The following is a 230,011-nucleotide window of genomic DNA, read 5'->3' as shown; positions in this document are numbered from 1 at the left end:
ACCTGATGGCAACGACTGCACAGCGGGGAGTGCCACAAGATCTTTCCACCGTTATCACCCCATTGAACCCCATAAAACCACACCTACAACACTGCATGCGTGTGACAACCAAACCTGTTTTGGTAGCAACAGTGTTCCAACCGCGCCTAGAACAACACTGCACGCTTGTGACAACCAAACCTGTTTTGGTAGCAACAGTGTGCCAACCGCGCCTAGAACAACACTGCATGCTTGTGACAACCAAACCTGTTTTGGTAGCAAGAGTGCTCCAACCGCACCTAGAGCATCGCATGCTTGTAACAACCAAACCTGTTTTGGAAGCAACCGTGTTCCAGACAAGCAAGACTTACTACAATTTAGCTTTGTCCATAAAGGACAAACAAGACAAACAACGCCCCCAAGACTGGGAGTCATGGAGCATACTCCCAAAATGTCTCCAAAGCATGCAAGTGCAGCGCATGTATGTCTCCAGCTCACCTGCCCCAGTGCAGAAGAAAGAGTTGTGCGCTTCCTTAGATGTGCCTACGAAGGTGTCTGCAGCCTTAAGATACATCTCACTCTACAGCAGGGAGAGCCACACTTACGTTATCTTGTTTGTGACCATAAGATGCATCAGAGTCTACAGCGGGGAGTGCTGCAGTCTTGGTGTCTTCTTTGGAAAAGCAAGACTAACAATGCAACAAGGCCACACCGTACCAAGGCTAGAACTATGTGGCACCACTTTGGCTGTAAAGCTGACCAACTTGACAGCAAAGACGTTGTGCCTTGAACTACAGTCCACCACCTTCTACGCAGACAGCAAGGTGATGTCAAGCTACATCTGCAAACAAAGTGGACACTTCTACGTCCATGTAAGCAACAGAGAGAAAAGGATTGAAACATCCTTAAGCCCTGAACAATGGCAACATGTGCCAATAAATAAGAACTTTGTTAACCAAGTAAAGTGGCCCAACCTTGCCACACAGATAACAGAACTGATCTGGCTAGAAAGTCTTCAGCTCTTGGCCTGTTCAAATAGACAGATGCCACATAGACCAAAAACGTTATGCATTTCCAGCTTCAGATCAAAGTGCCAGCCTTCAACCTCAGACACCTGGTAAACGTCAACCAATCTGCTTCAAAACCCGGTCTAAGCGCAGACAACTGAAGTTAGGCATAGTTTTGATCGTCTTGATCACTTGTTTCAGCACCCCAAGAATTAGCCTTGTAGAAGTCTGCAAGGACTTACTGCCTTTCATGGACTCCATGTCATTAAATACACTGACACCCACACATGAAGTCCTCACCCTGACGACAACAGTAGCCCTCTTCAGTACTCCACCGGTGGCTCCAGACCCTTCGGTTCTTGAGTATCCTGAGTCTTCTGCTCAAGCTGTTGTTCCTGATTCTTCACTTCCAGCTGCTGTTCCTGACCCTTCAGGTCCAGCTGTTGTTCCTGATTCTTCAGCTCCGGCTGTTCCTGAGTTTCCAGATGTTCCTGATCCTGAGTTTCCAGCTCCAGCTGTTCCTGAGTTTCCTGATGTTCCTGATCTTGATTCTTCAGTCCCAACTGTTGCTGAGTTTCCAGATCCAGCTGTTTATGTCTTTCCAGGTTTTGCAGTTCCTGAGTATCCTGTGAATCCAGTTCCCCTCATTCCCGAGAAGCTTGGGTTCCAGTTTTTTCTGTTCCAGATTTGGTTCCAGTTTCCTTCACAGGAAGAAGACCTTGTCTCATTGGGAGACAAGGCTGCATACCAGATCTATTGGCCCACGGTTCCTGCGCACCGGGCCCACCCACTTGATGAACTAGTTTACCCAGCTGAGATCCAGATCATGAAGCCACGTGAGTCAGGTCGTGACTCAAAGACACTTGTACCAGGCTGATCACCGATTTGGTCCATTGCTGATGCAGACTGAACCAGAAGATTAAACCTCAAATTATGTATTGTCTTATGCATTATTTGATGTAACACTTGCCTTTTTCATAATTGTGCATGTTTTATGTTTACCTTATAGTTATGCATGTTTGATACCAAGTTTTTACCTATTTAGTCACAAGTTAACCACAATGAGTATTGCACGCCTTGATGCTACGTTTTTACTATTTTAGTAGTGGAAATATAAATTTCCAAGCGGGGAGTGTTCTGGCCCATATAGCTCTATGGCCCATATAGCTCTATGGTCCAGCTCTATGTTGGAATGTCTGGCAGTTATTGGGTTAAATGCTAGGTATGTGGATGGGTCAGTGGGAGGAGTTCCAAAGGTCTTGGGGAGACTTCCTGGACACAAGCCACATGGGAATCTCTTTGTCTGTAAGAAGCATGGGCCATGGAAGGTCTCCCTATAAGATGGTATAAAGAGCAAAATCTTCTTACCTAAGGAAAGGATCTGAAAGATGAACAAACATGTATTCCCAGCAGCACCAATCTCAACGTGAACGCAAGTAATCTTTCTCATTAAAATATATTTGTTTGTTATAAGATCGTTTCTTTTGAGTTAACTATCTGACTGGATTTGAAATATAACACTTTTGAATTTGGGTCAGTATAAATGTATAGGCCAAGAAGAAGCTTATATGCAACAGTATACACAATCTGAGATGAAGAAGTTACTGATCAATTGAATTCTGGACTGGATTATGAGCTGATATTGGGAAAAAACAGGGGAAATGGCAGAGGAGATGAAATCATGGAGAAAAACTAAATACCTAGAATCACAAGCTGAGTCCCAGGATCAACTTACTGGCCAAGAAGAAGCTTATATGCAACAGGGTACTCAATTCGAGATGCAAGAACTTACTGACCAATTGAACTTTAGAAAAATTTTGGATCCAAAACCCCAGATTGAAACTTTAAATATTACAGAGGAGGATATTTCACAAGTTTATGTACAAATGGAGTACTTTGAAGATCAAAAAAGGATTATAAGTGAAGTTCTTCCATTGCTAAAATTAATTGACAGCCAGATGCGACCGATTAAAAGTTATGATAACCTGGATAAACAAGCTGAAACTATAATATGGAATAAAATGGACTGTATTGTTTATATGATACTGGAAGAGGGGGAAGAGAATTTTTAATCAGATTGACTTGTTGACTCAAATACCGAGATTTGATGACATTAATGTTATTACGAAAGCCAACTTGTTATAGAAGAAAGGCCAGAGTTAGATTTAAGAATGTGATATAAAATTTTAATTATTGGGTCAAAAAGGTTTTAGAAATGTGGACTGATTTGACAATCTAATTGAGTAAATGGAAGTACTAAGATAATAATTGGTGTAATAATATGTTTGTTTTAGATATGATAGTTAATTTGGTTGATAGAGTATATTTAGAATAAATAAGGGAAGTTTTTTTGGATTAAGATTTGGTGGAACATTCAACTGATTCCACAATTATTTTTATTGGGTGTTATTATAGATTGTGATGCCAAAGAAATTAACTTGATGTTGAATTTGATAATAGCTGCAAGATTATTAGTAGGGCAATATTGGAAGAAGGATTGTTTGCTTACTATAGAAGCATGGGTGCTTAAAGTATTAAATTTAGCAGAAATGGCTAAGATTTCTGTTTATTTGATGGATCACTTACAGGAAAGATACATTTCGGTTTGGAGAAGATGGATAGATTGTATTCAGAATAGATATGGGATTAAAAGTTTATATTTAGCTTATGAGTGAATTTTAGAGTATTATTATTAATAGTTTATTATAGTGGAACTTTTTTATTATATTAACTTGTTTAAGTTTTTATCATTATGTTTATTTTCAATTTGGTTACAATTATGTTATTAGTATTGTTTAACAATTTGGAGATTGTATTGTTCAATAATTAGGATATCAACTTGTTTATGTTTTATTACTATTATGTTTATTTTCAATTTGTTTATATTTATGTTAAAGGGGAGTTAAAGCACATTATGGACTTGGTTATTTATATAGTTGGTTAATGTTAGTTAGATTATGATTATCATATTTGTAACCCTGTACTCAGCTCTGGGAAGTGGGGGAGGGAGGGGGGGTTTGGGTAGGTTGATTTTGGTTTATATTGTAATTTTTATAAAACTTTTTAATAAAAAAAAAACATCCAGCTCTGCCTATCCCAAGACCTTGGTAAGAACTCAATAGGTAGACAAAAATGGCAAACCGGTCTGAACATCTGTCTGACTTCGATGAATAATAATAATAATAATAATAATAATAATAATAATGGAAGTATGCAGCTAATGAAAGTTAAAACTCAAATTGCCACTTTATTAGGAATGTCATAAACAAATATAAATAAACATATGACTTTAAAAATTATGTAATTATTATGTCTAGATACCTGTCTAATGAAATAGTTTACTGTTTCATACTATTTTTTCAGAAGAAAAGTGTTCTTTTGAAAAAAAAATTACATCTACTCAGTACATCCTGATTATCAATATGTTCAAAAGGTTTCACTACTATACAAATAGTCCTCAACTTATATTCATTTAGTAACCATTCAAAGTTACAACAGCACTGAAAAAGTGAGTTATGACCATTTTCCACAATTACAACTACCTGTATTTGGTTATTTCTCTCCTTTTACAAGTAGAGGCTTAAATTTTATAATTCTGACCTCCCTCACCTTTACGGATGAAAAATCAATGACACTATTGAATATTTATAGTAATTATTATTAGTAGTAGTATTAACATAGGTGTACAGTACTTTGGTGGGGATACTGCTTTTTCATTTCATTTGATTCTGTAATGTTGTCATTGACATAGTCTGCAGTCTCAAACATCCTCTTTGAGCTCGTTGCAGAGACATACCTGCTCTGGATCAGAAGGGAACAGATAATTAAAGAAAGCAGAGATGCTCACCTGCCACCTGGCAGCAGCAGCTTCCAAGATCCTGCTCTTTTCCTTGATTTCTGCACCACATCTTGGAAGTACGGAATGGGGGTGGGGGGGTAAAACATCCATGTCCATTTAAGTGCCAAATCAGCTCTTTTTCTTAAAATCTGCAACCATGCAGCTGTGTATTGGCTCAATGCTTTTACAGATGTAATGCTTTTACAGATGTATTGTTTGCTTAAATTTCCCCACAAAGGAGTGAAGAGATGTCAGATGGATTCAGTTAAATGATCTTGGATCTTCAAGATCTATCAAGTATATTTATCTTCCCAGCCTTTCATACTTCCTTCTTGATGAAATTATACAATTTACATTTTGCAGCTAACCTCAAAGAGAGAGGCAGCTGAATGCATCCGGTAGAAAATGGAAAAGGGCATTGCAAGATTCACCATAATGATCCAAGGTTCAAATCCAAAAACCATTTCTTCCAGGCCATTGTCATATTCAGGGCGGCAGCCAAAAGCTTGTGGAATCCAAAGCTATATAAAAAAAAGAACATTTGTAAAAAAAAATATCTAGACACTGTTTCTGTGAGATTATGCTGGGAACAATATTTTTCAGCTTGATTCATATAATTTAACTAAAAATTCAGTTGCAGAATTTTAAATTTTATTTTGTATTATTTGTTCACATTATCATATAATCTTTGTCCTGGTTTCAAAACCCCTTTCTTAGGTTTAAAATTATAGATTGAAAAAAACAATAGAACTTAATATTAATTGGATAAAATAAATAATTTCTAAAAAAGCTATGAGAAGTAAGGGGACTAGTTTAAAACATATCTGCCAGCTGGCTAATATGGTTGAGTAGCCCCTAGTGCCTATAGATCAGGGGTGTCAAATTGCTGGCCCATGGGCCGGATGCATTATGCCAAAACCATGCCCACCCCATTGCCGGCAATGGAGAAAAAGTCGCAATACATCGTGACACGTCATGTGACATTGCGAGTTTGACACCCCTGCTATAAATGATAATAAAGGAGATAAAATCTTCCTTTGAGGGGGAGAAACATATAATAATATGTTTTGCCCAGCAGATCTGTGTCCATTTTGTAATTTCTAGAACAGACCACCCTCTTCCTTCTCAATTCCTCTCCCTTTTGAGAATGATGCTTGGTTGCTAGTTTGTGAGCAGAAATTGAGGGGTTTTTTTATTACGCTAATTTGGCTATCTTTGTTGGTTGAAGAGCAAGCAAGTTCAATCTTTGCTTACTCTTTGGAAGAGAAAAGGACCCAAGGCAAGATGTCCAACAGTTCATCTGGCCTCCAGTGGTTGTATTCATTCAGCTACATGACAAGTTACATGAGTAGGAAGAATTTCATCTTCTGATTTCTGCAGACCAAGTTAATGTTAAAGACAAAACACACTGAGGGAAATTGTCCCACTATAGAATAAATTGCATTATTTTAAATACTTACTGAGAGATTACACAAGAACAAAAATACAGCAATATTCTTCAAGATACTTTTGCTGTTGACAGAGAAGTTTCTCAGAGTGAATGAGAAATCTGGAGAGGATGGAGGGACTGGAAACTTGCTCTGATCGATGTTTTCATGGAAAGCACAACTGGAACTGTTCTCAGATGGATAACTATTTCCATAATATATGGATGACAACTCTCCATTTGTTCCATTATAGATTTCTTTGTAGGAAGCTGTAGGGGAAAGATTGCTTCCACTGGACACTGTTAATATTCGCAGAGTTTTAATGTCATCATTACTCTTGTCATGCTCACGATGTATAGATTCAATTATGAAGAGGTTCTGAATGTATTTCTCAATGATAACAAGCACAGAGTAGGGTAAATTGAACCATGTATATGCAGGATGGGACTGAGCAGAGATAATTGCAAGAATAGAACCCCAAGAAAGAAGCCAGGAGCCTGAGGCAGTCCCCACCAAGAGGTCTGCATCAAGTTTTCTAGCTGGATTTTTAGAAACATCCAGTGATTTGTCTTCAAGTCTATAGATTAGAATCGCCACAATACCAGCTGCGCACATGAGTGCCAGTACTGTGATGGCATACAAGTAAAACATAGTAAGTGCTAGTTCACTCTTTAATTTTGAACGCCCAATCTGAATAAGATAAACAACTACAACTGCTATTGTTGTAATAAATACTACTAGACCTAAGATGTTGCCTATTGCTTTGCCCTGAAACTTGAATGGCATCTTGTGTGGCTGTAGATATTCAACTTTACGCCCAATGTTTTTCCAGACCACGTACAGCATTGTGGATGCTAAAATGTGGTATTCAATATTGAAGGGGTATAAATAATATATTCCTTGGGAAAATATGGAACAGAGGGTAGTGGAGGTACAGTTGCAAAGTGGTGTATGATCATCCAGTTCTATGCAGAAAGAAAAGAAAAAAAGAATGAAATCATTTCTCATTCCTAAAATGCCTAAAATCCCTAGTTACTAAGGAAATGCAGGATACAAATACTATTATATTTTAGTATAATATACTAGGAACTTATACAGGCAGTCCTTGAATTACAACAGTTCATTTAGTGAGTGTTTGAAGTTACAACCACATGGAAAAAAGTGACTTTTGATCATTTTTCACACTTATGACCATTGCAGCATCCCCATGGTCACATGATCAAAATTCAGATGCATGATAACTGACTCATAGTTACAATGGTTGCAGTGTCACGTGATCACCTTTTGTGACCTTCTGACAATCAAAGTCAAAGAGAAAGTCAGATTCACTTAACAACCATGTTACTAACTTAACAACTGCAGTTATTCACATAACAACTCTGGCTAGAAAGGTTGTAAAATAAAGTACAACTCACTTAACAACTTAAAAACCAATTTAGCAACAGAAATTTTATGCAAAACTGTGGTCATAAGTCAAGAACCACCTGTAATAATAAATATTACATAGTCAGGGACAAATAATCTTAAATAAAAAATCACAACTCTTAATATGATATTTTCCCCAAATTTATATGCTCAGCTGTGACAAAAAGTTAACAGAATAATAGAGTTGGAAGGACCTTGGAGGTCTTCTAGTCCAGAGCTTTTCAACCTTTTTACCAATTGTACCACTTTTAGGATATGGCAATATTCAAGTACCGCCTAGCAAGATGTCAAAAACTTGATGACCAAAAAAACCAAAAAACCTGTTGAAAGTTGCAATTGCACTGAAATGACTTATGACCATTTTTCACACTTATGACCATTGCAGTATGGCCAGGGTCATGTGATGTATATTTGGATGCTTGGCAACTGATTCATATTTATGATGGTCACAGTGTTCCAGGGTATTGTGATCCCCTTTTGCAACCTTTTGACAAGCAAAGTCAATGGTAGGGCTGCTGGTGGCCAAGTGCTAAGGTGGGACTTCCCTCCCTCCCTCTTTCTCATTCCCATCTCCTTCTGAAGGAAGAATTTGACCCCTCCCCCATATTTTCTCTCTTCCATATATTCACCAAACAAGGAAAAGCCTCCAGAGACAGAAAAGACAAGCTGCTGAGTGAACTAGCTTAAAAAGGCACATTCCCCTTTAAGAATTAGCTACTGGCTAGAAAAGAAAGTTAAGCAGCCGGCAATTAAGGAAGAAAAAAAATGTAGTAAGTACTGGCTGCTGGGTAAGGCAGCCTTGCCAAATGGCTCCATTCTGATTTCTGAAATAAGGAACTGAGCAAGAAAGAATGGCTAATGTGTGTTTATTGTTTTCCAGATTACTCCCAACTTTTAGGAGGGTCCACCTATCAAGTCTTTTTTTTATTAAAAGTTTTACAAATTTAATACAATATAACCCAAACCCCTCCCACCCCTTCCCCCCTCCCCAACTTCCCAGAGCTGATTACAGGGTAACAAATAAACAATCATAATCTAGCTAACATTACCCGACTATAATGTCAATCAAATCATAAGATACTTTAACTCCTTTTCAAAACAAATATTAACAAATTAAAAACAAAAAAATAATATAATACTGTAACACTAAAAATAATATAAATTCAATCATATTAAACTATTAATAATAACCTAAAATCTACTCATAAGCAAGATAATACTTTTCAGTCTCATATTTCTTTTGAATATAATCAATCCATCTTCTCCAGACCGAAATGTATTTTTCTTGTGAATGATCCTTCAAATAGGCGGAATTTTTCACCATTTCTGCTAAATTAGACACCTTAAGTATCCATTCTTCCATAGTAGGCAAAGAGTTTTTCTTCCAATATTGCCCCACCAATAATCTTGCAGCTGTTATAAAATTCAACATCAAATTAATTTCTTTAACATCAAAATCATCCATAATACCCAACAAAAATAATTGCGGAGTAAACTTTATCTTTCTCTTAAAAATCTTTTGAATATTCCACCAAATCTTAATCCAAAAAGCTTTTATATCTCTACATGTCCACCAAATATGATAATAGGTTGCATCTAAGCTTCCACATCTCCTGTAATTGGGATACATGCAGGACAACTTTTGGGGATCCAAGTGCCATCTATAAAACATTTTATAAAAAATTTCTCTTAAATTTTGCGCTTGGGTAAATTTTACATTTCTGACCCAAATTGTCTCCCATGTATCCAATAAAATTGGTTCTTGAATATTTTGAGCCCATTTAACCATACAATCTTTAACTAAGTTTGTTTCAGAATCTAATTCTATTAAAACATTATAAATTCTCTTTATATGGGCTTGAGTTTGATCTTTAATCTGTTTTACCAAATTTACATCCCTCTAAGGTAATACCAACCTTTTGATCTAAACTCCACCTTACTAACAATTGATTGTACTGAAACCAAGAGTATACAATATTTCCTTGCTTCAGCTCAATTAAAAGCTTTAGTTGCCAATCCTTCCCTACTAAACTAAGTAATTCCTTATAAGAAATCCTATCCAAATTCACTCCCCTAGATATTCCCTCTATCGCGTAACCAGGACTTCCTCAAATTGGAATTTTATAATTTAACCTATAATAATACTTCTTCCAGACACGTAACAAAGCACTTCTCAAAATATGGGATTTAAAAACCTGATCCACTTTTTTATCATAAATTAAGGCTCCATTCTTAAATAAAGGAATGCTACAGGCAAAATCCATTCAGAAGAAAAATATTTCAAAATCCCTTGCAGAAAATGTACAGCTAACAATAGCAAAGCAATAGAAACTAACAGGAGCCATCAGTCAAATAGAAATTGCCAAACACTCAAGAACAGAAAGCCCCCAGGACTTCAAAGTCATAAAAGCACATAAGAATCTTTCCACTCTCCATCTCCCTGCCTCACCTCCAGCCATTGCTGCCTTTTTTCACTCCTCTTGGAGGGTGACCCCTCCCCCACTGCATTTCTTGCCTGTTTGCTGCTGCCAGCACAGGTGGCTGCAACAGCAGTTGTAGATCAGTTCATGGCCAGCCTGCTTGATCTCTTCTCCTCTCCCCCACCCTCCTCCTTCTTCTTCTTTCCCTTCAGTGCAACTAGAGCTGACTCTGCCTCCTCCCAAGGCTGCTGCTTTTTTTCTCTCTCCCTCTCCTACCCAAACTGCCTCCTTTTATAGCCTCTCCTGTCTCTGTCCCTCTCCTCCTCCTCTCTCATGGGGGAGGGTGAGCAAGAAGTGAATCTGGGGCCTTTGCCTTGCCCCAGCAACTCTGCTGCTGCAGAGGATTCTCTCACAATAAGTCCTTGCCTGCGCTGGCTCTTTCCCTCCCCCACTACACTTGGCTAGGCAGGGCTGCGTACCACCTGCCACTTGTTAATGTACATCACTTCTGCAGGGCTGTCAGGGCTCAGCAGAAGTGCCAGGATCAGTGCTGGGCTCCAGCTGATCGGCGCTTCCTTGGGGCTCAGAGGAAGCACAAGGATCAGTGGTAGGCTCCAGGCTGATCAGCATTCCTTTGGGGCTCAGCGGAAGTGCCACAATCAGTGTGGGGCTCCAGCTGATCGGCGCTTCTTTGGGGCTCAGCAGAAATGCCAGGATCAGTGCTGGGCTCAGCAGAAGCACCGATCAGCTGTAGCTGCACATGCCGATCCTGGGGCTTCTACTTAGCCCCCATAGCCCTGCAGAAGCACATGCCGATCCTGGGGCTCCTGCCCAGCTCACTCGCTTGCCCTTCTCCCAAAAACACGCTGCTTGCTAAAAGAGGCCACTCATGCACTCTTCTCCTGAAAACATGCCGCTTGCTAAAGAGGCTGCTCATTAATGCACCCTTCCCACGAAAACACACCACTCGCTAAACAGGCCGCTTGCTCATGCACCCTTCCCCCCAAAAAACACACCGCTCACTAAACAGGCCACTTGCTCACTCACCCTTCCTCCAAAAACAGGCCGCTTGCTCTGTCTCTCCTCACTGCTTTGGTAAGAAAAGTCTCTTCTTGCTCTTTCTCTCCCTCTCCCACCAAAACCTGTTCCTTTTATACTTCTCTTCTCTCCGCCTTCCTCTTCTCTTCTGGGTGCACAGAAGCTCCAATTAACATGTTGCCATGTGTGTCAATTCTGGGGCTTCTGCCAAGCTCTGCAGTTCCAGCTGATCTCCTCCAGGTCTGTGCAGAGTCACTTTAGCTGGTTCTCTCCCCCGCTACACTTGGCTAGGGGTCGCATACTACTTGCCAGGTGCTAAACTACCATTGGTGGTACGCATACTGTTATGTATTGAGGTGAATTACTTGGAAAATGTTGGAAATGGTCAAACAGCTGTGTCTGTTTAAAGTCCAGACTGTCTGTCTACATACTTGTTAGCTTGTGTTTAAGCGGGAAAGATTGCTTTAATTCTATTGGCTGCCGCCTAGCAGTGATCTGTATAAATAGAGGTTAAGCGGCAGTTAGTGCTGCTTCTGTGTTAACTTAATAAACAAGTTGTTGTTTGCACCATTTGCCTCGTAAATGCCTCACCAATCCCGAAACATAACAATGGCGATGAGGAAGGGGTGGGTTGCTAAGGGAGAAGAGCCAGAAGTCACTAGAGGTGAGACCAGGCCTCAGCGCCCTGGAAGGAACCATGTTCCTCCCCCCACTCTGCCTGCCAGCAAGCAACACTGGAGGCCCACGTCCCTAGGACCAACACAGAAGCCTTAGCAGCACAAGGCATTGAGAGGTCAGAGACAACTCACCATGCCCAAGCTTGGAAAACTGTCGGAGTTCGACGTGTCACATCCCGAGAGGTGGAGTTCATACATTTCTCGAGTCGAGAACTATCTGAGAGCTAACCAAGTTAGCAAAGATGGCTTAAAGGCTGCAACACTGCTGTGCGTGTGTGGCCAGGTGACGTTCAATATAGCCAAAAACCTAGTTGCTCCAGCTACGCTTGAGTTGGTCGCCTACTCCGAGCTCAAGAAAATGCTCAAGGAACATTTCGAGCCGAACCTCTCTATTATTGCCTGGAGACACACCTTCAAACAAAGGGAGCAGCAACCAGGCGAGTCTGCTGCTGAGTTCATAGCTGCCCTACGACAGGCGTCCCAGCTCTGCAATTTCACAGACCTCGAAGAGAGACTGAGAGACTGTTTGGTATGCGGGTTGAGAAACAGGGACCTTCAGCAGAAGTTGTTTGCGAAGCAGACCTTGACGTTCCAAGATGCCTTGAAGGAAATTATGGCTGAAGAAGCCACGGGGGGAGCTGTCAAAGCCTTACAGCTCTCCAAGAACACTCCCAGCCCAGAAACCATCCACCAGGAGGATGCTGAAAGAGTCAAGGATTCCAACACGGACCATGAGATTGATCGGCTGCAGAAGCCACCAGAAAGAGCCCAGCAGCCATTTGACAAGGCAGTTCCCTTCACTCGATGTGCAAGCTGTACAGGGCAACATGGACATTTGGAGTGCAGGTTCTGCACAGCAACGTGCCGGGCGTGTGGTAAACAAGGCCACATCGCTGGCGTCTGTAAAGGTCGGCAGAGGGAAATTCCACAAGAAGAGTTCCCCAGGAAAGTTACCGGGGCCCTGGGGCAACATAGAGTTGGTTATTGCTCCAGCAGAAGGAGCGTGTTTAGGACAGGTGCCCATCGCCCCCTTAAGGAAAAGCTGAGAGTCAAAGTCAAGCTTCAAGGGGTTCCATGCCACATGGAACTGGACACTGGATCAGCCCTATCTATAATTTCCCAAGGAACGTTTAACCAAATTTGCAGTCATAGCAGCAAACGAGTTAAACTGAAGCCGTTGAATCTCTTGCTAACAGATTTCCAGAACTCTCGCATAACGGTTAAAGGAGAAGCTACTCTCAAAGTACAGTTCAAAGAGTTTGAGGGTCCCCTGGACATCGTGGTAGTTGAGGGTCACCGCACAAGCCTCATCAGGCTAGACTGGTTTGATGCCTTGGGCATCCATGTGGCTGTCATAAACAGAAAGCAAGCAGCAGACCTGTCAGCAGTTTGCAAAGAATTTGCTGATGTTTTCAGCTCTAACTTAGGGAAGTGCAAGGGACCTTCAATTGCCCTCCACCTTGATCCTACCTTAACCCCAATATGGATCAAGCCTCGGAGAGTGCCTTTTGCCCTCAAACCAAAAATTGATGCAGAGCTGGACAAGCTGGTGCAACAAGGCGTGTTTCAGCCAGTAGATAGCAGTCGGTGGGAAACCCCATAGTTATGCCACTTAAGGCCAACAGTAAGGTCCGCATTTGCACGGATTATAAGTGCACTATTAATAGAGCACTGCAACAACATTCATATCTGGTGCCTGTAGTCAGCCACATTTTGGCGTCACTACAGAGAGGTTGCATATTTGCCAAATTGGATTTGACTCAAGCCTATCAGCAACTGCCCGTGGATGATGCCGCAGCAGACGCTCAAACTCTAGTTACCCACAGGGGAGATGCCTACAATTTGGGGTCAGTGTAGCCCCAGGGCTTTTCTAGAGCGTGATGGAGCGCACACTCAAAAATATTCCAGGAGTGTGTCCTTATTTTGATGACGTCCTCATAGCTGGGGAGTCAGTAAAAATATTGGCAGAATGGCTCAAAGCTGTCCTTCAGCATTTCTGCAAAGCGGGGCTGAAACTGAAGAGGGAAAAATGCAAAATAGGGGTAGCTTTGACCGAATTCCTCGATGTCCACATAGATGCCGCAGGCATCCACCCTGCTGAATCCAAGCTCAAAGCAATTCAGCAGGCTCCAAGTCCTAAGTCATGGGGGGAGCTTCAGGCATTCCTGGGGCTGCTCAATTTTTATCATGCCTTTCTTGCACACAAGGCCGCAGTGGTAGAGCCATTACAAAGGTTCTTGGACAAAAAGGCACAGTGGCAGTGGATGAGCGTCCACGAGAAAAGTTTCTCGGCAGTCAAATCACTGCTGTCTTCAAACTCGATACTGACACACTTTAACGAACAGCTGCCGATCAGCATTGCTTGTGATGCATTCCCATATGGGGTAGGGGCTGTGTTGAGTCATTCAACGGCTGACGGGAGACAAGTCCCCATAGCTTATTATTCAAGGACTCTGTCCTCGGCAGAACGCAACTACGCCCAACTACCAGCCCATTGTAACTGGTATCAAGAAATTTCATGACTATTTGTATGGTTGGCCATTCAGGGTCTTTATGGACCACAAGCAACTTCTGGACCTGTTCATGACAGACAAACCAACACCTCAGATTCTCTCCACAGATGCCGAGGTGGTCTTTCTTTTAGCCTATAGTTACAGGCTAATTCACAAACTGGGCAGGGAAATGGGCCACACGGACGGCCTTAGCAGGCTGCCCCTGCCACAATTATAACCAGACCCCGCTCCAGCTGATCGCATCTTGGCTATCCAGGATTTGCCGGAGTCTCCCCTTCACACGGGGGACGTGGTTGCCGAGACAGCTTCGGAAAGACGCTGAGTCATCTTGGTGCTCACAGGATGGCCAGACATTAGTCCGGGGCCTAACTTTCAGAGCTTCAGTAGGAGGAAGGACAAGCTATCAGCTCACAAAGGCTGCATTTTGTGGGGGAGTCGGGTTATTGTCCCGAACTCCTTGAGGCCCAGAGTGTTAGAGTCTCTGCATGAGGGACATCTGGAAATAGTCCGGATGAAGGCACTCACAAGAAGCTAACTGTGGTGGCCAGGGTTAGATAAAGATATTGAAGCCCCAGTACACAGTTGCTACATTTGCCAGCAATCCAGGCCAGGAATGCCTCAAGCCCCAGTCCACAAATGGGAAACCACACAAGCCCCATGGTCAAGAATCCACATCGATTTTGTGGGACCCTTTCAGGGACAGCTGTTCCTCATTGTGGTGGACAGTCACTCTACGTGGTTAGAGATTGTACCTGTCCCAACTATGACTACCCAGGAACTGTGCAGGATCTTTGCCACCCACAGGTTACCCAACATGCTAGTCTCAGACAATGGGGCTCAATTTACCGCTGCAGAATTCCAGTCTTTTTTGAGGGCTAACATGATAAGGCACGCCACTTCGCTCCCCTTTCACCCAGCCTCAAACGACCAAGCGGAACGCATGGTCCGGACGACCAAAGAATCCTTAAAGAGGATCGTAACTGGCAACTGGCAGCATAGGCTGGCAGACTTTTTACTCTGCCAATGTACGACTCCCTGCACTTCCACAGGCAGAAGCCCTGCAGAACTAAGATGGGGCTGTTGTTTAATCACTAAGCTGGATCGTCTGCATCCAGACCGAGTTGCCTTGGAATCAGCACAGCCAACAGCACGCAGAGATTGCATGTGGGTGACCCGGTTTGGGCACAAAACTATGGTCAAGGGGCACTGTGGGTGGTAACTATGGTTGGTAAGGTGTCAGGGCCACTTTCTTACGAAGTGGTCCTGGAACACGGTCACGTGCTATGTCGGCACGTCGACCAACTGCACAGGAGGCTAGCGAACCAGCCGCTGGCTCATGACTCTTGTGAAAGTCAAATCCAGGGGGAGCACGACAGCAGCCATGCATCGGAGTCTGCGAGCACGGGCGAGAACCCCAGATGAGGGGATGGGGCATTAGCGGAAGGCAAGTTGGCCCCAAACGCAGAGACTGCACCCAATGAGCAAATCCAGAAGATGGCTCCAATTTCCGGCCTGGTGGAAACTGTTCCACCAATGGACACTGGCTTGGGTCTACCTGGACATACCAGCCACAGCTCCGGTCTACCCATTGCAAACGGGTCCCAAAGTCCTAATCTACCCAGCATGGCAGGTGAGCTGGTAGACCAGAGGCTTTCAATGGTGCCGAGACGTTCAGAATGGTCAAGAAGGCCACTGAAGTATTTACAGGACTATGTTCAATACTTGTCATTGTGAACTATCTAGGGGGAAGGGGTGTTATGTATTGAGGTGAATTACTTAGAAACTGTTGGAAATGGTCAAATGGCTGCATCTGTTTAAACTCCAGACTATCTGTCTACATACTTGTCAGCTTGTGTTTAAGCAGGAAAGATTGCTTTAATTCTATTGGCCGCCACCTAGCGGTGATCTGCATAAATAGATGTTAAGCAGCAGTTAAGTGCTGCTTCTGTGTTAACTTAATAAACGAGTTGTTGTTTGCACCATTTGCCTCATCAATGCCTCACGGATCCCAAAACATAACACGTACCATGGTTGAAAAGCCCTTTTCTAGTCCCCCGCTCAAGCAGGAGATTCTATACTATTTTAGACAAATGGTTGTACAGTCTCTTCTTTAAAAACCCCAATGATGGAGCACCCACAACCTTTGATGGGATCCTGTTCCACTGGTTAATTGTTCTCACTGTCAGGAAATTTCTCCTTAGTTCTAGTTTTTTTTCTTTGATTAATTTCCATCCATTGCTTCTTGTGTTGCCTTTTAGTGCTTTGGAAAATAGGTTGATCCTCTCTTTTTTCTGGCAGCCCCTCAAATATTGGAACACTGCTATGTTACCCCTAGTCCTTCTATTCACTAGACTACTAGACATACCAAATTCCTGCAACCGTTCTTCATGTATTTTAGCCTTTAGCCCTTTAAATCATCTTCATTTTAGATGCAATTTTCTCTGCACTTTTCCAGAGTCTCTTTTTTTATATCGTGGTGACCCAAACTGGATGCAGTATTCTAAGTGTGGTCTTACCAAGACATTATAAAGTGGTACTAACACTTCATGTAATCTTGATTCTATCTCTTGGTTAATGCTGCCAAGGATTGCATTTGCTTCTTTGACTGCCGCTGCACACTGCTGGCTCATATTTAAGCGATTGTCCATTAGAACTTCAAGATCCCTGCTCACAGTCACTGCTCTTGAGCCAGGTTCCATATATTCTATACCTGTACATTTGTTTTTTTTCTTGCCTAAGTGTAAAACCTTACTTTTCTCTATATTGAATTTCATTTTATTACATAGGGCCCAATGTACAAGTCTGTTGAGATCCATCTCAGTCTTGACCTCTCTTTTGGGTTGTTAACTATTCCTGTCAGTTTAGCTTCATCTGCAAATTTTATGAGTTCCCTTTGTATTTCTCATCTAAATAATTTATGAAAATGTTTAAGAATATTGGGCTTAAAATGGAATTACTTACTTCCCTCCGTGTAAATGTAGTTCCATTAAGGACTACATATTGAGTGCAGTTTGTCAGCCAGTTACAAATCCATCTGGTGGTGATGCTGTCTAACCCACATTTTTCTATCTTATCATGTAGTAGGTTGTGGTCTATTTTGTCAAAGACCTTATAAAGTCCAAATAAATGATATTCACAGAATTTCACTGGTCACTAGTTTTGTCACTTTGTCAAAGAATGAAATAAGATTTGTTTGGCATGATCTGATTTTGACAAAGCCATGGTGGCTTCTACTTATAACTTCTCAGAACTATTGCTTGATTATCTTTTCCAGGATCTTCTCAGGTATTGATTGGTCTGTAGTTTCCTGGATCTATTTTTTACCCTTTTTGAACATGGGAATTACATCAGCTCTTTTCCAGTCCTCTGATAGTTCCCTGGTGTCCCAGGATCTTTGAAAGATATAATTCAATGGTTCCAAGATCATGTCTGCCAGCTCCTTCAGTTCTCTGTGATGTAATCCATCTGGTCCTGGTGGTTTGAACTCATATAGAGTGGACAAGTGTTCTCTTACCATCTCTTACTATTTTAATTTATATTCTTTTTTTTAATTGAAAAGTTTTATACAAATTTTCCATATTATCACAATACAATATCCCTCCCTCCCCCCACCCCAACCCTCCCCCCTCACTTCCCAGAACTGATTACAGGGTTAAAAATAAGCAAACAAATTCTAACTAAGCTTATCCAACTATACCAATAACCAAATCCCTAAAGTACTTTAACTCAAATACAAAAAAAAAAAATTCAAAGAAAAACATAAATAACAATATAAACAATTCCCACTTTAAACTATAAGTTAATCAAAAACTAAATGATACTTTCTAATCCCATATTTATTCTGTACAAAATTTATCCATCTTCTCCACATTGAGATGTATCTTTCTTGTGAATGATCCTTCAAATAAGCAGAAATTTTGGCCATTTCTGCTAAATTAGAAACTTTAAGCGACTTTTCTTCTATAATAGGCAAAGAATCTTTCCTCCAATATTGCTCAAACAATAACCTTGCCACCGTAATAAGATTCAACATTAAAATAGTTTCTTTAACATCACAATCTTCAATAATACCTAACAAAAACAATTGTGGTGAAAACCTTTTCTGTTAAAAATCTTCTGAATGTTCCACCAAATCTTAATCCAAAAAGCTTTTATATTTCTACACGTCCACCAAGTATGATAATAGGTTGCATCCAAGCAACCACATCTCCAACACTTAGGCTGTAAATTAGGATACATGTGAGACAATTATTGTGGATCCAAATGCCACCTATAAAACATTTTTTAAAAATTTTCTCGTAAATTTTGAGCTTGAGTAAACTTCACATTCCCAACCCAAATTGCCTCCCATGTATCTAATAAAATCGGCTCTTGAAAATTTTGGGCCCATTTTATCATACAATCTTTGACTAATTCTGTCTCTCAATCCAATTCCACTAATACATTATAAACTCTCTTTATATGAGCTCGACTTTGATCTCTAATTTGTTTTATCACATTCTCATCTTCTAAAGTAATACCAACCTTTTGGTCTAAATTCCATCTATCTAACAATTGCCTATACTGAAACCAAGAGTAAACAATATTTTCTTGCCTTAATTCATCTAACGATTTTAACTGCCAATCCTTCCCTTCCAATTTAAGCAATTGATTATAAGAAATCCTATCCAACTTCACACCTCTCAATATCCCCTCTACTGCATGTCCAGGAATCCCCCAAATTGGCGTTTTATAATTAAACTATAATAATATTTCTTCCAGACATGCAATAAAGCAGTTCTTAAAATATGAGATTTAAAAGCCCTATCTACTTTGTTACAAATTAAATATGCATGCCATCCATATAATAAATCCCATCCCTCCAAAGAAAGTATATTTTGGTTTGTTAAGTTAACCCAATCGCTAGTCAATGTTAAAGCCATCATAATACAATTTCAAATTAGGCATCTTAAGTCCTCCTCTTTCTCGTACATCTTGTATAATCTTAAGCTTAACTCTTGGTTTTTCCCCTGCCCAAATAAATTTATTAATACCCTTCTGCCATTCATCTAAATTAACATCTTTCTTCAAAATAGGTATCATCTGAAACAAAAAAAGAAATTTTGGTAGAACATTCATTTTAACAGCAGAAATTCTCCCTAACAAAGATAATTGTAATTTTTTCCAATCATTTAAATCCTTCTGCACTTTAATCCATAATGTTTCATAATTATTTGTATACAATTTTGCATTAGAAGCTGTTATATACACTCCCAAATATTTAATCTTTTTTATTATTTCAAAACCTGTCAAGTTAATTAACGTTTCCTTATCCTTAATAGTCATATTTTAGATAATATTTTAGTCTTATTATTGTTACCCTTAAAACCAGAGACTTGTCCATACTGAGTTATAATCTGTAACAAATCTAAAACCAAATGAATTGGTTGTGATAAAGTAACAACCAAATTGTCAGCAAAAGCTCTCAAAGCTCTCAACCTATAATCCTTCTTATTTATTCCCTTTATTGTAGTTGACTCACGAATTTTTATTAACAAAATTTCTAATGTTAAAACAAACAATAAAGGAAATAACGGACATCCCTGTTTTGTACCTTTTCCAATTTGAAAGGCCTCTGTTAGCCCTCTGTTAATTATAATTTGAGCCGATTGTTGTTGATAAATGCCCTTGAGGGCTTGCAGAAATTTATCCCCAAAGTTCATCTCCTCTATTACTCTTAACAAAAATTGCCAATTTAACTGATCAAAAACTTTTTCAGCATCTAAAAAAATTAAAGCTGCAGGAATCTGGTTATTTTTATCCAAATATTCAATTAAATTAACAATTTGTCTAACATTATTTTTCATATATCTTCCAGTTATAAAACCAGATTGATCAGTATGAATCACTTGCTTCAAAACAAACATTAATCTATTTGCCAATATTTTAGAAAAAAATTTATAATCTATATTCAAAAGAGATATAGGTCTATAATTTTTAAGTTGAGTAAGATCTTGATCTTTTGGAATCAACAATATAAAAGCCCTTTTCCAAGATGGAGGTACCTCTGCACCCAATAATATACTATTAAAAAGTTCCTTTAATGGTTCTATCATCTCTTCAGATAATGTTTTATAATAGATTGCTGTCAATCTATCTGTACCAGGTGCTTTGCCAACCTTTAATTGTTTAATTGTCATAATAATTTCCTCAGAAGTAATTAAACCATTAATCTCATCTCGTTGATCATTTGTAAGCTTGGGAAAATGAGCTTCTTGTAAATACTTATCTATATCCAAAATCTGTACCTTGTCGCCAGTATATAATTTTGTATAAAAATTTAAAAATGATTTTTTAATCCACTCTTGCTGAAAAACCACTTTACCTTTATAATTTATTCTATCTATAATCCTTAACCTCTGTTTCTTCCGTAATTGATAAGCCAACCACCTACCAGGCTTATTTGCATTACAGAAAGTATTATGTTTCATATAACGTAGGTTGGTTGCAACCTGATCAGCCATTAACATATTAAATTGTTCTTTAAGCATATTTATAGAGGCCTTTAGCTTATTATCCAGAGGATTCCAAATCAATGCTTTCTCTTTCAATTTAATCTCCTCTTCCAACTCTTTACGTTTCTGCAATTGTTTACGCCTATGAGCCGTATTCATTTGAATCAAAACTCCTCGCATATAAGCTTTGCTAGCATCCCACACCATCACCACTGAAGTACACTTGTACATATTTAAAGTAAAAAATTCTTTCAAGTATTCTCTACACTTCTGTGAATTCACCTCATATCTAAATAAATTTTCATTCAACCTCCAAGATCTTCTATTCCCATTCTGCTGTTGAAGATCTCTTCGGGCTTGCTCCTCCCACAGGCTCAGAAGTAGTGGATTCTTGTGTTGATACTCTTGCCTCCATCTTCTGTTGCTCCTTCTCTTTGCGTCTATGGGCTGCTCGGGTCACTCTCTGTTCCTTTGAAATTTCTTTTATCTCAAAAGGCTGCTGTAAAGATTCAGCCTGTATTTCTCCAGCCCCCAGTGAGATGGCACCTTCATTTGTCTGTTCTCCCAACTTCACCTCTGAAATTTTAAATCATGGAGATGGTGGTGAGCCTGCTCCCAGGACAGAAATATAAAAATCTTTCACCTTTGAAATTGTGTTAAGTGTGTAATGTGTCCCGGCATAGCTCACCTGTCAGAATCCAATTATACTTCATCTCCAGTTATCAATTATAGAAAACCCCATTTCTGCCCTCTCTGGATTCTGTCATAAAGAAAGAGAAGGGGATGAACAAAGGGGCTTTATGGCCCTCACTTCCTTCGGTACAACTTCAAAGGGATTGAATGTGGATAGCATCAAAAGGCCTTATCATAACAAAGGAGGCTATTTACCTTTCATGTAGTTTTCTCTGAAGTCTCCATCCAGCCAGTAGAAAGGAAAAAGGGGTGGGATTGTGATGCCTGAAACTGTCACTGGAAGAAGGGGGTGATTGGGTGGGACTACTGGGGAACCCCTTAAAACCTCGAATGGGAGAGCTTGGACCCCAAGTCCTGTCTAGAACGCCTGCAACCATTTTCTCTTAATAAAGGATTCCTGTTGGAAGAATTATTCCAAGAGTTCTGTCTTCTTAAGATGCAAAGTGGGGTAGGTCCTTACATCACCACTATTCCAATCGGGATCTCCCATCTAAACTGAAGCTGTCATTTTTTAAGTTCATCAACCAAGAAGGCAAAATCCTTTCTTCTTCTTAAAATTTTTGGAGGAATTTCTTTTAAAATTATAACATCTTGAGCAGCAATTTGAAATCTCTGCTTGTAAAACACTTGTATAATTTCATTACGTAGAGATCTCCTTGCAAAATAAATCACCACGTCTCTTGGTAAATTTCTCTGCTTCCCAATCCATGTATTAACTCTAAATATTTTTTTTCTATATCTCTCAATATTTCTTCAGGTTCACACCCCAAAATAAAAACTATATCCTTCGCCACCAGCTCTCTCAAATTTTCTTGCATGTTTTCCTTCAAGCCTCTAATTCTTAAAGCAAATTCCATTTCTCTATATTGAGACATGATAATTTCATCCTGTGACATTTCCACCTTATTTTCCACTTTACCAACCCGATCTTCTAAACCTTCAACTTTCTCCACAACATCGTCAATGCGATCGTCCAGCCTCTCAACATGGAAGGCAAGTCCTTGCAAAGCAAGTACTATATCCTCCCTCATTTCCCTATTTCTGTCCTCTAAAAGTTCCTCCATTTCTTCTCTAATCTGACAAACTGCTTTTCCCAAGGCATCTTGTAAGTCTTTTACCATAAGTGCTGGTAGTGGTGGAGAAGGTGGTGGTGACCTGGGCTTAGCTTGTTGGACAGTCTGTATAACCGGAGAAGAGATCGAAGTTTTAGGCACAGCAGAAGTTGTGAGATGCTTCGAAGCCATTTTAATTTATAAAACTACTTCTTAGTATCTCAAAAACAAAAGGGGGAAAGAGAAAAGCCCCCTATAAAAAAACTAAGAATAAAACTTTGTCTTTTGTATCAATAACTGTCTTTTGTATCAATAACCAAAATCCATTACGTTATTCAAACTTTGTAGCCAAATGTAGCCAAGTGAAAGTTCTTTCTTTCTTTTCACTCACAGAAAAAAAACATCCCAGCGCCATTTTAACTTCTTTTATAATTGTAAAAAAAAGGAGAAGATTAATTCTTTTCCAGAGTTAAAGTTCCAAAATAGACACAAATTATAAAAACTCCTGGTCAGCTCTGTCTGCTTTAAAATTTACTTACAAGTTCACTTTAAACACAGATGTGGAAGCAGCATCTTGCTTTGTCCAAAAAATAGAACAAAGACATCTGAGATGTGGAGAAACCTCAGACTCCATGGGAGCTCACCCTCCGACGCCCAAAAAAAGAAATTTTAGGGTCTTGGGGAGCTCTACCACTATCCAGGGAGAGCTCACCTCCTCCCCTATGCCTGGGGAGAGAAGTTCCAAACCGCGGGTCAGGTGTTGTCTGCCGTCTCCGCGGTTTTGACACTTTCTCAGACGGACAGCTAAAAGAGAGCTGCCATCGGTGCGGCCAGCGCCACCGGAAGTCAATTTATATTCTTATTCTGTGTTTTACTGTTATGTTTTGGTAGGTTGGGCTATTTTTTCCTTTTGCATGGAGACAGATGCAAAGAATGAATTAAGCAGTTCTGCTTTCTCTCTCTCTGCTGCCTATTACTTCCTTGCCATCTTCCTCCATTAGTGATAACCAATTTTTTCCTTGATTTTTTTGTTTTACATGTTGCAAGAAACTTTTTTTTATTGTTTTTGACATTTGTTGCAAGTCTTAGTTCATTCTGAGCCTTAGCTTTCCTGATTTCATCTTTGCACATTTGGGATATATGGTGATATTCTGTGTTAGTTATGTTTCCATTTTTTATACTTATCCTTTTTTCTTTCAGTATATCTGAGAGTTCTTTATGCAATCATGCTGGTTTCTTTTTGGATTTCTTATTTTTCTTTTTCAGTGGTGTTTTGCTGGACTATGCTTTTATAATCACATTTCTCAGAATTTCCCAAGCTTCTTGAGTTGTTTTCCCCTTTAAGATTTTCATCCGAGCTTCCGGTACGAGGCGACGGCGATGGAGGCTACTTTGTAGCCGTCCAGCTGGGAAGGTGTCAGAACCGCGGAGCGCAGCGTCTATCAGCTGGCCCGCGGCTCGGAATTCCCTTCCCGGGCAAAGGGAAGGGACAGAGAACGCAGGAGTAGAGGTAGAACCCCTGCACTCCCTCTGGATTTTTTCCTAGAGGGGGTGAATGGAGCGTTCCCTCGGAGCTCCTGCTGATCTCCGCCTCCCAGCTGTTTTTGCTTTCTAGGAAGCAAAAGAAACCGCCGCTTCTATCTCCGTGCCTATAGTGTATTGGTGAGTAGTTTTTTTATTATAACGGACAGAGTGGTTTAAAGGATTTTTTTATATAGTTTAGGCTTTTAATTTCTTTTTATTTAGCTTTGATTATTTCTCCTTTGTTCTTTTTATTAGTTTGGAAAAAGGAATTAAGATGGCGTTTTGAAAGTGTCGGAGTTTTTTTTTCCTTGCCTTTTGCTTCATTTTTCTTTTTTCTCTTTAAGGACTGGATTTTGCTTTTGCTTTTGGTATTGAATTCCTTTTTTTGATTTCTTTTTTGGTTTTTTCCCTCTGGATTTCTAAGGATTATAGTGTTTTTGCTGTCTCTTTTAAAAGAAGGAAAAACTTTTTTTCTTTCTCCCCCTCCTTTCTTTTTTTGGGGGAAAGGGAAGTGATTTAAAATGGCCTCAAACAGACAGCCGCCTTCTACAATATCCAAGGTAGTTTCTTCTCCTATAATGTCTACTGCACAACCACAACAACAATCTAAACATGCGCCACCGGCTCAGCCACCACCCTCTCCTCCTTTGCCAGGATTTTCAGCACAAGAGGTTAGAGGCATAATGGGAGATGCTGTAGCTCAACTGAGAGAGGAAATGAAGCAATTTGCTATACAGATTAAATCAGACATTAAATCTGATTTTAAAGACGAGATAAGTGGGATAAAGGATCAAATGGAAGATAATAACAACATTTTGCGACAAGATATCAGGCTTGGCTACGGTGGTGGTGAAGCTGGATGCAAGACTGGAGGAAGTCGAAGATAAAGTTGATTCTTTTGATGACAAAATCCAAGAGGTGGAAAGGAAGGTGGAGACTTCACAAGAAGATATTTTGATGTTTCAGTACAGACAGATGGAGTATGCCTTGAGGATCAGAGGCCTTAAGGAAGATAAGAATCAAGATTTGATGGAGGTGGTCCTTACTGATTTAGCTGTGGTTTTGAATATGGATAAAGGAGAATTGCGTGGAGAAGTGGAAAAAATTTATAGACTTAACTCTTGGATTGCTAAGCAGAAGAATTTGCCTAGAGATGTGGTGATCTATTTTACAAAGAAGTCTCTGCGTAATGAGATTATACAAGCCTTTTATAATAAAAGATTCCAGATTGCTGCCCAAGATGTCATTATCTTAAAGGAAATCCCATCAAGAATTCTAAGAAGCAGGAAAGATTTTGCTTTTCTAGCTAATGAGCTTAAAGCTAGATTGATGCCATTTAGATGGGAAATCCCGATGGGTATTGTTTTGAGCCATGTGGGGACACGTCACAGATTGAATACGGTTGATAAAGCTAGAGAGTTTTATAACACGGTCCTGGGTGCAGGCTCAATTTTACCTGTTCAGAAATCTTTGAGTGGTAAAGAGGTGGAGCAGCAATCCGAGGCATTAGGTTTGGTTTCCGCTGGGATGCTGCAAGCTGAATGGCAACGCCAAACGGAGGTTAAAGAGCAGAGAATGACTCGTGCAGCTTATAGACGTAAAGAGAAGGAGCAACGTAAGAAAGAGGCTAAAGAAACTTCTTCTGAAAGTGCATCATCGCCGGTGGGAGGAGCAAGACCCAAGAGTTATGCAACACATGCAGCAATGGCAGATCTTGAAGGTGTCTTCTCCAGGCTGCGGACCAAGAGTGATGGCAAAGTTTCTGACCTGGAATGTTAATGGATTGAACTCTCCTCAGAAAAGGAAAAAAATCTTTTATTATTTGAAGCAACACAACAATGATGTTATCTGCTTACAGGAAACTCATATTTTACTTAAGGATCAGAAATATTTAGTTAATGCTCGTCTGGGATCTCACTTTGTATCTTCTGCTCCTGGGAAAAAGGGGGGAGTTGTTATTTATGTTAAACAAAATCTACCAGCTTGTCTGGTGGAATCAGATCCCCAGGGAAGATATGTGATGCTTGAACTTGGTTTATATGGTAAGAAAGTACTTATAGTGGGACTTTATGCACCAAATCAGCAACAGGAACAATTTTATAAGTTGTTATATCAAAAAATAACATTGCTGGACTATAGATCCGTGGTTTTAATGGGTGATTGGAATGGTGTCTTAGATATACAAAGGGATAAGAAAGGTTCTTCTCCTTTTTTTAAACAAGCAAAATTACCCAAAGCCTTTTTTGATATGAAGGAGGATTGGGAATTAAGGGACTATTGGCGGGAATGTAACCAAGAGGAGAGAGATTTCACTTTTTTTTCTGATAGACACCAATCCTTTTCAAGAATTGACTTTTTTTTGATTACAATGGACTTGTACAATAGAGTAAAGAATGTAAAGATTTTTCCTAGATCATTGACGGATCATAGCCCAGTTTGGCTGGAGTTGACTCAAGAAAAAGAGGAGAGAAGATCTGGAGAGTGAATGAAAATTTGTTTAGACAAGAGAAGAATGTTCAAAAGTTAAAGGAGTGTTTAAAGGATTATTTTGTTTTGAATATGTATAAGGGGACTTCAATCTCAATGGTATGGGATGCAGGTAAAGCATTTATGCGTGGTGTTTTGATAAAAATGAATAATTGTTATAAGTGAAAGCAGACTCAGAAACGTAAAGAAATGGAAGATGAAATTAAATCAAAAGAGAAGTCCTTGATTTTAAATCCTTCTGATGAAAGTATTAAAGAATCTTTAAAGTTATTAAGGTCACAATTTAATATGTTGTTAGCAGATCAAGCTGCAACTAACTTGTTGTTTATGAAACAAAATACATTTTGTAATGCCAATAAGCCAGGGAGGTGGTTGGCTTATCAATTAAGAAAGAAACAGAGACAGAGAATAATAGAGAAAATAAACTACAAGGGTAAAATAGTTTCTCAGAAGGAATGGATTAAGAAATCCTTTTTGGACTATTACCAAAAGTTATATAAATCTACTAATGTGCAGGTATTAGATATAAATAAATATTTAAGTGAGGTTAATTTCCCTAGACTGACAGAGGATCAGAAACATGAAATTAATGGGATAATTACTAAGGAGGAAATTGCGTCAGCAATTCAACAATTGAAATTAGGGAAAGCACCGGGTACGGATGGGTTAACAGCTGTTTATTATAAAGTTTTAATGGAGGAGATGATCCAACCATTAGGTGATCTTTTTAATGGTATTTTACAGAGTTCAGAGATCCCTCCTTCATGGCGTAGTGCTTTTATATCATTGATTCCAAAGGAGGATCAAGATCTTACTTTACCAAAGAATTATAGGCCCATATCTCTTTTAAATGTGGATTATAAGATATTTGTTAAAATTTTGGTGAACAGGTTTATGAGGGTTGTGCCTTATCTTGTGCATAAAGATCAATCTGGGTTTATAACTGGAAGGTATATGAAAAATAATGTTAGACAAATCATTAATGTATTAGAATATTTAGATAAGAACAACCAAGTCTCTGCAGGGCTGATATTTTTAGATGACGAAAAAGCATTTGATCAATTGAATTGGCATTTTATGTTAAGAGTAATGGAAGAGATGAATTTTGGTGAAAAGATATTACAAGCTCTTACGGTAATCTATAAAAAACAAACGGCGCAACTTATTGTTAATGGAGGTTTGTCAGAGGTTTTTACAATAGAGAAAGGTACTAGGCAGGGGTGTCCATTATCACCACTGTTGTTTGTTTTAACATTGGAAATATTGTTGATTAAAATTCGAGAGTCGCAGGAAATTAAAGGAATAGAAGTTAACAAAAAAGAATATAAGTTAAGAGCCTTTGCAGATGACTTGGTTGTTACTTTGTCGCAACCTGTTCATTCTGCAGTAAAACTATTACAGTTGATTCATTATTATGGTTTGGTCTCGGGTTTCAAGATTAATGTTAATAAGACTAAAATTCTACCTAAAAATATGACTAGTCAGGAGAAGCAGACCTTGGCTATCTCGATGGGTTTTGAAATTGTTAATAAGGTAAAATATTTGGGGGTGATGTTATCTGTTTCTAATGCAAAATTATTTAAAAATAATTATGAAAAGTTGTGGGTTAGGGTACAGAATGATTTGAAGAATTGGGAGAAGTTGCAATTATCCCTCATGGGAAGAATTGCAGTGATAAAAATGAATATTCTACCCAAGTTTCTCTTTTTGTTTCAGATGCTACAGATTTTGAAGAATGAGATTAATTTAAGTGAATGGCAGAAAGGCCTTAATAAATTTATTTGGGCAGGGAAAAAGCCAAGGGTTAAGTTTAAAATTATGCAAGACTTTCTTGAGAGGGGTGGACTCAAGGTACCGAATTTGAAATTATATTATGATGCGGTGGTTTTAACACTAATTAGTGATTGGGTAAATTTGACAAATCCTGAGATACTTTATCTCGAGGGATGGGATTTACTTTTGGGGTGGCATGCCTATTTAATATTTAACAAAAAGATGGATTGGGTTTTTAAATCTCATATTTTAAGAATTTCTTTACTTAGGACTTGGAGAAAATATTATAAAAGTGATTTTAAAGTACCGTTATGGGCTATACCTTGGCATGCGATAGAAGGAATAAAAAGAGGTGCTAAAATGGACATGGTGTCTTATAGATATTTACTTAGGTGGGATGGACAAAACTGGCAGTTAAAATCACGGGAAGAGTTAGCACAAGAAAATATTATTTACTCTTGGTTCCAATATAGGCAATTAGCAGATAGATGGAAGGTGGATTGCAAGGTGGGCCTTCTTAGAGAAGATGAAAATTTTATTAAGCAAGTGAAGGATCAAAGACAAGCCCACATTAAGAGAATTTATGGGGTTTTAGTTGAATTGGACTCAGAAACGGAACTAATTAAAGATTGTATGATCAGATGGGCGCAGAATTTTGGTGAGCCAGTTCCATTGGACACCTGGGAAACTATTTGGGTTAGAAATGTCAAATTTACACAAGCACAGAATTTAAGGGAGAATTTTTATAAAATGTTCTATAGATGGCACCTTGATCCACAAAAAATGTCTTTTATGTACCCTGACCTACAACCTAAATGTTGGAGATGTGGGTGTATGGATGCTACTTATTACCATATTTGGTGGTCATGCAGAGAGATAAAAGCATTTTGGATTAAGATATGGTGGAATATCCAGAGAATTTTTAAAAGGAGGGTAAAATTTACTCCGCAATTATTTTTGTTGGGTATAGTTACTGATTGTGATACAAAGGAGGTTATATTGATGTTAAATTTGATTACAGCCGCGAGGCTGTTAGTTGGACAATATTGGAAGAAGGAATCTTTGCCTACACTGCAGGAATGGTTTTTTAAAGTGTCTAATTTGGCGGAAATGGCAAAGATTTCGGCTTTTTTAAAGCAACAAACGCAAGAGAAATTTCTTGCTGTTTGGGATAAATGGATAAAATTTATACAGTTTAAAATGGATATTAAAACATATTATATAGCTTTTTCTTAATTTTTATTCTTATATATATATATACATATATTTTAAAATATAATTTTTCTAATTGTTTTTTTAATTAAGCCTATATTCTGCTCTGGGAAGCTCGGGGGGGGAAGGGTGGGTGCTTGGGGGAGGTTGGGGAAGGGAGGGTTTTTTGTGTAATGTTTAGTTTTTTCCTTGTATGTTTTTTGTCTTTGTATTGTTTTTTTTTTTTTCTTTTTTGTAAAATTTATAAAACTTTTAATAAAAACTGTTTTGAAAAAAAAAAAAGATTTTCATCCATGGGGATTTCCGGTGGATCAAGCAGCTACGATGGCTGCTTTTCACAAAGCAGCCCGTTCCTGGGTCGTGTAAAAGCCACGGGACTTTGACAATCAGCTGTCCCGCAGCTTGAATCTCTTCCCTGGGAGAAAGGGAAGAAATGAGCTGCTCAGGTAGAGGTAAGAGCTCCCTTGGATCCCCATAAATTCGGGGATTGGAGGGTAGAGCTCCCTCAGAGCCTGAGCCATCTCCGTGCTCCAGGATGCCTTTGTCCCGAAGTTCTGGGATGAAGCAAGGCGCTGCTCCCACATCTGCTTTTTGGGGAGGCTTGTGAGTATTCAAATGCAGACAGAGCAGACCAGGAGAAAGTGGATTTAAGATTGATTGTGACTTTAACTCCTGCAAGCATCTTCTCCCTTTTTTTGTTGTTGTTTACTTTCCCTTTTGAAGAAAGGGAAAGTGAGAGGCAAAATGGCGACTCTCTATCTTATTTGACTTTGCAACAAAGTTAAAAGTTCATGTTTTAAATATAGAGGCAAGAATTTTGTTCCTCTTTCTTTTTTTCTTTTTTTCCCCTTCTTTCTTTCTTTTTACAGAGGCAAGAATTTTGCTCCTTTGAACTTAACAGAATGGCTTCAAAACGTTTGGTCTCTGTCCCTAAAGCTTCTATCTCCTCCCCAATGACTCAGCTTGCTTCTCAGCCTAAACCAAAATTACCCCCACCCTCTCCTCCTCCTGCAATCTCTCTCAAAGACTTACAAGAGGCTTTAAAAATGAATGCTTTGGATATTAAAGAGGAGGTAAAAGATCTTATAATTGCAGAGAGGGCTATTACAGAAGAATTATTGGAGAAAGAACAAGCAGGTCAGAGAAGACATATTATTTGCGTTTTCAGGTCTTGCCCTGCATATTGAAAGGATTGAGGATAAAATGGAAGAGATTACTGAAAATGCAGCAAAACTGGAATTTAGAATGGTGGAAGTGGAGAATAAGGTAGAAGTTACACAGGATGAACAAACTATTTCACAATACAGAGAAATGGAGTTCGCATTGCATATCCGGGGACTGAAAGAAAATTCCCAGGAAGATTTGAAGATGCTTATTGTTAAAGATATTGCTTTTAATCTTGGATGGAGACCAGAAGTAGTTGGGAATGAGATAGAAAAAATTTTTAGAGTCAACTCACGGGTTGCTAGACAGAGAAATTTACCAAGAGATGTGGTTATTTACTTTTCCAGAAGTCTATTCGTAATGAAATTATACAGGCTTTTTATAAACAGAGGTTTCAAATTGCAGCTCAAGATGTGATAATTTTAAAAGAAATACCTCCAAAAATTCTAAGAGGCAGAAAAGACTTCATCTTTTTGTCTGATGAGTTAAAACGTCGTCAAATCCAGTTCAGATGGGAGATTCCAAGAGGAATAGTAGTGAATTATGATGGAATATGTTACAGATTAACTACAGTTTTAAAGGCAAGAGATTTTTATCACTCTATTCTAAAGGCAAGACCGTCTTCACCTCCACAAACAAGGATAATTGAAGAGCCTGTTATGGCAGGAGCTTCCTCATTGATGGTCATGGAACAAGCGGTGTTGCCTGTACAGAATCTTGAGATAAAAGATCAAAGGATGACACAAGCTGCCCATAAACGCAAAGAAAAAGAGCAGCAGCAGAAGAGTGGCGATAAAGTAGAAGGAATGGTTACTACAGAGCCTGTGGGAGGGGCAAGACGTAAAAGATCTTCGACAATTGATCTTCAGGCTATGCTTCAAAGGCTTCAGGCCGGTGTAGATGGCCAAGTTCCTGACCTGGAATGTTAATGGCTTAAATTCACCTCAGAAACGGTGAAAGGTCTTCCACTATTTGAAACAACATAATAATGACTTGATATGTTTGCAAGAGACTCATATAACTTCAAAGGACTCAAAATATCTGACAAATTCTCGTTTGGGATCACATTTTATAGCTCCAGCTCCAGGGGGGAAAAGGGGGTGTTGTAATTTATGTGAAGAAAAATTTATTGGCTAAATTAATTGAGGTTGATCTTGGTCTTTGTGGAACTACTGTTGATCTTGGTCTTTGTGGAACTACTGTTACAAGGCAAGAAAGTTCTTATTGTTGGATTATATGCCCCTAATCAACAACAGAAGCAATTCTATAAGCTTTTGCATGGGAAGATATCCCAGTTGGATTATAAATCTGTAATTTTGATGGGTGACTGGAATGGAGTTTTGGATATAACTATAGATAAAAAGAGCTCTTCAAAAAATTTCACTCAAACTAAATTACCCAAAACTTTTTTTGATTTGAAAGAAGAGTTGGAACTTATTGATATTTGGCGAGAAAGGAACACAAGTGATAGAGATTTTACCTTCTATTCGGATAGACACCAGTCATTTTCAAGGATTGACTTCTTTTTGATTACTAGTGATTTTCTTTCTAGGGTGAGAAAGGTAAAAATCTTTCCCAGGACCCTTTCAGACCATAGTCCTGTGTGGATGGAGCTATACTTGGAAGATGGGAACAGAAGGCCTTGGAGACTGAATGAGAATTTGTTTACCCGGGGAGAGTTTGTACAAAAATGTAAAGAGTATTTAAAGGAGTTTTTTGCTTTAAATATGAATAAGGGTACATCAATGCCCATGGTCTGGGACGCCAGTAAGGCGTATATGAGGGGAATTTTAATTCATTTAAATAAAGTTTCTAGGATAAAAGGATACAAAGACGTAGAGAAATAGAAGATGAGATTAAAATAAAAGAAGAAGCGCTTGCTCTTAACCCAACTGATAATAACTTAAAGGTTTCTATAAAGATGCGTAGGGAACAATTTAATATGTTGATGGCAGATCAGGTGGCTACCAATTTGCGTTATATGAGACATAATACTTTTTGTAATGCGAATAAGCCTGGGAGGTGGTTGGCTTATCAGTTACGAAAGAAACAGAAGGCTAGGATTATAGAGAAAGTAAAATATAAAGGTACTGAGGTTTTTCAGCAAAATTTGATTAAAAAGAGTTTTTTAGATTTTTACACAAAACTATACTCAAGTGATAATATAAAGGGAATGGATATAGATAAATATTTACAATCAGTACATTTTCCTAAACTTTCTGAGGAACAGCAAAATGGGATGAATTGTTTAATTACTGTGGAGGAAATTGGCTTAGCTATCAAGCAGTTAAAGGTGGGAAAGTCTCCAGGAACAGATGGATTGACGTCGACGTATTATAAAAATTTATATGAAGAAATGTTGGAGCCATTAAAGGAGCTTTTTAATAGTATCTTGCTGGGAGCACAAGTTCCTCCTTCTTGGAAAAGAGCGTTTATATCATTGATTCCGAAGGAGGATCAAGATCTTACAGAGCCTAAGAATTATAGGCCGATATCATTATTAAATGTAGATTACAAGATTTTTACAAAAATTTTGGCAAATAGATTAATGCAGGTTATGAAGGATTTGATTCACAGTGATCAATCAGGATTCATAACAGGGCGATACATGAAATATAATGTTAAGACAAATTATTAACTTAATTGAGTATTCGGATAAGAACAATCAGATTCCTGTGGCTTTTATACTTTTGGATGCTGAAAAAGCCTTTGATCAATTAGATTGGCAATTCTTATTCTCACGGTAGAGAAAATGAATTTTGGGGATAATTTTTTACATGCACTTAAAGCTATATATCAGCAACAATCTGCTCAAATTGTTGTTAATGGAGGATTGACTGAGACTTTTAATATTGAAAAAGGGACAAGACAAGGATGTCCATTATCTCCATTGTTATTTGTTTTAACATTGGAGATTTTGTTGATCCAGATTTGAGAATCAATGGTAATCAAGGGCATAAAGATAAGAAAGAATGAGTACAAATTACGGGCTTTTGCGGATGATTTGGTTTTGATTTTGGAACAACCGATTAGAGCGGTTGATTGTCTATTAGAACTTATAACACAGTATGGAAAAGTTTCTGGTTTTAAAGTCAATAACCATAAGACTAAGATATTATCTAAGAATATGTCAGCCAATGACAAGGAAAGTTTGGTTAAAGCCACAGGTTTTCAGATGGTGAAAAAGGTTAAATATCTGGGAGTATATTTAACTGCCTCAAATGGAAAATTGTATAAAAATAATTATGAATTACTATGGGCAAAAGTGCAAAAGGATTTAAATGACTGGAAAAAACTGCAATTGTCACTGTTGGGGAGAATTTCAGCTGTAAAAATGAATGTTCTACCAAAGTTTCTTTTCTGGTTTCAGATGATTCCTATTTTTAAAAAAGATGTAAATTTGGAGGAATGGCAGAAGGGTATCAATAAATTCATTTGGGCTGGGAAAAAACCAAGGGTTAAGTTTAAGATTTTGCAAGATGCCTGAGAAAGAGGAGGATTTAAATCATCTAACTTGAAATTATACTATGATGCAGCCGCCTTAACTTGGATAAGTGATTGGCTTAGTTTAACAAATAGGAATATTCTTGCTCTTAAAGAGTGGGATTTAATGTATGGTTGGCATGCATATTTAATTTTTAATAAGAAAGTGGACCGGGCTTTCAAATCACATATTTTGAGGAGTTCCTTACTTCGAGTTTGGAAAAAGTATTATTATAGGTTAAACTATAAAATACCCATCTGGGGGATTCCTAGACATGCAATTGAGGGGGTTTCTAAGGGGATGAACTTTGATAAAATTTCGTATAAAGAATTATTAACTTGGTCAGGTTCGGATTGGCATTTAAAATCTCTAGATGTATTAAGGCAAGAAAATATTCTACAGTCACGGTTTCAATATTTACAAATAGTGGACAGGTGGACTGTAGATAAGAAAGAAGGAATAACACTAGAAGATGGAAATCTGGTTATTCAGAGTCAGGCCCATATAAAAAGAATTTATAATGCTTTAATAGAATTAGACTTTGAAACAGAATTGGTTAAAGACTGTATGATTAAACGGGCTCAGAATATCCAGGATCCGATCCCATTGGATTTATGGGAGGCAATTTGGATTAGAAATGTCAAATTTACACAAGCTCAAAATTTGAGGGAAAATTTTTAAAAAATGTTTTACAAATGGCATTTAGATCCTAAATAATTATCTTCTATGTATCCAAATTTACAACCCAAATGTTGGAGATGTGGTAATATGGATGCGACATATTTTCATGTTTGGTGGAATTGTAAAAAGGTAAAGGCTTTTTGGATTATGATTTGGTAGAACATTCAAAAGATTTTTAAAAGGAAGATAAAATTCACCCCTCAATTATTCCTATTGGGTATCTTTGTGGTTTAAATGACAAACTACTTTAATGTTGAATTTATTAACTTCAGCAAGGTTATTAGTAGGCTCATATTGGGAGAAGGATTCGTTGCCTACTTTAGAAGAATGGATATTTAAAGTTTCTAACTTTGCAGAAATGGCAAAAATTTCTGCTTATTTGAAGGATCATACACAAGAAAGATCATACACAAGAAAGATTGTATGGAGAAGATGGATAGATTATATTCAGAAAAAATATGGGACTATAAACTTTTATTTACTTTATGAGTAAATTTTATAGCAACTGTTGTAGAGATTTGTTTATATGACTTAATTTAAGGGGAGTTAAAGGTTAAGTATAATGGTTTTTTTCTTTTTTTTCTTTTTTCTTTCTTTTCTTTTTATTATTGTTAACTTTCTTATTAATAACCCTGTACTCTGCTCTGGGAAGCGGGGGGGGAGGGTTGAGGGTGGGTGGGTGGGTGGGTGAGTGGGTGGGTAATGATAATATAGTCATGGTAAATGCTTGGGCATTTCCCCTATGCTGCGTTCATGTGTGTGAGAGGGATGAGAGGGGAGGAAGGAGCAGGGAGGAAGTAGGAGGGTTAGAGGAGAAGGGGAGGGGAAGAGAGTAGGAGGGGAGGAGAGAAAGAGGAGGGAAGTAGGGAAGGATTAGAGAGGGTGGACGCGGCCTGGGGGGAATGGGCAGGCGGTACCAATGGTTAGGAATTTATTTTAATTGAATTGTATTTTATATGAATAAATGGAAAATAAAAAACTTTTTATTAAAAAAAAAAGATTTTCATCCATGGAATCCTCCCCAAGGATCATCCCCAAGCTCTCTCTACGTTTGCTGAAATCATCAGTTAAGAACTAGTCCTTACAAGCAAGTGAAGCTTTATCTGCACATGTGTGGGATCTAGGTAGTGCATGAAACCTCCCCCCCACCACATCCATGGAAAAATTGTTTTCCACAAAACCAGTCCCTGGTTTGCAAAAAAGGTTGGGGACTACTGGTCTAAAACCTGGTTTGATTTTATTCTATTGTTTGTCACTGCATTATATTGAATACTAATATGGCACAGCCACTGTCCCCCAAAGTTCCTGAAACTTCAACCCTGTCTATCATTTCTTCTTTGTTAGTAAGAATTAAGTCCAGTATAGCTGACTCTCTAGTTCCCTCCTCTACCTTTTGGATGAGAAAGTTGTCAGCTAAGTTTGTCAGGAGCCTATTTGATCTCCCACCTGATGCAGAGTTTGTCTCCTAGTTGATGTCAGAGTAGTTAAAGTCCCTCATTACTGATGTAGTGTGTTTCCTACAGACATTTGTTAACTGGTTAGTAAAAAGTTCCTTTATTTTTTTCTGCTTGGTTGGGTGGCCTGTAGTATACATCTATGGCAATGGTATTCTTTTTTTTAACTATTTTTATTTTCATATTTTCCTTTAGTTAGCAGACTCTATGTACATATTTTTTAAAAAAGAATTTAATAGAATAAGAAAAGATATTTATAACAAATATTTGTAAGCAATAACAAGTATTCCTCAAGGTAATGAATAATCCCTCAACTACTTTGACATGGTTGTGGGGCTTGAGTGCACTGAGTAAGATGAGAGTTATGCCAGAGATTCAACAATACTGGAGAGGTCTCATCAGAGGAGTCAAACAAAGAGTGTCTCTTCCATAAAAAAAATATGGTGAGACAAATTAGAGAAACCCATACCAGTTCCATTGTTGTCTGGGTCAACAAGGACCATACTACAAGGACAAATATTGGAGTTTCTGGACACCTAGTGAAAAATGGGCTATAGGACTCAAGACTGTTCCAAGGCCAACAGCTGCAGAACTACAGGAAGGAAAGGCATTTACCCATCACAAATATGCAGAGATTGAAAACAAAGAAATAATGATCTGCTTTACAGATCAAGTCAAATAAGAAGAGGATATTTGAAATGAATGCATCTTTCTGGCAAGAACAACATCTAGAACAGTGGTTCTCAACCTGTGGGTCGGGACCCCATTTGGGGTCGAACGGCCATTTCACGGGGGTTGCCAAACAACGCAGTCTGCCATTTTTTTCCCCTTTTCCTTTAGCTGTGTTACTCCCTTTTATTCTATTGGCTTTTGAAAGCCAATAGAATAGACTCTCTTGAATAGAGTCTAATTCTATTGGCTTTCAAAAGCCAATAGGAATTGTCCAGGCTGTCTCTGCCCTGCTGAGCCCGCCAAAAGTCCCATTCTGCAATTGGTGCTGCATCAGTTGAGTAGTCCTCGACTTACGACCGGTTGAGTAGTCCTTGACTTACGACCGGTTGGGGGTCGCGGCATTAAAAAGGTTGAGAACCACTGATCTAGAATCAGAAATAACAGAAGAGATGCTAATAGATGAATGTCAATTTATAATATGAAATAAAGTATTCACAGAAGCAGAATTGGAAAAATTACAAAAGTCTGCCCAGGGCAAAGAAACCAAGGCCTTGCCAGAAGTAAGTCAGACTATATAGGCAAACCAGGGGGAGTTGGCAGTAGGGGAAGCCAGAACAGCTACAGAACCAGGCATTCTCTCCTCTGCCTCAGAAAGAACAAAGCCCTCAAACTAAAGAACTAGAAAAACTGGGGGGCAAATGATTAATTAAGCATCTAGAACAGCACAAAAGCAACAGAATAAGGTTATCTGCATTGAAGGTTGCCTTTCTTTGAAGCGTAGCAAAAGCATTAAAAGATGCTAATAGTGAAATATCAAATAAATATAAGCACCAGCTCATTGCAAGAAACCAACCAATGTACAGAACAGCTGCAGTAATAAATGAATACCTGAGATGTAAATCCAAAAAGAAGAAAAAAAGCCAAACAGTGCACCACCAAAATGGAAGAACAGGCTGGAAAATAAGATTAGCAAGATGAGATCAAATACAAGTAAGCTTGAGCAGATGAAGGAAAATAAGGTGAAGAACAAGACCATCAAGTAATACCACTTAGAAACAAGGAAGATCAAGAAAGCACTGGAAATGATAAAGCAGCAAACAGTAGCTATAGCCAAAAAGATCAGCATATACAAAGCTTGAATTGCAAATTATAGACTGAATCTCCAATTTCAATCCAATCAGAAACTATTTCTATCATTCCATCCAGTGGTGGGATTCAGTCAGTTTGCACCAGTTCGGCAGAACTGATACCTAATTTTTTGTTGCCCAGGTCCAGAACGGACTTCCAGAAGTGGCATCCACACAGAGAACCAGCTGTTCACATATTTGAATCCCACCACTGAATCCATGCATGGAGGGACTGGAATGAATCTGTGAGCACATGACAAAGAAAACAAAATGTGATTTGGAGTGAAGATATGGGATAATCCAGAGAAATATAAGAAGCACAGAGCTTGGTTAAAGAAGGTAGATATGAATAAAAAAGATGAAATGAAAGAATTTCCAATAACAGGAGAAACAGTGAAGAAAAGGATAAAGAAGATCAAGAATTGGTCAGTCCCAGATGAAGATAAATTCTATGCATTTTGGTTGAAACATCTGACACCCACTTGTTGCCAAGTAGTTTAAAAACATACTGCAAGGAGGTAAAATTGCGAAGAAATAACAGGAGTCAGTAGAAACATCAGAGGCAATATGGAAAGACATGGCTGCTAGTCAATGGTGATAGATTGGGAGAGATTAATATCAAGAAAGGGATCTTTCAAGAAGATTCACTTTCACTACTACTGTTTGTCATTACATTGATTCTTCTGTGAACAATACTGAATAACCAAGGCCATGACTATCAAACATCAAAAACATTTGCCAGACTATCCCACCTCCTTTACATGGATGATCTGAAGCTGTATGGATAAACAGTATCTGAAGTAGAATTGCTGCTCAACACTGCCCATATATATAGCCAAGATATTGCTATGGAGTTTGGATTGGACAAATGTGCCACACTCACTACCAAACAAGGAAAAATAGTGAAAATTGAAGGAATCAAGATGCCCCATGAAAATAACATTAAGAGTCTGGATGCAGATGATTACTACAAATACCTGGGTACCCTTCAAGCTGATAATGTCAAGCATACTGGTTAAGAAAAAGATTAGAGGTGAATACATCAAGAGAGTGAAGAAGATCTTAAAGTCCAAAATCAATGGAGGAAATACAGCAAGGTAATCAATATTGGGTAATTCCAGTCATTAGATACACAGCTGGAGTACTGGACTGGACTCAAGCAGAACTAAAAGCAATGGATAGGAAGATCAGAAAAATAATGACAATGAATCATGCCCTTCATCCTCATAGTGACATTGACAGACTCTATCTACCAAGGCAAATTGGTGGGTGTGGAATGTAAATACATCAGATGGTTGAAGAAGAAAAATTGGTTTTGGAAGAATATCTGAAAGACAATGAAGAAGATGCACTGGAGTTAGTACACCAGGAAGGCTTACTGACTACTGGAGAGACCAAACTGGCCTACAAGAAAGACCAAATGAAAAACAGAATGGAGGCATAGGAAGACAAAGCACTATATAGCCAGTACATTTAAAAAAAATAGCATGGAAAGCAGATAACAAGACCTGGTAATGGCTAAGAGCAGGAAAGTTGAAGAAAGGGACCGAGGGAGTAATTCTGGCTGCACAAGATCAAACCTTAAGGACAAATGCATACAAAGACAATTGAGAAGATAGCAACAGACAATAAATGCCGCCTGTAAAGAAACTGGTAAGCTGCTGCAAGAAGTTTGCACAGACTGACTACAAGCAGCAGCATGACAAAGTAGCAAGAATGGCTAATTGGAAGATCTACAAGAGATATCATTTGCCTGAAAGCAAGAACTGGTGGGACCATAAAATAGAGAAAGTCATAGAAAATGAAGAAACTAAAGAAACTAAACTAAAGAAACCAACCAACCATTATAATATTGTATTTACAGTTCTTAATACAACAAATATTCCAATTAACTATGTGCTAAAAAAAGATGAAGCGTAGGGTACAATAATTGAAAATGTTTGCATCCCCTATAAATGTGGAACCAAAATGAAAGAAGTATATAATGGAATCTGTTCTGTTCTGTGCATTGGTAAGGCATTGAGATGAGGCAGATGAATAACAGATGCTTTTTTATTGAATCTTCAACAGAACCAAAACAAAATGGCGCGGATTCCTTTATATACCCCTTTGCAGGGACAGTGTCAGCCAATCAATGCAATGGATTCTCCCGCCTTGCGCGTGCGCAATAGGCTGGAGACAGCCTGTCTGGTCCCGAGCAACCATGTGGTCTACCCAGGGCTCTCTGCAGCTTCCTGCATCTGCTGAGTCATTCAGCAGGTCCAGAACATAACACCCCTCCCCTCTTAGTTCAAAACAAGTGAACACTTACTATTTTGCACTATTATAAATCTAACACTTGTTCTTTTGAGCATGTTCTGATTTCTAAGTACCCTTAAGCCTGCCCACCTACTGACAGGAATCTGTAAATGCTTGGGTGGACCTCTGGCGCGCTTTGATCTTCTTGGAGTGGTTGTGATTGCCTGGCCTGCAAGCTCGCCTGCCAGGCTCGGCAGACCAGGACTTTGATGCCTCCTAGATTCAGGCGACCCTCCATCATGCTGACTGGCCAGATCCTGTAAACCCAGCCCAGTGACTTTGCAGACCACTGCTGTCACCCAGAGATGTCCAGGTCCATAGTTACTTGTCCAAACCAGATCGCCCACCTGTAGTCTCCTAGGTGCCCATGGTGACACCTGTGAAGCCACCCGATCTGGGTGCAACCTGTCCAGTTTAGTAAGGAGACTGCAACCCCAGTGGAGTTCGGCTGGGCTCTTTCCAGTACAAGGTGTGGTGCAGTGGCAAAGAAGAAAGTCAGCTAACCTGTGATGCCAGCTCCCATGCGTGAGCCTCTTCAAGGCGTCCTTGGTTGTGCGCACCATGCGCTCAGCTTGGCTGTTGGAAGCTGGATGAAAGGGTGCCGAAGTAGCATGGCAGATCATGTTGGCCTGTAGAAAAGCCTGAAACTCAGAAGAAGTGAACTGAGGTCCGTTGTCGGAGACAAGGACATCTGGAAGCCCATGGTAGGTGAAGATCCCTCTCAACACCTGGATGGTCCTGGCAGCAGTTTTGGTGGAGACTGGAGTGACCTCCAGCCACTTGGAACGGCTGTCCACAACGATCAGGAAGAATTGCCCCTGAAAGGGGTCAGCGCAGTCGATATGAACCCTTGACCAAGGAGCATGTGTCTCCTCCCACCTATGTACAGGAGCCTGAGGTATTTTAGGCCTAGACTGTTGGCAAACATGGCACCCCTGGACCTGGGTCTCAATCTCCTTATCGAGCCCAGTCCACCAACGATGGCTACGCGCAAGCCATAGTTCATCCGAACTATTCCCGGATGTCCCTCATGCAGAGACTGCAAGACTCTAGTCCTCAATGAGGTTGGAATCACTACCCTGCTTCCCCATAGTACACAACCCTTAAAGGTGGAGAGCTCATGCTTCTTCTTCCAGAAACTCTGGAACTCTGTGCAAGGACATGTGTCAGGCCATCCTGACAGTACCCATGTCAACATGCGTGTTAACGTGTGATCATTGGCTGTTTCTGCAGCCACATCCCTTGCATTGAGAGGGGACTCAGGCAAATTCTGAATAGATAGTATATTGGAAGCTGGAGCAGGATCTGGTTCAATAAGCTTTAAAGGTAACCTGCTAAGGCCATCTGCATGGCCCATTTCTTTGCCTGGTTTGTGAACCAATGAGTAGTCATATGCAGAAAGGAAAATTGACCTGTTCTGTTCCAGCCTATTGTCGTCCTTGTTAACTTCACAAGGACAAAACCCCTGCTACTACAATAGGCTGGAGACTTGCAAATAAAAACAAAACCCTCTTTTTTTTGTATTGAAAATTTTTATAAATTTTAACAAAAAAACAAAAGAATAACAATATAACAACAACATAGACAAGAAACAAAACAAAACAAAACAACCCTTTCCCTACCCCCCCCAGAACACCCACTCCCTCCCCCCCCCGGAGCTTCCCAGAGCATAATATAGGCTTAATTAAAAAAAATAAAAAAGTTATATGAAAAAAGAGAGTATAACTAAGATATATGTATGTATATAAAAATAAAAGTTATAAAAAAGCTAAATAATATTTTTATATCCAATTTAAATTGTATAAACTTTATCCATTTATCCCAAACAGCAAAAAATTTCTCTTGCGATTGTTCTTTTAAAAAGCCGAAATCTTTGCCATTTCCGCCAAATAAGACACTTTAAGAAACCATTCCTGCAAAGTAGGCAAAGATTCCTTCTTCCAATATTGTCCTACTAACAGCCTTGCGGCTGTAATCAAGTTTAACATCAATATAACCTCCTTTGTGTCACAATCAGTAATTATACCTAACAAAAATAATTGTGGAAGTAAATTTTACCCTCCTTCTAAAAATTCTCTGAATATTCCACCATATCTTAATCCAAAAGGCTTTTATATTTCTACACGACCACCAGATGTGATAGTAGGTGGCATCCAAACAACCACATCTCCAACATTTAGGCTGTAGGTCAGGGTACATAAAAGACATTTTTTGTGGGTCAAGGTGCCATCTATAAAACATTTTGTAAAAATTCTCCCTTAAATTCTGTGCTTGTGTAAATTTAACATTTCTCACCCAAATGGTTTCCCAGGTATCCAGTAGGACTGGTTCACCAAAATTTTGCGCCCATCTGATCATACAATCTTTAATTAATTCTGTTTCTGAATCCAATTCCACTAGAACCCCATAAATTCTCTTAATATGAGTTAGTCTTTGGTCCTTCACTTGCTTAATAAGATTTTCATCTTCTCTGAGAAAACCCACCTTACGATCCATCTTCCATCTATCTACTAATTGCCTATATTGAAACCAAGAATAAGTAATGTTTTCATGTACTAACTCTTCCAGTAGTTTTAACTGCCAATTTTGTCCATCCCATCTAAGTAACTGTGTATAAGACACCATGTCCATTTTAACACCTCTTTTTATTCCTTCTATCGCATGCCAAGGTATAGCCCATAGTGGTACTTTAAAATCACTTTTATAATATTTTCTCCAAACCCTAAGTAAAGAAATTCTTATGATATGAGATTTAAAAGCCCGATCCACTTTTTTATTAAATATTAAATAGGCATGCCAGCCAAAAAGTAAGTCCCATCCCTCCAAATGGAGTATCTCAAGGTTTGTTAAATTTACCCAATCACTGATTGATGTTAAAACCACCGCATCATAGTATAATTTCAAATTCGGTACCTTGAGTCCACCTCTCTCACGGAAGTCTTGCATGATTTTAAACTTAACCCTTGGCTTTTTCCCTGCCCAAATGAATTTATTGATTCCTTTCTGCCATTCACTTAAGTTAATCTCGTTCTTCAAAATCGGTAACATTTGAAACAAAAAAAGAAACTTGGGTAGAATATTCATTTTTATCACTGCAATTCTTCCCATGAGAGATAATTGCAACTTCTCCCAATTCCTCAAGTCTTTCTGTACACTGACCCACAACCTTTCATAATTATTTTTAAACAATTTTGCATTAGAAACAGATAACATCACCCCCAAATATTTTACCTTGTTGACAATTTCAAAACCCGTCAGGTTAGCCAAAGTCTGCTTCTCCCGAATAGTCATATTTTTAGGTAGGATTTTAGTCTTATTAACATTAATCTTAAAACCCGAAACCAAGCCATAATGATAAATCAACTGCAATAACTTTACTACAGAGTAGTTAGGTTGCGACAAAGTAACCACCAAGTCGTCCGCAAAAGCTCTTAACTTATATTCTTTTTTGTTAACTTCTATTCCTTTTATTTCCTGCGACTCTCGAATTTTAATCAACAATATTTCCAGTGTTAAAACAAACAACAACGGTGATAATGGACATCCCTGTCTAGTACCTTTCTCTATTGTAAAAACCTCTGACAAACCTCCATTAACAATAAGTTGTGCCGTTTGTTTTTGGTATATTACCAAAATAAGTAAATAAGTAAACAAGTAAGAGCTTGTAATATCTTTTCACCAAAATTCATCTCTTCAATTACTCTTAACATAAAATGCCAATTCAGTTGATCAAAAGCTTTTTCAGCATCTAAAAATATCAGCCCTGCAGAAACTTGGTTATTCTTGTCTAGATATTCTAATAAATTAATGATTTGTCTAGCATTATTTTTCATATACCTACCAGTTATAAACCCAGATTGGTCTTTATGCACAAGATGATGCACAACCCTCATAAGCAAATATCTTATAATCAACATTTAAAAGAGATATAGGTCTATAATTCTTTGGTAAAGTAAGATCTTGATCCTCTTTTGGAATCAAAGATATAAAAGCACTACGCCATGAGGGAGGAATCTCTGAACCCTGTAAAATGTCATTAAAAAGATCACCTAATGGTTGGATCATCTCTTCCATTAAAGCTGTATAATAAACAGATGTCAACCCATCCGTACCCGGTGCTTTCCCTGGTTTCAATTGTTTAATTGCTGTCGCAATTTCCTCATTAGTAATTAAACCATTAATTTCCTGTTTCTGGTCCTCTGTCAGTTTGGGAAGGCTGGCCTCGCTTAAATATTTATTTATATCTAAGATTTGCACATTCGTAGATTTATATAATTTCTGATAGTAATCTAAAAAAGATTTCTTAATCAATTCCTTCTGAAACACTAATTTGCCCTTATAGTTTATTTTGTCTATTATTCTCTGTCTCTGTTTCTTTCTTAATTGATAGGCCAACCATCTCCCTGGTTTATTAGCATTACAAAATGTATTTTGTTTCATAAACAATAAATTAGTTGCGGATTGATCCGCCATCAACATATTAAATTGTGTTCTTAACAACTTTATAGATTCTTTAATCCTTTCATCTGAGGGATTTAAAATCAAAGACTTTTCTTTTAATTTAATTTCATCTTCCAATTCTTTACGTTTCTGAGTCTGCTTTTGCCTATGAAAGTTATTCATTTTTATCAGGATCCCACGCATGAATGCTTTACCTGCATCCCATACCATTGACATTGAAGTCCTCTGGATTTTTTCCTAGAGGGGGTGGAAGGAGTGTTCCCTCGGAGCTCCTGCTGATCTCCGCCTCCCAGCTGTTTTTGCTTCTTCGGAAGCAAAAGAAACTGCCGCTTCTATCTCCGCGGTCACAGAGTTTCGGTGAGTAACTTTAGAAGCGGACAGAGCGGTTTAAAGGATTTTCTTTTATATAGTTTAGTGCTTTATTTTCTTTTTCTAGTTAGTTTTGGTTATTTCTCCTTTGTTCTTTTTTGCTGGCATGGAGAGAGAAAATAAGATGGCGTTTTGAAAGTGTTCGGCCTTTTTTTCTTTTTTTTTCTTTTGTCTCTTTGTTTTTATTTTTCTTGGAAAGTATCGGATTTAAATGATTGCTTTTGATTTTTTTGTTCTTGGCTTTGGATTTCTCTCTTGATTTCTTCCTTTTTTTTGGAACTTGGAACTTTAAGGATTACAGCACTTTTGTTCTTTTTAACTTCTATTTCTCCCCTCCCTTTTTTGGGGGGAGAAGGGAAGAGAGAACTGTGTTTTAAAAAATGGCTTCAAAGAGACAACCGCCTTCTATACTACCTAAGGTGGTTTCCTCTCCCACAACCTTAACTGCACAACAACAACAACAACAACCTAAACATGTACCACCGACCCAGCCACCACCCTCTCCTCCTCCGCCAGGCCTGTCTGCACAAGAGATTAAAAACATAATGGGAGATGCTGTATCCCAAATTAGAGATGAAATGAAGCAGCTTGCTGTACAGATTAAATCTGAAATCAAAGAGGAATTAAATGAAATGAAGGACTTATTAGAAGATAATAATACCATTTTGCGGCAAGATATAGTTACAGCCGTATCAGGTTTGGCTTCGGTGGTGGTGAAGCTGGACTCGAGAGTGGAGGTAGTTGCTGATAAAGTTGATTTTTTTGAGGATAAATTTCAAGATATGGAAAGCAAGATGGAGATCTCACAAGTAGATATCCTTATGTCTCAGTATAGGGAGATGGAGCACGCCTTGAGGATCAGGGGTCTCAAGGAAGACATGAATCAAGATCTGATGGAGATGGTGCTTAGTGATCTAGCTGTTGCTCTGAATATGGATAAAGGAGAATTACTCAGAGAAGTGGAAAAAATTTATAGAGTTAATTTTTGGATTGCGAAGCAAAAGAATTTGCCTAGAGATGTTGTGATTTATTTCACAAAGAAGTCTCTGCGCAATGAAATTATACAAGCTTTTTATAATAAGAGATTCCAGATCGCTGCCCAAGATGTTATCATTTTAAAGGAAATCCCATCAAAAATCTTAAGAAACAGGAAAGATTTTGCTTTCTTAGCTAATGAACTTAAAGCAAGACTGATGCCATTCAGATGGGAGATCCCGATGGGCATCGCTTTGAGCCATGCGGGGATACATTACAGGTTGAATACGGTTGTTAAAGCTAAAGAGTTTTATAATACGGTCCTGGGTGCAGGCTCAGCTTCATCTGTTCAGAAACCCTTGAGTGGTAAAGAGCTGGAACAGCAATCTGAAGCATTAGGTCTGATCTCTGCTGGGAAGTGGCAAGCTGAAGGGCAACGTCAAACAGAGGTTAAAGAGCAGAGGATGACCCGTGCAGCACATAGACGCAAGGAAAAGGAGCAACAAAAGAAAGAGATTAAAGAATCTTCTTCAGAAAGTGTTTCACTGCTGGTGGGAGGAGCAAGACCCAAGAGTTCTGCAACACATACAGCAATGGCAGACCTCCAGGTAGTCTTCTCCAGGCTTCTGGCCAAGGGAGATGGCAAAGTTCCTGACCTGGAATGTTAACGGTCTAAATTCCCCTCAGAAAAGAAAGAAAATCTTTTACTACTTAAAGCAACATAATAATGATATTATTTGCCTACAGGAAACTCATATTCTACTTAAAGATCAAAAATATTTAGTTAACGCCCGTCTGGGATCTCATTTTGTATCTTCTGCTCCTGGGAAAAAGGGGGGAGTGGTTATTTATGTGAAGCAAAATTTACCAGCTTGTCTGGTAGAATCAGATCCCCAAGGAAGATACGTGATGATTGAACTTGGCTTATATGGTAAGAAAATACTTATAGTGGGACTTTATGCACCAAATCAGCAACAGGAACAATTTTATAGATTGCTACATCAAAAAATAACATTGCTGGACTATAGATCCGTGGTTTTAATGGGTGATTGGAATGGTGTCTTAGATATACAAAGGGACAAGAAAGGTTCTTCTCCTCTTTTTAAACAGGCAAAACTACCTAAAGCCTTTTTTGACATGAAAGAGGACTGGGAATTAAGGGATTGTTGGCGGGAATGTAATCAATAGGAGAGAGACTTTACCTTCTTTTCAGATAGACACCAATCCTTTTCAAGAATTGACTTTTTTTTTATCACAACGGATTTATATAATAGAGTAAAGAATGTTAAGATTTTTCCTAGGTCGCTGATGGATCATAGTCCAGTTTGGATGGAGCTGATTTAAGAAAAAGAGGAGAGAAGATCTTGGAGGGTGAATGAGAACTTATTCAGACAAGAAAAGAATGTTCAAAAGTTAAAGGAGTATTTAAAGGATTATTTTGCTTTAAACAAAAACCCCTTTTAATATCGTAGACAAACCTGTCAAATACAGCAAACTTAAGTCCAAAAGAGCACGATGAAAAACAAACAAGAAATCACAAGAGAAGTCATAGATCAAGATTTCAAGATGTGGTTTTCAAACGGTTGCCTTCAGCAATCAGCACCACCCACACCTCCTCCCTTTAATTAGCAGTCCTAAGGCAGTGCCTCCCCTTGCCGTTTCTTCTTACTTTGGAGGTGTTTCATTGCCTTACTCTGGCTAATTGATGCCGCCTGCGTGTGTCAATTAACAATTCCATCTGTTGTGATTCTTCCAAGTCTGATTCACGCTCCTCACCCAGCTGAGCTTCATCAGAAACATGAATGGAGAGCCCAGGCTCTCCAAATGCTTCCTCCACCTCCTCCTCAGATTCTTCCGACTCAGCTGTTGGGAGCACAGGCTGGCACGGAATCACAACACTATCCCGCACCGCAGGGCCCTTCCCCCGGGTCTGCCGATCCGGATGCAGTTGAGATGGGAATTGTTCATGAAAGGCGGTCACCAAGGCAGGAGCATGAACGGTAGACACATCCTCCCAGGTGAACTCCTCCAGTCCGTAGTCTTTCCATTCAATCAAGTATTGGAAGCGTCCTTTCACCCAACGGGAGTCCCGAATGCTGGCAACCTCATACTCGGGGGCACTGTCCCTGTCACGTTGTTCCGGTGGGGGCGGTTCGGCTTGGTGGAGTGGACACGCCGGTTGCTCAGGGACCAACAGAGAATGGTGAAAGACCGGATGTACCCACATGGAACGTGGCAGAGTTAAGCGATAGGCGACCAGATTGATGACAGCCTCGATGGGGAACAGTCCGACATATCGGTGGTCTAATTTCTTGGTTGGCCAAGTTGATGGTAGATTCCTGGTGGACAGCCATACCCGATCTCCCACCGATAGTGGAGGCGTATCCCGCCTTGACCGATCAGCAAACCATTTGTAGTCAGCCTTGGCCTTCTCCAACTGTCGCTGCACCAATCGACAGATTGCCTGTAACTCTGCCAGGTAGTCGTTCGCTGGTGGTTCCGGTGCATCTAATGGGGAAAGATGGAAAAACCAAGGGTGATAGCCCACATTGGCTAAGAATGGTGTCATCTGCGTGGAAGTGTGCTGAGAGTTATTGAACTCAAACTCAGCCACCGCCAGATAGTCTACCCAATTGCTCTGCTGCTGATTGACATAGCAGCGCAGATATTGCTCCAGGATTCCAATGACCTTCTCAGTCCCTCCGTCGGTTTGAGGATGATGCACGGACGAGAGGCAGATCTTGACATCCAACGCCTGCATCAACTCCTGCCAGAAACGGGCTGTGAACTGGGCCCCTCTATCGGACACTATCTTATCAGGAAGACCATGCAGATGGAACACTTGCTGGATGAACATGCGAGTGGTGGTGCGGGCAGATGGTAAGCCACGGCATGGAATGAAATGTGCCATCTTGGTCAACGTGTCAACCACCACGAATACCGTCGTGAATCCAGAAGACGGGGGTAAATCCATCAAAAAATCCATGGACACCACCTCCCAGGGTCTTTTGGGTGTCGGCAAGGGCTGCAGTAATCCGGGTGGGGCCCCTGTTGCTGACTTGGCTTGCCTACAGGAAATACACAATGAGACATAGGTCTGAACGTCATGTCAGATTCGAGGCCACCAGAAGGTACAGGATACCAAATTCAGGGTCTTGTACAGGCCAAAGTGCCCCGCTGCTGGATTATCGTGACACTGGCAGGATGAGTCCTCTGAGTGGGCCTCCAGGCACATAGAGCCGATCACGATAGTGGAGAAGTCCATCCACGACTGTCCATGGTGAATTGGGCCCCACCTCCTCCTTTCGCTGAGCCACCCACCCATCCTGCTGCTGGGCTTCCCGAATCTGAGCCCATACGTCTATTGGCTCCCTCACCACAGCAAAAGACTCAATAGGGAGCAGAAGCTTCCTAGTCTTCTGCTAGGGAATATTCAGGCTTCCTGGACAGAGCATCCGCTCTTTGATTGTGACCACTCGGTATGTACGTCACCCGGAAATTGAACCTTGCAAAGAAGAGAGACCATCGGATCTGGCGTTGGTTCAATTTCCGAGTGGTCTGCAGGCTTTCTAAATTCTTATGGTCCTTCCGGACCTCGATTTGATGCCGCGCCCCTTCCAGATGATGCCTCCAGGTCTTGAACGCCACTTTAATGGCCAATAGCTCCTTCTCCCAGATGGTATAATTGCGCTCCGCCGGATTCAATTTCCGTGAATAGTATGCACAAGGGAAGAGGGCACCACCGGGCGTCGTCGCCTGAAGTAACACCACCCCAATGGCATTGTCGGAGGCATCCGTCTCCATGACAAATGGCCGTTGCGGGTCAGGATGCTTCAGGATGGGCTCCTTCATGAAGGCTTCCTTCAAAGCCTGGAAAGCCCGTTGTTCTGGAGCATCCCACTGAAACTGAGTCTTTTTCTGCAGGAGCCGAGTAAGGGGAGCTGTCATGGTACCAAATCCGGGGATGAAAGTCCGATAATAGTTGGCGAACCCAATCAATCGCTGGACATCCTTCACACGACATGGTGGTTGCCAACTCTGCAAAGACTCCACCTTACTCGGGTCCATAGCAATGCCCTCAGGAGAAATGCGATGACCCAGGAACTCGATAGTCGTCTGATAGAACTGGCATTTCTCTAATTTAGCATAGAGCTGATGTTCTCGAAGCCGCTGCAAGACCTGACAGAGATGCTGATGATGCTCCTCTCACGATGGGGAATAGATCAGGATGTCGTCCAGGTAAATCACCACAAACTGATCTAACAAGTCCCGGAAAATGTCATTCATAAAGTGTTGGAAAACAGCAGGGGTGTTGGTCAGGCCAAAGGGCATCACCGTGTACTCGAAGTGCCTGTACCAAGTACCAAATGCCGTCTTACACTCATCACCCGACCGAACTCTGACAAGGTTGTAAGCTCCACGCAAGTCCAGTTTTGTGAAGATTTTGGCCTCACGGAGCCGATCCAAGAGTTCAGGAATGAGGGGCAGCGGGTATCGGTTGTGCACTGTGATGGCATTTAATTTCCGATAATCGCAGAAAAGCCGCAATTCACCAGACTTCTTGATGAAGAGTACGGGTGCAGATACTGGTGAGGACGAGGGCTGAATAAACCCCCGAGCCAAATTCTTGTCCAAAAAGTCCCTCAACGCAGCCAACTCAGGGTCCGACATGGAATACAAACGCCCCACGGGGAGAGGCGCATTAGGGACTAAGTCAATGGGGCAGTCATAAGGCCTGTGCGGGGGTAGTCGATCCGCCTCAGTCTCGCTGAACACATCAGCATATTCTGCCAATTCAGAGGGTAAGGAGACCCCCGTGGGCCCCTCTACCTGACTGGCACAGATGTGGTGGGTGTGGTCCACACACTGCAGGCTTGGAAAAGTTCTGAGACCAATAGATCTGGGGGTCATGCGCTCAGAGCCACGCCATTCCCAAGACCATGGGAAAATGCAGGTCTGAGGTGATATAAAACTGAATGGCCTCCTCATGATTACTGATGGCCATACATAGCGGTTGTGTGGTGGCCTTAATTGGCCCAGACAGAAGCACTCAACCATCAATGGTCTCCACTAACATCGGCGGATCCACCAGGCATTGGGGAATTGCCCATTTAGCCACAAATGCTGTGTCCATAAAGTTCGTAGTGGCCCCAGAGTCAATCAATGCATGGACAGGAATCCCCTTGGGCAATGTAGGAAGAAGCAGGCGTGCATCCAAAATCAAATGTTTTGGGGGTCCGTGGGCAGTATCAGAAGAACGTGATTCAGAGTTGCAGGACGCCTGACCCAAAAGGCCTTTTAGATCGGGCGTGGCCCGTTTCCCAACAGGGAAGCTGAGGGCAGTCTCGGGGCTGGCTCTGTCACAGATGCCCCTCATCGTTTCTTGGGGCAGAAAGCAGCCAAATGTCCAGGGTCCCCACAATAAAAACAACCCCCCCAAATGCCACCTGTTCATCTCTGCCACTGATAGATGAGCCAACTCCATTGGCTCCTCCCTCTGGACTGGGGTCACACTCACAATGGGGGGGTTACGGATCTCTGGGGTAACACGGCAAGTCCTTCGCTGCTGCAGCCAGGCATCAATCCGCAGGCAGAGATGAATGAGCCCATTAAGGTCTGGGGGAAGCTCAACATGGGCCAACTCATCCAACATCTCCTCCGACAAGCCATCCTGGAAAGCGTCCATGAGCACAGCCTCATTCCAGGCTGAATCCTGGCTAAGCAGCCGAAATTCACTAATATAGCCCTGCAGGGGGGCGTCAGCCTTACCTCAGGGCTTTCAAACACTGGATAGTTGTCTGAGTCTTGATGGGGTCCTCATACATCAACCGCATGTGCTCACAAAACCCCACAAAGTCATCCAACAATGGGCTACGTTGAGCTAACAAGGGTGTGCCCCAACGAGCTGCAGAACCAGAAAGCAGGCTTATCATAAACCCCACTTTATCCTGGTCAGTGGGGAAATCATCTGCTTTCACACTAATATACAACATGAAAACAGAAAACATGTCCGGGTTGCCATCAAATTTGTCCGGCCTCGCCACTTGGCATTTTCTCCTGGGTGGTGCTGGAGCAGCAGTAACCAGGGCAGATAGCTGAGCAACTTGGGCAGATAACAAAACCAGCTGCTGAGCAAGCTGAGTGTTCTCAGCACGTAGCTGCTCCATGATAGTAGGGGGTGAGGCTGAAGGCAAACTGTTCTGTTCCAGCCTATTGTCGTCCTTGTTAACTTCACAAGGACAAAACCCCTGCTACTACAATAGGCTGGAGACTTACAAATAAAAACAAAAACCCCTTTTAATATCATAAACAAACCTGTCAAATACAGCAAACTTAAGTCCAAAAGAGCACGATGAAAAACAAACAAAAAATCACAAGAGAAGTCATAGATCAAGATTTCAAGACACGGTTTTCAAACGTTGCCTTTAGCAACCAGCACCACCCACACCTCCTCCCTTTAATTAACAGTCCTAAGGTGGTGCCTCCCCTTGCTGTTTCTTCTTACTTTGGAGGTGCTTCATTGACCTCTGTTGCCTTACTCTGGCTAATTGACACCACCTGCGTGTGTCAATTAACAATTCCATCTGTTGTGATTCTTCCAAGTCTGATTCATGCTCCTCAACCAGCTGAGCTTCATCAGAAACATGACTGGAGGGCCCAGGCTCTGCATCCAACTGTGAGTCCTGTACTTCAGAGTCTCCCTCTGGCTCTGATGGCCCCCCAAATGCCTCCTCCACCTCCTCCTCAGATTCCTCCGACTCAGCTGTTGGGAGCACAGGCTGGCACGGAATCACAACATGACCATCTCAACATTCTAGGAGAAATTATGTGTGGGGTTTGCTTGTTGGTTGTAAACAACTCCAGCAGTGGCTTATGGTCTGTAAAGACCATGAAATGGCGACCATATAAAAAGTCATGGAACTTTTTTATGCCAGCCACTATGGCCAAGGCTTCTTTATCTGTGCGTAATTACGCTCAGCAGATGATAAGGTCCTAGAATAGTAGGCTACAGGGACTTGTGTCCCATCAGCCTTGAGGTGACTTAAGACAGCCCCGATCCCATAAAGGGATGCATTAAAGGCTATACACACTGGCAACTGCTCATTGAAATGCGCAAGAACGGCATTTGAAGACAACAATGCCTTAACCTCAGCAAAACTCCTTTCGTGGACTTGTGTTCACTTCCATGGAACCTGTTTGTCCAAAAGCCGGTGTAATAGCTCTGCCACTGCAGTCTTGTTAGGAAGAAAGGAATGATAGAAATTTAGAAGCCCAAGGAAGGCTTGAAGCTCGCTCTTTGACTTGCTTGGGGCCTGCTGAATCGCTTTGAGCTTAGATTCAACAGGATGGATGCCTTCTGCATCTATGCGAAACCCCAGAAATTCAGTGGAAGTTACTCCAATTTTGCATTTATCTTTCTTCAGCTTCAGCCCCGCTTCGCGGAAACACAGCAAAACAGACCGAAGCCTCTCAGCCAAGTTTTCAGGTGATGATGAGGACATCATCGAAGTAAGGGCAAACCCCTGGAATATTGCGTAGCGTTCGCTCCATCACACTTTGGAAAATGCCAGGGTCTACTTTAACCCCAAACTGCAGTCTTCTTACTTTGAAAGCTCCCCGGGGCATTATGATTGTCTGGGCCTCAGCCGTTGCTTCGTCCACCGGTAGCTGTTGATAGGTCTGAGCCAAATCAAGTTTGGCGAAAACTCAGCCTCCCTTGAATGAGGCCAAAATGTGGCTCACCACAGGCACCGGAGAAGAGTGCTGCTGTAAAGCTTTTTTTAATGTGCATTTGTAGTCAGCACAAATGCGGACTTCACCATTGGCTTTCAGTAGAGTAACTGTGGGTGTTTCCCATGGACTACTATCCACAGGTTCCAAGATACCTTGCTGGAGCAACTTGTCCAGCTCTGCATTAATTCTTTGCTTGAGTGCAAAGGGCACCTGACGGGGCTTAATCCTAATCAGTGCGATGGATGGGTCTAACCGCAAGAAAATTGGAGGCCCCTTATACGTCCCTAGTTCTGGGCTAAACACATCAGCAAACTCCTTGCAAATTTCTGCAAGGCTGGCCGTTTGCAAGCTGTGCAGCCCAGTCACTTGAATCCCAAGTGCCTCGAACCAATTGAGTCTGATTAGGCTCGAGCGGTCACTCTCAACCACAAAAACATCCAAAAACCCTTCAAAGTTCCTATGCTGCACTCTGAGCGTGGCCTCTCCCTTCACGCTGACTCAGGAATTCTGAAAATCGGTAAGAATTAAATTCGATGGCCTGAGTTTAACTCACTGGCCGCTTCTATAGCAAATTTGTTTCAACGTATTCTGGGATATGATTGACAGGGTGGAACCTGTGTCCAACTCCATCGTTAAGGGGACCCCCTGCAATTTGACATCAATTCGTAACTTCTTCTTAAGTGGCTTGTGGGCCCCCGTTTTCAAGATGCTCCTACGGGATGCGCAATAACCCACCCTGTTCTGGCTGGGGACCCTGATACCTTTCCGAGGCAATTCTTCCGAACACTGGTCTTTCTGGCGACCCAAACAGACAGCGGCTATGTGGCCTTGCCTGCCACATGCCTGGCAAATGGCGGAACGGAAACTGCAGTTGGAGCGCTTGGGGCGTCCTCCACATCCGAAACACTGAGGGAATAGAGTTGCCTTGTCCTTTCACTCTTGAAGCCTTTTCTCTGCTGCTGCTGCAATCGGTCAACCTCTGTCTCTGAATCCTGTTTGGATACCTCTCAAGTGATCTCTTGATGGACTGCACTCAAAGTTGGAGGGTTCTTGGTGAGCCAGAAGGGCTTCACAGCTCCACCCGCTGCTTCACCAGCCGAAATCTCCCTGAGGGCATCCTGGAAAAAAAGTCTTCTCTCGCAAATATCTTTTGCTGTAGCTCACGACTTCTCAGCCCACAAACTAGACGATCACGAAGTCTTCCAGGTCCTTAAATTTGCATAGCCTCACTGCTTGTCGCAATGCAGCAATAAAGTCTGCAGCAGATTCTCCAGGATGCTGGTCCCTCTGCTCGAATGTGTGATGCCATGTAATCATCGAAAGCTTTGATTCGAAATGTTCACGTAGCATTTTCTTCAGCTCAGAATAAGCGATGGATTCAAGTGGTGCTGGGACAACTAGATTTTCGGCAATATCAAATGTCTCTTGCCCACAGACACACAGTGACGTTGCAGCCTTTAGACCATCCTCCCAAACTTGGTTTACACGAAAATAGTTCTCTACCCGGGGCCACGTACGAACTGCAACACTCAGGATGTGCTGTGTCGAATTCTGACAGATGACCTAGCTTGTACATCATTGCTCCTCAGCAGCCTCGTCAACGCCTCATGCTGCTTTGCTTGAGAAGGGGTTCCTGGATGAATCTTGCTGAGCTCTCCTCCAGTGTTTTTGTACTGGCAGGCAGAGTCGTGCTCTTCGGAACACCGAACTTCCCAGCGCTTCAGGCCTTCTGTGATGAGTCAGCCTATATTCTTTCATTGTTTTCTTTCAGCACGATCCTATCCTCATCGCCAATGTTGTTCTGTGCGTTGGTAAGGCATTGAGACGAGGCAGACAAACAACAGATGCTTCTTTATTGAATCTCCAAGAGAACCAAAACAAAATGGTGCGGATTCCTTTATATACCCTTTTGCAGGGACAGTGTCAGCCAATTAATGCAACGTATTCTCCCCCCTTGCGCATGCGCAATAGGCTGGAGACAGCCTGTTTGGTCCCGGGCAACCACGTGGTCTGACTGGGACTCTCTGCAGCTTCCTGCACCTGCTGAGTCACTCAGCAGGCCCAGGACATAACAGAATCCATGGATGTCAAAGCACTCCTCCATCAGCTTTACACATGGCAATGAAGCTGGCTTAATTATGGACTACTGCCCTAGCATGGTAGCTGGTTAGCAAGATCATCATAGACCTGGAAAATCCTTCACACAGCAAAATGAGGAAATATATAATATATATAAAGCTCATAATGACAACTAAAAATCAAGGCAAGATTAAAGGTTTTTAAGAGCTAATTTCAATAAACTTTGAAAGAGCTTGAGAAGGATTCCATGGATGAGAATCCTCAAGGGGAAAACAACCCAAGAGGAGCTTGGGAAACTTTGAAAAGTGAGATTATAAAAGCCCAATCTACCACAATTCCAATGAAAAGGAAAAAAAAAGAGATATCAAAAGAAACTAGCATAGCTGCATAAATAACTCTAAAACTGAAAGACAAAAAGTGTAAAAATGGGAAAGAGGGACACATAACTAAAGCAGAACATCAGCAAACAGCAAACAGTCTGAATCTGCAAAAATGTAGTCAGGAAAAGCTCAAAATGAACTAAGGCTTGTGTAAAAAAATAACAACAAAAAAGTTTATTTCAACATGAGTAGAAGTAATTAGATTCGACAGCCTGAGTTTATAGCAAATTTGTTTCAACGTATTCTGGGATATGATTGACAGGGTGGAACCTGTGTCCAACTCCATTGTTAAGGGGACCCCCTGCAATTTGATATCAATTCGTAGCTTCTTCTTAAGTGGCTTGTGGGCCCCCATTTTCAAGATGCTCCTACGGGATGCGCAGTAACCCACCCTGTTCTGGCTGGGGACTCTGATACCTTTCCGAGGCAATTCTTCTGAACACCGGTCTTTCTGGTGACCCAAACAGACAGTGGCTATGTGGCCTTGCCTGCCACATGCCCGGCAAATGGCGGAGTGGAAACTGCAGTCGGAGCGCTTGGGGCGTCCTCCACATCCGAAACACTGAGGGAATAGAGTTGCCTTGTCCTTTCAGTCTTGAGGACTTTTCTCTGCTGGCTGCTGCAATCGGTCAACCTCTGTCTCTGAATCCTGTTTGGATACCTCTCAAGTGACCTCTTGATGGACTGCACTCAAAGTTGGAGGGTTCTTGGTGAGCCACAAGGCCTTCACAGCTCTGCCCGCTGCTTCACCAACCGAAATCTCCCTGAGGGCTTCCTGGAAAAAAAGTCTTCTCTCGCAAATATCTTTTGCTGTAGCTCATGACTTCTCAGCCCACAAACTAGACGATCACAAAGTCTTCCAAAATGAGTTAAGCAGTTTTGCTTTCTCCCTGCTCCTTGTCACCTTCTTGTTATGTTCTTTCATTAATGAACCAATCATTTCCTTTTCTTGTTTTTTACATGTTAGTAGAAATAGTGTATACTTTTTTTTAATGAAAATTATCAGCACTTTTGATTAGTGATGTCATCAAAGTAAACAAACCCACATGTTGATTATGTTACCAGGTCATGGCCCTAAGAGGAAGTGACGTGTTGGCCTAAGCCCATCAAGATAAGCATGAGTAGCCAGAGCAGCCCTATTTTCAGATAAGGTGCGTTGAACCTAACCCCATCAAGAAAGATGTGGCAGTCAATTCTCTGGATACATGATTAGCTTAACCCTAGACTAATTCTATGGACATTCAAAACCAAAAAAAGCTAAGTAAAGTGAATAATTAACAGAGGCCTGTGTTTTGGGGAAACAAGCCCTACTTTGGGGAGCTGTGAAATAAAAAAATAAAAAATGCTTTTTATTTCTAATCAATCTAGCCTAATGATGCTTTTAATTTTTGTGGAGTTTTAAAAATCAGTGCCTCAAAAACTGGGAAAAAAGGAGTTCCTGAAAGGCAACCAGGGCCTGCATGTAAACCCCTTTTTTCTAAAAGGTATTTATTTCTAGGCAGTTTTTTTTTATTGAAAATTTTTAAATTTTACAAAACAATAACCCCCCCAACCCTCCCATACCCTCCCCCGACCTTCTCAGAGCTGAATATAGGCTTAATTAATGTTTTTCCATAAAATCTTAAAACAAATATAAACCATACACAAATCTAAATACATTAGTTAAACAAGTTATAAACTAATTAGCAATAATATATATATATATATAAAAAAAACAAAAATACAAAAAAAATACAAGAAGATAGGAAGAAAAAAAAGAAAAAAAGAAAAAAATCTATAAAATATCTTAAATTTTAAATATAGGTTATTGAAAAGCTAAATAATATTTTTATATCCAACTTATATTGTATAAAGTCTATCCATTTTTTCCATACCAAAAAATACTTCTCTTGCGATTGGTCTTTCAAGAAAGCCGAAATCTTTGCCATTTCTGCCAAATAAGAAACTTTAAAAAACCACTCTTGCAAGGTAGGCAAAGATTCCTTCTTCCAACATTGCCCTACTAACAACCTTGCTGCTGTGATTAAATTTAACATCAATATAGTCTCTTTAGTATCACAATCAAAAACAATACCTAACAAAAACAATTGTGGGGTAAATTTTACCCTTCTTCTAAAAATTCTGTGAATATTCCACCATATCTTAATCCAAAAAGCTTTTATATTTTTACATGACCACCAGATATGATAATAAGTAGCATCCAAACATCCACATCTCCAACATTTAGGCTGCAAGTCAGGATACATACGAGACATTTTTTGTGGATCAAGGTGCCATCTATAAAACATTTTGTAAAAATTTTCCCTTAAATTTTGGGCTTGTGTAAATTTAACATTCCTCACCCAAATAATTTCCCAGGTATCTAATAAAACCGGTTCATCAAAATTTTGTGCCCATTTAACCATACATTCTTTAACTAATTCTGCTTCTGAATCCAATTCTACTAAAACCCCATAAATTCTCTTAATATGGGTTCGTCTTTGATCTTTTATTTGTTTTAATAAATTCACATCTTCTCTAAGTAAAACCACGTTGCGATCTATCTTCCACCTCTCCACTATTTGTCTATAATGAAACCATGAATAAATAATATTTTCTTGTATTAAATCTTCCAAAAATTTTAATTGCCAATTTTTACCATCCCATCTAAGTAGTTGTGCGTAAGAAACACTATCCATCTTGACTCCTCTCCTTATTCCTTCTATCGCGTGCCCCGGTATAGCCCATAATGGAATTTTAAAATCACTTCTATAATATTTCCTCCAAACCCGAAGTAAAGAAATCCTTATGAGATTTAAAAACCCTATCAACCTTTTTATTAAAAGTTAAATAGGCATGCCATCCAAAAAGTAAATCCCAGCCCTCCAAGAGGAGTATTTCTACATTTGTTAAATTAACCCAATCACTTATTAATGTTAAAACCACAGCATCATAATACAATTTCAAATTCGGTACCTTGAGTCCACCTCTCTCATGAATATCCTGTATAATTTTAAGTTTTATTCTTGGTTTTTTCCCTGCCCAAATAAATTTGTTAATACCTTTCTGCCATTCATTTAAATTAACCTCATTCTTTAAAATAGGTATCATTTGCTGTGATTCTCGAATTTTGATCAACAATATTTCCAAGGTTAAAACAAACAGCAATGGTGACAATGGACAACCCTGTCTAGTCCCCTTCTCTATTACAAACACCTCTGACAAACCCCCATTAACTATAAGTTGTGCCGTTTGCTTTTGATAGATAACACCAAGAGCTTGTAAAAATTTTTCTCCAAAATTCATTTTCTCAATTAATCTTAACATAAATTGCCAATTCAGCTGATCAAAAGCTTTTTCAGCATCTAAAAATATCAATCCTGCAGAAACTTGATTATTTTTATCTAAATATTCTAATAAGTTAATAATCTGTCTAACATTATTCTTCATGTACCTTCCCGTAATAAAACCCGTTTGGTCCATATGTATTACATGATGCAAAACCCTCATAAGCCTATTAGCTAAAATTTTTGAAAAAATCTTGTAATCTACATTTAAAAGAGATATAGGTCTATAATTCTTTGGTAAAGTGAGATCTTGATCTTCTTTTGGAATCAAAGATATAAAAGCTCTACCCCATGACGGGGGAATCTCTGAACCCTGTAATATATTATTAAAAAGCTCACTTAAAGGTTGAATCATCTCTTGTACCAATGTTTTGTAATAAATAGATGTCAAACCGTCCGTACCCGGTGCCTTACCTAATTTTAATTCTTTAATTACTGTCTCAATCTCCTCACTAGTAATCAAACCATTAATTTCTTGTTTCTGATCTTCTGTTAATTTAGGAAAGTTAGCTTCATTTAAATAATTATCTATATCTGAAACCCGTACTTTAGTACTCATATATAATTTTTGGTAATAATCTAAAAAGGATTTCTTAATCAACTTCTTCTGATATACCAATTTACCGTTATAATTTATTTTATCTATAGTTCTCTGTCTCTGCTTCTTTCTCAATTGATAAGCTAACCATCTCCCTGGTTTATTAGCATTACAAAATGTATTTTGTTTCATATACAATAAGTTGGTTGCAGTTTGGTCAGCCATCAACATATTAAATTGTGATTTAAGCAATTTTATAGATTCCTTAGCCTTCTCATCTGTAGGATTTAAAATCAAAGCTTTTTCTTTTAATTTAATCTCATCTTCCAACTCCTTACGTTTCTGCATCTGCTTCTGTCTATGAAGATTGTTCATTTGTATCAAAACCCATCGCATATAGGCTTTACCTGCATCCCAGACCATTGACATTGAAGTTCCCTTATACATATTTAAAGCAAAATAATCCTTTAATTGCTCCTTTAACTTTTGAACGTTCTTTTCTTGTCTAAATAAATTTTCATTCATTCTCCACGATGTCGTCTCCTCTTTTTCATCAACCAATTCCATCCAAACTGGACTATGATCCGTCAATGTCCTGGGAAAATTTTTAACCTTGTTTACCCTAAAATATAAATCCGTCGTAATCAAAAAAAAAATCAATTCTTGAAAAAGATTGATGTCTATCCGAAAAAAAGTGAAATCTCTCTCCTCCAAGTTATGTTCATGCCAATAATCTCACAGCTCCCAGTCCTCTTTCAAATCAAAGAAAGCTTTAGGTAATTTAGCCTGTTTAAAAGAAATAGAGGATCCTTTTTTATCTCTTTGTGTATCTAACACACCATTCCAGTCTCCCATTAATATAACAGATCTATAATCCAACAAAGTTAATTTTTGATGTAACAGTCTGTAAAATTGTTCCTGTTGTTGATTTGGTGCATACAGTCCCACTATAAGTACTTTCTTACCATACAAACCCACTTCAATCAAAACATATCTCCCTTGAGGATCAGATTCTACCAAACAGGCTGATAAGTTTTGCTTAACATAAATAACTACTCCCCCTTTTTTCCCAGGAGCAAAAGATACAAAATGAGATCCCAGACGAGCATTAACTAAATATTTTTGATCTTTAGATATAATATGTGTTTCCTGCAAGCAAATAATATCATTATTATGTTGCTTTAAATAATGAAAGATTTTCTTTCTCTTTTGAGGGGAATTGAGGCCATTAGCATTCCATGTCAGGAGCTTTACCATCTCCCTTAACCAAAAGCCTGGAGAAGACTGCTTGGAGATCTGTCATTGAGGAATGTGCTGCAGAGCTCTTGGGTCTTGCTCCTCCCACAGGCACCGAAGCAACTTCTTGAAGAACTTCTTTAACTTCTTTCTTCTGTTGTTCCTTTTCCTTACGTCTATGTGCTGCACGAGTCATTCTTTGCTCCTTAATCTCCACTTGTTGCAACCACTCCGCCTGTGACTTTCTAGGCAGTTTTAAAATAATTTCCTCGAATGCAGGGGGGGGGGAAACAAACCACAGCCCTTTTAAAACCCTGCAGCCGGTTTTTACCTTTGTAAAAATCTAAAGCCACATATTTTGCCAGCTGCACCCTGAAATCCTTCGAAGCACGGCCTTAATAAAATTTATTCTGCCCCCCCCCCCACAGCAAAAGACAAGGAATATTAACAGGAATTAAAATACTCACAAGAGGCAAGCAGCCAGGCAGCAAGCCTTGTTCAGGCATGTCAGGACCGCGATTCCGGGCATGCATGCTTGTGTCTGCTAGTAAAAAAGGGGGTTAGGCCTTGTTCGGGACATGCCCAGGCATGTCATGCTCCCCCCCCTGTGATTCTGGGCATGCGCAATGCTCAAAGGAGTGTCATTGCAAGGGAGTTTGTCATTGCAGGGGAGTTTGTGCAGGCAGGCCTGAACAGCTAGCAATTTAATTCCAGCAGTCTTTTGAAGATGGCAACCTCTGATTCCAAAGCTGTTTTTAAAACAACAACGAAAACTAGCATTGCACGCTCTGACACAAGGCCCCAGCCGGCAGAATGCAACAAAATCTGTTGCAGGGGTTATGATAAAGAAAATTTTTTATTCAGACCTGTTTTCCACGGCTGTAGCATGGTGTGTTGTAACTTTAATGATGAGGTGCAGAGTAAACACTTCAAGACACCCCGATTTTATATTCCTATGGTAATCATCATGGTCACAAAGCTTCTGCAGATTTTTCTGATCTAGAGTATAACAGGGATTCTGAGCTATCCCAGAGACCATGCTATCTACCCACAAAGAGCTGCAATTTGTGTAAAGACTGGTTTCCTTGTGACTGCGGACATGATTTGTGGGGCACAAATTTTATTTATTATACACCAGGATGTGTAGGGAGTTATGGAGGTGTGAATACCCTTTTTCAGGAAGCTAGAAAACATGATAAAAACCTGACCAAGATGTGGCTGTCAGGGCAAGAATTAATTTTCCTAGAAATAAAACAGTAGTGTCTGGCTTAGATCATCAATGGCAGGCTGACTTCATAGATGTCTCCAAATTTTCTAAGGAGAATCATGGAAAAAAGTACATCTTAGCAGTTATCGATGTGTTATCTAAATATGCCTGGGCCTTCCCTTTATCTGATAAATCAGAGAGGGAAGTTACATCTGCCTTTCAGAATATTGTTGAAACAGGATGCGCACCTTGAAAAATACAGACAGATGCAGGTAAAGAGTTCTTGAATATTCTGCTGAAGAAACTTTTAGCATGTTATGGCATTCATCATTTTGTCACTCATAGTGAAAGTAAAGCAGCCGTTATAGAGAGGTTTAATAGAACCCTAAAAAACAAATTCTCGAGATATTTCACAGCTAGAAATACCCATCGGTATGTGGACATTTTGGCAGATACTATTCAGGGGTACAATAACACTTACCATCATAGCACCAGGACTGCTCCTAACACCGTAAATTTGTCTAATGAAAGGGATGTGTGGATGAGGCATTATGGGGTAGCTTTAAAAAGTAAAAGAAAGGAAAAATGTCTTAAGATGGGAGATCATGTCAGGGTATCCAGACTGAAGGGTAAGTTTGAAATGGGCTATCAGCAAACCTATACGGATGAGATATTCATTATCAAAGAACTGGAGACAAGGGGGGAAAGAGTGGTGTATAGATTAAATGATTACACAGGCGATCCTTAAAGGGGGCTTTTTACTTTGAGGAGCTCCAAAGGGTTCCTGCTGACCAACAGCGCATATACAGAATAGAGAAAATTATCCAAGAAATAGGGCGGGGGAGACACAGAGAGTTTCTAGTCAAATGGACTGGATGGCCACAGTTGGGTTAAGGAGACTGAAGTACAACATCTTTGATATGGCGGAGTTTTACATCACCCTTCCCAGCAATGCATCAGCAGCAATTTTCCCCCAAAACAGAAATTCTAATTTTACTATTCAATTAGCAAGATCATTGGATCGTCCAAGGTCATGAGAAGCAGGGCTTTCCTTCTAAAGCAGGAAATAAGGTAGATTTAGGCTAGCTGTTTCAACTAATCAAAATACTGTTTTCTTAATTTTTTTTATATTTACTTACCATTTGATGTTTTGCAGAACCTGCAATAACAAGGCTTTATAAGTTCGTTCTCTTCAATGAAGCCATATAGCTCAGGTCCTTTTCTTATTCTATGCCCACATTTGGGAGGTTTGGGGATCAAATTTACAACAAACAAATCTCTACCAGTATTTGCTATCTTCAAAAGACTGCTAGAATTAAATCGCTAGCTGTTCAGGCCTAGCCGCACAAACTCCCCTGCCCTTGCAATGACACGTCCTCGAGCCTTGCGCATGCCCAGACTCACAGGGGGTATGACATGCCCGGGCATGTCCCAAACAAGACCTAACCCCCTTTTTTACTAGTAGATACAAACATGCATGCCCAGAATCGGGGTCCTGACATGCCTGAACAAGGCTTAACCCCTACTTGCCGCCTGGCTACTTGCCTCTTGTGAGAATTTTAATTCCTGTTAATATTCCTTGTCTTTTGCTGTGGGGGGGGGGCAGAATAAAACGTTACGTGTACATGAGGATTTCACGGTGCAATTGGCAAAAGATGTGGCTTTAGATTTTTACAAAGGTAAAAACCAGCTGCAGGGTTTTAAAAGGGCTGTGGTTTGTTGGTTTTTTTCCCCCTGCATTCGAGGAAATTATTTTAAAACTGCCTAGAAATAAATACCTTTTAGAAAAAAGGGGTTTAAATGCAGGCCCTGTCTGCCTTTTAGGGGCTCCTTTTTTTCCCAGCTTTTGAGGCACTGATTTTTAAAACTCCACAAAAATTAAAAGTATCATTAGGCTAGAATGATTAGAAATAAAAAGCATTTTTTATTTTTTTTATTTCATAGCTCCCCAAAGTAGGGTTTGTTTCCCAAAAACACAGGCCTCTGTTAATTATTCACTTTACTTAGCTTTTTTTGGTTTTGAATGTCCACAGAATTAGTCTAGCGTTAAGCTAATCATGTACCCAGAGGATTGACTGCCACATCTTTCTTGATGGGGTTAGGTTCAACACGCCTTATCTGAAAATAGGGCTGCTATGGCTACTCATGCTTATCTTGATGGGCTTAGGCCAAGACATCACTTCCCCTTAGGGCCATGACCTGGTGACATAATCAACACATGGGTTTGTTTACTTTGATGACATCACTGATCATAAGTGCTGATAATTTTCATTAAAAAAAGTATACACTACTTCTACTAACATGTAAAAAACAAGAAAAGGAAATGATTGGTTCATTAATGAAAGAACATAACAAGAAGGTGACAAGAAGGAGCAGGGAGAAAGCAGAACTGCTTAACTCATTTTGGCATCTGTCTTTATACAAAAGGAAAAAAACAGTCCAACCTATCAAAAAAACCCCTGTAAAATGCAGATTGGGAATGCAAGTCAAAATAAGCAAGAAAATGGTAACAGAACACTTATTTATCCTAGATGAGTTCATATCACCAGAAGCAGATGGATTATATCCCAAGGTTCTGAAGTAATTGACAGACATGATTTCAGAACCACTGAATCATATCTTTCAAAGATGCTGGAGCACTGGGGAACTACCAAATGACTGGAAAAGGGCTAATGTAATTCCCATCTTCAAAAAGGGGAAAAAATGATCCAGGAAACTACAGACCTATCAGCCTGATGTCAATACTTGGGGAGATTCTGGAAAAGATAATCAAGCTATGAATCTGTGAACACCTAGAGGCAAACAAAGTTATAATCAGAAGCCAACATAGATTTTTAAAAACAGATTATCCCAAATCTTATTGCATTCTTTGACAAAGTGACAAAATTAGTGGACTAGCAATATTCTATAGATATAATTTACTTGCATTTCAGTAAGGCATTTGATAAAATAGATCACAACCTACTACTTGATAAAATATGGGCTAGACAGCATCACCATCAGATGGATTTGTAACTGGCTGACAAACTGCAGTAAATATGTAGTCCTTAATGGAATTGCATATACATAGAGGGGAGTATGCAGTGGGATGCTCTAAAGCTCTGTCTTAGGCTCAGTACTCTTCAATATCTTCATCAATGTTTTAGATTAGGGGATAGAAGTGGAATTCACCCAATTTGCAGACACCAAGCTGGTAGTCAACATTCCAGAAGATAGGCTCAAAATACAGAAGGAACTTGACCGACTTGAACATTAGGCCCTATCTAATAGAATGAAATTCAATAGTGAGAAAAGTAAGGTTTTACACTTAGGCAAGAAAAACCAAATGCAGAGGTATAGAATAGGTGGTGGTTGGCTAAATAATAGTAACTGCAAAAGGGATCTTCAAGTCCTACTGGACAATCACTTAAATATAAGCCAGCAGTGTTCTTTAGCTGCCAAAAAAGCAACCCAGTTCTAGGCTGCATTAACAGATGGATAGAATCAAGATCACATGAAGTATTAGTACCATTTTGTAATGCATTGGTAAGACTACACTTGGAATATTACATCCAGTTTTGTTTGCCATGTTATAAAAAAATTGTTGAGACTCTGGAAAGAGTGCAGAGAACAGCAACAAAGATGATTAGGGAACTGGAGGCTAAAACATGAAGAATGGTTGCAGGGATTTGGTATGTCTAACATAATAAAAAGGGGGGTGCATGAGAGCAGAGTTTCAATATCTAAGGGGCTGCCACGAAGAAGAGGAAGTCAATCTATTCTCCAAAGCTCCTGAAAGCAAGACAAAAAGCAGTGGATGGAAACTAATCAAGGAGAGAACCAACCTAGAATAAAGGAGAAATTTCCTGACACTTAGAACAATCAACAATCAAATTTCCTGACACTTAGAACTATTTGCCTCCAGAAGTTATAGGTGCTCCAACAGTGGAGGTTTTTAAGAAAAAATTGGACAACCACTTGTCTGACATGCTTGAGCAGGGGATTGGACTAGAAGACCTCCAAGGTCCCTTCCAACTCTGTTATTCTGTTATATCCTAATAGTTTAAGTAGAAAATATAGAAGTACATATTTGACATGCTTAATAAAATTAATTTAGTGTAGAACCTATGTATCAAAGATGATGGCTACATTTTTCTCCACCATTTTCTAGGAATAAATCCCACTCTATTCAGTGAGTTTCTTTTTATTGTACACATACAATGGATTCCCACTGGACAATATAAAGAGCAAATACCAGGAACCTATACTAGAAGCAAGGAACTGGATATCTAAAACTATGAATCCAACAGCATTGTGAACCTGCAAACAAATCTCCAGCTCCCAGATTGTATCTGCCCAGCACATCTGGGTCAGGCTGCTAAAATGTAGCTGCAAAATGTTTGATACAAATTTTTCCTCCTTACTATCAAAAAAATTAAGGGTAAGCAAGTGTCTGAGAATTTGTTCAGAGCCAGGTGTCAGTAACCTTGGCATCAAAAATTAGCAATAGGAGTTTAGGATTTTTTTTTTCTTTTTCAACGGTTTAAGAATGGAGTAGAAATGGTTCTTCTCCTGCTCCCATTTATACCTTTTAACACCATGCAAAATATGACCCCCAAATTATTCAACCCTATTTCTTCATCAGAGTTGGCTGTTCTATAGTTCTAGGAAACAAGTAAGAAAGAAAGGACACAATTAAGGTATCGAGTGCAATGCTTCAACTTCAGCCTACTTTCTAACATTCCTAGTTATAGGACAGTTAAGATACTGAATAGATATACTTTCCCAAATGTACTAAGATCATTTCTCACCTATTGATATGTTTCCAAATCCAAGAGTAATTAACCTTTCCTTGTGTTCATTAAGTTGATGCTTTGATTCAGCTAATATGCCATTTGTCCACAAAAGCAAATTTGTGAACACTGAGTGAATTACTCCAAACCTAAAAAATAAATAATGAAAACACATTATAATATAGACATAATTTTCCAGTATGAAACACTACATGTTTTATGTACCTAAATAAACACACTATACCAACATTGCTCTACCCCACAAATGCATTCCACTGAAAGAACAGGCTGGGGAAACTATGCTGAGCTGGTGTCTAGAGTCCAGCACCTTCATCAGTAATGCGGGGGGACATCTTCTGTCACTCTGAGGCAGCAGCCACTCTTTGTGCTTCTAGAATAGAAGAAGTCTTAGATCACCCTCTCTTCCAACAGAGAGAGAAGAACCAACACTGATGAGCAACAATGGCTTTTTCTCAGTCCTGCAAACCCATATTTCTTGCAGAACCTGTTTCCCCGTAAGTCAGACCCTTTCAGGTTCATAAATAAAAATGGAACATGAAATATAGCAAAGCTTTCCAAACTAACTCACCAGACAATCTATACTCCAATTGTCAGACCCTCATTTATTATATCCTTTTTCTTTCTATGTTTGGGTCTGCCATTCTGTTGGGAAGAGGGAGGAGGAGGCTGTGCTGCTGGGAGGGGGGAGGTTCCTATATGCTTTGATGCATCAGGGTGTAAACGGAAGAAGGAATGTGCCCTGGGCCATCTGTCTTGTCTCCATGCTGAGGAGAGCTGAGCGAGAAGCCAAGAGGAAACCGAAACCCTGAGAATGGTGCCTGGGAACTGCGCTTATCAATTTGGTTCCCATAACACCTTCACACCTGAGGATTGGATGAAATCAAACCAGACATTTGGCTGTTGGGGTGGGATCTGTAAGAGATGCTTTAATGTAACATTTTGCATAGGAAAATACTAGATCTTGCTTTGCTTTCTTGTTGTCACTACCTCTCAATAAAAGTTCCTTTTGAGATAACACCTGTCTCAAGAATTCTGCTTTCTTGGGAGGACTAGTTGAGGCAAGACCTTACACCAATACTATTCTTCAGTCTACCTTTGTCCTATATCATTAAATTAACAGCAGAGTGCAGTGATCCTCAGTATGTCAAAGTTAAATTTTCATGAGAAAAGGATGGTTACTGGTGAGAAAAAGGTAGAGGAGGAAGAGCCACGACCAAGGCAACACTCAGAAAACATATGTCTTAGTCCACACCAGGAAAGTTGAGAAAACATCTCAGGTTTGATCCTCCCTAGTTCCCTTTAGGATAAAGAGGAGGTCATTCAGAGTTGCACGATTCAGATACAGTAACCCTATAATAAAAGTAGTTTCAGTATTCATGACTTTGGTGTTCATCTTTGATCTACCTTGATGGGCTGATATCACCTTACCCTGGCAAGTATTGAACACAATTTAATACTATATAGACCAAGTCTATATTCATCCTCAAATGCAACCAATAATCTTTTTTTAAAAAAAAAAACCTGCCATTTATATTTTATTAGTTTATTTGTTTTATTTTACTTATTTTCATGATTATATGGCTACCTATCCCTACAATAACTCTAAGTGGCTGACAACTGTCCATAAATCATAGTTAAAAACAAAGGTACCTCCCCAATATGGCAGCAGACTAGACTTCCCCACAGCTCAACTCCCACTCTAGCCCTATGTTTGGGGGAAGAGCCCTTTCTTCACAGCCCTCCATAAGGCTAAAAGGGGCAGGATCCCCCCTGACTTCAAGTGAGGTGGGCTGTTCCAAAGGGCTAGGGCAATCACTAGAAAGGTGCTTCACCAAGGTCCTACCAGATGGCAACAATTAAGGAAGGGGACCAAAAGTACACTCACCCTGTCTAACCTAGTAGAATGGGCAGGTATCCTCAGGGAGCAGTGAACCCACAAGGGTTCCATGTAGGGTTTTAAAGGTGATAGGTAGAGTCTTGAAATGAACCTGGGAAGCAAAAGGAAGCCAGTGCAGTGCACACAGCAGTAGTGTTACTCAGGGCACCCAAAACTGAAACAGTTGCAGCTCCTGGATGTCTTCAAGGGAAGCCCCATTTACAGCATTGCAGTAATCCAAACAGGAAGTAACAGGGCACTGTGTGCAAGGCCTTGTGGTCCAGGAATGTGCAGTTGGCATACATTTGTGCAAAGACCTTCTTGTCCATAGAAGCCACCTGCTCTTCTAGCAGGACCCAGGAATCTAAGAGGATGTCCAAATTGTGCACCAGATCTTTAAAAGGGAGTGTTATTGTCAGATCTGCCATATTCAGCTTAACGCTTTACTGGCATCTGCCATAAATTGTTAGGGGGCTGGAGGAAGAGGAAATAGGCAATCGGCACGTAGAGAGTAGAAATGAGCCAAGAGGGAAGGGGTGGCACATTTGACAGAAGCCAGAGGTGTGAGAACCAGCTTGTTCCATTCTTAAAGGCCGTGGAGCCTGGGAAAGGAATATGAACTGCACCGAGTGGCATCAAACATCCGAGCAGTTCCCAAAACACCTATGCAGCACACCATTGGATGAAGACAAACCGACCAAAGGGGAGAGGGTCAGGGAGAAGGGGAAAATCTGTAACTGTTTGCGTGGGAACGAGCCTGCTTTCACTTCAACTACTAATCTTTAGTAAAAGAATCTATAACCTCTATCAAATGGAGTCAATGGTCTTTCTTTCCTAGGGACCTACAGTAGTTCGGGCATGCCTGACAGTTACCCTGTCCAGAGTTAAGAGATATCAATTCTCCTGATACTGGAGATGGGGACAGGGGAGACTAAGTTGCAGTTGATTTCTCCCCATCCAGGCTGTCATAACCTCCAGACACCAAGCCAGGATCTGAACAGCAGTATCTGCCCGTACCGGGTTCTAATGTATAATTAGCTATAATTAGCATATTGATGATAGCGAACCACATGCCAGCAAATAATCTCTCCTAGTGGCATCATATAGATATTAAATAAGTTCTGAGGCACCCCAGATAACAGGGGCCTAGGGCTGGTCCTCTCCTCCCCCACCAACATTGACTGCCATTGCCAGAACCCATATACAGGGGAACTCTTTTCTATTTCTTTTACTTCGGTACTCTGGGTTCTGTCATACTCCTGAAGGGGAGGGAGGAAGACATTGCGGGCTGTCTCTTTGTTTCTTACTATTGCTACAATGTATCCCTTTCACTGTTCTGCATTTTACTCTTTGAACTGTCTCTCCCTTGATGTTACCTTGAGGTGAGAAAGGAATGTGCCTCCATCCACCTGTCTTATTTCCCATTTCGGAAGTGAAGGTATGAAGACCCAACAACACCACCGGCGTTATCAGCTCTTTCCCACAACAGACTTAACATCTGAGGATTGGCCCGTTCAAACTGACCGGATGAACTATTGGGATGGAGTTTGCCTGGGACTCTTTTAACCTATTGATCTGAGTGGGAAACCCTCAGAACCTGCCTATTATGCCTATTATCAGTTCCATTTGAAAGAAACTGCTTCCATGAGTTCTGCTTTCTTGAGATGAGGTTTTGAAGTGGGCCCTAACATTCATGGAGAAAGAAGAACCATGGCAGAACAGTGTCCTCACATGCCTAATCCCCAAGGTTGGTCCAGCAAAATAGCTGATGATAGCAAAAGCAGCTGAGAGATCCAGAAAAGCAAGGATGAACACACCACCCACATCTCCAGTTCTTCAAAGATCATCCACAAGCGTGATCAATGCTGTCTCATACTGTAACCCAGCCTGAATCCTGACTGAAAGGGGAGCTCAGTGTGGTCATTAGGGCTTATGGGTGGGAAAAAATACCTTAGGGCTAGCAGTAAACTAGAAGACATGACACTTTTTGCAACCATACATGAAAAATGATTAAAATTAATATTGACATCAAACCATTATTTCTATTGTTTGATTGCAATAAATGGTTATTCTCATAATTTCTTAGGTTTATTGATATATTCTAATTAAACATTAAAAACATTGTATTACCCCACTCCCTGCACAGTATTCATTTTACCTCTCCAGTGTCTTGAAGGATTGGATAACATCCTTTGCGTGGCACCATAAAAAATATACCTGAAAACAAATGTGAATAAATTATAATAGGTCCCATAGAAAAAGTAGCACTCAATTAATCATGTATAAAAACAAAAGTATTTAGAAAAATGTGCAAGTCATTTTCTTCACTTTTTCAATTCAGACTGATATTCTGAGGGGCCCTCCCTATCCAACAGGAACCAAGTTTCCCTGAAAAGGGCTGTTGGATAGCTATCAGCAGATACAATAATAGTGGACATATGTTGATGTTTCACAATCCTTACCATCTAATATCTGATCAGACTCACTTTGGTGCTCCAGTGTCCTTTCTATTCCTGACTCATTTCCCATGTTCCCATTAGTTAATCATTCATATTTTAAGCATGAGGGTAATTTTTTTCACTACCAGGCATAGGGAAATAGATGTTCAATTAGTCGTGGTTTTAATAAAAATTGGAAAAATCATGCAACAACCTTTTTAAATGTATACCAAATTTGATTGTGCCCCTATCTTCTAATGCAGTGTAAGAAATTAATTCAGTTTTTAGTTATGAGGTTTGATATTTCAAAACATTGGAAAGATAAAGTAGGCTTTAATTGGATCAATAATACTTAAGTGTGTTGAAAAACTGCTTTGTTTGAACACTGAGTTTTGAGAAGGAGACCCCTGCCTCCATACCCATATCCCTCCAAGATTTGCATGGCATGACTCTCTGGATGGCCAGCAGAATTGGGCCTTTCTCAGGTATGGGAATGTGAAGATAGTCTTTAACTGGACATGAGATATTTTGATATACTTTTTTTTACACTAACTGCAATTTGTTTTTCTTAAATTAGCCCTGTAATATATTTTTATTGTTTGTCACCCAGAATTCCAATGGTAGATGGCAGCTACAGTAGTGGCCAAAATTGTGGAAACCTTTTGGGAAAAGTGTATTTTTGAGGTTTGATGGCCAATAACATCACTTTTTTTGGAATAGTACCATAAAATTATATATCAATGGAAAGATAATTTAATCAGGAATGTAATGCAACAAAGTTTGTTCAATTATCTGTACTGTATTCTATGAAACATTATAACCAGAAAAAGGAAGCACAACTTGCTTAGGTTGATATCAGGTAGCTTTCCTTCATCTGATTGTAGCCAATGAGCATGAGTGTTTAGAGAGTCAACCAGGTGTCATCTTCTTTCAGCAATGAGCCAATCAGATCACAATAGGATTCAGTTATTGATGTCATGTATTGAAGCTGAGAGGAGGACATAATCGCTATCAAGTTGGTTGGGTTTTTTTGTGTTTTTTCATTTAGTGAGCTTGTAAAACATAATAAAATTAAAGTAATGGTGCAAAGAGTTGACTGGTTGCCCAGAAAGCGATGTAAAATAGTATTATTAAGTGAACACGGCTACAGCTATGAAGAAATTAGAAGAAAATTTGGTGGAAACTTAACCAAAGGTGGCATTTCTACTGTACACTTTTCCCAAAAGGTTTCCACAATTTTGGCCACTACTGTATATAAATATTCTAAATACCTAATACCTGAATACCTAATTGTCTCTTCTAATAGACTACTTTTCCATATAATACTGAGGGAAGTCAGCTCCCCAGAGAAGGAAATATTAAAAAGGCAGAAAAATATATTTCCTTCAAGGATCTTAAAGAGACAGAAAAGCATGCCCAGTTTTCCTTGATAGCCCCAAATCTCTCTGTTCCAAGCAGGAGCCAGCCCTATACAAATGCAGATGTAACCATCAGAAAGTTGGAGCCAGAAACTCAAGAAGACAAAGAGACCTAAAATCTGCATACCCCACCCAAACTCTAAGAGTCATTAGCCCAGCCCCAGAGAAGCAGGATATGACTTTTAGGACATAATAGGATTAAACCACAGATACCAAGGCCTAGAAAAGCACACTCAGACTCAGTTCAAAGTTCATGCCACAGGAACAGGAAACTATTCCAAACAAAAGGCTTTCAGAGGGTATAAAAACCTACTCCACGTGTGCTCATTCCTTGATTTTTCTTCTCCTTCCTGCCAGAACCATCTTTCAGTCTGGCTCTTCAATAAACTTGTAACCTTCTTCCCAAAGCAGTCACCATGTTGTTTATTTATCCCTGGCTTGGATGAACCAGGATGAAGACTTTACTTCCAACAATACAAAAAAGGTTATAGATAAAAATTGAAAAGAGGAAAGCTAATGGTAAATCCAGACAAATCACGAAGGACAAGGCTATTTCTATGATAATAAAAAAACAGATTAGCTAAAGCAGATGTCTTTCCAGAAGTAAAGGCTGGAGCAGAGAAAGAGAGAAATAAAATAGATGCTTTAAAGTTAGTAAGAATATCATAGATTGCAAGAAAAACAAACCAATCAAAGTCCCTGTCAGGCTGCTCTCCCCATCACTTGCACTGCAGCCTGCACAATCCTGAGTGGGAGGGTGATGGGAGGGAAAGGGGCACTGTTGTAAAGGGGGAAAGGGGGGGAGACTAGTGCAGACATGAAGCAGAGGTGTGAACCAATCACATCAGGCCCACTTCAAAGACTTTTGGGCAACCAGGACCTGGGAATGGAATGTTAACAGCTTCTCCTATTCTTAACCTATTCTCAAAACATCCAGGTACCATCATACTGGGCATTAACAAATGGGTCAAAGGGGTGTGGGCTAAGGGTTTGAAACAATGTAGCAATTTGCACAGGTTTTCTTCAGATCTGGTGTTTAGCTGCATCCAGTTGTCTCTAGTAAGATATCAATCAGAACAGAGCTGGAAAGGACCTTGGAGATCTTCTTGTCCAACCCCCTGTTCAACCAGGAGACCTTATACCATTTCAGAGAGATAGTTGTCCAGTCTTTTCTTTAAAACCTCTAGTGATGAAGCACCTATAACTTCTGAAGGCAAACAAGTGGTGGGATTCAAATATGTGAACAACCGGTTCTCTGTGTAGATGTCACTTCCAGATGTCTGTTCTGGGCCTGGGCAACAAAAAATTAGCTACCAGTTCTATTGAACTGGTGCGAACTGACTGAATTCCACCACTGAGGCAAGCTGTTCCACTCGTTAATTGTCCCCACTGTTAGAAAGTTTCTCCTTAATTCCAGGTTGTTTCTCTCAGTGATTTGTTTCCATCGTTTCTAGTCTTGCCTTTTGATGCTTTGGAAAATAAGTCGACCCCCTGTTCTTTGTGGCAGCCCCTCAAACACTGTAATACTCTTTCCAAAGTCTCAACATCTTTTCTGTAATGTGATGACCAAAACTGGATGCAGTACTGTAGGTTTGGTCTTACTAAAGATTTATAAAGTGATATTAATACTTCACATGATTTTGATTCTATGCTTCTGTTTATACAACCAAGAATTGTATTAGCTTTTTTGGCTGCTGCCACATACTGCTGGCTCATGTTTAAGTAATCGTTCACTAGGACTTCAAGATCTCTCTCACGGTTACTATTTTTGAGCTAATTTTTGCGTAATCTGTACTTGTACCTAGGTGTAAAACCTTACTTTTCTCCACATTAAATTTCATGTTGTTGGATAGGGCCAATTGTTCAAGTCTGTCAAGATGTTTTTGGATTCTGAGCCTGTCTTCTGGAATGTTGGCTATTCCTGCCAGTTTAGTGTCATCTGCAAATCTGATGAGTTCCCCTTCTATTCCCTCATCTAAGTCATTTTAAAGGATATTGAAGAGTACTGGGCCTAAGATGGAACCTTGTGGTACCCAAATACTTACTTCCCCTCAGCACCATTAAGGATGACTCATTGAGTATGCTTTGTCAGCCAGTTACAAATCCTTCTGGTAATGATGCTGTCTATACCACATTATTCTAGTTTACTAAGAAGTAGATTGTGGTCTACTTTGTCAAATGCCTTGCTGAAGTCTAAGTATACTATGTCCACAGCATTTTGCTGGTCTACTAATTTAGTCACTTTGTCAAAGAATGAAATGAGATTGGTGTGCCATGATTTGTTTTTAACAAACCCATGCTGGCTGCTAGCTATAACTTTATTGTTTCTAGATGTTCACAGATCTGTTTTTTAATTATTTTTTCCAGTATCTTTCCAGGAATTGATATTAGGCTGATTGGTCTGTAGTTTCCTGGGTCTATTTTTTTTTCTTTTTTGAAGATGGGAACCACATCAACTCTTTTCCAATCCTCTTGTAGTTCTCAGGTACTCCAGGATTTTTTAAAGATATGCTACAATGATTCTGAGATAACATCTGCCAGCTCCTTCAGATCTGTGGGATGTAATCCATCAGGTCCCAGTTATTTTTATTCATCAAGGTCAGACAGGTGTTCTCTTACCATTTTCTTGCTTATTTTAATTTTTATTTCTAGTCTTTCTTTTACAATTATGTTTTTGGTAGGTTGGGCTGTAGTTTCTTTTTGCATGAAGACTGATGCAAAGAATGAATTAAACAGCTCTGCTTTCTCTTTACTGCCTGTTACTTCCTTGCCATCTTCTCCCTTTAGTGGACTGACTGTTTCCTCAACTTTTTCTTGTTATTCATTCTGAGCCTTTGCTTTCCTGACTTCATCTTTGCAAATTTGGGCTATCTGCTGATATTCTGTCTTAGTTATGTGTACCACTTTCCATTTTTTATACTTACCCTTTTTGTCTTCAGTTTATCAGAGGGATCTTTATGCAGCCATGCTGGTTTCTTCGTGGATTTCTTGTTTTTCTTTTTCAGTGCTATTGTGTTGGACTGGGCTTTTCTGATGATATTTTTCAGTGTTTTCCACGCATCATCATCATCATAATGGAGGTGTTCTAATCCAACCTCAGAAACCCTATACCATTTCAGACAAATGGTTGTCCAGTCTCTTCTTTAAAACTTCCAGTGTTGGAGCATTCACAACTTCTGGAGGTAAGTTGTTCCACTGATTAATTGTTCTAACTGTCAGGAAATTTCTCCTTAACTCTAGATTGCTTCTCTCTTTCATTAGTTTCCATCCATTGCTTCCTGTCCTGCCTTCAGCTGCTTTGGAGAATAGCTTACTCCCACTTCTTTGTGGCAACCTCTGAAATATTGGAACACTGTTATCATGTCACCCCTAGTCCTTCTCTTCATTAAACTAGACATACCCAATTCCAGCAACTTTCCTTATATGTTTTAGCCTCCAGTCCCCTAATCATCTTTGTTGCTCTTCTCTGTACTCTTTCTAGAGTCTCAACATTTTTTTTACATCGTGGTGACCAAAACTGGATGCAGTATTCCAAGTATGGCCTTACCAAGGCATTGTAAAGTGTATTAACACTTCACATGATCTTGATTCTATCATTCTGTTAATGCAGCCTAGCACTGTGTTGCTTTTTTGGCAGCTGCAGCACACTGCTGGCTCATATTTAAGTGATTGTCCACTAGGACTCCGAGATCCCCCTCACAGTTATTACTATTGAGCAAGGTACCACCTATACTATACCTGTGCATTTGGTTTTTCTTGCCTAAATGTAGAACCTTGCTTTTTTCACCATTGAATTTCATTTTGTTAGTTAGTGCCCAGTGTTCAAGTCTGTCCAGATCCTTCTATATCTTAAGCCTTTCTTCTGGAATGTTGGCTCTTCCTGCCAGCTTGGTGTCGTCTGCAAATTTGATGAGTTCCCCATCTATCCCTTCGTCCAAATCATTGATGAAGATGTTGAAGAGCACTGGGCCCAGAACAGAGCCCTGGGGCACCCCACTACACACTTCCCTCCATATAGATGCAGTTCCATTGAGAACCACATGCTGAGTACGGCCAGTCAGCCAGCTATGGATCCATCTGGTGGTGATTCTGTCTACCCCACATTTTTCTATCTTATCAAGTAGTAGGTTGTGATCTACTTTATCAAATGCCTTACTGAAGTCCAAGTAAATTATATCCACAACATTCATCTGGTCCACTAATTTTGTCACCTCGTCAAAGAATGCAATAAGATTTGTCTGACATGAACTGTTTTTGACAGACCCATGTTGGCTTTTTGTTAATGACTTTGTTTGCCTGTAGGTGTTCACTGATTCATTGCTTGATTATCTTTTCCAGAATCTTCCCAGGTATTGAGGCTTCTTGAGTTGTTTTCCCCTTTAGGATTTTTATCCATGGAATTTTTCTTAGGCTCTGAGTTTGTTAAAATCAGTTCTTTTAAAGTTTAAGACACTGGACTTCCGGTTCCGGATCACGGCACACCCAGTCGTACGGAAAGACTCGCCTCTTCACCAGCTGCTTTCCCTCTGCCGGTAGACACCTATCGGGTCGAAAAGTCACCCTGGAGGGGCAACCACCATCAAGGAGGCTTTCATCAGACTGAGGAAGGGCGGCAGCTCTTTCCACAGTGTGAGCTAGCTCCATAGGAACAATGGAGAAGAAAAATGGCCGATCACCCAGCCGCACCAGCCAAAAGTCAGAAGAAAAGCTAAGCATAAAGAACCACCGTGGTGAATCCGGGTGTGACTCTTCCTTTCCTCTCTTTGCCCTAATTACTTTCCTGTAAAAAGCCTTTGAACTACTTCCCTATCTTAAGAGAGCGGCGTTTGTGTACTTGGGAAAAAGAGCTTTGACAAAAGAAATAAAATAGTTAATTTTTTACTATTTAATTTTTTGGATACCTAGGGGTCCTGAAAAAAAATTTCTATCATAGAACATTATTATGTTGGAGATATCTGTTCTTTTTCTATTTTTCTAATGAGACAAAATTTATTAACTTGGAAAAAAGATTTTACAGTCCACTGAGGACATCTTGTGGTGAAAATTGTCATTGCAATTGTATTTCCTTTTGCTATTTGAAAATGGATTTGACCTTCAAATGATAATAAAAGGGAAAAGATAAAGAACTTGGAACAGCTGGGTGATGAATTTGCCTACTAGAAATTTTGGAGGTGGATATTTGTTAAATACAGCCTCCACTAAAAGATTAAAAGACTATTTCACTACTGAAATGGAGGAATCTTACCTACAGCTCGATTATGAACGTATAATGGAAAAAATCTTGGAAGCTATGGCATATATGAAATCTTGGAGAAAAGTTAAAGATGATATCTCAGAACCACAAACTGATTCTCAAATTTTAATGGATCAAGCTACAGGCCAAAGAACAATAGAGAAGGAACAGAGTAACCCCAAAGAGGCCTCCACTCAACAACATATACAACCGAAAGAGATAGAGGAATTACACCTACAACACAACTATGAACTTACACCGGGAGAAATCATGGAAACTATTGAGCAAATCAACTTTATACAACCCCATATACAATCCATGGAGAATTTTGATGATCAAAGAATAACTTTAACTGAGTTACCTGAATTATTATAAACAATAGAGACTGACATCCAGACACAAGTCACTGAAAATTGTGATAATGTGGACAATCAACTAGTAATTATAACATGGAAAAAAACTGATTACATCATTCAGATGACACTGGAAGAAAGGGAAGAGAACTTTGACCAGTCTGAGGTGTCGAGAAATACTTCTATTCAAATATTGAGGTTCGATGACGCAGAAGCTTTATTATGGAAACTGGTTTGGCACAGAAAGAAAGCTAGAGTTAGATTTAAAAATGTGTTTCAAAACTTCATCTAATGAGTGAAAAAGGCTTTAGAGATTTTGACTGATTTAATAACTAACGGAGTACGTGAATTCTGTAAAAAGATATTTTTGTAATAATATTTTATATTAGATATGATAATTATTTGGAGAGGTAAACTTTATCTAATGGGTTAAAAAGACTTTCTATAGATATAGATTGATAGAATATACATTTAAAATAGATAGAAATGTATCCTTTGGACTGATATCTTTATTTGAAGTAAGACAATTATTTTGTAATAGAAGGAGAAAAAGAGGGATCTGTGATAAGAGAAGAAATGGTATTAATAAATGATTTATTAGATTAAGAAATAGATTATATGTGGAAAATATAAGAATATTATTGTTGGAACAATATATTTATTCTAGGGGAAAGGAAATGAGGGATACACGAAGTGTTAATAATATGTTTATTCAAGGCTAATTGGAATATGGTAACTATAAATTAGTAAAGCTTAAAAACAGGACTTGGATTTTTATAACTGAAATGTGATTGATGACTGATTTGATTGATTGAACTCTATCTAGAAATGTATTAATTTGAATATGTAATATTATATGAAGGAATTAGAGAGGGAACTCTTAATGAACTATCCTGAGTTATATACGTATGATTTTGCTTTTGGATAATTGATACACCCATCACCACATTGTTTCTTAAGGATTTTGATGTAAAAATTAAAAAAACAATAAAATTTCTTTTAAAAAAAGTTCAAGACACTGCTTGTGTTTGCATTACATTGAATTCCAATATGACATGGTCACTCTCACCCAAGGTTCTGGCAACTTCAACTCCCTCTATCACTTCTTCTCTCTTAGTAAGAATTAGGTCCAGTTCATTAGATTAGCAGCCTCTAAGATTTTTTCAAGTATAAATTTGAAGTTAAGCTGTGGGTGTTCCTCCATTTCTGTGGTATTTACGAACAGTCCTTTAGTGGAGGCTATTTTTAATAAAAGTCAATAACTATCCACCTCCACTATAGAGAATTATTTTCACCATCCAGCTGTTTCAAGTTATCTTTTTTGAAAATGTCAAGGACAAATTTTAGTCTCAGAAGTCTCCCAGTGAAAAAGTTTTTTCACTTGCAGTACCAAATTTTGCCACAAGATGTCCCCGGTAACATACAAAGTTAAGCTTTTATCTGGTTCAAAGAAGGAAGAAAGAAATATTCTTTTTTTTCAGCTTAGCAAACAAATAAAACAATAAATTTCTGTAGGAATAAAGAACTTTTTGGGAGGCCAGGTATCCAGAAATTACAAGTCGTTTATTCTAGTTCTCTCTTTTTTTAAAAAGGTTTGTATTCCCAAAGTAGGCAGGAGACGCAGAATTGAGCAGGGGGAAAAGGTTATTTCAAAAGGCTTTTACAGGAAAATAGTTGGGAAGCAGGAAAGGTAAGGTAAGGTCTCACCCAACTCCACCAGGTTGCTTTCGTTGTGCTTTCAACCCTTTGCAGAGTCTTCTGACAGAGAAAAACCGGACAGCGGAGAGAGCAACCTCCCCGCCCGCCAGCGCCACAATCGCAAACCGGAAGCCACCTTAAAGCTACAAAACGCAGCCCTGACTTCAATAGATGAACTTACAACCCAAAAAGCAACAGAAGAAGAAGGAACTAACACTAAAGTGGATTTGAAAGAATGCCAGCTACAATCTACTCAGAACTCCGACACCCAAACTTTGATTTCATCTAAAGAATCTGCAATTTCAACAGCAACAGAAACTGAAGAAAGCAACATTAAGATGGAAGGTGCTGAAGACTAACATACACAATACACTTGAGAATTCAGATAACCCAGATGACCAAAAAACAACTACAACATTGAATATGATTTTTCATCTAAACCAGTTGAAATGAGAAGAAGAAGACCAACCTGAACTTATGACTAATATATTAAGCCAAATATGGAGATTCAAACTATTAGGCCAACAATCTAATGAGTATGAAGGGACTAGCTTCCTTGATAGGCTGATGACTGGATGGTCTCCCTTGATTCAAATGACATATGCAGGAATGAAGGGAGATCCACCTGAGGATTTAAAAGCTCTGTAATCAAAGCCAGTTTGGCACAAAAGGAAGGCCAGAGTTAGGCTTAAAAAATGGTTTTCTTTATGTGACATTTAATGGAAGAGCCTTAAATCTCACTTAATGGGATAAGGAGATTTTAAAAGACATTAATTGATTTAATATTCAGGATTTATATCTATAAGGGAAATAAATTAGTTACTAAAATAATAGTTTTGAATTATAATATAGAAGATGGATTCAGAAGATAAAGGTTATTTTATGAGTACGCGATGATATTAAAATGAGTAGAATATGATTGTGAAATAAACTAATAAACTTAGTTTATTAGTTTGAATAAATAATAAGTGTATTTTAGACATGATAACTATTCTGTAATGAACTAAGGCACAGGTCGGCAACCTGTGGCTTCAGAGCCGCATGTGGCTCTTTGAGGCTTCCCTTGCGGCTCCCAGCCTCCTTTGCCATTTGCAGAGACAGAGACAGAGAGAGGCACTTGCGCTCCCCCCCCCTCTCTCTCTGTGTGTGTGTGTGTAAAAAAGACAGTGGACTCACGGTGTTCTCCAAGAGCTGAAAACCTTTTTGGGCAGAGCTCCTCCCTTTGCTGCGTCTCTGCAGGAAGCAGGAAGCAGGAAGGGCAGGAGAGAGCTAGCTAGCCCAGCTATGCTGGCTCAGGAATTCTGGGAGTTGAAGTCCATGAGTCAAGCTATTTGTTCCCTATTTTGTTCAATTTGGGTGTATCGATTTTCTTTTTTATATTTATATATGGGGTCATTAGTTTTGATAAGTTGTTGCTCCCTATTGTGTTTCATTTTGGTGTAGTCTGAGGTTTCAGAAGACAGCAGTGAAACACCAGGTGGCTGTGCCTAAGTGATTTGGGGAGTTCAAGTTCTACTGTGGCTGGGTTAATCAGTTGTTTAATGGGAAAAGGTCGAAAATACTTGGGCTCCAGTTTTTTCAAGGGTTACCTGGATTGCAGGTACTTGGTAGATAAATACACCCGATCCCCTACATTAAACTCCTTAGGCTTCAAGCATTTTTTGTCTACTTGCTTTCTAGCCACTGACCAGATGTTTTGTAATTGGCTTACCCAGTCTTTGAGAGAGGTGACAGAGGGGGAGACCACAGGTAATTCAGATATTAAGGCAAAGTCTTGGCCTGTGGCTATTTTGAATGGGTTGAAGCCTGTGCTGCTATGGATGGAATTATTGTAACCCCTTCCTTCCTTGCAGGATGGTTTTGATGCAGTCCCTGGCCTTTCAGTTGGCCAAGGGATCTCCAAACCTCTTATGGAGGGTGGCCATGAAGCAGTTGAGATTTCTCAGCTCCAGGGCATTGTCATTGTTGAGGGTTACCATCCACTGGGCAACTTTTGCCTCCAGGGCCATGGTAACACATCTCACCTTGGCTTCTTTGGTGGGTATTTCTGGGCCATATTCCACAATGTATATCCAGACCTGGGCCAGGAAGAATCCCAGTTGCTGGGGGTCTCTGTTAAACTTTACATATGTATGGGGGTGGGTCTCTTGCAGGGTCTCATCCCTCTGGGGCTGATCCCACAGGTGCTCCCTGCCAGGCAGCCAACCATTGAACTAGCTGAGGTACCGACTGTTGCAGTGGGGATGGATGTTCCATCATCAGCTGCAGTTGTGGGCAGATGCACATCAGGTTGCCCCATTTGAGACAGGGTTTTGTGCACTTTGAGGTTCTCTAAGCCCCCCTCCCCGCATGAACTTTATGGCCTGTTTCATCATCCAGTCTGCCTGATCACTCTTTCCTCATTCCTCATTGCCTTCTTCCTTCAGCCCTTCCAGCTTGGCTCTCTTTCTGTACTGGTGGCTGCCCCTGCCCCACGGGTGAATGTCACACCTGGGGGTTTTCTTCCCACTCCTGTTTTCTTCTGATCCCTAGGGACAATTGGGATCTTGGCAGGTCATCTTCCCCTAGTCACTTGGACAGATTTAGTCCACCCGGAGGAGGACTCATAGACACCTCTCCCCAGGTTCCAATTTCTTCTTGGTTGCTCCCTTGAATGGACATTGTATGCATAGTACCCACAGTAGAGGTAATATTCTCTCCAGGTTGAGCAAAATCGCAGTTTCCGCCTAATGTCAGACCTGCCCAAAAACAATCATTTAGGAAAGCAGGCTCTCAACTCCAATCAATTTGAAGTGAAAAGAAATTTTACTAAATTAGTTGCAAGAAGGTGAGGCAGAAACTGAAGTTCCCACTCAGCGATACAAAAAGCCTAACCCAACATTCCTCATTACTCCCCCCAATGTCCAGTCCATTGCCACCCAATTTGGGATCGCCACAATGTTGTCGGAAGCTCTGGGTTGTTTAGCCTACTGGAATTTCACACCCAAGGCAAGTGGCCTTGAAGATGCACAGCGTAACCAGTTGTCAAGTCTTGAAACCCAATCTTGCTGATGCAACACACATTGCTTCTCAACTTGCCAACAAGCTTAGGGAGAGGGGAGAGATTTGGAATGCAGACTTCAAAGATTAAGAAACTAGACCGTTGGAACCAAGGACTATTGCTAGGTATCTGGCCGGGTCTAGAAATGCTTTCTCACAACAATATCTTTCGATTGGGCAAAGTGATCTGACCCAGAGGGAGGAGGAAGAAATCAATGCTTTTAGTATAGTGATTTGGGTGGGGTCTGGTCAGAGCTGGTTTTACTTTTATATGAGCCAACATGGCATACTCAATAAAGTTTTGCATTAAGAGCCTGAAAAGTCTCAAAGGTGTTTTCTAGTCAGAAACTTGACACTAAACCACCTGTCAGGCCCCTCAGATCTTTAACGGGATGCTGCCATTCTGGTGGGAGGGGGAAATCTTTGAGCTCCCTGTGATGTGTTTCTTTTGCTTTGTTCTTCTGCTACTTTGATGTATCTTCTTGGGTGTGGGACAGGGGACCATCTGCCTTATCTCTACTTCGGCAAGAAGAGGATGCAACACCTGGGAATGTTTTATTGTTCTCTCAGCCTCCAGTTCCTATAACAACCTCACACCTTTGGATTGGCTGGAAATGGACTGGGCAGTTGGGCATTTGGGAGGGGTTTTGAAAATGTTTTCACATGGGAATAATCAGATCTTGCTTTCTCTGTGTGTGTTCACTACCTTCCAATAAAAGTTCCTTTTGAAACAATGCCAGTTTTAAGAGTTCTGTTTTCTTGGGAGAATTAGCTGAGGCAGGACCTTACACCAGCTCTCTTTTGAAAAATATACCTGGGGGGTCTCAAGCCCCTGCAGCCTGTCCAGTAGCCTCTAGATGATCTGCAAAGACTTGGGGGAAGATGGCTGGAGTGGGGCTGATGAAGGAAGACTATGCTATGTGCCAAACGGATTCTAGGACCCAAATGTTGGGAGGCCAGCCAAAAGTATCACTGACAGTTCGTGATGAGGCCACAGCAACAGGCAGCCAGTGCCAAATGGGAGAGGTGATATGGCAGATCATAGTGCCAAAAGGAACTGAGACTGATTTTCCACTGATCTCCCCTGGAGAAGCGTCCGTCCAGGTTCCTAAGCGGAAGGAAGAACCGTGAAATGGAAAGAGTCAGTGCAGTGGAGATACTTGACAGCCTGTTGCAGTCCTTCATTTAGCAACTGAGAGAAGGGTTCCTCAGCCTAGAAGTGCAAGGAGAACCTATGTAGAGAGTGGAGCTGCTCCCTGGAGGGGGTTCCAGCCAATCTACAGCGACTGCTTTGGGACATTGTCTCAACCTCAGCAGGGAGTGATTGCCACACTAGCTGCAGGGGCAGCCAGCCCTGAAGGACTGCTACCACCCCCCAAGCTGGCCAGATCCTAGCCCAAGGAGCCACCAGGTCTCTGCAAGCAGCAGCTCAGTCACAGGGAACTGCTGAGCAGCCAACCCCTTAATTGGCAGCCATGGGTGCCCTGCCTTGGCCTTTTCCTTAAGGAGCAGAGTGGCTGCCATTGTACTAGGTCACACCAAGACATCTGGGACCCACAGAAAAATTGCCATTTTTCTTGAACCAAGTGTGGGTGCACCTGGATCATTATGGGCCAATGTATGCCAATGATCTGGCTTACATGGATGCCATTGTGGCCAACCTGGAGGGGGAAGCGGCAGATTGGGTGACCTGGCTCTACAACAAGGAAGCTCCTGAGCTGAGAGATCCCGATGCCTTCCTGAGGGAATTCAGGGCCTGCTTCAAAGACAATACATGAGCCCAGCAAATGGAATTTGAGATCTGGGTCATCAAGCAAGGGAGCTGGCCAGTAGCAGAGTACATTCAGGAATTCTGGAGACTGACAGCAGTGGCCAGAGTGACTTTTGGTGCACTACATCAGGGATGGCCTGAATAGAGAACTGTACCATACGTGCTTACCTTGAGGATGCCAGATTGGATTCATGACTGGTACTAACTGGCCACAAATGTAGAGTTAGACCTGATGGAGTACAAGAAGCATGGGGAAGTTGAGCCCCATCTGAAAAGGGGCCAAGTGAGACAATGGCCAGGGAGGAAAACTTCCACCATGCCAGACTCCAGACCTGCCAAGACGCCCAGCTTGAATGTGTTTCCAATGTAATCAAGAACATCAATAGGTGGCAGAAGTAGATCCCTTTACTTCTCACTGGAGTAGAGATAATGTAGATGGCCCCAGTCTTATTCCCCCCCTTTCACACCCAAGAAGATACATCAAAGTAGCAGAAGAACAAAGCAAAAGAAACACATCACAGGGAGCTCAAAGATTTTCCCCTCCCACCAGAATGGCAGCATCCCGTTAAAGATCTGAGGGGCCTGACAGCCGGTTTAGTGTCAAGGTTCTGACTAGAACAAGGCTTTTCAACCAGTGGTACAGCTATCACCTGTGGTACATTTGCACCTGGCAGGTGGTATGCGATCATCCTAGAAAAGTGGTAGCAGGGAAGGGGAATGAGCTGAACTGGTGGCAGCACCGCACAAGCCTGAGCGAGAGATGGCTGGAGCTGCAGGGCTGTCAGGGCTCAGCGGAAGCACCAGGATCAGTACCAGGCTTCAGCTGGAGCTCGGTGCTGATCCTGGTGTTTCTGCTGAGCCCAGAAGTGCTGATCAGCTGGAATACTGCAGCATCTCTAGGGTCTTGTGATTTACATTCAGATGCTTGGCAACTGATTCATATTTATGATGGTCACAGTGTCCCAGGGTCTTGTGAAGTGATCAAAACCTGCTGCAACCATCCAGCAGACAGGGAATAAAAATCAAACACCCCCACCCCACCCCCGTTGCCAATCCTCAACAGAAATGCTCACAACAATGAAAACCTCGGACAGGAGGAAAAGCACCACCGGGTAGGCAGGCAGGTGTCTTGCTTGGCTGTTTCCTTGGGAGGCACTTTTTTCAGTGACATTGTAACTTTGAACAGTCACTAAGCGAACTGTTGTAAGTCAAGGACTACCTGTACTTTACCACTTTTTTTCCTTTTTGGGCGGGGGTCATCAAGTTTTTGACACCTTGCTAGGCGACTGGTGGTACTCGGATATTGCCATATCATAAAAGTGGTACAATGGGTGAAAAGGTTGAAAAGCCCTGGACTAGAAAACACCTTTGAGACTTTTCAGGCTCTTAATGCAAAACTTTGTTGGCTCATATGAAAGTAAAACCAGCTCTGACCAGACCCCACCCAAACCACTATACTAAAAGCATTGGTTTCTTCTTCCTCCCTCTGGGTCAGGTCACTTTGCCCAATCAAGTTGAAAGATATTGTTGTGAGAAAGCATTTCTAGACCTGGCCAGACACCTGGCAATAATCCTTGGTTCCAATGATCTAATTTCTTAATCTTTGAAGTCTGCATTCCAAACCTTTCCCCTCCCCCTGAGCTTGTTGGCAAATTGAGAAGCAATGTGTGTTGCATCAGCAAGACTGGGTTTCAAGACTTGACAACTGGTTACGCTTCCCCAACCTGCAAAGAAGTCACTCAAGAAGGGAAAGGAGAAGTCCTGAGTGTCAAGTCATGTCATTGAGGTCTTCCCCTCTAACTGCAACGAGGGGAGAACTCCACCTGGGGATGACTTACAGTTAAATCTCTATGAGAGTGAGAGTGAGGACCCAATAGTAAGTGAAACCATCAGCCCCTTATTGGCCCAGGTGGAGATCATAGTACCTACCTCAGGAGTGAAAGGGGTAGTGAAGGCCCTAATAGACTCTGGGTCACAAGGTGCTTGGTTATCCTGCAGACTGTGCAGAAACTGGGGCTGCAGGTGCAAAAGCTTCGCCAGCCCCTAAAGTTTGAGCAAGTCAATGGCTCCATGATAGGAGGGACGCCTGCCTCCTACCTAATTGAGCTAGTCCTCCTGAAACTAGGGACCCACACAGAAACCATTTGATTCATGGTGGCACCGAGGATGCCTGAAGCCATGATATTGAGGTTAGCCTGGTTACCAAGTGACGCCCCACCATGCACTGAGGAAGAAAGAGAAGTGAGGTAGAGATTGCATAGAGGGACCATGGAAAAGCGCCCCAAGAGTAACCATCAGGGGGAAGTGGGGAGAGGCCCTGAGAGCATGAAAGGGGCATCAGAACAATTATCAAGAAGTTCCAGCCATCCCCAGGGAGTATTGGAACCTAGCCGAGGTATCGGTGAGAAGGAATGTGATGCCTTACCCCCCCCACTCCATCACCCTACAGACTACCAGATGTGAAGCTCCCTAAGCAAAAAATGTATTCTACGGCCCCAAAGGAGATGAAAAAACTGAGAGACTATATTGACTAAAACCTATCTAGAGGGTTCATCTAAGCCGCGAAATCCTGCGTAGCTGCTCTGGTGCTGTTCAAGGAGAAGATGGCTCACTGAGATTGTGTGTGGATTTTCATGGGATAAATGGTGTCTGTGTGGAGAATATGTACTTCTCCCCCTTATGAAGGACATGCTAAGCTACTTGGCGAAAGGGAAAATCTTCACCAAGCTGGATTTGAACGAAGCATACTATCAGGTGAGGATCAAGGATGGCGAGTGGAAGGCAGCATTTAACTGGCCACTAGGTTGCTAATAGTTTAAGGTAATGTCTTTTGGACTACAGAGAGCCTCTGATGTGTTTATGCAATTGATTAACGAGGTGCTGCATGAATACCTATACATAGGGGGCCTTGTGTATTTAGAACACATCCTCGACTTCCGCTTCCGGATCAGGCAGCTTCAGCCACACGAAGGGCTTTGCTCTTCGATGGCTGCCTTTCTCTCTACTGGTAGACTCTTATGTGGGTCTTAAATCAACTTGGAGGGGTGACCACCGTTGAGGAGGCTTTTGCTCGGCTGCAGTGGAGCGGCGGCTCCCCCTACAGTCTGAGCTAACTCAGTAGGGCCAATGGAGAAGATGTTTATATAGAAAACTATTTTGTAATAGCAGAAGAATTAGAGAGATCTATGACAAGAGAAGAAAGGGTATTAATTAATGATGTGTTAAATTAAGAGATGGAATATATGTGAAAATATTAGAATATTATTCTTGGAATATTATGTGTGTTGTAGAAGGGATACCCAACATTTTATTAATATGTTTGTTTAAGATTAATTGGAATATTTTAATTGAAATTAGTGGAGTTTAAAAGCAGGAGTGATTTATGTAGATGTAATAGTAGGGATGCTTCCATGGATTGATTGAATTTTAAGAAGAAATAGATTAAACTAAATTTGTCATGTCATGTGAGGAAATAGAGGGGGGAATTTTTTTTCTTCTTTTTTTAAGGTATTAATTTTAGTTATATATATATGACTTGTTTTGCTATGATTGATCACCCTTTCACCACAATGTTTTCCTGAGCACTTTGATGTTAAAATTTAAAAAACCAATAAAATGTGTATTTAAAAAAAAAAGAACACATCCTCATCTATTCCGAGATGATGGAAGAGCATGGGAAGTCAGTGCGGCAGGTGTTCAGAAAACTTTTGGATGCTAAGCTATATGCTAAGTTGTCAAAATGCAAGTTTCACAACACCAGTTTGGACTATCTAGGCCAGGCATCCCCAACCCCCAGTCCGTGGACCAGTACCGGGCCGCGGCATGCCAGCAACCGGTCTGCACAAACAAGCAAAGCCCCATCTGCAGGATGCAGGCAGCACATAAAACATGCACCCTCTGGTCCATGGAAAAACCTCTCTCCATGGAATCAGTCCCTGGTGCCCAAAAGGTTGGGGACCTCTGATCTAGGCTATAGGGTGTCTTGCAAGGGAATGGAGATGGACCTGGGAAAAGTGAAGTCCATCCTGGAATGGCAAGCTCCCTGAACCTGTAAGCAGTTGCAAAGCTTTCTAGGGTTTGCAAATTTCTACTGCCAGTTTATCCCATCTTTCACAAAACTAACCTTGCTGAACATGAAGTTTTGAAAATGGGCCCAGAAGGAGGGAGACCCTGACCTAACCAGCCATTGAATTGGACAATGGAATGCCAAACAGCATTTCAAAAACTTAGGGCCCGCTGCCTTAAAAGAGTAAGGAAAATCCTCAGGGATGCTCACACCCTGGTCAGCACTTGTTTACTCTCCTACTATTGGGCAGGAGATATAGAAGCATAGCCAGCCACACCAACAGGCTGAAGAACAGTTTCTACCCATGGGCTGTCAGACTCCTGAATGGGAAATAACTCCATGTTGCGGGGCTGGCGCATTGTGCAATAAGTTCACGTGGTGTAATAAGATTGTGTGTTGTTGTCACTGTGAATTGTGTCGGGGGTGCACGAAGAGAGGCTTAGCCAATCTCATTGTATACATGTTGTACTTTGACAATAAAGGTTGATTTGATTTGATTTGATTTGATTTGATTAAGAGACTGTTCACTGCTCAGCCTGTCCTAAAGCATCCCAATCCTGAGGAGCCATTTGTAATTCAAATGGGGCAGTATTACTTCAAAAGAACAGAGAGGGACCTCTGCAGCTGTGCGCTTACACTTCTCAAAAGCTAAACAAAACTGAAAGGTGATAGGAAATATGGGAGAAGAAAGTCTTCACTGTGCGGTGAGCTCTCTTGATGCAGTAAGCTCTCTTGGAAGGGAGTAAAGTCCCCTTCGAAGTTTGGACTGATCACAAAAACTTGGAGGCACTAAGGACGCCACAGAAACTCTCCCCAAAGCAATTTTGGTGGGCCCAATACTTCAACAGATTTGATTTCACTTTGAAGTACATCCCGGGGGGGGGGGACTTTCTGGCTGACAAAGTCATATTTGCCTCAATACAAATGTTCCCAAGAGGAAGTGATGAATCCTATTATCCCCATGAGGCAGTTGGTGGCAAAGATGACCACCTGACAACAAGAAAAGAAGACCTCCTGTCAGAATCCATTTCTATTTCATTTCTATCTATCTCCTCTGATCTAAAAACAAATCTCACTTTTCCATGGGTACTGGCCATACTCCCAAGGGGGAGGGGGGATATGCCTGTGGGGGTATTGCTTTCACTTCTTCTATTTACTACAATGTAACCTTTTGCTTTGTTTATTGCCTCTGTGTCCGCTGCTTGCTACAATGTAACAATTTGCTTCCTACACTGTATCTCTCTTTGAACTTTCTTCTCCCTAATCTCTCAGCTAGGAAAAGTGGGGGGGGGGAGAAAGAAATACAACCTCTGGCTTATTTCTCCGGTCTCAAAAGGAGGTGCGAAGAGCTGCTTGAACATCATGCTATGACCAGAGCTGGACCGATCTTATCTCCTCTTTCCCACGATGGACATAACACCTGGAGATTGGCCGGTCTGAACTGTCCAGATGAACTGTGGGGTGGGGTTTGCTTGGGGACACTTTAAAGTATTGATCTGTAAAGGAATCCCTCAGATCCTGTCTATTATGCCTACTATTAACTACTGTCAATAAAAGTTCCTGTTGGAGAAACTGTCTCCAAGAATTCTGCTTTCTTAAGATGTGGGATTGAAGTGGCTCCTTACATTAGACAGGATCTGCAATAATAGTCAATCTGGAAGGAAGACCCTTACCGGGAGACTTTGCAAAATTACAATGTCGGACAACGGGACAGGGAATGAAGAACTCACCGTGAAAGGGGAGCCCTCCCTCTGGCAGGGACCCTGCCAGTTGTCGGGATCCGAGACGTCATACTCCTCAGAAGAAGAAGTGGTAGAAACACGCGACCACAAACCTCGGTGGTCGATGGGTGTTGGCAATAAAGACAAGTGGGAAAAAGTATCAGGGAAAATGACCCTGAGGCAGGGCAGCCACCAACCTGGATGGAAGCAAGAGATGGAGAAATCCCTGCATCTTAGCGAACAGAAAGAAGGTCATGCACAGCACGTGAACTGGATCCTACAGAAAGCTATTGACCTGATGAAAAGAACCCTCAGCTCTCTCGTGGAGGAGCAGCCTGAATCCTGGGGCTGCACCAACATCTTGGGCTACAACCAGAGAGACACTGAAGGGGAATTGGAAACTGTAGCCCTGGGGACATCCACGGAGACAGCAGCTACCATTTCGGCAGCCCCCACTCCCCACCTGATCGCAGATGGCGATCAGGATGGGAGACAATACCATCGGCAGCGAAAGCTCTCCAAAGATTCCTGCCACTGGACATGAAATTCAGGGGAGAGCCGCCATGCTTGGGATTCTTCCTAACCCAAGTCCTTAGCTACATGGAAGAATACAATGGGACATCTCCAGCGACAAAGCTCATATCTGTATCGTGCAATCTGCTCTGAATGGGGCAGCCACAGACTGGATGGTGAACCTGCATGATTCCAATGCCCCAGAGCTCAATGACTTCAACTGCTTCATGTCCTCTCTGAGAAGACGATTTGAGGACCCCCTGACTGATCGAAAGGCCCATGAGAGAATCAAAATGGTGAGGCAGGGCAGATGCCCGGTAGCCAAATATACACAAGAATTCCGGGCCATCGCCAACAAGCTGAACTGGCCGGAAGATATCCTCCTTAGCCATTTCAAAGACAGCCTAAACTACGACCTGTATGATGCTTACCTGCCTCGAGGGGACCCACACCAACTCGATGAATGGTACATCCTGGCAGAGGAAGCAGAGATTGACCTACTGAAGAGGCACTGCCGAGGAAAACCATGGGGCCGCTCACCTCCTGAGCCAACGCACGAGCCAGCAAAAACACCACTATGGCCAAAGAGTCAATGGGCTGTTTCAAATGCAGGAGAGAGGGGCATTGCACCATAGAGTGCCGCTCGAAAGCCCTTCAGTGCAACCCAGACCGATCACAAACCAGGAAATCAGGGAAGTCCCCAGCCAAGTCAAGAGAACCCGCCATGAGGGCAACAGAGGCTGTGGAGTCCCCACCCCTGCCAAGCGTGGGGAGGGAACTCGGGCCTACATCACAGGGCCGGTGGACACCTCAGACGACAGCTCGCATCACATCATCCTCAAGACAGTGACTATATTAGCCCCCTCCATGCCCGAAGCTGTCAAAGTGAAAGCCTTAATAGACTCTGGCTGCACCCGCTGCCTTAGTAGACCGACGCTAGTGGGGAACTTGGGCATCCCAGTGAGGAGGCTGAAACAACCAATCTCCTTTGGCCCACTTAGATGAGTCCATAGCATGGGGGGTGCCAGCTACCCTAGCCACTTTATCAGTCCACTTATCCCCAGGGAACCACGAGGAAGACATAACGTTTGTAGTGACTCCAAGCATGGAATGCCCAGTGATCCTAGGGCTGAAGTGGCTAAAGAAATGGAACCTCTGGGTAAATTGGAGGATGGCAGAACTCAATTTCCCAAAGGGGGATCGTGCGAATTTAAACCCCCAAGGAGCCCTACCAAACCCAGGAGGGAGAAAGGATCGGTGGGAGAGGAAAAGGGGCTACCCGAAATACCGGAGGAATACCGAGAACTTGCTGAACTTTTCAGTGAGGAGTGGGCAGATGAGCTTCCCCCTCACCGACCCACGGAATGCGCCATAGAATTCAAGCCCAGGGCAAAATTCCCAAAGCCCAGACTATACTCTATGAGCCCTAAACAGAAGGAGGAAATGGAAAGATTCATAAATAAAAACCTAGAAAGGGAGTTTATCGAACCTGCCAAGCCTAAGGTAGCTGCCCCAGTCCTTTTTAGAGAGAAGAAGGATGGCACTTTGCGCTTGTGCATGGATTACCATGCCCTGAATACAATCAGTGAAAGTAACCTATACCCCCTACACCTCATGAAGGACATATTATCACATCTATCGAAAGGAAGAATTTTCACTAAACTAGATCTAAGGGAAGCATATTACCGTGTTAGGATTAAGGAAGGGCATGAATGGAAAAACCGCATTTAATTGCTCAATGGGATGCTACCAATTCAAAGTTTTGCCGTTTGAACCACAAGGGGGCCCTGCAGTATTTATGCAATTAATCAACGAGGTACTAAGGCAGCATTTATTTAAGAAGGGGGTCCTGGTTTATCTAGACCAGTGGTTCTCAACCTTTGGGTTGGGACCCCATTTGGGGTCGAACGACCATTTCACAGGGGTCGCCAAACAACGCAGTCCGCCATTTTTTCCCCTCTTCCTTAGCTGTGCTACTCCCTTTTATTCTATTGGCTTTTGAAAGCCAATAGGAATTGTCCAGGCTGTCTCTGCCCTGTTGAGCCTGCCAAAAGTCCCATTCTGCAAACAGTGCTGCACCAGTTGAGTAGTCCTCGCCTTACGACTGGTTGAGTAGTCCTCGACTTACGACCAGTTGGGGGTCGTGGCATTAAAAAGGTTGAGAACCACTGATCTAGACGACATCCTTATCTTCACTAAATCCAAAGAGCAGCATGTCAACCTAGTCAGAGCAGTTTTAAAGAAACTGCGAGCTGCCCACCTATATGCCAAATTATCAAAATGCAAATTCCACCAGGAAAAAATAGACTACCTGGGTTATTGCATATCCCCACAGAGTATTGAAATGGACCCCGAGAAGGTCAGGGCAGTACTAGAATGGGCACCACTTTGCACAAGGAAGCAATTGCAAAGTTTCCTGGGTTTCGCAAACTTTTACCACCAGTTCATCCCTTCATTTGCCCAAATAGCCCTGCCCCTCACGAACTTACTAAAAATGAAGGGAGAATCCTCAGTGAAACCCAGCCAACCACTAAAATGGACAATGGAATGCCAAGGGGTGTTTGAGAGGTTAAAGAGACTTTTTTCCGCCAAACCGATACCAAGGCACCCACACACAGATAAACCTTTTGCAATACAAGCAGATGCAAGCGATGTGGCAGTGGGGGCTGTACTATTACAAGAAAATGACAAAGGGGTATTGCAACCATGCGCGTACACATCCAGGAAACTCACCCAAATGGAACAGTACTGGGCCATGTGGGAAAAAGAGGCATACGCTGTGAGATGGTCATTACTTATGTGGCGCCATTTTCTTGAGGGGAATAAAATCCCTTTTCAGGTCTGGATGGACCACAAAAACTTGGAAGCCTTAAAAACACCCAGGAAGCTCACTCCCAAGCAAGCACGCTGGTCCCAGCATTTTCACCAATTCCATTTTACACTCAAATACTTGCTAGGGGGGAAAGAACTTCCTGGCAGATGCACTGTCTTGCATGCCCCAATATAACAGCACGCGAGCCACCGGTTCTAAACCACTCCTGCCTGAACCAGAACTGGTAGCACCAATAACCACCAGAGCCCAAGCTAAAATAAAGCCGTAGCTGGGTAGCCAAACCAGAATCGAATTCCAGAAAACTTTGGAAACAGATGAATGGTTCCAGAAAAATAGACACGTGTGCACAATCAACGATGGACTGCCATGGATGGAGGAGAAGTTATATATACCAACCACTCAGGGGGTCACTTTCATGCAGCTATGCCATGACACAAAATCAGCAGGGCATTTTGGATTTATAAAAACATTACATTTAATTAAAAGGCAATTTTGGTGTCCATCCATGAAAAAGGACATAGAAAGTTACGTGGCCAGCTGCCCAACTTGCGCAGCTGCTAAGAAGTTGCGAGGGAAATTGCCTGGACTGTTACAAACAGTGGTGAATTCCTCAGCCCCCTGGAAAGAAATATCCATGGATTTTATAGTGGAATTACCAGAAAGCAATGGAAACACTGTCATCTGGGTGGTTATGGACCTGTTTTCCAAACAAGTGTACTTTATCCCTTGCCAAAAGATTCCCACTGCAAAAACCTTAGCGAAACTATTCGTGCAGCACATCTACAGACTGCATGGGGGACCCCAATACATCATATCTGATAGGGGAGTGCAATTTACATGAGAATTTTGGAAGGAATTTTTATCCCTCTTAGGAACCACTCAGGGACTGTCATCTACTCATCATCCTCAATGCAATGGACAGACAGAATGTTCTAACTCAGTACTTGAGCAATACTTAAGGTGCTTTATTAATTTCCAGCAAACGGATTGGATGTATCTACCCCCTTTCGCAGAAGTTGCTTACAACAACACAGTCCACTCCAGCACAGGCTACACTCCCTTTCAAGTAGCCACCAGTCAAGGTTTCAGCCCTATGCCAGAACTAATTCCAAATGAACCGGCAATCCCATCACTGAAAGAATGGATAGCACAATTACAAAACACCTGGCCAGTGGTTAGGAAAGCCTTAGACAAAACTAGGCAAGCATATAAAGCACAAGCGGATAAAAAATGAGTCGAACCCATACCATTCACTGTAGGATAAATGGTATATTTGTCTACAAAATACCTAAAATCCCTACAGGCCTGTAAAAAACATGGCCCAAAATATATAGGACCTTTTCCAATTAAAAGAATCATAAACCCAATAACAGTAGAATTAGAACTACCCAAAAACCTCAGTCAAATACATCCAAGTTTTCACTGCAGCTTGCTGAAATGAGAACAACAGTCGTCCTTACGGCCAAAAATCCCTCACCATCACCTCCAGTCATGGTTGAAGGAGAACAACACTTCGAGATAAAAGAAATCCTAGATTCTAGGAAGTATCATGGGGCAACTCAATACCTAGTAGTATGGAAACACCTTCCCTCCTCACAAAACGAGTGGGTCCATAACCATCACATCAGAGCACATAAACTGCTAAAGAAGTTTCATATAGAATATCCCAACAAACCAGGCTAACCTCTATACCTGTTTTGTTTTCTCTACAGGTGGATCTCTCCTATTTTTAAGGGGGCAGGATGTCAGAATCCATTTCTATTTCATTTCTATCTCATCTGATCTAAAAACAAATCTCACTTTTCCCTGGGTTCTGTCATACTCCCAAGGGGGAGGGGGATATGCCTGCGGGGGTATTGCTTTCATTTGCTCTATTTGCTACAATGTAACCTTTCGCTTTGTTTATTGCCTCTATGTCTGCTGCCTGCTACAATGTAACAATTTGCTTCCTACACTGTATCTCTCTCTGAACTTTCTTCTCCCTAACCTGTCAACTAGGAAAAGGGGGGGGGGAGAAAGAAATACAACCTCCGGAGCCTGGCTTATTTCTCCGGTCTCAAAAGAGGTGCGAAGAGCTGCTTGAACATCATGCTCTGACCAGAGCTGGACCGATGTTATCTCCTCTTTCCCACGATGGATTTAACACCTGGGGATTGGCCAGTCTGAACTGTCCGGATGAACTGTGGGGTGGGGTTTGTTTGGGGACTTTAAAGTATTGATCTGTAAAGGAATCCCTCAGATCCTGTCTATTATGCCTACTATTAACTACTTTTAATAAAAGTTCCTGTTGGAGGAAACTGTCTCCAAGAGTTCTGCTTTCTTTCTTTCTTTTATAAAGATTTTATTGATTTTCTTTTACATACATATGTTAATTTTTCAACCAATGAGGTGTCTGGTGTCAGCTAGCTAATACATACTCGATTCCTAATCCTTCGTTCTTTCTTCTAACCAACAATAAAATAAATCCCAAATTTGGTAGTAATCTGTGTCTTCTTTATCTTTCAATCTCATAGTTAATCTATCCATCTCTGTGCATTCCAATATTTTTCTCTTTCTCTAATGGTAGTCCTTCATTCTTCCAATATTGTGCAAAGATTATTCTCACTGCTGTGGTGACATGTAAAATCAAATATAGACTTTGCTTATTAATCTTTTCAGGCATTATACCTAATAAGAAAAGTTCAGGTTTAAAATCAACGTGTTCAGCTAATATTTTTTCTAACCAGGCATGTATCCTTTTCCAATAAGCCTTTGCTTTACCACATGTCCACCAGATGAGATAGTATGTGTCTGAATTACGCTTACATTTCCAACATCTATCTGACATATTTTTAAACATTTTTGCTAATCTTGCTGGTGGCAACTGCCATCTATAAAACATTTTACATAAGTTTTCTTTATATGAAGTTGACATTGTTAATTTATAATTTCTCTCCCACAGTTTTTGCTATTTTTCTAGTTCTATATTGTAGCCAAAATTTTTCACCCATCTTATTGTTTCTTTAACTTGTTCACTTTCCATTTCCAAAATTAACAAAACATTATACATTTTCTTAATTAATTTCTCATCTGAGATTAGCAAAATCTTATCAAATACAGTTTGATCTTTACAAAATCCATACATTTTCACATCTTTTTCATATCTATTTTGCATCTGTAAATGTGTCCACCACGACAGATTGATCCCCTGATTTTTCAGTTCTTGCTTAGATTTTAAATTTCCATCAATATTTAGAATATCTCTATATGCCCATAGTTTTTCAAAATCTACCAAGTTCGGATGTATAAATGCCTCCATCATTGATAGCCACCCTGGAATTTTAAAATATATTTTAGCTTTATTTTTTCCTATACAATTAACAAGGCATTTCTTTTATAGTGATTTTGAAAATACTAATGAGCTCTGTTTTTTCCATACCATAGGAAAGCATGCCATCCCAATTGTAAATCATGCCCCTCTAAATATAACAATCTTTCATTTCTCAGCATTATCCATTATCCATATTAAAACAGATGGGATTGAAGTGGATCCTTACACACACACCCCTTCCTGGGGATGCATTCATGCAGCAGATGAAATAGGAGCTGCAAAACGATGCATGGTTTGGAGCCCACCCAGGAGAATTAATGTTGAGGGAAGAGTTGACCTGGAAGGGGAGCAAACTGTATGTCCCTGACAGCCTATGACTACACGTTCTACAGAGAAATCACAATGCTAAGCAAGCTGGCCATTTTGGATTCTTAAAGACTTTGCACTTGACTAAACAAGAATTCTGGTGGCCGGGGATTGAAAAGGACATACAGAGTTCTGTGAAAAGCTGTGTTGTGCGTACAGCCATGAAATGGAGGCCAAGGAAGAGTCCAGGATTGCTGCAGCAAGTAGCCAACCTGACCCGACCTTGAGAAGTAATAGCCATGGACTTTATAATTGAACTCCCAGAAAGTGGGGGGAGCACAGTCATCTGGACAGTGGTGGATCTGTTCTCTAAACAAGCCCACTTCACAGCATGCTCCAGCCTCCCCTTAGCCCAGAAGCTGGCCAAGATGTTCTTGCAACATTTTTACCAACTGCATGGAGTGCCTAAACACATCATCTCAAACCATGGGACTCAATTCATGGCAAAGTTTTAGTGTGAATTCATAAAACTGATAGGGTCCCCCCAAGGTCTCAACTCAGCTTTTCATCTGAGTACAAATGGGGCCACATAATTTATTTATTTATTTATTTATGAGACTTATATACCGCTTTAAGTGCAAGCACTCTCGAAGCGGTGTACACCAGTAAGCAATGTATATATATATTTACATTGCCCCCAACAATCTGGGTCCTCATTTTACCTACCCCGGAAGGATGGAAGGCTGAGTCAACCTTGAGCCGGTGAGATTTGAACCGCTGACCTGCTGAACACAGTCAGCTAAAGTGGCCTGCAGTACTGCACTCTAACTGCTGCGCCACCTTGGCTCCATAATGAGCTAACACAATGGTGGGACAATACCTACATTGCTGTGTTAACTATTAGTAGTTTAACTGGACAGAACTCCAGCCATTTGCTGAGGTGGCATACAATAACATAGTCCCTGGTAGTATGGGGCCTACCCCTTTTAAGGTAACTACATGGTTGGAGTTTGTGCCAATGCCAGAATACCCGAGAGAATCTCCCTCATCAGTAACACTGACTGAGTGAGTGGATTCCATCAAGAGCACCTAGAGTAATGTGAAAAAATGCCTAGATAAGACAACAGAGAGTCAGAAGAGACAGGCAGACAAGAAAGAGGCTCCCCAACGGATGTTTCATGTGGGAGATAAAATGTATTATTTACCAAATACCTAAAATTGAGAATCCCCCGGAAGAAACTAGGTACCAAATACATAGGACCTTTCCCGACTGTAAAAGTGATCAACCCAGTTACAGTAGAACTAAACTTCCTAGGATATTGGGTAAAGTGGACCCAATTTTCCATTGCAGTTTGCTGAAGCCAGCCAGGAGATCTAGGTTGAGGCCAGTTGAAAAAGAAGCACCAAGGTCCAATAATAGGAGAGGGAGAGAGGCATTACAAGATCAAATGAATTCTGGATTCTAGGATACATAAAAGGAAGTTATAGTATCTCCACTAGAAGAAGCAACCTGTGTTAAGCTTCAGAATAGCAAAGCAGAGTGGCTAATCATTAGATTCCGTTCTGCAAAGTATCTGCAGAAACCAGAGATTTCTGAAATAAGGAACTGAGCAAGAAAGAATGGCTAATGTGTGTTTATTGTTTTCCAGATTACTCCCAACTTTTAGGAGGGTCCACCTATCAAGTCTTTTTTTTATTAAAAGTTTTACAAATTTAATACAATGTAAACCCCTCCCACCCCTTCCCCCACTTCCCAGAGCTGATTACAGGGTAACAAATAAACATACATAATGTAACTAACATAAACCAACTATACTATCAATCAAAACCATAACACACTTTAACTCCTTTTCAAAACAAATATTAACAAATTAAAACAAAAATAATAATATAATTAAAGCTATTAATGATTATCTAAAATCTACTCATATGCAAGATAATACTTTTCAGTTTCATATTTCTTTTGAATGTAATCAATCCATCTTCTCCAAACCATAACATATTTTTCTTGTGAATGGTCGGAGATTTTTGCCATTTCTGCTAAATTAGACACCTTAAGTATCCATTCTTCCATAGTAGGCAGTAAGTTTTTCTTCCAATATTGCCCCACCAATAATCTTGCAGCTGTTATAAGATTCAACATCAAATTGATTTCTTTAACATCAAAATCTACAATAATACCCAACAAAAATAACTGCGGAGTAAAACGTTCTCTTTCTCTTAAAAATCTTTTGAATATTCCACCAAATCTTAATCCAAAAAGCTTTAATATCTCTACAAGTCCACCAAGTGTGAAAATAAGTTGCATCTAAACTTCCACATTTCCAACATTTGGGCTGTAAATTCGGATACATGCGGGACAACTTTTAGGGATCCAAATGCCATCTATAAAACATTTTATAAAAATTTTCTCTTAAATTTTGCGCTTGAGTAAATTTTACATTTCTAACCCAAATTGTCTCCCATGTATCCAATAAAACTGGCTCTTGAATATTTTGAGCCCATTTAACCATACAATCTTTAACTAACTCCGTTTCAGAATCCAATTCTGAAGGCATTATAAATTATAAGGCATTATAAATTCTCTTTATATGAGCTCGACTTTGATCTTTAATCTGTTTTACCAAATTCACATCCTCTAAAGTAATACCAACCTTTTGATCTAAACTCCACCTCACTAACAATTGATTATAGTAAAACCAAGAGTATACAATATTTTCTTGCTTCAACTCAGTTAAAGACTTTAGTTGCCAATGCTGCCCAACCAAACTAAGTAGTTCCTTATAAGAAATCTTATCCAAATTTACTCCCCTAGATACTCCCTCTATCACGTGTCCAGGAATCCCCCAAATTGGAATTTTATAGTTTAACCTATAATAGTACTTCTTCCAGACACGCAACAAGGCACTTCTCAAAATATGGGTTTTAAAAACCTGATCCACTTTTTTATCATAAATTAAATACGCGTGCCATCCATAAAATAAATCCCATCCCTCAAGAGAAAGAATATTTTTATTTGTTAAGTTGAGCCAATCACTAATCAACGTTAAAGCTACCACATCATAATACAATTTTAAGTTAGGTGCCTTAAGTCCTCCTCTTTCCCGTGTGTCTTGTATAATTTTGAATTTAACTCTTGGCTTTTTCCCTGCCCAAATGAATTTAATAATCCCCTTCTGCCATTCCTCCAAATTAGCATCTTTTTTCAAAATAGGTATCATCTGAAACAAGAAAAGAAACTTTGGAAGTATATTCATTTTAATTGCTGAAATTCTCCCCAACAAAGATAATTGTAGCTTTTTCCCATAATGTCTCATACCCATAATGTCTCAGTTATTTTTACACAATTTAACATTAGAAGCTGTAATATATACTCCTAAATATTTAACCTTTCTCACTATTTCAAAACCTGTTAATTTAACCAAATTATTCTTTTCCTTCATAGACATATTTTTCGATAATATTTTAGTCTTATTATTATTTACCTTAAAACCAGAAACCTTCCCATACTGAATTAAAATTTCAACCAAATCCCTGTCTGTCGGTTGACATAATGTCACAACCAAATCATCAGCAAAAGCTCTCAACCTATAATCATTCTTATTTACTTTTATTCCCTTTATTCTAGGTGACTCACGAATTTTAATAAGTAAAATCTCCATTGTTAAAACAAATAACAATGTGGATAAGGGACGTCCCTGTCTTGTACCCTTTTCAATTTTAATGCTTCTGTTAATCCCCCATTAATTATAATTTGTGCAGATTGTTGTTGATATATAGCCTTAAGAGCATACAAAAATTTATCCCCAAAATTCATTTCCTCTACTACTCTCAATAAAAATTGCCAATCCAATTGATCAAAAGCTTTTTCAGCATCTAAAAATATCAAAGCCACAGGGATTTGATTGTTCTTGTACAAATACTCAATTAGATTAACAATTTGTCTTACATTATATTTCATATATCTTCCAGTTATAAATCCAGATTGATCACTATGGATCAATTGTTTCAAAACTCGCATTAATCTATTAGCCAATATTTTGGAAAAAATCTTATAATCTGTGTTCAAAATAGATATAGGCCTATAATTTTTGGGCTGGGTCAAATCTTGATCCTCCTTTGGAATCAGTGATATAAAAGCCCTTCTCCAAAATGGAGGTACCTCTGCTCCCAGCAGAATGTTATTAAAAAGTTCCTTCAATGGTTCTATCATTTCTTCAAATAGCATTTTATAATAAATTGCTGTTAATCCATCTGTACCTGGAGCCTTACCAACCTTTAATTGTTTAATTGCCCAAATAATCTCATCAGAGGTAATTAAACCATTAATCTCATCTCATTGGTCAGTAGTAAGTCTAGGAAAATGTAATTCCTATAAATCCTTTTCTATATCTGAAACTTGTATATTTTCACTAGCATATAATTTTGAACAAAAATCTAAAAAACTCCTTTTAATCAAGGTTTGTTGATATACTTCTTTACCTTTATAATTTATTTTTTCTATAATCCTTGATTTCTGTTTCTTTCATAGTTGGTAAGCCAACCACCTACCAGGTTTGTTTGCATTGCAAAATGTATTATGTTTCATATACCTTAAATTAGTTGCAATCTGATCAGCTATTAACATATTAAATTGCTCCTTAAGCAAAGTTATAGAAACCTTTAAACTATTGTCCAATGGATTTAATATAAGAGCCTTTTCCTTACATTTAATCTCTGCTTCCAACTCTTTACGTTTCTGCATCTGTTTGCGTCTATGCACATTATTCATATGAATCAAAACCCCTCTCATATATGCTTTACTGGCATCCCATACCATTGGCATCGAAGTACCCTTATGCATATTCAAAAGAAAAAATTCCTTTAAATAATCTCTACATCTCTGTAAATTCCCCTCATATCTAAATAAATTTTCATTCAGTCTCCAAGTCCTTCTATTCCCATCTTCAATAGATAAATCCAACCATACAGGACTATGGTCTGACAATATTCTGGGGAATATCTTGGCATTCTTCACCCTAGAAAAGAGATCATTGGTAATTAAAAAAAAGTCAATTCTTGAGTACGATTGATGCCTGTCCGAAAAAAGGTAAAGTCTCTTTCTTCAGTATTCCGTTCTCGCCAAATGTCTCTAAGTTCCAGATCATCCTTCAAATAAAAAAAAACTTTAAGTAATTTTGTATGATTAGGAGATTTAAAAGAACCCTTCTTGTCTTTGCTTGAGTCTAAAACACCATTCCAATTTCCCATCATAATTACTGATTTGTAATCCAATTGAATTATTTTCTGATGTATCATCTTATAAAAGTATTTTTGTTGCTGATTAGGAACATATAGTCCAATGACAAGACTTCTCTTACCACTTAATAATAAATCAATAATAACATATCTTCCTTGTGGATCAGAGTCAATTAACTTCAGTGATAAACTTTCCTCACATAAATAACTACTCCTCCTTTTTTCTGCAGAGCAGAGGCTGTAAAATGTACTCCCAGCTGGGAGTTGATCAAATACTTTTCATCCTTTAAAGCAATATGAGTCTCTTGCAAACATATAACATCATTCTTATGTTGTTTCAGATAATGAAATTCTTTCTTTTTTGTGGTGAATTCACACCATTAACATTCCATGTCAGGAACTTTGCCATCTTTAGTGGCCTGAAGCCTTTGGAACACTGCATTTAAGTTTGCAGTCGATGACCTCTTTGGTCTTGTTCCTCCCACTGGCTCAGAGGTAACTGCTTGTGCTGTAACTCCAGCATCTACCTTTTGTTGTTCTTTTTCTCTACATTTATGAGCTGCACGAGTCATTCTCTGTTCCTTTGGATCTTCTTTTATCTCCAAACACTGCTGCATAGATTCAACCAACAACTCTTCTGCTGGTGACATTGCTCCTGCAGCCAACTGTCCTTCAAACTTACTTTCATTTCTTCTAGACTTTGGAGATGGTGATGCACCTGCCTTCAGAACAGAAACATAAAAATCTCTTGCTTTTAAAATTGTGTTAAGTCTATAACATGTTCCAACATAATTCACCACTATGCCAAGAGGTGCATCCCATCTGAATTGAATCTGTCGTTTCTTAAGCTCCTCAACCAAAAAAGCAAAGTCCTTTCTTTTTCTCAGAATTTTTGGAGGTATTTCTTTTAAAATTATAACATCTTGAGCTGCAGTTTGAAATCTTTGCTTTTAAAAAACCTGTATAATTTCATTGCGAAGTGATCTTCTGGAAAAATAAATAACCACATCTCTTGGTAAATTTCTCTGCCTCGCAATCCATGAATTAACTCTAAAAAAAAATTCTATCTCTCTCAACATTTCTTCAGGTTCACATCCTAAAATGGAGGCTAATTCTGCTGCAATTTCTTCTTTCAAATTCTCTTGCACATTCTCCTTCAACCCTCTTATTCTCAAAGCAAATTCCATATCTCTGTATTGTGACATTGTAATTTCATTCTGTGCTGCATCAACATTATTTTCAACTTTTTCAACTCTGTCCTCTAATCTTTCAACATTTCCAACCACCTCATCCACCCGGTCATCAAGGCATTCTACGTGGGCAGCAAGCCCCTGGAGAACCAACACAATATCTTCCCTCATCTCATTATTTTTCTGCTCCAAAAGCTCTGCTGTCTCAGGTTGGATCTTTTGTGCAATTTTCTCCAAAGCATCCTGTAAATCTTTAAGTGTGAGTGCCTGAGATGGAGGAGAGGGTGGAGGAGATTTAGGCTTAGGTTGCTGTTTAGTCTAAGTTACTGGAGAAGAAATTGAAACTTTAGGAATAGAAGAAATTCCAGGGCGTTTTGAAGCCATTTTAAAAATAAAGAGATAAGAAAAAAAAAGAAAAAAGAAAAAAGCCACTTCTTATAACAAAATAAAATAAGGGGATAATAAGAACAACTCCCCCATACATAAAAAAGAAAAAATTCTTTGAATAAGCAGTGTTACATTATTGAAACTTTGTTGCCAAGTAAAAGTGAAAGTCTTCAAACAAAGAAACAGGATTCCTCCACCATTTTTTTCCTCACTCCATTTGTTAAAGTAATAACTGGAGAAGATATTAATTCTTTCTTGAGTTAAAGTTAAAATTCAGAATCATCACAGTTCTGATCCTCCTGAACAGCTCCGTCTGCTTTAGATTTTACTCACAGTTCTTCTTAAGCAGCAGATGTGGAAGCAGTGTCTGGCTTCGTTCTCCCGTTCCGGAGAACAAAGGCGTCTTGGGATGCAGACTTAGTCCAGACTCCGAAGGAGCTCTCACCCTTCGTCTTCCAAAAAAAGAATCTCTGGGAGACTAGAGGAGCTCAACTTCTATCCAGAAAAGACTCACCTTCTTCCCTTTGCCCGGGAGGAAGGTTCCGAGCCACAAAACAGCTGATGGTCGCTGTCTTGCCGGCTCTTACACATTCTCGAAACGGGTGGCTAGGAAAAAAGCCACCATTGGCGCGGCGATCCCACTGGAAGCTTCCGCCTATCAAGTCTTGAAGCCAAGTCTTGCTGGTGCAATGGACATTGCTTCTCAACTTATCAGCAAGCTCAGGGGAGGGAAGAGGTTTGGAATGCAGACTTCAAAGATTAAGGAAGCAGATTGTAGGAACCAAGGACAATTGCCAAGTGTCTGGCCAGTCTAGAACAGGGCTTTTCAACCTTTTCACCCATTGTACCACTTTTAAGATAAGGCAATATCCGAGTATCACCAGTCACCCAGCAAGGTGTCAAAAACTTGACCCCCCCCCCCAAAAAAAGGAAAAAATGATAAAGTACAGATAGTCTTCAACTTACAACAATTCACTTAGTGACTATTTGAAGTTACAATGGCACTGAAAAAAGCAAATTATAACCATTTTTCACAATGTTGTTGCAGCATCCTCAAGGTCATGTGATTTACATTTGGATGCTTGGCAACTGATTCATACTTATATGACGGTCACAGTGTCCCAGGGTCATGTGATCACCTTTTGCAACTTTTTGACAAGTGAAGTCAATGGCCAGGGGGGCATGGCCAGCTCATCACTCAGGTTGCAGGGTGCCTGTGGGGAGTGTGGGTGGGGATGTGGGGGGATCTGTGAGTCTCTGGTGGAGGGGGGTGGGACGTGCATGGGCAGCTTCCTTTCCTCCCTCTCTCCCTCCCATTGTCCCTTCCTTCCTCCTTTCCTTCCTTTCTTCCTTCCCTCCCTTCCTTCCATTGTCTCTCCCTCCCTTCCTCTGTTCCCTCCCTCCCTCCCATTGTCCAGCACTACGGGAGTGGGGAGGGCATAAAAAAGCCCGAAGGAGGCTATTGGAGTTTGGCCACTGCTGCCGCCACCGCCGCTGATGCTGAGCCAGAGAGCTGCACGACGGCGGCTGCTGTGGTTCCTGCCCGCTACTTCTCCTTGGCTGCTTTCTCTGAAAAGGAGCAGCGGTCACACATGGTGCAGCCGGGAGCCCAGCACAGCCGCTGTTCTTCTGCAGGGGGAAGAGAGCGCAGGCAGTGGAGGAGCGCATGGGGTGGGGAAAGAGTCGCGGCTGCTGGACTCCCTCTGGTGCATTGCATGCAGCCACAGCCAGAGAAAAGCAGAGAGCAGGGAAGCAGCTCATTCATTGCTGCAGCGGCAACCCAGAGCCACACGCAGCCCCAGGCATTTCTTTTATGGGCACAGTGGACCTCAGCACCAGGCTGGACCCTGGGAGGCTCCTCAGCGCTGAGCCAAAATGCAGCTGCAATTGCAGCAGCTCCAGCCCCTCCCCGGGTGCAAAGGGGTGCTTTTGGGGCTCCAGTCCCATTGCTGCACTGACCTGCGGGCAAAAACAGGCCGAGCCCAGCGACCGGAGGGCAGCCATGAGAGCGGCAGGAAGAGTGGCTGGGGCCTTGCTGGGGAGGGCTACCCCACGCCCTTTAATGGTGGTCGGAGAAATGACGCGCAGCTGCCAATCCCGACCTGCTCAGCTTGCCCATTCTTATTCCCCCCTCCCAAAAGGCGGTGCTGTAAACTTTACAGCTTTCTGCAAGCAAGTGAGATGAGCAGGAGCATGAGATCGGTGTTTCTGAGCACACACCGATTCGCGCCTCTGCCCATCTCGCTCACTTGCTGGCGCCCACAATCTCCCGGTCTCCCCTCTGCCTACTTTGCGCAGCTTCTCCTGGGGCCCTTGCGCCCACTGTTAACCCACTCGCCATCATGCAGGGTAAGGTTGGCGCCCCTGCCCCACCCAGATGCCCTCACCTCCCCCCAAGCATTTTTTTACTCACCTGCTTTCAGCTGCACTCCCTTTCTCCTTTTGCTTCTCTGCCTTCGCCATGTGTTTGTAGGTAAAAAAGAAAAAAAGTTCCATGAGACTTTCTAACTTCTTGGAAGAAATTAGAAAGTCTCATGGAACTTTTTGTTTGTCTCACAAACACATGAAGGCTGAGAAGGACAGGAGAAAGGGAATGCTGCTGAAAGCAGGTGAGTAAAAAAAATGCTTGGGGAAGATGAGACCATCAGGGTGGGGGCGGGGGAACCCAGGCAATGCACCATGCAGCTCCAGCAGAATCTCCACTGAAGACTGCTTGAGGCTGCCTGCTACCCCAAGGCCACCGCCAATCAGCTGGAGCTGCGCAGTTTGATCCTGGGCTCTCAGTAGGACTCAGGCAATGTGCAGTTCCAGCTGACTTTGCCACAAGCCTGTGCGGCGCTGCTGCCTCTTCACCTCATCCACTTTTACACTTTTTAAAATATTTTTTTACATTTTTTTACTTTTTTTTACATTTTTTTTCCAACCCATTCTATGCGTACCACCAGCCAGGTGCTTGCGTACCACTGGTAGTATGCGTACCACCAGTTGAAAAGCCCTGGTCTAGAAGTGCTTTCCCACAACAATATATTTCAACTTGATTGAGCAACATGACCTGATCCAGAGGAGGAAATCAATGCTTTTACCAGAATGATTTGGGTGGGGTCTAGTCAGAGCCAGTTTTACTTTCACATATGCTAGTATGATGTACTGAATAAAGTTTTGCATTAAGAGCTCACATAACTCCAAGTTTTCATAGACAAAAACCTAAAAAGGAGTTTCATCCAACCTGCTAAGCTGCAAGTAGCCACTCTGGTACCTTTTAGGGGGGGGGAAGATAGGTTCCTTCATCTATGCATTGACTATAGAGGGATGAATGACATTTGCATTGAAAATGTTTGCCCCCTTTTAAAGACATTTTAGCCCATTTGGCTAAAGGAAAAGTTTTCACTAAATTGGATTTACGGGAAGCCTATTACTGAGTGAGAATCAAAGAAGGGGAAGATGGAAAAATATATTTAACTGTCCCCTAGGATGCTTCCAGTTCTCCCCTTTGGGCTCCAGGATGCCCCTGCCATGTTCAGTCAACTCATAAATGAAGTCCTGCATGAAAACCTATACAACGGGGTCCTGGTGTATTTGGATGACATTACAATTTATACTGAAACCATGGCAGAGCACATGAAATTAGTGTGAGCATACTAAAGAAACTCCAGGCTACCCAACTGTATGCTAAGCTTTTCATATGCGAATTTCACAGGGAAAAAATGACTGTCTATGTTACTACATAAAGGAATAGAAATGGACCTCGAAAAGGTGTGGGCAGTTCTTGATTGGGCCCCATCCCGGACCAGGAAGCAGCTCCAAAGGTTCTTGGGGTTTGCAAACTTCTATTACCAGTTCATACCTTAAATGCCCAAATAGCCCTATCCATTATGAACCTGTTAAAAATGAAAGGGGAGAGTAAGTCTAAACTTAGCCAACCTTTAAAATGGTCTGTGGAGTGCCAGGCTGCTTTTGAGAAACTAAAGCAACTGTTCACTGCCGAACCGGTGCTAAAGCACCTCAACCCAAATGCCCCTTTTGTCATGCAAGCAGATGCCAGCAGTATAGCAGTGGGGCTGTATTACTAGAGAAAAATGAACTGGGGACTTTACAAGTCTGTGCCTATATTCAAAGAAACCCACAGAAACAGAGCAGTGAAGGGCAATATGGGAAAAAGAAGCTTACACAGTATGATAGGCACTGGAGGCACTTCCTAGAGAAAAGCAAAATCCCTTTGAGATTTAGACAGACCATAAAAACTTGGAGGCCCTTAAAACCCCTAGGAAACTGTCCATAAGCAGATCTGCTGGGCACAGTTCTTTAGTTGGTTCAACTTCACCTTGCACTATATTTTCAGAGGGTCATAATTTTTGGCAGACACTTTATCTAGAATGCCACAACACAACAGTGCTAAGCTGGAGCTTGTCTGGCCAGTTATCCCTTCAAAACAAGTAACAGCCCCAGTTGTCACAAGAGCTCAAGCAAAGCAGACAAAAACTACACCTAAAGAAGTAGTCAAACCTCTGAAAATAGTCCTAAAAGATGACTGATTTAACAACCATAAAAATGAATTCACCTTACACAAGAGCCTTGCATGGGTTCGAGGGAAACTGTACGATCCTAAGAGCCAACGAACTTTAGTCCTGGAGAAAAACCATGGTTCAAAAACAGCAGGGTATTTAGGGTTTGTGAAAACCCTGCACCTGATAAAATGCCAATTCTGGTGGCCATCACTGAAGAAAGACACTGAGGCATATGTGGCTAGCTTCCCAGTATGTGTAGTGGCAAAACAACAGCCAGGGAATGTGCCAGGACTCCTACAACCTGTGGCAAGATCTCAGGCTCCTTGGACGGAGATCTCTATGGACTTTTCCTGAAAGCTCAGGAATCCTGACAGGCCTATTTTCCAAACAGGTGCACTTCATACCCTACCCAAAGATCCCTTCAGCCAGCACTCTACCTAAGCTCTTCACACAGCACATCTACAGGCTACATGGAGTGCCAGAGCACATAATCTCAGGCCAGGGAGAATTGGCAAGAATTTCTAAAATTATTAGTCACCAAGCAGGGACTCAGTAATTCCCATCATCCACAGACTAATGGGGCCTGTAGATGAACTAATGGGGTTCTAGAACAATATTTAAGATGTTTTGTTAATTACCAGCAAGACAACTGGTCATATCTCCTCTCATTTGCAGAAGTGGCATATAACTCTGTGCATAGTAACACTGGTTTCACCCCTTTTAAGGTGGCTACAGGGCAAGAATTCATTGCCATGCCAGAACTGCCCCAAAGCATGCCCCAGACTGTCTCACTGACTGACTGGATCACCCATCTACAACACACCTGGCCCTTGGTCCACAAAGCGCTAGATGACACATGTACTGTACATAAAAATCAAGCTGACAAAAATATTCTAAACCAAAGGACTTTAAAGTGAGAGACAAAGTCTACCTTTCCACTAAATATCTCCAATCTGAGATATCCAAAAAACTGAGGCCCAAATACTTTGGCCCTTTTCCCATTTGTAAGCTCATCAACCCTGTAACAGTACAGCTAACACTTCCCCAAAACCTCAGACAAATCCATCTAGTATTTCATTGTAGCCTGTTGAAGACAGCACTAACCTCTTCCCTATGGCCAAAGCCAGGCACCCCTCCAATTCCCACCCTGATCGAAAGGAAACAGCACTAATTTTTCTCTCTCTTTCTCTTTCCAGGACTATTGTCCCTGTGAAGGGGGGCAGTATGTCAGGCTGCCCTCCCCATCGCTTGTGCTGCAGCTTGCCACAATCCTGAAGGACGGGGATCAGGAAGGGGGCCTGTTGTAAAGGGAGAAGGTGGGGGGGATACCAGCATAGACAGGAAGGTATGAACCAATTTCATGCAACCCCCTTCAAGGATTTTTGGGTGCCCAGGACCTGGGAATGAAATGTTAAATGCTTCTCAAAGTGTCTTGTTCTCAAAACGTCCAGCTACCATCCTATTGGGCATTGATGTAACTCTCAAGCACTTTAATTGATTGGCACAGAAAAACATGCAGGATTACCAATGCTTTAAGGAAGCTACTTTTCATTATATAGGAATTTCTTTGCAATCCAATAATTGAGATAATTAGTCCTAGTGGACAATCACTATGAGCCAGCAGTGTGCTGCAGCTGCCAAAAAAGCCAACACAGTGCTAGACTGCATTAAGAGAAGGATAGAATCAAGATCATGTGAAGTGTTAACACCACTTTATAATGCCTTGGTAAGACCACACTTGGAATACTGCATCCAGTTTTGGTCACCCCGATGTAAAAAAGATGTTGAGACTCTAGAAAGAGCACAGAGAAGAGCAACAAAGATGATTAGGGAACTGGAGGCTAAAACATACAAAGAACCGTTGCTGGAATTGGGTATGTCTAGTTTAATGAAGAGAAGGATTAGAGGTGACATGATAACAGTGTTCCAATATCTCAGGGGTTGTCACAAAGAAGAATGAGTCAAGCTATTCTCCAAAACACCTGAAGGCAGGACAAGAAGCAATAGATGGAAACTAATCAAAGAGAGAAGCAACCTAGAACTAAGGAGAAATTTCCTGACAGAACAATTGATCAGTGGAACAACCTACCTCCAGAAGTTGTGAATGCTCCAACACTGGAAGTTTTTAAGAAGAGACTGGACAACCATTTTCTGAAATGGTATAGGGTTTCCTCCCTGAGCAGGGGGTTGGACTAGAGGACCTCAAAGGTCCCTTCCAACTCTGTTAGTTATTATTATTGTTATATTGTTTTTAATGGACTTTGAGGAAATACAATTAGAGGGCTGAAAAAAACTTGAACCAAGTTAGTTTATTTTAAGGCTTTTACACAACAACAGTACAATCCTGAAAGAGTTATATACATCTGGAATAATAAGAGACCAAATGGCTTTCTTTACCTGCAAAAGTGTATGAATTGCATGTGCAACTGGAAAAATGCCTTCTGTAATTGATAAGCAACTTGAAAATCCAACAAAGTATCCAATTTTGAGAGAATCCATAATTAAAGTAATGATTGCAAACAAAGTAATTCCACCTGGAACAAATGTTAAATGAAAGAGTTATACTAAAAGTAAAAATTTTCAAATAGCTCAGCAGGTAGCTTTTTTCAACTTCATTCACAGGAATTATTCCAGACCTAACAGGCTAACAGCAATATTTCAAATACTGGGTTGTATATGTAGAAGAATAGAAATAGAAATAGAAACAGAATAGAATATTCTTTATTGGACAAATGTGACTGGACACACAAAAATAAAAAATATTCTAAGTCCTCCATTATTATTCACTTGACATAAACATTTGCTCACCAGGTTATCAGGCTGTACAGATCAATTTAACTTCTCCCTACTACTCTGAAACTTCAACTCCTTCAACACATGTAATGTTGCCAAGATGTGTTGTAGCATTCCAAATCTGGCAGGTGGGAGGTAGATGAAATATTCTCGCTATTTGGTAAGCTGTAACTTATCATAGGGACATGTCATTCTTTCATTTTTTTCTGTATAGATTCAATTTATAACCTACATTTCTATTTATATTGCACTCAAAATAACTATCTAAAATTAAGCATCAAAAGCCCAATAAATATATACAGAAACAGCTAGTAATTTGCAGTAATATACATTATTTTGCACCCTTTCAAAAAAGGATGGCTAAAATTAACAAGAAATATTCTCAACAACATTTTGCTGCATAATTCCCCTTTTTCCACACAGAAGACACTATGCAAGAAAAATGGCTTTTGGATCTCAAAACGGTCCACCATTAAACAGTGGTGAGGTGGGATTGCCTGGAATTGTCCTCTTCTTCTATGTCCAATATATCAATTCCCCTCAGTTAAAACAGTTATGACTCTATATGACTGGTCATGTTAAGTCCTTCTACACATGCAAAAACTACTGAGGAGAAACAGATCATGCTCAGAAGACATGAATTCTATTTGTGGATTTCCATTTGGTGGAAAGATGGTTGCAAATTGACAGAAAATGATGTTGAATTAATACATTGGCATATCTTTCTAGCAATTATAGAAAATATATGAAGAAAACAATTATTAGCTTCACTGTGGATACACCAAAACGGTTATCATACAGGACATTTTAAAAAGTGAGATAAACATACTAATTTTCATATACCAGGTATCCCCGGCAACCTAACTCTTCTTGTACTAAAAAAAATGGCAAAAAAAGCTTGTTCATCCTGTTCAACTTCCTGCACTGACACCTATCTTCCATCCCTACTCACCCCCCAAAAGAGCTACCAGCTTCTTAGGGATAATGGACAGTTTTGAGCAAGAGCATGAGGGAAATGATTAACCCCCTCACTTTCATGGTGGTCATTGATGTAATTGATCTTAAATCTTGCTTTCTTTTTTTAAAAAACATGTTTGTTTCATCAGCCCATTTCCACTCCAGAAGTAGTTAGAATGCCATCTTCTGCTGAATTTTGCAATGGGTTTTCAAACTTACCTTTAGGAGGATAATTATCATAATAAATGGGATGCTTGGAGTCAGTAAATGCAAAGGTATGTTATTAGTGACTTTACACGCTACCCTAAAATACTTGGTCCAAAATACTATCATTCTGGTGGTTCTCATGAAGGAAGATAACAAACAGAAAAATGTGTACAGTATGTGTACATTGGATTCAATGGCCCTTTCTCTGGACAGAGAGTGAAACTTTTTTACACATTACATTTGTCAGAGCTATCACAGTTCTGAGACTCCCTATCTTAAGCCTTACCAAACATTTAACTTCTTCCAAAACATCTACTAAAGTATACCAAAAAAATCTATGGATTTTGCATTCTTGTTTCTATAACCATTTTCTTATAAAATTTGGAATCATAAAGCATAATCTCAGTTGAACTGCTGAAATGGGGATGCATATGCTGAAGCATCAACAATATATAATTCCCAAAAATCCTCAGAAAAATGTAATCCCTTAACCTGGGATGGCACACCACTAAAATCTGGGCTCCAAGGGCCTTTGTTTTGGATTAGAATCCAGGACAGCAACTCTGTTATGAACAAACTACCTTATTCTCTTAACAAAGTATTAAATAAAATCTCAGTTTTATATACTGTCTGGGAAGAGAGGATGGTTAGTAAATAGGGATTAAGAAAAGTAAATAAAGGCCTCATCAAAAGTATATTGGATTTGTCCATCATTGTAGGGAATGTTCACATTTCTTTGTTATGTATAAAGTATCCCTAATGGAACTTGTTACATGGCGATTTTATTGAACTTGCTTAAAGAATAATAAACAAATATGCATAAGGTCCTAATGACACACCTAATGATTTTTTTTTCCTAGAATGAGCCTTAGAGGTCACATAGTACATCATTTACTTGGTGCAGGATTTTCAAGAAGGATTTTCATATAGTGCTGTGTGAGAGATCAAGGGGAAAAGTTAACTCAAACACAGCCAGTTTTGTACCGAATAACTACAGTTTTGTTTGGATAGGGCATCCAAGGAATTTTAACTGTTACATGGCCTCCAAAAGAGCATCTTGTTCTACAACCTCTGTCGGATGCCCACCAATCTAGACCCCTAGCAAGGAGAACACTAGCATTTTGTGTGAGATCCTGTTCTACCGGCCCCGTTTTTATAGTCAAGATGTTCTTCCTGACATCAAGAGCAGTGTTCACATAGGGATCCAAGGCTCCATTCCAAATGTTACCCTGGAGGTCTCCGGCGGGGATCCTCCACCCTTAAATGGTGCACTTCATTGCCTACACCGAGAGAAATGTGCGGTTTTCTGGGCAGCAACAAAGGGGGGGAGGGGTCCACCGTTGCTTCCTCCAGGACCTGTTCCTCCCTTTCAGGATAGCCTGCCAAGCGGCTGCCCGCTTTTCCCAGCTGGAGGCCCTCTCTCCGCGGCCCGCCCCCACCCCGCCACTCCCCACTCACACTTGAGCCAGCGTGCTCCGGCTTGGGTGTCCTTCTCCTGGATGAGCCTCTTGTGCGCGCAGCGGCGGCACAGGTACCAAGCCATCCAGAGGAGCTGCAGTACCATGAGGGAGAGCAAGTAAGCCAGGACGTCGCTTTTGGCCACCCCGACGGCGTGGACAGCCCAGGCGAACATCAACAGCAGCCCAGCCAGCAGGAGGTGCAGCCCGTACTGGCTACTCAGCGTCTCGGCGCTTTTTTGCGGACAGCTTCGTCCCACCTTGGCCAGCAGAGGCCAACGGCGGTCCTCGCCCCCTTTGGCCCGCTGGATCGGCGGAGGCCAGGGTTCCTCGGCCGCCCTCTCCAGTTCCCAGCCATCCGCCGTTGGGCTGGTCTGGGCACAGATTTTTGGGTCCGTCGCGGCGGACTCGAAGGGACTTCCACGTAGACCCATGGGCGAGAAGCGCTTTTGCCCGGAGATGCCCACTGTTGGAGGACTGGTGGGTGCACGTCAGCTTAGCACGGAGGCATCTCTGGAGCTGAGAGGAGAAGAGGCGAGCAGGCGCGCACCTGCCGATGTTCCCAGGGGCTGCGCTTCTCCAATTACTCTCCGGGCGGAGAGCCGCTCTCCGTTCTTTGGGGCCCCTTCGAGGTGGTTTGACGGACGGCAGGTACGCTCGATTCCGGCTCTGCAACAAGACCTCCTCGTCGCGGCCACCTCCCTGATTTATTGCCTGTGTCCTCCTCAAGAGGTCCCTTTTCCAAGACCGTCTCCGCGGAGTATTTATGGGGTGGAGAAGCCGCAGAGCCATTGGGCGGGCCGCCGAAAGCATCGGGTTTCATTCAACGTAGATTCTGGGCTGCGACTCTTTTCGTCGGCTCGACTGCACCTGAAGGGAGTATGCTCCCAACGTCGATTGAGTGAAGGCGGCGCTCCGGAGAATCTGCGCAGCTAAGTAGCTGGGGCAGAGAGGAAACCCCGGAAGAATACGGACGATCCTGGAAAGAAGACCGTAGCTGGTGCCCTCGGGCGGGCCGGCGCCCAGTAGATTGGTCTATCTCGACTTGCACTAAACATCAGATGTGACATGGATATTTGAAACTTAAGTATTTCCCAAATTATAGAAGTTAAGGAACACAGAACAGCTTCATGTGACACAAATACATGTGGGCAGGAAAAACAAGTACAGGTTAGGTGAAACCTGACTCAAAAACATTGTGAGAGGGACCTTTGAGCCCCAGTGGGTGATCCCCCAACAGCATGCAGTAGCAGCCAAAAAAGCAAATACAACCCTTGGTTGTATACAGAGGCATTGAATCAAAATCACGTTAAGTATTAGTACCATTTTATAAAACCTTAGTAACACCACACCTGGAATACTGCATCCAGTTTTGGTCACCACATTACAAAAAAGATGTTGAGACCTGGTGACTATAACATAGGAAGGACTGTTGCAGGATTTGGGTTTAGCTAGTCTAAAGAAAAGAAGGGACTGGGGGGGGGGACATGGTAGCAGTATTCTAGTACAGGGCTTTTCAACCAGTAGTACGCATACAATTTGTGGTATATTAACAAGTGGCAGGTGGTACGCAGCCCTGCCTAGCCAAGTGTAGTGGGGAGGGAAAGAGCTAGTGCAGGCAAGGACTTATTGTGAGAGAGTCCTCTGCAGCAGTTAGTGCTGAGAATGAAATCCTCAAAGTGTGGAATTCTCTGCCAGATAATTTTAAATCCATGAAAGCATTTGGGATTGCTTTCCTTACTTTGTTTGGATCATTTTATGCCTGTGAGCAGCTGTTTTCAGCTTTGAATTTTATAAAATCTGACACCAGAAGCAGACTAAGAGATGACCTGAATGCTGCATGTGTTGCTCTCAAAATTAAGAGACTATGAGCCAAGGGTAGATAAATTATCAGCAGGCATACAACAGCAAAAATCACATTAATTCTTTAAAAGCATGCCACAGGGTGTAATAAGTTGGGTGTTTGTAGTCACTGTGAGTTGTGGGGGGCACAGAAGGAGGTTCAGCCAATCTCACTGTATACATGTTATACTTTGATAATAAAGGTTCATTCAAATGCAAACTTTTCCTTTTCAATAAAAATTTGTTTGTATCATTGAAAGCTCCGTTGTTGTGTTTTTGGGAGGTGGAGTGAGTGGGGGATTTTTACTTTTTGCCTCATTTTGCTCTTTAAAAAGAACGTGCCCTAATGTCCCCCTGCATAGCTAGGAGCCTCATGCCATCACCGTTTTCCTGCTGCACTCCCCCAGCCCCTCTTTCCCTTCCTTTGAAACAACCCCCCAATCCTCCCGTTCCTTCCTTCTGAATTAAAATGAGAGAAAGCCAAGTTTTTTCTTTTTCTTTTATTTAGCCTGCAGCTAGAAGGAAGTGGGGAAGAAAACCATCGCGAGACACTCTTCTGTTTTAACTTTTTTTCCTTGTTGCTTTTTGGAGTTTTCATCCTGCTTTCGAGAGAGGGCAGCGTTGGGGAGGGGGTGTAGCTGCTCTTCTCCAAGCCATCAGCTGAGCAAGATGCCTGCCTGCCTGTGCTCTTCCCCATCCGAGGCTTTCATTGAGGATTGGCGGGGGGGGGGGGGAGCTGTTTGGTTTTTAATTCCCCTCCCATCTGTTGGGTGGTTGCAGCAGGTTTTGGTCTCTTTTGTTGTGCTTTGAGGTTACCCACAAAGCACATTTGTTTTGGGGGGGATCCCCACTCTGGTTGCTAAGCTTGCTTAAATCCTCTTCCACCTCCTCCTCACTGGAGCCCCCCTTTGTCTGCAACCTGCCCTAGCCCCTGCCTTGCCTTGCCCCGAGGCAATGGCAACCCTGCCCTGCCCCCTCCCTTGCCTTACTTCACCCTGCAGGAAGTGCCTCACCTGCCAGAGAACCCCTGGATTGCCCCCAATCCTGCCCAACCCCCACAGGCATCTCTCACCAGGAGCAACATCGAGGTGGCAACACCCACCCTGGCCACACCCACCCATGCTGCCATGACTACCATAACCATGCCCACTGGGTGACCATGTCCATTTGGTGGCCACACCCACTTGGCCATGCCCATTCAGTGGCCACGCCCCAGCCTGCAGCCAGTACTTACTACATTTTCTTTCTTCCTTAAGTGCTGACTGCTTAACTTTCTTTTCTAGCCAGTAGCTAGTTCTTAAAGGGGAATGTGCCTTTTTAAGCTAGTTCACTCAGCAGCTTGTCTTTTCTGTCTCTAGAGCAGTGGTTCTCAACCTTTTTATACCGGCAACCCCGGTGATAAGGATGCGCCGTGCATGCGTGGCGCGCCTGCGCAGTGGTGCCCACATGTGCGACGCGCCTGCGCGGCAGCACCCACATGCGCGGCGGCGCCCACATGCGCGGTGCCGCCAGCTGAGGAAAAAAAATGGCGGATCGCGTTGTTTGGCGACCCCTGTGAAATGGTCGTTCGACCCCAAATGGGGTCGCGACCCACAGGTTGAGAACCGCTGCTCTAGAGGCTTTTCCTTGTTTGATGAAGAGAGAAAATATGGGGGGGGGTGTTCAAATTCTTCCTTCAGAAGGAGATGGGAATGAGAAAAAGAGAGGGAGGGAGGGAGGGAGGGAAGTCCTGCCTTAGCACTTGGCCACCAGCAGCCCTGCCATTGACTTTGCTTGTCAAAAGGTTGCAAAAGGGGATCACATGATCCTGGAACACTGTGACCATCATAAATATGAATCAGTTGCCAAGCATCCAAATATAAATCATATGACCCTGGGCATGCTGCAATGATCATAAATGTGAAAAATGGTCATAAGTCATTTCAGTGCAATTGCAACTTTCAACAGATTTTTTTTTTTTTGGTCATCACGTTTTTGACACCTTGCTAGGTGGTACTCGAATATTGCCATATCCTAAAAGTGGTACAATTGGTGAAAGTTGAAAAGTCCTGATATAGATCACCCATAGGAGTGAGAAGAGATTTTAAAATATGATTTTCAGTTATTTGCCAGGGATCTGACAGGTGTGACTTGGAGAACTTTTGCACAGCTCTGGTTTTTGCACCAGCTGTAATCTTTCCTGGATCATTACTCCCAGCCCTCAGTTACTCAAGCCCTAGTGTTGAACCCAGTTCGGATCTGAGCCTGGCACTAAAGCCCATGAATTACTGATTAGGTTCAATGTTAATTCTTCCTTCTACTGCAACAGAGGAAATATGTTCTTTTTCCCTTCTCCCCCTCACTTTCCCCCCTTTTTCCTCACCACTGTGTCCTACTATTTGCTTTTATATTTTTGTATTTTATTCTATAATCTAATAAAATATTACCAACTGTAGAAAAAAAGAAAAAAGTACCAGTTTTAATTTCTTCTGTGGCTCTTCCTTTGATGAATCACTTTCCCTTTGCACTGACAAATGTACGATGAATTCTAACTTGGCACTTTTATGACTTGTGGACCAACTCCCAGAATTCCTCAGTCCTCATGGCTGGTTGAGGAATTCTGGGAGTTGAAGTCCACAGCTCTTAAAGTTGCTAAGTTTATAGACTCCTGAGCTACCTGGTTGGCCCTTCTGAGCTTTTCCAATCCCTTCCCTGTACCCTTAAAGACACAGGAATCAAATGCAAAGCAAGAAAATAAAGAAACACAAACTCCGTTTTTTTTCTCTTTAACCTGCCTCAGGCGTGTCACATGTCACAATGTTGCAATCCTTGACTGAAAGGCTCTGGCAATTGCAAAAAGCTTTAGCTTTAAATTAAGCCTGTTTACCTTCAAAGAAAACTTTCTAAAAGCCATAGACAGACTCAATTAAAGGGGGTAAAACTAATTACATTTGTTTAAAGGGATCAAACCTTTCCTGGTGTCTTTTCCCCCCTTCCCCCACCCAAACCACCTTTTATAGCCTCTCCTCTCCCCCCCTTTTTCTTCAATTCATTTCCAACTCCAAGCTGCTTTCTGAAGCACCAATCAGCTGGAGCTAATCACCTGGAGCCCTGCCACTCCTGGGGCTTCTTCCAAGCCCAGACAGTCCTGCAGCTGCAGCTGCCTCTCCCTCAGGCTTGGCTCGCTTTGCCTCATTCCCCTCCCCTGCTACACTTGGCTAGCAATCATGTACCAGCTGCCATGTGGCAAAGTACCACAAGTGGTACTCGTACCACTGGTTGAAAAGCCCTGCTTTGGAGAATAGGTTGATTACAAAAAAGATGTTGAGACTTTGAAAAAAAAAGTGCAAAGAAGGGCAATTAAAATGATTAAGGGCCTGGAGACAAAAACATAGGAAGAATAGTTGCAGGATTTGGGTATGTCTAGTTTAGAGAAAAGGACTAGGGGTGACATGATAGCGGTCTTCCCGTATTTGAGGAGCTGCCACAAAGAGGAGCGGGATGAACTTATTTACCAAAGCACCTGAACGCAGGACAAGAAACAATGGATGGAAACTGATCAAGGAGACAGGTGGCCTGGAATTAAGGAGAAACTTACTGATAGTGAGGTCAATTAACTGGTGGAACAGCTTGCCTCCAGAAGTTGTGCTTCATCACTGGAGATTTTAAAGAAGAGCCACTTGTCTGAAATGGTACAGGGTCTCCTGCTTGAGCAGGGGGTTGGACTAGAAGACCCCCACGGTCCCTTCCAGCTCTATTTTGATTGAACTGGATGCTCAACAGCCCATTTGACCTTCCATTGGGAATTGATGTTAATGTTGTATAGATGCTGTACAAGTGCCAGTGGGGGCTTCCTGGATTTGAGTCTTCCTACTGAAAAATGAGGAAGGTCAGCATGCACCATTGGAGTGAGTTGTTCATAATTTTTCTGTATTCTCTCACTAGTGCACCTTACCTTCATAAGGCTGACAGTGCTATATGGCTCAGAACAAGAAGCCAGCAAGTTGGAATGATTTTAATACTTCCACTTATAATCCTTATGGTGTTGTTGAGACTGGCACTTAACTTACAAGTATGGCAGCTGTTAAGCCATACAGGGGCACAGTATTCTGCTGCATAGTAGACCAACTGTAAGGATCTCCTCAGCTAGATATCCCAAGAAAGCAGAATTCTTGAAACAGGCATTGTTTCAAAAGGAACTTTTATTGAGAGTTAGCGATAGCAGTAGAGCAAAGCAAGGTCTGAAGAATTCATGCGTGAAAGGTTACATCATAATGCCCAGGCAAAATTCCTCCCTCCAGTGTCCAACCATCCAGTTGAAATCCAGCCAATCTATAGGTGCTATGTTGTTTTGAGAACCTGGTGATTTAGCGTCCATTTCAAAATCTTTCAGTTTTGTTTCCCAACGGTCCCAGGCCGCTGTCTGGAGATAATGTGTCTTCAGGCCACATTCCTTTCTCATGGAGGGAGGCACTTTCACAGAAGACAGAGCAGAACAAGGCAGAGCAAGACAAATACATTCCCCAGCCCCCTCCCACCAGAATGGCACACCTCGAAAAAGAGTACATAATAATAATAAAAGGCATGCAAGCAAAAGAGAGGGATCTGTCACCAATCCTAGGTCTGATGACCTGGAAATGGCAGCTGAAGCTCCCCATTTAGTTCCACATAATTTTGGGAGTATGTTGTTCCTAGTATTGACTTTTGCCCCCATATTCTCTAGTTGTTTTTTGTATGAGAGAGTCCAATGTTACTCTACTCTTTTCAACTGGTGGTATACGTATCACTGGTGATACGTATACCTAGAAAAGTGTAGCAGGGATGAGCTGAAGCAGAGGCAGTGCTGCACAGGCCTGGGGGGGGAGGGATATGGAGCTACAGTGTTGCCGGGGCTCTGCTGAGGCCCAGGATTGGCACACATGGCTCCAGCTGATTGGCACTTCTAGCAGCCTCTGCTATCACTAGAAGCAGCAGATAGACCTTAGGGTCAGAGAGTCAACTGGAGCTGAAGGGCTGCCAGGCTCGGCAGAGGCCTTAGGATCAGAGTCACAGGTCCAGTTGATCAGTGCTGTGTGCAATGGCCACCTGGGGAGTGGGCAAGAGCATGGTGGAGTGAGACTGGGGTAGCAACCAACACTGGAGCTCTCCCTGAGCCCAAGAGAATGGCACACCCAGAAGAGAAAAGGAGGAGGGGAAGAGAGAAGAGAATATAAACGGAGGAGGTTTTGGTGGGAGAGGAAGAGCAAAAAAAGGTGGGGAAAGAGAAGGAGACAGGAGAGGCTTCTATGAGACAAGCAGAGGAATCAATGAAGGAGCAGAGGCTGTGGAAGAAGAGCTCAGGAGGCAGTGAAAGAGAGAGAGAGAGAGGAGAGGAAGAAAGGCCAACCAGCCACCTGACCATCAAGGTAGTGGTGCATATTAATAAATATGGATAAATTCATCATACGTTCATCAGTGCAAAAGGAAAATGATTCAGCAAAGGAACTGCCGCTAAAGAAATTAAAACTGGCACCGAATCAAAAGTACAGTGAAGATTATTTGACGTTTGAATTTTATTTCACAGAAGAAAATGATCAGCTGCTTCCTATTTGTATTATCTATAATGAAGTACTGTCCAAGCATTCCATAAAGCCTACTTTGCTCCAGAGACATTTAACAACAAAACATAAAGAACACACCGAAAAGTCAATAGCACTTTTCATGTTCCTGATTCGGACGATATACTGGAACACATACTATTTTGCCTCCTACTACCAAGCACAACGACTGGGGAGGAAATATTCACAATAATCAACAATTTTTTCAATGAACATGGAATATTATGGACTTGGTGTGTAGCAATTTGTTCCAATTGTGCAGAAGCTATTACAAGAAGAGCTTCAGGCATGATAACATGAGCTAAGACAAGAAACAGCTCCACCATTTCAAATCATTGCATCTTGCATAGACATGCACTTGAGTCTAAACAGATGAGTCAATTGTTACATGAGATTTTGGAGGATGCTGCAAAAATAATAAATTTCATCAAAAGTCAGCCATTGAATGGATGTTTATTCTGACAATTATGCAAGGATTTGGATTCTGAGCACAGCACTCTTCTCTTTCATATAGAAGGATGTTGGTTATTGAGAGGTGAAACATTATTGAGATTATTTGAGCTACGAGATGAAACACACCTGTTCCTGATGAATGTTTCATCACCCCAGTAGAAAAGTTTGGAAATGTTTTCTAGGTGTCCTGCCTTGGCTATTTGGCTGACATATTTAAAAAGCTAAATGAACTTAATTGGTCACTGCAGGGACACAGTCATAATGTAAACATGATCATGGAAGACAAATTTCATGCATTCTACAAGAAAATCTCCCTGTTGGTAGGCCAAGTAAAGAAAGGAAATATTGCATCATTTCCCAATGTGTCAACCTTTACTGAACTAAATTCTGTTGTTCACACTGAAGACATTGAAAATGCCATCAAAAATCACTTGGGAAAATTGCAACTTCCAGTTTGCCATCGTGGCTCCTGCAGATGCATGGAGGCAGGCTCTGTCTTCAGCATCCGATTTTATCCTACCCTGGAAAGGGTCGAAAGTCCACCCTGTAGGGGAGACGAGCAAGGAGAGGACCCCCGCTTGATTGCGGAAGGGCAGCAGCCCTGCTGCTTGATCCGGGGCAGCTCTCCAAACCGGCGGGGAAAAGATCGGCCATAGCAATATGGCTTGTCATTAAGTTGCTGACAGCCAAAGTCCAAGCACCTTTAAAGCAACGCGGATGAAACCGGGTGAGATCTGATCTTCTCTTTAAGACTTTAAATATCTTTCCTGCAAAAACTGCCCAAAGTATTTCTCCCCCTGTGAGGAGAGAGGGAAGGGAATTCTTACCCTATCCTCTAAGAACAGCGGTGACTGACTACCCAGGGGAAATACAGCAATTATAAGAACAACTTTAATTTAATTGGATGCATATAACTTTGAAGTTTGGGGACTAAAAGTTTTCCTATTTTTACTGGAGACATTGGTTTTTATCTAAAAAGAAAAGAAATAAACTTTGAAAAACTATTATTAAAACTCTGGACTTAAACAGTTTTAAACAGCATCGGTGACATCTTGTGGAAAAGTATGGTACTACAACTTGTTATTGACTAAAAGAGACTTGGCTTGAAGCCCAGAATTTAGAAAAAAATTCCTCGACCTTGACAGATACCAGCTATGAAAAACTCAGCTATAAAAAAGGAACTGCAGGGCAGTATATCTGGCCTGTTTGAACTATGAAGATAAACCTTTATTGATTTTCAGAGTTATATGTGGGAAATTGTTTTCCTATTTCATTACATGAGAAGTATCTGTAATAACACGAGATGATGGAATACTTTGGACTATAAATTCTTACTTAGCAAACAATTTCCACTATAAAGACTACTTACAACATGTGAAATAGATGTCCCATACCAAACAAAAAACAATTTTTAACATTTGATTTTAAAATCTTCAACTTAATAAACTATCAAGAGAACATGGATGAAGATCAAGAAAAAAATCCTTTTTATCTTGAAATCAATACACAAAACCATTCTTTCAGCATGTAACAAAATAAGAGACAACATAAAGGAACAAGATGCCAGCTTAGATATACAAACTCAGATCTTGACTATAACCAAAGAACTAACAATGCAGAAAGTAACAGGAGAAATGGAACAACTAAATACTAAGACAGAGGACCCAACTGAACAACAGATCCAGCCAATGAGAAAATTTGAAAAGAGAGTGACAACATTGAAAATGGAAAATACTTTTTACATAAATCAGAAGAAACCTGAGGAAAAGGAAGAAGAACAGATTGAATGGAAGATAAAACTTATCAGGACAATTGTGGGAAATTGGAGCAATAGGGAGGTGATTAAATGAATACAATTGGGCTAGTTCTTTCAAAAAACTGTAATTAAATGGTTTTTCTTATTTCAAATAATACATATAATAATAGAGGGAGAACTGTTTGAGTATTCAAAAGTACTGACATGGAAGGTTAGTTGGCAAAGGAAAAAAGCCAGAGTAAGGCTGAAAGAAACTAGGGTTTTGATTTATTAGAGAGGATTCTATACTATTAAAGGGTTGAATATGGTGGAAAATAGATAATTTTTAGAAAATAAAGTAACATTATAATTGAATAGGTAAGATGTGTAATAGGATTAATAGACTTTTGGTTTAATATGGTGAAAAATAGTAAATTTTTAGAAAACAGAATAAGATTATATACAAATAGATAAGATGTGTATTTAGAATATTATAAAAAGGGGGAAATGTAGAAGTTGAGATAAGGGAAACTTTGGTCACCTAAAGCTTGGAAATTCAATGTTAAGTTGAATATTGAGGAGAAATTAAAGCCTGGGAAAAAAGCAATAACAGGACATTGATTGTATATAAAGATTGAATGCAAATGCAATTAAAATATGCATAATTTAAAAATTATTGATAAATGTAACAAATATGGTTTTACTTAGTTGATAACAATAAGAACTATATTAGTTCAATATGAGATAGTAGATATCAAGAGAAAAAGAGAGGAAATATATGATGATGTAACTTGAGATCTGTTGTAAAGATTTATGTATGTTATGGAATTACTGACTACGTTGCTTTTTAAATATTTAATTGTAAAATTAGAAAACTAATAAAATATTATTTAAAAAATCACTTGGAAAAATTGCACATCACGTTTATGTTGTATTTTCCATTCATGTCAAGAGGATGTAATATTGGAAGTCATTGGGTTGCATTGCCCTCATTATGGACAATGCTATGAACTCTGACCTTTCCTCTCAAGAGCAAGAAGCACTTCTGGAATTGACATCAGACCACAATTTGAAGGAACTTTTTAATGAAAAAACACTGACCAAGCTTTGGAGCCAAGTTGCAAAACTGTACCCGGAAGTGGGGGGGGGGGGGAAGCTGTCATAGTGTTACTGCCATTTGGTTCCACATACTTGTGTGAGAAGGCATTTTCTTCATTAACATGCATCAATCAGTTTATTGTTACAGCCATGGGCCAACACATAAAATTAAACATTCAAATAAAACAGAACTAAACAGAATCGATTACAAGAAAGCATAGCAATATATTACAATTAATGATGTAATCAATGAGTGTCCAAAGTCTGCCTAGTTTTACAGACAGTATAACAAAACCTATCTACCTTCAGAGAGACTGAGTCTATACAGATTCTTGCTTCGACTTTTATCAATCCTGTCTCCAGGCGCAGAAGTGCATTTGAGGCACAATGCAGCATCTGGAGAATTGTTCTAATAAATCTGGATTGAACTCTTTCTAATGGTGTGAAACACGAAGCTGAGGGTCCAAGCAGGGTCCTATAGAGAAGCTGTACCAGCGACTTGTCCAGAAAGAGCTTAATTGTGGCTGGAACATAGTATCCTTCTTTGTGTGGAAAAAATTAAGGATGGTGTTCGCTGTTAGTTGGCCAGAGGCAGCTGCATATTCTCCATGTGCTTTTCGTGAGCCAGTGGCATGGATGACCATCCCTAGGTACCTAAAGGTGGTAACCTGCTCTATTTTATTGCTATTTAAATACCATGAGTACAATTTTGGCCTTTTTGCAAAAGCCATAATCTTTGTTTTCTCATAATTTATGTTCATTTTATTGTAATTGCAATACTGGAATGTCAGAGAAACAGGCACAAGTTTCCCATTAAAAGTGTGGTAAGTGGGTATACTTTATCACTCTTTTATATGGTACCTCCTATATTTTCAAGTTAGTATTTTAATTAGACGGTAGCCCCACAGGGAGCTTTAAAACAATGCTTAAATTACCAGGAAGCCCCAGTTGTGATTTCTCTAATTTATTACACTAGGTTATTACCAGGTCTTTCTGACTGGTTCCCTTGAGCCTCAGCTGACTGCTTCTCTGTCCTCCCTTGGGAAGAATCACCATCATCAGTAAGGATACTGAAGGAGGAAGCTGATACACTTTTGCCACATCCCTGTGAGGCCCTACAGCCTTCTGTGCAAACAATAGGTGGTTTTGCATACCCAGATCTACAGTATGTCAAAATTCAAAAGCATTCCATAAGAGAGGGGGAGAAGTCTATCTTGGATAATCATCAGGAAGAACCAGATTCACCTCTGGCTTGGAGCGCATCTAAAATTTCTGCTGCTCAAGACCATTTAGACCAGTATTTTCCAAACTTTTTCCTTCATTAGCCCAAACCACTTATCAGAAATCCTTTTTAACTGATGTAGATAAAATACTTTTAAGTCCATTTAAATGTTTCTGTTGTGATTGTGTAATGGATTTGTGTGTCATTACCCAAGAAAAACCACTTTTACTCAGTGTTGGGTTATTTACCCTGGCTTGGGAAGCACTGATTTTCAATCAATCAATCAATCAATCAGAATAGAGCTGGAAGGGACGTTGGAGGTCTTCTTGTCCAACCCCCTGTTCAAGCAGGAGCCCTATACCATTTCAGACAAGTCTCTTCTTAAAAATGTCCAGTGATGAAGCACCCACAACTTCTGAAGGCAAGCTATTCCATTGGTTAATTGTTCTCACTTATGAGTTTCTCCTTAATTCCAGATTGCTTCTCTCCTTGATTAATTTTCATCCATTGTTCCTTGTCCTGCCCTTTAGTGCTTTGGAAAATAAGTTGACCCCCTCCTCTTTGTGGTAGCCTCACAAATACTAGAACAGGGCTTTTCAACCTTTTCACCAATTGTACCACTTTTAGGATATGGCAATATTCAAGTACCACTTAGCAAGGTGTCAAAAACTTGATGACCAAAAAAAACCACCCAAAAATCTATTGAAAGTTGCAATTGCACTGAAATAACTTATGACCATTTTTCACACTTATGACCATTGCAGCATGCCCAAGGTCATGTGATTTATATTTGGATGATTCATATTTATGGTCACTGTTCCAGGGTCATGTGATCCCTTTTTGCAACCTTTTGACAAGCAAAGTAGCCAAGTGCTAAGGCGAGACTTCCCTCCCTCCCTCCCTCCCTCCCTCCCTTTTTCTCATTCCCATCTCCTTCTGAAGGAAGAATTTGAAAACCCCCCCCCCAATATTTTCTCTCTTCCATATATTCATCAAACAAGGAAAAGCCTCCAGAGACAGAAAAGATAAGCTGCTGAGTGAACCAGCTTAAAAGGGCACATTCCCCTTTAAGAATTAGCTACTGGCTAGAAAAGAAAGTTAAGCAGCCAGCACTTAAGGAAGAAAAAAAATGTAGTAAGTACTGGCTGCCGGCTAAGGCAGCCTTGCCAAATGGCTCCATTCTTAAATAAAGGAATGCTACAGGCAAAATCTATTCAGGAGAAAAATACTTCAAAATCCCTTGCAGCAAAACTTACAGCTAACAATAGCAAAGCAATAGAAACTAACAGGAGCCATCAGCCAAATAGAAATTGCCAAACACTCCTTAAGAACAGAAAGCCCACATTGCACAAATCCCAGGACTTCAAAGTCACAAAAGCACATAAGAATCCTTCCACTCTCCATCTCCCTGCCTCACCTCCAGCCATTCTTGCCTTTTTTCACTCCTCTTGGAGGGCTACCCCTCCCCCACTGCATTTCTTGTCTGTTTGCTGCTGCCAGCACAAGTGGCTGCCACAGCAGTTGTAGATCAGCTTATGGCCAGCCTGCTTGATCTCCTCTCCTCTCCCCCCACCCTCCTCCTCCTTCTTCTTCTTTCCCTTCAGTGCATCTAGAGCTGACTCTGCCTCCTCTCAAGGCTGCTTTTTTTTCTCTCCCTCTCCCACCAAACTGCCTCCTTTTATAGCCTCTCCTGTCTCCGTCCCCCTCCTCCTCCTCCTCTCTCATGGGGGAGAGTGAGCAAGAAGTGAGCCTGGGGCCTTTGCCTTGCCCCAGTAACTCTGCTGCTGCAGAGGACTCTTTCACAGTAAGTCCTTGCCTGTGCTGGCTCTTTCCCTCCCCCACTACACTTGGCTAGGCAGGGCTGCGTACCACCTGCCACTTGTTAATATACCACAAGTGGTATGCATACCACTGGTTGAAAAGCTCTGCTGCTATAACACATTATGGAAGAAAGAAATTTTATGTTCCAAACTGAATACTACCAGTAATCCAGGCCAGATAAGGCAATCTCCACACACCCCTCCTGCAAACCTATCAAATATTTCTGCTGAGTTGAAGCCCTGTTATTTAACTGAACACAGGTGAGATACTGTGAAGGCCTTTATGTAAAGAAAAGTGGAAATAAGTTTTTATTATAGTTTAAGATAGTAGATGACAATATGTAACCTCCCAGATGCTACTTGAAGTCATTGAAAACATGGCTGCATCTCAAGAAATGAGTCAGTGTAAGCCAGTGATGGCAAACCTTTTAAGAGACCCAAACCGCAACCCAAAACCCACTTATTTATTGCAAAATGCCATGGCTGCATCAGCATTGTGGTGCCCTCATGGGGGGGCAGGGAGGCGCCTCTGAGTGCTGCCTTTGGCACGTAAACACTGGGGGCGCAAAAACGGCCATGCCGTGGGGTGTAGATACAAGGCGCTGCACCATGCAAGAATGGGGCAGGGCTAGTATCACGCAGGCACTAGCCCTGCCTCATTTGCAGCACATGTGTGCTCGTGGCCCCATGCACGTATGCATGCATGTAAAATGCTTCCTTCTCCCTTTTCTTCCAGTCCACCAATCAACAATGGTTGGTGACCTCTGCTCTACCACCTCTACTCGAGCTTGCTAATCGGCCGCTTCACCTCCTTTGTGCTGGGCGGGGCTCCTGCTCCGGGCGGCAATGGTGGCCTGATGCACCTGCTGCTAGCAGCGGTGGCATATGTGCCAACAGAGAGGGCTCTGAGTGCCGCCTCTGGCACATGTGCCATAGGTTCACCATCACTGGTCTAAGCAGTTGGTTTAAATGTTGAGCTGGTTCTAAGCTGAAAACATGTCTCCAGAGTTTTCAAACAAAACATGCTTTGTTCTGTACCTATAACATGTGGCCATTAGTAATAGTTTTATTTTGCATGTCCCAGACTGTTCAAACAATTTTCAAAATCCCAGGATAGTCAGATAGAAGTCAAGAGCAATCATGATTCTGGTACTGGTTTTGACTAGATAAGGTGCTCTAGTATTGAAGTGGGCGTGAAAGCCTGGGAAAAGATTCCTGCCTTGAGCATGGGTTGGACTATCAAGAGCTCTGATTTCCTTTCTAGCCTTCTGATTCTATGTTCTATGAGCCAGCAGTGTGCTGCAGCTGCCAAAAAAGCCTATGCTGACCTAGGTTCCATCAATGGAGAGATCACAAGAAGTGTTACCAAGTGTTACACTTGGAATAATGTCAAGTTCTGTTCACTATGATAGAAAAAAAAAGTAAAGTCCCTCATTGGAGGTTTTCAAGAATAGACTGGACAACCATTTGTCTGGGATAGTATAAGGTCTCTTACCTAGAGCAACAGACCTCCAAGACCCCTGTCGACCCTATGATTCTATTCTACTTCATTTAAATCCAGGTTTTCTGATTTAACAGAGCCTGGCAATTCGAAATGCAGTGCTATTTTACGAATTGAAGCATTAAGCAGCAATAGCTTTTTCTTGCACACATTTTCAGCAAAGGGGAACAAAGGGCAGATTTTTGCCAGACAGGCTGGTTGCAAAAAATGAAAAAGCATGCTAAGCCTGCTACCACTTAGGTGAGATGGCATCTGTATGACATTGTACTTCAATTTAGTATAGAAGTCACTTTTGAAACCATTTTAACATATTGCAAAAATGGAAACATATAAAGGCTTTTAAAAACAGCTTTTCAAAGTTTCCTATTTCTTGTTGACCTGATGTAAAAAATACAGCAAAGTAATCCCAATGCTCGCTATACGCCTATAGCAGTTGAAATATTTTTAAATGATTTGAATTTTGCTTTAACAAAGTGTGGGTTCTGATTTCTTCCCAGCTTGAAATAAAAGGTTTTTTGGAATGTTTTGCCTGTAGGCACTGCAGTCAGTATTTAAAACAGCCTACATTAAATTGTATCTTTTCATGTAGTATAAGAAATTAATGCTTATTTCTATATATGCCTTTACATTTGCAAAACCATTAAAAAGCCTAACACATATAGATACGGCCATTTGAAAATTATGACTGTTCTCAATTATTGTTTCCACAAACATAAACATTTTTATAAAGTAACTACTACAAGTTTTTTTTTACATTTAATCTTTGACATCTCAGGATAATGCTGCAGAAGACTCCAAACTGAAAGTGTATTAGTAGAAACAATATTGAGTGCAAAAGAAGGCTTTCTTTGAAATAAGGCAACTTTCCTAAAGCTTGATCCTGAATAGCCAGACTAGTCTTTCAAAGTGAAGCACAGGATAGGAGAGAGGTGGAATTTTAAGTACACTAGATCCCAATAGCTAAATATCCTGTTAAAGGATTAAAATGATTTTGTTACACATACTCTCCCAGTTGGGTTGCTGTTTAATAAAAAAAAACTGTATTTGTTGTCTTTCCATGAAATAAATTACAATAAAAGTAACTCATTACAATCCAATTTTTTAAAATTTCAGTTAGAACCCAAAGGCACGCAAACAATTTTATTTATAAATTACTTTTCCTTCCAAGTGAAGCCTGCCACCATTTAAATTTTGTATCGCATTTTCAAGCATTCAAAATACTGTATTTCATATCCCTGGATATATATAATTCTTGGAGTAACAGAATAATAGAGTTGGAAGGGACCTTGGAGGTCTATTAATCCAAGCCCCTGCTCAAGCAGAAGACCCTATACCAGGGCTTTTCAACCTTTTCACCCATTGTATCACTTTTATGATATGGCAATATCCGAGTACCACCAGTCACCTAGCAAGGTGTTAAAAACTTGATGACCCCCCCCAAAGGAAAAAAGTGATAAAGTACAGGTAGTCCTCAACTTACAACAGTTTGTTTAGTGACTGTTCAAAGTTACAATGTCACTGAAAAAAGTGCCCCCCAAGGAAACAGCCGAGCAAGACACCTGCCTGTCTACCCGGCGGTGCTTTTCCTCCTGTCCGAGGTTTTCATTGTTGTGAGCATTTCTGTTGAGGATTGGCAGCAGGGGTGGGGTGGGGGGTGTTTGGTTTTCATTTCCTATCTGCTGGGTGGTTGCAGCAGGTTTTGATCACTTCACAAGACCCTGGGACACTGTGACCATCATAAATATGAATCAGTTGTCAAGCATCTGAATGTAAATCACAAGACCCTAGAGATGCTGCAATATTCCAACTGATCAGCACTTCTTCTGGTCTCAGCAGAAACACCAGGATCAGCACCGAGCTCCAGCTGAAGCCTGGCACTGATCCTGGTGCTTCCGCTGAGCCCTGACAGCCCTGCAGTTCCAGCCATCTCTCGCTCAGGCTTGTGCGGTGCTGCCACCGGTTCAGCTCATTCCCCTCCCCTGCTACCATTTTTTTAGGATGGTCGCGTACCACCTGCCAGGTGCAAATGTACCACAGGTGGTACCCGTACCACTGGTTGAAAAGCCTTGCCCTATACCATTCCAGATAAATGGCTGTTCAGTCTCTTTTTAAAAGCCTCCAGTGATGGAGCTCCCAAAACTTCTGAAGCCGCTCCACTGGTTAATTGTTCTCACATTATTTCTCCTTAGTTCTAGTTTGCTTCTCTCCTTGGTTAATTTCCATCATTTCTTGTCTTGCCTTTGATGCTTTGGAAAATAGGTTGACTCCCTCTTCTTTGTGGTAGCCCCTCAAGATATTAGAACACTGCTATTGTGTCACCTCTAGTCCTTCTTTTCATCAGACTAGACAAACCCAATTCCTACAACCATTTATGTTTTAACCTCCAGCCCCCTAATCATCTTTGTTGCTCTTTTCTGCACTTCTTCCAGAGTTTTCTACATCTTTTTTATAATATGGTGACCAAAACTGGATGCAGTATTCTAAGTCTGGTTTTACTAAGGGCTTTTTAAAGAGGCACTTATACATATATTATATATAAATCAGCATTATGTTGAAAATCACTAAATATTGGGGCACTGGAATTGACTTTGACTTCACTAAAGTGATCTAATAAATTTATGACAGAGAAGGGATCTGAGTATCTTAGACCCTGCAAAATATATTCACCATTCTATATAATACACATAGATGAAGAATTGAGCTTCAATTCAAATGCAATTATGCTGTTTCTACATCAGCAATATGTTGTAAATACTGTATCTTGAAACTTTAAAAGTAGTTCAGGAATATGACAACATGTCAATTTCATAACCATACTTTAGTTCAACTGCTTTGCTCAGTGAAGATGAGATTTTAGACTGCCCAAACTTTATTACCTGCAGGTTTGATCTTCAAATCCTGCTAGCTGGCAGTTCAGCCTGCAAACAAATGAATGACATTTTGTTTAAACATAGCTTTTGGTTATCCTTTTTATAATGCAAATGGTTCAGTTTTGCTCAACAAGAAATGAAGAACAGAACGAGGAATAAGAATGAAGTTTGAAAATGAAGGAGACATGGCCAGGGAATCTCTATGTACTTCTAATTAAATCTTTCCTTTTACAGTACTGAAGAAACTTGATGATGGTCTTGCTGATCCTTTATGTATTCTCTCTGACGTTGAAGTGGCAGAGAGCAGGTGTTGCCCCAAACTTCAAAATTGGGGAGAATGATTAAATCCAGACCATTCACTCTGACATCAAGAGTAGAAAGAACCTAAACAAAATATGAGAGATTTCAGCCAAGAGATTATAAAAACAATGCAACAATGAAAAGAAATCAGGAGTTTGTTAAGAACCATATCTCAGGTAGTCTCTTTCACAGATTACTATACAAATGGATCTTCCAAATCTTGAAGTCATCAAGCATTTGATGAAATACATAAGGACATTCTGATAAGCAAAGAAGTACAGTCTGGACAATGTAACAATGAAAAAGTAATTTTCAGGTACTCAATATTTGTAACAATGAAAAAGTAATTTTCAGGTACTCAATATTAGATAAAATGGTAGGAATGACAATTAAATCTGCAGATGATATACTTAAGTTCTGCTGAAGTTTTTCAAGTTTGGCTAAGATCAATCAGCTACCAGGAGCTTTGGTGCTGATAGTAGTACTTCAGACTGAGTGATGCAGCTACTAAAAAACACAACACAGTTCCACAAAAGACAGCTTCCAAACCACAGAAAGTAATAGTTCCATTTTATTTTGCTTTGATCAGTCTTGGAACATGAGTTCCAAGTCTACAATTGTATGAAAATGAAGAGATTTGGTCATTCAAAGAAACAGAGTTAAGTACCCATACAGTCTTACCGTGCAAGGTCTAGCCCAAAAGGGACACAAGCATCACTATACCCATAAACTGGATGAAGAGCACCAGAGGTGTCAGAAATGACCACACAGGCCATAAGGAAATGTTAAAACTGGAATTAAAAAAAGAATGATCAATTTTAGTTTAATATTAGCAATTTTACGTGTAGTTTATCATACTTATGCTTAATCTATTATTTAAAAAGTCTCATTCATTTTGAAACATTTTCCAGTAATCTATTCATAAATATATGTTCACACACAGAAACACAAATATCTCTCTTTACTCGAAGTCTCTTAACCTTTCCTCTGGATAGTATTCTAAATTTAAATGATAAATACAGGCTGTCTTCACTGACCATAATAGGGATTGGCAACTCCATCACTAAGGGATGCAGTCATCAAGTACATCATGACTGCAATGACTTAACATCAGTTGTCAAGATAATTAAATGAATTGCCATGGTTCGTTAAACACATTACAGGACCTCAACTCATACTGCTGGCTTGTAGAAGCACCTCTGAAACTCGCAAACTGTGATTACATGATCACAGGATACTGCAACTATCATAGTGTGATATGGGTACCAAGTGGCCAAATTGAGATTACATGACTGACCAAGGGGATGCTACAATAGCTACAATTATGAAGACTCATCGTAGCTATGATCACTGAATGAATTCTCGGTAAACAAGGACTATTTGTAATGGGTATACATGTGTGTGCACTCTGAAAGTAGCTAGCAATTCATAAACTTTGTTCTTGAGATAACACAAATATAAATTTGTAGTTTAAAATATTACTTCATAAGATACATCAAGGAATTAAGTTTGGATTAGACTTCTCCATCACTGCATGTCAGGGAACGTACACATCTGTTGTTTGGGGATGATAGCATAGATGTTCAATTTATATTTCTGCCTATGGTAACACTCTGGCTAGGGGATGGTCAAACAGCAAGGCACAGAACAGGAAGCAGGATCAACCAATCAGCATGCAGGATGCGTACCTCCTTAGAATGTGCAACTGGAATTGTGGAAATGTGCACATGGCCCATCTGCAGCCATCTGCAACCTCCACTTACCCATCAATCCCTTTGCAGTGTAGGTATGAGGTGATGCCGATGCACAGTTGCAGCAACTTAAATCAAGTTTTAGACTACACTGGTATGTAATATAAATTAACATCTAATTTAAACCAATGATTTAAAACCATCCCTTTTTCCTAGGTTATTTATAATCAATCTAGTTGAGAGCAAGTTTGGTCTAGGAATTAAGGCACCAGGCTAGATTCCAGAAGACAGTGAGTTCTGTTTGCCAGATTGAGGCATGAAAGCCAGCTGAGTGATTTTGGACCAGTCCCTCCCTCTTAGCCCTTGACGTCAGGCTTGAGCAACAAGTGGGACGAACAATTCGTATCATAATCAACGAAGCAACAATCAGTTGATCTGAAAGAAGTGGACCCTGCATTTGCCGGAAAATGCTAGGAAGAAAAAAAATGTATAATCACTCTGGTCTGTTTCACAACATTAGGAAACAAGGGCAAGTACAATTACACCTATCTTTTACCCAGGTGAATCTAGTTACAGCATGAAATGGCCCATTTTCAAAACTTTGAACAAGTTTCTGTATTCTTCCCTCATCTATTTCATGTACAATGAACCAATGCAATGTAATTGCAATTGGACAATAAAAAGAGTGAATCAAGTACTCTTTTAATTAAACACTTTGGAAGCAATGCCAATCTAGCAATATGGCATACATTAAAAATATGTTTTATTAAAGAAAAAGGCTATATGGAATATGGATGACCTGCTATGAATATCCATGGATGTCTCATGGACCTGTATAGCTTCCAGATGGCTCCTGGGGAATGCCCAAGGGAGTCAAGTGTGGAACAAGACTGCTTCTGAACAGCCTCATTCTGCTGACTAAACCGAGCAGGTTCTGAGGAGCCACAAGAAGTGAAACAACAGAAACACCTAGAATAGCAGTAGACAAAGAAAAAATATTCTATGTTCAACCCACTGGAATTAGCTTAATGGTGCAATTTAAAGTGCTGGCTTTAACACATAAAGGGCTTTATGGCTTGCTACTGAGGTACCTCTAGGGCAACAGAGCTGGCCAACCTATTGGGCTATCTAGAGAGAAGGGGCGTTGTCTTACCTGAATGCCTTTTCTCAGTACGGAGATGGAGAATCCACCAATGGGTTTTCTCTGTCTGCCTGCTCTTGAGACCAAGTAGCCAAACTTGCCACACCCCCTCTTTCCAGGAGATCCAGTCTTAACGAGGGCGAAGCGGCTGAAGATGAACTTGACATTGGCTCTCAATTCCCTAGAACGGCCTAACTGACCCTAGGGTGGGTGTGGATTCTCCATCTCTGTACTGAGAAAAGGTGTTCAGGTAAGACAATGCCCCTTCTCCAGTACAGGAGATGGAGAATCCACCAATGGGACATACCAAAGCCTCACTGTCCCGATGGGTGGGAAACAGGTAAGGCCGGAATAGCGTCTCCAGATACCACTTGCTGGAGGACCCTCCTGCCGAAGGAGGCATCCGCCGAAGCAAAGCGGTCAATCTTGTAGTGACGTACAAATGGAGAGGGCGAGGCCCACGTCGCAGCTCTGCAAATCTCCTCAATCGATGCTTGAGTGGCCCAAGCCGCAAAGGTTGCAGCACTGCGAGTGGAATGGACCGTAAGATGATTTGGAATCGGCAAGGAAGAAGACTGGTACGCTTCCGCTATACAATTCTGGATCCACCTGCCAATGGTACCCGCGGAGACTTTCTGTCCCATGGTAGCTGATCGGAATGATACAAAGAGGGCTTCTGACCTACGGAAAGGCTCCGTGCGCTTGAGGTAACGACTCAAAGCCCTACGGACATCCAGTGTATGCCATTGCCGCTCCAAGGGATTTGGACAAAAATTTGGTAGAATTACTTCTTGTGATCTGTGGAACAGAGAATTTACAGAGAATTTGGGACAAACGAAGCATCTATACGTAGGACAACCCTGTCACTGTGGAAAATGCAGAGGTCATTCCTGACCGATAATGCAGCCAGTTCAGAGATTCATCTGGCCGATGTGATGGCTATCAGAAATGCCACCTTCAGGGACAGGTGTTTTAAAGAAATGGATCCTAAAGGTTCAAATGGAGGTTTTGTGAGAGCACGGAGTACTCTCGGTAACTCCCAGGATGGGTACCTGTGAACAACTGGAGGTCTGGTGTTACACGCCCCTTTGATAAATGCACGAATTCTGGGATGGTGAGCCAAGGGAACCGAATCTTGACATGAGAGAAGAGTGGACAGAGCCGCTACTTTTCTGCAAATAGTCGCAGGGGCAAGGCCTCTGTCCAGTCCGTCCAACAGGTAATCCACTATTTGGGGAATGGTCAATTTGGAAATGACAAGTTGTCGCCTCCTACACCAAAGGCAAAAAATTTTCCAAGTGGAATCATAGATGTGATTGGTCACAGGACAGCGCGTGGCCTGAATCATGGTGATGGCTCGAGAGGAAAATGATTCTTGTGCCATTATGCTGCGCTCAAGCGCCAGGCGGTCAGTTGCAACCATTGGGGATCCGGATGACTGAGAGTCCCCTGATGTAGTGACACCCGATGTGGGGGAATCCTCCATGGGGGTGACTGGGACAGGTTCATTAGGTCGGCAAACCACGGCCTCTGTGGCCAATAAGGGGCCACAAGTATCACTTCCGCCCGCTTGTGAAGCAGTTTATGGATGGTCGCCGGTATGAGTGGTAGTGGCGGAAAGGCGTAAAGTAAGCCTTGCTGCCACCGAGTCCGTAAGGCGTCCGTCCCTTCTGCCTCCGGAAGGAAGTAACGGGAATAAAACATGGGGAGTTGGGCATTGTCCTGTGAAGTGAACAAGTCGAGAACTGGGCAACCGAGATGTCTGAGAACAGGTCCGAATGTAAGCCCCACTCCAATGGGTCCACTGTGGTGCGACTTAGGAAGTCCGTTTGCTCGTTGTTGACCTCTGAGATATGGTCCGCCCTGAGTGACTCCAGGGTGGACTCTACCCAGGCGAACAAGAGCTGTGCCTTGGCCATGAGGGATTTGAACCTGGTGCCCCCCTGCCAGTTGATGTGCGCCTTGGCCACCACATTGTCTGTGAGGACTAGAATGTGGCGACCTTTGATTTTGTGTTTGAAGTGTTGTAGAGCTAGGTGGATGGCTCTGAGCAACAACCAATTTATATTGTTTCTCAGATCCACGCTGGACCAACGTCCCTGCGCAAAATGAGAGTGTAGATGGGTTCCCCAACCATACAGACTGGCGTCTGTTGTGATGGTGACGTGTTCCAGTTCCTTGAAGAGTGACTCTTTAGTCACTGCCTGAGAGCACCAACAGCGAAGCGCCCTGCGAATATGATCAGTCGACTGGATGCGCTGGTATTCTGGCGCTGGAAAGGGAGGAGGAACCATTGAAGGTCCCGCAGATGAAGTCTGGCCCAGGGAACTATGGCTGTGCAGGAGACCATCTTGCCCAGTAATTGAGAGAGTAAGACCAGTGGAACTGTGTGTTGCCTGTATACCTGGCGAGCCAGTTCCTTGATGCTGACCACACGCTCCTGGGAGAGATAGACCATGCAGTTGGATGTGTCTATGATGGCTCCCAGGTATAGAAGTCTGGATGAAGGAGTTGTCTGGTTCTTTTGGAAGTTGACTGAGAACCCATGTTGTTGCAGAACGTGAATGGTGGTCATCACGTCCGCCCGAGCTGTTTGGAGGGATGCTGCTTAAATTAAAATGTCGTCCAGGTAGCATTGGACGCGAATTGGGATTTTCCTCAGTTTGGCTGCTACCACTGCCAGAATCTTCGTGAACACCCTGGGTGCTGAAGAGAGGCCGAAAGGAAGAGCCCTGTATTGGAAGTGGTTGCCCTTGTAACAGAAGTGTAGGAACCGATGGTGAGCCGGGTGAATTGGAATGTGAAGGTAAGCTTCCGTGAGGTCTATTGACGCCAGGAAGTCGCCCTGTCTGATGCCTCCCAGGATGGACTGGAGGGATTGCATCTTGATTTTTTTGTATGTTATATATCTGTTGAGATTTTTTAGGTCCAGGATGGCTCTCCATCCTCCTGAGGCCTTGGGAACCACGAAGAGGATGGAGTAAACCCCCCCGCCCGTATTCTGTCAGAACCGGTTCTATGGCCTGAATGTCTAGGAGGTGTTGGATGGCCTCCTGCATAAGCCTGTGTTTGAGGGGATCCCGAGATACTGAGCAGACTGTGAATCGGTCTGGGAGTGTTGTTAGGAACTCCAGGGACAAACTGGACTGTATGGTCTGTAGAACCCAGTTGTCCGTGGAGGTTTGTTCCCACTGGTGGAAAATTGGGAGGTTGGAGTAGGAGTCATTTGGTCTTGCGGTAGGAGCAGCCTGCTCCACAAAATGGCCGTTTTGACTGGTTCTGTTGCCTGGGCCGAAACCCTGGCCTGTCGTAGGGATGGTCGTACAACCTGTTCTGTCTGGGGACATATGTTCTGGGAGGTTGGCTGGTGGCTGTGGTCACCGGCTGATGAAAGGACTGTCTCCGAAAATAAGGTGTGGGCCGTTTTTCAGATTTTTTGTTTAAATGGCCCATGACCTTACGTTTATCCTTATTTTCGACGAGGTAAGGTATGAGGGCCTCCCCAAACAAGTTGCTGCCTAAATAAGGAGCAGTTGCTAGGCGCCACTTAACCTTGGTATCAGCCTGCCAGTGCTTCAGCCACAACATTTTTCTAGAAATTATATTGGATGCTATGGATCTGGAGGAAAATATGGCCGACTGGAGTGTTGCGTCTGCATCATATTCCGTGGCCGCTACCATTTTTGCCAGGTCCTGATGAGTCCGCATGTCCTCAATGGGGACCCTGGCCTGAAGTTGTTGCAACCATAAAAGAGTGGACAAAAAAAGAGGCACATATGGCCGTTTTAATGACCCATGCTGCAGATTGATGTGTCTTACGGAATGTTTCCTCCCACCGTTTGTCGTCAGCCTTTAATGCCTCCAATAGGTCCCCCGCAATGGCAGTTTGGGAAACCAAAGGAGTCCAGGCTTCATCCACCTTGGGGACCTCCAGGGCATCAGAGAGATCCGTGGATGTGGTGAACAGCCTTTTGTCCGTTCCACTTACTGAAGGGAGAGAAGAGAGAGAGTCCCATTGTTTCTTGATCCCCTTCAGAAACATGGAGGACACAGTACATGATGTTCAGTAGCCACTTTTTCGACAAAAATTGGCCTGGTTGAAGTGCCTGTCGTCCCCTGAGGCTGAGGGAACTGGTCTGCCCCTATATTTGCCGTAAGGGTGGCCTTGCAGAGTATTGTCAGGAATAGGTTGGGATTGAATAAACTCCCTGAAGTGGAGGGCTCCAGGGGGAGTTCCTCATCCTCCGAGAGAGTAATTTCCGGTTGCTCCTCCTCTTGAGGGGATGAATACCCGCTCATGGAGGACTGGTCGGGAGAGTCAGGTTCCTGGGGTGCTGAAGGCTCCATAGGGAGCTCGTAGGGTGGCATGGCTGAGGTAGAGGCCTCCTGCTCGGAATGGACTGAGCACTGAGCCAAAGCCTGGTCCACAACCTTGGTTAGCAATGCCTCCAAACGTCCGTCGGAGAAAATGTCTCCGATGTCAGGACCCGAGTCCCGCAGCCGTGGGTGTAAATGTGGACTCAGGGACAGTGCCCGGGACAGGTGTCACTTGCTGAGCCGATGTGGAGGGCGAACCCAATGTTACCAGCATTCCCGGGACGGACCACACCCCTTGAGTTGATGTTGATGGGCCCAAGGGAAGTTCCATCTCGTGGCCGCCATTTGATCCACATCCAATTGGGCCTGCCTCTGTGCTCTGGAGAACTCCTTCTCTAGAGCCTGGTGCCTACCGCTGGCTTGCTTTTCCGCCAACTTGGATGTCTTCTTTAGCGTATGTTTGGTCTTAGCTTTGCACTTGCCCGCCGCCTTCTATTCAGAAGGTTTATTGCAGCCGTAATTGGGTGATGGAGAGGGCGTGCTCAAGGTTTGAGGCAACGGTGATCCCTCCATCCTACTTGAGCAATCTCAGTAAGAAAAAACACTGAGAAGACACTTTGGCGGACAAGTAGTTGGCGGAAGCAAGATTGGAGCAAATACCAAGACTGCTCCCCTGACCACCCGACCAAAAATAATTCTCTCTGGACTATGGTCATGATAAATGAGGCAGGTACCGAAGGCACATTTGGAACCACTCTGTGGGCTCCGCCCAGAGGCCTTAGATGGCCAGGCAATGTGCACCAGTAAGAAAAAAATAGCAAGCAATTCCAAAAATTTTTGTAAGTCCAAAAATTCAATTTTAAGTGGCAGCTAACCGATGGAACGGAGAGGTGCGATGATGACTTTCTCCCCCTCTGCCTTTAAAACTGTTATTAGGGTTGTTGGGCCCAAATAGGCCTCCACGTGGAGTCCAAGATGGCCGCTCATGCTGCAATGACTGCTAATGGGCACGAGCGGAGCACAATGAAAAGAAGGGGAATCTGGACTAAGGTGTCCTGTTGCCTAGCTGGGGTGATCTTTGCAGCTGGCTTTCTCCCTTTGTTGCTGAATTTCAAGGAAGCCATTCGTGCTTCCCCAGAGAAAAAAGCGGCTTCAAAATGGTGCAAAATGGTGGCTGCAACTTATTTCGGCAAGGAAAACAGGCTCCATGGCCTCAACGTGGGGATCTGAGCTCCCCGGAGCAGCAGAATGGCCATTAGACTCTAGGTTGTGGCCAAATCGGCCACCAGCTGCCTTCGGTTGTGCCACTCGAACTGCGACGAGCGAGCTTGCAGCCGAATTTCCGGAAGGCAGAAAGATGTCCGCAAGAGCTCTGGGCTGCTTATACAGACTCCGATGATCCGGATTCAAGCCTGAATCCAAGTCAGGAGTCTGTAGTGCACCCCAATTGCGAGGTTGCAAGCTGGGGAGGCTGGGGAAAAGGCACAGCAAGCAGTCTCTGCTGATGCCTTCTACCCCCCCACCCCCACCCAGAGCCCTGGGAAAGGGAGAAGGGAACGATGAAGGGAAATTTCCCACACACACACACACACACACACCCCACAGTTCTCAAGGAATTGAGATCAGTACTGATCCCAGTGCTGGTTGGGAATTATTAAAGGTATATTAATTTAGAGTTGCCAATGAACTAAGGGAGAATTCACCAATGTATTTTCTTTATCTAACCTGCTATTGATGAGAGCCAAGTCAAACAAATCTTGCAAGAGTGGAGATCAAGTTAAGACTGGATCTGCTGGAAAGAGGGGGTGTGGCAAGTTTGGCTACTTGGTCTCAAGAGCAGGCAGACAGAGAAAACCCATTGGTGGATTCTCCATCTCCTGTACTGGATAAATGCTCCTAGTGTCGTACTGTAGGGAGGTTTGGTCAGGAGGGATAGCTTCTTGATAGCAGCAGTGGTTCTGTGGAATAGCTTCCATGTGGAAATCAGTATGATCCCTTCCTAACTGCATTCAGAAAGTTGCTGAAAACAGTAAGCTCTGGAAGGTAGTGATATTAGATTTATTCCTGGTGTTTTGAGTTACTTTATTCTTAAATTACATTATTATATTATTATATTGTTTTGATTTTATGCTGATTTTATTCCTATTGGGGATTTTTAACTGTTTTTTCTATATTGAGAATTGTTTGATTGCAGTGAGATATAAATAATAAAATGTATTACCATGATGGAAACATATTTTTCTCTATACCAATTTTAATCCCTTTATCTAAGTTACTCACTTAGGAGGCTCCAGTTCATTCTTTAACAAATCTAGAGCTTCATCAGGACCAAAAGCCTTAATAACACATGATGAAGCTAAATAAATGGTTCTGAAACATCCTGAACTAAATTAAACATGTCAAATGTTACACAAGCTTTAAAAATTGCTTCAAGAGAGCTGAAGTTAACATATAGAACAGAATTACAATAAACTGATTTTATTGTCTCCTCTCACAACTGTTTTAACAGTTACCTTTAAGTCAGGTCTCTCCATTAATATCAGTTTGTTCTATGACTGGTCAACTTACCTAACTGCTGCAGCAATAAAGCAAGCAGTTGTGATTGGAACGAGAATGGGATAGCTAGTTTCATAGTCTGCAATTCCATGATACCATTCGAGGTATATGATGCAGTAAAATGCCACTGACAGACTGACTGCTAATAAACAGCTGCCAAGAACAAACCACCCACTGCAAGACAGAGAAAAGTAGAGCTGAGTAAGTACCACAATAAGCTAGCTGATCTTGTATTAAGCATACATCAATGTTATGAACATTGGCTCAATTAGGAGGCTAATCCAGATCAGGACTGTTCTAACATTAGCTGAGAAAGACACAAGCTTTACCAGGCTTGAGTCTTTATGGTGCTTCAGATTTCAACTAGTTAAGACAGGGTCTTCAAACTTGACCCTTTTATGACTTGTGGACTTTAACTCCCAGAATTCCTCAGCCAGCATATGGGCACCTGAGAAACTAAGACTGGAAACACAGGAGAGGCAGAGAAAAGGGCTTGAGTTTAAGTAGAACATTTGGACAATCTTGGGCTCAAAAGCCAAACATGGTTAGGTCTGGTTGGTATTTAGATGATGACTTCTAAACTAGATTAGAAAATAATGATTACAAATCATCCAATATCAAGAAAATAGCATGGATGTGTTATTATTTATGCAAAATACAGCAATGTAAAGCTTAATTTATAAATAAAAAGATGCTGGAATTCCTCATGGCCATGTGATCAAAATTCACATGGCATATTAATATTCATATTTATGATGATTGCAGTGTCCTGGGGTCATGTGATCACATTTTGCAACCTTCTGACAAGCAAAGTCAATAGGAAAGCCAGATTCATTTAACAATCGTGTTACTAACTTAACAGCTGTAGTGATTCACTTAACAACCGTAGCAAGAAAGGTTGAAAATAGGGCAAACTTCACTTAACAAATGTCTCACTCAGTAACAGAAATTTTGGGCTCAATTGTGGTCATAAGTCGAGGACTCCTATACCTGCTTCAGTGGTAACATTATTTGTTTTTTTTTAACAGGAAGAGAGAAATTGGAAGGGATTGACATGGGGAAATAATTATCTATGAAAGTAATGGTGGTGTTTTTTTCTTGTAATTGATTTAATGGGGGGGATATATGTTCTGTCTTTTTTGTGTTCAGTTAAACCTTTCAATTAATAATATCTTAATTTTCTATATTATCTGTATCATATATTTGCAAACATCAATATTCTCTATGCTGGGGTAGCAATCAATTTTCCCAAGGAGCCATATGAAAAACTGGGACTGTTATTTTGTATGGATCCTACATTTTATTTTATTCTATTTGATCCTTTTAGTATGCTTAGATTGACAATACTGAATTGGAATGTAAAAGGGAAAAGAAATATTATTAAATATAGATATTTAAATAGTTGATGTTATATTTATACAAGAATCTTATACAGGTTGTTCTCATTTATGACAACTGCTCCCAAATTATGACTGTGTGGTCATTAAAAGAGGTGCTAGCACAAGGACAATTCTGGCTGTTCCTGTTGCAACTGTTAAGCAACCACATGGGTCATTATCAGGGGTTGGGGTGAATTGCACTATAGCACCTGCACTGGTCCTCCCCTAGCTCAAGGCACCCCTTGCATAGCTTCCTGCCCTGCTGGATCCCACAATCTTGGACCTTCTTTCCCCATAACATGCCTGCTCCACTCAACTCTTCCAAAAACCACCTTTCAAAAAGAGTGTCTAGATGATGTGACATGTGGCCTTCCTACAAAGGCTGCCTTGTGCCATTCTGGAGTGGGTGCAGCTTGCATGATCTCTCAGAAGAGAATGATTTTCCAATTCAATCTCCCAGAGAGAGATCATGAGAATGGTAGCTGTTTTAGAATGGTGCAAGACATGCTCTGTAAAATGCAGAGGCTCTTTCTAAAAGGTGATCTTCAAAAATTTCATTTTGGAAAAAGGGGCAGTTGATGCGCCATGTGGCCTTCCTATATGGAAACTACTTCATGCTGTCCAGGAGCAAGTGCCATTTTAGCTCAGACAATATCTAAAGGAATGTTGGTTCTCATTATTTCTATGCTGGATATATGAAGAACTTTGGATATATTTGCTAGGGATATGGCTAAAAAGTGTTTATATCCTAGACCAGGGCTTTTCAGCTGGTAGTATGTGTACCACTTGTGGTACATTAACAAGTGGCAGGTGGTACACAGCCCTGCCTAGCCAAGTGTAGTGAAGAAGGGAAAGAGCCAGCACAGGGACAGACTTACTGTGAGAGAGTCCTCTGCAGCAGCAGAGTTGCTGGGGGGAGGCAAAGACCCCAGGCTCACTTCTTGCTCACCCTCCCCCCAGGCTCACTTCTTGCTCACCCTCCCCCATGAGAGAGGAGGAGGGGGACGGAAACGGGAGAGGCTATAAAAGGAGGCAGTTTGGGTGGGAGAGGGAGAGAAGAAAAAGCAGCAGCCTTGGGAGGAGGCAGTCAGCTCTAGCTGCACTGAAGGGAAAGGAGGAGGAGGTGGGGGGAGAGATCAAGCAGGCTGGCCATGAGCTGATCTACAACTGCTGTGGCAGCCACCTGTGCTGGCAGCAGCAAACAGGCAAGAAATGCAGTGGGGGAGGGGTAGCCCTCCAAGAGGAGTGAAAAAAGGCAGCAATGGCTGGAGGTGAGGCAGGGAGATGGAGAGTAGAAGAATTCTTATGTGCTTTTGTGACTTTGAAGTCCTGGGATTGGTGCAATGTGGGCTTTCTGTTCTTAAGGAGTGTTTGGCAATTTCTATTTGGCTGATGGCTCCTGTTAGCTTCTATTGCTCTGCTATTGTTAGCTGTAAGTTTTGCTGCAAGGGATTTTGAAGTATTTTTCTCCTGAATGGATTTTGCCTGTAGCATTGCTTTACTTAAGAATGGAGCCATTTGGCAAGGCTGCCTTAGAAGGCAGCCAATACTTACTACATTTTTTTTCTTCCTTAAGTGCCGGCTGCTTAACTTTCTTTTCTAGCCAGTAGCTAATTCTTAAAGGGGAATGTGCCTTTTTAAGCTGGTTCACTCAGCAGCTTGTCTTTTCTGTCTCTGGAGGTTTTTCCTTGTTTGATGAATGTATGGAAGAGAGAAAATATTGGGGGGGGGGGGTTTCAAATTCTTCCTTCAGAAGGAGATGGGAATGAGAAAGAGGGAGGGAAGTCCTGCCTTAGCACTTGGCCACCAGCAGCCCTGCCATTGACTTTGTCAAAAGGCTGCAAAAGGGGATCACATGACCCTGGAACACTGTGACCATCATAAATATGAATCAGTTGCCAAGCATCCAAATATAAATCACATGACCCTGGGCATGCTGCAATGGTCATAAGTTGAAAAATGGTCATTTCAGTGCAATTGCAACTTTCAACAGGCTTTTTGGTTTTTTGGGTCATCAGGTTTTTGACACCTTGCTAGGTGGTACTCGAATATTGCCATATCCTAAAAGTGGTACAATTGGTGAAAAGGTTGAAAACCCCTACACTAGGACTCCAAGGTCCTTCTCACAGTTACTGTTTCTAAGCCAGATCTCGCCCAATCTGTATTTGTACCTTTGGTTTTTACTGCCTAAATGTAAGACTTTGCTTTTCTCCACACTGAAACTCATTTTGTTGGATAGGGCCCATTGTTCAAGTTTGTCAAGATCTTTTTGGATCCTGAGTTTGTCTTCTGGTGTTGGCTACTCCTGTCATCTGGTGTCATCTGCAAATTTGATAAGTTCCCCTTCAATTCCCTCATTTAAGTAATTTATGAAGATACTGAAGAGTACTGGGCCTAAGACGGAACCTTGTGGTACCCCACTGCTTACTTCTCTCCATGTGGATGTAGTGCCATTGAGGATAACTAGTTGAGTACGGTTTGACAGCCAGTTACAGATCCATTTGGTGGTGGTGTTGTCTATTCCACCTTTTCCTAGCTTACCAAGGAGTAGGTTGTGGCCTATTTTGTCAAATGCCTTAACAAAATCTAACATTATGTCCACTGTGTTTCACTGGTCTACTAGTTTAGTCACTTTATCAAAGAATGAGATAAGATTGGTTTGGTATCATCTGTTTTTAACAAACCCGTGCTGGCTACTAGTTATGACTTTATTTGCTTCTAGTTGTTCGTAGATCTGTTTTTTGATTATCTTTTCTAGGATCTTCCCAGGTATTGATGTTAAACTGATTGGTCTGTAGTTTCCTGGGTCCTTTTTTTTCCCCTTTCTTGAAGATGGGGACCACATCAGCCCTTTTCCAATTCTCAGGTACTTCCCCAGTGCTCCAGGATTTATGAAAGATGTGGTGCACATCCCTGATAACTTCACTAGTATCTACTTGCTTGCTTAATATTATCCTCATAGTACTATTTTAATGAAATAGTACCCTCATTAAATCCGTTCTATACTGTATGTCATAGCAAACAGCATTTGGCTGATTATAAGATGTACACCATTAGCTAAACAGAGACATATCCAATTAAGCACACGAATGGAAAATCACCAGAAAATCCAGGATTGTAACGTAGGCTGGGGAATTTTTTTAAAAAAAACCCAAAGACAAAAACTAACCACATCTTTCTTTGCCAAGAAATCTGGGTAAGTAGACCAACTCAGAAGATTGTGCATGTTTTCTTTTAAAAATTATATCATGTATCTGAAATGGAAGTGTATGTACTCAGAATATATTGAAATAGAAATATGTTTTTATGTTTTTCATTCTAGCCTTTGCTTATCCACTGCAGAATGAAGATCTCTTCTGCCTGTTTCCAACCAATATGGTCTTGAGCTTTCTTTTGCCAGTTGGGCCTGTAATACTTGCTCATATTGTCCATCCATCTTGTTTTAGGTTTCTTTTGTGGATACTTTTTATCGAGTGGAATTCATTCTACGACTGCCTTAGTTTACCTGCCATCAGTTCTTCTTGCCTATGTGACCAGCCCATTTCCATTTCCATTCTTTTACTCTTGATATTATATACTTTTATTTGTTCTCTAATCCATGTGCTGGTCTTTCTATCTTGTACTGTGATACCAAACATGTATCTTTTCCATAGCTCTTTGCGCCACTCATAGCTTTTGTATCAATTGTGAGGTTAGTGTCCATGTTTTACTGGCATATGTTAGAACAGGTAGCACACACTGATCGAAAACTTTCCTCTTCAGGGGGATTACACTTAGCTTGCTGAATATCTGCCAACCACGTTTAACATGGCATTCAATTTCCTTTATTATATCACCTTCTACTGAGATCTGTTGATAAGGTATAGATAGTGGTTTATTACGTCTTTGTTTGGTTAATTTATTAAACATGACCTGGCTCTTTTTCAGGTTTATTTTTAAGCCAAATATTTCTCCTGATTTGTGCAGCTCTAGTATGTGTCTTTGTAACTCTTCTGGGTCTTGTGAGAAGAGAATATATGTTTTATGTGTTTTATATAACTATGGTTATATCTATATAATAAACAAAATCATTTAAATAAGTCTTCTTGGCTAGTTTCCTACCCCAACTACTTCAGTTATTATCCTCTATGAAAACTTTGCAATCTAGGTATAGATAGGAATACTGAGTTATCATTCAAATGATTTTAGAATAAGAAATTTATTTTCTCAAATGGTAACATGCATAATGTACTGAGGGGTGACAGGACTTACAAATAATTTGAATAATTATTTTTTTGCAAATTAAAATGTTAACTGGTCACATAAAGTATCAACTTTTATTTGTATAGAAACAGATTTTTACCTTTCTTTTTGAATAATTTCCTTAACAGTTTTAAAAAATTCAATATAATATGTAATAGCTATCGATGACAATATCCAAAATGCAGAATGAATGTTAAGCCTAGGAAAAGGCTTATCCTTTTTCTCCATGCTTGTACCTGGAACTATAAAAATAAAGCCACTGTTATTCTATAAAATGCAGTAGCTGAAGTCTAATATTAATAAATAAAACAAAGCACTTTGTCATTTGTTCCTTAGTTACAATTTACTAAACCTGAACAGATTCTTCTCAAGGCTCCATGGCTTTCTTGTATGCCTGATAGAAAGCATATCCTGTGAGCACACAGCAGGATTCCAGACGAAGATTCAGCATGGCTGTATCAGGAAGCAGTAGAACCTTGTCTGAAGAAAAGGGATAAAACTACAAAAAGAAACTACTTCCAAAGCTCATCCAACAACCCTTTTCTAACCAACTAATCTGTCAAAATGTTTCTATCAAAAAATTGTCATTATTTCTTGAAAATTAATAAAAATATAAAATGACAAATAATACCAGTAAACTGTATTTTCAGTTTACAGTTTCATTCCACCAGTTTAGTTTCTGTGATACAATATAGTGTGAAAGAAATGCTACTCAATCCTCTTAGACCTCATTAAAGTAGCATATATGTCTGCATAAAAGATGTGAGAGCCAATTCAAACCATGAGATCCACTATCTTACATTTAATCTACATTCCAGCAGTGCATATAAAATTACTGGTGATACAATTCCCGAGATATTTTATCTCAATAACAGTATAATAGAGTTGGAAGGGACCTTGGAGGTCTTCTAGTCTAATCCCCTGGTCAGCAAGACACACCATTTCAGACAAATAGCTGTTCAATCTCAAAATCTCCAGTGATGGCACACCCACAACTTCTGAAGGTAAGCTTTCCGATAGTTCTCACTGTCAGGAAATTTCTCCTTATTTCTAGGTTGGTTCTCTCCTTGATTAGTTTCCATTCCTGCTTCTTTTCCTACCTTCTCAACATGTTTTAGCCTCCAGTCCCCTAATCATTTTCATTGCTCTTCTCTGCATTCTTTCTAGAGTCTTAATATCTTTTTTATATTGTGGCCACCAAAACTGGATGAAATATTCCAAGTTTGGTCTTACCAAGGCAATAAGTCTTATAAAGCAGTACTAACACTTCTCATGGTCTTGGTGCTATCACTCTGTTAATGCAGCCTAGGACTGCACAGGCTTTTTTAGCGGCTGCAACACACTGCTAGCTCATACTTAAATGATCGTCCACTAGGACTTCTATTCTATACCTGTGCATTTGGTTTTTCTTGCCTAAAGAAAACAGAAGTAATTTGCCCTAATTCAACAAATCAATGTATTGTTCAGCCATAACAAAACCAAACCAATACTGTACTGTTTATACAGTAATGTACAATAAAAACATATATTTGATCTGAATAGTAATATATATAATCTGGCCCATTTGATCCTGTCTGGCTGGGTTAGCATGTTTTGGGTTTCTTCGCTCATGCTGTTAATGTGTGTGATCAACACCCCCCCCCTTTATTTTCCTTGTTTCTGTCTGGTGTGGGAAGTCAGCCTCCCTCCCCCAGAGAAAGAAATATTTTTCGGAATATTAAAAGGCAGAATGTATTTCCCCAATGGATTTTAAAGGCAGAAACACCCCCCCCCCAAGTCTCTCTGCCCCAAACCAGAAGACAGGTCTGCAGAAATGCAGATGTCATAATCTTGTCAAAAAAAGTGGAGTCAGGAAGCTGGGAAGATAAAGATCCCTAAAATCAACATCCCTCACACCAAAAAAATCCAACACTCATCAGCCACAGCCCCAGGGAAGCAGGATATGACCTTTGGGACATAATAGGATTAACCCACTACCATCAGAATACCAGAAAGGCACACTCAGACTAAGGTCAAAGTTCATGCCACAAGAACAACTCCAAACAAAAGCCCAAGAAGATATAAAATCCCACTCCCTACTACATATGGTCAGTTTTTCCCAGAGCCATCTTTCTGTTTGGCTCTCCTCTTCAATAAACTACAACCTTATTTCTAAAGCAGTCTCCATTTTGTTTATCCCCAGCTTGGACTGGACCCTGATGAAGATTTTTCTTTCAACACTGGATTATCTTTGCCATCTCTGCTTCTTTTTATTAGTGTTATCTGCTCTTTTATGCTCTTTTTTCCACATTTTGTAATTCCCAGAGTTACTGGGAATTGGGCAGTCTATAAATTGAATAAATAAACAAATGTAATTGTTATTTTGATATCAAATTCAGCTAAAAGGAGTTAGTGAAGTACAGGAGCCCGCCCTTTCCTGGGGACCTTCAGACAGTCATTTTTGCCAGTCACCTCACGATTGGATTACCATTGCACTTCGCGGCTTGACTCTCTCAAACTGCTCTACCACCGGCCAGAAGCATGGGGTGGGGAGGGGGAAGCATCAAATCTGTTGCCTCTCGAGCTGCCAGGAACCTCCTAGACTCGCTTCCAGGTGCTTGTCATCGCCTGGAAAGCCCTCCGAGACAGGGCCTGGTTCCCTAAGGAAGCTCCTACATCCAGCCGTCTTCCCTTCCTGGCTCGGTCTACCACGATAGGGAGCGGATGCCCAGCCGATGGCAGAACACGCCTGGAAGCCGCCTGCTATCGATAAGTGGCGTCGGGGTCATCCTGAATTATCGTCCCCAGTAATATTTGTCAGCGCCCGAATAGGAACTGCTGCTCGCGCCTCCTAGGCAGGCAGGCCGCACCCATCTAGAAACCCTCCGAAAGCCTCTCTGTCCCCAAATCAGGGGACTTCCGAGTAGAGCAGGATAGAAGCTGAGGAGACACTGCAGCCGCTGCAGGAAACGGCGAAGCCCCTCGGTTCGTGCATCCGTCCGCTTCCTCGATTCAGCAAACACCTACCCCCTGTTCTGCTCTCCTGTCCCGGTCCGCGCCCGTTTCCTAGCCCCCGCCACCGGCGGACCAACATGTCTAATTCGCCGCCGTCCAACATCTAGGAGCCGGAGGAAGGAGAGCGGCGGAAGTGACCTGACCGGAAGCCAAGAGCGCCCCTGTACAGAGTCCATCCCCCTTCTGTTGTTGTGTGGGAATGGGATTGCTTGGAATTGTCAATAAGAAAGGCAGTTCAGATGCGACAGGAGCCGCCCAAAGTGCATCTCTCAGGCCTCGGCAGCTGGCGAATGGACTTCCCGGAGTCCGCCAGCAGGAAGAGGCGTCCTCAGGGAAGTAGAGCTGGGGAGCTGATGTATCTCTGTGCGGTGCTAGGAATCCCTATTTTCAGGATATGTTGATAGTTCGTTATTGAATATACTTAAACATTTTAAAGTATTTTATGTTGTATATACTGCATGTTTTGTACTTTGCGATGAGCCGTTCGCAAGATAGGGAATGCAGAAAAGCATAAAAACAGACTGTTTTCACACAATTAGCATATAAAAATTTAACTTTGAAGCAGATCAACATTTTTTCTTTACTAGGGATTACCTTAAAAATGGTGGAGTATATTGAAAAAAATCACTGAGGTGATCTATTGAGATTATTTCTCATCCAACAATGGTATAATCTTGTGGGAAGAATCCAGAGAAAGAAATATTTTGGGAAATATTAAAAAGGCAGAATATATTTTCCCAAAGGATTTTAAAGGTAGAAATCAACCCTTCCCCCAAGTCTCTCTGCCCCAAACAGAAAACAGGTCTGCAGAAATGCAGATGTCATAATCTTGTCAGAAAGATTGGAGCTAGGAAGCTTGGATTAGAAAGAAAGATCCCTAGAATCAACAATCCCACACACCAAAAACCCAACAGTCATCAGCTACAGCCCCAGGGAATCAAGATATGACCTTTGGGACATAATAGGATTAACCCACCACCATCAGAATACCAGAAAGACACACTCCGACTCAGGTCAAAGTTCATGCCACAGGAACAACTCCAAACAAAAGCCCAAGAAAGTATAAAAACCCCCTCCCTACTACATGTGGTCAGTTTTTCCAGAGCCATCTTTCTGCCTGGCTCTCCTCTTCAATAAACTGCAACCTTCTTTCTAAAGCAGTCTCCATTTTGATTATTCCTGCTTGGACTGGACCCTGATGAGGATTTTTCTTTCAACACGCTCAAAATTAATTTTTATATTTCCTTGTCAAAGTTTAACCTATGTTACTATATTTAGTTTTTCCCTGTTTATTTATTCCCTAATCTTTTCTCCTTTTTTTCTAAACCTTAAAGCTCAGAAAAAATACATAATTTCTTTTACTTAGCTTTTCAGGGAATGTTGTTATTTTCACGTTGTAATTGGGCCTACTTTCCACAGTTACACACACATACAAAACCTCTGAAGGAGGAACTAGAGACCATGTGGAAAGTGAAAGCTAAAGTAGTCTCAGTGGTGGTAGGAGCACTTTGGCTATGACTTGTAAGCTGGGGAGAGTGGCTCCAAAGATCCCAGGATTAACATCAGAGCTCTGTTTCAGTTTTCACGTCGCGGCGATGCAGACGCAGAAAGATGGGGTTCCGTCTTTCGCATTTGATTTCGTCCCACTGGGGGACCCTAGAAAGGGTTGAAAGTTGCCCCATAGAGGTGGCAAGCAAGAGGGGACCCTTGATCACAGGGGGGGGGGGGCGGCAGCTCTCCGGTTTGATCCAAGGAAGCCCTCCAAACCAGCAGGGGAAAGACTGGCTACATTCACATAGCCAGTCAGAAGCTGTCAACAGAACACAACAAGCACTATCAAGCAATCTTTCAGCAATGTGGATGAAACTGGGTGACATCTGAGCCCCTCTTTATGACTTTATAAGGTCTTCCTGAAAATCTGCCCAAAGCATTCTCCCCCCCCCCAGATGAGGAGGGAAAGGGAATTTCCGCCCCATTCCTCAGGAAAAGAAAAGCAGCGAATTAATTACTTGAGGAAAAAGGAGAAACTTCTAAGACTTATTAGGAATTTTATATATATAATAGCCCTCATCAGCTAGTCACACCCTTCAGGGATTTGAACCTGGGCACCTTGCATGTTAGGCAGCTGTATTACCCTTTTTTGCCACAGGTTCCCACTTACTACTGTCAGCAGAAACCAGGGAGGATATATATCTTTTTATTATTATTATTAAAAGTTTTAAAGATTTTATACAATATATATCCCAAATCCCTCCCACCCTTCCCCCACTTCCCAGAGCTGATTACAGGGTTACAAATAAACAATCATAATCTAACTAACATTACCCATCTATACTAACAATCAAATCCATAACATACTTTAACACCTTTTCAAGATAAATATTAACAAATTAAAAACGAAAATAATAATATAATTAAACCATAATACTATAACTAATATAAATTCAACCATATTAAACTATTAATAATAATCTAAAATTTACTCATAAGCAAGATAATACTTTTTAGTCTCATATTTATTCTGAATATAATCTATCCATCTTCTCCAAACCGAGATACCTCTTTCTTGTGAATAGTCCTTCAAATAAGCGGAGATTTTTGCCATTTCTACTAAATTAGACACCTTGAGTATCCATTCTTCCATAGTAGGCAAAGAATCTTTCTTCCAATATTGCCCCACCAATAATCTTGCAACTGTTATAACATCAAATTAATTTCTTTAACATCAAAATCTACAATAACACCTAACAAAAATAATTGTGGCGTAAACTTTATCTTTCTCTTAAAAATCTTTCGAATGTTCCACCAAATCTTAATCCAAAAAGCTTTTATATTTCTACAAGTCCACCAAATATGAAAATAAGTTGCATCTAAGCTTTTTCCAATCATTTAAATCCTTTTGCACTTTTACCCATAATGTCTCATAATTATTTTTGTACAATTTAACATTAGAAGCTGTAATGTATACTCCCAAATATTTAACCTTTTTCACTATTTCAAAACCTGTTAATTTAGCTAACTTTTCCTTCATAGACATATTTTTCGGTAGTATTTTAGTCTTATTGTTATTTACCTTAAAACCAGAGACTTTCCCATACTGGGTTATGATTTCCACCAAATCCCTTACCGAATCTGTCGGTTGAGATACTGTCACAACCAAATCATCGGCAAAAGCTCTCAACCTATAATCATTCTTATTTATTTTTATTCCCTTTATAGGGAGGATATATATCTTATCTGTTGGGTGAGGCACCCGGTCTACCAAATATAAATCAGTTTGTTCTGCGTTTCGCTCCAATCTAAGAGCATGTTTTGCAGGCTGACCTCACATACTGTGAACACTATAAATTGAAAATTTTGTGGCTGACAAAGAGTTAGTGGGAGACTAGTATAGCTATTTCAGGCTCATTAGCCCTCATCAGCTAGTCACACCCTTCAGGGATTCGAACCTGGGCAGCTTGCATGTTAGGCAGCTGTATTACCCTTTTGAGCCACAGGTTTCTCCTTACTCCTGTCAGCAGAAACCAGGAAGGATATATATCTTATCTGTTGCTCCTAGATTGGAGCAAAACGCAGAACTGGCTTGAAGCCCAGAATTAGATAAGACTTTGGCTGGCCTTGGAAGCTTTTACTTTTGAGAATTGCAGCTGAGAAAAAGGAACAGACTTGGGAGCTGCTGATCTGTGTGACAGAGATGATAATATTACTCTAAAATTGGCCTGTCTGAACTATGAACACATGGTTTTCCCAGTTGCAATGTATGAAGAAGAAGCATACACTATTGCCTGATATGATGGAACACTTTGGATTATAAATCTTGGTTCTTTTTTCTCCCTGGACAGAAAGGATAGATTTCTCATTGGACAGAAAAATTTGAATTTTACTTACGTGGGGAGGTTAGGGGAGGTTTAAGAAAGGCTAGTTGGTGGATAAATTTATACTTACAAAAAATAAAATGGATGTTCTGTACTTAGCTCTAAATAGTAAAAAACCATCCTTAACATTTGTCTCCAGAAGCCTCAGTTTGCTGTATTACTAAGAAAATACTGATGAACTACAGAAAAAAATTCTCTCCATGTTGAAATTAATACAAGGTTTCTTCGTTCATGCTGTTAATGTGTGTGATCAACCTCCCCCCCATGGCCTTGACTATATGCACTTTTGTTGGCAGGGTGATGTCTCTGCTTTTAGTATGCCGTCTAGATTTGCCATAGCTTTCCTCCCCAGGAGCAAGCGTCTTTTAATTTCTTGGCTGCAGTCCCCATCTGTGGTGATCTTGGAGCCCAGGAAGATAAAATCTGTCACTACCTCCATTTCTTCCCCATCTATTTGCCAGGAATTGAGAGGGCCAGATCCCATGATCTTGGTTTTCTTAATGTTAAGTTTCAAGCCAACTTTTGCACTCTCCTTCTTCACCCCCATCAAGAGGCTCTTTAGCTCCTCTTCACTTTCTGCCATTAGAATGATATCATCTGCATATCTTAGGTTGTTGATATTTCTCCCAGCAATCTTAATTCCAACTTTTGATTCATCTAGCCCTGCCTTTCTCGTGATGTGCTCTGCATATAAGTTAAATAGGCAGGGCGACAAAATACAGCCTTGCTGGACTCCTTTCCCAATTATGAACCAATCGGTGGTTCCATGTCCAGTTCTCATTGTTGCTTCTTGACCCGCATATAGGTTTCTCAAGAGACAAATAAGATTGTCTGGTACTCCCATCTCTTTAAGAGCTTGCCACAATTTGTTGTGATCCAAACAATCAAAGGCTTTAGCATAGTCAATGAAGCAGAAGTAGATGTTTTTCTGGAACTCCCTAGCTTTCTCCATGATCCAGCGTATGTTGGCAATTTGATCTCTAGTTTCCCTGCCTCTTCGAAATCCTGCCTGTACTTCTGGAAGTTCTTGAGCCACATACTGCTGGAGTCTAGCTTGTAGGATTTTAAGCATAACTTTACTTGCATGTGAAATGAGTGCAATGGTGCGATAGTTTGAGCATTCTTTGGCATTGCCTTTCTTTGAAATTGGAATGTAAACTGACCTTTTCTAATCCTGTGGCCACTATTGAGTTTTCCAAATTTGCAGGCAAATTGAGTATAGCACTTTTACTGCATCATCTTTTAAGATTTTGAATAGTTCAGCTGGAATACTGTCAGCTCCACTAGCTTTGTTGTTGCTCAGCTTTCCTAAGGCCCATTTCACTTCACATTCTAGGATGTCTGGCTTGAGGTCAGTGACCACCCCATCGTGGTTATCAGGGACGCTAAGCTCGTTCTTGTATAGTTCTTCTATGTAATTTTGCCACCTCTTCTTAATCTCTTCTGCCTCTGTTAGGTCCCTGCCATTTTGGTCCTTTATCATGCCCATCTTTGCATGAAACATTCCCTTCATATCTCCAATTTTCTTGAAGAGATCTCTGCTTCTCCCTATTCTATTGTTTTCTTCTATTTCTTTGCACTGTTCATTTAAGAGGGCATTCTTATCTCTTCTAGCTATTCTCTGGAATTCTGCATTCAATTGGGTGTATCTTTCTCTTTCTCCTTTGCCTTTTGTTTCCCTACTTTCCTCAGCTATTTGCAAAGCTTCCTCAGACAGCCATTTTGCTTTCTTGCATTCATTTTGCTTTCTTGCATTCTTTTTCTTTGTGATGGTTTTAGTTGCTACACTATTGCGAACCTCCGTCCATAGTTCTTCAGGCACTCTGTCTATCAGATCTAATTCCTTAAATCTGTCACCTCTACTGTATATTCATCAGGGATATGCTTTAGTTCATACCTGAGTGCCTAGTGTTTTTCCCTATTTTCTTCAATTTAAGCCTAAATTTTGCAATGAGAAGCTCATGATCTGAACCACAGTCAGCTCCTGGTCTTGTTTTTACTGACTGTATAGAGCTTTTCCATCTTTGGCTGCAGAGCACATGGTCAATCTGATTTCTGTGTTGACCATCTGGTGATGTCCATGTGTAAAGCCGTCTCTTGGGAGATATGTTCTGTCTTTTTTGTGTTCAGTTACAATCTTTCAATTAATAATATCTTAATTTTCTATATTCATATATTATCTGCATCATATATTTGATAACATCAATATTCTCTATGTCGGGGTAGCAATCAATTTTCCCAAGGAGCCATATGAAAAACTGGGACTGTTATTTTGTATAGATCCTACATTTTATTTTATTCTATTTGATCCTTTTGTATGCTTAGATTGACAATACTGAATTGGAATGTAAAAGGGATAAGAAATATTATTAAATATAGATATTTAAATAGCTGATATTATATTTATACTAGAATCTTATACAAGTTGTCCTCATTTATGACAACTGCTCCCAAAATTATGACTGTGGTCGTTAAAAGAGGTGCTAGCATAAGGACAATTCTGGCTGTTCCTGTTGCAAATGTTAAGCAACCGCATGGGTCATTAAGAACAGCATAGGTTATCTCAGGGGTTGGGGTGAATTGCACTATAGCACCTGCACTGGTCCTCCCCTAGCTCAAGGCACCCCTTGCATAGCTTCCTGCCCTGCTGGATCCCACAATCTTGGACCTTCTTTCCCCATAACATGCCTGCTCCACTCTTCCAAAAACCACCTTTCAAAAAGAGTGTCTAGATGATGTGACATGTGGCCTTCCTACAAAGGCTGCCTTGTGCCATTCTGGAGTGGGTGCAGTTTGCATGATCTCTCAGAAGAGAATGATTTTCCAATTCAATCTTCCAGGTGTTCCTTCTGAGAGATCATAAGAATGGTAGCTGTTTTAGAATGGTGCAAGACATGCTCTGTAAAATGCAGAGGCTCTTTCTAAAAGGTGATCTTCAAAATTTCATTTTGGAAAAAGGGGCAGTTGATGTGCCACATGGCCTTCCTATACAGAAACTACTTCATGCTGTCCAGGAGCAAGTGTCATTTTATCTCAGAGAATATCTAAAAGAATGTTGGTTCTCATTACTTCTATGCTGGATATATGAAGAACTTTGGATACATTTGCTAGGAATGGGGCTAAAAAGTGCTTATATCCTAGACCAGGGCTTTTCAACCGGTGGTATGGTTGAAAAGGTGGTACGCAGCCCTGCCTAGCCAAGTGTAGTGGGGGAGGGAAAGAGCCAGCGCAGGCAAGGACTTACTGTAAGAGAGTCCTCTGCAACAGCAGAGTTGCTGGGGAAGGCAAATGCCCTGTCAGAATCCAATTATATTTCATTTCTAGTTATCGACTATGGAAAATTTTATTTCTGCCTTCTCTGGATTCTGTCATATATGAAGGGGAAGGGGGATGAGCAAAGAGGTTTTATGGCTCCACTTCCTTCATTAAAACTTCAAAGGGACTGAATGTGGATCTCACCAAGAGGACTGACCATAACAATATGGCTATCATCTTTCATCTACTACTCTCTGAAGTCTCCCTTCTTCTGGCCGTGAGGAAAAGGGGGTGGAAATGTAATGCCTGGGATTGTTGCTGGAAGGAAGGTGGGGTGGGGGCTGCTGGGAACACTTAAAACCTTGAATGGTAGGGGTTGGCCCCTCAGGTCCTGTCTAGAACGGCTTCCACCATCTTCTCTTAATAAAGATGCCTGTTGGAAGAGATATTTCAAGAGTTCTGTCTTCTTAAGATGTAAAATGGGGTGGGTCCTTACATTAGGCAGGACCTGCAGAATTAGTCCACCTGGAAGGGACAACCTTGCCAGGGGACTTTGCAAAAATTACCATGTCAGACGACGGAGCAGGGACGGGAGAAAACTCCCCAGAAAGGGAGCCGCTGCCCCAACTGAAACCCTGTCAGATGTCAGGATCTGAGAGGTCAGATTCCTCAGGAGAAGAGGTGGTGGAGACACGTGAACAGAAACCTCAGTGGTCAATGGGTGTTGGAAAGAAAGGCGAGTGGGAAAAGAAATCAAAAAAGGTGACCCTGAGACGGAGCCAACGAATCAAAATGGAAGAGGAGATGGGGAAATCCCTGGATGCAAGTGAAGAGGAAGGGAGCTGGACATCGTACTCAGGCTGGATCCTAGAGAAAGCTATTGACCTGATTAAGAGAACCCTCAGCTCCCTAGGAGAGGAGAATTCTAAGCCCTACAGCCACACCAGCTCCTGGAGCCACAGCTGGAGAGACACCAAGGGGGAAGTGGAACCTGCAGCCCTGGGGACATCTGCTGATCCAATAGTCCCCACTCCCCGCCAACCCGCAGATGGCGATCTGGATGGAAGACACTACCACCGACAACAAAGGCACCGATCCATTCAAAGACTCCCGCCACTGGACGTGAGATTCAAGGGGGAGCTGATATGCTTGGGGGTTTTCCTAACCCAAGTCCTCAGCTACATGAAGGAATACAGGTGGCACATCTCCAGCGACAAAGCCCGTATCCGGATCGTGCAATCTGCTCTGGATGGGCTGGCCGCAGATTGGGTGGTGAACTTGCATGACTCCAATGCCCCAGAGCTCAACAACTTCAACCGTTTCATGTCCTATCTGAGAAGGCAATTTGAGGACCCCCTGGCTGATCACAAAGCCTGGGAAAGGATAAAAACAATGAGGCAAGGCAAATGCCCGGTAGCCGAATATACGCAAGAATTCCGGGCCATTGCCAGCAAATTGAACTGGCTGGAAGACATCCTCCTTAGCCATTTCAAAGAAGGGCTAAACTATGACCTATATGCCTGTCCTGAGGAGACCCACACCAACTTGATGAATGGTACATCCTGGCAGAGGTAGCAGAGATCAACCTACTGAAGAGGCATCACGGAGGAAAACAATGGAGCCACTCACCTCCTGAGTTGACACGTGAACCAGTGAAACCATTGGCCACGGCCAAGAAGCAAATGGGGTCTTTCAAGTGCAGGAGAGAGGGGCATTGGGCTGTAGAATGCCGCTCAAAAGCCCCCCAGCACAACCCAGACAGATCACCGGCCAGCAGATCCGGGAAGTCTCCAGCTAAGCCAAAAGAACCTGCCATGAGAGTGATGGAAGCCGTGGAATCCCCTACCTCTGTCCATTGTGGAGAAAGCCAACACCACAGGGCCGGTGGACGCCTCAGACAATAGCTTGGAGGGCGGACCCCTGGTAAGTGGACCCATCGCACCCATCCTCAAGACAGTGACTATATTAATTCCCCCCATGCCTGAAGCTGTCAAGGTGAAAGCCTTAATAGACTCTGGCTGCACCCACTGCCTCATTAGCCCGACGCTAGTGGGGAATCGGGCATTCTGTCGAGGAGACTGGAACCACCAATCTCATTTGGCCAGTTAGATGGGTCCATAGCAGGGGGGGTGCCAGCTACCCTAGCTACTTTACCAATACACCTCTCCCTAGGCAAACATGAGGAAGACATAATGTTTGTAGTGATCCCAGGCATGGAATGCCCGATGATCCTAGGGATGGAATGGTTAAAGAAATGGAACCCCTGGGTGAATTGGAGGACAGCAGAAATCAATTTCCCGAAAGAGGACCCTATGGACTTAAAATCCCAAGGGGAGCTACCAAAATTAAGAACGGAAAAAGCATCCATGGGAGAGGAAAAGGGACTACCAGAAATGCCAGAGGAATACAGAGATTGTAAGGACCCACCCCACTTTGCATCTTAAGAAGACAGAACTCTTGGAATAGTTCTTCCAACAGGAATCCTTTATTAAGAGAAAATGGTTGCAGGCATGCTAGACAGGACTTGGGGTCCAAGCTCTCCCATTCAAGGTTTTAAGGGGTTCCCCAGTAGTCCCACCCACTCAACCCCCCTTCCAGTGATAGTTTCAAGTATCCCAATTCCACCCCGTTTCTTCTTTCTTCCGTCTGGATGGAGACTTCAGATAACTACATGAAAGGCAAATACTCTTCTTTGTTAATGCTAATGTTCTCTGGTGCTAACACTTTGAGGTTACAATAGGTTACAATAAACACACATTCAGCATTCAGCTCTTTGAAGTCTACTGAAGGAAGTGAGGGCCATAAAGCCCTTTTGTTCTCCCCCTTCTCTCCCTCTTATGGCAGAATCCAAAGAAGGCAGAATTGGGAGTTTCTATATTTGATAATTAAAGATGAAATATGATTGGATTCTGACATCCGGCCCCTCTTAACAATAAGAGAGATCCACCTGAAAAAAAACACAAGTAAAAAAATTTAGTTAGGCTTGTTAGGATACTCTGTGTGAAACTTCTTCAATAGCTTCGGGGCTCTGACGTGACGTTTATGGACCCACTCCTTTTGTGAGGCAGGGAGGTGTTTCCAGGCAACTAGGTACTGAGTTGTTCCATGATATCTCCTAGAGTCAAGGATCTCTTTTATTTCGAAGTGTTTTTCCCCCTCCACCATGATTGGAGGTGGTGGGGGGGGGATTTTTGGCCGTAGAGGTGACTGATGCTCTCTTTTCAGCAGGCTGCAATGAAAAACTGGGTGTATTTGCCTGAGGTTTTTGGGTAATTCTAATTCTACTGTTACTGGATTTATGATCCTTTTAATTGGAAAAGGTCCTATATAATTTGGTCCAAGTTTTTTACAGGGCTGTAGGGACTTTAGGTATTTTGTAGATAAGTACACCATTTCTCCTATAATGACTGGTGTAGGCTCAACCCTTTTTTTATCGGCTTGTGCTTTGTATGCCCGCCTAGCTTCATCTAGTGATTTTCTGACTATTGGCCAGGGGTTTTGTAGGTTTTCCATCCATTCTTTCAGTGAAGGGATCGTTGGTTCTTTTGGGGTTAACTCTGGCATAGGGTTGAAACTTTGGCCGTTGGCTATTTGAAAAAAGGAGTGTAACCTGTGCTGGAGTGGACTGCATTATTGTAGGCAACTTCTGCAAAAGGGAGTAAGTCCGCCCACTCGGTCTGCTGGAAATTAAGAAAACATCTTAAATATTGCTTAAGTACGGAGTTCATTTTTTCAGCCCCCCCATTTCCTTGTGGGTGGTGGCTAGATGTCAGTCCCTGAGTGGTTCCTAAGAGGGATAAAAATTTCTTCCAAAATGCAGACGTAAATTGCACCCCCCTGTCAGAGATGATGCGTTGGGGTGCCCCATGCAATCTGTAAATGTGCTGGATGAAAAGTTTTTCTAAGGCTTTTGCAGTGGGAATCTTTTGGCAAGGGATAAAGTGCACCTGTTTGGAAAACAAGTCCGTGACTGTCCAGATAACAGTATTCCCATTGCTTTCTGGCAATTCCACTATAACATCCATGGCTATTTCCCTCCAGGGGGCTGAGGGACTTGCCACTGGTTGTAATAGCTGCCACTGGTTGTAATAGCCCTGGCGATTTCCCTTGCAACCTCTTTGCTGATGCACAGGTTGGGCAGCTGGCAACATAACTTTCTATGTCCTTTTTTATTGATGGCCACCAAAAGTGCCGTTTAATTAAGTGTAAAGTTTTTACAAATCCAAAATGCCCTGCTGATTGTTGTGTCATGGCAAAGTTGCATGAAAGTTAGTCTTTGAAGTTGTGGTAGATATAACTTTGTCCCCTAACAAGGCAATCCGTCTTCATTTTTTTTTTTGTGCACACAGGTTGTTTTTATGGAAACACAATAAGCTTGTTTCCACAACTTTTCTGAATTCAATCCAGTTTGGCTGTCTCAGTTGTGGTTTTAATTTGGCTTAGGGGTTCTTGTGGTCTGACTGGTGCTGCACAGTTGTGACTCTTGCCATTGATTGGTTAGAGTCGTGTGATTCGTTGCGCTGTTATATTGGGCATGGAGATAGTGAAATGCCAGGAAGTTCTTTCTTCCTGGTAAATGTTTGAGCTTAAATTGGAATTGGTGAAAATGCTGGGACCAGCGGGCTTGTTTGGGATTGAGTTTCCTGGAAGTTTTCAGGCCTTCTAAATTTTTGTGATCAGTCCATACCTGGAAGGGGATTTTGTTGCCTTCCAGGAACTGTCGCCACGTGAGTAATGCCCAACGTATCCCATAAGCCTCCTTCTCCCATACGGGCCAGCGCTGTTCTGTTTCCGTGAGTTTCTTAGATGTATATGCACAGGGTTGCAATAATGCATCATCATTTTCTTGTAACTAGCACACAGCCTACCGAACTTTCGCCACATCAATTGCATCTGCCTGTATATGAAGGGCTAGGTCCATGTCTGGGTGCCTAGTACTGGTTCGGCAGAAAAAAGTCTATTTAGTATGTTCTCAACGATGCTTGGCACTCCTTGTCCATGTTAGTGGGCTGGAGTTAGGTTTTACTAGGATGTCCCTTCGTTTTGAGTAATTGGTGAGGGAGCTAAGGCTATCTGTGAGAATGAGGGGAGGATGAATTGGACTAGAGCAAAAAGTTGCAAAGCCCAGGAAACTTTGTAGTGATTTATTGTGGGGGTGGTGCTACATTCTAATATGCTCTGACCTTCTCTGGGTCCATTTCAATGCCCTGTGGGGATATGCGATAGCCTAGGTAGTCTATCCTTTCCTGGTGGAATTCGCATTTTGAGAGTTTGGCATATAGGTGAGCGGCTCGCAGCTTCTTTAAAACAGCTCTGACAAGTTTGACGTGTTCTTCTTTTGTTTCGGTAAAGATAAGAATGTCGTCCAAGTAAACAAGGACCCCCTTAAACAGGTGCTCCCTTAGAACGTCATTGATTAATTGCATAAATACTGCAGGGCCCCCTTGTAATCCAAATGGCAAGACTTTGAATTGATAGCACCCCGTGGGGCAGTTAAATGCGGTCTTCCATTCGTCCCCTTCCTTAATTCTCACGCGATAGTAAGCTTCCCTTAGGTGTCGTTTAGAAAAAATTTTTCCTTTCAATAGGTGTGACAGCATGTCTTTCTAATCCACGCATAAACGTAAAGAGCCATCCTTCTTCTCTCTAAAAAGGACCGGGGCAGCCACTTTAGGCTTGGCTGGCTCAATGAAACCTCTCTCCAGGTTTTTTTTTAATAAATCTTTCCATTTCCTCCTTCTCCTTTGGGCTCATGGAGTATAATCTGGGCTTCGGGAGTTTTGCCCCAGGCTTGAATTCAATGGTACAGTCTGTGGGTCGGTGGGGGGGAAGCTCATTCGCCCTCTCCTCACTGAAGACTTCAGCAAGGTCCCTATATTCCTCTTGTATTTCTGTTAATCTTTTTTCCTCTCCTATGGATGCTTTTTCTATTCTTGATTCTGGTAGCCTCCCTTGGGGTTTTAAGTCCATAGGGTCTCCCTTCGGGAATTTGATTTCTGTCGTCCTCCAATTTACCCAGGGGTTCCATTTTTTCAACCATTCCATCCCTAGAATCATTGGGCATTCCCTACCTGGGGTCACCACAAACGTTAAGTCCTCTTCATGGTTGCCCAGGGAGAGGTGTATTGGCAGAGTGGCTAGGGTAGCTGGCACCCCCCCTGCTATGGATCCATCTAGCTGGCCAAATGAGATTGGTTGTTCCAGTCTCCTGGATGGTATGCCCAGATTCCCCACTAGTGTTGGGCTAATGAGGCAGCGGGTGCAGCCAGAGTCTATTAAGGCTTTCACCTTCACAGCTTCGGGCAGGGGGGGGATTAATATAGTCACTGTGTTGAAGATGGGTGTGATGCGTCCACTTACCAGGGGTTCGCCTTCCGAGCTGTCATCTGAGGCATCCACCGTCCCTGTGGTGTAGGCTGGAGTTCTTTCCCCTTGGTGAGCAGAGGTGGGGGTTTCTGCAATTTCCATCATTTTCATGGCTGTTTCTTTTTGCTTAGCTGAATACCCTCTGGGTTTGTTGATTGGGGATCTGTCTGGGTTGTGCTGGGGGGCCTTTGAGCGGCATTCTACAGCTCGATGCCCTTCTCTTCCGCACTTGAAACACCCCATCTGCTTCTTGGCTGTATCCGATGATTTCACCGGTTGGTGTGTCAACTCAGGCGGGGGGCGGCTCCATTGTTTTCCTCGGATGCCTCTTCAATATGTCGATCTCTGCTTCCTCTGCCAAGACGTACCATTCCTCAAGTCGATGTGGGTCTCCTCGGGGCAGGCAAGCATCATATAGATCATAGTTTAGTCCGTCTTTGAAACGGCCAAGGAGGATGTCTTCTGGCCATTTCAGTTTGCTGGCAATGGCTCGGAATTCTTGTGTATACTCAGCCACTGGGCGTTTGCCCTGCCTCATCGTTGTTATTCTTTCACGGGCTTTGCGATCAGCCAGGGGGTCTTCAAATCGTCTTCTCAAAGAGGACATGAAACGGTTGAAGTTACTGAGTTCTGGGCCATTGGAGTCATGCAAGTTCACTACCCAATCCGCAGCTGGTCCATCCAGGGCAGATTGCACGATCCAGATGCGGGCTTTGTCGCTGGGAATATCCTGCCCATATTCCTCCATGTAGCTGAGGACTTGGGTTAGGAAAAACCCCAAGCGTGTTGGCTCCCCTTTGAATTTCACCTCCAACGGTGGACGTCTTGGAATGGATCGGTGCCTCCATTGTGGGTGGTAGTGTCTTCCGTCCAGATTTCCATCTTGGGTCCGTTAGGGGGTGGGAGCTCCTGGATCAGTAAATGTCCCTGGGGTTGCAGGTTCCACGTCCCCCTCGGTGTCTCTCCCTTTGTGGCTCCAGGACCTGGGGCGGGCGTAGGGCTCAGGAATCTCCTCTCCTAGGGAGCTGAGAGTTCTCTTCATCAGGTCAATAGCTTTCTCTAGGATCCAGTCTGAGTACGGCATACAGCTTCCTCCCTCTTCACTTGCGTGCAGGGATTTCTCCATCTCCTGTTTCCATTCTGGTTGCTTGGTCCCTGTCTCAGGGTCACTTTTCTTGATTCCTTTCCCCACTCGCTTTTCTTTCCAACGCCCATCGACCAGTGAGGCTTGTGGTCCTGTGTCTCCACCACTTCTTCTTCTGAGAAATCTGGCCTCTCGGATCCCAACGTCTGTCAAGGTTCCAACTGGGTCAGCGGCTCTCTTTCCAGGGAGTTTTCTCCCTCTCTTGCTTCGTTGTCTGACATGGTAAATTTTTTGCAAAATCCCCCGGCAAGGGTCTACCTTCCAGGTGGATTAATTTTGCAAGTCCTGTCTAATGTAAGGACCCACCCCACTTTGCATCTTCAGAAGACAGAACTCTTGGAATAGTTCTTCCAACAGGAATCCTTTATTAAGAGAAAATGGTTGCAGGCATGCTAGACAGGACTTGGGGTCCAAGCTCTCCCATTCAAGGTTTTAAGGGGTTCCCCAGTAGTCCCACCCAATCACCCCCCCTTCCAGTGATAGTTTCAAGTATCACAATTCCACCCCGTTTCTTCTTTCTTCCGTCTGGATGGAGACTTCAGATAACTACATGAAAGGCAAATACTCTTCTTTGTTAATGCTAATGTTCTCTGGTGCTAACACTTTGAGGTTACAATAGGTTACAATAAACACATATTCAGCATTCAGCTCTTTGAAGTCTACTGAAGGAAGTGAGGGCCATAAAGCCCCTTTGTTCTCCCCCTTCTCTCCCTCTTATGGCAGAATCCAAAGAAGGCAGAATTGGGAGTTTCTATATTTGATAATTAAAGATGAAATATGATTGGATTCTGACAGAGATCTTGCTGAAGTTTTCAGTGAGGAGAGGGTGGATTAACTCCCCCCCCCACCGACCCACGGACTGTGCCATTGAATTCAAGCCTGGGGCAAAACTCCCAAAGCTCAGATTATACTCCATGAGCCCAAAGGAGAAGGAGGAAATGGAAAGATTCATAAAGAAAAAACCTAGAAAGGGGGTTCATTGAGCCAGCCAAGCCTAAAGTGGCCGCCCTGGTCCTCTTTAGAGAGAAGAAGGACGGCTCTTTACGCTTATGCATGGATTATAGGGCCCTGAATACAATCAGTGAAAGCAACCTATACCCCCTGCCCCCCATGAAGGACATGTTGTCACACCTCTCGAAAGGGAAAGTTTTTACTAAACTAGACCTAAGGGAAGCTTACTATCGCATGAGAATTAAGGAAGGGGATGAATGGAAGACCACATTTAACTGCCCAATGGGGTGCTACCAATTTAAAGTCTTGCCATTTGGATTACAAGGGGGCCTCGCAGTATTTATGCAATTAATCAATGACGTTCTAAGGGAGCACCTATTTAAGGGGGTCCTGGTTTACTTAGACAACATTCTTATCTTCACCGAATCAAAAGAGAAACATGTCAACCTAATCAGAGCGGTTTTAAAGAAACTGCGAGCCGCCCACCTATATGCCAAACTCTCGAAATGCAAATTCCACCAGGAAAGGATAGACTACCTAGGTTATCGCATATCCCCACAGGGCATTGAAATGGACCCCGAGAAGGTCAGGGCAGTATTAGAATGGGCACCACCCCGCACAAGAAAGCAACTGCAAAGTTTCCTGGGCTTTGCAAACTTTTACCGCCAATTCATCCCCTCATTTGCTCAGATAGCCCTGCCCCTCACAAACTTACTAAAAATGAAGGGAGCATCCTCAGTAAAACCTAGCCAGCCACTAACATGGACAATGGAGGGCCAAGCGGCGTTTGAGAGATTAAAGAGACTTTTTTCTGCCAAACCAGTACTGAGGCACCCAGATATGGATAAGCCCTTTGTAATACAGGAGGATGCAAGGGATGTGGCAGTGGGGGCTGTACTATTACAAGAAAACAATGAAGGGGTATTGCAATCCTGGCGTATACATCCAAGAAACTCACCGAAACAAAACAGCGCTGGCCTGTGTGGGAGAAAGGCATACGGGATACGTTGGTCATTACTCACATGGCGCCAGTTCCTTGAAAGCAACAAAATCCCTTTCCAGGTGTGGACAGACCACAAAAATTTGGAAACCTTGAAAACACCCAGGAAGCTCAACTCCAAGCAAGCCCACTGGTCCCAGCATTTTCACCAGTTCTACTTTATGCTCAAGTATTTGCCAGGGGGAAAGAACTTCCTGGCAGATGCACTATCTCGCATGCCCCAATATAACCACCTACTCTAAACTGATGATGGTAGAATCACAACTGGCAGCGCCAGTAACCACCAGAGCCCAAGCTAAATTAAAACCACAACTGGACAGCCAAACCAGAATTGAATTCTGGAAAAGTTTGGAAACAGATGAATGGTTCCAGAAAAATAAATACGTATGCACAATGAAAGACGGGCTGCCTTCGGTGGGGGAAAAGTTATATATACCAACAACCCAAAGAATCACATTAATCTAGCTTTGCAACGACACAAAATCAGCAGGACATTTTAGATTTGTAAAAACATTACACTTAATTAAACGGCAATTTTTGTGGCCATCCATGAAAAAGGACATAGAAAGTTAAGTGGCCAGCTGCCCAAAGTGTGCAACTGCCAAGAGGTTGCAAGGGAAATCGCCTGGATTGTTACAACAGTGGCAAATCCCTCAGCACCCTGGAGGGAAATAGCCATGAATTTTATAGTGGAATTACCAGAAAACAATGGGACGGTCACGGACTTGTTTTCCAAACAGGTGCACTTTATCCCTTGCCAAAAAAATCCCACTGCAAAAGCCTTAGCGAAACGTTTTGTGCAGCATATTTACAGATTGCATGGGGCACCCCAACGCAACATATCTGATAGGGGAGTGCAATTTATGTCTGCATTTTGGAAGGAATTTTTATCCCTCTTAGGGACCACTCAGGGACTGACATCTAGCCATCATCCACAAGGAAATGGACAAGCAGAACATTCGGACTCAGTACTTGATTTATTAATTTCCAGCAAATGAATTGGACAGACCTACTCACTTTTGCAGAAGACTACAATAATGCAGTCCACTCTAGCACAGGTTACACTCCTTTTCAAATAGCTACCGGTCACAGTTTCAATCCCATGCCAGAACTAACACCAAACGAACCAGCGATCCCATCACTGAAAGAATGGATGGAACAATTACAAAACACCTGGCCAATAGTTAGAAAAGCATAGGATGAAGCTAGCAAGCATACAAAGCACTAGCCGATAAAAAAAGGGTTCCGGTGGCAATTGCCGCGCCAATGGTGCCTTTTTTCTTAGCCACCCGTCTCGGGAATATGTAAAAGCTGGTAAGACAGTGATCATCAGCTGTTTTTCAGCTTGGAACCTTTCGTCCCGGCCAAAGGGAAGAAGGTGAGTTTTTTCCAGATAGAGGTTGAGTTCCTCTAGTCTCCCAAAAATTCTTTTTTGGGAGACAAAGGGTGAGAGCTCCCTCAGAGTCTGGATCATCTCCGCATCCCACGAAGCCAGACGCTGCTTCCACATCTGCTGCTTAAAGAGAATTGTGAGTAAAATCAAAAGCAGATGGAGCTGTTCAGGAGGATCAGAATTGTGATGATTTGGAACTTTAACTCAAGGAAAAACTAATATCTTCTCCACTTATTATTTTAACAAAAGGAGGGAGGAAAAAATGGCAGAGGAATCCTGTTTCTTTGTCTGAAAGGACATTGTTAAGAAAGACTTTCACTTTCATCTGGCAACAAAGTTTAAACAATGTAACAGACTTTGCTTATTTAAAGAGTTAGTTTCTTTTTTCTTATATATGGGGGATTTGTTTTTATTATCCCCTTATTTTATTTTGTTATAAGAAGTGGCCTTTTTTTTCTTTTTTTTAAAATGGCTTCAAAACGCCCTGGAATTTCTTCTCTTCCTAAAGGTTTAATTTCTTCTCCAGTAACTCAGACTGTGCAGCAACCTAAGCCTAAGTCTCCTCCACCCTCCCCCCCCCCATCTCAGGCACTCACACTTAAAGATTTACAGGATGTTTTACAGGATGCTTTGGAGAAAACTGCACAAAAGATTAAACTTGAGACAGCAGAGCTTTTGGAGCAGAAAAATAATGAGATGAGAGAAGATATTGTGATGGCTCTCCAGGGACTTGCAGCTCACATAGAACACCTGGATGAGCATGTGGATGAGGTGGTTGGAAATGTTGAAAGATTAGAGGACAGAGTTGAAAAAGTTGAAAATAATGTTGAAGCAGCACAGAATGAAATTATAATGTCACAATACAGAGATATGGAATTTTTTCTGAGAATAAGACGGTTGAAGGAGAATGTGCAAGAGAATTTGAAAGAAGAAATTGCAGCAGAATTAGCCCCCATTTTGGGATGTAAACCTGAGGAAATGTTGAAAGAGATAGAAAAATTTTTTAGAGTTAACTCATGGATTGCAAGGCACAGAAATTTACCAAGAGATGTGGTTATTTATTTTTCCAGAAGATCACTTCGTAATGAAATTATACAGGCTTTTTATAAGCAAAGATTTCAAATTGCAGCTCAAGATGTTATAATTTTAAAAGAAATACCTCCAAAAATTCTGAGAAAAAGAAAGGACTTTGCTTTTCTGGCTGAGGAGCTCAAGAAAAGACAGATTCAATTCAGATGGGATGTACCTGTTGGAATAGTGGTGAACTATGTTGGCACATGTTATAGACTTAACACAATTTTAAAAGCAAGAGATTTTTATGTTTCTATTCTGAAGGCAGGCGCACCACCATCTCCAAGATCTAGAAGAAATGAAAGTAAGTCTGAAGGACAGTTGGCTGCAGGAACAATGCCATTAGTAGGAGAATAATTGTTGGTTGAATCTATGCAGCAGTGTTTGGAGATCAAAGAAGACCCAAGGGAACAGAGAATGACTCGTGCAGCCCATAAACGTAGAGAAAAAGAACAACAGAAGGTAGATGTTGGAGCTACAACACAAGTTACCTCTGAGCCAGTGGGAGGAATAAGACCAAAGAGGTCATCGACTGCAAATTTACACGCAGTGTTCCGAAGGCTTCAGGTCACTAAAGATGGCCAAGTTCCTGACATGGAATGTCAATGGTTTGAATTCACCACAAAAAAGAAAGAATATAACATCATTCTTATGTTGTTTCATTATTTGAAACAACATAAGAATGATGTTATATGTTTGCAAGAGACTCATATTGCTTTAAAGGATCAAAAGTATTTGATTAACTCCCGGCTGGGAGTACATTTTTCAGCCTCTGCTCCGCAGAAAAAAAGAGGAGTAGTTATTTATGTGAGGAAAGATTTATCGCCAAAGTTAATTGACTCTGACCCACAAGGAAGATATCTTATTATTGACTTATTATTAAATGGTAAGAGATGTCTTATCATTGGATTATATGCTCCCAACCAACAACAAAAATACTTTTATAAGATGATACATCAGAAACTAACTCAATTGGATTATAAATCAGTTATTATGATGGGAGATTGGAATGGTGTTTTAGACTCAGGTAAAGACAAGAAGGGTTCTTTCAAATCTTCCAATCGTGCAAAATTACCTAAAGTTTTTTTGATTTGAAGGATGATTTGGAACTTAGAGATATTTGGCGAGAATGGAATATAGAAAAAAGAGACTTCACTTTTTTTTCAGACAGGCATCAATCGTATTCTAGAATTTACTTTTTTTAATTACTAATGATCTTTTTTCTAGGGTGAAGAATGCCAAGATATTCCCCAGAATATTGTCAGATCATAGTCCTGTATGGCTGGAGTTATCTATTGAAGATGGGAATAGAAGGACTTGGAGATTGAACGAAAATTTATTTAGACATGAGGGGAATTTAAAGAAATGTAGAGATTACTTAAAGGATTTTTTTCTTTTAAATATGCATAAGGGTACTTCGATGCCAATGGTATGGGACGCAAGTAAAGCATATATGAGAGGGGTTTTGATTTATATGAATAATACATACAGGCTCAAACAGATGCAGAAACATAAAGAGTTGGAAGAAGAGATTAAATGTAAGGAGAAGGCTCTTGTTTTAAATCCATTGGACAATAGTTTAAAGGTTTCTATAACTATGCTTAAGGAGCAATTTAATATGTTAATAGCTGATCAGATTGAAATTAATTTGTGGTATATGAAACATAATACATTTTGTAATGCAAACAAACCTGGCAGGTGGTTGGTTTACCAACTACAAAAGAAACAGAAATTAAGGATTATAGAGAAAATAAATTTTAAAGGTAAAGAAGTATATCAACAAAATTTGATTAAAAGGAGTTTTTTAGACTTTTATTCAAAGTTATATGCTAGTGAAAGTATACAAGCTTCAGATATAGAAAGGTATTTACAGAAAGCACATTTTCCTAGACTTTCAAATGATCAACGAGATGAGATGAATGGTTTAATTACTTCTGAAGAGATTATTTGGGCAATTAAGCAATTAAAGATTGGTAAGTCTCCAGGTACAGATGGATTAACAGCAATTTATTATAAAATGTTATCTGAAGAAATGATAGATACATTGAAGGAACTTTTTAATAATATTTTGTCAGGAGCAGAGGTACCTCCATCTTGGAGAAGGGCATTTATATCACTGATCCCAAAGGAGGATCAAGATTTGACTCAGCCTAAGAATTATAGACCTATATCTCTTTTGAATACAGATTACAAGATTTTTTCAAAAATATTGGCAAACAGATTAATGCAAGTTTTGAAACAATTGATTCGTAGTGACCAATCTGGATTTATAACTGGAAGATATATAAAATATAATGTAAGACAAATTGTTAATTTAATTGAGTACTTAGATAAGAACAACCAAATCCCTGCAGCTTTGATATCTTTGGACGCTGAAAAAGCTTTTGATCAATTAGATTGGCAATTTTTATTGAGAGTTGTAGAGAAAATGAATTTTGGGAATAAATTTTTGTGTGCTCTTAAGGCTATATATCAACAACAATCTGCACAAATTATAATTAATGGGGGATTAACAGAAGCATTCAATATTGAAAAGGGTACTATGCAGGGATGTCCTCTATCCCCATTGTTATTTGTTTTAACAATGGAGATTTTACTTATTAAAATTCGAGAATCATCTAGAATTAAGGGAATAAAAATAAATAAGAATGATTATAAGTTGAGAGCTTTTGCTGATGATTTGGTTGTGACACTATCTCAACCGACAGATTCGGTTAGGGACTTGGTTGAAATTTTAACTCAGTATGGGAAGGTTTCTGTTTTTAAGGTAAACAATAGTAAGACTAAAATATTATCGAAAAATATATCTATGAAGGAAAAGGATATTTTGGCTAAATTAACAGGTTTTGAAATAGTGAGAAAGGTTAAATATTTAGGAGTATATATTACAGCTTCTAATGCTAAATTGTACAAAAATAATTATGAGATACTATGGGCAAAAGTTCAAAAGGATTTAAATGATTGGAAAAAATTACAGTTATTTCTGTTGAGGAGAATCTCAGCAGTCAAAATGAATATTCTTCCAAAGTTTCTTTTCTTGTTTCAAATGATACCTATTTTGAAAAAAGATGGCAACTTGGAGGAATGGCAGAAGGGGATTAATAAGTTTATTTGGGCAGGGAAAAAACCAAGAGTTAAGTTTAAGATTATATAAGATGTACGGGAAAGAGGAGGACTTAAGGCGCCTAATTTAAAATTGTACTATGATGCAGTGCCTTTAACGCTGATTAGTGATTGGCTCAATTTAACAAATAAAAATATCCTTTCTCTTGAGGGATGGGATTTAGTATATAGATGGCATGCTTATTTAATTTATGATAAAAGTGGATCAGGTTTTTAAATCCCATATTTTGAGAAGTGCTTTGTTACGTGTCTGGAAGAAGTATTATTATAGGTTAAATTATAAAATTCCAATTTGGGGAATTCCTGGTCACGCGATAGAGGGAATATCTAGGAGAGTGAATTTGGATAGGATTTCTTATAAGGAATTACTTAGTTTAGTAGGGAAGGATTGGCAACTAAAGTCTTTAATTGAGCTGAAGCAAGGAAATATTGTATACTCTTGGTTTCAGTACAATCAATTGTTAGTAAGATGGAGTTTAGATCAAAAGGTTGGTATTATCTTAGAGGATGTGAATTTAGTAAAACAGATTAAAGATCAAACTCAAGCCCATATAAAGAGAATTTATAATGTTTTAATAGAATTAGATTCTGAAACGAACTTAGTTAAAGATTGTATGGTTAAATGGGCTCAAAATATTCAAGAACCGATTTTATTGGATACATGGGAGACAATTTGAGTCAGAAATGTAAAATTTACCCAAGCACAAAATTTAAGAGAATTTTTTTATAAAATGTTTTATAGATGGCACTTGGATCCCCAAAAGTTGTCTCGCATGTATCCCAATTTACAGCCCAAATGTTGGAGATGTGGAAGCTTAGATGCAACCTATTATCATATTTGGTGGACATGTAGAGATATAAAAGCTTTTTGGATTAAGATTTGGTGAAATATTCAAAAGATTTTTAAGAGAAAGAGAAAGTTTTCTCCGCAATTATTTTTGTTGGGTATTATGGATGATTTTGATGTTAAAGAAATTAACTTGATGTTGAATTTTATAACAGCTGCAAGATTATTGGTGGGGCAATATTGGAAGAAAAACTCTTTGCCTACTATGGAAGAATGGATACTTAAGGTGTCTAATTTAGCAGAAATGACAAAAATTTCCACCTATTTGAAGGATCATTCACAAGAAAAATACATTTTGGTCTGGAGAAGATGGATTGATTATATTCAAAAGAAATATGAGACTGAAAAGTATTATCTTGCTTATGAGTAGATTTTAGGTTATTATTAATAGCAATATGGTTGAATTTATATTATTTTTAGTGTTATGGTTTAATTATATTATTATTTTTGTTTTAAATTTGTTAATATTTGTTTTGAAAAGGAGTTAAAGTATCTTATGGTTTGATTGACATTATAGTCGGGTAATGTTAGCTAGATTATGATTGTTTGTTACCCTGTAATCAGCTCTGGGAAGTTGGGGAGGGGGGAACGGGTGGGAGGGGTTTGGGTTATATTGTATTAAATTTGTAAAACTTTTAATAAAAAGGGGGGGTTGAGCCTACACCATTCATTATAGGAGAAATGGTCTACAAAATACCTAAATCCCTACAACCCTGTAAAAAACTTGGACCAAAATATATAGGGCCTTTTCCAATTAAAAGAATCATAAATCCAGTAACAGTAGAATTAGAATTACCCAAAAATCTCAGGCAAATACACCCAATTTTTCATTGCAGCTTGCTGAAAATAGAGCATCAGTCACCTCTACGGCCAAAAATCCCACCACCACCACCTCCAATCATGATGGAGGGTGAACAACACTTCGAGATAAAGGAAATCCTAGATTCTAGGAGATATCATGGAGCAACTCAGTACCTAGTAGCATGGAAACACCTCCCTGCCTCACAAAACGAGTGAGTCCATAAACGTCATGTCAGAGCCCCGAAGCTATTAAAGAAATTTCATACAGAGTATCCTAACAAGCCAGACTAACTTTTATTCCTGTTTTGTTTTCTTTCAGGTGGATCTCTCTTATTTTTAAGGGGGCAGGATGTCAGAATCCAATTATATTTCATTTCTAGTTATCGACTATGGAAAACCCCATTTCTGCCCTCTCTGGATTCTGTCATACTACGAAGGGGAATAGGGATGAGCAAAGGGGTTTTATGGCTCCACTTCCTTCATTAAAACTTCAAATGTGGATCTCACCAAGAGGACTGACTATAACAATATGGCTATCACCTTTCATCTACTACTCTCTGAAGCCTCCCTTCTGCTGGCCGTGAGGAAAATGGGGTGGAAATGTAACACCTGGTATTGTCGCTGGAAGGAAGGTGGGTGGGGGCTGCTTGGGAACACTTAAAACCTTGAATGGTAGGGGTTGGCCCCTCAGGTCCTGTCTAGAACACCTTCAACCATCTTCTCTTAATAAAGATGCCTGTTGGAAGAGAGATTCCAAGAGTTCTGTCTTCTTAAGATGTAAAGTGGGGTGGGACCTTACAGGCCCCAGGCTCACTTCTTTCTCACTCTCCCCCATGAAAGAGGAGGAGGAAGGGGACAGAGACAGGAGAGGCTATAAAAGGAGGCAGTTTGGGTGGGAGAGGGAGAGAAAAAAAGCAGCCTTGGGAGGAGGCAGAGTCAGCTCTAGCTGCACTGAAGGGAAAGAAGAAGAAGGAGGAGGAGGAGGAGGTAGGGGGGGAGAGGAGAGGAGATCAAGCAGGCTGGCCATGAGCTGATCTACATCTGCTGTGGCAGCCAGCCACCTGTGCTGGCAGCAGCAAACAGACAAGAAATGCAGTGGGGGAGGGGTTGCCCTCTAAGAGGAGTGAAAAAAGGCAGCAGTGGCTGGAGGTGAGACAGGGAGATGGAGAGTGAAAGGATTCTTATGTGCTTTTGTGACTTTGAAGTCCTGGGATTTGTGCAATGTGGGCTTTCTGTTCTTAAGGAGTGTTTGGCAATTTTTATTTGGCTGATAGCTCCTGTTAGTTTCTATTGCTCTGTTATTGTTAGCTGTAAGCTTTGCTGCAAGGGATTTTGAAGTATTTTTCTCCTGAATGGATTTTGCCTGTAGCATTCCTTTACTTGAATGGAGCTATTTGGCAAGGCTGCCTTAGCCAGCAGCCAGTACTTACTACATTTTTTTTTTCCTTAATTGCCAGGTGCTTAACTTTCTTTTCTAGCCAGTAGCTAGTTCTTAAAGGGGAATGTGCCTTTTTAAGCTAGTTCACTCAGCAGCTTGTCTTTTCTGTCTCTGGAGGCTTTTCCTTGTTTGATGAATATATGGAAGAGAGAAAATATTGGGGGGGGGGTTCAAATTCTTCCTTCAGAAAGAGATGGGAATTAAAAAGAGGGAGGGAGGGAAGTCCCGCCTTAGCACTTGGCCACCAGCAGCCCTACCATTGACTTTGCTTGTCAAAAGGTTGCAAAAGGGGATCACATGACCCTGGAACACTGTGACAGTCATAAATATGAATCAGTTGCCAAGCATCCAAATATAAATCATATGACCCTGGGCATGCTGCAATGGTCATAAGTGTGAAAAAAGGTTATAAGTCATTTCAGTGCAATTGCAACTTTCAACAGTTTTTTTTTGGGGGGGGGTCATCACGTTTTTTGACACCTTGCTAGGTGGTACTCGAATATTGCCATATCCTAAAAGTGGTACAATTGATGAAAAGATTGAAAAGCCCTGATATAGACCACCCATAGGAGTGAGAAGGGATTTTTAAATATGGTTTTCAATTATTTGCCAGGGATCTGACAGGTGTGACTTGGAGAACTTTTGCACAGCTCTGGTTTTTGCACCAGCTATAATCTTTCCTGGATCATTACTCCCAGCCCTCATTTACTCAAACCCTAGTGTTGAACCCAATTCAGATCTGAGCCTGCCACTAAAGCCAATGAATTACTGATTAGATTGATTTGTTGAGATAGAAATGGCTAGTTCATATTACTATAGAAATGTAAAAAATAGAAATTCAATGTTAATGCCTTATTCTATTGTAACAGAGGGAGTTGGAAGTCAACACTTTTCTCCTCCCTGTTTTCCACACTTCTCTTTTTTCTCTTCTACCATTATACCTCACTATTTGCTAGTGTACTTTTGTATTTTATGTTATAAGTGAATAAAAAACTTTAATATGAGATAAGAAATAGATGGGTGTTGTTTTGGTTTTTTTGCTAATCAGTTAACTAATGTATGTAAGGAAACACACCATAGTAGTAATGGTGAACTTTAACTAGCCTGACATCAACTGGGAAACAAACTCTGCATGAAATGGGAGATTGAATAGGTTCCTTATGAGCCTAGCTGAGAAGGTAGAGGAGGGAACTGGAGGGTCAGCTATAATGGACTTAATTCTTACTAACAGAGAAAAAAAACAGAGTGGATCTATGGAAAACTACAAATAAAAACACTGGATGGAACTGAGGAGTTGGACCTGAGTCTGCTGAAAGCTGGGAAGTATGGAAATCATTAAGTATACTGTGCACGGGTACAAGATACAGAGACACCCTGAAGAAATGGGGCTATCTAGTGGCTTCTGTTCTTTTTGACTGTGGTGACACGCAGACAATAATACATATGTATACCTGCCCTTTGTGTCCCAATCAGTGTACACTTGAGGATCTCATGGAAGTGTGACAGAATGCAATTACTGTTGCTAGTTACTGGGCAAGGTCTGTTTAATTTGTACATGTTCTAATTTTGTATTTTAAATTTTTATGTCATATAGTATGCCTTATTTTAATTATGATGCTTCTGACACAAATAAATTGACAAAATAGACCACAACATCTTCTTAGTAAATTAGAAAAATGTGGGATAGACAGCATCACCACCTGATGGATTCATAACTGGCTGACAAACCATATAGGAACTACATCTACAGTACATGAAGTAAGCAGTGGGATATCCCAAGGTTCTGTCTTAGGCCCAGTATTCTTTAATATCTTCATAAACAATTTAAATGAAGGAATAAAAGGGGAACTCATCAAATTTGCAGACAATACCAAGCTGTCAGGAATAGCCAACACCTAGAAGAAAGGCTCAAGATCCAGAAAGATCTTGACAGACTTGAACACTGGGCCCTATCTAACAAAATGAAATTCAGTGGTGAGAAAAGTAAGTTTTACACTTAGGCAAGAAAAATAAAATGTACCAGTGTAGAATAGATGGAACCTGATTCAATAGCAATAACTGTGAGAGGGATTTTGGATTTTTAGTGGACAATCACTTAAATATGAGCCAGCAGTGTACTGCAGCCACCCAAAAGGCCAATGCAATCCTAGACTGCATTATTGGATGAATAGACTAAAGATCATGTGAAGTGTTAGTACCACTTTATAATGCTTTCATAAGATCACACATCAAATATTGCATCCAGTTTTGGTTGCCACAATAGAAAAATGATGGAACTGTGCACTGGAAAAAGTGCAAAGAAGAGCAACAAAGATGATTAGGAGGCTGGAAAGTAAAACATATGAAGAATGGTTGCAGGAATTGGGTATGTCTAGTTCAGTGAAAAGACAGATTAGGAATGACATGAGAACAGTGTTCCAATATTTGAGGGGCTGCCAGAAAGAAGAGGGGGTCAACCTATTTTCCAAAGCACCAGAAGGCAAGGCAAGAAACAATGGATAGAAACTAATCAAGGAGAGAAGCAACCTAAAACTAAGAAATTTTCTAATAGTGAGAACAACTAACCTGTGGAACGGGTTGCCTTCCAAAGTTGTGGATGTGTGATTGCTGGAGGTTTTAAAGAAGAGATTGTTATTCTGTTAAATTAAATACAGTTAGAATTCCTGTTTTTAACAACATTATTTAATGTACCTCCATCTTATGAGATACCCCATGATAAATTTTACAATTTTCTTCCACTTTATATTTCAGCTAGTTCACAGTTTATGCTGGAATGTGCAGTGCTTCAGGATAGAAGGGGGAAAGGGCACTTTGAGAATGTCAAATGTTTGTAAAGCAAAAAAAAATCTCAACCTCATAAACGCAGACCCTCAAATGCCTCTTATGAACAGCAGTAATTCTTGCCTTCTATTGCTGAGCCCTCCTTGCTGTCCTCCTTTCTCCTGCTCACTGGTCTCTGTTCCTTCCATGGATAACAGAAAGCACCCAGTGGTTCCTGAGATGGTGGTGGAGAAGCCAGTTGTCTCCTCCCTTAGTGGCCCTTCCATTCCCATAGGATCATAGTTATGGCTCTCTTCTCACAAGATGTTGCCCAAAGCCCCAGAAGCAAGAAAGGTCCCAGGAATTATCTGGGGCCTCTGGGGAGGCCTACAGGCAGACTGCAGGAAGAAGGAGATACATTTTAATTCTGTGTGAGCTGCCAGGGTTTGACATATTAAGCTGAGAATAATCAAAATTAAGTAATATACATGGATATCAGTATCTGTTCCCCATAACTAAGTTGCAACAAAAGAGAGATTTTGCAAGCAGAGAGCTTTGCAAGTAAAGAATTGCTACATTTGTGGAGTGAGCACACATATGAAAAGGAACTGTTTGCAGAGGAACAATTTGCAGCAAAGGACATTTGTGCATGCAAAGAAGACTAATTTGAAAAAGGAACATTTTGGTGTTGCAAAAGTTTGCTATAGCAACAACAGAGACAAGTGGCTAATAGATAGTGGGGCAAGTCAAACAATTGTTAATGACTCTGAATTATTTTGCAGGTTTGTTCCAGTAGCACAAGAAGCTGTGGTTTGGGCAAATGGCCAGAAAGCAAAAGTCATTGGAAAAGGCAATGTAAAAATTCCATATTTGGAATCAAAGTTTACCAATGTGCTTTGTGTACCTGAGATGGAACATAATTTGTTAAGTGTGTCTAATTTAGACAAACAAGGTTTTGAGATCATTTTTGTAAATGGGAAGTGTCTCATCAAAAGGAATGGGAATATTTGTGCAGAAGGCATAAAGGAAGATAATCTATAGGTATTGCAGGGACAAAAGGTTCAATGTTCCCATATATTTAAGAATGTTGCAGAGCATGATTCATGTGTTCCTCTTCTACATAGAAGACTTGGCCATGCAAGCTTTAAAGTTTTGCAGCAAATGCAAGATTTTGCAGAAGGGCTAAATTTGAAGGGATGCAAAACATATTTGGACTGTGCAGTATGCAAAGCATCAAAGTCAAAGGCATTCCCAGTTGTAAATGTAGCACAAGACAAACAAAAAGAGTTCTAGAGCTGATCCATGCAGATCTGGTGGGAAAATGTAGCACAAGACAAATAAAAAGAGTTCTAGAGCTGGTCCATGCAGATCTGGTGGGACCTATGCAAGCCAGTTTGGGAGGAGCAAAATATGCACTGGTAATTGTTGATGATTATAGCAGGTATTCATTTTGCTACTTGCTTAGAGCAAAGACAGAGGTGCTACAACAATTCAAACAGTGGGTAAGTTTTGTAGAGAGAAGGTACAGACAAGTCTGTCAGTTGCAAACTGACAGAGGTACTGAATTTATGTCAACTAAATTCCACAATGGTTGGGGCAGTTGGGGATAAGACACAGACGTACAAATCCTTACACAGCAGCAGAGAACGGTGTAGCTGAAAGAAGGAATGGTGTTTTGCAAACAATGAAAGATTCATTATTAGAGAATTCTGGTATGAGCAGGTCATATTGGGGAGAAGCCATATTGACTGCCAATTAACAGGCTGTGGAGTTCCTCCATTAATAGTACTCCATATGTCATTCTATATGGGAGAAAGCCATCACTGGCACATTTGAGAATTTTTGGAAGTATTGCATGGGTACATATTCCAAAAGCAATCAGAAGAAAGAGACAGCAAAAGGCAAGAAAGCTTAGGTTTGTGGGCTATGAGCCAGGGTCAAAAGGATATCGCTTTAGCGATGGAAGTAAAAGAATTATAATTTCAAGGTCTGCTAATTTTGCAGAACGAACTTGGGCAGAATTAATGCAAATTCTGCGTATGTCTCACTTAATGACAGTGATCTATTTAATGACAATAACTTATCTAATGATAAAAAAGTGATTATTGAAGATGTCAATGTTCAGGGAGGAGAGGCTGAACAAGACATGAAGCCAGATAGAATTGAGACACAGGAGCAGTTAATACCACGTAGGTCAGAGCGATGTAACAAAGGAATTCTGCCTGACAGGTATTCTGCCAGCAAGGTAAAGGTTTGCAATGTGTGGTATGGGCCAAGAAGTTATAAAGAGGTGTTGGCATTACCATGGAGGCCATGGATAAAGAGATGAAATCCATGGGAGACCATGAAGTATTTAAATCAGTGACTTTGCCACAGGGAACCAAAGCTGTGGGTTGTAAGTGGGTATATAAGAAAAAGGTATTGCCAAATAATGATGTACAGTTGTTGCAAGATTTAAATATTAATGTAAAAGAATCTGTAAATGTATTTGAAGACAATGCTGCCTGTATAAAAATGGCAACTGGTGACAGGGTGAAGAACAGAAGTAAACATGTAGACATTAAGTATTGTAATGTTGGGGAAGCTGTAAAAGGAAAATTGATTAGTTTACATCATTGTTCTTCTGAGGATAATTTGGCAGACATGATGACTAAACCATTGGGTAATGTTCACTATGGAAAATGTATTAAGTTTATAGGTCTGATGTCTCTTCCTGTCATGAAGGGAGGAGTGTTGGAATATTCATAAGCAGGAAGAATCATGTGGTAACTCAGTCAGCCAATGTGAAGAAAGTGCTACTGAGTCTGTGCAAAAAGTATTGAGTTAAGAGCTGAATTTTCAGTCTCAGGTCTGTCTTTGTATCTCTGTGTAAGAAGTCTTCGTTTGAGCTATGTTGCTGTATGGTATTGTAAATATTTTATATGAATATAAAGAAGTTATTTTGAATCAGCTAAATGCAGTCAACTGTGAGAACTTCTGATTTATTTTTTATCAATAGAGAAATTAAAATTCTCTAACAGTTTCCATCTGTCATTCACAGACATGGTCCAGCCTAGATTATGTATTTATTTGGAGAATTTATATGGCCGTCCACTCACTTTCAGTGACACTAGTCAGCTTACAAACAATAAAATATCCCAATATAAAAAGAGTAAAACAATACCCCCCCCCATGGCAACAATTAGCAGTCATACTAGCCACTTGATGAGCTCCATCCTGCTCTGGGTTCCCCAGGCCCATTGGAAAAAACAGTTGTATGTCATTAGGAAATGGGATGCACAGTATTCCCTGCCTCTCTGGTATGGGTTAGGTGTAGAAAAAGAGTTACATACACCTAATCCTTCAGATAACCTGGTCCCAAACCATGTGGGGCTTTAAAGGTGACAACCAGGACCTTGAATCATACATGGGAACAAATCAGCAGCCAATGCAACTCCCGCAAGAGAGACGACATATGTGGACACTTGCATCTGCACAAAACCATGTGGGCTCCTGCATTTTGAACCAATTGGAACTTATGGATGCTTTTCAAGGGCAGCCCCATGTAGAGCATAATTGAAAGTGACTACTAAATTGTCTTCCTTGGGTATTTTCAAGCTCCATAGTGAAAATGTCACTACACAGTATTATAAAGTATCTAATAGCCAAGGAGGTTCCTCACAACCATTTCTATTTTTTTAATGTTTTTTGAAAAACCAGATTCTGGTTCTTTTACAGAGAATTGCACCTGTTACTTGGTGTGTTTAGTGGATAATCTGGTGGTGGCAGCTGTTTACCCCTTAGATTGGGTGTTCCTGTATCCTTAGGCGCTTTCAAGATAAACCAGGTCCCAGGCAAACAGTGATTCAGTAGCAATTCAAGTGACATGCAGAACAACCAGTTTCTTTTCCTACTTCTGGTGCTGTTACAAGGACGGATGAATGCATATCATTTTGGCAACATAACTCAACCATACGGCAACACAGAAAAAGGCAGACTTTGATAATAATTTTTGCTCTGTGGTTAATCCACTCCAGAAATGCATTTCCATGTCTGTGTTTTAGGATGCATTTATTGGAAAAAAATGATGATCCTAAATGGAAGATGAACAGTTAATAATACTTTATAAATAGTACAGAATTTACACTGTATTTCTGTGTGCATTCTTCTTTAAATTACCACCAAACTCTTGAATGCATAAAGTCAGGAAACATAATCAGCATACCATCTGTTGAAATGCAACCAGATGCTATAGTCCAGTCTAGGCTTGACAGTGAACAACCAACTGAGTTAAAGTGAGAATTCTCATGGTAATATTAAATTACTCTACAACCTCAAAATGACCCTTTAAGCAGAGTTCATGGATAATGGTGTGTTTGATGCAAGGAATGCAGTAGCTATAAGCAGGCATGTATTTGAACAGAATGAGAAGAACCAGGACAGCTAATCTACAAGAAAGCCAAGTGAAGTACACTTGGGAATCCAATTGAAATCTGAAAAAGGGGAAATATAGTGTGTTATTACATCCTGGCCCACACACTGTGTTTTCAAATTATACTAAAGTAAGAAAAATATAAAGTGTCCAGCTAATAGTCCTGACAAAAGCTATGTTGTCTCTAATAGGAAAAATATAGAGCAAGACTATCAACAAAGAAGGCTGTGTTTTATACATAAATAAATTTCTGCAATGATAGATTTTTGTTCATGTTGCATTATAATTTTGTTTTAGTATGTCCACTAAGTATCACTCCTAACCGAATAAGTGAATTCAGCTATTCTATTTATATTTGCAGGTCTTAAGGCTGCAGTGTGGTATCTAGTCTCCCTGAAAATTCCTCTTGAGCATAGTGAGATTTGAAATCTATTTGCTTGCAAGCAAAAACTGGTGGGGCTACAAAATAGACAAAATGATAGGAAAGGAAGAAGCACAAAATAGAGAAAATGATACGAAGGGGAGAAGCTCTGAGATTTTAGAATAAAAACAGAAAGGGACATTCCTTATAACATCCCAGATTTAAGTCTGGATAGTGGACATGGCAGTACTTGAAGACAACAGAATAAAAGAAAAAGAATTGGAGAAGATAACAAAATACAAAGACCTGCAAATAGAAATGGAATAACTCTGGCAAAAGAATGCAGAAATACTGCCAATAGTAATAGGCTTCCTTGGGTGCAATCCCCAAACAACTGGAACACTACTTGAGCACCATCAGCAATGATAAATTCACCATCAGTCAATTGCAAAAGGCAACTATTTGGAATGATCACTTACATTCTGCGGTGATATCTAACAACATCAAACATCCAAATCTGCCTATCCCAGATCTGTGGGAAGGACTTGATGGTGGACAAAAATGCCAAATCCAGTCTGAACATCTGACTGACTGGTAATGAACATCTGGTAATGAACCATGATAAAATTATTATTTTTTTATGCTATCTAATTCCCAGAGGAACTTCAGTTCATTTATGCTTCATTTGCTGTGATGTAACATTTTTTTTAAAATTCCATAATTACTGATTATATCAGTGACTAAATCTAAAAATCATTGTAGCTTAGACCAACATACAGAATATCCTGCAATTTGCCCAAATCAAGTGGTCACACTTTAGGTCAAGGGTAGCAGATTCCCTTGTTCTTTCTTCCACATATGATAAATGAAATTGCTAACAAGAGAGGACAAGAACTTGTTGGACTTTTAACTCTTGATAGAATTTGATTCCAAGTAAATGTCAAGATAGTTGAAATCCCCACTCTCAGTATCATATAACTCTTTGGAAGACTTCTCATCTGACCTAGAAAGACCTAATCTATATCTTCTGCCTCTCCAGGCAGTTTGTAATCAGTTCTCAGTATCAGTGACATTGTGCAACAGCGAACAATTGTATGACATCCTGTCATATGAACTAGAAGGGCAGTGGGTTTTTGTTTTGTTTTTTGGCAATGCAACATGGGAGAAGAGCAGATAATAAACTTCTGAGAGGCAGAAACTTGTTCACAAGGAAGCAGGATTGATGGACTAGGGGAAAGAAGGAACTGGTTAGACCTGAAAAGGGAGTTTTGGAGGAGTAAAAGAATGATGGTTAATGAGTCCAACTTGACCTAAGCATCTTTAGGAAGTGCTGAAGTTTTGTGAATTACAAAGTGTCAGATCATGATTAATGAGATGGCTGTAAGTAGGAAAGGAAAAATGCTCCTCCTGTTTTGACCTTCACTGCCAAACACCTCTTTGTGTTCCCTGTTTGTTCAGGGTGTTTGCTCTTTGGAAACTGGGCTTCTGATATGACACTTTATATCATGTTTTGTTAAATTAGATCCCCAAATTCTGGAATCTTTCAAATTGTAGTTGCATTGAGCAATTGCAAAAAAGGTGATCATGTACTCATGGTAGAATGTTCATATGTTAAACTCTAAATGTTGATTTAACCAAACTTTTTCAACGCTTGGTCTTTGAATCAGCTTTCTATTGAAGGAAAGGAAGTGTGATTTTGCTAGGCTTAAGTGGTTGAAAAAGTGAAATGCATAATTATAGGATGGTAGAGATCATTTGGGATTTGATGGATCATCTGAACATTTATCCAAAAAATAAAGACGATCCCCAAATAAAAGCAACAATTATCAACTGCGTCTACAGAATTGCCAAGATCAAGAGAAGTGTCTATCCTGGGTTGGCCAGACCACACCTAGCAATTACAATCATTTTGGCGTACTGTCATGGTTCCGATAGATGAAACCAATTAAAAGAACTTCAAGGCATACTTTTCGAATTTGAGGTCAGTTTCATGTTTTGACTTTTTAGACTTAATTGGCTATTTGCCTAGAAATGCAATATAGGACCAGGCCTACCTTTTGAAGGAAAGGTCGAATCTAGAAACCACATGTTTTTTCGGGTTTCACAACCTGTGGGGAACCTGAATATATGCATACTTTTCAAATTTGAGGTCAGTTTCACACTTTGACTTTTTAGGCTTAATTGGCTATTTGCCAACAAATGCGATATAGTCCCAGGCCTACCTTTTGAAGGAAAGGTCGGATCCGGAAAACATGATTTTTCAGGTCCCCTACCTGTGGGGAACCTGAATATATGCATACTTTTCGAATTTGAAGTCAGTTTCATGTTTTGACTTTTTAGACTTAATTGGCTATTTGCCTAGAAATGCAATATAGGCCCAGGCCTACCTTTTGAAGAAAAGGTCGGATGCGGAGAACACGTTTTTTCGGGTTTCACAACCTATGGGGAACCTGAATATATGCATACTTTTCGAATTTGAGGTCAGTTTCACATTTTGAGTTTTCATTCTTACTTGGCTATTTGCAAACAAATGCGATAGAGGCTCAGTCCTAACGTTTGAAGGAAAGGTCGGATCCGGAAAACATGTTTTTTGCATTCTCCAACCTGTGCGGAACCTGAATATATCCATAGTTTTCCAATTTGACGTCCGTTTCACATTTTGACTATATTTAATTGGCTATTTGCCAACAAATGCGATATAGGCCAAGTCCTTTGAAGGAAAGGTTGGATCCGGAAAACACATGTTTTTTTGGGTTCCCCAACGTGTGGGAAACCTGAATAGATCCATACTTTTTGAATTTGAGGTCAGTTTCACATTTTGACTCTTCATGCTTAATTGGCTATTTGCCAACAGGGCTATTTGCCCAGGCCTACCTTTTAAAGGAAAGGTCGGATCCGGAAAACACTTGTTTTTTTGGGTTCTCCAGCACTGAGACTGCTTTGGTCGCACTGACCGATGACCTCTGGCGAGCCCGGGATAGGGGTCATTCCTCTATCCTGGTGCTTCTTGACCTCTCAGCAGCTTTCGATACCATCGACCATGGTATCCTTCTGCGTCGTCTCGGAGAGGTGGGGGTGGGCGGCACCGTATTGCGGTGGTTCTCCTCCTACCTCTCTGACAGGTCGCAGTTGGTGTTGGCGGGCGGACAGAGATCGACCCCTAGGCGCCTCGATTATGGGGTACCTCAGGGCTCGGTCCTGTCCCCCCTCCTTTTTAACATCTACATGAAACCACTGGGTGAGATCATTCGGCGACACGGGGTGAGGTATCATCAGTATGCAGGTGATACCCAATTGTATATCTCCACCCCATGTCCTTTCAGTGAAGCAATCAATGTGATGTGCCGGTGCCTGGAAGATGTGAGGGTCTGGATGGGGGTGAACAGGCTTAGACTCAACCCTGACAAGACCGAGTGGCTCTGGGTCTTGCCTCCCAAAGGCCAACTGGAGGGTCCATCTTTAGTCCTGGGGGGGGGCAAATTTACCTCCCTCAGTGCAGGCACGCAACTTGGGTGTCCTCCTGGACTCACAGCTAAATTTGGAACAACATCTATCGGCTGTGGCCAGGGGGACCTTTGCACAGGTTCGCCTAGTGCACCAGTTGCGGCCTTATTTGGACCGGGAGGCTTTACTCACAGTCACTCATTCCCTTGTCACCTCAAGACTGGATTACTGTAACGCGCTCTACATGGGGCTACCCTTGAAGGGCGTTCGGAGACTGCAGTTGGTTCAGAACGCAGCCGCGAGAGCGATTGTGGGCGCGCCAAGGTACGCCCACGTGTCACCTATCCTCCGCGAGCTGCACTGGCTTCCTGTGGGTCTCCGGACGCAATTCAAGGTGTTGGTTATCACCTTCAAAGCCCTTCATGGCAAAGGGCCAGGTTACTTACAGGACCGCATTCTGCCGCACAGCTCCCAGAGACCGGTGAGGTCCCATAGATTGGGCCTCCGTCAGGTCCCGTCGGCCAGAAAATGTCGGCTGGCGGGCCCTCGGGGAAGGGCCTTTTCTGTGGTGGCTCCAACCTGGTGGAATCAACTTCCCCCCGAGGTTCGAACTACTCCCACCCTGCGGGCCTTTAAGAAAGCCGCTAAAACTCTCCTGTTCCGGCAGGCCTGGGGCTGATGTCCCCGGGGGGCCGGGATATGATCGGACTCGCGGTATGACTGGATTATTTTATTCTTTTATGACTGTTTTTAACCTTGTATGCCGCCCTGAGTCCTTGGGATTGGGCGGCATATAAATATTTGTAAATAAATAAATAAATAAATAAATTTGAATATATGCATACTTTCGAATTTGAGGTCAGTTTCACATTTTGACTTTTCATGCTTACTCAGCTATATGCCAACAAATGCGATATAGTCCCAGACCTAACGTTTAAAGTTCGGATCCGGAGAACATGTTTTTTGCGTTCTCCAACCTGTGCGGAAACTGAATATATGCATACTTTTCGAATTTGAGGTCAGTTTCACATTTTGACTCCATGCTTAATTGGTTATTTCTCAACAAATGCGATATAAGCCAAGGCCTACCTTTTGAAGGAAAGGTCGGATCCGGAAAATACATGTTTTTTCGGTTTCCCCTACCTGTGGGGAACTTGAATATATGCATACTTTTCGAATCTGAGGTCAGTTTCACATTTTGACTCTTCACCTACATGGCTATTTGCAAACAAATGTGATATAGGGCCAGGCGTATCTTTTGAAGGAAAGGTCGGATCCAGAAAAAATATGTTTTTTCAGGTTCCCCTAAATGTGGGGAACCTGAATATATGCATACTTTTCAAATTTGAGGTCAGTTTCACATTTTGACTCTTCATGCTTAATTGGCTATTTGCCAGCAAATGCCATATAGGCCCAGGCCTACCTTTTGTAGGAAAGGTCGGATCCGGAAAATACATGTTATTTTGGGTTCTCCTACCTATGGGTAACATGAATATATCCATAGTTTTCCAATTTGACGTCCGTTTCACATTTTGACTATATTTAATTGGCTATTTGCCAACAAATGCGATATACGCCAAGTACTTTGAAGGAAAGGTTGGATCCCACAGGTTGGAGAACCCCAAAAATCATGTGTTTTCCAGATACGAACTTTCCTTTAAATGTTAGCCTTTGATTATATCGCATTTGTTGGCAAACAGCAAAGTAAGCATGAAAAGTCAAAATGTGAAACTGACCTCGAATTCAAAAAATTTGCATATATTCAGGTTCCCCGCACGTAGGGGAACCTGAAAGAACATGTATTGTCAGGATCCAACCTTTCCTTGAAAAGTTAGGTCTGGCCCTATATCGCATTTGTTGGCAAATAGCCATGTAAGCATGAAAAGTGAAAATGTGAAACTGACCTCAAATTCGAAAAGTATGTATATATTCAGGTTCCCTACAGGTTGGAGAACACAAAAAACATGTATTTTCCGGATCTGAACTTTAAATGTTAGGCCTGGGACTATATCGCATTCGTTGACAAATAGCCATGTAAGCATGAAAAGTGAAAATGTGAAACTGACCTCAAATTCGAAAAGTATGCATATATTCAAGTTCCCCACAGGCTGTGGAACCTGAAAAAACATGTGTTTTCCGGATCCGACCTTTCCTTCAAAAGGTATTCCTGGGCCTATATTGCATTTCTAGGCAAATAGCCAATTCAGCATAAAGAGTCAAAATGTGAAACGGATCTCAAATTCGAAATGTATCGATCTATTCAGGTTTCCCACAGTTAGGGGAACCCAAAAGAACAAGTTTTTTCCGGATCCGACCTTTCCTTCAAAAGGTAGGCCTGGGCCTATATTGCATTTCTAGGCAAATAGCCAATTAAGTCTAAAAAGTCAAAACATGAAACTGACCTCAAATTCGAAAAGTATGCATATATTCAGGTTCCCCACAGGTAAAGAACATTTCACATTTTCACTTTTCATGTTAATTGCCTATTTGCCAAGAAATGCGAGATAGACCCTGGCCTAAGTTTTGAGGGAGAGGTTGTATCCGGAAAACATATTTTTTCGGGTTCCCCAACTTGTGGGGAAGCAGAATATATGCATACTTTTCAAATTTGAGGTCAGTTTCACATTTTGACTTTTCATGCTTATTTGGCTATTTGCCAAGAAATGTGAGATGGGCCTGTCCTAACTTTTGAGGCAGAGGTCAGATCAGGAAAACACATTTTTTCGATTTCCCCAACTTGGGGATTCTGAATATATGCATACTTTTCGAATTTGAGGTCAGTTTTAGATTTTGACTTTTCATGTTTAATTGGCTATTTGCCAAGAAATGCGAGATAGGCCCTGATCTAACTTTTGAGGGGGAGGTCGGATCTGGAAAACACATTTTTTCGGGTTCCCCAACCTGTGGGGAACCTGAATATATGCATACTTTTCGAATTTGAGGTCAGTTTCAGATTTTGACTTTTCATGTTTCATTGGCTTTTTGCCAACAAATGCGAGATAGGCCCTGGCCTTAATTTTGAAGGATAGTTCGTATCCGGAAAACACATGTTTTTTAGGGTTCTCCAACCTGTAAGGAACCAGAATATATGCATACTTTTCGAATATGAAGTCACATTTTGACTTTTAATGTTTAATTGGCTTTTTGCCAATAAATGCAAGATAGGCCCAAGCCTAACTTTTGAGGGGGAGGTCGGATCCAGAAAACACATATTTTTCGGGTTCTCCAAACTGTGTGGAACCTGAATATATGCATAGTTTTCGAATATGAGGTCACATTTAGACTTTTCATCCTTATTTAGCTATTTGCCAATGAATGCGAGATAGGCCCTGGCCTAACTTTTAAGGGAGAGGTCGGATACTAAAACACATATTTTTCGGGTTCTCTAAACTGTGGGGAACTAGAATATATGCATACTTTTCGAATTTGAGATCAGTTTCAAATTTTGACTTTTCATGTTTATTTGGCTTTTTGCCAACAAATGTGAGATAGGCTCTGGCCTATCTTTTGAGGGAGAGGTCCGATCCAGAAAACACATGTTCTTCGGGTTCCCCAGCCTGTGGGGGAACCAGAATATATGCATACTTTTCGAATATGAGGTCAGTTTCACATTTTGACTTTTCTTGCTTATTTGGCTTTTTTCCAAGAAATGTGAGATAGGCCCTGGCCTAACTTTTGAGGCAGAGGTCGGATGTGGAAAACACATTTTTCAGGTTTCCCAACCTCTGGAACCTGTATATATGCATATTTTTTGAATTTGAGGTCAGTTTCAGATTTTGACTTTTCATGTTTAATTGGCTATTTCCAAGAAATGCAAGATAGGTCATGGCGTAACTTTTGAGGGGGAGGTCGGATCTGGAAAACACATTTTTTCGGGTTCTCCAAACTGTGCGGAACCTCAATATATGCATAGTTTTCGAATTTGAGGTCACATTTAGACTTTTCATCCTTATTTGGCTATTTGCCAACAAATGCGAGATAGGCCCTGGCCTAACTTTTAAGGGAGAGGTCGGATACTAAAACACATATTTTTCGGGTTCTCTAAACTGTGGGGAACTAGAATATATGCATAGTTTTCGAATTTGAGATCAGTTTCAAATTTTGACTTTTCATGTTTATTTGGCTATTTGCCAACAAATGCGAGATAGGCCCTAGCCTAACTTTTGAGGGAGAAGTCGGGTCCGGAAAACAATTTTTTTGGGGGGTTCCCCAACCTGTGGGGAACCAGAATATATGCATACTTTTCGAATTTGATGTCAGTTTCACATTTTGACTTTTCATGCTTATTTGGCTATTTGCCAAGAAATGTGAGATTGGGCCTGGCCTAACTTTTGAGGCAGAGGTCGGATCAGGAAAACACATTTTTTCAGGTTCCCCAACCTGTGGGGAACCTGAATATATGCATACTTTTCGAATTTGAGGTCAGTTTCACATTTTGACCTTTCATGCTTATTTGGCTATTTGCCAATGAATGCGAGATAGGCCCTGACCTAACTTTTGAGGGGGAGGTCGGATTCGGAAAACACATTTTTTCGGATTCCCCAACCTGTGGAACCTCAATATATGCATAGTTTTCGAATTTGAGGTCAGTTTCACATTTTGACTTTTCATCTTTATTTGGCTTTTTGCCCCAAAAAACCGAGATAGGCCCTGGCCTTACTTTTGAAGGATAGTTCGGATCTGGAAAACACATGTTTTTAAGGGTTCTCCAACCTGTAAGGAAGCAGAATATATGCATACTTTTCGAATTTTAGGTCAATTTCTCATTTTGACTTTTAATGCTTATTTAGCTATTTGCCAAGAAACGCGAGATAGGCCCTCACCTAACTTTTGAGGGAGAGGTCGGATCCAAAAAACACATGTTTTTTCGGGTTCCCCATCCTGTGGGAACCTGAATATATGCATAGTTTTCGAATTTGAGGTCACATTTAGACTTTTCATTCTTATTTGGCTATTTGCCAACAAGTGCGAGATATGCATTGGTATAACTTTTGAGGGGGAGGTTGGATCCGGAAAACATGTTTTTTCGGGTTCGCCAATTTGTGGGAAACCTGAATATATGGAAACTTTTCGAATTTGAGGTCAATTTCAAATTTTGACTTTTCATGTTAATTGGCTATTTGCCAAGAAATGCGAGATAGGCCCTGGCCTAACTTTTGAGGGAGAGGTCGGGTCCGGAAAACAATTTTTTTGGGGGGGTTCCCCAATCTGTGGGGAACCAGAATATATGCATACTTTTCGAATTTGAGGTCAGTTTCACATTTTGACTTTTCATGCTTATTTGGCTATTTGCCAATGAATGCGAGATAGGCCCTGACCTAACTTTTGAGGGGGAGGTCGGATCCGGAAAACACATGTTTTTTCGGGTTCCTCAACCTGTGTGGAACCTGAATATATGCATACTTTTCGAAATTGAGATGAGTTTCAAATTTTGACTTTTCATGCTTATTTTGCTTTTTTGCCAAGAAATGTGAGATAGGCCCTTGCCTAACTTTTGAGGGAGAGGTCTGATCTGGAAAACACTTTTTTTCAGGTTCCTCAACCTGTGGGGAACCAGAATATATGCATACTTTTTGAATTTGTCAGTTTCACATTTTGACCTTTCTTGTTTAATTGGCTATTTTCCAAGAAATGCGAGATAGGCCATGGCCTAACTTTTGAGGGAGAGGTGGGATCCGGAAAACACATGTTTTTTCGCGTTCCGCAAACTGTGGGGAACTAGAATATATGCATACTTTTCGAATTTGAGGTCAGTTTCACATTTTGACTTCTCAGGCTTAATTGTCTATTTGCCAACCAATGCGAGTTAGGCCCTCGCCTAACTTTTGAGGAAGAGGTCGGATCCGGAAAAGATCTTTTTTCGGTTTCCCCAACCTGTGGGGGACCTGAATATGTGCATTCTTTTCATATTTGAGGTCAGTTTCACATTTTGACTTTTCATTCTTAATTGGGCAACCATTTATCTGGAGTCATATAATGTTTCCTGTTTCAGCAGTTATTGACATAGAAGAGCTCCAAAGTACCTTCCAACCCTGTTATTCCATGTTCTGTTTTTTATGTAAGTGAAAGGAACAAGATGAATACAATCCAATAGTTTTACTACTTTCCTACTTTTACCCTTTATTCAGATTAATCCATGCCACAGGGAAATTTATTATTTTGTAAAAAAGCTTTTTGAAAAATAAACTAATGCTAAAGGAAGCTAATGTATTCCTCTCATATCAATCTAGCATGTACAATATGCCAACATATATTTATTGCCAATTTAAACATAGGTATTTTCCTGGATGTATATCATTATCAACTTTTGGGAGTCTTTTGGACTATCTTGAAGTAGTTGAATACTTGTTTTGATATATATTCGAACCAAGATGTACAATGACTGCTGTAGTTCATTAATTAAAAACTACACTTGGAATACTGCATCCAGTTCTTAAGAAGACAGAACTCTTGGAATATCTCTTTCAACAGGCATCTTTATTAAGAGAAAATGATTGCAGGCATTCTAGACAGGATATGAGGGATCAACTCCTACCATTCAATGTTTTAAGTGTTCCCAAGCAGCCCCCACCCCACAGTTCTTCTGGGCAATGATCACTCATCCTCGCTTTTCCCAGATCCCAGGCATTGCATTGTTCCACTCCTTTTCCCTCACTGCTAGTAAAAGGGAGACTTCAGAGAGAGATAGATGAGAGGCAATGGCCATATTGTTATGGTCAGTCCTCTTGATAAGAATCAACATCCAGTCATTTTGTAGTTTAAATGAAGGAAGTGAGAATCATAAAACCCCTTGCTTCTTCCTCCCCTTTCGTAGTATGACAGAATCCAGAGAAAGAAATGGGTTTTTTTCATAGTAGGTAGCTAGAAACGAAATATAATTGGATTCTAACATCCTGCCCTCCTTAAAAATAAGAGAGATCCACCTGTAGAGAAAAACAAAACAGGTATAAAAGTTAGTCTGGCTTGTTAGGATACTCTGTATGAAACTTCTTTAATAGCTTCGGGGCTCTGACATGACATATATGGACCCACAGCTCCCACTGCCACATCACTTGCATCTGCCTGTATTACGAAGGGCTTATCCATGTCTGGGTGCCTCAGTACTGGTTCAGCAGAAAAAAGTCTCTTCAATCTCGCAAACGACACTTGGCATTCCATTGTTCATGTTAATGGCTGGCTAGGTTTTACTGAGGATGTTCCCTTCATTTTTAGTAAGTTTGTGAGGGGCAGGGCTATCTGGGCAAATGAGGGGATGAATTGGTGGTAAAAGTTTGCAAAACCCAGGAAACTTTGCAATTGTGACGTAGTGCCCATTCTAATACTGCTCTGACCTTTTCTGGGTCCATTTCAATGCCCTGTGGGGATATGCGATAACCTAAGTAGTCTATCCTTTCCTGGTAGAATTAGCATTTCGACAGTTTGGCATATAGGTGGGCAGCTCGCAGTTTCTTTAAAACCGCTCTGACAAGGTTGACATCTTCCTCTTTTGTTTCAGTGAAGATAAGAATGTCGTCCAAGTAAACCAGGACCCTCTTAAATAGGTGCTCCCTTAGTACGTCATTGATTAATTGCATAAATACTGCGGGGCTCCCTTGTAATCCAAATGGCAAGACTTTGAATTGGTAGCACCCCATGGGGCAGTTAAATGCGGTCTTCCATTCATCCCCTTCCTGAATTTTCATGCGACAGTACGCTTCCCTTAGGTCTAGTTTAGTAAAAAAAATCCTTTTGAGAGGTGTGATAACATGTCCTTCATGAGGGGCAGGGGGTATAAGTTGCTTTCACTGATTATATTTAGGAGCCTATAATCCATGCATAAGCGTAAAGAGCCGTCCTTCTCTCTAAAGAGGACCGGAGTGGCCACGTTAGGCTTGGCAGTTTCAATGAACCCCCTTTCTAGGTTTTTCTTTATGAATCTTTCCATTTTCTCCTTCTCCTTCAGGCTCATGGAGTATAATCTGGGCTTTGGGAGTTTTGCTCTGGGCTTGAATTCAATGGCACAGTCCATGGGTCGGTGGGAGGGATGTACATCCGCCCTCTCCGTGCTGAAAACTTCAGCAAGATCTCTGTATTCCTCTGGTATTTCTGGTAGCCCCCGTTCCTCTCCCATGGATGCTTTTTCCATTCTTAATTTTGGTAGCTCCCCTTGGGGGTTTAAGTCCATAGGATCCCCTTTCAGTAAATTGATTTCTGCCATCCTCCAATTCACCCAGGGTTTCCATTTCTTTACCATTCCAGCCCTAGGATCATTGGGCATTGCATGCCTGGGATCACTACAAATGTTATGTCTTCCTCATGTTTGCCCAGGGAAAGGTGGATTGATTAAAGTAGCTAGGGTAGCTGGCACCCCCCTGCTATGGACCCATCTAACTGGCCAAATAGGATTGGTTGCTCAGCTTTTCCACTAGCATTGGGCTAATGAGGCAGCGGGTGCAGCCAAAGTCTATTAAGGCTTTCACCTTCACAGCTTCGGGCATAGGGGGAATTAATATAGTCACTGTCTTGAGGATGAGTGTGATGGGTCCACTTACCAGGGGTTCGCCCTCTGAGCTGTCGTCTGAGGCATCCACTGGCCCTGCAGTGTAGGCTGGAGTTCTTTCCCCCTGATGAGCAGAGGCAGGGGATTCCACAGCCTCCATCGCTCTCATGGCAAGTTCTTTTGGCTTAGCTGAAGACTTCCTGGATTTGCTGGCTGGTGATCTGTCTGGGTTGTGCTGGGGGGCTTTCGAGTGGCATTCTACAGCCCAATGCCTCTCTCTTCTGCACTTGAAATACCCCATTTGCTTCTTGGCTGTAGCCGATGGTTTCACTGGTTCACGTATCGACTCAGGCGGTGAGCGGCTCCATTGTTTTCCTTGGCGGTGCCTCTTCAGTAGGTTAATCTCTACTTCCTCTGCCAGGATGTACCTTTTGTCAAGTTGGTGTGAGTCCCCTCGGGGCAGGCAAGTGTCATATAGGTTGTAATTTAGTCCGTCTTTGAAATGGCTAAGGAGGATGTCTTCTGGCCAGTTCAGTTTGCTGGCAATGGCCCAGAATTCTTGCGTATATTTGGCTACCAGGCGTTTGCCTTGCCTCATCATTTTTATCCTTTCGTGGGCTTTGCGATCAGCCAGGGGGTCCTCAAATAGCCTTCTCAGAGAGGACATGAAGTCGTTGAAGTCGTTGAGCTCTGGGGCATTGGAGTCATGCATATTCACCACCCATTCTGCGGCCGGCCCATCCACAGTAGATTGCATGATCCTGATACAGGCTTTGTCACTGGGGATGTGCTGCCCATATTCCTCCATGTAGCTGAGGACTTGGGTTAGGAAAAACCCCAAGCGTGTTGGCTCCCCCTTGAATCTCACATCCAGCGGCGGGAGTCTTTGAATAGATCGGTACCTTCGTTGTTGGTGGTATTGTCTTCCATCCCAATTGCCATCTGTGGGTCGGCAGGGAGTGGGGACTACTGGATCAGCAGAAGTCCCCGGGCTGCAGGTTCCACTTCCCCCTCGGTGTCTCTCCAGTTGTGGCTCCAGGAGCTGGTGCAGCCGTAGAACTCAGAATTCTCCTCTCCTAGAGAGCTGAGGGTTCTCTTCATCAGGTTGATAGCTTTCTGTAAGATCCAGCTGGAATGCGGTGCCCAGCTTCCTTCCTCTTTGCTTGCATACAGGGATTTCCCCATCTCCTGTTTCCATTCTGGTTGGTTGGCCCCCCGTCTCAGGGTCACATTTCTTGATTTCTTTTCCTACCGCCTTTCTTTCCAACACCCATTGACCACGGGGTTTGTGGTTACGTGTCTCCACCACCTCTTCTCCTGAGGAATCTGACCTCTCAGATCCCGACAACTGGCAGGGTTTCAGTTGGGGCAGTGGTTCCCTCTTCGTGGGGCTTTCTCCCTTCCCTGCTCCGTCCTCTGACATGGTAATTTTTGCAGAGTCCCCTGGCAAGGTTCTCCCTTCCAGGTGGACTAATTTTTCAGATCCTGTCTAATGTAAGGACCCACCTCACTTTACATCTTAAGAAGACAGAACTCTTGGAATATCTCTTTCAACAGGCATCTTTATTAAGAGAAAATGGTTGCAGGCATTCTAGACAGGATATGAGGGATCAACCCCTACCATTCAATGTTTTAAGTGTTCCCAAGCAGCCCCCACCCCACAGTTCTTCTGGGCAACAATCTCTCATCCTCTCTTTTCCCAGATCCCAGGCGTTGCATTGTTCCACCCCCTTTCCCTCACTGCTGGTAAAAGGGAGGCTTCAGAAAGAGAGAGAGTAGATGAAAGGCGATGGCCATATTGTTATGGTGAGTCCTCTTGATAAGAATCAACATCCAGTTGATTCTTTGTAGTTTAAATGAAGGAAGTGAGAGTCATAAAACCCCTTTGCTTCCTCCTCCCCTTTCATAGTATGACAGAATCCAGAGAGAGTAAGAAATGGTTTTTTTTCATAGTAGGTAGTTAGAAATGAAATATAATTGGATTCTGACACTGTCATTCCTGATTCGTGGAGCAGTGTCTATTGATGGGCTAGTAGTTTCTTTATCCAACCTTGTTTAGGAAAAAGGTTAAAAGTTAATCCCTGTCTCAGGAAAGAATCTGATGTATTTCATTAATTTTATGTATTTTTCTGTGTTTCTGTTCTAATCCTGTCAATCTTAATTGCCGATAGCCGGTCCTGCATTCCTGTGGTTAAGCTTATCTTCAATGTTTTTTCAGCTTGATACTTGTAGCTGTTTGTTTGCACTTGGGTTCGTCTGAGGCTGTGGGTTCTGAAAATGAGCTAGACAGAGTGTTTGTTTTACTTTAAAAAGGATTTGTGATTTAATTAATTCTTTTTTAGGGGAGGGCTTAGTTCTACTTTGGAAAGATTTAAACTGTTGTAATTAAATGTTCTTCCTGCCTTCCTGCCCCACTACTCTGGTGAACTCTGTGCTGGGTCGATGGCCATCTGAGTGGCACCTCTGGCATGCATGCTCTAGGTTTGCTCTATACCATTTCAGACAAGTGACTGTCCAGTCTCTTTTTAAAAACCTCTAGAGATGAAGCATCCAGAACTTCTGAAAGCAAGCTGTTCCACTGGTTAATTGTTCTCACTGTTAGGAAGTTTCTCCTTAATTCCAGGTTGCTTCTCTCCTTGATTAGTTTCCATCCATTGTTTCTTGTTTTGCCTTTTTTGCTTTGGAAAATCAATTTACCCCTCTTTTATTTTTTATTATTTTTTATTTCTTTTATTTTTTATTTATTTTAGCAGTAGCAATAGCACTTAGACTTACACAGTGCTTTACAGTTCTTTACACTTTACAGTGCTTTACAGTTCTTTCTAAGCAGTTTACAGAGTCAGCATCTTGCTGCCAACAATCTGGGTCCTCATTTTACTATTCTTGGAAGGAGGGAAGGCTGAGTTAATATTGAGCCGGTGAGACTTGAACTGCCAAACTGCTGGCAGGTGGCAATGAGCAGAACAGCTCTTTATTTATATTTATCATTATTTCCTGCTTTGTCTGAAATAATTTGAAAAAGAAAAAAAGAGGAAAGTAAAAGAATAAGAGTTCAGGGAAAGCTGATCTGTAATCAGTATTTGTTTCATTCCATCCCACAGAGATCTCCAATTATGCTGGAGAGCACGTTATATGCTGCCATTGCTGATCTTTTTTCATCCTTTGATTAGCATTGACACAAGCCATTTCAAGTGAATATTAGTAGATCTCTGTGTTTATTGATCTATTGTCAACTGTCCAGTTGGCATTTCCAGAAAAAGAAACTCCTAAGACATATTTTTACAAAGAGTATAATACTTTACTGAAAAGCCTACATTTGCAAAGAAGAAGTGAAACCAGCTCTGGATTTCCCACACAAATACAGTTATTTTCCCCTTTCCCTCTGAGCCACCCTCACTTTATTATGTTCATCAATCACTTCTGTTCATTTTGAAAAAACAGATAGCCACACTCAGAGTCCTTGAAATTTTCCAGAGAACAGCAAGAGATGCTCGGTTGCCTGGATACCATCCTCCCATCTTTACATTCCTTTCTTTGTCAAGATTGAGTATTTTCTTTGCAGGGGAAATGTAGATGAAAGGTGAACTAAGCTTGACATGCCAACCCCCCTGAAAAGGATTATGCCTTGTGGGTTTTGCATCATGGTTCCTCTGCAGGACAAAGGTTATCTGCCTGGCTGGGATGTACAATTTGCTCCCCTTCCATGCCAAACTCTCTTTTGTCATTAGGTTATCTTTATGTCTCTGGAATCATTCATCTGCCCCCAAGGCATCTTTTAACAGTTGTGTCAACAAATCTCCATCTGGCTGCAGAGTGGCTGTTCTCTGCTGTCTTGTAAGCATTGGTGCTGCAAGCTGCCTGGGTGAAATGATGACGTTAACTATTTTCTCTTGGACATTTCTGTACTGGGGCATGTGAGAGAGGGCATCTTCTAGGAAGTTCTTTCCCCCCCCAGCAGGTAGTGAAGGGTGAAATTGAACCAGTTAAAATATTGAACCCATTGGACCTGCTTAGGGGACAGCTTCCTCTGGGTCCTTAACACCTCCATGTTCTTATAATCTGTCCACACTTTGAATGGAATCTTATTACCCTTCAAAAACTGCCTCCAGGTCAGAAGAGCCCATTGGACGGCATAAGCCTCCTTCTCCCAGATGGCCCAACACCTCTCAGTATCAAATAACTTGTGAGACATGTTGAGACAGGGTTGCAGTTCCCCCTTTTTGTTCCTCTGGAGTAAGATAGCCCCCACTACCACATCCCTGACATCTGCCTGGATCACAAAAGGGTCACCTGGGTTAGGGTGCTTTAAAACTGGTTCTGCAGCAAAGAGTCACTTTAGCTTCTAGAAAGCCGCTTGGCATTTGATGGACCAGTTTAGTGGCTGACTCAGTTTGGGCTTCACTCTCCCTCCCGTCTTAAGCAAATTGGTGATGGGCAGGACTATCTGGGCAAATGTGGGGATAAACTGCTGGTAAAAATTTGCAAATCCCAGGAAACTCTGTAATTGCCTCCTAGTTCATGGCTGGCTGAAGAATTCTGCGAGTTGAAGTCCACAAATCATAAAATGGCCAAACTTGAAGATCCCTGAATTAGGCAATAAAGTTAAGGAGCTAGGAGCATGTAGTGTTGTCATCAGTAGTCCCAATGAAATGCCAACCCCCACTGAGGGAAAAAAGAATTCTAGAAATAAACCACTGGCTAAAGGGATGCTGTCACCAAGAAAACTTTGGTTTCCTGGATCATGGACAGCATTTCCTATGTGAAGGACTCTTGGCAAGGGATGGGCTGCACCTCACGACCTGCCCAATTCATCATAAAGGCTTTAAACTAAAATTGAGGGGGAAGGATGACCAATCTTTAGAAGTTCTAGAACACAAAACCAATCATAAATCCCAAGAAAACAAATTGAACAATGAGGTAGGAAGTGATGAGAAAAAAATAAAAACTCAAACAACAATCAGGAGATGCAGGAAACATACCCATGGATAGGCATAAAAGTCTTAAATGCTTATATACTAATGTTTAAACCCTGGGGAACAAACAGGGTGAAGTAGAAGCAATAGTACACGAGGGTAGGTATGACATAGTTGGTATTACAGAAACCTGGTGGGATGAAACCCATGATTGGAATGGACTGATGGATGGATACAAATTGTTCAAAAGAAACAGAACTACAAAAAGAGAAGGGGGAGTTGCACTATATGTAAAAGAATAGTACATATCTACAGAAATGCACATGATCAACGATAAAATCCCTCCAGAATGTATATGGGTCAATATAAAAGAGGGAAAAATACGTTGCTATAGAGATGTACTACAGTCCACCCAACCAATCAGAAGAAATAGATGAACTCTTTGCCAACCAGTTAACAAATGTATGTAGGCAACATACCACAGTAGTAATGGGAGACTTCAACTATCCAGATACCAGCTGGGAGACAAACTCTGCAGCGAGCGGGAGATCAAACAGATTCCTAACCAACCTAGCTGACAACTTTGTCATCCAAAAAGTAGAGGAGGGAACTAGAAGTAAAGCTATACTGGAGATAATTGTTACTAATAGAGAAGAAGTGATAGAGGGAGTTGAATTTGCTAGAACCTTGAGGGAAAGTGACCACGTCATACTGGAATTCAATATAATACAAACACAAGCAATAGAAAATAATTAAACCAGGGTCTTAAACTTCAAAAAGCTTATTTTAACAAACTCAGATAGAACCTAGGAAAGATTCCATGGATGAAAATCCTAAAGGGGAAAACTACTCAAGAAGTGTGGTAAAAGAAAAACAAGAAAATCAAGAAGAAACCAGCATGGCTGCACAAAGATCTCTCTGACAAACTGAAAGACAAAAAGGATAAATACAAAAAATGGAAAGAGGGACACACATAACTAAGACTGAGTATCAGCAGACAGCCAGAACATGCAAAGATAAAGTCAGGAAAGCAAAGGCTCAGAATGAATGCAACAGAAATCAAGGATAATAAAAAAAGTTTCTTTCAACATATTAATAACAAGAAAAATGTCAAGGAAACTGTAGGTCCACTAAAAAGAGAAGATGGCAAGGAAGTAACAACCATTAGGGAGAAAGCAGACCTGCTTAACTCATTCCTTGCATCAGTCTTCACACAAAAAGAAATTATAGCCCAACATACCAAAAAAAAAAAAACCTACTGCAAAAGACAAACTAGAAACAAAATTTTAAATTAGGAAAATGGTAAAAGAACAGCTATCCGACCTTGACAAATATAAATCACCAGGACCCGACAGATTACATCCCAGAGTTCTGAAGGAGCTGGCAGGTGTTATCTTAGAACAATTGCACCACATCTTTCAAAAATCCTGGAGCACTGTGGAAGTACCTGATGATTGGAAAAGGGCTGATGTGGTTCCCATCTTCAAGAAAGGGAAAAAAACAGACCCAGGAAATTACAGACCAATCAGTCTAACATCAACACTTGGGAAGATCCTGGAAAAGATAATAAAAAAACAGATCTACAAACAACTAGAAGCAAACAAAGTTAGAACTGGTAGCCAGCATGGGTTTGTTATTTCATTCGTTGATAAAGTGACCAAATTAGTAAACCAGCGAAATGCTGTGGATATAGTGTACTTAGATTTCAGTAAGGCATTTGACAAAGTAGACCACAATCTACTGTTTAGTAAGCTACAAAAAGGTGGAATAGAAAACATCGCCACTAGAGGGATTTGTAGCTGACTGACAAATTGTAATCAATGAGTAGTCCTCAATTGTACTACATCCACATGGAGAGATGTAAGCAGTGGGGTACCACAAGGCTCCGTCTTAGACCCAGTACTCTTCGATATCTTCAATAGATGAGGGACTAGAAGGGGAACTTATCAAATTTGCAGATGACACCAAACTGGCAGGAGTAGCCAACACCCCAGAAGACAAACTCAGGATCCAAAAAGATCTTGACAAACTTGAACAATGGGCCCTATCCAACAAAATGAGTTTCAATGTGGAGAAAAGTAAAGTTTTACATTTATGCAGGAAAAATCAAAGATATAAAAATAAGATATTAGTTGAGACCTGGCTCAAAAACAGCAACTGTGAGAGCTATCTTGGAGTCCTAATGGACGATCACTTGATTATGAGCCAGCAGTGTGTAGCAGTAGCCAAAAAAGCTAATACAATCCTGGGTTGTATAAACAGAAGCATAGAATCAAGTTCACATGAAGTATTAGTAATGCTTTATAAAACTGTAGTGAGACCACACCTGCAATACTGCAACCAATTTTGTTCACCATACTAAAAAAAGATGTTGAGACCTTGGAAAAAGATCAGAGAAGAGCAACTGAGAAGGTCAAAAGCCTAGAGACTAAAACATATGAAGAAGAGGGGCTTCTGGTTTGTCATATGGCCACCATGGACGGCTGGGAGACTTGGTCTCTCTCCCCCATTCAATTGTGCATCACTGGGGGGCCCTGAAAAGGGCCGAAAGTCACCCCAAAGAGGCTTTTGCTGGATTGTGGGAGAGCAGCAACTCTCCTGTTAGAGCTGGCGATCCCTCCAAACCAGCAGACGAAAGGACTGGCCATAGAAATATGGCTCGTCCCTAGGCTGCTAACAGCCGAAATCTCATTTACCATCTGGCAACATTAAAACAGCGTGGAAGAGACTGGGTGAGAGCTGCCTCTCTTACATCCTAATTACTTAATTACCTGCATAAGCTGCTAAAGTACTTTCCTCCCTGTGGTGAGGGAAGGGGGATCTTAGGCCTCCCTCCAGAAACAGTGGTGATTGAAAACTCAAGGGAGTTTAAAATGTTGGAAAAATACTGGGATCCTAATTGGAATTCTATTTCCTAAAATTGGTGGATTATAAGATTTGTAACTTTCTACTCTCTATTTTTTCTCTGATTTTTTCTCTAACTATTATTGAAGATTTCAGTGGTTTTTTCCCCTTAAAATAGAGGGGGGGGGGAATTGAAAAGATCCAACTAACTCTGAGATGATATCTGGTGGCTAAATTTGAGACTGTAACCTGCTATTCTTTAAGAGAGACTTGTTGACAGCTTTGAAAATAGATAAGATATAAAGCAACCTTGAAGCACCAGCTGCAAGAAACTCAGTTCAGCACCTCACTTGGTGGACTTTCTGACTGTAAGTTTTTTTTAGTTTAATATACTACAATGGAAGAAGAACAGGAATGGATTTCTCCTACAAAGGAAGAACAGGAACAAATTCTTTGTATGTTAAAAGCGATTATCCAAACTCTCCATATAAGTCTGGATATGCAAACTCAAACTATGACTTCAACCAAAGATGACTATACAGAATTCTATAGAGAAAGTGAAACAACCAAATGCTATGACAGAAGACTTAGATACTCAACAAATACAGACAATGGAAAATACAAAAAAGAAACTGATAATATTGAACAAGGAAAAGACTTTTCTTATAAACCAGAAGGAATTTGAAGATAAAAAAGAAAAACAGATGAAAGAGAAGATAAATACTTTGGGACAACTGCATCAAACTGGAAAAACAAAGAGATGACCTGCTAAATTGGCTAGTCCTCTTAAGAAAACATCAACTGGATGCTTTTATCAACATCAAACAATAGCCACAACAATACAAGGAGATCTTTTTAAAAGCAAAGATATGAAAGATGACTTGGCAAAGAAAAAAAGCTAGAATAAGACTGAAAAGGATTGGGGTTTTGATTTACACATGAGATCTAAAATCGAATATATCCAAATGGATAGAATATGTATTCTGAACATAAGATATTGTAACGATTTGAGATAAAGAAAAATTTGGTTATATAAAATCTAGAAATATAAATATTGAAATAATAATATTATATTGTTTTATTAGTTTGTTAAGATAGATGGTAGAATCTATATATAAGGTGAGTATTTTAAATATTAGATTGTATAAGGAATTGAGACAAAGGAATTGTGCTTAATTAAAATTTTGGAAAAAAATATTAAACATTAAATTAAAATATTAAGGGGAAATTAACTATCAGGTCACTGGTTGGCTAAAAGTTTGAATGTTTAAAAATAACTAAGATTTGAATTTAAGATATTGTTATGAGTTGAGACAAAGGTTAAGTAAAAGCAATATAGAAGTATAAATACTAATAATTAAATTTGTATATTGGTTTGTGGTACAAATGCTGATGGGTTTTTTTCTTTTTTCTTTGGAAAGGAAGAAAGGAAGGAAGTAGAAGGAAGAAAAGAAAAAAATTATTAGCCCCAAATATGAGATAGGAGACTTAGAAATTGGGGTCATTTAAAATTTGGAAATGATAAAGATTAAACATTAAATTTAAATATCAATGGGAAATTAAAGTTAAGAAAAACTTACTAGGTTATTGTCTAAAAAATGGAATGTCAAATCAATTAAGATATGTATAGACTGAAGATTATTGATGAATACTAGAAAGGTATTTTTGGTTTGATTGATAGAATAAGAACTGTATTGGTCCAAATATGAGACAGTAGATATTATGAGGGAAAGAGAGGGAATTAGTTGTTGTAATACTTTGAGATTTCTGTTGATAATATTCAAATGTAATGGAATTACTGTGCCCAGTCGCCATGATACTTTTCAAATATGTAAATGTAATATTGGAAAATTAATAAAAAACTTGGGGAAAAAATAAAACACACGAAGAACAGCTGCAAGACTTGGGTTGGCTAGTCTAAAGCAGGGCTTTTCAACCAGTGGTACGTGTACCACTGGTGGTACATTGGCACCTGGCAAGTGGTACGCGACCCTGACTAGGCTAGTCAAGTATAGCAGGGGGAGGGAATGAGCCAAAGCACAGGACTTGCCGTGAAAGAGTCCTCAGGAGCTGCAGGGCTGCTGGGGTGAGACAAAGGCCCCAGGATTGGCATTTCCAGCACACCTGGAGGAGAAAGGAGGAGGGCAGAGACAGGAGAGGATATAAAAGGAAGCAATTTTGGCAGGAGAGGGAGAAAAAGAAGACATTGGAGAAAGAATCAGAAGAGAAAAGGCTTTTGTCAGGGAAGCAGTGAGAGAGAGAGAAATAGAGGGAAGGCTTTTGGAGAGACGTAAGCATGAGAATGGGAAAGCTTTTAGAGAGATGTGTGCGTGAGAATGGGAAGGCTTTTGGAGAGATGTGTGCGTGAGAATGGGAAGGCTTTTGGAGAGACGTATGCATGAGAATGGGAAGGCTTTTGGAGAGACGTATGCGTGAGAATGGGAAGGCTTTTGGAGAAATGTGTATGTGAGAATGGGAAGGCTTTTGGAAAGACGTATACATGACAATGGGAAGGCTTTTGGAGAGATGTGTATGTAAAAATGGGAAGGCTTTGTGTGAGAGATGTGTGAGTGAGAAAGGGAAGGCTTTTGGAGAGATATGTGTGTGTGAGAATAGGGAAGTCCTGCCTTAGCACTTGGCCAACAGCAGCCCTTTTGACCTTTCGCCATCCCCTTTCCCCCTCCTTTTGGCATATCCTAGTGGTCTCCTATCCTATCGCTAAGGATGATTTGGTTACAAGGCTGGGTCTCCTGATACAAAAGGAGGAGGGGGGAGAGGAAAGAATATAAAAGGAGGAGGCGGAAGAGAGGAGAGGATATAAAAGGAGGGAGAGAAAGGAGAGGATATAAAAGGAGAAAGGGTGAGAAATTTGTTAAATTAGTTTTGCCTCATTTTACAACTTTTCTTGCCACATTTGTTAAGTGAATCATTGCAGTTGTTAAATTAGTAACACAGTTGTTAAGTGAATCTGGTTTCCCCATTGACTTTGCTTGTCAAAAGATTGCAAAAGGGGATCACATCACTCTGGGACACTGTGACCATCATAAATATGAATCAGTTGCCAAGCATCCAAATGTAAATTACATGACCCTAGGAATGCTGCAATGGTCATAAGTGTGAAAAATGATCATAAATCACTTTTTTTCAGTGCCATTGTAACTTTGAACAGTCACTAAGCAAACTGTTGTAAGTTGAGGACTACCTATACTTTATCACTTTTTTCCTTTTTTTTTGGTCATCAAGTTTTTGACACCTTGCTAGGCGACTGGTGGTACTCAAATTTTGCTATATCCTAAAAGTGGTACAATTGGTGAAAAAGTTGAAAAGCCCTGTTGTAGATTACTGGCAGAGTCTGAGGGAGAGATCAAGTGTGTCATCAGTCTCTAATCACTTTGCACCCACAAGTTTAGCCCTTGAATTCCATTGACGTATCTACTGCCAATTTGCTTTAATGGTAGTTTAGATTCCTAAAGAGAGGATTAGCATACAATAAATCTATATTCATTTTGAACTGCTTGGACTCCTGATTTCCTATGCTTGATGTATTTGTGTGTATGGTTGTTGTGGAGAAAATGGTAGGAGGAAGGAGCATTATATATGTCCCTTTTTATTTTATTATTTATAAAAATAATAAAGGTGGGATTAAAAACCCTTAAAGATAATAAATAAATAAATGGAAAGTAGCAGAGCATGTTTCCCTTAGCTTTTATGTGCACAGCTTTCACCATGTAGTTTTTTTCTTTCCATTTTGCAAGATCTAGAAAGATGAAGAAAAGATACACCATTACAGCCAAAAGAAATAGAATGTAATATATTTAAATTAATTTTTAATAAGTACCAAAAAGATAAGCTTTATTTTGCACAAGAGTTAATAAATATTCTTTAGCAAGCAAAGTGACACATTCAAACATTGGTCCAGTTATTTCTTTTACATTTTCATGAAAGCAATAACTTTTTCCCAAGCTAAACACGGTCACAAATTACAGAATATTATAATCCCTTTGTTTTTGTTTGTATTTGTGTTCTTCTTAACTATATAACATTAAGAGTTGAACTGCCATCCAGAGATTTGTGTTAGTGACAATGATGTTTTAAATTACATAGATACATTTATCATGCAGATTTTTTTTATTGTGCAAATCTTTAAGTGGTGTCTGTAAGAGTGAGAGTAAGTTTTGCTAATTAAAAATGCAAACAGTCCTCCTTTTATTCCTTGTTATTCAACCAAACGAAAACTGTAATAAAAAGTTAATGCTTGGGAAGGTTTCTAATTCTTCCACTGTTTCTGAACTCCAAGCCTACATTTGCACAACTTAACTGGTTGATAGATCTATCATTTCCTGAAAAGGTGACAGTTATCACTGTTCTACCTAATTCGGACATCCCCTTGGGTTACTGGAATAGCCTCTACATCAGTTTATTTTTCGAAATGTCCTTAGTTATTGCATCATCACTGTTCACCTTCCATTTATTTACAACCTGGGTCCCTCATCTTTCTTAAGTCACACAATATGCAAAAATATATTAGCTATAAACCAGCCTTACATAATTATTTGGCCATCAATGAAAGCAAATATAGTCCACCAGCCAAATATGGCTTAATCCCATGGGGACCTCTCTACAACTACTTCTGCTGCTGGTGCAGACCTGAAGAAATGGTGGAATTGTCAAGCAGCCTTGTCTACCACAAGCATGGCTGGTGAGGTTACATTCAATTTAGTGAGACATATTGCACAAACCTGTTGTAAACATTTTAGAGACCATTGGTTTGCCTTAGAGAAGCCCTCATTTGCCATCACTTCTCTCCATAAAATAGCATCTTATTTTTAAACAATGCCAGTGAATTACTCTTCAGTGCAGTCTCCTGTGTTAAACAGATGTGTCATCAAACTATTTTGTCTCATAAAGGAATTCTATTTTCTATATAGTTCTATGTTCATTATATTTAGCTACATTTTGTTTAGCTTTTTTCTGTACATACATCTTTTGATAAATAAATATAAAATACTTTGCTGCATTCTGTGCTAAAAGGTAAATACTATAAACAAATTGAGTCTAAGATGCAATTAATGTAATCATCTTAAATAGCAGTGCTAAAAACAGGATTCCCTCTTTAATTTGTCACGATCATTTCAACAGCAATGGCTTAGCATAACAAAAGTCTTGGCCACATAGTTTGTGGAAGCTCATATTTTTAACATTAACAACATTTAATTTAGTGCAATTCTGAGCACCTTGAACAGAAATCATATCAGCTCCAGTCCAACTAAACACTTTAACAGCAACAAAGCAATTAAGGAATGATAAAGCCTAGCTGTAGAGCTAAATGCCTATATAAATGAAATTATTTTTGTGGAAAAATGTATTAACCAACTTGCATACTTTAAAAACATATTTGTAGTACTTTTCAGAAATAATATATTAAGCAAAGATACACAACATTCTCTTGGTGTTTCTGGTTTATAACAATACAAGTTGAATTAAATTAAATTCAAAAAAAGAAGCTTCTTTCAAAGTAGTTTCTTTTAGTTTAACCACTAGAACCCAAACTACTCAGCAAAATAATCACCTCTATTTAAATTGAAATGATAAGAAATTGAAAAGACACCCTTATACTCATCTTGAAACCATGGGTACATAGTTGCTTCTGTAGATCATATATGATTATTTTTATCATGCAAAGAACTGAGAAGACCATACATTAATAAATGCAAGTTTTAATTTTACAAAGAAATTTATTAGGCTGTAATATTCTTGTTATAGAAGCAAGGCCTATAGGAGATAGCACAGTCTTTGTTTAAAATTTTGCATTAACTAAACCAAACTAAATATGAAAACATATATTTGTGCTGGTTCACCAATATATGCTTGTCACTTGATTACTACAATACTGTGTGTTTGTTCAGATGTGAATAAGCCACTCCACTTAGAAGCAGAAGGTTAATATTACCTTGGATATTCATATCAAACATGTTGACATTCAGGGTTCTTTGAAAACTTATGCAGTGCAGCATGGGAAATTTTCTGACTATACATTGAATCCATAGAATGATTCATCTACTTGGCCCTATGACTACAATACTGAAGATACTGAAATGTTACAGAATAGACAAATTCAAAAAAGCCTCCATCCCTTCAGTCATCCTTTTTAAAATGCACCTCGATAGTCATGTATCAGTGAAATGGGTGGCAATAAATAAACAAACAAACACACACACACATACATACAATTCACACATCTATCTAGTCTTTAAGTATAAAGTGACCAAGAGAATATATCTACACTTGTAAACCAGTCATATGGCTCTCTGTCACTCCTACACTAACCTACACTAGATAATATAAGTTCTCCTGCTTGAGCAGGAGGCTGGACAAGAAGACCTCCAAGGTCCCTTCCAGCTCTATTCTATTCTATACATAATTATTCCTATTCTGCTAATCCAGTTACATTTGCTTTGGGGAAAACAGATTATTTACATATTTCCAAATTCCATTATATAATTTTCTGGTTTCAGATAGGATAGGTGGCTTTATAATTAATATGTAGACATATGTGCGGGAAAAGATAAATGAACTACTGTTAGAATCCAGTTATATTTCATTTCTATCTATGTCCTCTGATCTAAAATCAAATCTCATATTTTCCTGGATTCTGCCATACTTTCAAGGGAGAGGGGGGATATGCATGTGGGTTTATTGCTTTCACTTCCTTTATTTGCTACAATGTAACCTTTTGTTTACTGACTCCATGTCTGCTATCCATTACAACATAACAAATTGCCTCCTGCACTATGCATCTCTCTGAACCTTCTTCTCCCTAACCGGGCAGCTAGGAAAAAGGGGGAGGGGGAGAAGTACAAACCTCCAGGACCTGGCTTATCTCTCTGTTCTCAAAAGGAGATGTGAAGAGCTGTGGAACATTGCACTACAAATGGAGCTGGATTGATGTTATCTCCCCTTTCCCACGATGGACCTAACATCTGGGGATTGGCCAGTCTGAATCGTCTGAATGAACTGTGGGGTGAGGTTTGCTTAGGGACACTTTAAAGTAATTGATCTGTAAAGAAATCCCTCAGATTCTGTCTATTACGCCTGCTATTCAACTACTCTTAATAAAAGTTCCTGTTGAAAGAAATTGTTTCCAAGAGTTCTGCTTTCTGAAGATGTGGGATTGAAGTGGGTCCTTACATTAGATAGGATCTGCAGTAATAGTCAACCTGGAAGGAAGAACCTTATCGGAGGACTTTGCAAAAATTACAGTGTCGGAGAATGAGTTCAGGGAAGGAAGAAAACCCCGTGGAAAGGGAGCCTTCCCCCCAACCAGGATCCTGCCAGCTGTCGGGATCCAAAATGTCATACTCCTCAGGAGAAGAAGTGGTGGAGACTCACGACCACAAACCTGGGTGGTTGATGGGCATTGGAAAGGAAGACAAGTGGGAAAAGATATCGAGAAAGGTGACCCTGAGATGGGACAGCCACCAACCCGAATGGAAGCAAGAGATGGAGAAATCCCTGAACATTAGCTAAGAGGAATGAAGTTGTGCACAACACTCAAACTGGATCCTAGAAAAAGCTATTGACCTGATGAAAAGAACCCTCGGCTCTCTAGGGGAGGAGAAACCTGAGCCCCGTGGCTGCACCAGCACCTGGAGCTGCAGCTGGAAACGCACTGAAAGGGAATTGGAACCTGTAGTCCTGGGGACTTCTGATGAACCAGCAGCTACCACTTCAGCTAGCCCCCATTCCCTGCTGACCCGGAGATGGCGATCATGGTGGGAGACAATACCGTCACTGGCGAAGGCACCGATCCATTCAAAGATTACCACCACTGGATGCGAAATTCAGGGGGAAGCCACCATGCTTGAGGTTCTTCCTAACCCAAGTCCTCAGCTACATGGAAGAATACAGACGGGACATCCCCAGCAACAAAGCCCGTATCCGTATCGTGCAATCCACTCTGAACGGACCAGCCGCAGACTGGATGGTGAACCTGCATGATTCCAATGCCCCAGAGCTCAACGACTTCAAATGTTTTATGTCCTCTCTGAGAAGGTGCTTTGAGGACCCCCTGGCTGATCACAAAGCCCGCGAGAGAATCAAAACGAGGAGGCAGGGCAGACAACTGGTAGCCGAATATACACAAGAATTCCGGACCATTGCCAGCAAGCTGAACAGGCCGGAAGCGTGTTGTGCTTTGATGGCCTTCAAACTATCTTGGCAGAACGTAAGCTGTTCCAAGGCTGCCTTTTTGCAATTGAATGATGATGATTTTGTTAATGCCAATGATGTTCCAGTGGTGCTCCAGATGTTATTGATATTATTATTCTACTTTCCTAAGCCAGTCTTTTCATCCCCCCTCTTTTAAAGGCTAAACTTTATTAGCAAAATGGGGGGGGGTGTTTCTGTGACATGCATCTGTAATTCCAGTCAAAGAGGAATTCGCTCTATTGAGAGAAGAACTTTTTTCTCTGTAGCTGCAATCTTCCCTTCTTAACTCTCACACATCCCTACCCCATTTTGATGGCTGATTCAGAGGAATAGCCTGGAATAGTTGGAAAGGGTAGACTCTCCTGGAGATTTTGTGGGCAGAGGAAACTCATATGTCAAGAATCCTCAGCAGATGGGTGCTTGTGTTGAAATCCAGAGAAATGGTTTTTTTCTAGTTACAACCTGTGTCATTTGTGGGTGGCCATGTCCACCAGATACAGAGCTGCAGATACCCAGAATTGGTCCTGCAACCTTCCATTGTCTCCCACTGACTCAGATCCATTTAACAAATATTCCTCTACTCTGCTTTTTTCCAAGTACAAACAAATGCTCAAAGAAATCAGCTTGGACTTTGGAAGGAGGTGGCATCAGTATGCTGATGGCATTTTGCTTGCCTTGTGTTTGGCCCAGAATCAGTATCTAAGTAAGGGGTTGGGAGGGAGCCAGTCAACTAGCTGAGCTGATTCTATTTCAGTTATGAAATAGAAACGAAAATAATTTTATGGTTGGGGGTCACCACAACATGGTGGCCATGCCCACTTGGTGGCCACACCCACTTTGCCACGCCCCGGGCACCCGGTGATGTATAAGTGGTTGGGGGTCACCACAACATGGGGAACTGTATTATGGGGTCACGGCATTAGAAAGGTTGAGAACCACTGATCTAAGGGAAGCATATTACCCAATTTTTCACTGCAGCTTGCTAAAAAGAGAACAACAGTCACCCTTACGACCAAAAATTCCCCCCCACACCACCTCCAATCATGGTTGAAGGAGAACAACACTTCGAGATAAAGGAAATCCTAGACTCTAGGATCATGGGACAACTCAATACCTAATAGCATGGAAATACCTTACCTCATCACAAAACGAGTGGGTCCATAAACATCATGTCAGAGCACCAAAACTGCTAAACAAGTTTCATACAGAATATCCCAACAAAGCAGACTAAATTTTATACCTGTTTTGTTTTTCTCTACAGGTGGATCTCTCTTATTTTTAAGGGGGGGCAAGATGTCAGAATCCAGTTATATTTCATTTCTATCTATCTCCTCTGATCTAAAATCAAATCTCATATTTTCCTGGATTCTGCCATACTTCAAAGGGGGAGGGGGGATATGCATGTGGGTTTATTGCTTTCACTTTCTTTATTTGCTACAATGTAACCTTTTGTTTACTGACTCCTTGTCTGCTATCCATTACAATGTAACAAATTGTCTCCTGCACTATGCATCTCTCTGAACCTTTTTCTCCCTATCTGGGCAGCTAGGAAAAGGGGGGGGGAAGAAGTACAAACCTCCAGGACCTGGCTTATCTTTCCGATCTCAAGTGTGGAACATCGCACTACAAATGGAGCCAGATTGATGTTATCTCCCCTTTTCCATGATGGAGCTAACATCTGGGGATTGGCCAGTCTGAATCGTCCAGATGAACTGTGGGGTGGAGTTTGCTTAGGGAATCTTTAAAGTAATCGATCTGTAAAGAAATCTCTCAGATCCTCTCTATTATGCCTGCTATCAACTATTCTTAATAAAAGTTCCTGTTGGAAGAAATTGTTTCCAAGAGTTCTGCTTCTTAAGATGTGGTATAGAAACTGAAATATTATTAATTATAAATACTGTATTACTGGAAGACTTATTGATCAGATCTACAACCAAATGCCAGATTGAAACCCCATTTATCTTAGTGTATCTGTGAAGTAGGTCTGGTTTGCAGCTGTTCTAAGGCCTCTGAGAGAAAATTCTGTGTATCTTTCAAAAAATAAATTCTCACATCCTAGGATTTCAATTAACACATATGTCGCTGAAATGCATGTGTTCATTTTACAAATAAGCTTCCAACAATTTGTTTTTTCACCTTATATAAAATAAAATCAAGACTTAATGTCTCTGCTTTATTATTTTATTAAAGCCATTTCTATTAATTTTTTCCTTATCAAATCATATCAGGAAGGCAATTTATATTCATAATGGCTTTGAAGAATTCAACTGTTAAGTAAGTATCTACAGAATAAAACTTTTAAATGTCTTACACTAAAGTAGGTTTTGAATATACATGGGTAGGAAGAAATTCATACCTTACACACTCATGAAATCTCTGAAACTGTGATCAATGCTAGCATCTATGATTATTCAAAATACTTGTTTTTTTTCTTATAAGGAATTACTTAGTTTGGTAGGGAAGGATTGGCAATTAAAATCTTTAGCTGAGTTGAAGCAAGAAAATATCGTACACTCTTGGTTTCGGTATAATCAATTGTTAGTCAGGTGGAGTTTAGATCAAAAGGTTGGTATTACTTTAGATGACGTGAATTTGGTAAAACAGATTAAAGATCAAACTCGAGCCCATATAAAGAGAATTTATAATGTTTTAATAGAATTGGATTCTGAAACGGAGTTAAAGACTGTATGGTAAAATGGGCACAAAATATTCAAGAGCCGATTCTATTGGACACATGGGAGACAATTTGGGTTAGAAATGTAAAATTTACTCAAGCTCAAAATTTAAGAGAAAATTTTTATAAAATGTTCTATAGGTGGCATTTGGATCCTCAAAAGTTGTCCTGTATGTATCCTAATTTACAGTCCAAATGTTGGAGATTCGGAAGCTTAGATGCAACTTATTTTCATATTTGGTGGACTTGTAGAAATATAAAAGCTTTTTGGATTAAGATTTGGTGGAACATTCAAAAGATTTTTAAGAGAAAGATTAAGTTTACGCCACAATTATTTTTGTTAGGTGTTATTGTAGATTTTGATGTTAAAGAAATTAATTTGATGTTGAATCTTATAACAGCTGCAAGATTATTGGTGGGGCAATATTGGAAGAAAGATTCTTTGCCTACTATGGAAGAATGGATACTTAAGGTGTCTAATTTAGCAGAAATTTCCACTTATTTGAAGGACTACTCACAAGAAAGATATATTTCGGTTTGGAGAAGATGGATAGATTATATTCAGAATAAATATGAGACTAAAAAGTATTATTTAGCTTATGAGTAAATTTTAGATTATTATTAATGATGTCAGAATTCAATTATATTTCATCTTTAGTTATCAAATATAGAAAACCCCAATTCTGCCTTCTCTGGATTCTGCCATAAGAGGGAGAGAAGGGGGAGAACTAAGGAACTGAATGTGTGTATTGCAAAAGAACTAACCATAAGAATGGGGCCGTTTTCCTTTCATGTAATTTCTTTGAAGTCTCCATCCAGCCGGGCAGTAATGAAAAGGGGGTGGAAGTGTAATGCCTGAGACTGTCGCTGAAAGAGGGGATTGATTGGGTGGGGCTACTGGGGAAACCCTTAAAACCTTGAATTGGAGAGCTTGGACCTCAAGTCCTGTCTAGAACGCCTGCAACCATAGTCTCTTAATAAAGGATTCCTGTTGGAAGAATTATTCCAAGAGTTCTGTCTTCTTAAGATGCAAAGTGGGGTGGGTCCTTACATTAGACAGGACTTGCAAAATTAATCCACCTGGAAGGTAGACCCTTGCCGGGGGATTTTGCAAAAAATTACCATGTCAGACAACGAAGCAAGAGAGGGAGAAAACTCCCTGGAAAGAGAGCCGCTGACCCAGTTGGAACCTTGCCAGATGTTGGGATCCGAGAGGTCAGATTCCTCAGGAGAAGAAGTGGTGGAGACACGGGACCACAAGCCTCGCTGGTCAATGGGCATTGGAAAGAAAAGTGAGTGGAGAAAGGAATCAAGAAAGGTGACCCTGAGACGGGGGACCAAGCAACCAGAATGGAAGCAGGAGATGGAGAAATCCCTGCCCGCAAGTGAAGAGGGAGGAAGCTGGGCACCGTACTCAGACTGGATCCTAGAGAAAGCTATTGACCTGATGAAGAGAACTCTCAGCTCCCTAGGAGAGGAGAATCCTGAGCCCTACGGCCGCCCCAGCTCCTGGAGCCGCAAAGGAAGAAACACCGAGGGGGACTTGGAACCTGCAACCCCGGGGACAGCTACTGATCCAGTAGCCCCCACCCCCTACCACACCACAGATGGCAACCTGGACGGAAGACATTACCACCAACAACGGAGGCACCGATCCATTCCAAGACGTCCACCGTTGGAGGTGAAATTCAAAGGGGAGCCAACACGCTTGGGGTTTTTCCTAACCCAAATCCTCAGCTACATGGAGGAATATGGGCAGGACATTCCCAGCGACAAAGCCCACATCCGGATCGTGCAATCTGCCCTGGATGGACCAGCTGCAGATTGGGTGGTGAACTTGCATGACTCCAATGCCCCAGAACTCAGTAACTTCAACCAGTTCATGTCCTCTTTGAGAAGACGATTTGAAGACCCCCTGGCTGATCGCAAAGCCCGTGAAAGGATAAAAACGATGAGGCAAGGCAAACGCCCAGTGGCTGAATATACACAAGAATTCCGGGCCATTGCCAGCAAACTGAATTGGCCAGAAGACATCCTCCTTAGCCATTTCAAAGACAGACTAAATTATGATCTATATGACGCTTGCCTGCCCCGAGGGGACCCACACCGACTTGAGGAATGGTACGTCTTGGCAGACGAAGCAGAGATCGACATATTGAAGAGACACCGCCGAGGAAAACAATGGAGCCGCCCCCCGCCTGAGCTGACACACGAACTGGTGAAATCATCGGCTACAGCCAAGAAGCAAATGGGGTGTTTCACGTGCGTAAGAAAAGGGCATCGAGCTGTAGAATGCCGCTCAAAGGCCTCCCAGCACAACCCAGACAGATCCCCAATCAACAAATCCGGAAAGTCTTCAGCTAAGCCAAAAGAAACTGCCATGAGAATGATGGAAATTGCAGAACCCCCCACTTCTGCTCACCAAGGGGAAAGAACTCCAGCATACACCACAGGGCCGGTGGATGCCTCAGATGACAGCTCGGAGGGCGAACCCCTGGTAAGTGGATGCATCACACCCATCTTCAAAACAGTGACTATATTAATCCCCCCCATGCCCGAAGCTGTGAAGATGAAAGCTTAATAGACTCTGGCTGCACCTGCTGCCTCATTAGCCCAACACTAGTAGGTAATCTGGGCATCCCATCGAGGAGACTGGAACAACCAATCTCATTTGGCCAGTTAGATGGATCCATAGCAGGGGGGGGGGGTGCCAGCTACCCTAGCCACTCTACCAATACACCTCTCCCTGAGCAAACATGAAGAGGACATAACGTTTGTAGTGACCCCAGTCATGGAATGCCCAATGATTCTAGGGATGGAATGGTTGAAAAAATGGAACCCCTGGGTAAATTGGAGGAATATAGAGACCTTGCTGAAGTTTTCAGTGAGGAGAGGGCGAATGAGCTCTCCCCCCCACTGACCCACAGACTGTACCATTGAATTCAAATCTGGGGCAAAACTCCCGAAGCCCAGATTATACTCCATGAGCCCAAAGTAAGAGGAGGAAATGGAAAGATTCATTAACAAAAACCTAGAGAGAGGTTTCATTGAGCCACCACTCCTAAAGTGGGCTGCCCCGGTCCTTTTTAGAGAGAAGATGGCTCCTTATTTTTTATGCTTGGATTATAGTGCCCTGAATACAATCAGTGAAAGCAACCTATACCTACTGCCCCTTCATGAAAGACATGCTGTCCACCCTATCGAAAGGGAAAATTTTTTCTAAACTAGACACTAAGGGAAGTTACTATCAGCGTGAGAATTAAGGAAGGGGCGAATGGAGACTGCATTTAACTGCCCCATGGGGTGCTATCAATTCACAGTCTTGCCATTTGGATGACAAGGGGGCCCTGCAGTCTTTATGCAATTAATCAATGACGTTCTAAGGGAGCACCTGTTTAAGGGGGTCCTTGTTTACTTGGACGACATTCTTATCTTTACTGAAACAAAAGAAGAACACGTCAAACTTGTCAGAGCGGTTTTAAAGAAGCTGCGAGCCGCTCACCTATATGCCAAACTCTCCAAATGCGAATTCCACCAGGAAAGGATAGACTACCTAGGCTATCGCATATCCCCACAGGGCATTGAAATGGACCCAGAGAAGGTCAGAGCAGTATTAGAATGGGCACCACCCCGCCCAAGAAAGCAACTACAAAGTTTCCTGGGCTTTGCAAACTTTTACCGCCAATTCATCCCCTCATTTGCCCAGATAGCCTTGCCCCTCACTAACTTTCTAAAAACGAAGGGAGCATCCTCAGTAAAACCTAGCCAGTCACTAACATGGACAATGGAGTGCCAAGCAGCGTTTGAGAGACTAAAGAGACTTTTTTCTGCCGAACCAGTACTAAGGCACCCAGACATGGACAAGCCCTTCGTAATACAGGCAACTGCAAGTGATGTGGCAGTGGGGGCTGTTCTATTACAAGAAAACAATGAAGGGGTATTGCAACCCTGTGCATATACATCCAAGAAACTCACGGAAACAGAACAGCGCTGGCCCGTATGGGAGAAGGAGGCTTATGGGATACGTTGGGCATTACTCACATGGCAACAGTTCCTGGAAGGCAACAAAATTCCCTTCCAGGTGTGGACTGATCACAAAAATTTGGAAGCCCTGAAAACTTCCAGGAAACTCAATCCCAAACAAGCCCGCTGGTCCCAGCATTTTCACCAATTCCAATTTAAGCTCAAACATTTACCAGGAAGAAAGAACTCCCTGGCAGATGCACTATCTCGCATGCCCCAATATAACAGCGCACGAACCACAGACTCTAGACCAATAATGGCAGAATCACAACTGGCAGCGCCAGTAACCACAAGAACCAAAGCCAAAATAAAACCACAACTGGACAGCCAAACTGGGATTGAATTCAGAAAAAGTTTGGAAACAGATGATTGGTTCCAGAAAAACAAACATGTGTGCACAATGAGAGACGAAGACGGGTTGCCTTGGATAGGGGAAAAGTTATATATACCAACAACTCAAAGAGTAACTTTCATGCACCTTTGCCATGACACAAAATCAGAAGGGCATTTTGGATTTGTAAAAACTTTACATTTAATTAAACGGCAATTTTGGTGGCCATCCATGAAAAAGGACATAGAAAGTTATATTGCCAGCTGCCCAACATGTGCATCTGCAAAGATGTTGCAAGGGAAATTGCCAGGGCTATTACAACCAGTGGCAAATCCCTCAGCCCCCTGGAGGGAAATAGCCATGGATTTTATAGTGGAATTGCCAGAAAGCAATGGGAATACTGTTATCTGGACAGTCACGGACTTGTTTTCCAAACAGGTGCACTTTATCCCTTGCCAAAAGATTCCCAATGCAAAGGCCTTAGGAAAACTTTTCATCCAGCACATTTACAGATTGCACGGGGCACCCCAACGCATCATCTCTGATAGGGGAGTGCAATTTACATCTGCATTTTGGAAGGAATTTTTATCCCTCTTAGGGACCACTCAGGGACTGACATCTAGCCATCTCCCTCAGACAGATGGACAAACGGAACGTTGTCATTCAGTACTTGAGCAATATTTGAGATGTTTTTTAAATTTCCAACAGAGTGATTGGACAGACTTACTCCCTTTTGCAGAAGTTGCCTACAATAATGCAGTCCACTCCAGCACAGGCTACACTCCTTTTCAAATAGCCAACGGTCAAAGTTTCAGCCCCATGCCAGAATTAACCCCAAACGAACCAATGATCCCATCACTGAAAGAATGGATGGAAAAAGTACAAAACACCTGGCCAATAGTTAGAAAAGCACTAGATGAAGCTAGGCAGGCATACAAAGCACAAGCCGATAAAAAAAGGGTTGAGCCTACACCATTCATTATAGGTGAAATGGTGTACCTATCTACAAAATACCTAAAGTCTCTACAACCCTGTAAAAAACGTGGACCAAAATATATAGGGCCTTTTCCAATTAAAAGAATCATAAACCCAGTAACAGTAGAATTAGAATTACCAAAAAATCTCAGGCAAATACACCCAATTTTTCATTGCAGCTTGCTGAAAAGAGAGCATCAGTCAGCGTTACGGCCAAAAATCCCCTCCCCACCTCCAATCATGGTAGAGGGCGAACAACACTTTGAAATAAAGGAAATCCTTGATTCTAGGAGATATCATGGAGCAATTCAGTACCTAGTTGCCTGGAAACACCTCCCTCCCTCACAAAACGAGTGGGTCTATAAACGTCACGTCAGAGCCCCGAAGCTATTGAAGAAGTTTCACACAGAGTACCCTAACAAGTCTGACTTTTATACCTGTTTTGTTTCTTCCAGGTGGATCTCTCTTATTTTTGAGGGGGCCTGATGTCAGAATCCAATTATATTTCATCTTTAGTTATCAAATATAGAAAACCCCAATTCTGCCTTCTCTGGATTCTGCCATAAGAGGGAGAGAAGGGGGAGAACAAAGGGGCTTTATGGCCCTCACTTCCTTCAGTATACGTCTAAGGAACTGAATGTGTGTATTGCAAAAGAACTAACTATAAGAACGGGGCCGTTTTCCTTTCTTGTAGTTTCTTTGAAGTCTCCATCCAGCCGGGCAGTAATGAAAATGGGGTGGAAGTGTAATGCCTGAGACTGTCGCTGAAAGAGGGGGTTGATTGGGTGGGGCTACTGGGGAAACCCTTAAAACCTTGAATTGGAGAGCTTGGACCCCAAGTCCTGTCTAGAACGCCTACAAGCATTTTCTCTTAACAAAGGATTCCTGTTGGAAGAATTATTCCAAGAGTTCTGTCTTCTTAAGATGCAAAGTGGGGTGGTTCCTTACAAATAGTTTGATATGGTAGAATTTATATTACTCTTAGTTTTATATTATTATTTTAATTATATTATTATTTTCGTATTTAATTTGTTAATATTTATTTTGAAAAGGAGTTAAAGCATGTTATGGATTTGACTGTTTGTATAGTTGGGTAATGTTAGTTAGATAACCCTGTAATCAGCTCTGGGAAGTGGGGGAGGGGTGTGGGGTGGGAGGGATTGGGATATATATTGTTTAAATTCCTTAAAACTTTTAATAAAAATAAAAAATACTTGTTTTTACACTAGAAGATGTTATCAGAAGACACCCAATGGCGGGTGTAACACTATAGCAAGCTATGCATTATTTCAAAGAAAAAAAAGAGTTACTACCTGATAGCTAAGTGCAATGTGTTTGAGGTGGCTAAATGCAATTTGTTTGGTGAAGTTTTACCCAAAAGGTAAAAAGATTGGTAACAGTAGAAGCAAAATTCTGATCGGACATTATTGGCAGGAAAAAAAGTTCTTGCATCACATCAAATTTTAAGAAAATATTTAGGTTATAAAACACATTCTCCTTCTTTAAAGACCAAATCTTGTGCAGTGCTGTGAACTGTTATCTCCTATGGAAATTAATGAGAGATAAAAACATAGAGCAGTTTGCAACAGAAGAGCCTTGACTGGTTGTGAACATTCAAATATTACATGTTTGGAAGATCTTATGACCTGTGATTCACTACTAGTGACAGTGAGGACAAAGCAACAGATGAATCAAATTGTATGGGGTATTTTGAAAATATTGTTGGTTCATACTTCATCACACTCAAAATGCATGAAAAGTATTAACACTGGAGCACTATAGAGAAGGATGTCACTGATAATAAAGAGTGGTTATTTTACCTTTCCTACTACCGTAATAACAATTTGTTTGTAGGTTTCCAAGAACAACAAAGATTGAGAATTAACCCCAGATGTAACATTTGAAACATTTGAAGAGAAGAATTCAGATTAATGACTTGGGCTTTGCCTTAGAATTATGTTGTTGCAGCCCTTTGTCCCAAAACAATAAAATTAAAAACTTTTTACATTATGGTATTTACATTTGCTTTACATATATACATACTTATAATGTATTTGTACCTGGACAGAATATCACTGAAGAGCCAATTGCTAATTTACAAATAAAACATTTTTTAAATATGTATAGCTCGACCATGAAGAACTTTTATTGCTCACCTTCACAATATCATCAACTATTGCACTCATTTCTGAGTAATATAGAGCTACATTACATATGAACAGATATGAAAATAAGGATTTTCTATAATAATGTTTGAAATAAACTGCAATGTTTTCAGCTACTTATAATTAAGTAAGGACAAATTATTACAGGGAATAAATATATTATGGGGCAATATGGTTCCATCCTTTACACTTTTTCCTATTACATGAAATGTCTTTAGTTTAGGGTAATATTATATTTAAATCCATAGGAACAAATCCTATTGAATTCAATCAAACTTACTTCTAGTGGAAATCTATAGGATTGCAATATAAATACTAGAAGATCGGGTTCATTTTTATGTTAACACCAATAAAATGTATTTGTGACCTTCTTGTCAATACTTGTCATTCAGACCAAAGACCAAAACCATACTGATATGTGTGTGTGTGTGTGTGTGTGTGTGTGTGTCTGTGTGTGTGTGTACACACACATATATAGCAATAGCACTTAGACTTGATATATAGCACTTTCTAAGCGGTTTACAGTCAGCATATTGCCTCCAATGCAGTGGGCAGAGTCTGCCTACAATACTGCATTCTAACCATTCACCACAAACACACGTATATACACATACACACACACACACACACACACACACACACGTTTCCACACAATTTTAAATTTACTTTAGAAATATACAGTGTTGTTAAACTTTGCAATATCTAGTTTATGCACTATATTCAAGTACTGTACAAAATTGCAATAACAGTAGACAACTACACAGTTCTATTTTAAAGTCACCATCATTCTGGTGTATTTTTTTTCTTAAAAAATCAACTAATAACTGCTAATATGTATGTGAATCAAATACTTTTGATTGACCAAATCTATTGAAAAATATAAATAATTATCAATGATAATATGGTTTATAAGGGCTTTGGGTACAAGTTTCAGAATGAAATTAATGGATTATATTAAATATGGCACAAAAATGGTAAATATAGGCTTGTTTTGTTTTCATAAGTATTTAAGTATGATGAAGCATTAAAGGTTTTTTTCTTTATAAACAAAACAAAAAATAATCCATTTCATAGAAAAATATTTTTTTAAAGTTGTTTTACATTTATGCCTTGAAAAGATAAATTGTACTTTACAAAAGCAGCTATAATTAATGATAAATGAATTAATGAAGCTACCATTAGAAACTAACATTGAAGTGCACTGTTTCCTGTCTTTATAGTGAAAAACAGTACAAAGGAAGGCTTTTACAGAGGAATTCATGGAAACTTTACTTTGAAAAAAATGCACAAAAATCTTATATTACCAATACATTTAACTTCCTGAACAATATCTGAAGGTATTGTATATTTCTTTTGAAATTCACAAGTGGATTTTATATTCAAAGCTGCCTTGTGACTGTCTACTATATGTAGTTTACTTTTAGATAAAGTCAAACACCTATATTTTAAAATATAAAATGTTGCTTCTCATGGCATCATGACAAGCAAATTGTCCATGAGATTATGTCCTGTTGACTGATCAAGTTTCTTTTTCTTTTTAGTTTCTGGAGCTTCTTATAGGAATCTTAAAAAAAGTGTCAGAAGCTTTGTCATTATTGGATAGTTGAATGGGTTAATGTTACAGATATCACACCATGGCTACAAAACATGGCCTTGAACAGACTCCAAGGAACAAGTGTACAGAAAGAAAAGGATTATTTAGGCTGATCTACAAACTGCTTGTCCAAGCACTTACTAATGTAATGGTAGCTTTTATGCTTCTGCTTGAGCAAGATTATGCAGAAGAAGGTTGCATAAATGGAAGAATGTCTTTGGATTGAATTTACATTTGTCACGCAATACTCTAGAGCACGGGTCAGCAACCTGCTGCTCCGGAGCCGCATGTGGCTCTTTGAGAGAGAGGCACTTGTGCTTCCCTTCTCTCTCTCTCTCTCTCTCTCTCTCTCTCTGTGTGTGTGTGTGTGTGTGTGTGTAAAAAAAGAGAGTGGCCTCACGCTGTTCTCAGACAAGCTGACAAGCTTATTGGGCAGGGCTCCTGCCTTTGCTGCATCTCAGCAGGAAGCAGGAAGCAGCATCTCTCTCTCTCTCTCTCTCTCTCCTCTCTCTCTCTCTCTCTCACTCACTCACTGAGTGGGGGAAGAGGACTGGCAGACCAAGGGCAGGAGAGAGCCAGCCCAATAAGAACGTGTGTCAGCTTGTCAGAAAATAGCGTGAAGCCAGCTTGCCAGGTGAGCAGAAAATCGGAGAGAGATGGGTGGAGAGAGAGGGAGGGAGACAAAGAGAGGGAGAGAGGGAGGGAGAGAGAACTCATGCACAGCAGCCTCTATTTCTTTTTAATTAAATTCTTCAATCAAGCTCCCCCCCCCTCGTGCGCATGTGCACGCACATGTTTTGCGGCTCCCAGTGTTTTCTTTTCTCTGGGAAATGGGTCCAAGTGGCTCTTTGAGTGTTTAAGGTTGCCGACCCCTGCTCTAGAGACTCTAGCCTTTCCATGAGTGAAAGATAACTTCATCTTATGGAAGAAAAGCTTTGTATCTTCCTTTGGCACCAACCTTTGGATCCAGTTCTAGGCTTCTTAATGAAGTCACTTTATACTATTAGTGGCAAATTGTCATATGCACAGCAATCAATGCAAATTATTCCTAAGGCTGCTCATTTAAAAATTCAGAAATATAATAATTGAAAGTGAATACCTTTCTAGGTTATTTCAAATAATAAAATGAAAACTGACCTTATCTTACTGCTACTACTATATCCTTAATACAGAATGGCTTATTTGAAGGCTCATATTTATCTGAAATATAAATTTAAGAAGATCCTCCCCAAATGTAGGGTTAGAAAAATACTGTATATTATAAACGCAGACAAAAATACCATACGACGCCAGTTTCTCCTGTTTGTGTGCATATCTATAGACTGCTAAAACTCTTGTGTCTGTTGGACTGTTTGTAACCTTCAATTGAGTGAAATGGTGCATCACAGGGCAACAAGTTTGAATCAATGTACCCCAAATGAACTAACTTAAATAATGCATCCAAAATGCAGGACCCATGACTCCTATGAAGATTGAAATTTGGTAAAGTCATGATTTACCAGGGTCATCCTGGTTAGCAAACCATGCAATCATCATTTCCAATTCTCCCTGAGAGCTTCCTAGAATGAAAGTCAATGAGGAAGCAAGCAGGAAGCTACACGTTGCTCCTGATCCCAGAGCTTTTTTCCCTGTGGTGGTCATTGTTTTTCTAAAATGATTATCCAATGGGTCACAGATTGTAATATACATACATACATACGGATACACTGGGAGAGAAAGGAGAGGATAACAATGGAAGGGCACCTATAATGCCAGATCCAGATGTGCAGCCCACAGTGACCATGGAGGGGGGGCATTGGAGAATAGACCAGTGGGGATAACATCAGATGACCAGGGGCAAGAAGGACGGGCAGGACAGATGGACAGGCCAGGAGGGGGGAGAAGGCAAGGAAAGGCAGAATTGACAAGAGTGGGAAGGACAAAGAAAGAAACAACGGGAGGAAAGAAAGTTGTAAAAATGGAAGCCAAGTGAGGGAAGGCAGGACAATTGAGGCAATTACAGCTGATTAGGATGGACAGCCCTATCACATGATCAATGGGCAGGATACTGAGTCAGCAGGGTTTATAGGAAAACTCCCCACCCCCAACACTAACTCTGATGACGCTGGCAGTGGACCAGCGAAAGCTAAAGTTGCTTTAGATTTGTAAGTAGTTGTTTTGTTGTTTTTACGGCTGGTTTATATTCATCCCAGAGTTCGAGGATTTTATGTACATATATGTATATGTATATGCATATGCATATACACGTACACTATATATATATATAGTGTGAACACTATAAATTCAAAATTTTGTGGCTGGCAAGGAGTTAGTGGGAGAATCTGTACAATATAATACAGACATACACACATACACATGCATATTCCTCTCTCCTTGAAGCAATAAGAAAAAAAATGAAAGGGGGGGACTTCTGGTTTGGTTTGAGGATGGGACAGATGGAAGTTGCAGTTTCTCAGTCTGGTTTTGCTTCACCCAGCGCCCCTGAAAGGGGCGGAAAGTTGACCCAGAGGGGCATCAAAGAAAGAGGGACACTTCAGGAGCTTGAATCTGGTGGCGACCGATCTGAGCAAACTGGAGAACCCCTTCTAAAGGGTGGAAGAAAGGCTGCCGGGAGAGCCGAGGCAGCCAAGTCACTCCAGCCGGAAGGGAAGCGCCGCAAAACAGCTGATCTTCAACAACGAGCCAAGTCTGGGTGAGCTGAAGTCTTTTCCTTCTCCTTGAGGATTAAAAACTTTGAGACTCTGATGGGGAGAAGCTAAAAGAGTAAAGAGTAAAGACCCACAAAAAGACTAACTTAAAAGCGGCGAGTAATCATAAGGGGAAAGTGGTTAAAAATATCGGAGAGTGATAAATAAGCCGAACAAACAAACGACAGTATCAAGAAAAGGGGGGAAAAAAAAGAAAAAAGTGTTCTTATTGCAAATGACCTTGACAGATACTTGTGAACAATAGAGTGTCTTGGTCTGAGATTGTAAATGAAAACACTGTTTACAGTTACATTTGTTGATGCTGGCTAAGACTAAACAGACACTAGCTGGAGAAAAAGAATGTTCTAAATTCAGGATGTGACTGGAGGAGGTGGACTTGCCTTACAACAGCTGGTTCCTGTTTATACTCTGGATATTGGTCTAAGACTGTGAGCCACAAAATGAGTACATCAAATATTACCAGACTTGCAAATAAAACCTCTTCTGAGCCCTCTGTGGGACAATCTAGTCCAACCACTCAGAAATCTGTTGGGACAATGTTGCAATGTGAGAAAGCAAGCACTGCTCAAGATGAACTGCAGGCCTCATTAAAACTGATTCAAGAGATGATGCAAAAAAGTCAGGAAGTAACACAGAAAAATCATGAAGAGACACAAAGAAAACTGGAGAAAGTAAGTGAAGAAATTCTGGATATAAAGGCACAATTGAAGTCCAAAACCAAAAGATCATCAAAAATGAACAGAAAATCCAGGAAATGGAAAACAAAACTGAGGACATCGATAAAAAGGTGGAAATGTTATTCCAAAAAAATGAAGAATTAGAACAAGCAAATCAAGAGCTAGAACGGGCAATGGCAATGGTGGAAATGGGAAAAGCAGAACACTATTTAAGATTCCAAAATATTCCTGAGGATAGAAAAGAAAACATAGCGATTGTGATCATTGAGCTGTTGGCGGAGGCCCTAAACGCAGATAGAGCAGAAATGCAAAACGAGATTGATGAAATATTTCACATGAATTTGAGCTATGCAAGAAAAAATAGACTACCAAGAGAAGTACATGTAAGGTTTATAAAGAAAACCACAAGAGATGAAGTACTGAGAAAAGTGAGAGAGGAACCATTACAATACAAAAATAAAGAAATTATGCTCCTAAAGCAGATACCCAAGAGAGTAAGGGATACTCGGAGACACTACCATTTTTTAACTACAAAGTTGATTGCCAAAGGCATAAATTTCAGATGGCTAATGCCGGAAAGCATTCTAATAAACTGGAACAACATAAGATATCGACTGGATTCAATTTGGAAAGCAGAGGACTTCGAAATAAGGAACAGAGCAACTCTGGATGAAGGACTGCACCAACAACAAGGGGAGAAGCAAACAGGAGAGACGGCCCAAGGAGCGACTGTACAAGCAGAACAACAGAAGGAGAAATATGAACAAGAGGGTGAAGGTGAAGAAATTGCCAGAGAACAAAGGATTACAAAATCAACTAGACCTAAATATAAATAATGGAAATGGAAATGGAGAAAGAAAATGAATTTTTTTCGCTAAATGTAAATGAACTAAACTCTCCATCAAAAGAAATAAAATCTTTAGGAAACTTCAGAAATTGAATATAGATATAATTTGCTTGCAAGAGACTTACATAAAAAACAACATCATAAACTATTGGAACACTCAAAAATTGGGAAGCTTTATTATACATCAGCACAACAACAAAAAAGAGGAGTTGCTGTATATGTTAAAGAGACAATAGATTCTAAATTAGTGTACTCAGATGAAGATGAAAGAATTGTGATGGTTGAAATATATCTATATCAAAAACAAACATTGTTAGTGGCAATCTACACTCCAAATAACAATCAAGAAGAATTTTATCAAAGCCTAGATAGGAAACTAATAGAAATGGAACACCAAAATATTTGTTTAATAGGGGATTTCAATGCAATAGTAGATAGAACAATGGATTACAAAAGCAATAAAACAGGAAAATCCACAAGAAGATTACCTAAGACATTTTTTTGATATGGCAGAGGAAATTGGAATACAAGATACCTGGAGTAAAATTAATCCACAAAATCTACAATATACTTTTTATTCAAATAGCCACAAATCCTGGTCAAGAATTGATATGATTTGGATGACATCTGAATTGAGGATGGATATACAGGAAATTGAGATAGAAATAGGTACACGGGCGAACCAAAATCCTTTAAAAGTGACATGGAAAGGAATACAAAAAAACCCAAGATGGACTTTAAACCAATCAGTACTAAAAGAAAAAGAATTTATAGAATTAGCGAAAAAAGAAATGGAGTTCTTCTTTAAAGAAAACAAAAAAGAAGATACATCATTACAAAACCTATGGGATGCAGCCAAAGCGTACTTCAGAGGCATAGCTATACCATATATGGCAAAGAAAAATAAACAGAGAAGACAGCAATATCTACTACAAAAAGCAAAATTTGGAAAGTTAGAAGCAGAACTACAAAAAACCCTACAAAAAAAGACCTTGAAAAGAGAAATGGAAATAATAAAACACAAATTAAATCTGTTGGACTCAGAAAAACTGGCAGATCAGATAAAGAGATAATGTTTTTTGAAAATGCTAATAAACCAGGAAGATGGTTAACTTAAAAAACAGAAGAAGAAAATAATACACAACTTAGTAGATGGAAAAGGTTGTCTACAATTAAAAAATGAAGAAATAAAAAAGATAATTAAGGAATACTATAGGAAATTGTATAATAAAGAACAGATTTCAAGAGAGAGAAGGGCTCAATATCTAGAAGAAAGTAAACTTCCAAAAATTCCAGAGGCATTTAAAACTACCGTAAATGCCAGCGTATAAGACTTCCGCGAGCACTGAAATCGGCGCCAAAGACGGGGGTCGTCTTATACGCTGAGTCGTCTTATACGCTGGAAATACTGGTAGTTTCCGGCGTATAAGACGACGTTCTAGGAATGCGGCCCGGCTATAAAGACGGGGGTCGTCTTATACGCCGGGTCGCCTAATACGCCGGCATATACGGTATGTTAGAAGAAAGGATTACAATGATGGAGATATCAGAGGCTATAAAATGACAAAAAAATGGGAAAACACCTGGCCCAGATGGGCTTCTGGCGGAGCTCTATAAAAATTTACAAGACGTATTAAGTGAACCGCTGAAAGATGTTTTTAATGGAGGCTAAGCTTCCAAATACAGTACATGGATAGAAGCAAATATTACTTTAATACCAAAAGAAGACACAGATTTGACTTATATTAAG

The 230,011-nt window shown here is 40.9% G+C and overlaps 2 protein-coding genes across 2 annotated transcripts; both read right to left on the bottom strand.

Annotated features, from left to right (window-relative positions):
• Positions 1 to 4,886: 4,886 nt before the first annotated feature.
• On the bottom strand, positions 4,887 to 116,251 carry OTOP1 (otopetrin 1). Its single transcript, XM_039351228.1, has 6 exons — positions 114,848 to 116,251; positions 111,830 to 111,966; positions 71,572 to 71,630; positions 67,535 to 67,665; positions 6,285 to 7,216; positions 4,887 to 5,345 (listed from the first exon to the last, which is right to left on the bottom strand). The coding sequence occupies exons 1-6, from the start codon at positions 115,278 to 115,280 to the stop codon at positions 5,175 to 5,177; spliced, it is 1,863 nt and encodes a 620-aa protein (XP_039207162.1). The 5' UTR covers positions 115,281 to 116,251; the 3' UTR covers positions 4,887 to 5,174.
• Positions 116,252 to 132,939: 16,688 nt separating this feature from the next.
• TMEM128 (transmembrane protein 128) lies at positions 132,940 to 151,928 on the bottom strand. Its single transcript, XM_039351227.1, has 5 exons — positions 151,596 to 151,928; positions 148,690 to 148,831; positions 142,981 to 143,142; positions 133,945 to 134,054; positions 132,940 to 133,347 (listed from the first exon to the last, which is right to left on the bottom strand). Exons 1-4 carry the CDS (start codon positions 151,684 to 151,686, stop codon positions 133,955 to 133,957), a joined length of 495 nt encoding a protein of 164 aa, XP_039207161.1. The 5' UTR covers positions 151,687 to 151,928; the 3' UTR covers positions 132,940 to 133,347; positions 133,945 to 133,954.
• Between the last annotated feature and the right edge of the window lie 78,083 nt (positions 151,929 to 230,011).

Source organism: Crotalus tigris, unplaced genomic scaffold (assembly GCF_016545835.1).
Source record: "Crotalus tigris isolate CLP2741 ecotype Arizona unplaced genomic scaffold, ASM1654583v1 scf7180000018371.15429387391:27106975, whole genome shotgun sequence".
Classification (NCBI taxonomy): domain Eukaryota; kingdom Metazoa; phylum Chordata; class Lepidosauria; order Squamata; family Viperidae; genus Crotalus; species Crotalus tigris.
This window is presented reverse-complemented; position numbering and strand designations above follow the sequence as displayed.

Bases quoted from the DNA above. Each gene is read 5' to 3' on its own strand.
- TMEM128 (XM_039351227.1), bottom strand. From the start codon at position 151,686: ATGTTGGACGGCGGCGAATTAGACATGTTGGTCCGCCGGTGGCGGGGG. The intron at 143,143-148,689 runs GTAAAAATCTGT...TCTGTCTTGCAG, and splicing joins GAAATTATTCAAAAAGAAAG to TGGGTGGTTTGTTCTTGGCA. The intron at 134,055-142,980 runs GTAAGTTGACCA...TTTTAATTCCAG, and splicing joins TTTATTGCTGCAGCAGTTAG to TTTTAACATTTCCTTATGGC.
- OTOP1 (XM_039351228.1), bottom strand. From the start codon at position 115,280: ATGGGTCTACGTGGAAGTCCCTTCGAGTCCGCCGCGACGGACCCAAAA. The intron at 111,967-114,847 runs GTGAGTGGGGAG...CATTTGTTCCAG, and splicing joins CGGAGCACGCTGGCTCAAGT to GTGGAATTACTTTGTTTGCA. The intron at 67,666-71,571 runs GTAAAATGAATA...TTTATTTTTTAG, and splicing joins TCCTTCAAGACACTGGAGAG to GTTTGGAGTAATTCACTCAG.